Source organism: Colletes gigas, unplaced genomic scaffold (genome assembly GCF_013123115.1).
Source record: "Colletes gigas isolate AHSC1104 unplaced genomic scaffold, ASM1312311v1 Colletes_gigas_Sc00009, whole genome shotgun sequence".
In the NCBI taxonomy this organism is placed as follows: Eukaryota; Metazoa; Arthropoda; class Insecta; order Hymenoptera; family Colletidae; genus Colletes; species Colletes gigas.
Genome location: NW_025106638.1, coordinates 7,242,672 through 7,454,109, shown reverse-complemented (window position 1 = coordinate 7,454,109; position 211,438 = coordinate 7,242,672). Strand labels below are relative to the sequence as shown.

At 40.3% G+C, this 211,438-nt stretch overlaps 3 protein-coding genes and 1 pseudogene across 3 annotated transcripts in view; all 4 read right to left on the bottom strand.

Annotated features, from left to right (window-relative positions):
- Window positions 1-9,338: 9,338 nt before the first annotated feature.
- LOC122397368 (serine/threonine-protein kinase 17B-like) lies at window positions 9,339-141,893 on the bottom strand. The gene is made up of 6 exons (XM_043396490.1): window positions 141,245-141,893; window positions 41,379-41,591; window positions 39,120-39,258; window positions 19,997-20,123; window positions 17,466-17,694; window positions 9,339-13,589 (listed from the first exon to the last, which is right to left on the bottom strand). The coding sequence occupies exons 1-6, from the start codon at window positions 141,376-141,378 to the stop codon at window positions 12,560-12,562; spliced, it is 1,872 nt and encodes a 623-aa protein (XP_043252425.1). The 5' UTR covers window positions 141,379-141,893; the 3' UTR covers window positions 9,339-12,559.
- LOC122397369 lies at window positions 91,933-92,749 on the bottom strand (annotated as a pseudogene).
- A 16,790-nt stretch (window positions 141,894-158,683) lies between the features above and the next one.
- On the bottom strand, window positions 158,684-160,024 carry LOC122397459. The gene has a single exon (XM_043396609.1). It carries the CDS (start codon window positions 160,022-160,024, stop codon window positions 158,684-158,686), a length of 1,341 nt encoding a protein of 446 aa, XP_043252544.1.
- A 26,125-nt stretch (window positions 160,025-186,149) lies between these two features.
- LOC122397457 (mucin-19-like) overlaps window positions 186,150-211,438 on the bottom strand; it is a 26,162-nt gene continuing 873 nt past the window's right edge. The window contains exons 2-5 of the mRNA XM_043396608.1: window positions 207,883-211,434; window positions 207,581-207,720; window positions 186,504-207,373; window positions 186,150-186,443 (exon numbers count right to left, since the gene is read on the bottom strand). Coding sequence (XP_043252543.1) covers window positions 186,150-186,443; window positions 186,504-207,373; window positions 207,581-207,720; window positions 207,883-211,434 — 24,856 coding nt within the window. The remainder of the gene's footprint in view (window positions 186,444-186,503; window positions 207,374-207,580; window positions 207,721-207,882; window positions 211,435-211,438) is intronic.

Sequence of the window (211,438 nt, the reverse complement as noted above, 5' to 3'; positions counted from 1 at the left end):
ATCTCATTTTGTTAAATATATTTTAAAATTCACACGTAAACATTAACACATTAACCAATTAACAATTAACCGATGAAACATTTTTCCAAAAGGACGGACCTTGCACCCGAACGCCGCAGACAGTATCAACTGTAAAATTAAAAAAATGATACTAATAATTAATAATGAGAAAAATGCAGGATATTCGAAATCTAGCGAATATAATCCGCGTAGCTCCGTTCATTCTCGAAGCTGTAACCAACTCTGTTGTTCTCTCGATTACACGTCGCATGATTATACACGTTTACACGTACACCCATATTTTTAAGATGTTTTTGTGCATTTATAATGTCGTAATAAAAGTTTCGAATCGTGTCATGAGAAAATTTGTTCGTGTCCTTGCGCCTGAACGCTTATGCGAAAGCACAAAGTGCTAGTACATACGAATTACGATCATAAATTCCTTCCGTTAAAAGCAGTTTGTTTACTTATTAATATTTTGTGAAAATGATATTCATTGAAAGAATTTAATTTCTGGTTTTCTTTGAAATTTGAAATCTCCCGCGTCGCATCGTTTATGAATTACGATACTAAGCTACAATCTGAAGGTAGCCCCGGGGCTGCGGGCGTCGGTTGACCTGGCGTCCGCGGTCATCAGGATAACAGTGGGGGAGGGATATGTTGTCCTTCCCCCCGGGATGACCCCCGACTGGCGCGGCGCGGCGAGGGACTCTGTGATGTCTCATTAGTTCCCGGTTCTCCGCCGTAGCGCTGGAGGACGGTCACCGTGGGGTTTTAGCCGGTAAGATTCCGGCACTACCCCGAGGCCACCACCCTACTTGGGGCCTCGGGGTGTCCATGAGGATTTGCCCACGTACAAAAAAAAAAAGGGAGGGTGAAACGTTGTGAACGAATCCGATGTGAAATCGGGGAGTCACAAAGAGATGCCAGATTCAGCACCCGGTGCACTACTCACGCGTACGTGAGCTCGTGGTGTTTCGGAAAGTCGACAAAGGCGCACAATGTCCAAAGCTTATTAATATTATAATAACTACAGTAGTGTCTACATAAAGTGACTGCATCCTTGCCCACTTAATTGTCTGTTTAGTTTGTCGGTGATGGTCCCTGTTTATAAGTTAAAGAAAGTGTGACCCATCGGTGGTACATGATTTGCACAACTATCTACGACAATACGCTCATGTTTATCGTTAAATAGTTCGTTATTTTCAACGATAGATGGCGCTTATTTTCGACCTTGTGGGATTGTGCTTACTTGATGCACGTGGTTCGTTTCCATGTATGATGCGCGTGCGTTCGTAGGCCCACCCCTACGACCACGGATATTAATATTTGAAATGACTGAACAAGTGTATGTAACAACAACAACAATAACAAGTATTCTTTATTCACGCTAGGCGTACAAGTCTTTGTTTAGCGTCAGGAGTTTTTACTCTGGATCTTTTTGAGGTGCTTCTTCGCGCAGTTCTTACCAAGCAGTGGTTTGGTTTGAGCGTCCTTGCATTTTTGGGAGGACGCGCTTTCGCCCTGCTGCGCTGCGCGCGCAGCCTTACGGCGGATTCGCACTTGACGGGAAACTGCTCCCCTATACTCTTGTGCGGACAAGACCATAAGTCTCGACCCCACAGTACTCCCCCCCGAGTAACAGCGCTCTTTGGTTTCTTTATTTTGGTTTACAATTAACTTATATCTACTTAGATCTACTTATTTATTAAATTGCACGCGTTTCTTATTTATATACGTTCTTAGTATTTTTGGCGTACTCGCGGAAGGCGCGGACTCTACCTGTAACCTTTCGGTTACTGTGGGCGGTTGTTCTTCCATGTTTTCGGGCGTGAAAAACGCGGGTTTTAAACGCTCTACAGATATGTTCTGCGCCGCTCCGTTTATCTCTATTCGGTACACTTGGTCCGATATCTTTTCGAGCACTCTATGTGGCCCGGTATACGGTCGTTCTAGCGGCCGTTTTACCGCGTCCATGCGTAAAAATACGTGTGTACAATCACGAAGTTCCTTAAATCTAAATACGCGTTTTCTATTTTTATGTACCACTGGTACTGGTCTTACGGCTCGCATGTATTGCCTGAATTCCATGAGGAACATATCCGGGTTTGGGGTGATATCGCCCTCTAAAACGAATTCCCATGGAATGCGCATAGTCGCGCCGAACATGTATTCCGCGGGCGACGCGTTGGTGTCTAACCGTACCCGCGAACGCAACCCTAGTAATACCGTCGGAAGTTTCCGCGACCAATTTGTTTCACACGCGTGGCACATGAACGCCGCTTTTAGGTCCCGGTGCCACCACTCGATCATCCCGTTGGATGCTGGGTGATATGCGGTCGTTCTAGTCCGTTGGCACCCGATGAGCGACAGTAACGACGCGAAGAATTGGGACTCGAACTGTTTCCCCTGGTCCGTTGTGACTATCTTGGGGGCTCCGTAACGAGACACCCAGGTATCGAAAAATGCTCTTGCCACTGTTGGCGCCCCTATTTCGCGTAACGGCACGGCTTCAGGCCATCGGGAGAACCGGTCGATCATCGTCAATATGTACCGATATCCGTCCGATTCCCGCAATGGCCCTACTATGTCCACGTGGATTTGGTCGTTTCGACCATCGGGTGCCACGAACGGTGCCGGATTGTTCCGTACGTGGCGCGTGACCTTCGAGGTTTGGCACGGAATACAATTTTTGCACCAGCTCGTTACGTCGCGACACATATTCGGCTATACATATCTCTGCCGAATTATCCTATCCGTTACCTTCGCGCTCGGATGTGCCAGCGCATGAAACAAATGGAAAACTTTTTTCCTTAGGGCACTGAGGATGTAAGGGCGCACCGTTTCGCCGGACTGTTCGCAATATAATCGCGTGTGGGCCGGACCCCACATAAGGCGCACGAGTTTGAGAGGATGGTTGACATCGTCTCGAATCTTCTCCAACTCGTCGTCACTCTCTTGTGCCTGCACCAGTTCGCACAGCTCAATGTCCGTGGGCAGTCTTATGGACTCTATGCGCAACATTGAATCGGCCACGATGTTGTCGACCCCTGGAAGGAATTCGATCTGGGTCGTAAACTGATTTATATACGACAGCATGCGCACCTGACGCGGATCGGCCTTATCAGCGCGCTGCATAAATGCGTATATAAGCGGTTTATGATCCGTCACGATTTTGAACTCGCGTCCTTCCAGGAAATGCTTGAATTGTTTGACAGCAGAATAAGCTGCTGTCAACTCCCGATCGTAGGTACTGTACCTCTGTTGAGCGGGGTTGAATTTTTTTGAATAGAATGCTAGAGGTTTCCACGAATCCTCTAGCTTTTGCTCTAACACCGCCCCCAATGCAAATTCGGATGCGTCTGTGACCACCCCTACGACCACGGATATTAATATTTGAAATGACTGAACACGTGTATGTAACAACAACAACAATAACAAGTATTCTTTATTCACGCTAGGCGTACAAGTCTTTGTTTAGCAGCAGGAGTTTTTACTCTGGATCTTTTTGAGGTGCTTCTTCGCGCAGTTCTTACCAAGCAGTGGTTTGAGCGTCCTTGCATTTTTGGGAGGACGCGCTTTCGCCCTGCTGCGCTGCGCGCGCAGCCTTACGGCGGATTCGCACTTGACGGGAAACTGCTCCCCTATACTCTTGTGCGGACGAGACCATAAGTCTCGACCCCACAACCTCAAACCCTCTGGTGCTAAAACGCCCAAGTTTGTCGTGGAATAGTTCGTTACCTTCAACGATAGATGGCGCTTATTTATCGACCTTGTGGCTGCTAGTCGGAACGTTGGCGCATCTCGGCCATCACCGTGATGCCCCTGGTGGACAGACAGCGAATTAATGGGGTTTCCCAAAATCGAGTGACCACTCTAGCTACAATAAGGTAGCTTCGACAACGCGTGCGGAAGAGTACGAGGAGACACGTTGTTGATTTACGTTTAGTTACATTTGTTAACACTTTTTGAGAAATAAAGGAATATATACCAAATATTCATCCACCTCGTCCTGAACATTATTGTGTGTATAGCCGTAGACGCTATAACCTCAGGCCCTCTGGTGCTAAAACGCCCAAGTTTGTCGCCTACATATCTAGCGTGGACGATACGAATTATTCCACGACAAACTTGGGCGTTTTAGCACCAGAGGATTTGAGGTTGTGGGATTATGCTTACTTGATGCACGTGGTTCGTTTCCACGTATGATGCGCGTGCGTTCGTAGGCCCACCCCTACGACCACGGATATTAATATTCGAAATAACTGAACACGTGTATGTAACAATAACACAATAACGAGTATTCTTTATTCACGCTAGGCGTACAAGTCTTTGTCGAGCAACAGGAGTTTTACTCTTAATCTTTTTGAGGTGCTTCTTCGCGAAGTTCTTACCAAGCAGTAAGCAGTGGTTTGAGCAGAGATGCCAGAAAAGCACCGCCGGGTGCACACGCATACATGCCAGATACGCGTACATGAGCTCGTGGAGTTTCGGAAAGTCGACAAAGGCAAACTGACGCATGCCCTCTTTCTTGATTCTCCGAAGCTGCCCGAAGTAATTTCGGATCGCCTCGTGGGAGTCGAGAGAGAAAGGCTCACATTTGCCTTCTCGCTGTAAACAACTGAAATCCGACCTCCCGTCAACGGCATACGATTTGGATTCTCGAGCCGAGATTCTCGACTGTCCAGGCATTTTTACTTTCCGACCTATGTAGGCGCACATAAGCAAAGTACCCATAATGAAAAAAAAATTTTGTAAAATTTATTTTACGGAAATACACGTTTTAAGACCTCCTGATCATATTTTAATTATTGAAAAAAAAGAAATTTTTTTTTATTCCCATGTATGAGCACACATGTATATTATTAATACGATTGAATATAAATAGCTGAATGAATTTAAATGAAACTTTACATTTAAGTTTTATGTTCTCATTTCAAAGGCGTGTGGACGGATTCAAATACGTGAACACTAAACGTAACGATGTAATTATATTATTTAATATTTACTAACTATTTAACATAAAGAACATAAAAGAAAGACATAAATCGTAAACGTAAAAGATCATAAACGTAAAACTGTGATTGCTCTCGACTAACGTTCGATACAAAGTGACGTTCCTGCAGTCAAAGTCGACCCTTCCTTATTCCTATCTTATAATAATGATCTAAACAAAACGCACGTTCGAGACGCAGTCTCTAAAACGTATTTCAGCTTAAACCTAAACACCTCACTCGATACCTACTCTAGCTTAGACTAAACACTCCTATCGACGCAAACGATAACGGTTCTCCTAGCCACACACATACACTCCTTACAGATTATACCTCTTGTTTCATAGTTGTTCCGATATATAGACATAATTTATAAAAAATCTTTTAAATGTTTCATATAAATCTTAGGACGAACTAAATTTTATATAAAAAAAATTATATAAATTTTTTCTCTATCTTCTCTAGAAAAGAAATCATTAAATGAAATCTTATACATTACATGCTTACTTAAATCGCATTAAAAATGAATACCACAAATGTTTTAGAATAATGTGCAAAATGTGATTGCGATTTTCGCTAAGACAAATTGAAAACTCGTTTCTAACAAGGAAAAGTTGGAATGGTACCCGATTTTGGGTTAGGTTTTACTTTGAGATATTATTAAAGTTATTACAGGTACTTATTTTCAGAAATAGAACTATGTTCACCACTAATCAGCGTGGCGTGAGTGATGAGGTCTTTGCCTGCAAGTTCCGAATTTCTTCTGCTCTGCTGGTTCGAACCCTGCTTGAACTTTTTTTTTTTATTTTTTCAATCATACTTTAATCGTACACTAAATATGACATTATATTTTTGTCTGACCTTCGAATATTTTTTTTTAAAGTTAAATTTAACCGATTACATTTAACATATGTTATTTTCAATGTACGAAGTACATGAATCTGGATGGTACTTTTCACAAAAACAGTCAAAACATAAAAATTTCAAGCACCACGTACATTTACTGAAAGTTTTGTTTTCACAGAAATTACAAAATTTTGTATTTAACTCTGATGGAAAGGCCGCTTCATTTACATTGATCAAATGTGAACGATTTTCGGATTGTCGTACCTTGTAGCTCGTACTTTTTACCTTATACTTCAGGTAAAAAGGGATATAGCTGGGAAAAACAGTTTTATGACATTACCTGCTAACTTATGTTACTGTTCTACAATGAAACGCTATGTTTTGTACCTTTAAAAATATTCGACTATGTCCTTTTAAAATTTAAGATACAACCCATACTTTGTATTAAACTGGCAAACGGGATCACTTTTCCTTTGTTTCTAGTTAGTTCTATTTAGTTCGTCATAACCAATTGATACGGTTATTTCAAAACAATCGAGGAAAATCATTATTAATTAATTTCTGCAATTATTAATTCTACTGTTTTGTTTATGTTATAAAAGTAAGAACTCTTCTTATTGAAAAATACCACAGCATGCACAATACTGGTAAAGAGTGGAATCTCATTTTAATTTATTAATTTTCAATCTTAAAGTATTTTGATTTTCAAAAATCGTATTAATAATATACATATGTGTGCTCATACATGGGAATAAAAAAAAATTTCTTTTTTTTCAATAATTAAAATATGATCAGGAGGTCTTAAAACGTGTATTTCCGTAAAATAAATTTTACAAAATTTTTTTTTCATTATGGGTACTTTGCTTATGTGCGCCTACATAGGTCGGAAAGTAAAAATGCCTGGGCAGTCGAGAATCTCGGCTCGAGAATCCAAATCGTATGCCGTTGACGGGAGGTCGGATTTCAGTTGTTTACAGCGAGAAGGCAAATGTGAGCCTTTCTCTCTCGACTCCCACGAGGCGATCCGAAATTACTTCGGGCAGCTTCGGAGAATCAAGAAAGAGGGCATGCGTCAGTTTGCCTTTGTCGACTTTCCGAAACTCCACGAGCTCATGTACGCGTATCTGGCATGTATGCGTGTGCACCCGGCGGTGCTTTTCTGGCATCTCTGGGTTTGAGCGTCCTTGCATTTTTGGGAGGACGCGCTTTCGCCCTGCTGCGCTGCGCGCGCAGCCTTACGGCGGATTCGCACTTGACGGGAAACTGCTCCCCTATACTCTTGTGCGGACGAGACCATAAGTCTCGACCCCACAAGGTCGAAAATAAGCGCCATCTATCGTTGAAAATAACGAACTATTTGACGATAAACATGAGCGTATTGCCACAGGCGATGTATACGAGGCGATGCAAGAGCGAGAAGGAAAGCGAGTATCAGCTTGTTCTGCTCGGCTCTTCCGAAACTCAACGAGTTCACGTACACGCAATTGGGCATAGTGTGCGAAAGTGAGGAATGAGGAGTTTCCGGGGCCCCGATGCATAGTCTGATAACACTGATTTCGAGTCACAAATAGGTTTCTGCCTAGTTATTTTTTTAATAAATGATGTATTACAATTTAAAATAAAAAATAGAGAATTTGCGGTGTATGTATCAATGAAATACATGCTTAGGTATTTTAATAATCTTGAAATTTTTAAATAATCTTAATCGATTGACTACTCCAATGAAATTAATCGATTAATGTCCAATGATGAACCCTACAGCTTTAATTCCGTTAAAAAATAATAAAATTTATGTAATTTTATTTTCTGTCTCACTTCCTCTTGTGTTAATTTCTGAATCTGTTGATAACGTTGCGAGTGACACGAAAATGGTAATGGGGTCCCGGGACCCCAGAAACTCGGGCCGAAAAATTACATTAGGTGAAAGGTCTACTCGTCTGTGCTTATATCGCCAATCTACCTGTACACATTTTTTCTCTTCGTCTCGCTAAGAATTTTTGCCAATAAAAACGATCTAGCGTCGAAGAGAGCAATCTATTTGTCGACAAACTTTAATCCTGAGACGCGACGGTATTAATAAATTATACTATTTAGTTGAGAATCTTGGTTGCTTTAATGTACTCAAGGAGATCCTGAATTTTGTTATTTCGGTGTTATCTTTAATTGTCTGTCCAATTTCATATTTCTTACGATAAACATTGAACTTAGGATAGGACAGGGATCAGATGGGCTAGTGAGATTGGAACTTGGCATAATTTGTACATTGGAACCGGTTTGCTTCCATACCAATTGTGAGACCCACTGGTGCCTTAGGTGCTCTTTCACGTTCCTGATAAAATCTTCCATGTACTAGAATGTTGATACGAAGCGAGCCGTGGTCCAAGTAGTGAGTCGCAGCAATGAAAATTGACGTTTTCGACTGATACGCGGCATTTATTTCATACGTTATTAAAATTAATACAGAATGACAGAAATATTTACAGAAGGTCTTGGTAGCTACATCCGCGATTCTTTTCATCGTAATTAACTTCAATATTAATAACATTACAGCGATAACATAATACCAATATAATAATAATAATAATAATAATAATAATAATAATAATAATTATAATAAGAATAATAATAATGATGATGATACTTGAATAAGTCGGAGAGCAGGGCGTGTCCATGTGAAAGATAGAAACGTACGCTCTCGTGCGAGGCCGAACCAAATGAAAGAAACGCCACGCAAACAAAACGCGAATGCAAAGTAATTAAATACACGATACCGAACAGAAAGTAGACGGAAATAAATAAGGACGAATTGACCTCGTGAAACGGTGAATCGAATCGCTCGGACTCACGCCCCCCTCTCCTATAGTAGCAAAACTATATTACAGGTCTCTATGATTTCCTTTGATTTTCAGAGGCATTCATAAATTCACGCGACTTACTTTCGCTCTTTCTTTCTCTTTCTCTGTTTCGTTCGCTGATCGCGCGCATCCCGTAAACGGGATATCGTTCGTTCGAAGCGATGCTATAGCGTTCTTGATCGTGCGTCCGCGTGTGCCTCCGTGTGCGTCTCAGAATTTCAACGGACGAACGCCTGTAATAATGTTCGTGGTTGTCAAATTCTGTAGCGGCTCCTCGATCTACGAGGTTCAGCTCTTGCGGAAATGACGATCGCGATCACTCGATTCTTTCTCCCATTTTTACCGTTGTTCTCTGGCGTTCTGTCAGCCATTTGAGAAATCATCGATACGCAAGCGTACCAGCGATCAATGTGGCCAGATTTAGCGTAATTTATTACATCGACGGCGACACTAGTAGCGACGAACTTCCTTTAGCGCCTAACGGAGTGCTATCGCACGAGCCACGTGTAAGTACGTGAACTCGGCACTTCGCGCAACTTCGGGAAATCGAGAAAGAAGGCGATTGTGAGTCTCTCCTTCTTGCTCTTACAACAGCTGAAATTCGACCCGCGACAATCAGCATACGATTTCGATTTTACTTTTCAACCTATGTAGGTATAAGGTACTATACTGAATACAAATTTCGACAATTATTTTTAACGGAAATACACGTTTCAAGACTCCCTGATCATATTGTGACTATTTAAAAAAAAGAAATTTTTGTGCTGCACCTATGTACCCAGGTACCCGGACCTAACATAGACTTTCAAACGAGAACATAAAAGTTAAATGCAAAGCTTTATTGAAATTTGTTCAGCCGTTTAAACGCAATCATTTTGATAGGTACAGTAAAAAATAATATGTCTCTGCTTTCCCCACTATTCCGTTAGGCGCTAAAGGAAGTTCGTCGTTACCAGTGTCGCCGTCGATGCACTCAATTATGCTAAATTTCGCCACACTTCTCCGCGACACGTTCTTTCAGCTGTGCGCGTTCCAACGTACACAAAGGATTCTGAATTTTGAATCGGTCGGTCGAATCGTTTCTAACGGCGTCGACGTGCGATTCGTCATTTCGATCGCTCGCTCGTCCCTCCCCTTGGAATCCTTTCGACCCTAGGTCTCGCTAGGAATCGCTAGGGAGCGATCAAATTCCAAGAGGAAGACGAGCGACATTTATGACTAGCATTCAAGGAGCGCTTCCTTCGACCATCGAAGTACGCGCTCCGCAAGATTTTTAGCGTTCGCCCTATCACTTCGACTACGCTTCGCGACGCAGATGTCCGCGAAGCTAACATATCTAAATATATATATTTATATTTATTTATATATTTGATTCACGGAGTCGAAAAGATCGCGACTATATTCGACGAGTGAGCAGCCCGTGGTTGTTCAATTCTCGCGAGTAAGACTCGTCCCCATGTTTCTCGATGGTATTTAGGTTTCATCGATCTAATATGTAGATCTAATATACGGCAGTCGTTCTGGTGCGTCTTCGGACGCGTCGAGAGGCAGTAATATCTGGGTGCAGAATAAGAAAAAAAAAAACGCTTCGAAAAAGGGAACCCAGCTTCTTTCAGTGGGCGATACCGCGGAGTGTACAGCGCCGAATGAACTCGCATTGTCTAATTGATCTCCTTCGGGAGACGCTGTCGAACTAGCGAGAAGAATTGGAGACGCCTAAAGCTAGTCTAGGCTCTCAATTTTCGATCGATCGACGCCGCGATCTGTAAAAATTTCCCGTACTAAGGCTAAGGCACTGTGCGAACTGGAGAGGTTACTCTGCTCGTTCGTCGAGTCTTCTTAAAAGTATCGACTCGCTCGCATCGCCGACGCTCTTCCAAACGGCGCGTAACATACTTACGTGGCAAAGACACGACGATGCGAGCGGGACAAAAATAAAACGTAGGCACTACGAGTGTGCGTTTGCGCTCGCAATACGCGCGTAACCACGTGCACACGTGAATGTTCGGTTCGGAACAAAGTCAACTGACAGCCTCAACGTCGTATTCGTCTGACTGCCGATCGCTGCACTGCTACTTTTAAATAAATCAAGCTACAGGGACCAGGGGTCTGCAGGTACACACGAACAAGATAAAATACGGTACAGTAGAGCTGTGATTATTGTAAAAAAAAAAAGTGAGGCAGAAAATTTTTGCAACGACCAAAGTAACCATTCTAATGAAAAATAATCCAATTTACAGTAGCTTTCCAATACTTTCAGTAGCTTATCGTGCATTAATCGTTCTATCGTATCTTCGTTCGACGGCCACTTGACTTTGTTCAGATATATTGCGCGATACGAGTTCGCAAAAATGTTCGAACGCTTCCAATCGAAACTGCAAGAAAGATACCAGAATTTCTTGAAATTTTTCCAATGTCATCATTATCGATCGATCTTGTTACCAACAGTATTAATGCCTTAAAATTGCATTGGTTTATAATTTTTAATCGCAAACGTTCGAATATTTTTAGTAAACGACTAAAAAACGACCGCTCTTAACGCTTATTTTAAAGGCACCAAAGTTATCGAATTTCGATTACTAATATCGCGATGATCGATTACGATTATGGCTAGTTGGGCGAATTCACCGGCTGGCACCGAGTTGCTTGAGCGAGCCAGCGCCAGACGCCAGAGCAAATTTTATTCGCAACCAACAAATGAAAATGTTCAATTCGTTCGTAAAACTAGCTCCTACTCGTCTGCGTGTAAGTTTAAAAAATCCACTAATGGATCTAGTATACAAATAAATTTACGAACGATATGTAAGTTACGATACAGAAGTTAGTTTACTGACAAATTTAACGTTTTTATTCGTTATTCGTGAATAAAGTTTGCCCGACTCTGACCTAGTGCTAATTTTCGCGAGTAAACGATCGTCGCTACTCTGGAATTCCGAGCAAAGTCTGACATATGCCTGACATTTTTTAGATTACGTAATAATTGCGAGGTTCGTGACCTGCGCAGTACCGAGACGCGACGATCTTTCGCGGCGCAGACTTTCATTTCGCCAGCGACTCGATGCAACTCGCATTCCGCTCATTTTTCATTCAGCTTGAACGGACGACCAGACCAGTCAGTCTATCGGTAATGGCAGACAACGAGCTGCCGGACGACGTGTCTCGCTCTCTCGCATTCTATCGCTCAATCATTCAAAAACAAACAAAAAAAAAAAAGACCCTGCCATCTCGAATCCAATCTCTCTTATTTACAACGACTAATCTTCGATTCACTGTTGCATTATTGTACGATAAAACCCTCGAAATTCGACGCCGCGAGCAACACCGACCCGTTGTCGATTTCTGTTCTTCCCTCTCGTAGAATCTCGGTCGTCCGAATATTTACAACGCTCGTTACGAACGATCGGTACTCGCGCCATTTCTCTCTTTATTTATTTACAAGCACTTGCTGAAACAGAGTATCCCGTAACAGACACATCCTGAGCGGAAACGACGTCTCCCCGGAAGGAGACGGGCAAATTCGCATCTAGTTAAAAATCTCGAACGACGATAAAAAATGAATGTTTCGATTACAGAATTGTTATGTTTTACGCCGAACAAACAAACATTTACTCGAGCTAATCTTTGCTTCTCCAGCAAGAGGAACACAGCCTGTTCTTTAAAACTGTACCGCGTTCTTTGTAACGCTTTCGGCGCGATATCTGGCCAGCTAATTTCGATCGAGTACCGATTCCTCGTGACGCGCGATACCGAACTATACTGTACACCGTAAATTATATGTACAACGAGTCTTGCGATCGTCCAATCGCTGACTCGAGACTTGGAAGCTGCTCAAGGAAGCTCGTCACGGATAAGATAGCCTCCTGTCTACGAGGCTCCGTGAACTTGGAACCGTCGAATCCGTGCTTTCACCGACTCGCACTGCACTTCGCTGTACCTGGTGTACCTGCCGGCTCTGACGGGTTCCCGGATCACCACCAGGTTGCCTCCTCGTTCCCGAAGTGCTTCCAGACTGGTCTTTCCCTGCATCGTCGCCGGGCTCGACATCTTCGCGACTTTCGCGTTCGTCGTTTCCGAGGAGAAACGGCTGAGTACCTTGCTCACCACTCCGTTGCACACCTTGGGCCAAACCCTCGCGTGATGCTGCTGCTGGTGCCTCGACTCCCATCTGTCCGACGTGGAATCTGTCGCCGCAAACGGATAGCTGGCTCTACTCTGATTCTTTCCGTACAGAATGAAATCCAGCGAATCGTCCGAGTAGATGCTGCTTCGATCGCTCGAGCTGTCCGTCGAGATCTCGGAGACGGTGTCGCTGCCACTGTCGCTGCACTGCTGCTCCTCGCCCAGAATGAACACGGGCGTGCATTTGAACACTTCTCCAGCTGGCATCGTGTGCGTTGCCGTCGCCCTCCTCTGCGTCCCGGTGACCGCGTTGGTCGCGACGCTCGCACCGGTAGACGTCGCTGACTCGATGATCACGATCTCAGTTCCGGAAAATTTCTGCGCCAGAGAGTCCATGTTCCTCTTGAAGGTGTCCCTGCGATCGGGACTCAGACCAAATCTGATCGGTTTCGTCGATAACTTCGATTTCGAATACAAGTTTTCCGTATGCGAGGACACGGCCCGAGTCACCACTGTCTTCGAATCTGCGCTTTGGCAGATGTTTGTGGTCGACGACCTTTGACCGTGTTTCTCCGAGTCGTTCTTTGGAGTCGATGACAGCGCCGTCGATGATTCCGTGATTATCGTGGTTGATTTCGTTTCCTGCGTAGTCGTTGTCGTCTCGATCGTAGACTGGTCTAACGTTGGACAGCTGACTGTACAAGGAGGTGGCTGAGGATCGTCGAACATGTTAAACCACGTGTGTTGGAGACATTCTGTGACGGTTAGGCGTTCGCTGGAAGACAAAACAAGATTCCATTAATTTCGTTTGTTCGCATTATTTTCAAGGAAATAAAGTCGACAAAAACGAATAAATTACAAGGACGGTTTTACAGGAATGTTATTCACTAGTGACACGACTATAATAAAAGAATAGTCTTTTCTTCCAGTCTTTCTTTCCAAATCGTACTGATCGAAAAGAGCTTGTTTAAATCTTGATACGTCCTCGTCAGAGGTTGCTGATGGTTTCTTTGACGTAAAGAGTATCGCGAGTAGGAAACGAATGGGGCACGCTATCTTTTTGTCCCGGACTGTATCTTGTTCGAATACGGTGCTCGCTACGTCGCGTCCGGTCGTACTTTCCGATCAGTCGACGTCTCGCGACTTCCGGGCACGAGCTGTAGGATGTCTTGTAACGGGGCTACGATTGATTGCGTAACGCGCGACGAAAGAAGAGAAAGAGCAGGAAACGCCAACGAAGACGACGGATGACGATGACGGCGCGGTGGTGAATCGCGACGTAGCACAAAGAATAAAAGAGGACAAGGAAGGACGAGGGAGCAAGTACGGTGCGTGTACTAGTGAAGATAAACTGTACCGGAGTTGAGATAAGCGACGCATCGCGTTGGAAGGGCGCGGATATTCCGGATGGGGACTTCCTCCCAGCTGTCCGACTGGTCGACGATAAAGAAATCTACGAGTTTTTCAGCGGAACTCGTTCGGTACGCCAATGTACCTCTTCCCGTTTCGAAGAAAGTCGCGTCGCGCGCTGGAATGCCGACCGTTTCGCTTCCACGTACGCTCTACCGATGCAGGAAGCCGAACGATCGGGTTTCGAGAGCTAGGTAGCTTCGAAAAGGATCGCGTAATACCTGGTGTTCGATGGAGAATTTTCCTCTCAAGAGACCCTACCAAGAATAAGAATCTCTGAAGCGGCCTACCGACGCTGATACTTGTTGCGATGCAAGTTTCGATACAAGCAATGGGTTTAAGTTGTCGGCAGACCATGCAGAGAGTGACACTAACGATGGATCTAAGCGAATAACGCATTCAATGTTCAATCGTTGTTCCATTTTCCAACATTATGAAAGCTATAGACTTAAACTCATTGTTAAAACAAAAATGCATCGTTTCGACTCCGTCGAAATTTCGGAACATATGTAACAAAATATTTGTTTGGAAAAAGGGACACCTCATCGATTTCGATAATTTTCAGAAGAAGTTGTTAGTTCCCCAGATATTTGCAAAATCTTGACTACTACGTTGAATTATGACTGTACATGTACATATACGTCAGCGTCAGCGCAGCAGCAGAGCTTTGCAGCCAACCGCTTGGCTCTTGTTTTAGAAATACATACATCAGTAGTTCACAGTACATAGTCGGAGTACTACCAAAACAATATTAGTTTTTTCGAGTCAGGTTATGGTTGTACTATATTTTTTCTCGTCGTACGATATGGAATTTTACAAATACCTCAGAAACTACATCGACTGTGAACTGCCGATGTATTTACAGTAACAGTAAATAAGCACTTGCCAAACACTGTCGTACACACTGTACGCGTCTTCTACTGTAAACCGCCAAAAACTTCTATTTTTTTTTTGCATTCTCTTAAAGAATATAGTTATTAGAAATAAATTAACGAAGATATACGTATTTCTCGGTCGAGCTCTACCTGCTTGAGCGGTTTGACACAAAACTATCTTTTCTGAATTGACGTCCATGATACCTCAAGATCTACTTGACCGATTTCGTTCAAAGCATGTACCCTCAGTACATGTGTCGCTATAGCCCATCGCACATTGAAGTCAAAATCATTATTTGTTCTATTTTTGTCTAGCCTGCTAATGTTAAAAACAACAAGAAATATCTTATAACTTCAAAATACTACCACTTTTTTAATTAGATTATAAAATGTATATGTCAAGAATCTTTTTCGTCTTTTTCTTTTAAAGAAACAGAATGGCTGGAATCGTGGAAACCATGAGAACACTTTCTCAATACGCAATTGCATATAAGGCTCTGTACTACCACTAATTTTGAAAAATTTTTAAATATTATTGAAAGACTGACAAATATATATGCAAGATACCGATGCAAGAAGTTGTATAGTTTCATTATAATAAAAACTACAAAAAAAAACAAAAAAAACGCGTTTTACAGTATAAGACCCCCTTAACGTAGTAGTACCGACAGAATTTTGCATATATCTCGGAAAGTAAAGTCTAGCGAGGGTTAAATGTATACGAAAAATTTGTTTCGAATGTCGCGTTCTATAACATATTTGAAAAACATCGAAATGTTCCCTATTCCGAATAAGTACTGCGACAAGTTCTGGGAATGTGGAATTCCGCATATTTTTGTTTGGATACGCAAATCTTTTGTTATGTATGTTCGGATTACAATCTCGAAATTTCAACGAAATGGAAATGATTCATTTTTGTTTTATCTCTCATATTGAAAAATGGAATGACGATCCATCAGTAGTGTCACTGTCGAAACTTGTATCGCAACAAGTATCAGTGCCGGTAATAGACTGCTTTACAGACACAAAGTTGTGTGAAATAGAGACGGATCGTTTCTTACGACGCGGCTGGTCTTCCAACATGGAGGCATTTCCGTTAACTTACGTAAAACAATTTTTATTCTCGATTCTGATTTTGAAAAGCAAAATTCTCAACCGATCAGGCATAATCGCAGTTGGTATCGTCGAGGCGTGCTCGCTTCCACGCGTTCCTAAGCGAATCCCGTCCTCGCGAGTTTATCTCCCACGAAATTGCTCTCTCGCTTGTGCTTCGTGGCCCGATAACAGGCTTAACGCGAACTGGCGGATAAGTATTATCGAAGAGCGCGCTCCTACTTAGAATTCCGGCACTGGTGAAAATAATGCCTTCGTAGAAGCGTGGCGCGACCTACCGAGAACGTTTACCGGTTACTTCGAAGCGAAAGAAGATAGGCCCGCGCGCAGAGGTAGCCCGTGGATCTCGGAAACATTGTTAGTTATGTCGCGCGCGCAGCTGGCATTATTTAGCTTCTAGGAACGAAAGCAAATCCATCTGGGTACGCGATTAACGCATCGTCGGATCGACAACGACATTCCGACGATGACACCAAGTCTAATTGTTGTGTTTTCCTTCTCAAACTATCGCTTGCAATGAAAATATGGCCCGTACGAGGGATCCTCAGAAACCGTCGACAGACTTTTTTAACCCTCCTCTATTTCTCCCAAGGGTACCTTACGGTAATAGAAATCGCTTTTGAAACCCTGATGGATAGAAAACCCATCGTACTGGAAACTGTTTCTTTTGAGGTGGGTCAGCCGTGTAGGTGACAAAGATGACAAACATTGAAAGTTTTACGATGAACAACGTAAAAATTTAATGAAATCATGGTCAAGAAACAATAAACTAAAAAAAGTCAACAATTGCTAGACATCTCGTCCGAGTCAGTCCGAGTGCGATGGTTTGCCTACCCATCAGGCGCGAAAGACCAAAATTAAAGATAGCCGTAATTCTTTACTGGTGCATTTCCGGACACGGGTTCCCATGCTCAAAATACTTGCCTATGGGACCTCTACTTACCCTATGATTTTTGCCAAAGTTATCGTTTACACCCTGTATAATTTATTTATTAGGTACGTACAAAATTTGAAATCGAAATATCTTGAAAACGAAGGCCCATTTTGAAGAAACCCTTTAGGGTTTTTTGATACTTCGTATGTACTGTAACTTGTACCTACTACTGTTTCAAAAGAAATTTCCACTACCGTAAGGTCCCCTTGCCAGTTACAGTACACGTTTCTACTCCTTCCACGTCTTTTTATTTTGCATTAGGGACACGAGTTTTTAAAAATTTTATCTATAACACACACCCAGAGATCGGGATGCTTACTTTGGATCCTTGACCATCAGCTTGCACATCAGATCGCGCGCAGCCTCGGACACGTCTTCGAACAGGTCGTCGGGGAAGTCCAGTCGACATCGGCTGATGTTGCAGAACGTTTCCTGCTTCGTGTCACCACCGAACGGAGAGCATCCCGTTAACAGGACGTACAGCAAAACTCCCACGGACCACATGTCGGTCGCCAAGCTGATCGGCTCGTAGTTCAACACCTCTGGGGCTAAAAAAAACGAACGCGAAATTTAATTTAATACTTTCGATCCATTTTGTACACGCTTCTCGTCGAGTAGCGTGTCTACAGAATTGGACATTTGGAAATGTCGATCATCTATAAAGCGTGATTAAGATTTTTTGGTTTATCGGTAATTGGTATATGATTAATTAAAATCACATTAGTTATGAGAGTAATTCGGAATATTTCGCTTCGTGATGTGAAACGCAAAAACTCTACATTGCGTTCGCCAACAGTTCCGCGGAGCGTGGCTGAAGTCGTTAGACAGGAGTCAAAAGTAATCGCTGAAATGACTTGCGAAGGTTCGTAAAAGGGACCTCTTGGTCGATGATCGAGCCACGTGCGGCTTTACTGCCGGCCGAGAAGTGGCTTGTTCTGTTCAATTATGCAACGGCCCTGTTTCTCTAATGGAATTACGCGGTACGAAACGAGCCGCGAACCCGATCCGACGTACAAATAACCAAATGGTGCCCGCGGGGAACCAGGTTGTCTCGCGGGTCGAAAGAGAAAGAGAGAACGCGGTAAAAAAAAAAGCGGTTGGATTCGGTCTCTCGGCCTCTAAAAACTTCTCGCATGGCTGGAAACTGATGGCCTGGTTGCCACCGATTAGCCGCCCCTCCATTTTTCCTCGCTGCACACGACCGTGCATTACATACATGATCATTTGTTCCATTTATTTATTAAGCTAAGGGGCGCACCTTTCGCATACATATAGAAAAATAAGAAACACATGGTGACATTCGTTTAAAAAAAACAAGATCATTTTGTCTTTAACGAAGTCACTTATCGTCAGAGGAAACGTTGGAATTATACTTTTAAAATCCAGTAATTATAAATGTGGCATAAGTCCGTTCAGGGTCAGTGGAAACATATTTTTCTTCACGAGTAATGTCTATATTCGTTAAACATCTGATAAGTGAACTTATCAGACCATCGTATAGGAAGCATACAATCAGGCAATTAGCGCTTATCGATATTTTTCAGTCGATTGAAATGTAAAACCTTTTATGTCTCGACACACAGATAAATCGACTTGTATCGGTTCTACAATGAACGATTTATAATGCAATATAATGTGTAAGTATCCATACAGTTGCGTGTTTTACTTTTTAACTTGGTATTTTCTGTGTATTGAATTGTCCAAAGTACATAAATGATTATCACAATATAAATGAAGAACAAGCATAGAATCGACAATATTGATACGGTAAAATAATACAAAAGAGAAAGGAAGGAAACATACAAAATATTATTTTTCTCCCTTTCCCATTTGTCCTATACAGGGTGTTCGGCCACCCTAAAATATGACGAAAATCAACAATATTAATTTGTTGATCGAGGCTTCGTTAAAAAGTTATTAACGTTTAAAGTTCCGCCCGTACTGAATTTTTTTCTAGAAAGTGGGCAGGATTTCGGGGGTAGGTCTATTCACCTAAAATTATTGTAATTGACCTCCGCAACCGAAAAGAATTTTTCCAAAACGATTTGAAATTCTTTTTTTCCATCGAAAAATTTCACACCTTCTCGAATTTTTTTCTAGAAAGTGGGTAGGATTTCGGGGGTATATCTATTCACAAAAAATGATTGTAATTGACCCCCGCAACCGAAAATAATTTTTTTAGAACGAATTGAAATTTTTTTTTTCGTCGAAAAATTTAGGTACCTAATTAGATTTTCGGTAAGGAATCTTTTTCTCGGAAGTGCGTAGGATTTCGATGGTATGTGTAAACGCCAAAAATGATTGTTATTGACCCCCGCAACCGAAAATAATTTTTTTAGAACGATTTGAACAATTTTTCTTTCACCGAAAAATTTCAGCTCCTACTGGATTTTTTTTCTCGATAGTAGATAGGATTTCGAAGGTATGTGTATTCACGAAAAATGATTGTAATTGACCCCCGCAACCGAAAATAATTTTTTTAGAACGATTTGGACAATTTTTCTTTCACCGAAAAATTTCAGCTTTCACCGGATTTTTTTTCTCGAAAGTAGATAGGATTTCGAAGGTATGTGTATTCACGAAAAATGATTGTAATTGACCCCCGCAACCGAAAATAATTTTTCCAGAATGATTTGAAATTTTTTAATTTAATTTTTTAATAACTTTTCAACGAAGCCTCAGTCAAGAAATTGATATTCTTGATTTACGTCTTATTTTGGCCTCTAGAATCTCCCATTAAAATTTTTCCCAGGGGTGGCCTAACACCCTGTAAAATCGATGATCTACTGTATCTTAACAACTAGTTTCAGATCAACCCTTATAAGAATTAAGATAGAAACAATAACTCACCAACATAATCGGGCGTGCCCAAAATCTCCCGTATGTCCGCGCCATGACTGATGTACCGCGAGATACCAAAGTCGCAGAGCTTCACGTCACAGTCGGGGAACTCGCCAGTGAGGACCAGATTTTGCGGCTGAAATCGTAAAAATGGCCATTGTATTGAAAAGGAAAGAGTATCGCGAGGAGAAACGTTGAAAATGCAAACTGGTTAAATAATGTCGTGAGACGACGAATTCGAATAGGAATATCCAATTCAGAATAATGCGAAGAAAGCGAGGGTTCTTTAGAAGTCAGTTGGTGGTCTGGCGACAAACGCTCTTTCGAGAATCCTCTTTTCGTCCCTTAGCCCCTCTCGTGGTGGACAAAAGAGCTCGTTATTTTCTTTCGTCGTGGCGTATAATTGCTCGGGGCTCGCGAACGCTTGGGAAGAAGACGAAGCGATCATATTTTACCTCGTCACGATTAAGCGCGCGATGCTATCTTCGCGGGTCTAAGCAGCCCCCAAGGGCGAACATTGTTTCATATTTTATCCGCGACGTGTACGTGCGGCGGGAGTAAATTATTTCGGGCGATCTTGTCGTCGCAATTATCTGCTGGCCAGCAGCGTTTGATAGCGCGCTCACGGTAGAAACGTGTTCTGGCTAAAGCTGCTAGCCGCAACACGTTGGCAGCCGGACCCAGGCGTACGCGAGTAACATGCATCGGCTTGGGCTTTTTCCACGGGACGTACGACGAGGGTTTCAGCGATCATTACATGCCCCGTGCCTACTCGATGCCACTTAATTAAACGTATTTAATAAACGACGATTCAGCGGCGCTCGTCACGTAATCGGGGCAATTAATCGTGCCCGCGAGACTATGTACTCGGTATTTTTCTCCTCTTCTCCGGGCTAGTGGTTGGTAAATAATTCCAACGAATAAAAAAAGAAACACGACTAGGGTTTCGTGCGTGACACGAAAACGTAATAAAACCGTACGAGAAATCTGTACGTTCACATTGTATCATTTGCCATTAAATAAAAATGGTCGTTCTAAGGGAGTAGGAAATATTTAAATGGGAACGTAGAGATTTTCGACCGTGATTTCAGCAATTCTCAACCCATTCCAACTTAACAGTTGGACTGTCTGAGATTGTAAGTCAACACGGTGACTTCAGCAAAGACGATCGACACCTTTGTAATTAGGCCGCATTCTGGAATTGTTTCGAACCTTTGTTTTATTTAAGAGGACACGAGCCTAGACTCGATCTAGACACGGAACCAGTAACAGCTAAATACAGTGCTGGACATAAATATTGGCACAGCACGGTTGTAGTTGCACAAATACTTATAACTGCTGAACAAATTGATTTGAAGAAAAAGCTTTTTGACATATTCGTTTATTATCTATTTTAGCTTATTACATAACAGAAGCAATAATATACAGGGTGTTCAGCCACCCCTGGGAAACATTGTAATGGGAGATTCTAGAGACCAAAATAAGACGAAAATCAAGAATATCAATTTCTTTATTGAGGCTTCGTTAGTAAGTTAGTAAGTTATTAAAAAATTAAATTAAAAAATTTCAAATCATTATAAAAAATTATTTTCGGTTGCAAGGGTCGATTGCAATCATTTTTGGCCATTACACATACCCACGAAATTCTACGCATTTTCGAGAAAAAAATTCCTAATCGAAAATGTAATTTATGGCCGAAAATTTCATGCGAATCTTTAAAATGTCATAATTGCTGAACGGATTGGAGGATTTTAATGTTTCAAACGGCAAACAACGCGTATTTTAGTGCAAAATATATAGATATTCTAAAAATATTCGAAAAGTTGTTCCTTAACCCCGTAAAGTGAGAAAAACCCCATAAAAATGGTCCGATTTTCAAACGACCATAACTCCTACAATAGTAAATGTATCTCATTGAAATTTGTTTCTGAAGCAGAGCCCATAGGCACCTACAAAAAAGTATTAAACAACTTTTCCATACAGCGTCAATCAAAATAATTAAAAATGAAAAACGAATTTTTAAGAAAAATCGACAGGAGGAAAAATTTCAAATCGCTCTAGAAAAATTATTTTCGGTTGCGGGGGTCAATTACAATCAATTTTTGTGAATAGACATACCCTCGAAATCCTGCGCATTTTCGAGAAAAAAATTCAGTATGGGCTGAACTTTAAATGTTAATAACTTTTTAACGAAGCTTCCATTAACAAATTGGTATTCTTGATTTTCAACCTATTTTGGTCTCTAGAATCTCCCATTACAATTTTTCCCAGAGGTGACCGAACACCCTGTATACATATACATTGATTCACAAAGCACTAACAAAGATGAATTCATTGAACATTTTATGAGTGGAAAAAAGTATTGGTACACTCGAATAAAAACATTTAAAAATGACTTGGAATTAAATATTAATATTTAGTTGGCCCTCCTTTCCTTTTAAGGACTTCCTTTAATCGTTTGAGCATTGAATCAACTAATTTTTTTATAAAATCTGGCTCGATTTTGTTCTATTCTTCTAAAAGAACATTCTTCGAGTAATGGTGTTTTAGAATTATTTAAATAGAAATATCTCCTGAACTACTAATTTTTCGACGTTACATAGTTAGTACTTTTTTATAACGATTGTCCAGCTGAATCGATCGATGTATTAAAAAATACCTCGTTCCATTTAAAAAAACAAAGTTGACCTTTATATGACCTTTACGCGTCCATTCACGAAAAAACTAATAACATCAGAATATACTCCACTCGATACCATTCAAGCCTTCGCTGAAACATTTTTTGTTACGAGTAACAATAGCGAGAAAATCAAGATGTCAAAATCGGGTGAGACACCCTGTATTCCTTTCCCGAATGATCGGGTCATCCTCTACATTTTATACATAAGTAACCTTGGGTGAACGACTCGCGGATCTCGCCAATTAACGAGGAGTGGACGCGAGAGAAGACCCGAACGAAAAATGATCGTTATTATCGTCGCCGCTGGTATTAGGATAATTATCCTAACGTTTACGTCGAGTGCGGGGAATAGACTGAAAACATCTGCTCGTATAGTCGGAGCGTAGCACGGAACAGACCCCGCCGCGCCACGGCGGTAGGTTTCAGCCGTTGGCAAGGTGCCTTTTTCCTCGGTAGCTCGCATTACAAGGGCGTAGTTAACGATCGTTAAGCGTGTCCCAATGGCTACGCGCAGTGCCACTTAATTAAAAGTATCGAATAAACGGCGATTCCCGCGTCCGTTCGCTAAGTAATCGGTGCAATTAATCGCGACACTCGACCGTTCATGTGTGCAACGCTCGTCGTATTTAATAAACTGCTCGATAATGACGCCATTTCGGTCCACACGACCGCTCGACGAACCCCTTCTGAAAACATAATCGTCGCGCTACCTGGGAGGTCGTGTAAACCGGTCGCGCAACGTCGACAATAGACAACCAACGAACTTTCGCCCTTTCTTTCTCTGCTTTTACCTGCAACGTCCATTCTGTCTCGTTCTATCGTCTCTTCGCGGCTGGCGGGCTCCGAGCATTGTTCGATTGTTTCCACGGAGGGAAAAAGTGTTCGAGTAGAGAAGGAAAAATTGATCGAGAAAGGGGCATGAATCGCGACTAGGCCGCGCTGCGGCCTTTCTTATCGATCATCGTTTGCATCCGCGTATCGACGCTAAAAGCAGACTCTACGCGATGAGAACTTGCCTCAAGACATGCCTCGCGACGAGCGATGGGTTCGAGACTGCAGCGTTCAATGTATAAATTTTATCCCCGTTACTAGGAGGATAAAAGGATCCCCCTTGGAGTCAGTGTATCGCGTTAACCTTTTGCACTTCGAAAGTCTTTACTAATATGAACAACTAGCAATACCAAATGCAATTTTTTGATGTGACTTCTAAAAATAAACAAAATATTCTTTTCACCACAAAAGTGTATAATTACCTATAATTTAAATTATATTCGTATATTTCCTATATTCAATTTCTCTTGTCATAAATGAAACTTAAATTGAGCTATACTACGTATTATGTTTGTCGCCATAGCGGTGACAGTGGAGTGCAAACGGTTAATAATCTAACGCATAAGACAATACTAAGAGAAAAGCTAAACTTTTTTATTTTTTTTTTAACATATTCATGACATTTTTTTTTTATTAAAATTGTACTAAAGTCGACGTAATTCGGATGATATTTATGTATCTAACAAACTCAAAATATTATACTCCAGAATAATAATAAATTACAAATGCAAGTTCTTAATAAAATTTAAAAACAATATTACAATATTTTATTTAGGAAGTCACCCCCGAAAATATGTGCAAGCACGTGATACGATACGAGTAATTAAAGTATTTCGAACCATTACTTGTCGCGAGACATCTCTCGAAGTAGTATCATCGTACATTGATATTCTATATACAGTGTTCCAAAATCGTTTGATTACTGGATAGGGTTCCTCGAAAAGAAAAAGAAATCGAACGTACTCTGTCTGTATCTCCCATAAAGAGGAATGACCGCCACGAATTTATATATCCGAAGCAACAAGCGTTCGTTCGTTTCATGGACGCTGCTTAGGTGGAAAGCTTCGTAAGCTCCGTGACTCCGCGTTTCCAGCATAAACGTCGCCGAGCCTCGGTTATAACGATAGCAAATTGACACTTGCGGTGAAACTCTCGAACCGTGTAGCGTGACAGAAGCGTTTAAGGAAAAGACTTTCCTGCCCGGTCGACTCGTTCGCGGTGTTATCGTTATCGTCGCGAGTCATCGTTGCGTCCATTGGTACCTCGGCTGTAAATCGAGCCGATCGGAAAAATATCGGGAATCGGTCTCACTTCGTCGAGCGCGTGTCATTTTTTTTTTCGTCGTCGTTGGATGAGTCCCGTCTTGAAAATTTCGATCGAAACGATAGGTTGGAAGACACGCGAGGGGAAAAGAACGACCTCCGAGGAAACGTGACGTGCACGCTCGTTTCTCTCGTGGATTCAGTTTGCGCGTTAAGTTTCGTTATACAAGTCGAACGTGACCAGACTGCATCGCAGGATGCTCGACGTACGACGAATAACGCGATTCAAAAGTGCTTCGGTAACGACGAGGTCGTGGGACGTTTTGTTCGTGGCCCGTTTCTGCTTTCAAAACTCGTGCGGCCCGGTTCGACCTCGTCCGACGAGTCCTACGAAATGCGACGCTATCCACACGGCGCTTCGCCTTTTTCCTTTCAATTCTTTTATTTGTACAGGGTATACGATATCTGGCGGTACACGTCGATCTGCATGAGAAAATGAATCAAAAATATGGAATGAAATTTCTGTCGTACAAGGACTTCGGATGAAAACACTTTCAACAGTTTTTAAAAAAAGTCAAGACTCTAGAGTCATTCTGTTGTTCGATACACAGGGTGTTCGGCCACCCCTGAGAAAAATTTTAATGGGGGATTTTAGAGGCCAAAATACGACGAAAATCAAGAATGCCAATTTGTTGATTGAAGCTTAGTTAAAAAGTTCTTAACGTTTAAAGTTTCGTCTGTAGAACGGCAATCTGCGAACAGCTACGTGCGCGTGATAGTGGTTCTCACTCAGCATGAGAGACTCTACTCACTGACGTATCGGCAACCTTACAGTTTTCTGAGTGAGAACCACTATCGCGCGTATGCATCTGTTCTCAAGTTGCCGTTTTACAGGTGGAACTTTAAACTTTAATAACTTTTTAACGAAGCTTCAATCAACAAATTGGTATTCTTGATTTTCGTCTTATTTTGGCCTCTAGAATTTTCCATTAAAATTTTTCCCAGGAATAGCCGAAACCCTGGTATATAATTAACACTAAACCTACCATGACCGGCCATTTGACTGGTTGAACGATTTATATTTTCTTGTAAAAAAACAGGACAAAATTTGATATCTAAGTTTGATTAGCTTCCAATGCAAATAGGAAATATATAGTAAAAATGAAACGAGAGAATCTTCAGTTTCCACTGTCTTAGACAGTCTAATAACGTGTATTGAACATACGCATGCAGTTTCGCCACTACTAGTGTTTTCTCCATAATTGGGCTACTGTTAGAAGTGGCAAATGTTCCCCATTAAAACCATAGACTTGAATTTATAAAATTATTATTTGTGATATAGTATATTTATATATACAGTGAGTGTAAAAAGTATTCGTACAGTAGTCAATTTGAACAAAAACTTTGCAGAACCTTGTTTATTACAAAAGTATGTTAACAAAAACATACATACATATTCTTAGAAATCTCTGGAACAAATGTCATTAACAACAAATTATTTATTTATATTTATTATGAAAATATTAACAAATTTCCAGAAATTGGCGTGAAATATACGTGTAATAAGTATTCGTACACTTCTAATTTTACAACAAAAACTATAAATTTTAGTACATAGACGTAACAAAAATCAGTCTATTTGCTATTTTAGTATCTAGTGGGATTTCCTTTAGATTGTATAATCGCTTTAAGCCTTTGCGGCATTGAATTTACTAAATTTTTGGTTATAGTACTAGAAATTTTGTTCCATTCCTCTAATAACACGGTTTCAGTGCTCCATAGGAACATTAACGTACTCTTTCGCGAATTGCAATCGTTTCTTTCTATTAATTTCATTTACGAAATATTTCTTACGAGCTACTCTGCCGTGATATCCTCTATCCCGTAAAAAATTACGCACTGTGCTACTGCATACATTAATGTCCAGATCATTTTTAAGTTCAGCTGTGATTTTCTCCGCACTTATCTTTGGATTTTGCTTTATTTTTCGAATTATCCATCGGCCGGTATACTCATTTATTATTCGTTTACGTCCGTTTCTTGGATTAGTTTTTACAGTTTTTCGATCGCCATATCTGTCAATGATTCCTTGAATCGTGGAACTCGGTCTATTTAAAACTTTAGAAATTTCACTCAGTGTTTTACACTTATTATGTAAATTTATAACAACTTTCCTTTCTTCTTCAGAGGTTTCCTTGCTTTTTCGTCCCATTTTACTGATAATTTCGTTGATAATGTTTGAATTCAGGATACTACCTATACCGACAGCGTCTCCAGACATACTGATGCTAAGTATGTTTACATATCATGGATTATCTTGTAATCGTTCTATGTGGAATGTTACGAATCAAAGACTGTACGAATACTTATTACGCGTATATTTTAGGTCAATTTCTGGAAATTTGTTAATATTTTCATAATAAATATAAATAAATAATTTGTTGTTAATGACATTTGTTCCAGAGATTTCTAAGAATATGTATGTATGTTTTTGTTAACATACTTTTGTAATAAACAAAGTTCTGCAAAGTTTTTGTTCAAATTGACTAGTGTACGAATACTTTTTACACTCACTGTAACACCTTCCATAACGTCTTAAGAGGAAAGAGACAGTTTTATACGCGTAAGAGCAGGGATAAACGATCGGGTCGAGCAGAGACGTTTGTTCCGGGGGCGGAACACTTTCGAGGAGACGTTCGTTCGACGAATCCCGGAAGTCGTTCAATAAGGAACAAAGACATTTCCATAATCAGTCATTACGAGGTTCCTGCATCAACGGCGTTTCGCGGACGTTCCTCGAGCCTCGACGCAACCGACGCGACGTAGGCGTAAAGGAATCGATCACTGCGAAAATGATTGCGACACGCGCGATTCACCTTGGCAAATAGGATAATTGCTCGTTTTGCTCGCTTCCTCGTCGAACGTGCAAATATTTGCCGTCACGGCTGCGATCGATTCGCGGGAATCGGCAATTTTCAACGATATTAAAAGTCAATAGCGATAATAATTCTAATCTGAGTTTTACAAAATTCGTGGCTAGACTAAAAATATCAAATAATGAATAAAAGATAGAATGTTTGTTAGTAAAAAATTTCAATTCTACGATAAAATATTTCACAAAATCAAAATACAAATTTAACTATTCGAACGAACGTCACGAACACATCGTTACACGTTGGTCTTATTGGTTATCTATTATTCGCATAAAATTTTACCTATATCTGTCTTGCATCGCTACAGGAAAACTCGCTATATCGCGTGGCGTGCGATCTACGGGATCTTTGATCGAAGAATCGAGCCGCTTCGTCGCTAGAGCTAGACCGAACGTTTCCGATCGCCGGTCTCGTGCAATGCATCGATCGATCCAACGTGTCTAGGAAAGTGTAACAGGTGAGCTAGTTCCCCGAGAACGGTCTGTCGGATATCGCCGTTTAACTTAGAACGCTCGTAAAAACTGCAGGAAGGACGTAAGCTATTAAATCAGGGTTACTCGTCACTCATCTTCTTAAAATAAGAACTCTGCTCGAGGTGATTCTCACGATGCCGAGCATCCGACAGACCGTCCATACGATAAAAATTTAGTCCCTAACGGATCACGAGATAAAAACAAATTATGCATTTCAGGATTAGGTACAGAATAGCGCTAATAATGTCTGTAATTTTTAAATATTCGCATATCTCTATTACTTAAGGGGTGAACCACTATGACGAATTGAAGAAATCGAAATTTTTTTTATCTTTTTTTAATGTCAGGGGTTTTAAGAATGACCTAAAATATTAAAGTAAAATTTGCAAAAATGATAAAGTTGCAGAAGTTTTAGTAGATGTAAAAAATATAATATGTGTAACTTATTTGCAACTCTTTTATTACTTCTGCTGTGGTCAAGATTTTATATGAATGGGAATTATTTGGATCGCGATATAACTAGATATATGTGGGCCAAGAGTATTTAGCCTAGAGCGATAAGTGGTGTGAATGAAGAACGTCTGTATTAAACAGATAAAACTTTAAATGCGTTTTTTTCAAAACCAACTTTTTCAAACTGGGCGGCTCAATAACTCAATAAATTTTCATCCGATTTACTCAACATCTTGTATGGTGATTCATAATACTATTCTCTTCGAATTTTTGATCGATTAATTAGTTCCTACATAGTATTAAAAGAAATATTTACTTTTTCACAGATTTTTTAGATCTTTTCTTCAAAGTTCCACCATTTTATAATAAATTATTATTTTTATAAATCCCTAAGTGCAACTGAAGTAACTGTCTTACAGTTTAAGAAAATTGCATGATTTCTTGTTTTAGAATTTGTAGTGAAAAATGACACGTCCACCCGTTTCCAACAAATTTTGGGGGATCTCTCACGCCGGTTCCTATTATGCCTATAATAGTTAATATTTTTTAGTTAACATTTATTAGAAAATGTTTCAAAGTTACCTCCAAAAAATACTTGAAAATTGATTTTATTTTCAGCCGTCACAGTGGTTTCCCCCATTACGTGCTGCGTCGTCGTGCAACAATTTGATAATCGAAAAAGAGAGAATATTTTTTAAAATTTCTCAGGAAACGAAAATTAATTTTTCAATATGTATACAGAGTAGACCGGAAATCGTAACGCTTACTATAATAATTCAGAGCATGCGAGGTTGAAGGAGAAAAACGCGCGAAAAGAATTAACGCGCAATTCGAAGGCACGACGGTTTTTAGCCAACGGACAACGAATTTATGAGGATCCGTCTCTCGTGTTCATTGAAACTTCCGGCGGTGAGAAAAGGGGGAAGTACCCTGCCTGTAGGCGACAGACGCGCGCGCGAGCGCAAGTCTGTGTGCTTGCGCAGCATGAATGTAATAAAGTTCGGGGGAACGGGCGAGAAAGAGTTGTTCCCCAACTGGCCAGCGTGGACGAGCTCGATTCACACGATACGAAAGCGTGCCACGATCAATTTATCTCCAACGATCGACCGACCGACGCATAGTGGGGAATTTGCTCGATCTAGTTGGCTAAACATCAATTTCGACAAAATCATTCCATACAAAAATAAATTATCTGTTGAAGTTAAAATTTAAAAAATATGTTGCAAACATGACTGCCCATAATAATGTACGTTTCTTTTTTTGATTATTTTTGATGTTATTGTGGTAACGCTAGCAGAGTGCTACGCTTTCTCACAAGTATACAAGGTGTTCGGCCACCCCTGACAAAAATTTTAATGGGAGATTCTAGAGGCCAAAATAAGACGAAAATCAAGAATACTAATTTATTGATGGAGGCTTCGTTAAAAAGTTATTAACGTTTAAAGTTCTGCCCGTACAAAATTTTTTTCTAAAAAGTGTGTAGGATTTCGAGGGTATGTGTATTGACCAAAAATGATTGTAATTGACCCCAACAACCGAAAATAATTTTTCCAGAACGATTTGAAATTTTTGTATTCGCCGAAAAATTTAGGCACCTACCTAACCTTGTCGATTTTTCTTAAAAATCGGTTTTTCATTTTTAATAAATTTGTTTGACGTCATACCAAAATTTTGTTTAGTACTTTTTTGTAGGTATCCATGAGCTCTACATCCATACTAAATTTCATTGAGATACGTTCACTATTGTGGAAGTTATAGACGTTTGAAGATTAGGCCATTTTGATGAGGTTTTTCTCACCTCACGGTATTAAGGTACAACTTTTCGAATATTCTTGGAATTTCTACATATTCTTTACTAAAACATACGTTGTTTGCCTTTTGAAACATTAAAATCCTCCAATCCGTTCAGAAATTATGATATTTTAAAAATTTGCATACGAGGAAGCATTTCTGGCCAGAAATTATATTTTCGGTAAAGAATTTTTTTCTCGAAAGTGTGTAGGATTTCGAGGGTATGTGTATTCACCAAAAATGATTATAATTGACCCCTGTAACTAAATATAATTTTTTTAATGTGATTTGAAATGTTTTAATTTCGTCTAACAGTTTCAGTACCTATTCGAATTTTTTCGCGAAAGTGGTAAGGATTTCAGGAGTATGTTTATTCATTAAAAATAATTGTAATTGTAATTGAAAACTATTAGTGTTCATAGTGGCGATATGATCGATTAATACGGAATTGATTCGATAGTGACTAATGAAGAAAAATATTTGGGACACATACTGCTATTTTATTACTGTGCTTCTTTTTTTTGTATATTATGGTTTCTGTTTCACAATTAATATTGATGTCATGCAGGATTAACATTAAATATAAAAATAAATACAATATTTTTTCATTTCGAAATTGTATTATGAAAGAAAAAAAAATTACTAACAACAGAGATTCGACCGTACTACCTACAGATTTATAGTCAACCGCCCTATCGACTCACCCACAATTTCTTCTGCTGAAGACTGTTAAGTAATTCATTAAATAATTATTTACTAGGTGCGTACAAAACTTTAAAAATCAAAGTATCTCGTAAACGAAGGCCCATTTTTTGATATTAGGTATGTACTATAACTTGTTCCAAATACCTATCGTTTCAAAAGCGATTTCCACTACCGTAAGGTCCCCTTGTCAGAACAAAATGCTCCCCCCTCGTTTCTTCTTACAACAGCAAGCCGCCACATAAGAATATTTGTATGTGATTATTTTCGATTCGAATAAAATGCCGGTTCGCTTATTCTTTGGCCTCGCATCGCGTTTCATGGCGAGAACAGGCGTATCGTGTGCGCCTCTCCTGCTGTCCGGAGAAGCTCGGCTATCCCATTAAGAGTCTGATGAATCGATTTCATCGAATGCGCCGTCCTGCCTAATGAACGAACGTCCAGACGCGTGCATTGATCGGGGGAACGCGAACCACTGACCACGACTGAAACGGAATTCTCGGTACGAGCTCGTTACTCCAACTACCAAGGCTTGCCCGAGAGTTCATTGATGAATCTCTTCCTTTCTCTACGGAGGTCGATCGCCTCCGTTCCGTAGAAAATCCACTGAAAAACGCGCCATCGACGCGCGTGAAAGCCATAGAATAACACCGAGTCACGAAGGTTTCCTCGTACGACGTCGGATCGCTCGATGACCATTCCGCGCGTCAATTTCAAACAAAATGATCGACGCAGGCTCTCTGCGATTATCGAGAGCAAACAGAAGAGCGCAGACACAGTGGTCTTTGGCGCCAGTTTAGATATCGTGTTATTATTGCATGCTCGTCGAATCCCTAACGTTCGACCAGCGACGGTATTCCAGCGAGCAGAAACATGGTCGTTCGTGCGATATAATTGTCGCTATTAGAAACGCTGATTGTTCGACTGTTAGGCTAACTATGGACGAAAACTGATCGTTGATCGACGCGTTTCGCACCGACCAACCCATTTATCGAACCGCGTAGCCAACGTTCGAACCAAGCGATTGCTGTAATTATCAATTACGCGAGGTTCGCGTGACTCGAGCGCCATTTTCTACAGGCGATAGACTAGATAGATTAGTTAGAGATGCCCGACACTTAGGGGAATATTCTACTCTATTATTTATTCTACTGCAAACTTTTGGATAAAATCGATTCTTTTAAATTTTCTTGAAGAATATACGCAATTTATTAATTTACTATATTCTGAAAGCCACCGCACAACGTATATCTAAAACGGTAATTATTTACTTTAGCGATTCCTCACCAATTTCGATGACCTTGGAATATGTTGTCAAGGTCACTGTTATGAAGATTTTTTCTTTAGACATGTTATCGCCACACGACCTTCGTTTTCGAGATATTTGTAAAAATAATTTTATGTCTGAATTAGTCTCGAGTTGGGTTATTCTTTATTATTATTATTATTATTATTATTATTATTATTATTATTATTATCGTTATTATTAACAGAAATTAGAAAAATGACTGCCATTATATAAAAAAATGCAGGTATTCTTGTATTAAAATCATGACGACCAACGACAAATAATGTATACTGTATCAAGCTAATATCAGATAATATTAATAAAGAAAATTGAAATAGAAGATGTCTGCCGGGCCGGCCAGTATAATGAAATCTAACCTAAACCTAATCCATTATATTAATTACTAGATAGAATAGTTAGGTTTAAGTAAGGTTTGGGTAAAATTTGTTTATTCACATCGAGTTTTTATGCATATCCGTTATACGCATCCATTGCCCACCGCCTCGATGTATCTATAGAAACAATAAACAATCAGCGATTCGACGCTTACACACCCGCTGCCACAATCACATACGTATAGACAGAATTCATTGTAGTAGCAGCGATCTTTTTGGCGAAAAATCTCGGAAACTAAGGTCGAGCGGCGCACAGTGGGGCCATTGCATGCCAAACGCGGCAAAAAGTGGATTTATACAAATATACCCACAATGAAATAATGATTCACTAATAGTTAATGGGACACATGGGCCATGATTTAGTGTGATTTTTTTTATCATTTGTCGATTTTTGATACGACTACATGATTTTGAAACGTTCAATCTTAAAATCATCCAAAATTATAATCATCGTTTATTGTTGCTTTGATTCTTCAAAGTAAATGATGAGTAATTGAATTAAATGTACTTAGTACGTATTTAAATTACACCAAAGTACACTTTTATATCTCCAACATTTTTTGAGTTATAACTAATTGAACATGTTCAGTTTTCATTTTATTTTTTAATTATGAATGCAGTGTGATTCTGCGTTCATTTTAGTTGCTTTTTGTAGAGTGAAGCCTTACCTTTTTTTTTTTTTTAAATTAGCTGCTACTAGCTGCTACTGCGAAAAATATAAAGATGATCAACTGTTTCGGCACGTGCGAGCGTCGGCGATTGCGAGTATTGTTACGATTCTCAAAAATATAGGGTTATCCAAATTGAGTGTCGCATCTTTAAATTGAAATAAAATACAAACTGTTTGAGATATTTCAGGTTTCTTTATTTTAATATAAAGTCCACTTCGAAACATTAATCGTGGAACACAATATCATTCAAATGACCGACTAGGCTGTTTTTCATGAGCTTGACTCATTTTGCCCAATTGTCTATTACACTATTACATAATTGGGGTTCTATTTCATTAATGGCGGCTATAATATTGTTTTTTAGCTCCACGTTGATACGTATCACGTGTTACATTACAAACTGAGCAGTCTCTTTGAAGTTATTCACAATTCGACGAATTGTTTTGTCAGAAGGTTGCTTATTTGGACCAAGAATTTCGCGAAGCGCACGAAAACAAACTCGAACAGAAATTGAACGTTTCTAATAATTTTCAACAATTTGTACACGTTGTTGCACAGTGTAGCGTTCCATCATGATTTGTTTATGCTTAGTGATGGCGTGTGTGAAATATAACAAAGAACAATCAAACCGTTTAGTAGTCCCATCTGTTGAAAGATGTGACACTCAATTTGGATAACCCTATACATCAAAACTAGGAAACAATGCATACATTTCATTGTTTTTGCTTCGAATGCTATAAAAGCATAAAATGATCACGAATTTGGAGCATTTGTCGTTTGACGTTCCTAACTTGTATGTTGTGAGTGAAATATTTAGTGTTAAAATAATGGAATTTCTAATTGAAGTAGGTAGGTACAGATATATATATTTGAATTTCGCCATTTTTCTTCATCTTCTATATAGTTTGTTAATACAGTTTTCGTAGCAAAAGTTTCATTTTAATAGAGTGACATTTTTTTTTAAATCTTAAGGTTCATCAGGAGTACATGTGTTTTTAATGATGCAGTTTTGTAACATCATGACACAGCATCAAAATCATAATTTTGAAAATAAACTAGAATTTTTAGAGACGTCCTTAATGAGCCAGGATAATTATTCTGTGGAGTACCAGAAAATTTTGAAAACAAAAATTGCAACTTTGAAGTCCCGTTTCAGGAGAAGATGGCAATTAGCAAATAGACGACACGACCTTTACGAAGAGAAAACGAAAGAATTTATGAATCTATGAATGATTCTTCATCTGATTCTTCATTCGTAATTTAAATACGTACTAAGTACATTTAATTCAATTACTCATCATTTACTTTGAAGAATCAAAGCAACAATAAACGATGATTATAATTTTGGATGATTTTAAGATTGAACGTTTCAAAATCATGTAGTCGTATCAAAAATCGACAAATGATAAAAAAAATCACACTAAATCATGGCCCATGTGTCCCATTAACTATTAGTGAATCATTATTTAATTGTGGGTATATTTGTATAAAACCACTTTTTGCCGCGTTTGGCATGCAATGGCCCCACTATGAGGCGGTTATATGTATAGAGAAAAAATCTTCATAACAGCGACCTTGACAACATATCTCAAGGTCATTGAAATTGGCGAGGAATTGCTAAAGTAAATAATTACCTCTAAAACTATCCTTGCTGTATTATACATTAATTGTTTTACTTTATAAATAGTAATGTTTTCTCTGTATAATTTTTTATTTTGTCGTTCCTTCCACATTACTTCTTTTTATACTAAAGGGATTTTCCCGTTAATAAATAAATAATAATTTGAGAAACGTATGTGCAAAATCCTCGTATATACTCGAGTACTGCGGTAAATATCTAGAAGAGCGCTATGTTGAGTTAAGAGAGCCATTGTTACGTATCCGGTGGCTTTAGCGGCGTGAAATCAGCTTGATCGGCGTCGCGGCGCTCAAAATCTCGCGGACACCGGACAACGAGGTCTCCTGGAAGTGGGCCAAAGAGTTCACGTGCATTTTTCCATTCATAACCACGGGATCTATATTTAGGTCAGGCATATCGCGTGAATTCGAGGCACAATGGTATTTTAAGACGAACTCCGAGGGCGATCTGTGCATGGGCTGTATATCTCGAGACTCGTTTGGCAAAAGGTTTGAAGAGTTCGACGCGATCGAAACGGGTCCATTGACTTCTCGGACACAGCACGCGTCGAAACGGAAAGCTTGAAGAATGGAGAGAACCGTTTTTCCTTTCCAAACGACCATCGTGATTGTTTCCATGCGGCCACGCTCTCGCGATCTTGAACGGTGAAAATGAAAACTAACATCGTCGGCGGCTTAATGGTTCAAAAACGCGTTGCCAGACCGAGCGAGAAAATATTTTGATACTAAATGCGATGTTTTCGCCGGCTCCTCCCGTTTTTCTTCGTCGATCAACTTTCCTTTTTTTCTTTCCATCAACTACAGCAGTTTTTATAATTATTAATAAAATAATAGTTTCGAATAATTTTCTATATTACAAATATAATTTTCTTTCGTTTATCATCGTATCTTTGTCTTTTGTACTAATTGTGACCATGGCGTAAATAGCGTATAATTAAATTTATCCGTATTTAATAAAATATACATCGTTTGAAATACACGTTAACTTGCTAAGTTTTACCGAACATAATATTCTGTGTACAAAGTTATTATCATTCGATGTACATTTTTATCGGACCGTCTATTTTATTTCTCCATTAACGCGTAAACGTATAAATTAGCCTGGTTACGAACCGTTTCGCCTACCTAGAACGCACAAAATTATCTTATCGTTTGGAAAACATCGCGATAATTCCGACTGATGCGTAATCGTCGCCGGTATCTGAACAGAAGAGCTGATAAAACAGCGTTAAAGGACGTCTCGACGCATATCTGGCGGTGGCAAGACGCGCAAAATGTAATTTTATCACGTTCGCCGACGATTCGAAATTACCTTCGCCCGCGGTAATTTAATTTATCGCGATTCGACGGACTCTCTTTCGTTCCAGCGAATTTAATCGCGCGCGACTCGCAGCCTCTTCTTAGCCGCGTACCTGGTAACCTGGATCCCCGCAAATTGCTATCAATTTGCGAAAGGCGGGTAATTGGGTTGCATAACCGCGATCATAATCCGAGCCGCGCGTTAAGATGAAAAAAAAAAAGGAGAAGGAAAAAAAAAGAAAAAAAGGAGGAAGGCTGATATACACGACCTGTCGCGTGTGTCGCCGAGGGAATATTATTAATACGACTTGTTCGCCTTGGCTTACCCATATCGATCACTCAGATAATCGATAAACACGTATAACTCGGTATACCTACGCCCTGCTTTCGTCCCGCGTCGCGGTGTTCGCGTCACAAATTGCAAATCGTCGCCACCGCCAAATAAGAAAAACCTCTTGTCGTTTCGAGCGCGTGTACATTGCGCTCCGTGACGCGCGTACAAAGCGCGGCCATCTATCGCCTGGAAGACACGCATAGTCGTTGCGCGACGCTTAGCGTAATTTAAACCAATTTATTGGCAAAATCGGTAGATTTATCGCCGCACGAATCGGGGGTAATTATGCAAATCCGGTAGTTCGTTTTCATCCGCGTCGCAGAACCGAGACTTTGTACAGCCGCGACGCGGTTGACGCAACGATCGAATCAATTTCAAGAGACCGGCGTGTCTTCGAGGTGGTCCGTTTCGACTAAACCATCGATTTTTGCTCCAATTATTGAGTTGTTCGGAAAGTAATTTCGTTTTTCTTCTCCGTGAAAAGGAACAATTTTCTTAAAAGTTTGTTTCTTATGAATTAAAGCGTTGTTGTTGAAACTGGTATAAGGTATAATAAATTCAAAGCAAAACTTTTCAACGGTCATGCTACGTTAAAAACACTGATTCCAGTTTGATCATCAAAATTAAGCAACATTGGCTTGTCCGTTAATATTAAAAAAAAAAACTATTTCGTAAATAGAAATAACACAATTGTAACAAATTTGGTGAAAATAGAACAAGTTTCTTTTAATTTGTAGTGAATCGCCATTATAGTGTGCAAATACGGGGAGTAACTGTATATTTATAACATAAAGAGGTAGAAGACTTAATTGAAAAACGGGTCGATCTCGTTTCGACATCGAGTCAGAGGTCTCGCTTCGATTGAATCGGGAAACAGATTAATGAGGTCTGGCATATCGTTCGCCAAGTTTCCCGTTTCCCTGGGCGAGCTGGAATTCGAAATAGATTCGTACGAAATATTCACACGATAGCGACACGATCATTATTTTCGAGGGGGAAAAAATTGAGAAAACGCATCATCGAGCTATTCTCGGTCTTTTTCGACGAGAACGACGAAATTCCTCCTCGAGGTTGGTACAAAAATAATATCATAGACAGAGGGAACACACCATTGGCGCCCGTTTCGTCGGGATTCCATCGAGATGAGTCGTTTTCACTCTTCCCGCGTGCTCGTCTCTCGCGCACGTGTCGCAGATCTTATTCTCTTCTTTGCAAACAACGGTTCGTTATGATAACGAACGGTTCGCGGAAAAATCTGTTCCCTTTTCATAACGATCCAACTCGCCACTTTCTAACAAATATTTTAATTCACGAGAAAGTCACTTTCCGAGGCAACACTGTGCGAACACGCGCCATCGAGAAATGCTGGATGAATTAATGCCTCCCGTCTTAATTTCCACTCGTACGTTGCGGTAAAAGCAGATAGACGGGTACACGATTATTATAAAATATACAAGTGCATAAAAATGCGTAATTTTTTTTAACCCTACAAAGGTTCACACCGGCCCTGACCGTATTACACGGATACTTTTACATAACGATTTAGGTCGTTCGCATCAACCGCGACGCGGAACACGTCGCGTTGCTGAGAAACTCTGCCAGATCCGACTGAAATGTCGCCGTTTCGTTGCCAACCAGTTTCTTTTTCTCCTCGATTTCCCCGAGCGACGACGACGTCGGGAACGACGCCGATCGTCACGATTAGGCGGATGAAACAACCTACTAACCCGTAACCAAACATTATTTTTTATTTATATGTTATTATTATAATTGTATATGCATTTACCCTAAAAAATACATTGACATTAATCCATTAAAAAGTTAAAAAAATTAATTATCAAGATTGAACATTAAAGAAAATAAATCTAGAAGGACTCTTGAATTTTAACCAGACTATAAAAGTAAGTTCTACGACAAATTGCGAGTAGTTTTCAATCGACTAAAAACAAAGTTTCGTTTTCGTGGACAATTTGAGGGGTTTGGTGTGGCAGTCGAGGCGTTAAAAAAACACCTACACCTAATACTTTTTGCAGGTATAACTTAAAAGTGTCTCGTGTACGTTTTTCTCACGATCCGGGAATGGTAACCCTGATGGCAACCGTTCTATATTTTTCCTATCGCGTTCTTTATCCATGACGGACGGACGTGCACTCGTGCCAATTCCGCGCGGAGGTTTTTCAACTTGCCGAGAAAAATCTAGATAAGAATTATTTGCAGGAACGACAATCCTCTGGTTCTTATCGAGCATTCTGTTATTTTTTACGAGCCGCGAGATAAGAGTCGAGTCTCGACCGCGATTCTACGTTTCCCCGAGCATGTACACGAACATATACGAGCATGCAATTTTCCTCGGTAGCGTTTCGCGCAGGTTTCAAGACTCACCTTGATGTCCAGATGGGCCACGTTCAGGGAATGCAGGAAGGCAATTCCGTCCAAAATCTGCTTCAACAATCTGGCGACCTGTCGCTCCTCCGGAACTTCGTCTCTGTCCAGTATCATTTGCAACTCACCACCGGGGGCCCTGAAAAGGCAGAAAACAGAGCTGTGTTAAGTAAATCGACTTCTAAAATAATCTAAATCCCGACATTAATTCAGATTCAATTAAATTAAACGGCGTTCGATTTAATCCAATTAACAATCTTAATAAAAATATTAAATATGAAGGACATATAAAATAAATAAATTTAACGCATTTTTTATATAAATATAAATCAATTAATCAAAAACTCTACTAATATAATCAAACTCTATATGAAATTATACAGGGTATTCGGCCAACCCTGGAAAACATTTTAATGGGAGATTCTAGAGGCCAAAATAAGACAAAAATCAAGAATACTAATATGTTGATGAAGGCTTCGTTAAAAAGTTATTAAAAAATTAAATTAAAATATTTCAAATTGATCTAAAAAAATTATTTTCGGTTGCGGGGGTCAATTACAATAATTTTTGGCGAATAGACCTACCCCCGAAATCCTGCCCACTTTCTAGAAAAAAATTCAGTACGGGCGGAACTTTAAACGTTAATAACTTTTTAACAAAGCCTCGATCAACAAATTAATATTGTTGATTTACGTATTATTTTAGCCACTAGAATCTCCCATTAAAATTTTTTCCAGGGGTGGCCGAACACCCTGCATAGGACAAATGGGAAAGGGGAAAAATAATATTTTGTAAGTTTCCTTCCTTTCTCTTTTGTATTATTTTACCGTATCAATATTATCGGTTCTATGCCCGTTCTTCATTTATATTATGATAATCATTTTAAATATAAAAAAAAATAATTTTTTCAGAACGATTTGAAATTTTTTTTTTCGTCGAAAAATTTAGACATTATTTAGACACTACCCTGTCGATTTTTCTTAAAAATTTGTTTAACGCTATACAGAAAAGTTGTCTAATACTTTTTTGTAGGTGCTCATGGGCTCTGCTTCAGAAAAAAGTTTCATTGAAATATATTAACTATTGTAGGAATTATGGTTGTTTGAAAATTGGACCATTTTTATGAAGTTTTTCTTAGTTTACGGGGTTAAGGAACAACTTTTCGAATATTCTTTGAATTTTTGCATATTCTTCACTGAAATACGCGTTGTTTGCACTTTGAAAAATTAAAATCCTTCAGTCCATTCAGGATTAGTTATGACAGTTTACAGATTCGCATGCAAGGAAGCATTTCTGCCCTCACATTAGATTTTCTGTAAAGAATTTTTTTCTCGAAAGTGCGAAGAATTTCAGGTTATGTCTATTCACCAAAAATGATTGTAATTGACCTCTCTAACTAAATGTAATTTTTTTAGTATGATTTCAAATTTTTTAATTTCGTTTCAAAATTTCAGTACCTACTCCAATTTTTTTCTCGAAAGCGGGTAGAATTTCAAAGGTATGTGTATTCACAAAAAATGATTATAATTGAGCCCCGCAACCAAAAATAATATTTTTTAAATTATTTGAACTTTTTTAATTTAATTTTTTAATAACTTTTTAGAGCAGCCTCAATCAACAAATTGATATTCTTGATTTTCGTCTTATTTTTGCCTCTAGAATCTTCCATTAAAGTTCTTCCCAGGGGTGGCCGAACACCCTGTATATAAACCTTACTATTACATAATTTGAATTTGACTCTCAACTTTCAATTATTACAGGACATACTCCTATTTCCAATATAACTCTTGATATAGATATTATGGAATGTTTTGTTGAATATAAGTTAAAATAAAAAGGGAATAACTAATATTAAAATTGATATTAATAAATATATATAATAAAATTTGATTTATCTAATAAAAAAATTCTTTGGTTAATAATTTTATAGCATCGCTGATTGGTTGTAAACCCCCTATAAATCGTAATTTATTAGCCAAATCAAAATGGTTTGATATTGACGAAGTGAAATGTTGTCTTGGAACTTGATACGTTAATTACTATAAGGTTCGTGTCAGTGAATTTGTTCACAGTCTTCATTTTCGGTTTCCAAATGGAACGCTCCGTTAATTTCCAGTGTCTCTAATTTTATAAGAATTAAATCCGGTTCATTTTCAGTTTTTTTTTTACTATTTTCATATTTAATCTAATATACTTTTGCACAAATCGAATATTTCTACGATTTCTACGAACGATAAGAAGAAAACACGCAGGACTTACAACTCCAGAACCAAGACCATCTCGTTGTTCGTCTCGAAGACCTGATGAAGAGACACCAGGCGCGAACAATTCGCCGCGGCATCCAGCACCGCGACCTCGTGAAGTGCTTCCGCCCTTAATTCCTGCGCTCGTCGCCTCTTCCTCAGGAACTTGGCGGCCCACTGTCGTCCGCTGGATCTCTCCCGACATCTCCTCACCGTTGCGTATTTGCCTCTGCGAACAACAAGCAACCGGGTCAATTAGAACGAACCGTTGCGCAAACACGGATTACGAATAGAAATCGCCAACCATAACTTGTGGCAAAACGTGTATTTTTCTCGGACAAGCGTGACGAGCAACGACGGTTACGAGTGAAGTAACATTGCGCGAGCAAGTCGTACGCGTAAACGCTTTACTTTCGCTCTTCCGTTAACAACCAACGCGTTCATCCCTTCCCCTAGGTTCTCTACGCACGGTAAAAGTCACGAAACATGCTAGTATAATTTCTAATATTCTTTATCTACAGATTTCTCAAAACACTTAATATTTCAACAAATCCATTTAAGCTGTTTGCTCGAATTTATGGCGAAATTATGTAATTACGAAGAGTTGCATGAAACTCTCGTGCTTCAATTTTCCACTCGGTAAATAACAAATGATCTACATCGCGGCGCGGCGTTCACAAACGATCCATCGCGATGATTCTCGGATACGGAGCGCGGCGCGTTGTAATCCGATGATCTAAACAGCCTCTAGAAAGCGAAATTTGCGCGGGCAATGCTCCTCGTCCAGAGCGAGTCTTTCGATTCACGAGCTGGAATCGTAAGAATAACGGTGAAAGCGTTGCCGTTGTCGATCGCACAAAGCTCGTTTCTTTACAGTGCATTCTTCTTTTAACGAACTTTCGGTTACCCATCCCACCCACCATTAATGATGAATTCGTTGAGAATGGTCGCGGGACCAACGGTTCTCGATTGCAGGGAACGACTTGTTACAAAGGACAGATGGGTCGAAGGGATCAGAGAACAGACGTCCCTTTAAGCGTCATTAGAGAGTATTGTTCGAACGACATCCCATCGAGTCCGTCAGGGAACAACAGTGCCTTGCCAGATTTGTCAACGATCGGATACTTATTTATTTTCTTTATTCGTTACGATCAGAAATTTACAAATTGCAAGTACACGAACAGAGAAACGCTAGCTCAATCTAGACTTAGATTTAACTTAACACATTAACGAGGGGTCATTTTTATTAAAACTTTTCTATACGTATTTTTGTAATTAATATATTTTATTGAAGTTGTCCGGAGTTATACGTGAATAATATTAGAATTTTTTTCTTGTGTTATCGGAGAAATTACTAGAAAAATACACACTTGTCATAAAACGAGAATACTCGTTTCCCGCCAGGCAATGTATATTTCAATAAAATGAGAATTCTCGTTTCCCATCGATAATGTGCTAATAACACTTTATAATTTTGTATAACTCTAAAGTCAAATACCCATATTTTATACGTATATTATCAAAGTCTGGTAATTTTTTTAGTCATTTATTTATTTATGTACAAGTACATTAGTGTACAAGAGAATATATTTCATAGGTATCATAAACTATAGAATTATAATTCAGATAGAGAACAGTGTTTATAATAAAATAATACTGATGAGTTCCCTTTCTTGACTGTTGCTATCTCGCTCACATTTTCCTACAACCCCAAATCGGCCATAATCTTTTAGGAAAAGAGGAACAATATGATCGAGTTTACGACAACGGTAGAAAAATTCACAAATTTTCGTTACTATTAGTGTTCTGACAAATTCTATTCTCGTCTTCGGAGCCATCGTTTCTCACGCATACTTCCCAGCGAAAAGCACACACGCCACGCGTCGCTTTAATTAACCGACGACCATAAAACTGTCGACCAACCGCAATGATTTTGTAGCCAGGAAAATATTTACGGTCCCGTAGAATGTGAGATCATCGATGCAATTATCAGTGGCATTAGCCTGGATCGAGCAGGGAGCTCGATCGCGGAGGTTCGTGGTCGGAAAAATTCACGCGATACCTTCGGTGATAAAGTTTGCGCGGTTCGCGTGCGCTCGGCTTACTTAGGGGATTTTTGTAACCAGGCCGGGTTATGCTTCCAGCGTTCTAGGTATATCGACGTGGACACTTTTCAGCCGATAAACTGGTTACAGGACTGACGTTGCGGAACGGTTTACCCGTGTCTCGAGAACGAGCTTCGAGTTTCGTCCCCTAGCACAGCGACTCGTCTAGGTATGTATGTAGGTTGACAAATGCCAATATCGAGCCACAACGATCGTGGGCAGACTCTATCGAACAGGCTTCGTTATCTACGTTCTAATTACGGACTATCACTGTGACAAAGGGGAGATAAAGACCATTTTCAACCCTCGAGAGCTTTATATCGAGCGACAACCGTAATCGACGCCAATCCCCTTCGCTGATGGCTTTCATTCACAGGGTAAGTCCAAGATTTTATATTTATGGGTTTTGATCTCAAAATTATCCTCTTTGAGACATCTCAAAATTTCAACTCACACGATATCCACAGTTATGCGAGACAAAAATCTGTTTGACGTCGAACAATTTTTTACGTATTTCAACGCAATATAGCATATAACTTGAGAGTGTAAAATCGTTAACATTTAAATAAATGTGTACAGATGCTTAAAGTACGCAGAAATACGTGTACAAAATTTGAAATCGATAGGTCTAATACTTTTTCTGAAATTAATACGCCAAGGGAGCTTAGATTTGCGGTCTTTGACTCAGACGACTTTAACGATCCATTCTTGGGGCAAAGGGTACCGGACTCCCTTTTGCGGCGCGCTTAATAAACCTTCAACCGTATCTACGCCGAACAGAAGTTCAACCGAGTCCATGGAAAGCGAACCATTTCGTATAGACGATCGCTTCGTCGAACGGAGTAACGAGATTGCGCGCTCGAGAGGGGCAATCGTCTTCGGGGAACGAACGATCGTGATAATTAGGGGTTATTTAGACTTTCGTTTACTCGAGGGTTCTAATCTACGAGTAAGTCGCGGCAGCGACGTCGCGGATCGCATCCTGATAATAACATCCGTCGCAGTCGTCATCGTAATATCGAATTTACAGTTGCGCCATTAGGCGCCGCGGGATTGCGAACGCTCGTACACCATGAACGTTTCTTCTTCCTAGATCGTCGTCAAGATTTTCTGCAAAGCAACCGTTCGATTACGAATTTTAATTCTGCGATCGCGCGATAGAATTTTTGGATACCGCTCTTTTCGATCGAAATCGAAATTTTTTCTTATGCGATATATGTATAGAAAAATGATTCTTAAAATGATCGATTTTGGGTTAGTGCGTTCATCTTTCGTGCAGCAGAGGCGAATCGCTCGTATCGGTTTTAAAATATCATTCACGGTTAGAGATAGAAATGTTCAACTTACGGATCACGTTCACTTTAAGAATCATTCATGGCACGACTGTTGTAGCGACTTTTTGTACCATTTCTTTCGAGCGGACTGTGTTTAAAAATAACTTGAATAATATTTATCATTGCCATTCTATAAACTTTTCAATCACTGTTTGCGTTTCAAATTTGGTATTGGAATCCCCGAGGGTTAAATTGGACTCGTTTCATCGTGAAATCTCGCTTATAAGGTAAAGATCCCAACTGTCCGACTTCGATTTTAACGAGTCTTTGCACGGTAGTAGTCTGTACATTCTTAATGATATGTGCAAAATATTTGGCGTATATACTCAATAATTTTAAAGATATAAACTGGTATAAATCCATTCCTTCGTACATTAAAATTGTTAATATTAAAATACAAACTATTTCGTAAATGACAAAGTAACACCGCGTGGCAAACAGATTTGTTAAAAATTAATAGAAAAAATTCATAAGAACCAATTTTTTTTTCATTTAGAGTGAATCACCATTATAGTGTACGAATACGATTTTAACAGGTCTTTGCAAGGTGATAGTATACAGGGTGTACAGCAACCCCTGGGAAAAATTTTAATGGGAGATTCTAGAGGTCAAAATAAGACGAAAATCAAGAATATCAATTTGTTGATTGAGGCCGCGTTAAGAAGTTGTTAAAATAATTTTAAAAAAATTATTTTTGGTTGCGGGGCTCAATTATAATCATTTTTTGTGAATACACATACCTTTGAAATCCTACCCGCTTTCGAGAAAAAAATTGGAGTAGGTACTGAAATTTTGAAACGAAATTAAAAAATTTAAAATCATACTAAAAAAATTACATTTAGTTAGAGAGGTCAATAACAATCATTTTTGGTGAATAGACATAACCTGAAATTCTACGCACTTTCGAGAAAAAAATTCTTTACCGAAAATCTAGTGTGAGGCCAGAAATGCTTCCTTGAAATTTCATGCGAATCTGTAAACTGTCATAACTTCTGAACGGACTGAAGGATTTTAATTTTTCAAAGTGCAAACAACACGTATTTCAGTGAAGAATATACAAAAATTCAAAGAATATTCGAAAAGTTGTTCCTTAACCCCGTAAACTAAGAAAAACTTCATAAAAATGGTCCAATTTTCAAACAACCATAACACCTACAATAGTGAATATATTTCAATGAAACTTTTTTCTGAAGCAGAGCCCATGAGCACCTACAAAAAAGTATTAGACCACTTTTCTGTATAGCGTTAAACAAATTTTTAAGAAACATCGATAGGGTAGTGTCTAAATAATGTCTAAATTTTTCGACGAAAAAAAAAAATTTCAAATCGTTTTGAAAAAATTATTTTTTTTTGTAATTAAAATGATTATCATAATATAAATGAAGAACAGGCATAGAACCGATAATATTGATACGGTAAAATAATACAAAAGAGAAAGGAAGGAAACTTACAAAATATTATTTTTCCCCTTTCCCATTTGTCCTATACAGGGTGTTCGGCCACCCCTGGAAAAAATTTTAATGGGAGATTTTAGTGGCTAAAATAAGACGTAAATCAACAATATTAATTTGTTGATCGAGGCTTTGTTAAAAAGTTATTAACGTTTAAAGTTCCGCCCGTACTGAATTTTTTTCTAGAAAGTGGGCAGGATTTCGGGGGTAGGTCTATTCGCCAAAAATTATTGTAATTGACCCCCGTAACCGAAAATAATTTTTTTAGAACAATTTGAAATATTTTAATTTAATTTTTTAATAACTTTTTAACGAAGCCTTCATCAACAAATTAGTATTCTTGATTTTTGTCTTATTTTGGCCTCTAGAATCTCCCATTAAAATTTTTGTCAGGGATGGCCGAACAAAGCCTTGCAAAGACTCGTTAAAATTAAAGTCGGACAGTTGGGGTCTTTCCCCTGTTAGTGAAATTTACGATTTTTCGAGGTTCGTAAAGTCATTGTTGGGCACAGTAGAAGAAAGCTTTCGATCGCCTCGACGCGCAGCATGCGATCTCTATCGAAGGGGAAAACGTGCGCTCGTTTACGCAATCGACGCAAACGCTAGGAAACAAGTTCAGAAGTCGAGGAAGTGAACAGAGCCAGGCCAGCCCATGCTGGGGCGCTCGTCGTAGCTGCATTGCTATGCACATGATCTCGATTTCCCTGGTCGAGCCCAGGTCGAACTCCCACGCTCCGTTGTTGTTACCGCGCGTATGCACGATTCTCGTAAAGATCGCGCGCTCGCCGAACAAATCGCATCCACCTTCGAGCCTAATTTGTCTTGGAAATGCGATGCAGCGAACATCTTGGGCAACCCTAGCGCGATATTACGTCCGATTCGTGCTCGGCCTCTGCTTGGCTGATCTACCACGAAACGAGTAGAGCTTGTTTCGAACGTAATTTCGCCTCCTCCGCGGAAATGTGATTTGGCGTGTCGTGCAACTAACTTCTTTCCCCCCTCTTCGAACGAGATTACCGATGTACCTGACCGATCATGCAACGATCAAAATCACAATTCTTTTACGATTTCTCCAACTCGTAACTCTCATTAGCGTCGCACTCTTTAACAAGAGGGATGCAACTAAAAATTAGTAGAAACGAATATAGGTCGGTCACAATACTTTTCTAATTAAACTGAAAATTACATTTTTTCCTACGTTATAATAAGAAATGCATTCCTTTAAGGGGGCAGGACAGTTTGACGAGTCTAAAGATTAGTAATACTTTAAAGGAACAATAAAAATAAAGTACATTGTTGATTGACATAAGTTTTTGCGGTTTATTTTAGCACATTATAAGATATAAAAAACAACATTAAAAAGAAAAAAAAATGACGCTCCATAACTTTAAACGCGTTTTTCTCGACACTAGATTTTTAGAAATGGTGTGCATCTCGGAATCTAACCAACCGATTTCTATGTTTGGTACGTATCTTTAGCGTAACATTTATTAGGCATCGACGATCCAATATTTTCATTTTTGTGGAAATTATGAAAGTAGTAACTATTTGTTATCGATTTATCGAGTTCATACCAAAGTTTCTACGTTTTTTGTTTAAATGTTTCAAAATTGTTGATAATTAAAAAAAATTCGATCGTCAATACCTATTAAATGTTACACTAAAGATACGTACCAAATACAGAAACTCCAAAGTATTACTAATTTTTAGACTCACCAAACTGTTCTGCCCCCATAAACGATGTCACATTTACATCAAGATTGTATTTTTATAGGTTTACTTTATCTCTGCTACAATCTGTTATTGTTGGGGAGTTGCAGGGGCCATTTCTCATATAAGAAATCATAACGTGTATGGGTCGTTTAACAGCCATTTTGTGAATAGGAACGGGTTTTGAGTGGTCCTGAATCGTTAGTTTAGGACGCAACAGAGGAACGCCAATGAACGATTCGCGATGACAAGGATGTTCCCGCGAGCGGTACCAAGCGGAGAAGCAAGAAATCGAAATGGTAGTTTTCGTCCCCGCGAGGCAGCACCTGCGAGAGCCGTGCGTTCGTTACGCCGCGCCGGCGAACAAATTCCCTGTAATGGCGAGGTGGCAGCTGCATGGCAGCCAACAGGTGGTGCGATAAATCGAGGCCAGGCCGAAACTTATGCACCAGCCGTTACCACAGAATACGTTCTTAATTTATTAATAACAGACGAACGTTTAACGACAACGCGTCCCTCGGCTAACGCGACGGAAGGTGCTTCTTCTTCGGGATCGCAAACTCGCGGACGAGAAAGACCGTACAAACTTTCGCGCGTTCGTCACGGGACTGCCGTGACATTAATAGGGTCAGCGCGAGAATCGCTCGAACGAGATTAATGTCCGATTTCTGTGCGTCGATAAGGTCTCGAGACGCGGTGAATTTTAAGTAGCCGTCGAGTCCGAGCCCGAGTAGCACGAAGCAGCGCGCCGAAGAAAACGAGGCTGACACGAGTAGGCATCTAACGAGAAGTCTCGGTGTACCCGTCGCGATACCACGCTCGGATTTCTCTGCGAAAATGCTACGTAAGTGTTGAACACCGCTCGTTCGAGGTTAATTACGTGGGTGCGTTCGGCCTTTCAATAAGAAATTTCATTCCGTTCGAACGATTCCTGGAGGATACGCTTATTTATTCGTTCTATTACGATATTTAATGGTGTCTGGACTAATCGAAATATCTAAGGAATCACACTCTATTTTATTCTGTAAACCACCGCGCAACACATCACAAAATACAATAATAAAAAACTGACTCCCAAACCTTTTTATTATACAGTCCACAAACTTGAAGAGGAACTCAATATAACATTTTTCCCTACTATTCCACGAAGAAAAACCGCAATACCACCATGGGTCATGCACCCCATCGAAGTAAACATAGACTTAACAGTATACAAAAAATCTGACACCAATCCTGTAATATTTCGTAACCTAACCACTGAAACTATAGATCGCTACAGAAACTATATCCATATCTATACTGACGGATCAAAAACTGAAACCGGCACGGGATACGCAGTAGTCACCCCGGAATCCTCATTTTCAACCAAATTAGCACCATATACATCAATTTTTACGGCTGAAGCAACTGCCATCAACCATGCTATAAAAATCTCTTACATAAACTCTTATACACACACTATTATTTTCACTGATTCAATGAGCACTTTAGTGGCACTAAGCAGCATACCATCGGATAATGACATCCTCCTCCAAATTCAGGAAACAAACCATGAAATCACAGAAAAGGGCCACAAAATAATACTGGCATGGATACCGGGACACGTAGGCATTCCAGGAAATGAAAAAACCGACCAGATAGCAAAACAAGTAGCCAACTCACCAATTAGCTACCAAAATATTCCCACCCAAGAGGATTTAATTAAAAAAATCAGAAACAAGTTAAAATGCCAGTGGGAATCTGAGTGGAGAAACACAGCTCCACCACACATCAAAAACATAGATGACGCCTTTTTTACAGAAAACACAGCAACTACTTTAACTAGAAAAGAGCAAACTGCTATAACCCGAATAAGAATTGGACACTCCAAAATCTTCCACTCATACATATTATCAAAGGAACCCATCCCAATATGCGAACACTGCAACACAACAATTACAACGGACCACCTAATCCTTGACTGCCAAAAATACAATATTCTTCGCCGTAAACACAAGCTGGAACCTCAACTTAAAGAAAACCTCACCAACAGAAAGCTACACAACCTACTGGGATTCATCAAAGAAGCAAAATTAATTGACAAAATATAAGGAAAAAACCACCCGACCGACGCCGCTAATAACCTCGCAGTGGATGCGGCGTAAATAAGCCACCAAATAAATAAATAATATAAATGAGCCGTTTATTTTGAAAGTGGCGTAACTCCATTTTTCAATTTTTTCCGATTACCATGGTTACATGTACAACTTCATGTTATTTATCAGTAAAGCATTTCAGGTTGCTTATATTCCGAGCAAATACGATAATTCTTGACACATAAGTTTTCAGAGTTAGTTCTATTGGAATGTCTTTAACTGAATCGATGGAATTAGTGGCGAATATAGATCGAAATTTTAGAAGCCTTCCTGGAATTTGCAAAGAGAAAATTATAACAAAATGGGATGCAGTTTTTTACGGGATCAGATTGTTAAAGAACCTGAAAAAATTAAAGCACGGTACTTCAATAAATTCAAATATGCCCCAATTACATCTTGTGATGTTGAGCGTTCGTTCTCAGTCAATAAATTGACTGTAAGCGATAATCGTCATCAATCAACCCTTAACAATATTGAAAAAAACTCGTAACTTATTGCAATTCAAATTATAATTGATTATTATTATGTGTAACTAATTAAATTATTTGAATATATTTTGACTATATTTTGCATATTTCTGTATATTTTTGCACAGTGTAATGATTATTCATGCTAACTCCCTACACGCAAAGGCAGATATAATTGAACAATCCTTAAGTATTGTATATTAATTATTTTGCTAAATTTTATAAGCGATAATATTTTCTCTTATACAATATTTATTTCATTTTTTGAATAAGTGAATAATAATAATTTGTTGTCAAACTAAATCGACGATTGAACAATAGAAAATATCCAACTTGTCTTATAGGTACACTCGAGCATATTTTGCTAGGCAAATTTTTTCATTAAAAACGTTATTTAGGAAAGTTAAAATGGTAAAGGAATCGTAGCGGATCTAAGATTTGTATTTCTAAAGAATGAAATACCGATCATGAAATTTCATCGTGAAATTAACTGTTGTCTGTAGCGTGCAACGAATAAAAGTAGAAATATGTCGTTTTACATAACAAAAGAGTGATATATACAGTTACTCCCACTCGTATTCGTACACTATAATGATGATTCACTAGAAACGAAAAAAAGCTTGTTTCTTATGAATTGAGAGCCGCTGTTGTTGAAATTGTTATGAATCCATTTCTTCGTATACTAAAATTGTCAATATTAAAATATTATACAAACTACTTCGTAAATCACAAAGTAACACAGCATAGCAAACAGATTTGGTAAAAATAAAGAGAAAGAATTCGTAAGAACCAGTTTCTTTTCATTTAGAGTGAATCACCATTATAGTGTGCGAATACGAGAGTAACTGTACTTATTACGCATTGATCAGTTTCTTCTTTGCACATTCACTGATCGTTAATCCGTTAATCCCTCGCCGGTGTATCAATTGGACATTTATCGTAGCTGTTATCTGGACGCTGCCAAAAACTTTCAAACGATCCTGGGCGACGACGTCAGCCGCGCAAGAAGCCGACGCGCAATTATATGCCCGAAACCCATTAGATTTACAGCAGTTCCCCGTGATTATTTAACGACTGGCAGCTTCAGTGAGAAAGGAAGACGAATCCTCCCGGGGAACGACGGTTTTTGCGGCGTTAAAGTCGTTAGACGGTAAGCGAGAGATTTGCTGGAATAGCCAGCTGGTAAGAAGGCCTCTTCGTGGTGGATCTAATCGCTTGGCGCGCGTTAAAGTGACGCGTTCGCAATTCCACGACCACGTTCCGTGAAGGAAACGATAGAACGGAATAACTCGCGAGAAGCACAATAGTCGCGACGAGGAAATCGAAGAACTCAGGAAGCGCATCGTCGCCGGTGGTTTGCTGGATTTAAAGGTTTGCCCGGTACCGCAACGCGAACATCCAATTTTCCGCGCCAGGAGACAAGCCGGAGACCTAAGTCGAAAGACCTAACCGACCGAAAGAGTCTGCGCTGGCGTTTCTTTGTTTTTCAGAGCACCGTAGTTAACCCTATTCGAACCGCTGTCCAACCCTAACCCAAACTCAGTTAACCAAAGGAGGTTCTTGCCACCCGTACTGACCACGAGAAAACGGTCCTTGAATTCTACAAAGACCGGGTTAAATTAAGTTTCTATTATAACGAGCAATATACAGAGTGTTCAAAAGTATCGGGACTAAACTTGTATTACGTTGTCACTGAGGTCAAATAGATGACTAAAAAGTTCATATACATTTATGTCAGAAAATGCTTTATTGAGAATGTATAAGCTTTTAAAGATATTTATGATTTATTGCAGTTATAAGAAATTTTTGAAAATGTTGAATACATATCACAATAAATCATAAATATCTTCAAAAGCTTATATCTTTTCAATAAAGTATTTTCGGACATCAGTTTATATCAACTTTTTTCATTCATTTGACCTTAGTAATACGTAGTACAAGTTTGGTCCCAACATTTTTGGACATACTGTATATACTAGAAGGCCAAAACTTATTTTTCACTCCATCACCATGTCGTAACCCCTTAAGGGGGTATTCCAATGTGAGTATTTGAAAAAATCGATTTCTTTTTGTTTGCATTTTCATAAAAAAACATAATTCGAAAAATATATCTGTAAAACTTTATACCTAAATTTCTAAAATTAACGAAATTATGGCTGTTTATAGACGTGATGGTCAACGTCATTATTATAGGGATGCAAAACTTTAAAAGCATTTTTCTCGAAACTATGTTTACCAGAGTACATTCGATACATGTATGACCATAACTCGTAGTAGACTCAATCCAAAATGTTTTATCTTTTTTTAGGCCCACAAAATTTAAAAAAAAAACATGAAACAATTGATAATCAAACTTCAAAGTGTTGTCATTTGTTTAATTATCGACTTTTTTTTTGCTATAGCAGCAGTTATAATCAAACGCATACTAATTAAGAATTTTTCAGATTTTTTCATTTCAAACAAATAGAATGGCCGAAATCATGAACACAAAAGCGACTATGTTTGAGAATACGCAGTGCAACCAATTTTAACTTTCTTTCACTCCAAAAATTTTAAAATATCCCTGAAACATGTACAGTAAAATTCCGACTATCCGGCATACTCGGGACTGGGGCAATTTCATTTCTGGCCACACGTTATATTTTCGGTAAAGAATTTTTTTCTCACCAGTGCGTAGGAATTCGGGGGTATGTGTATTCACAAAAAACAATTGTAATCGGTTCCCGTAATCAAAAATAATTTTTTCAAAATGATTTGAAATTTTTTAATTTCGTCAAAAAATTTCTCCACCTACCTCCTGTCAATTTTTCTCTAAAATTTGTTTTTGATTTTTAATAAACGCAACCATGAATAATGTGGTAATACAATTTGTTAATAAAGAATAAAATGTATAAAATTCCTAGGCTTTATTCGTCAACTGTTTAGTATCGACGTCACTGCTGTGACTTCTTTGTTTGTGCGAAATATAATCCGTAACATTTACCGAAGTAGTTTATTCGGACATTCCGGATAACTGGGTGCCAGATAATCGGAACTCTACTGTATGAATAAACCTTGTAAATTTTACTGCAAAAGGTGTTATAGTTTGTTTGAAAAAAATTCCTCAAGAAAGTAAAAAAAAAACGCATTTCACACTAGAATACCCCCTCATCGAAGTTGCTGCTTGCCTTGCCTCGAAAGTGTACCGAGAGCAGGAAACTGGACCGTTCCACTGTCGTGGTTCTCTGCTTAAAGAAACGCGCGCGGTCGCTTCCTGCTCTTCAATCTCCGCGTACGATATGTTTGACAGATAACGGCGGAGTGCGTGCGTCCGCGAGTTAATGGGACACGAGAAACGTGGTGTTTGTTTCCGTAAATCTACATCTACTCGACACGCGTCCAGTCGAGTTCGTACTTCACGCCTCGGGCGAGAAACAATCGCATGTTGTTCGGTGTTGTCGAACCAGCACAGCGCCTAGCTCGACTGGTCTTTGCAAATTATAGTTATTATTATTAAACATATGTTGATACGCGAGACTGATTACCCGTCTATGTGCGCGCGACATGTTGGCCAACAGTTATGTTGAATATCGAATAGAATTTATTTTATTGGCAGTCCTTTGTTTTCTTCTTTGTTTGCACCCTAATCCCCACAGATCTTCAAATATTCAATAATAAAACGAATTTCGTTCATTCGACGTAATGACCGATAAATGAAGAACAAAATTTCATAAAGATTGAATACAAATTCGTTTGTATAATGTCGACTCTGCAAAACGTGGAAATTAGAAACTACAAACTCGGTAATCAAAGATAGGGATTAGGTGAAAGACGAATAAAGTATATCGATGGTAAAAGGATAGTAAGCAGCACGGTGCTTGAAATTGTAAATTAGATCGAAGATTGCCCAACAATTGAACAAAATGAATGGCAAAAGAATTAATAGAAATGAAAATAGGAGGAAATCTTCCTAGGAAAAATGTCGTGAGATCAACTTTCGTTGGTTCATCCGACGATGGGTTCGCGGACGCCCTGCGTTTAACGTTTAACGACAATACTTTCACTATGTTTGTTTCTCTGAAGCAGCAACAGGTATGTTATTATTTCTCCACGGAGTTAAAGCGTAGTTAGGACTCTGCCCTGGTCGACGTTTTCGGTACAAAAATCGCGCGTGTCCATGCTCACGATTCGATTCTGTATCTCACCCTGCTTGCACCATTGTTCCATGGATGGTCCAATTCCCGGGGATCGGAACCCAGCAACTTTTTTGCCGTTGAATAAAGTTCTAACCGAGACTGAACACGGTAATGCCACGAACTCCATAGAAAGTATATACACTTTCACTGCGGTGTCTCTCGCGCATGGTTCGCGCGACGCGCATCGAGGCGTCTCTTTTGTGTTTGCGTCTGTAATGCGATAAGTCGAATGCGATAGAAGTTGCTATAGTCGAAGCGAAGGATCTTGAACGCTCAAGGCCATTTCCTCTCCCACAGACCTGCGCCAACCACGGCCCCGCTTTTACGTTTCAGTCACACCTCGATCGCTTGTCAACTATAGATCGACCGACTTAAGAAAGGTCCCCGTAGGCGTGGTTTTGGCATACTGAAGTAAAGCAGGTACCAAATGTTATCTGGTACTTTCCTTTTTACGTCAGCACACATTTAAGTTAAACTGTACTACGTACAGTAATGATTCTTAAAATGAATCTCCAGATGTGATTCGTAAGTTGAACGGTTCTGACGCTTTCGAAAGGGGGATGCCTCTTAAAATCAGTGATCCCTGCTGTACGAAAGATGAACATGCCAACCGTGGAGCGATGTTCATTTTAAGAATCATTACTGTACGTATTAAAATTATCAGAACGCACTATCGTGAATGTTTACGAGGACGTCGGGTGGGAGAAGAAGCTGGACCAGTGTTTTCCCACCGCAAGGATTTTTTCCAGGTTATCGAGCTGTACGCGTCGAGAACATGTGATTCGGCACCTTCGAAACGAGTATCCTTGTCTGTATCGTAACGCGATCCAGGACTTTTTCTGTTGCTCTGCAGCGAAGAAGCGAAAAATAAGGCGGTTAGCAGGGTGGTCCAACGATGGTGCTGGTCGGGGCAATGCATGTTGCATCTACCGCGGTGGGCTCGACGGTGTTCTTTTCCGCGGCGTGGTGGTTCGCGTTGGACGTTGCCGACGTGGACGTTTCGGTGGTCGAGCTCCTAAATGGGAAGGCGGCAGTCTCTTCCCACGATCGAGGATCAACCGCAAAGCTCGGAATGGCGTGTTACTTAAAACTACCGAGCGTAGACCCATTAAAACTGTATACGTAGCGTGGTGTAAGATCAACGACCCAGGGTCAAGAGGAGAGGTAGACCAGCCGAGTAGAGCGTTAAGTGCTCGTTGCCCTCTGGTGTAGCGTGGTGGACCAGGAAATCGGTGCTAACACCGGGATCAGAGTCTACGTCGTGCAACACAACCTTGTGTATCCGTCGTCCTTTAAGGCATCCATTAGCTTCCTAACTACTAAACACACCGGTCGGTCCGACGACCCCGCTTGTACCGAGCGACCAGTCCACGAGGAGGAACACCTTCTTCCACCTCCTCTCGCGGGAGCTTGCCCTTTTTTATTTTTCATACTCTTCCGTCTTCTTCTGCCGCTTCTCCTGTGTCGCCCTCTTCCTTCTCCTCCTTGCCTCCTTCCTCCAGACTCCTCGTCCCGATACCGACGTTCGAGGGTCATCGACATCTCCGGTCAGAGACATTGTACGCAACGAGTTGCACGGTTATCGCAGTTGCGAACTTCGTCACGCACCTTGCCCGGTTAATGTCAACCGATATCCTTCTCGCTATAAAGCGATGATTCTTAAGATGAACGTCACTCCTCCGGGGTTGACGTGTTCATCATCGTCGCGATGAATTTCCGCTAACAACGATTCAATTCTACAACCGTATGATAAAATTTTCGGATACCACATGCAGTAATGATTCTTAAGATGAACATCGCTTCGGGGTTGGCATGTTCATCTTTCGTACAGCAGGGGCAAATCACTCGTATCGTTTTTTAAGTGTCGTCTTTTACGCTATACTGGGCGCAAGGGGAATCCCCAGTTGGTTCATTTTAAGAATCAGTCCTGTCCTGTTTTGGCCCTTGCCTGGCAAAGGAAGGACCCCAACTATCCGACTTCGATGTCGCGGCATCACGGCGTTTTGTTTACAAAACAGAAACAGTGTTGTATACGAAGGACGAAATGATAGCACACTTATAAAGCAATAAACATTTATTTAATTTATTATCAATCTATATAATTATTCATTAATTGTTTAATAATGAGTACATCCTCCTTTATTTTCTATGATTTCAATCATTCTATTTGGTAACGACTTATATAAGTTTTGAATATTTTCTTGATTTAAATTGCTCCATTCCGCGACAATAGCTTTTTTTAGTTCGTGGACATTCTCGTATGGTTTCCCATGTTTGTAAACTGCTTGACTGAGTTGACTCCAATAATTTTCGATAATATTAATATCCGGTGAGCGCGCAGGCCATGATAAAACACGTATCTTTTCTTTTTCAAAATAGGTTTTTACAAGTTTTGCAGTATGTACCGCTGCATTATCCTGCTGATATATGAATCCAGACCCAGATATACGTAGAGCATGCTTTGTTATTTGTTGTTTTATCAAATCCAAATAATATTTACTGTTCATTTTTCCATGAATAAATTTTATTTTCGTCTTACCGAAGTAACCGATGTCCGCCCACACCATTACTCCACCACCGCCCATTGCTCGCCGAATTTTTGACAATTTTTCTTTTCTTAGATCGTGGAAATAATAGTTTAAACCATCAGGTCCATCTAAAGTAAATTTTTTTTCGTCGGAAAATATCACTTTTCGTCACTTCTTCTTCCAGTGTATTCGATCTTTGGCAAATTGTAAACGTTCTTGTTTGTGCCGTGGAGTTAATGCAGGTTTCTTTTTTATTTTTAGTCTTCTAATGTGCTTGCATGATTGTAATACACGACGAACACTTGAAACACTTGCATTGACGCCAGCCTTTTGCATGATTTGGTTGGTTGTACACTGGGTATGGAAGCTATAGTTTAGCTGTAGTTTATCCCGTTGTGACAACGATGATGGTCTTCCACTACTCTTCTTTTTACCATAATTTTCCACGTTTTTAAGTAAATTATAAATTACCTTTCGAATTCTGCTAGTTATTTTCGAAATTTTAGATACTGATAAATTTTGCCTTTTCAGTTCAAGAATATGCTTTATTTCTGATGTTGTTAATTTTTTCCCCCGTCCCATGCTTGTAAATTACTAGGCAATACTTTCGCGTCTTGAATACCTAAGAGATCGCGAAATACTGAGCAGTTTATAACTGCAACACATGTGCTATCTTTATGGCTGGGAGTGTATGTTTAGAATTATTGAGTATCTACACCTAATATTTTACATCGTCGAACAGTTGGGGTCCTTCCTTTGTAAGTTCATTTACTTTGCATCTTCGAGGTGTTGTACCGATGCCTGTCTCTTTTCGAAGCGGCCTCCTTCCTTCTTCGAGCGAATCCGGGGTTCTTTGGAAAAATATCAGACTGCCCCTGAGAGAAGGAGGTTGCGTAACGTTGTGTAATCGGTTAACGAGTTGCGAACGCAACTGGAACGAATTTCACCGCATTGGTAACGTCGCGTCGGTCTGTTGCAGTAGTTGCACAATGGAGATTTGCATTCGAGAGAGCACCGATGCAGCCGGGCGATGGTCGTCGTGGCCGATGTATGTACCAACTTACCAGCCGTGTCTACGTATCTGCTAATTTCTTTAATTACGAACCGAGTCCGGCGTAATTAATGGCGAGCAGGGGCAGCGAGTGGCTACGCCTCGGTTTCCGTGTTACCCGGGCCCTGTAATGAGATAAACTCAGCCGTCGCGTGGCATCGAGAGTGCTTCTTCGTGAATTAAGTGGTTCGCGTGGAATCGAGTGCCACGAGAGCCTTTCGACCGTGAAAGAACGTCCAACCAGGAAGACCCATAAAAATTTTCTGCGCCTGTTAACTGCGACATTTTACGAGCTGTTTCACGTGTTCGGTACGCGACACATAATTATCTCGAGCGAAGGATGAAACATCCTCTCGTCGTGGTGCTTCGTCCTATAGCAAAAGGTTAAAAGGTCGGCCCCACGTGGGAAAGTTTTTAGTTTTGTTCTCTCTTTCGGAAGGTTTCTGCGAGCCAAGACTCTTTAGAGAATTAAAATTCTCTGAAATTCTGTCGACGACTAATTAAATCGTTTGCCTACAAAATATTTCATAAGGTGTGGTAACTACATGATGGATGGGGGAGCATAAAATCAGCCAAAAACATTCCTATAAACTTGCGTTTTATGCCTCGTTCCCAAGTTGTTTTCTTTGGAAACATATTAAAAAAGAACCGTGTAAGAAAGTACTGTGTAAAAAGAGACTGTACCTCGAGAAAGGCAGAAGACATCGACAAGACGTATCCGCGTGTTTCTTAAACGAGAACACGCGAATGCAAAGTTCTCGAATCGCGTCGGTGACACCACGTCGGCCGGTCGCGACCTCCTTGATTCCCGAGAGCGAGCATTTCCACTCGTTGAAGAAGGCAAAGTCATCGAAGAAACGACGACTCGTGTCCCCGCGAGCACCGACGCCGTCCAACGGAAAGGCGTTATTGCAAACGAAGCGGACACGTTCGCAGCCTTTCCGTCGATTGCCGCTTGTTAACGCCATTGTGCTTGGTCAGCGCGTACACGCGTTACGCAATACCACGCACTTGATACGGCTTGCGGCTGTGCAGGATGGATCGAGAAAAGTACGATGAATATCGTGTCGCGAGCCTGTCGCTGCCATTTAAAGTGCCAACCGGCCGAGCGCGGCTAGACTTCGCGACGAACAAAGAGTTAACCCTTCGCGGACCAACATTTTGGAACACCGTCACGGATACTTGGAAAAAGCATTTCTATCGAAAAACCATTCGATGTATAGGGGAAGCGTAGTGAAAATTGCTTGAGATCGCACCGATAATGTTACAATTACGATTCGTTTGCAAATATCGATTGTTAACAGGTAATTTACTCCTAATGTTTACGGTATTACAAACTATACAATATTAGTACTTTTTAAGATACTTTGGTATTCCAAATTACCAACAATATTCCATGTTGCTTTTCCTCCACATTTCATTTTAATTCAATGCTACAGTAATGATTCTTAAAATGAACATCGCTTCGAGGTTGACATATTTATATACGGGGTGTTCGGCCACCCCTGGGAGAAATTTTATTGGAAGATTCTAGAGGCAAAAATAAAATGAAAATCAAGAATACCAATTTGTTGATAGAGGCTTCGTTAAAAAGTTATTAACGTTTAAAGTTCCGTCCGTACTGAACTTTTGTTTAGAAAGTGGGTAGGATTTCGAGGGTATGCCTATTGACCAAAAATGATTATAATTGACTCCCGCAACCAAAAATAATTTTTCTAAAACGATGTGAAATTTTTTTTTCACCGAAAAATTTAGACACTATTAGACCCTGTCGATTTTTCTTAAAAATTCGTTTTTCATTTTTAATAAATTTGTTTGACGCACTACAGAAATGTTGTCTAATACTTTTCTCTAGGTATCCATGAGCTCTACTAAATTTCAATGAGATATGTTCACTATTGTAGAAATTATGCCTGTTTGAAAATTGGACCATTTTTATTGGGTTTTTCTCATTTTGCGGGGTTAAGGAATAACTTTTCGAATATTTTTGGAATTTCTACATATTTTCCGCCAAAATATGCGTTGTTTGCATTTTGAAACATAAAAATTGTCCAATTCGTTCAGGAGTTATGATGTTTCAAAGATTCGCATGAAATTTCGGAGAACCATTTCTGGCCTGAAATTATATTTTCGGTAAAGAATTTTTTTCTTGAAAATGGTTAGGATTTCGGGGGTATGTGTATTCACCATAAATGATTATAATTGACCCCTGCAACGAAAAATGGGTTTTCCAGAACGATTTGAAATTTTTTAATTTTGTAGCAAAATTTCACATGTTCTCGAATTTTGTTCTCGAAAGTGGATAGGATTTCGGGGATAGGTCTATTTATCAAAAATTATTGTAATTGACCCCCGCAACCAAAAATAATTTTTTCAGAACGATTTGAAATTTTTGAATTTAATTTTGTAATAACTTTTTAACGAAGCGTCCAAGGGGTATAGAAATATTCAACTTACGAGTCACGTATGGAGTTCATTTTAAGAATCATTACTAGACTGCGGATGTTTATGCATTTAATATGCAAAAATATAAGAAATACTTAAAGTAAGCTACGAATTATTATATTATATTTAGGGGTTGAGACAGCCCTCTGCGAAGCTTCCGTTTCATTAATTCTATTAATAAAAATGTGAATTTGCATAAAGATCCGCAGTCTAATCATTACTGTAACAGAAGAGCTGAGTCACAATTAATGTCATCATAATTCACACGTTAGATTAAATACTATTACAACAATCGATGGTAATTATCTAGAAGTTTGGCCTATCCTACATTAATTTTAAGCCCTAAAGGTTTTCTGTATACATTAGCGTTTGTTCGTTCAACTGAATTGCAAAGAATTTTTCGACGTTCGTTCAAGACAGTAAAAGTATATTTTCTGATATATTGGGGATGCAGTCTACAAAAGGTAAAAACGAAATCTGAAGATCGATTTGATTTCTTTTTATTCGGTCGTGTCCGCGCGTAAAATGCACTCGCGAATATTTGCATGAAAGAGAAGTCGTCGAGAGAGAAAGAGAGAGAGAATTCAATGGTAAGAGAATGGTAATTTTCTTAAACGAGCTTATTTTCCGTACGGCACAGTCCCTGACCCTTGGCCTCGGGTCTTCTTCCAGCTTTCGATTCTTCACGGATGTCACTGGAGAACAAAGGAGCAGCAGGACGAGCTCTTAAGCAGGCATTTGGATTCCATGCTTCGCTCAGGGTCGCACGGAGAGGAATTCAGCCTAGGGTAATGTCTCCAGAGCGCGTGGAGCTTCGGACACGGTTCGAAAAACCAACGAATCCGCGATCCTGCGCGCGACCTGCGTTCGTGTCGCCGAGACTTTTGCCATTTTTGCATGATCGTCTGCATTCCCGTGGATCGCCGCGTACATTTTTATCCCTCCGTCAAGGATGATTATTATTGCCATTTAATACTAGATTTACAAAACCCGTCAATTCTAGTCTTAGAATTAAATTATAACCCGTCTTAGATTCTATGCTTAAAGTCACAGAACTCGTGAATATTATTTGTTAGCAATTTATGTTAGATTTTATCGATACAACGATACGAACCTATATCCTAATTAACACATTACCGACGGGAAACCAGAATTCTCGTTTTTTTAGTAATTTCTCCGTTAACGGTATTATTTATAACAGTGGTGCATTTTCACACTTATTCTACATATTGCAACATATTAGTATTTTTATGACAGTTGAATTCATCACAGTAATTAATTTATAAGCTTATTTTTGGTCTAAATACATCACCCGTCGTATAGGAAAGTTTTAATAAAAAATCCCCGTCGTTAATGTGTTAAAAGAAAAGCCACGTTTTAATGTAACAGCCAATACGACGGTTTCGATAAAAATACGTGCAATTAATATTCGTAAATCTAGCGTCAAGTCGGACGAACGTACGAGACTGGTCCAGAAAATAAATATACGGACAAATTATATGAGCCGTTTATTTTGAAAGTGGCCTAAGTCCATTTTTCTTCAAATCGAGATATTTAAGGGTCATATTTCCCATACGCGATATACGACAATTTAAAAATATTTACTGTACTGTACAGTTTGTGTAAATTTTAATTAGGAATATGTAATCGTTCGAATACTTTTATAAACCTGTGTATTCCATGTAATCTTGCGATTACGCGAGTCTTCACATTTTATGTTACAACTTGCTACTTTTGTTTTTATCATTTTACAAGTACGTAGGACAAAGTTTAATGTTTCTGATAGTACATTTATTGCATTACTTCTTGTAAAAATTTTGTATAAAAACATTAATTATTATAGCCATAATAGGAATCAGCGTGAGAGGCCTCCAAAAATTTGTTAGAAACGGGGAGAACTTGTAATTGCACGGTTTGTGTAAATTTGAATTAGGAATATATGAGCCGTTTATTTTGAAAGTGGTCTAAGTCCATTTATCTTCAAATCGAGATATTTAAGGATTTGCGCTTCAATGAATTAAAAAATATACGTATAGGATACTAATGAGTCATACCGCTTAAGTGTATCCAAGGGTGTTAAATTTATAGTTCCTATTAAAATAGTGGCAATTATTAAGCGAATAATATGCGTTTTCTTATCAAGAATGTAGTTAGGCCATTTTCAAAATTAACAACCAGATTCATTATAAAATTTGAAGGTGCCCAGGTCCATTCAACATAATTTAAGATACTTCGAATTGAAAAAAACAATGCTGAATTTATTTTACATATCTTTAAAACTCCAATTTCTTGGCGAACCTTTTCCGTTTGTTGGACGTCTTTGTTCCACAATTTTGCGCTCGACAGCTTCGTAAAGCAATACATTTTGTTTGTTAAAATCTCCCAAACCCCAAAACTTCTCAAAAATATTCTTCTTGTTTCTTCTTCATCGTAATTTTTTGTGCAAGCATTCCGACAACGGCAATCTTTGTTTTCGAAAATTTTTTCAAATACAATATTTCCGGTTTGAGTACAATATCTTTTTCCTGAATTCCGTTTAATCTTTCGCACTTTTTGGATGTATGATTCATCAATCTTTTCTCCATTGTTATTCGTATCTTCACCCCCTGAAGACGAATATTGTTCTATAATTCTGTTTCTTTTTCGATTTTTTTTTAAATCATTAGTTACTATTTCTTCTTCGCTATCTGAACTAAATAGTCTTGTTCCGTTCTTCCCCATGGGTGAAATAATTTCTAAAATTTAATATTGAATTTTAAGTTTTATATTAATTAAACGTACTGGTTATTCAACTAACGCAATAGTCCAAAAACTGAGGTTAACTTGTAAATACTAATTAATTAAAATTACCTTCATCACTGCTTTCGGACATTATCAATAGTAAATATCTTGAATTAAGTATAAATGGAGTTAGGCCACTTTCAAATTAGAGGGTTCAATTATTGAACTAACTCTGAAAACTTATGTGTCATGAATTATCGCATTTGCTCGGAATATAAGCAACCTGAAATGCTTTACTGATAAATAACATGAAGTTGTACATGTAACTATGGTAACCGGAAAAAAATTGAAAAATGGAGTTAGGCCACTTTCAAAATAAACGGCTCATATACGCGTTTCCAAATGCATAACAAACGGTTACCGTATGTGTTTTGCAGGTTCCCTCCAAGCGTTTTCCCAAGAGGATTTTTATCGAAGAAGGAGCGCGCCGCGGAACTTTCACGCGAATCGTCGAGTGGCCTTTATCGTTACTCGCTGGAGAACGAACGGTATGATATTTAACCTCCTCCAAGAACGGTTATAAAATAAGCCGCTCGAGGTTTCCTCAGGCGTCGTTTCTGTCTATTCCGCGTTATTCGTTGTTCCCCGAATCAATAGTAATAATAATAATAATTTTATCAACGGACTCGAGACCTCTCTAAATAGATAAAAGAATCATTTATTACATGATCTAGAACAGATGGGACAAGCGCGTAGTCCGAATTGATCCTGCAACCCCCTAATTTTATTTTTCTTTTATTTAGCAAACTTTTGTTATTTGCAAGTTTTCCGTCAAGTTGTACCGATAATTTAATTAATTAAACCTTTAGAAGGATCACATATGTACTTTGTAATAATCATACTGCGGATCTTTATGCAAATTTATATTTTTATTAATAGAATTAATGAAGTGGAAACTTTGTAGAGGGTACATAATTCATATATTTTTGCATATTAAGTGCATATTCTGTAGTTGTTTAAGAATTAAAATGTCCCATAAATGCATAAACATCCGCTGTCTCGTAATAATACACGAAACGTACTTATCAATGGATACATGCTGTGTAAATAAAAAATAATTTGTAAATACTTCGACATCAATAATAGTATACCGGTTTGGTATAAAACCATGCTAAGAATAGGGCGACGAAATAAAACGCTCGACCGATCGACAATTTTGTCGGACGGTTATTAAATGCTCGAAACGATTTCGATGGAACAGCCAGTTTATCATCGGCTCGACTTCCACGTGGTTTCTTTTGCTCTGGCGGGCGTTCGTTCGTTTTCTCTCGAACGCGACCTTCTGGTCGAGAGCGGATTTCGCTCTTGCGGAAAGGTGGACGACGGCACGTCACGAGAGTTTAGGCGAGTCGAACGATTTGCAAGCCAAATGAGAGGTACCGAGATCAAGGAGCGGACGTTCGTTTCTCGGACGAAAAGTTATTGTCGAAGACCAGGATGCTCCTCGCGTACGAGTCTCCTCGACACGCATCGACAAACCGCGAGGTATATCTCGTTGAGTCAGCACGGTACACCTTTCATGTATTTCGTAGAACATCATCGAACTACATGCGTACACCCTTTCGACGAATTTGAAAGTCGCTAAACAAATATCCTGCGGAGTAGTGACGTCAACGTTCGTTATTTCTAAAAATCATAGACAACGATCATGTATTACATAGATTATTAATTTATTTAACACTTTGATTGTTACGTCATCCATTTACGAATGATAAGACTTTTCACTTTGGAACTGAAACAATTAGCTCTCAAGTTGCAACGTTAATAATTTTTCGAGCGTATACTATTTAATTTTGTTTAAATTTATTCGTACAAGGAATGGCCATGAAAAAGAATAGATTTTAATATACAGGGTGTTCGGCTATCCCTGGGAAAAATTGTAATGGGAGATTCTAGAGGCCAAAATTAATTACTTTGATTGATGCTGTACGGAAAAGTTGTTTAGTACTTTTTTGTAGATATCCATGGGCTCAACTTCAGAAAAAAATTTCATTGAGATTTCATTTTTATGGGGGTTTTCTCATTTTACGGGGTCAAGGATCAACTTTTCGAATATTTTTGCGATTATTACATATTCTCCACTAAAATACGCGCTGTTTGCCTTTTGAAAAATTAAAATCCACCAATCCGTTCAGAAGTTCGATATTTTAAACATTTGCCTGAAATTTCGAGGAAATTTCTGGTCAGAAATTATATTTGCGGTAAAAAAATTTTTTCTCGAAAGTGCATTGGATTTCAGGGGTATGTTTCTTCACCAAAAATCATTGTAATTTGCCCTCGCAACCAAAAATAATTTTTTCAGAATGATTTGAAATTTTTTAGTTTAATTTTTTAATAACTTTTTAACGAAACACCCTGTATAAGACTTGATGACGAGTGAGTAGTGTCATGATTGTGAAACTTGACATCAAGAACTTCTAACGAGTCAGACTCGTCATTGTACGCCAAGGGGTTAGAGGCAATATATTTGAATAGAATTCATAAAGGGTCTAGCCGAATAAGCATGGTAAAAGTGCCCCCAAACCAAACTGAACGGGGTTAATACCACTCGGTAGGTGGTTCCAAGAAAACCCTTTTCACAAAGTTTCAACCCGGTATCTCTACTACAGGGGTAATTACGGGGTGAAAATCATTTTTTGGTTTATCCTTAATATCTCCAGTTCTGCTCAATTAAGCATTATGAAAAAAATCATGGTTATTCTACCGACTGATGTACATATTCGAGAATTTTTTCAGAATTTTTGGATGCAAATTCGATTTTTAAAAAATTCGAAAATATTTTAACCGTCGATTTTTTGTAGAAGTTATCAAGTGACCACATTTGTTTTCATACTGTATAAAGCTCTCAAAAGAATTAGTAATCTCTAATTTTTTCAGATTTTTCGAAGGGGTGGAACGTAGTAAAAAAATTAAAAAATGATTAAAAAATGGCGAAAAAGCTTTATATTGTCTTAATTACTTACGTGACCATGTTCATATTTTTGCAGCTATAACGTAATATTGTGACTATTGATGCGTAATTTTTTCAGACTTTTTGGAAAAGTGGGTTATTGTTAAAAAATTATGAATTCATATTTCCTAATTTTTCATACGGAAAAAGGCCACACATGCTTTTAAAATAGATGTAATTAAAATATATTTGTTTATATACTTTGTTAACTGGTCGCTATATGTAGTTTCAAATATGTACGTGTGGTACTGGACTCCTGTTGATTAGAACCGCTATGGCGCGGCGCTGCGCAGCGCGACGCGCTGATCATTTTGGTAAAGCATGCGCGACATTGCCACCATTTTGTCTGAATCTGAATAATGTTATGTACTGATAAATAGGAAGATGAGGATGAGACTAATTCAAATAATATTATAAATATAACACTTTATTATATTAAAAAGCACATAGACGCACACAGCGTGGTTACAACGCATATTTATATATGTATATGTTAGAAGTTTTGCCTTTGACGGTTTTGGGGTAAGTCCTGTGCCGTTCCTCATAGATTTATATAATTATAATATATTATATACATTATTATATGTGAAAGTGTGTTAGTGGCAGTGTATTAAATTAACTTTATAGTATATTATATACATTATTATATGTGAAAGTGTGTTAGTGACAGTGTATTATATTAACGTTTAAATATATACAAAAACAGCAACATGAATACGAAGCATATACGATGTATTAAATGCAATGCTGCATTGTTTAAATTATGCAGCCGAAAGAAGAAAAGTAATACAACAACCGAAGCTAATCAGTGGTCACAAATATTAGGAAAAGTAGTTGTTGTTGGTGACGTACTGTGCAATAAATGTCGAATGATCATATATCGAAGAACAAGAAATGTGTCCCCCGAAGAACAAGATACAGCAGTTCCTAGTACTTCTCACTATCAACCGTCTTCTGAAGTTCCGTCATTTCAAGAATCTCCTCAACATCCATCTTTACATGAAGAAACGAATACCTCGAATAATACTTCATCCCCATCTGATCTATCAGTTTCATCAAGAGAAGATCCGACATATGTTACTCATGCAGGCAATACAACAGGAGAAACTGAATGCATTGAAATGCCATTCCCGAGGGTTATTGCAACACATAAATATTGCTTCATATGTGGCGCTGCGACAAACGTCATCAATGTACCACATGAAACGAGGAAACAGGTGTTTATCTCAAGGCGAATATATATACCAAAAGGTAATCGGTGTTGTTCTACCCATTTAATAAAAAAGCGTTTGTATCGAGAAGATATGATGAATTTACGAATCCATTCGAATTCCGCACTAATTGACGTTGATGAAATAAAAAATTATTTCGATTATCTTTCGGCAAATTGTGATTCAACCCTTCAGAATAAAATAGGTGATTTTACGTTGTCGGATGAACGCCTTCAGGTTTTAACCGGATTAACTTGGGAAAATCTCATACAATTAAAAGACATGATCGGGACAGAAAAAGATGCCGCTGTGCAAACCGTTCACAATTTGCACAACAAGTGGATATATTGTTGAGATATTAGGACCATTCTACGCCACGCAAAATGACGCCGAGATCATGAAGATTGCCATGGAAGATAGGAATGGTCTACAATCATTAATGAAGAAAGGAGATATATGCATTGTCGATCGAGGTTTCCGGGACGTGAAGACACGGCTAGAAGAGGAAGGCTTCAGAGTACTAATGCCAGCTCTGAAAGGGAAGCGGCATCAACTAACCACTGCAGAAGCTAATTATTCAAGATTAGTCACAAAAGTGCGTTGGGTCGTTGAAGCTATCCATAGCATAATAGGGCAGAAATATCGCCTGCTGCATCACCAACTGGATAATAAATTACTTCCAGCAGTCAAATCATACTGCCGCATTGCCTGTTTCCTGCAAAATATGTTTGGCAAAAGATTACATTCCGATGTAGGGTGCACTGAAGAAATAGTAAGAAGATTTTCAGAAAGAAAGGACGAAGAAAATTCACTAGGTATGGAAGTACAATCGCAAAACTTAAACAGACGAAAAGCTGCATTCAAGAAAATAACAATAAACGATTTACTCGACTTCCCAGAAATGATCGAACAAGATTTGAAAATATTTTTGACAGGATCGTATCAATTTTCCCAAGCAATATCCTATCTTGCCGAAATAATGAATGAGCAAAACGAAATAAATCTTTGTTATCTAAAACAAAACGAAAATATAGTTCAGTTCAAAGTGCAATCACGACATATTAATAAAAAACTGTACAAGTGCTACATAGACTACACATCAAATTCAACGGGCTACTCGGGAATTAGACGATATTTCTGTGAATGTGCAAGTGGTAACAGGACAATTGGATGCTGCTCCCATATAGCTGCGATAATTTATTATCTATCGCATGCCAGATATGCTTCAAAAATAATAAAACCTGCAGAAATACTGAGTAAATTATTTGAAAGTGAAAAAGTAAATCCTGTAATAAATGATGACAACGATGAAGATTGAAGAACAAACCAAGTTATTAATGCTGCCAATAAAAATAATAGCAGGTAAACCTTGTTTAGATTATTTATTTTAATTAAAGCAAAAATATTTATGGAATATTTAAAAAACTTCATGTACATAATATATATTATATATATTATAATATTAATTTTATATGTTATACACATGCGGATGCTATACCAAAATCGCGCCGCGCGGCACCGCCCGCCATAGCGGTTCTAATCAACAGGAGTCCAGTACCACGCGTACATATTTGAAACTACATATAGCGACCAGTTAACAAAGTATGTAAACAAATATATTTTAATTATATCTGTTTTAAAAGCATGTGCAGCCTTTTTCCGTATGAAAAATTAGGAAATATGAATTCATAATTTTTTAACAATAACGCACTTTTCCAAAAAATCTGAAAAAATTACGCATTAATAGTCATAATATTACGCTATAGCTGTAAAAATATGAACATGGTCACGTAAGTAATTAAGACAATATAAAGCCTTTTCGTCATTTTTTAATCGTTTTTTATTTTTTTGACTACGTTCCACCCCTTCGAAAAATCTGAAAAAATTAGAGATTACTAATTCTTTTGAGAGCTTTATACAGTATGAAAACAAATGTGGTCACTTGATAACTTCTACAAAAAATCGACGGTTAAAATATTTTCGAATTTTTTAAAAATCGAATTTGCATCCAAAAATTCTGAAAAAATTCTCGAATATGTACATCAGTCGGTAGAATAACCTTGATTTTTTTCATAATGCTTAATTTAGCAGAACGGGAGATATTAAGGATAAACCAAAAAATGATTTTCACCCCGTAATTACCCCTGTAGTAGAGATACCGGGTTGAAACTTTGTGAAAAGGGTTTTCTTCGAACCACCTACCGAGTGGTATTAACCCCGTTCAGTTTGGTTTGGGGGCACTTTTACCATGCTTATTCGGCTAGACCCTTTTAGCGTGGTTACGAAAATAAGTACTAAGACAAATTGTAATTTATGAACTTTACGATTGTCTAAAATCAAAGGTTTGGTCTCCGTAAAAAATTTTACGTTTCTAATCTGACAGTCAACATATTAGCCAACGTTTGGGTAGCCAAATTGCTTTCCGGTGGTCGAAATCGTCGACTGTAAAAGAAATAAATAAAATTGCAACGGATCATTAGACGACGAACTGTAGTCGACTTCGCAAGATGGCAGCGTGCCGTGTGGCACGGTGGTTAAGAATCACCGTATTAGAGCGTAGATGGTCTCAAGGCTAGACGTTTACGATCGCCGAGAAAAAAAGCAGAGGAACGTTAGGCGGACAGATCGCTAGGAAGTAGGAAGATGAAACCGTGAAAGGGCACGAATCGAGAGGAGGAGGTAGACTGGATCGATCCGACAATCGTTCACCTCGACCGAGCGGCGACTTCCTCCTGTCAAGCACTGAAATATGGTCGATGCGGACCGACCAGTTTGGCTCCCTTCAAAACTTGGACGGCCGCGAATAAACCGAACGGATTCGTCTTTGATGTCTCGCGAAAATAAAGCCGATGTTCCCCGAGTCGCGTCGTTTCCAGACGAAACCCGATTCCATGATGCTGAGATCAAAGTTTCAAGATGAATGAGTTATAAGAACAAACTTGTGTTTTGGTTGGCCAGAGTAACGATGGATAATTAAATAAACAGTGCGTACCCAAGTTCGTTTGGCAAAACGAGGATTCTTCTTAACCCGTGGTATATTGGACAATTTTTTCAAGGCACTCTGTAGATTACATTAAATAATTTAGTTTATAATTATTTTGCATTATATAAATAACGATTCCATTGCTATGTGTAAAATATAAGAATTGTTGAGAAAAAATAACACGTACGTTTTAGAAGAATTAAACTATGCAACACATTGAAAAAAGATGAATGCGAACTATTCCTACAGAATATACACAATTTTCATGACATTTTTTGCAAACTAATCCTTATTGTATGTTTGCAAGTTGAAGCCATGTTGAAAAAAGAGATCCAGGTGTATGGTAACATTCACGAGACAGGTATCATTCAAGCAATTCTAGCGAATTGAATGCGACTTGGTCAGTTGTGTATACTATTTAATACAAATATGCAGAAAAGTATAATAGTGCAAGATGAGAACCGCGACAGAATGGCGATCGAGAAATCGATCGTAACGATGAGTATTGGTTTAATACCGTTTCGAATTCGTTGGCAATTTCTTCGATGGTCCCGATTTAGCCATGGTACGACGCAAAACGCCAATAAGAGGATACTTTGGTCGCTGTCGGGATTCATGCATGTCACGACCGAACGCAGGGACGGGCATCGACTTCCAAATTTCGCAAGGGAGAAAAAAAAACCGGGCGAAAGAAGAAGGCGCGCGCGAGCAAACGAAAGTGGACGAAAAGAAGGAAGCCCTGGCCAAAGAGAAGACGAGAACACCCTTGGCGTCCTTCGTCGGCCGCCACAGTTTGCTGACCCGGTTCGAAAAGAGCAAAAATCGATGTCGGACCCGGGAAGGACGGGACGAGGGGGCCCGATACCAAAATCGACGGACCGGTTGACGAGTACCGTGAACCACGGGCCTCCTCGACTATCGACTTATCAACTTTTAACGCTTGAGAAACCTGGCAAGTTCTTTCAGTTTTATTGCGTACGGTAAAATGCATCAACGTTGCAGCGTCGACGAGCTACGCTAACCTTGGACTCTCTCTTTCGAGAAAATTATCTCCACGCTTATATTCGCAAAACGGAGAACTAAATGTGCACAAAGTCCGCCATTCGATACATGCTTGTTATTAATCAATACGTATATGTATACGTATAATGTGTCGATACCAGACATAATAATTTATTTAATTTTCGACCCTAGTGCTTTTCGGGTACTTTTCGAAATAAAATAAATTTATATGTATCAGAATGTGTAACAAATTAGGTGCAGTTCGTTCTTTCTTTGGGCTAACAAATTATGTATTAGGTATAAAAATAAGTTCTTTCCGATTTTTTGGTAAAGTAAATATGTTATTTAGAATAAAGTACAGAAAGTTAATCATCAAAATATTCGCCATTGTTTTCTATGACCTTTCGCCACTTTTTGGGTAAATTACGAATTCCCTCGCGATAAAAACTCGGTAGCTTTGAGGCAATGTATTCGTCCAAGTGTTTTTGAACGTCTTCAAGAGTTTTGAATTCTGTATCAGTTAGATGATGCTGGAACGAGCGAAACAGGTGGTAGTCTGAAGGTGCCATGTCAGGAGAGTACGCTGCATGTTGGGAAGAAGTTCCCAACCTAATGAAAAAATCACCTCTTTTGTCCCTGCAGCCGTATGCGGACGAGCGTTGTCGTGAAGCAATATCAATTTGCGTCGGCGTTGTCCAGATAATGGCCTTTTTCTTTCGATCGCGTCATTCAATTTCAGAAGTTGCTGTTGATAACGGTCTGCAGTCACTGTCTCACCTGGATTGAGCATTTCATAATACAGAATTCCCTTCATGTCCCACCATATGCAGAGTAACACCTTTTTGCATGAATATTAGGCTTTGCGGTTGATGTTGTTGGTTTGCTAGGGTCTACCCATGATCTTTTCCGTTTAGGATTCCTATACAATATCCATTTTTCATCACCTGTAATGATCTGATATAGGAAATCTTTTTTATTGAAGTGACTTAGTAAGTTTACAGCCGTCTCGTATCGACGAATTTTGTTTTCTCCGGATAACTCATGCGGAACCCATTTTCCGAATTTCTGTATTTTTCCAATTTTGTGTAAACGTATAGACACTGCTTTTTGTTTGACGTTATGGTGGCTTGCCAGTTGTTTATGGGTTTGTGTTGAATCTTGGTCCAAAAGTTGTTGCAACTCTTCAGTATCGAATTTTTTAGGACATCCGGAACGAGGCTGATCTTTCACGTTAAAATCACCTAATTTAAACCGTTGATACCAACTTCTACAAGTTCTATCAGTAATAGCCCCTTCCCAATATGCTTCACATACCATTTGAGTGGCCTCACTCACTGATTTTCGGAGATTAAAAGCGAATACGAGGCAATGCCGAATATGCTCCTTCGTCGGCGACATTGTTAACGACAACAAGGAGGTTATCATGTGAAGTTTGCTGCATTGTGACATTGTTTTGTTACTTATTCTGTTGGTATTGCAGATTGCTAAACGAGTAGAAGATTAACTCGCAACAAATGATCATAGCAAACGATTGAAATTCGTCGGAAAGAACTTATTTCTACACCTAATACACTGCGGAGCATAACTATAGCACCACTAACATTTTTAACATTTCCGACCTGTAAGAAAATAATTTGAAACAACCAATTATATGGTATGAAAAAGCATTGTAAATAATGGATTTTAGGTGAAATTCATTGAAGTTGTCTACTTATATGTTAAGATTTAATCGATAAACGTTTGACGATCGATGCAAAACGATAGAACCAGTTCATTTTTAACGCACTTCAAGGGTTTCTGTTGGAATTTTTTTAGTAAACCCGGGAATTCTTAGTTAATTGATACAATACCACGTGGCAGCTACCTTAATGAACAAGAGCAAGGTGCAATTTCAGAGTACAGAGAGCAAAAAATGGGGATACGCGAAATCGCATGTGAACTCGGCCGATCTCGTAAAGTTGTACTGAATTTTTTACGCGATCCTACTAAGTATGGGAAAAATAAGAAAGGGGGACCTAAGAAGAAGTTATCCCCTCGTACTGAAAGGCAAATTGCTAAAGTTGCGAGCAATACGTTAAAAAGCTGTAAACAAATTGTGAAGGAATGTGATCTCGGCCTTTCTCGTTGGACTGTCCAACGTGCCCTTAAACATAATTCAAACATTATAAGACAAAAAATGATGTCTGCACCTACACTTCTGAAACGTCACGAAATAGCCAGGCTTGAATATGCACAAGAAAACATGAGCAGAAATTGGAATAATGTAAGTTAAGTTTAGACATTCATAAATCGAGATTTTAGCTTCATATTCAATATTCCTTATTTAACTTAGGTTATTTTCTCTGACGAAAAAAAATTCAATTTAGACGGTCCAGATGGATTTAATTCATATTGGAGGGACCTTCGTAAAGAACAAAAATACTTTTCGAAACGTAATTTAAGTGGAGGGACACTTATCGTGTGGGGTGCATTCTGCTCCTGTGGCAAGCTCAGATTAGCTTTTCCAACTACACGAATGAATAGCGCGGAGTATATTGGAATACTCGAAAATCATTTATTGCCTTTTATTCATGCAAACAATCACATTTCATGGACTTATCAACAAGATAATGCTCCGATCCATAATATCCGACAAACCACAGTTTGAAACGTTTGATGTAAATGTATTGAAATGGCCTGCATGCTCCCCAGACCAAAATCCAATTGAAAACCTATGGGGTATCATGATACGGCATAGTTATGAAAATAATCGACAATTTTCTAACATTTCGGAGCTAAAAACAGCAGTTATTGAAGCGTGGAATCAAATTAGTGAAGAAACTTTGAAAAAACTCATTACAAGTATGAACAATCGTACTTTTGAATTAATACATAAAAAAGGAGGTCCCACTCATTATGGAAAGTGTTTACTTTAATAAACGGAATTAGAAATTTAACACTTTATAGCCATTTAACCTTATTATCACGTTCCAAATACATTGGTGCTATAGTTATGCACCATTGCAATATTTCATTTATTATTATACTTCGTGTTAAATAAATGTTATTTTTGTATTTTTTCCATTGATTATAATTTTTTTCTAGTCCTTTTCACGTGGTATTATTAACATTTAGAAATCATTAGTTACAACTACAAAACTCTTGAAAATTATAGTGGTGCTATAGTTATGCTCCACAGTGTATATAAAATTATGCACGGTAAAAGAAACTTTTTACGATAGTAGAAAATAATATTTCTTGGACGTTACATAGCAGTCAGATTGAAAGACGATTCATAATTTCTCGTTCTTTCAAAATAAATAATATGTATATTTCTGCAGTAAAATCATTGATTTAAGAGTACATTTTAAAAAGTCGAGAGTCTATGTACCGCATGTTCATTATTCTAAACGTCTGTGCTTTAAAAGTACGTGTTCATCATAGTTACGAAGAGTTTCCACGAATATCGTAACCGGTCGAGACTACTACCGATGAATCATAATTACTCGAGGAAGATGTTGCGTGAAACCAAGGTGCGCCCGCATCCCTCCCGCATGAAAACCAAATCAAGTCGCGTGAATCACGCGTGTACCACGCATCGCAGTCTCTGAATGCGTGGTGACCGCCACGAAACGTGGGCGACCGAAAGCCCGCTGCCTTTGCTCTAACACTGCTCCATGCGCTGCTACTTTATTCAGAATTTTATTAATAACATCTTATAGCCCCGAAGTTAATGATATTTCGATCCATGTTTATTGAAATCTGTTTGTTTATTTTGACGAGTACCTGGTGTCCCTGAATATTAGCATCAAGTTTTCGAAACACCCTGTATATTATTTGAATAAAATTTTGCTCGGCTCCGGTTTATACGTTTCGCAAAATGGCCCGTAAAAAAGTTGGTTGAACGGTGGCTACGACGATCGTGGTTACGAATAGCTTCAAAGACGAAGAAACCCGAGACGACGATCGAAGCCGGTTTCGCGTTGCGCAAACAGAAAGATTTAAAAAAGAGTCTCTTCCAGCGGTTGTTTTCGAGACAAAGCGAACGGAGAACGGCTGGAGGTCTCGCATGTTTTGTAGATTCAACGGCCTTGCGCGGTCACTGTTGCCAAAAATCGGCGACTAATAATATAAATTAACATCCACCGGGATATTACGTCACATAGCCAAGAAAAACAAGTGGAAACAGGGAAGGAGAAAGCTCGTTTGTAACCTTTCACTTGCTGCTACGTAGAGAAATAATCCTCGAGTAATCTCCCGACGCCTTCCGCGCAACGATAAGGAATTATCAGCGACGACTAATCGTAGGTACTTTCTCACAATGGGGTACCCTGTCGCGGTATCTCCAGCAAATAAGTCCAAGCGATACGTACCTGCAACAAACACGAAAAGGTTCTTGTCAGTTTACCATACGCAAACGTTGAGAAAATTCACGTGAAAAAATACGATTTGGTCAAACGCTCATCGCGTTTTCTCTTTCGTCTGGTAAAACGTTGACCGGATTAACGTCTGGGTGCACCGAACTCGGTGGCGCGCGTCGCATGCAAATCACCGCCGCGAAAAAACGAACAATATTTCCTGCTGCCGAGACAATACTTTAATTTTTTTAAATACCGTACTTCGTAAATATATTTTTCTACTAATAATTTTCCCTTCTTTATGCGCTCTTGTTCGTTGAATGTTATATAAAACGCGCCTCACAATGTCATGACATGTTAGCTTTAATTTAAATAAAAAATCATCCCTTCGTCACGTTTTTATCAAGAGTTTGTGGCGACTTGCTGTTGTAGGAAGAAGTGAGAGAGATAGCAGGAGAAAAGAAAAGGAATGAAGAAAGGACTGTTACGTAAAAGCTGGGACATTCAATGGTCGAGTACTAGTGAGAAAGGTGCGGGTTGAGCGTATCCCTCTGCCGGCGAGTACGGAAACTGTCGCCACAGAAAATTGAAAACTATTGAACACATATGTTTTTGTATTAGCTGATCAGTTTATTTATATAATCGGTGGTTTTTTGACGCAGTAGAAAATAATATAAAATATAGTATTAACAGAAATTAGTAATTGTAGTGTCAATTTTACCATTTCACTTAATTTTATATTAAGATTACAAATATTCATTTGCTTTGCTGTTATTGTCTAATAAATATCACGCATTATAATTTATTCTACATTCTTGAGGCATATTATCTCAGGTGGACAGATACAGGGCGCCTCAATAATCACGGTACAATCGGAAATGGTAGAATAAATTTTTGTTTTCGAGAAAATCGACTTCGAAAATTGATTGGACACTCGTGCAATAGAGTTACGACATGGGGATCAGTATAATTAATGTCAACTATACTTGAACATTGCATAAATGCTTGGTCGAGTACAGGTTGAGCGTATCCTTCTGTCGACGAATCACCACACTAATTTGTCCCATTGTGTCCAAGGGTTAATGTACTCTTTTTTTCACTTTTCTTCGAGTCTTTTACTTTCGGAGTTTCCCTTTTAAATATCTTTCGAAGAGATTTGAACGGAGCTTCGAAGTACTATACGTTTATAGTTTTGTTCAAATGGAAGCCAGGATATCGACAGATCCTTCCGAAGCGATAGAAAGCAGGAACCTGGCGCGGCGTTCACGGGCGCAGGAGGGATGCGTTCGCGCGAGAAGAGAACGCTGATTATACTCGACACGTTACGATGTCGCGTACGTGTAAGAAGGAGCTATCGAAAATCTCAAATCCCACTAACCTCGTTGGCGAGCTACCAAGGCGATGGTGCACGCCTTTGGTACGGATTTCTTTACAGCCCGCTGGGAATTTATTTCTTCTTTACGTGCGATGGATATATATTCGCGATAGCAGACGCCGCAGGTAGCCGTTCGCGAGAGAAACGCGACGAGAGCCGAGCTCCAGGTGTCTTTCGCGTCAAGACGCTTTGCTAAACTGCGCAAGGATTCATTCGTTCCGAGAAAACAGGATCTTGCGCTACCTCTTCTTTTTATTTCTTTAGTTTGACAGTGTGTTTAGAATTTCGTTAAGATTGAGTAAACCACAAGATATTGATATTTGTCCTGCAGTAAATAGCAACGGACTAATTACAGTAGTGATTCTTAAGATGAACGTCGCTCCGGAGTTGGCACGAAATTCGACACCAGTAAATATTTCTACACTCTTTCGTTCGTGTCGTTTTTTGCCATGTCTTCTTTCACGCTTCACTGACTCCAAGGGAGATCCCCCTGAGTTAGGAGGAATAGAAATGTTCATCTTACGAATCTGAGGTTCATTTTAAAAATCATTGCTGTACAAAACACGTTCTAATACTTCCAAACTACGTTGGCGCTAACAAATATAATACTCTCATATAGTATTATACACTCAAACATAAATATGTAATAAAAACTTGCCAAAATTATCGAACGAAGCTTACTGTTCAGCCATTAGCGTTTTCCAAGAAAATTTACTCGTCAAAGGGCTAACGTAAACAAGTCATCAGTCATGTTTGACGGGGGAACATATTAATACTATTTTATTTGACATGTTCCAGTAACGAAAAGGGTTGTGCACCGCTAATTTAGGAACAAGTGGTCCAATTGCAAAGACAGCGTGATCGGAAGGGTCCGAAATTACCTCTGAACGCGAGAGACGCCTATGACGTCGTTCGAGTTTATCTTCTCTGCGCGAAGCCTGATTATTCATGGTTCCGAAACCGATCACCGAGCGAAATTGACTCGATTCCATGTCCGTAGACGCGAGAAGGGGGCATCGATCGCGAAATGGTCGGGAGTGGTAATCGTCTGCGTTAAACAGATGCTAGAAACTCGGTCGTGTGACGTAACGGCTCTTCGCTCGAGACTAACGATTATTACCTTCCCCCTTATAGTCACCGATCGTCGTTGTCGTTGCCGTCGTGGTCGTCGTCGTTACCAGCGAAAACAACTGACTACGTAAAATTATGACGAGCGCTAAAGCGTGTCACAATTACTCGAACGACGTCTGCTCGTGGATCCGCTGGTAGCTTTTGTATCGCGCGCGCGCGCGCGCTTTACAATTTTCTTTATTGTTCTAAACACGAACGCGGCCGCATTCGAGGCACGTACGTTTGCGGAGCGGAGCTCGACGAATAGGTTCATAACACGCTCATTTGAACACCGCAGAACCGTGCCTCCGGAGAATCGCTTCCGCTCGCGTTTCGAGAGATACGTAAAGTAAATGAAACCAATAACCGACCGGAACAAATAATGTATCGATACTTGGCCATCGATGGTAATATTAATTATTATTACGCGTACACTCCCGTCCACGGGTCACCGGGCATTAAATACTGTGAACCAATGTAATATACAGAATGTTCGGCCACCTCTGGAAAAATTTTAATGGGAGATTCTAGAGACCAAAATAAGACGAAAATCAAGAATATTAATATGTTGATTGAGGCTTCGTTAAAAAGTTATTAATGTTTAAAGTTCCGCCTGTAGAACGGCAATCTGCGAACACAGGCGAATTTTTTTCTCGAAAGTGCGTAGGATTTCGGGGGTGTGTCTATTTACCAAAAATGATTGTAATTGACCCTCGTAAACAAAAATAATTTTTTCAAACCGATTTGAAATTTTTTTTTTCCAAAAAATTTGACACCTACTCGAATTTTTTTCTCGAAAGTGGGCAGGATCTAAGGGGTATATCTATTGACTAAAAATGGTTGTAATTGGCCCCCGCAAACGAAAATAATTTTTCCAGAACAATTTGAAATTTTTTAATAACTTTTTAACGAAGCCCAATCAACAAATTGATATTCTTGATTTTTGCCTTATTTTGGCCTCTAGAATCTCTCATTAAAATTTTTCCCCGGGGTGCCCGAATACCCTGTATAAAATGAAACTAACATTTATTTATCCGTTACATTACGAGGGAATTGCAGGTAATGGAATTTATGAAAATGTTAGTGTACGATGTCAAATTTTTGCTTTATAAGTTTATTATCCTCGATTGAAAATGACCGTTTGAATTAATGGTGACATTTTGTTAACAATTATTTATTAATATTTTTTCATTAATGTCATTCTTTGATTTCAAACGCGTATATCTTCAAAACTCGTTTCTTTATACAGTTTTACTTATTGCATGTCTATTTTGATTCATGTATATTAATTCGAGCGTTCATCAAAATGCACAGTAAAGTATGTAGTAACTTAAAATGACTAAATGTAACAAAGCAAGATAATAAAGTCGCTTGAGAATATTGTACCAGTTGTTTAATTTTTATTTTCAAAGACAGACAAGCTAAACATCGACGGGGAACATTATTTTGACTAATTATTTATATTGCTTGAGGGTGTATTCTATTCTTAAACACGTATTTTTAGATTCTTTCTAACAACTATTTGCCAAAGAATTAAAATATCATGCAAATCAGTTAAAAAATATGGTGTGAAAAGGAAACGCGTTTAAAGTTTGTTTATTATTTTCATAGACTAACAAAATATGAAGGAAACTAAAAGTTTGGATATTGGATTTTGCACATACATTTTGCAAATCATATTCTTCATGAAATGTAACAAAAGCTTAATTTTTTCAGGGGTTTAAAGTAGAATAAATAATACAGTGGAATAATTCGCGTGGACGTGGCAAGAATCAAGGACAATTAAAACTGTCGAGTATGCCGGTAGTGGAAGGATCGGTGTTCAATTACCCGTGTTCATTAAGAAGCAGGCTGATCGATACGGGAAGGTGGATGCTTTTTAAGCGAATGCCCGCCGCCAAAACCGGTTATCGCTTCCTCTACCGATTCGTGGACCGTTCCCAAAACAATCGCCAAAAATTCGAACGGTCATCCTCGTGCGTGGATGGTCGCATGGGCGTAATTTAACATTTTCGCTGTTCAGTTAGTACAACGAACGGAGAAAACAACGTACCCAAAGCGGAATATACAGTGGGTGTAAAAAGTATTCGTACACTAGTCAGTTTGAACAAAAACTTTGCAGAACTTTGTTTATTACAAAAGTATGTTAACAAAAACATACATACATATTCTTAGAAATCTCTGGAACAAATGTCATTAACAACAAATTATTTATTTATATTTATTATGAAAATATTAACAAATTTCCAGAAATTGGCGTGAAATATACGTGTAATAAGTATTCGTACACTTCTAATTTTACAACAAAAACTATAAATTTTAGTACATAGACGTAACAAAAATCAGTCTATTTGCTATTTTAGTATCTAGTGGGATTTCCTTTAGATTGTATAATCGCTTTAAGCCTTTGCGGCATTGAATTTACTAAATTTTTGGTTATAGTACTAGAAATTTTGTTCCATTCCTCTAAAAGTGCATTTTTTAAATCTTGTTTCGAAGAAATGTGATGGTCTCGAATTTTTTCTTCAAGATGACTCCATAAGTGCTCTATCACATTTACGTCTGGAGACTCTGGAGGGATTTTTAATTGCTGCGGTACATTATATAGGATCCACTGACGTGTATTATAAGCATTTTGCTTTGGATCATTATCTTGCAAAAATATATAATTGCCCTGTAACTGCATTTTATTTGCACTAACCAGAAGATGCTCTTTTAGAATATCGATGTACATTTTGTGATCCATGATACCATCGATAAAATGGAGGGATCCAACCCCGCTCGCACTCATAGAGCCCCAAACTGTGTCTGACCCTCCTCCATACTTTACGGTCGGATTCAAATTTCTTTTTTTGTACTCGGTATTTTTTTCCCGCCATACTGCACATCGTCTATCTGACCCAAATATGTTAAATTTACTCTCATCAGTAAATATAACATGGTTCCAGTGCTCCATAGGAACATTAACGTACTCTTTCGCGAATTGCAATCGTTTCTTTCTATTAATTTCATTTACGAAATATTTCTTACGAGCTACTCTGCCGTGATATCCTCTATCCCGTAAAAAATTACGCACTGTGCTACTGCATACATTAATGTCCAGATCATTTTTAAGTTCAGCTGTGATTTTCTCCGCACTTATCTTTGGATTTTGCTTTATTTTTCGAATTATCCATCGGCCGGTATACTCATTTATTATTCGTTTACGTCCGTTTCTTGGATTAGTTTTTACAGTTTTTCGATCGCCATATCTGTCAATGATTCCTTGAATCGTGGACCTCGGTCTATTTAAAACTTTAGAAATTTCACTCAGTGTTTACAACACTTATTATGTAAATTTATAACAATTTTCCTTTCTTCTTCAGAGGTTTCCTTGCGTTTTCGTCCCATTTTACTGATAATTTCGTTGATAATGTTTGAATTCAGGATACTACCTATACCGACAGCGTCTCCAGACATACTGATGCTAAGTATGTTTACATATCATGGATTATCTTGTAATCGTTCTATGTGGAATGTTACGAATCAAAGACTGTACGAATACTCATTACGCGTATATTTTAGGTCAATTTCTGGAAATTTGTTAATATTTTCATAATAAATATAAATAAATAATTTGTTGTTAATGACATTTGTTCCAGAGATTTCTAAGAATATGTATGTATGTTTTTGTTAACATACTTTTGTAATAAACAAAGTTCTGCAAAGGTTTTGTTCAAATTGGCTAGTGTACGAATACTTTTTACACTCACTGTATATGTATATTAAATCGTCCCAGAAATTCGTGCTATTTGACATTCTCAAGATTAACGAGGAATAAAATTCGCAACTTAAAAGGGAACATATCAAAGCGCCAACCACCGATTTTGATGAAATTTGCCACACTGGCAGTGCGATTAAAAATTATTGTCCATGTTGAAATTGGCCCCTCAAAGTAGAGGCAATAAAACGTAGGTACTTACTCGAATATGTCGCAAACTATTACAAATATAGTTAAGCTAATACTTTTTTTCTGACGAATTGGTACAAATGCATTTGTTTAAATAAACTCGACACTAACTTATGGGACGACTCAATGTTCAAAGCATAAGAAAATAAATCGAGCATTAAAACCATATTTGATTGTTTTGGTAATCAGCAATGGGGTTAACGAGGATATAATGGACCCGTTCGCTGGCGAATTCGCTGAGATGATCTGCTCGTCGGGAAGTCGAGGAAGATTATTGCGGATTGCTCAACCGCACTCGCGGTGTTATCCAAGTAATAATTTGTTCGCGGGGAGCTGGCAATTTTGCTGCTTTCGACTGGATATCGGTGAACGCGATAACCCATCGAATCGCTGGAAGCATTTTCACCGGCTGATAAAATGAACAGCAACGTAACACCCGATCGCGTAAAAGTATCATCGCGATAATAGCACTGACCTAACGCCTGGGCGCAACGAAGCGCATCGATTTGCTTTTCGTTTTCCGATGCATCGAGTCGCGACGTGAGAAGCGGCTTTTTCACACGTCCTCGTTGGCCGGCGCGGCGGTCGATGGGAAACCAGGATGGGGTTAGCCTCCTTGAGGACGCTCTATTCTTGGAAGCTGGATCTATCGTCCGTTATCCGCGATAGCCTCTTTCGCCCGATGAATCCGCGATAGCTGACCGCACGAGCGCCACGTTCTCCGCATCGCCGTTTCAATTTATTGCTGTAACTTGACTTTAATTGCCTTCCGATCATCCGCGTATTTCTATCGCGAAAGAACTTCAACTAGCTAGTTAATAGTATAATTCCCCGTAGCGATGTTTCCTCTCTGTGATTAAATGCTATCCGCGATGAGAACGCCAAGTTCGCTTAGTCACGATAAAAGAAACTACCACCGAACCCGCCCTATCGCAACCATCGAATAGAGCATTTCGAAGAACATCAGTTGGCAATCCTAACAGACAGTCGGGAGAAAAACCTGAAATCTGAAACCCGTGCAACGTATCGACGATTTGGGTTGGCAACGTTCTTGATCCAGCTCTATTTTTCGCGGATACGAGCTTGCCAGCCAGCGTAGAACCTTTCTATTTGCTTTCCATCAAAGAATTTTTCTTTAAAGAGTCGCTATCGAAGATAAAAAGCTCTCAAGTAAACGCCAAGCTGGGTCTAGACGTACGTAACAATGCAAAATCACCAATAACATTCTTTACCGACGTCGTAACTACACTAAATACATTCGAGAACATCTAAATCTAATGCATCCGTTTTTGTTCAAATACCGAATAATATAGACTTCACAATAAATGACACTTACCTACCTTCTAAACCTCGAATCTATACCAAGATCTGATAACGTCAAGTACTTTCACTTAAATGTCCATAGATGAAAAGTTAACCTAGAAACGTCGCGTTCAGCAAAAGAGACAGCAGATAAAAATAAACTCAAGAAAAATTTACTATCTACTGGGTCGTCTATCGACGCTTCCAACTGTAAACAAGTTGTTCCTGTATAAAATCATTCTAAAACCGGTCTGGACTTATGAAATTTATCTCCGAGGATGAGCAACGCCTATTTAACTTTTTTCTGTATAATTTTTCTAATTCAGTATTGAGACTCAAACATGAAATCGCTAGGCGAAAATGAATTTTCACATTTTACATTTTAAAAGCCATAATTTTGTATGTTTAATTTCAAGCTCAGTTTACTAAAAAGAGGATTTACTAGGATTTGGAATCGAAAAATCGGACAAAATTCTCAAACACGTATCTCAATAACCACAATGCACCAGATTTTTTTCATAATTTTTGTACTCGATTAAATAGGGGAAATAGGCACAAATTCGTTAATCCGAATTTTCTCAATAACTACCCTTCCAAACAAGATAGAGGTTTAAAATTTGGCACAGAACGTTTTTTCTTGATGCTCTATCGATGGATCCATCGTATGTCACATTTGGTTCAAGGGCACATTTGACCCCCTTATTCGGCTATACCCTTTACTTTGACTTTATGTGTATAAAGTCAAAGAAATTTCAGCAATTTCTATTGATTATTATAGGCGTTAATTGCTTCGTGAAAAGAAACCTATATACATAGCAAAGACGTTTAAAAATATTAACGATAATAATAATAAAAAATAAATATGTCAACCTATTAGTAATAACTCGTCGATAGATGTAGAATAATGTATCTATTGATTTCATTTCAATCATGTCTGGTTTGTTGTACTTAAAAAGTACGATAATAAACACGTACATATTCCCTCCGATGCTTTCAACGATGCACGCATGCATTCGCACGCAAGTCTCAACCATCGGCCTTCTTTGCGTGCGTCTGCTCGTAAAATTTGAGTCTTTTTAAACGTTTCAAGTGGCTCGTCTCGTGCGTGTTGCATATGCTTCACTTTCTCAATAAAAGAGTTATGACTGTTAGAACAAGAAGACCGGACTAACGAACAATACTCCAAATGAGGATGTTTGCGTCATTAAAATATTATATTACTTTATTAATACGTTCACTGACATATCAGTTTTTCATGGATGTCCTCAGCATTCACTTAAATTATAGCACGAAAAATGTTAATATTCAATAGTTCATCAGTGTATTTAACAATAATAACGTTATTTGCAAACTTACAAGTATCGAGGTTTATTTGATGCAAGTATTTCAAAGAAATACTTGAAAAATGAAATTCTCTCAATATTCTGTGAATGATGAAATTGAAAACTTTGAGAGTTGAAAGCTTTTTGAAAATCGGTACACGTAATATTTACTTGAACACCTCTTTCAATAAAATTGAATACGTGATAATTGTGAAATATTAAATTCATAGTTATAGAACATTCGGATCCGAACCCACGATGTTGAGTTACAATTATATTACTACGAAAAGGCAAGAGAGATTAGGTGCAATTATGTTCTCGAAAACGTTTGGCATAACATAGTACATACAGATTACAGATAGCTTTATAATTTAGAACCCGTGTATAATATGTGTGTTCGTAGGAAGAACACAATGCATTATCGATTAAGCAACGGCGCTTCCTTGTTGTGCGTAACGTCGAACGCCGCGATAACGTCAGTACGAGCGTAATGTCCGACACTGCCAACCGCATCCGTGGCTTGCCTGATAACACGGACTCCCACGGCGATATCGAAGCGGCAGTTTGTTATTTCGAATCGAAAATTAAAGGTCTTTTATCATTTTTTCTGCTACGAAAGAATAATGGAATCATAATGAAAATTACTGAGCATGCACTACCTTGTGTACTGCAATTTAACGAGAATATTTGTTACAGTATTTTTAATCGACAACATGACACTGTAGACAATCTGTCTTAATGGCGTTTACTACCTTGTGTACTGCAATTTAACGAGAATATTTGTTACAGTATTTTTAATCGACAACATGACATTGTAGACAATCTGTGTTAATGGTTCTTACGGTTTCAGATAAACTACTAATTTGATAGGCAAAGCTTAAGACGCTACTTCGATCTGAAATATTCAGTTTCTAAGCCTTTTAGAACTTGGCTTTTTAAATTTCTCTGTAATCTTTTCAAAATAATTATTTTAAAAGTTAAGTCTTAAAAAAAACAAAATGAATTCTTTTTACCTAAAGTACGAGATTTGTTCCCCTAAATCTATCGCAAGATGAATTTGGCTCGGTAATCGTACGGCCGCGTGGCCTTGACTCGGGTCGACTAAGCATGACTTTGTTAATTACGTCGGACTACCGGGGAACCGCTCCCCTTCGTTCGTTTCCCAACACCAGTCGGCTCCCTTTGCGCGATTATACTTCGCCAGTAGCTGCCACGAGCAGCCTGCATCTGCCCGTCAATTTATTTCTAAGGCACTTTTACGAGGCCACCGATCTATTTGCTTCTGAAGAATAAAGCCGCGTGAACATCTATTGCGCGGTTAATGAATCGCGATCGACTTGCTTCTGTTCGCGTTACGGTCGAACCGACTTAGAATTGGTTCAATCCGCGCCACGTTAAGGGGGTCTTCTACTGTAAAATGCCAAAAAATTCGATTATTTTTTTTTTTTTTCATTTTCTTAAACAATATTGTAGGAATTAACGAAGAGGATTTATTTGAGGAACAAATGTACAAATCATATAATTATAATAAACGAATTTGGAACACACAAATTAATGATTAGCAACACAAATTAAAATCACATTAATTGACAACACAAATTAAAATCACGTCCGTCTTTCACAATCACTCGTTTCTCACTCCCTGTTGTCTCGCTGTCCCTAGTAACCCGTTCTTTCTTCAACAAAACACTTTCAACCCTTTTGCACGTAAATTAACATTGAACAAAACTACAGCGTGGCACAAATATTCAAAACAAATCTCCTACAATATAGTCTTAGAAATATATGTGCAAAATGCGTATCACCGAACTCCTAAAACTAACGAAGGTATACATATTCCTCGATCGAACTATACCTGTTTAAACGGTCTGATCCTTCTGTTTAAATGCGTTTTTCCCAAAACTATCTTTTCTGAATTGGCTTCAATGATATCTCAAAATCTACTTGACTGATTTCGTTCAAATTTAGCGTGTACCTTCAGTACATGTGTCGCTATAGCCCATCGCACAATGAAGTCAAAATCATTATTTTTTTCTATTTTTTTAAACTGCTAATGTTAAAAACAACAAAAAATAGCGATATTTCAACTTCAAAATACTGTTATTTTTTCAATTATCAATTTTTTTCTGTCCCTTAGTACCGGCTACAGAAAAATGTGTCCTAATTAAAAATCTTTTTCATGTATTTGAGTTAGCAAACAGAACGGCTGGAATCATGGAAGCCATTAGAACACTTTTTCCGTACGATTGCGTACAAGGCTTTGCACTGCCATTAATTTTGACTATTTCTCATTATAAAAATTTGTGAATATTATTGAAAGAGTAATAAATAAAGGGTGTTCGGCCACGGCTGGGAAAAATTTTAATGGGAGATTCTAGGAGCCAAAATAAGACGAAAATCAAGAATACCAATTTATTGATTGAAGCTTCGTTAAAAAGTTATTAAAAAATTAAATTAAAAAATTTGAAATTGTTCTGGAAAAATTATTTTCGTTTGCGGAGGCCAATTACAACCATTTTTGGTGAATATATATACCTTCGAATTCCTAACCATTTTCGAGAAAAAAATTCCTTACCGAAAATATAATTTTAGGCCAGAAATGTCACTCCAAAATTTCGTGCGTATCTTTAAAACGTCATAACTTCTGAACAAGTTGAAGAATTTTAATGTTTCAAAAGGCAAATAATGCGTATTTTAGTGGAGAATATGTAGAAATTCTAACAATATTGAAAAAGTTGTTCCTTGACCCCGTAAAGTGTGAAAAACCCCATAAAAATGGTCCAATTTTCAAACAGCCATAACTCCTACAATAGTGAATATATTTCAATGAAATTTTTTTCTGAAGCAAAGCCCGTGGGTACCTACAAAAAGTATTAGTCAACTTTTCTGTACAGCGTCAAACAAATTTATTAAAAATGAAAAACAAATTTTTAAGAAAAATTCAAATCGTTCTGGGAAAATTATTTTCGTTTATGGGAGTCAATTACAATCATTTTTTGTCGTTAGACATACCCTCGAAATCCTACCCACTTTCGAGAAAAAAATTCGAGAAGGTATGAAATTTTTCGACGGAAAAAAAAATTTTCAAATCGTTTTGGAAAAATTATTTTTGGTCGCGGGGGTCAATTACAATCATTTTTGGTGAATAGACACATCCCCGAAATCCTGGGCTTTTTCGAGAAAAAAATTCAGCACGCATGGAACTTTAAACGTTAATAACTTTTTAACGAAGCCTTGATCAACAAATTGGTATTCTTAATTTTCGTCTTATTTTGGTCTCTAGAATCTCCCATTAAAATTTTTCCCAGGGGTGGCCGAGCAATCTGAATACATATGTGCGAAACACCGATGCAAGAAGTTGCATAGTTTCTTTATAAAAAAAATACCAAGGAGAACATAAAAAAATGCGTTTTAGTCAGAATTCGTCCCTAGCGTGCCAAAAAGAAAAATTTATATCTAACATCAGAGATGAACGGGGATACCATTGCCAATTATAATTTTTCAACGGTGCTTGTATAGAAACAATAAAACAAAAATCATAATTGAAATATTAATACCAGTCCTAAATGTCCTCTAGTGAAATTCTATAGAAAAAAGATGCTGCAATCAGAGAATGCAAAAAACATATTTCCACCAAACGTAAACAACTCAACCTCTTGACGAGTAAAATGTATTAGCTGCTAGGGAAATAAAGTGCTAAAAAATAAAGTGCTTATTCATACAGCAATAATAAAACCGATATGGACTTACGGGATACAGCTACGGGAATCCGTCGGCAATTCAAACATAGAGATACTTCAAAGATTTCAGTCCAAGACACCAAGAGTAATCGCAAACGCACCTTGGTACGTGACAAACGAGACACTTCATCAATACCTTAGAATACAAACCGTGAAAGAAGACATTATGAGACTTAGTACGAACTACATGAACAGATTAGAAATTCATCCGAATCTTCAAGCTGTCAATCTCCTGAGTAACGGACGACAAATACGTAGACTTAAGAGGCACCACGTACTGGATTTACCTCGCCGTTTTTCCAATAGCATGAATGCACAGTATACAGAGGAACACACGAAGTGTTACTCTCATTAAAAGCCTGAACTTACAGCATATGCGCTTATAATCTGCTAAAAGCAGATTGATTGCAAATATCCTCGAAAGTTATAAAAAAAAAATAATTTAAATATATGTTGTATAAATATTTATCGCCGTGACAAACTAAACAAAACAGATACAAACACAAGAAGGTTCCAGTCTCAGAAATGTAACAAAAGGAAAACAGTGTAAAAATCGTAGTTGAATATTAATTTTATGGGATAAAATGAGGTTAATATTTGTAACTGAGATACACAGGTATAAAAACTAAATAAATTCCAGCGAAGGGCACGGTCCAAAGGGGAATCTTGACGAGTTCTCCAAACGAACGTTTAACACGGTGCATCGTGATTTACAGCGGCTATTAAAAATTGAGAAAGTCGTATCGATCGCCGGCGAGACGCGTGGGCGTCTCGGTTACGAGGAAGCGAATGGCCAGTCGCTACGACCGAGAAAACGAAAAACGAAAAACGAACCGAGAGCACTCGATTGCGTTTCTCGTCCCGTCGAATTTATGGTGTCCGTTTTAATTGCTCGACGGCGCGGCGCGAAACACCAACGAAAACTCGAAGGAATGTCGGAGAACTCAAGATGGATGAAAGGAAGGCCACTCTCGCGAGCGTCGATGCGGCAAAGGGACCGCATCCGGCGCAAGGCGGGACCTGCATCCGGCCTGAAAACGGATGAGACCTAGCATTCAAGTGCAAATCGTTTCGCAGCATTGTACTCGAGACCTCGAGACCGCGCTAATGGCAAAGTCGTTCTTGCAGTTACCACCGTCTGCAGTGCTATGAAAGAATAGGGCGAAACGAAGCCTCGTCCTGAGAAACGACTTAGCATACTTTGCGGAGCGGCTCCTTCGTTCTAAACAATTATTCCTAGAGTCGTACTCCGCGCGTTTCGAGCCACTCTGAATAACAATTTTTTCTTATTGTTTCCATCTAATTGTATACGTCGTTTTAGATTCTAACACGCATTTGTCCAGTGTTAAATACACAGTAAAGATTCTTAAAATGAACATCGCTCCGGGATTGCCGTTGATTCGACAACAGTTGACCGTTTTTTAAATGTCGTCTTTCACGCCCTACTGGCTCCAAGAGGGATAGAAATGTTCAACTTACGAATCATATCTGAGGTTCATTTTAACTGCATTAATTGCCCATGAACGTATGCCACGAAGCACAGTTGGCACATTCTGCCGAAAAGCTGGCCAAAATGCAATTTTTGAAGTACAAATCAGACCCTTGCCTGAAATTTTAAAATATAAACATCGGTTACTGATATATAGACCTTCAAAGCTGACATTTCCTGCGTCTAACGCCCTGAAACTCGTAGTATGTATGTTTAATGTGTCAGGTACAGTTCATATAAACAAAGAAACATATTTAAATCATTTTGTCCTTAAAATACAAGTTATAAATGTAAACTTTGTACTTCAACAATATAAAATAACTTTACCTATGTAATTCTCTTGCTAACATGCCATACATTTTATCCATTTTTTAATAGAATGTTAAAGAAATAGTTATGTTATTCACGGAACTTCACAGCGAGACACGTATCGTTCTGCTAAGGAACATCCCAAGTCTGATATCCAATCGAAACATTTTACAGAAATTTCCTGATTTAGAAGATATTTATACTTAAAGTAAATAAAATAGCAGTTTTCATTTTAAAGTCTAGTCATTAATTGTCCTGAACTTGTTTTTTGAAATTTTGCTTTTAGATTCATAATCAGCGACCTTGAAAACTCAAGCAAACCAATTTTCAGGCCATTATGATACTTTTATCAGATATCCGCCCACCATTTTTGACCCGCCATTCTGTTATTCGAAATTTTTATTTTAGATTCCTAATCAGCGACCTCGAAACCCCTAGGATACCAATTCTCGTACAAATCAAGACACCTTCATATTTTGGCCAATTTTTCGGTAAAATAGGCCACTGTGCGACGAATCCTTGCGTTTCAGTCAGAAGTAACAAGACAAAACATAATCATAAATTTCACTTTCGTCGATAAAACAGTGTAGGTAATCGACTGCCACCTGCTGGGTCACCGATTGATTATAGATCAGTCTGCAATGTAATCTAACCAGTTAAGTGTGTTTGATGTCTCGTTGTGAAAAATATAAAATTACCATTGACTATAAAAACTCGAAATTTTAATAAAATACAATAAGAATATTATTTCGTGGGATGTTTCCTTTATATTACCAATAGAACTCCTAAGTATTTTATACGAGGGGTGGAGGGAGTGGTTGGCTCGTGACCCGAAACCAATTCCAAGACATTCTTGAATACAAGATAGAACGTTTGAAGCAGTATCAACACAATAATCCGAAGCATTCGATCCAAAAGATCTCTCTTTCTCGCTTTTGAAGTGTCTCAAGTAAAAGTGTGTATCTCCACAGTTATTATCAAAATAAAGTGTAACGTATGAACAATAATTAAATTGGTATAATATTAGGTTGTCCGGAAAGTTCTTTTCTTTTTTTTAACAGGTATTAAATATAAAATATTTTGGGTTCTGTGTACTATTCTTGAATAATATATGGTCCATTCTGTTCTACCACCTTTTGCCATCGCTCCGGAAGCCTCATAATGCCGCTTTTCCAAAATTCCCTTGCCTTACTGTTAAAATATTCTTCGAAGCCGTTTTTTATTTCATTAACTGATGTGAATTTTCTATTGCGAAGAAAATTTTAGAGGGAAAGGAATGAATAATAGTCCGATGGTACAAGGTCTGGAGAGTATGAAGGATGCGGTAGAACATCCCAATCAAGCTCTAAAATTTTTGTTCGCACAGGTAAAGAAACGTGTGGCCTCGCGTTGTCGTGGTGGAACACGACGCCACGTCTATTCACCAATTCTGGACGTTTTGCAATGATAGCCTCTTTCAGTTTTTCGAGTTGGGTGCAATATTTCTCACTGTTAATCGTTTGCCCTTGCGGAAGTAACTCGTAGTAAAGAACACCCTTCCAGTCCCACCAAATTGAAAGCAATATTTTCTTCGGGTGAAGTCCAGCATTTGCTACCGTTAAAGAACTCTTATTTCGACTCGACCAAGATCGTTTGCGTGCAGTGTTGTCGTAGAGGATCAAAGTTTCATCCCCAGTAATCAAACTTTTCAAAAACGGCTCTCTTTTGTCACGTTGGATGAGTAAATCGCATGTTGAGATTCGGTTCAGAAGATTGCTTTCCGTCAGTTGATGAGGGACCCACACGTCGTAGCGTTTAACGTATGCAAGCTTTGTCGAATGTTCATGAACCGTTGTTCGCGCGATGTTTGAAGCATTTGCTATCTCACGAACACTAGATCTTGGGTTTTCATCGAGGTAGGCCTTGATAAGGTCAGTATCAGTGGTGGATGGACGGCCGCTGCGATCTTTATCTTTAAGGTTAAAATTTCCAGCTCTAAACCTTCTAAACCAATTACGGACTGTTTGAACAGTTATAGACTGGTCCCCATAAACGTCACAAATCTTCTTTGCAGTATTTTCAAACGTACTGCCTTTTTAAAAGCAGTAAAACATCACATGACGCAAATGCATCTTTTGGTTTTCCATCTTTCACAAGGCGAAAAACACTCGACAAACTTTCTACTGATGTCAAAAACTGTTCTCTTGTACTGCCAGAGGATGACTAATAACCATACAGTTGACGGTAGAGTGCTCTGGTTGTTTGTTTACTTAAACACAGTGAGACAAGGCCTCGAGCGACGAACGCGAAAAGAACTTTCCGGACAACCTAATATAATAATAATGATGATACAATAAATTGCTTTTTAACCCCAGATGAGTGATTCAAACAGCGATAGTAGCAACATTTTACATATCAGGAAGCGAAGAAATGTGCCTTGTCTTTTTTCATCTTCTCACGAAAGCTAGAGTGATCATTCAGAAAATGGATTCTTCCAGCGGAAATGAATCAGAGTACTTTTCCAATGCAACTGAACTTGAAGACGATTCTTACGATGACACTGGATCAGAAGAAGAGAATCAAACTAAAAGTTTTGCATGGAATACACAAGAAAATATTAGAGCTCCATTTGATTTTTGTGAAAATTCCGGTCAAATTATTATTTTATTATTATTTGAGAATTTTTAAGTTTACAATAACAATAACCTTTTCAGAAATAAAATGTTAAGTTTTTATTAAATAAAAATATAGTTCTTCCTCGTTTTTCATAATAATAGGACCATTTTGCCCTGCGTTCGACGTGTATATACGTCATTGCTTGATTTTAATTTCGCACACTGTGGGGGGGTTTTTAAAACTAAATTCTACGCTTACGTGGGTAACACGTTTCATACAGTTAATTAGTTTTCACGTTACTTGTTAGAAATAAACACATTTAATTAACAAACTACATTGTATAGTAAAACCTCAACAGTTTCAATCGCGTTAAAGTAATTCGTGCGGGTGAGACGCGGCATACTTTCTGAATGGCTTCATCGTTTTGTTTGTAACGAGACAAATTTTCTTTCTATTACGAGATAAAGCGTAATTGCAGACCAGGCGCGTGGAGTGGCTCCTCGCGTGGCGAGGACATCAAAGTAATAAGTACACCGGCCAATTCTTCTTTCGTGGCATACGAGGCTTAATTGGAATAATCTCGTTCCATTATTGCGCAGAGGTCCGGTTCGGGTTAATCTTGCCATCTTCTTAGCAAAATATTTACATAATGCCGGCAATTGACCGTTCGATCGAGACCCTTGGTGAACAGCTTATAATTTGCTTCGACTGCTTTGAGAAATTGCCCGAAGCCGCATGGAGCGGAACGCGCGCCTAGACAAACGAAGGCGCGCCGCTACCATCGCGACCAATTGTTTGCGTTCCGCCTTAAGATTCTCGAGAACATTGATACCTTGCATTTTCTCGGAAGGCATGGAAATTACCAGTGTCTCGGTTTCCCCCAAAAACACGAGATAAATTATCTTGGAATTATTCGTTGTACTGTTATTTCGGTATGAAAGTCAAGAGAGGATTATGTTAGGTTTTCTACTAAAAACCAAATACAAAAATTAATCTCATTTACTGGTCTCCTATTCTGACGGAGAGAGATGCTATATCTTGGTGCGTATATTCCCTCGTAAGATTCGGTTTCCTGTTTATAAACACAAGAGAGATAGTCACCAACGTCACAGTTCGTTAGCTCTCAGTTTTTCTGTTCGATTGCAGTTCAGTTCTCTTGTAAAAGTCATAGTGAAAGGGTGTCTCCTCTAAAGCGTAGAAAATAAAATGTAACGATTGCTCGAAAGCTGAATCTGGGTATTTTATTTAATAAACCCACTTCTAATAGATTGCGATACAGTAATGATCCTTAAAAGGAAGGTACACAGCATCGGCGAAATTCGTTTTTTAAACGTTGCCTTTCACGCTTCAGTGGTTTTAAAGAGGGTTCCCCAGTAGGGTGGGATAGAATGTTCGACTTACGAATCACATTCATTTTAAGAATCATTACTGTCCGTCAGCTCGTAGGAAATCGTTTTGCGATTAACTCTGCGTCTCGTAAAACGCATTGCATCACAAAGCGTGATCGTTGGCGTCTGGGCGCGTGCAGGAAAGTCCATCTTCAGGCCGCTAATGAACGCGGCTCAGGCAGCTAGAATCGATCAACGTCGATCGTTCGTGGCGTGGATTACGCGCACGATCGATGCATCCGAATCGATTTGTAGTAATTCAATTGGCGCGGTGGTAGCGGCGCAGCTAGATCGGTTGTTCATTCGCATGGAAACAGCAGGAGGCAGAAGTAAAGAGAGGAAAAAATGAAGAGGGAGAAGGCAAGGGCAAGCGCCGAACCTGCCGAGGAATAGCTTCACGCATGCTTCCCACGTGGCTCAGCCGGTCGAGCATAGATACGTATCGTTCATGAGCCCTCCGCGTGCAACCTGCACGCACAATGCATGGCGATCGTCGACGTTTCAACGAACGCACCGCCTCGTGACTCAGCCGAACCGAGCCGCGCCGAGCCACTAACCTTACCTCGCGTTTTTCCGTTTCCCTTCGTTCCTCGACCTTCCGACCTTTCCATCGTCCTCTCCTGCCCGCCAACAACGTCTCGTTTGCAGAGGCTTCTACACGCGCAAATCGACGGAAATACGCTACCGAAACGGAGAATGTTGCTAGAATTTTTATATTTGCGGATGCAATTTCTGCCAGAAATTATCTTGGATTTAATTATCAATATTTTCTTTACATCGATCTACTCTGAAAAAATTCTTACGGAGTTAAATCTGTCGATACGCTGGTACTATTACTGTCAATTTCGTTCCTTCAACCACGCCCATCCGAGCGCATTTCTCTTGAATACAATCAATGCGAACCGCCAAGCGGAATGTGCTACGTATTGACCAACCTTTCCAGGAAGTGGTTCGACGGTTACGCGCACGACAGAAACCCGCATCGTCGAGGGAAACGGTAGAAGCGATGACGTAACCCGCAAGGTGTCCCGGTCGCAACGGTTTCGCGATTCGGAATTACGAAACAAAAGTCGCGTTCCTTTCTCTCGCGCTTACGGTTTTCATCCGTTGCGGGTCCGAGAACGCGGGACGAGCCTCTCGGCGGAGCGTGAATCACGTCGCGTCGCGGCGTCGTCCGCCCGTGATTCAACGTCGCCCGAAATTCCTCGGCGCAGTCCCGCCGCGTGCCTTCATTCGTTTCTGCATACAAAAGGTTCGGAGCCCGTGAGAACTGACCGTTCACGATTCGTGAACCGCGATCCTTCGAGGAAAACACAGGTCTCGGAACAGGACGGAGGCAATTTGTCGGTAGAACTTCAATTGTTGTACAGTCCCTGGCCATCGAATTAGGACCACCACAAATTTTAAGCATTTTTCGCATTTTCCGTAAAATTAAAAGGCTTTTTGAAATTGTAATGATATAATTTATTAACTACTAACATAATATACAGTCCCTGGCCATCGAATTAGGACCACGTACGAAAATTCACTTTTTTGCCTATAACAGTGTGCCATATATGGAAAATTGTCTTAGGTCATTTAAATTATTACTAAATACGTTAATAATGATATTTATATAACAATTGATTTGCTACTATCGTGGAAATAATCAAATTGTGTGGGTGACGAGCGATTAAGGGCCGCTCCAGCGTTCACGTTAGACTCAAGTGTCGATAACGCGTGAGGTCAGATTTGGAGAATTCAAGATTTGTTTGCATATACATGATGAGAATGTGTTGCACATATGGATGAGAGATCTTTAAAAGTTCAAATGACGAAGAAGAGAATCAGTTGTGACTGAATCGTTGAAGCGTTCATATCAAGTCAGCGTTAAGAGTTTTAGTAAGTGCATTTTATGAAATATGGGAAAACGACAGGACATTACTAGTGAGAAAAGGGCCTATATATGTGGTTTTCTGAAAAGTGGCAACCTTTCGCAGCGACAAATTGCGAAAAATGCTAATATTTCGCATCAAACAGTGATGAGAATCGCCAAATGCATGAAGGAGAATGGGCCGCAGTTTTCAAATAAGCGGTCATCCTGTCGCGGTAAACGAAAAACCACACCGAGAACAGACCGAAAAATTATAAAAACTGCACTAGAAAACCGTCACGCGACTACAAGAGTACTGGTGCAACGTCTTAAGAACGATGGAGTGGATATATCTGAGAGAACATTCAGAAGACGTTTATACGAAGCCAATATCAGATGCAGGCGACCAGTAAAAAGACCGAAATTAACGCCCAAAATGAGAAAATCTCGATTGGAATGGGCAAAGGCTCATTCCAATCTTAGCATAGCAGATTGGGAAAAGGTAATTTAAGAAAATCATTTTACGATTCTAACTATATTTTCAAATTTTTACAATTTCTTCATATTTATTAGGTCATCTTCAGTGGTGAAACACGGTTAGAAACGGTTACGGAAACAGCTCAATTTGTCCGAAGAATGTCACATGAGCAATTCCATCAAGATTGTGTGGTGCAATCGGTAAAACATCCACAAGCAGTGATGATATGGTCCTGTATAACAATTGAAGGACCAGGCCCACTTTATTTTGTTAATGGAACTATGAATGACAAACAGTACGAAGATGTCATAGAGCCCCGATTGCTTCCATTTTACACATCTGTAGGATCACAATATACGTATATTCACGATGGAGCACCATGTCACAGAGCCAAATCCGTTAAAACCTTGCTTTCATCAAAAAATATCCCTTTGCTCCCATGGCCAGGTAATTCTCCCGACATGAATGCTATAGAAAATGTCTGGAACCTACTTAAAAGAATAGTTTATGAATCTCCAAGCACCACATTACCACAGTTGAAAACAAAAATTACAGATACATGGGAAAATAATGAAGACATAAAGCATATGATCAAGCAATGTATACGGAGCATGCCGGAAAGGATACAAGCTGTCATCAAAGCAAAGGGTGGAAATACAAGATATTAACGTGTGTTAACTGTATTATGTACAGTAGTTAATAAATTATATCATTACAATTTCAAAAAGCCTTTTAATTTTACGGGAAACGCGAAAAATGCTTAAAATTTGTAGTGGTCCTAATTCGATGGTCAGGGACTGTACTATACGCTCCTCCGACTAACATCCATTCAATGATGAAGTCTACTTAGCAAGCTCAGGACGAAACGCTCTCCTTTCCTTTTTCTTAGCTCCTGTTATCTCGCTTACCATTCCTCCGTACAGCAAGCCACCACAGTGTAAATGGACGCAACAGTTCAATGACTCTACAACGTTGCATCGCTGCAGATGGCCGACATTTCGAGAACACGCTTCGTAAAAACAGTCAAATATTTCAGAAACGGGTAAATTTTCGAACAAATGTATTTTAGTATTTTTAATTTAGCAAAATCGAGCATACATATAACAAATTGGACATTCCATTTAAAAGAACAAAATCTTAACCTCTATAATATCTCCTTTTTTACGCCTTCACTTGCATGAATATCATTTATACCGTACCATGTACTTTCTTAAACCTTACAACTTCTGTAAGAGTAACATTTTCTTTGTTCGAAATAATTAAGATATTTAAGTGGACAGAGTTTGTGACGCTACACTGTATATTGTTTAAACAAATTTACTTATTTCGGTATCTTTGGGATTTGAGCGATCGGGAGAAATAATTGACAAGAGCCACCTCGAACACGACACGCAGCCGCGTACGTCAAGGATATCGGTCGTTTCGAAGTTCATTTTCGCGTGAACGCAAAGAGGCATTAGCGTCAGTTGGTGAACGCGAACAGAACTCCTCGCAGCGGCGTGTCCGTTACGTCCAGAACCACGCATGATTTATTGTGGACGGGCGGCACGACTCCGCGGCGTTCTTACGTTAGCGAGCTTAGCCTCTCGAGCTACGTTCTCCCGGAAACGTTCAAAGAATAACGCCGAAGATTTATTGTTCGACGTGTCGCTCGGTGGCAAAGGAGAACGAAGCGAACGTGTCTCACGGGAATAAATGACTCGAGGGAGGAGCACACGCCTTCTGAACTTTGCTCTTTGATCCCATTAGCGAACAGCGACGCGCAGGTATTCTCTCCGCCTTTGAAAGGAGCGTTCCACGACGGGATCCGTGTTTTGTCGAGCCGTGGCACGCCACCAGAGGATGGGAAGAGGAGATGGCTGCGAGTACGCGCCGCGGCGGCCACATCGCGTTCTTCGTTCGCCGCGAGGAGGCCTACTTTGCACGTGGCCTACTTGCGGAAGACCGACGGTCACGCGAGAAGGCATTGAGCCGACACGCGTCTCCCGCGTAAGAGTCGGCTTTGACCTCGAACCGTGTCCGAAGGAACAATTTTTCCTGCCCATCGCGCCGGTGCTTCCTAGTAAACGGCTAGGAACGCGCACCGACTTCCAGTGTATCGCTGCTCGAATGCGACTACGCTGTCGCAACTTGCGAGGGAGGAACACCAAATTTATTGCTCTGATTATTCTGGTACGTTGGACTCTTCCTAACATTCAGGATGACAATAGGACACCGTGAGAGAGAGAATGGGTAACAACAAGAGCCAGTGACCAGTTAATAATCCAAACCATTGTTCTCATAGATAACGCGGCGGGTCGTTCGTTAACTTCGTTACGACTAACGATGACAAATCTGCTGCAACCTGCGAAAGGTTAAGAATCGCTTTCAGACTATTCATAATCATGTTATATGCTCGTTGCACAATCAGGTGCGCCTGATTTCTAAAAAAAAAACCAATCGAAGTTTTCAATTTGATACTATACTGTCTCGCTTCTTGCATCATTTTGCATTTGAGATACTTACGAAAAAGTAATTCTACCATTACTTATGTTTCCTTATTTCGAGTAACCGTCGATTTGAGTGGGCGGTAGACAGTAATGGCTAATTGTGAACTGGTATGAGAACAAGATTTCGACCAAATCTCGTGAAATTTCCTAATACACTAACGATTCTTAAGATGAACGCTTCGCTGGCTCCAAAGAAGATTCCCCACAGTTGGGAGGGATACGAATGTTCAACTTATGAATCATGGGTTCATTTTACGAAGCAGTAGGAAAATTTACTCGAGGTGGTTAAATGGATCTACATAAAAGCATGCATACTTGGCGAACCGCTTCTCGACTGTCAGACCAACGCTTTTTTATCGATCGCGCGACAGAAATTATACTGCTTGTGCCGGGAAATGGACATTCTTCTCCGAAGACTAGCTTACGCGAAAGATGCTCGAGGAACGAACGTGTTTACCGGTCGAGAGAAACGCGTCGTTCGCGCGACGACTACCGGCGTTGAAGCGCGCGCAAAGCCTCAAAGCGAGCGGAAAAGGAGGCTGCCGCGTCTCACGCGAGACGTCGTGTCCTCGGCTCGGTGTCGCGACGATCGGGGACCCAGAGACCTGAATAGCCGTAGCCGGCGGGCCCGGCAGGGCAGAATAACGGTCCACGGATGAAGGTTACTCGCATTATCTGCAGGCCGGTGGTGTTCGTCTGGCCAAGATCGTGCGACCGTGCGATCCAACGAGCACCCGTGGCCAGATTTATCGAAAAGATCTCGTTACGAAGCCTCGATGACCGAATTGGGAGCAACGAACCACTCGAGCGCCAAAGGTGATCGAAACAATTTATGCGAATAGGTGCCAGCGAGCGTTAGGCTGAACGAGAGCCAACAAATGTTCGCTGTTACGCGATCGGTTTCTTCGGAATCACATCTTTTGTGCTTCGAAATATTTCTAATGCAGAGGAAGGAATAAAATCTCTTAAATAAAACACCGACACCTTCTCGAAGGCTCCAGACCATTCCAGAATGCGGCAGAATTACAAAGGTGCCGGTAGTCTTTGCTGAAGTCAGCGCGCCGCTTACATTAAGAGTATTCGAAGAATTTTACTAATCCTAATAAGCTAACTAAACTTCTCTTTCCTGAGTGCACGACTTGGTACACGACCGAACATTTTTTCCCCCAAACGAAGTAGTCCGCGCTTTAATCATGCAGAGATGGAAGGTCGATCCGCGTCGAAAAAGTTCCAGCGCAACGGAAAGTCCGCTCGGACGGACGTTGCTTTCAGACCGGAAAAAAAGAAACAGTTGGGTTTTCTTTTTGGCGGCATTCCAGTAGAAGCCACTCCGCGTTAGGTTCATGAAAGAAAGGGAACAGAACGAAGCTTCGGAGCGTCTGGTCGGAGAGAAGAGAACGGAGCAGAAGGATGTTGGTTCGTTTCACAGGAAAGCCACTTTTCGAGCGAAATTCCGGAGGGATTACTCACCGACACGACAACCAGCCGGACTGTGCGAGTAAAAGGCAGGAGGGCCAGGCTCTGCGGTTCTCTTTCAGACAGAGAACGTCGAATTCGACGAGAATCTCACCGACGAAAGGTGAAACCCTCGACGCGAATGGATTCGTTCGACGAAATGTCTTTCACGAGCCGGGAAACAGCGAATCGAGTGCTTTTACAACGTCGATTACAAAACTCGTCGGCAGATCGCAACGCGAAGGCTACGAAACAGAGTGTACATTAACTATAAATGACCAGACTTGTTGGATCCACTCGCTTGGATCGTTCCTATACGTATAAAATAATTTCTGTAAAATACGTACTCGAAAAGTATATGTATGATGTTCTAAATGGTACACCAGAATTGTCCATCTACCTGGTCATCGTATCCTTTTCTGTTTATCTACTGGTAGGTAAGCGGGTTTTCAATAGCCTTTTGGCTACCTGACCGGATCAGACCATTCGTATTGCCCTCGTTTTAAGCTTGAAAAATTAACAGAAGTCCTCTGGGCGCCATACTACTTTCTGTCCAAAACTTCAACCATTTATAAAACATTTACTATTCGCTATTTACCACATTTGCTTGTGTGTGCTTCAATAAACTCACCACATGAAAAAATCGCTTATTGTATAACCCGTAGTTCACTTGTAATTCTTCATTTATAGTGTACATCGTACCGTAAAGAAAATGTATATGTACATACACACAGAAATAAAATAAAATTGTCAAAATGCGTAAAAGAAGGCGCGGTTGAAAGCTGCTTCGAAATTGAATTTAATAACTGAAAAATATATTTCGTAACAGGCAGAAAGAGCACGTTATAATAAATTAAAAACAGATGTATTATTATGAGACTATCCCTTAGTGACCGACAAAACGTATGGAGTTCTGTTTTAACCCAAATGCCGCGTCATCGGCTAACAAATGAGATGTTGAATGAATCGTGGGCTGAGTTTATCGATCTCGAATGTGTTAAGCGAGATCTTACTGTACTCGATAATTCATCCGTTCCCAGATTCCCTGGACGGACGCGGTTGGACGTCGAGCCGAGTCACGAGTGGTCCTGGGGCGATCGGTAAACAGATCCACCGCCGAAGGCAAACTTTACTGTGCCGCCCGATGGCCAGAGGTCACAAAACGAGTTTCGTTTTATTACAGCTCGCGCGTCGACTGGCCCGCATCCATCGCCTACTTCCTGCAGCGCGTTCGCCACTAACGCCTTTTATATCCTCTTTCGGCTCGCCGCTAGCGATTTGCGAGTCGAGCGCGCCTCGACAGACCTCTCTTCGTTGTTTCAAATTTTTACGTACGTTGACGCGCGCCAGCGATACACGTTTCAATAAAATCAAACATACAGAATTTACTTCCAGGGTCGCAGGGTTGATTCAGAGAATTAACTCTCAAGTATAGTCCGAACCACGATATAGCGAGGTCGTAAACTAAACTCTTGAGGGTTGGGACCGACTACTGCTGCGGCACTTAGGGCCGTACATGACATCTTGCTTAAGGGTGCCTTTCTGAATGTCTTTCTGTGTTCGTAACTGCACCACTTGTTTTCATTTTCTACATGCACATATTACAAGCGGGTAAATTAAGATATTAAAGACTTGAGTAAAGGCGTGATTCCACTGAGGCAACATGTAGCATGCGGCAACATTTAGGCAACATGTCGACAGCGATTACGACGCATGCAACATGAAATCAACGTTATGTAGACACTTGACATGTGTATTTGCTACACATTCATTTGTTTCCTTTCCGAAATAAAGAAATGCGGGATTATTTGATATTGTTTTGTCAAATCGACAAGATTGAACATGTCGAGCAATGTCGTCAGTTAATGACAAGTAGCATGCTACAGGTCGCGTAGTGTTACCGAACGACATGTGGCATGTTACAAGTCGCATAGTGTTGCCTCAGTGGAATCATACCTTAAGACCTTTACCTGTTACGATACCTCTAAAAATGGTTTTCTAAAAATGACGACACTGGACAGAACATTTCTTCGTACGGCCCTGGCTATGGTCTAAGGCCCTTAGCTGCTCGTATTCCTTTCAATTCACTTGTTCCGGGAGCTGAAACGTGTAAACTTTGACACCTACTCGAGTTTACGACTTCGCTATATCGTGGCCCGGACTATACACAAGTAGGTCTGCGAGACCGGAGGCCTTCGGAAAATGCGTGATATAACTACAAGACAAAATTCATCTATTTTAATTCTACAACGTAATTATAGTTTTTGCAACGAGTCGTTCCAGCATATTTTTTTTCGTGAAATACAACTCAACCTTTTCACTTTTGTGTGGTAAAACTCTTTTATCTCTTATCAATAAAAATATATGATTTTTTGAAGAAAATGAACTTTCTGTAAAAATGTTTCATTTTACCTTTTACTTTTTGATAAATATCTTCATTCATCGATACAAACTCATCCAACAATTTAACCTGTACAATGTTATTCTTAAATCTTTGGTGTATTGATTAAAAAAAGACACTTGAATCCATGCAATACAGTCTGAGATACATATAAGCTATTGAAGATGCGGTGGGTCTGAGAGACCCAGTTGGCAAAACTCTTTTATCTCTTATCAATAAAAATATATGATTTTTTGAAGAAAATGAAATTTTTGTAAAAATGTTTCATTTTATCTTTTACTTTTTGATAAATATCTTCATTCATCGATACAAACTCATCCAACAATTTAATCTGTACAATGTTATTCTTAAATCTTTGGTGTATTGATTAAAAAAAGACACTTGAATCCATGCAATACAGTCTGAGATACATATAAGCTATTGAGGATGCGGTGGGTCTGAGAGGCCCAGTTGTGTCTCTACGTAAGTATTTGAGCGTATGTGCTTGAGGGTTAAATTGCCACGCTGCTTATTTTTCGACCTGTACGAGCCCTTTTTACCGTAGACATTGCTATCTCTTAACGGTATTCCATTCGTCGATGACTGGAAGGTCTCAAATAGGGCAACCGCGCGCTGTGAGTAACGGCGAAAGAATTTTTCGTCGATTGTCTTGGCAAACCGACGTGACGGGTATCGTTAGTCGAACGGTTAGAAACGGTTATCGGATAGTCGCTAACTCGATAAGCACACCAAACGCGTGGTTCAAGGTCTGTTGTACAGGAAAAAAATCCGGGCCTTCGTGGGTTCGACAGCTGTCGGCCGATAAGGCGACGCGGTTCGCCTGAACTACACGACCCAATTAATCTAAACGCGATTATAAAATCGACTATCTAACCGACGAAGATCGATCGAAGCAACTCTGTCGCTAAACGTGAATTATCTATCTACTTGTACGCCTAGAGTGACGCACGGTGGGAGAGATTTCTCGAGACGTGATCGAAATTCAAACAGCTAATTTATTGATATTCCCGACACGAGCACAATTAATTACCGAGAGAAATAATGCATTACGCATATAAAATAATGTGAAAGGTCCGTCGATAGCGCTTGAATCTAAATAATTACTGTCATAATTAGCTTTACCTATGCTAATTGCTTCGTGAAACGAGTCAGGGAATTGATAGTTGCGGTAACTAAAATGTAATATAAATGTGTCGAAAGGCGTATCATTATTAACAAATCGGCTTTCACTATTTTAAAGTTCATCTACCGTATGAAAATCGTACATTTTGTAAAAGGAAAACTACATATGCACGTTGACTCCTAAACAGACTTTGAACATTTATCGCTATTTCTCACTTTCGCCTGCAATACGATCAATAGCCAGCAATTTCTGGAACAGTACACCTCGAAGCGAACATTAGCGAAGGATTAATTATATTTATATTTTTAAATTGCGTATAAAAAGTCCGTGTAAACGGAGGGATTGTTTACTGCGTAAATCGAGGATTGCGTGTAACATATAAAACGCAACGAATATATCGCAAGAATGCTTTTTCCAGCCGACAAACCGCTTGCAACGGGACCTTACAGTTATGGAAATTGCTTTTTAAATGATAGCAGGTGCAAATTATAGTGTATATTTAGTATAAAAAAAACTAATAGGTTTCTTTACAGTGTGCCTCCATTTCCAAGATATTGTGATTTAAAGTTTGGTACGCACGTGATAAAAGTTATTTAAATTTATTCTTCAAAACAAGTTTTGGGTAAGACGGTAGAGCGATTGGCTACTAAGCTCTTTGTAGAAGAATTCCTGCCAAGTTATTTTTTCTTTCTTTCTTTTATTATTTTAAAACGCAAAAATGTATGTAATGAAAGAATACTTTCTTTAATTGAGGTTAGCCGCGCTTTAGTAGTTCAGCGCGCCCTCTAATCAGGATATCGAGACCCAAACGAGAGGAAGACAGTATATAGAAGGAGATTGTGTAAAAGGCACATGTGCAATGATCTAAGTGATCGATAGATAACATTAAATAAAAGAATAGGACTAGGAGTAAGTCAGTGAGGAGAATAGACTTAAATTGTCGTTTCTCTTTCTATAGGTAACTAGTTAACCATTTTATCTGTAAAAACTGTATATATGTTATGTATAAATTATAACCTCTTTCTATAGAGCAACACGTGTTGGTTATTCTCCTGGAAGTCCTGAAATTTGTCCGTTGTCTTATAAAACGACAATTTAAGTCTATTCTCCTCACTGACTTACTCCTAGTCCTATTCTTTTATTTAATGTTATCTATCGATCACTTAGATCATTGCACATGTGCCTTTTACACAATCTCCCTCTATATCCTGTCTTCCTCTCGTTTGGGTCTCGATATCCTGATTAGAGGGCGCGCTGAGCTACTAAAGCGCGGCTAACCTCAATTAAAGAAAGTATTCTTTCTTTACACATATATACATATGTATAAGAATATGCGTTCGTATAACTGAGACTACGCTCGATCGCAGTTCGGATAATAAAGGTTCGATCATGAGTGTGTATATCTGAGGTTCAACAGCAATTCGTTCATATAAATGAGGTGCGGGTAAACGAGATTCTTCTATATCTCGAAAACGAAGGCCCATTGTAATGAAATCTATTAGGGTTTTTTTGATACTAGGTATATACTATAACTTGCACCTGATATTTTTTCGAAGGCAATTTCCACGACCGTAAGGTCCCCTTGTTAGTACAAGGGTCTGATGTACTTAGGAAGATGCATACACGTACGAAACGTACTAACAGAAACATAGCTCCGTTGAAACGGCAAAAACTGTTTTCCGTCTAGGGTAGCTAGCTCTCTTTGCTGTTCTCGAGCTGAAGGAGTGCGCTGGCGCCAGTACTAATGCAGCGCTCACTCCTCAGGAATGCGTTGCTGTCGCAGCGGAGGGAATGCGCGTGTGTACCCGGCCGCGATATATTCGTATGCGCGTGCATTCGTCCGGACTAAGATGACTCGGCCCGGACCGACAAATCTGGAAGCGAGCCGAGGCAGAGCAGCGACCAACAGCCGCGATCCGAATCTTTCGATCTTTAATTTTAGCGTACGAATAGCGACCATCTTTCTTCTCTTGTTCCCCGTTATTTCCACGAGCCCGATAATTTCGCGAGCGCGTTCATTCCGAGTTTAGGCGATCCCGCAGAGGCTAGTGGGCTCCCACCGTCTTCCCAAAATCGTCCCCTTTCGCCGGAAAAGCTAAATATCCCTCTGATCCGTCAGAATTTTAACCGTCTAGGCGCCTGTGGCCTTCCTTTTCTCGGAACAGAGACAAATCGAAACAGAGAACGTCGGAATATCCACGGAACGATGTTTGGTCATCAAACAGGATATCCGATTAAAATGCCGGAGACAAGAATAAGCAAACTGTTCCAAAAATAGCCGGCGCTCGTTCGTTCCCTCCTGCTATTAATGTAACCGTCTCGGACAAGAAGGGGCCAAATTTTTATCGCTACGCGTATCCGGGGCAGTTTTTGCCATACTGACGTTAGAACGCGTGTCTGCCTCCAGTGCGCGTCATCTTCGTAGCCATTACGCGTGATTCCCACTGGCGGTCAAGGGACGCTCACGTTCAGCAAGAGATACAACCTAACGACGGACAACAAATTATAACGTATTATTTTCAGAAAATAGAAATGAATTTCAAATCTACGAAGACTCTATATATGCAAGAATTATTACCAATCCGTTACAGTTAACTCTTTGCGACCGCTGAAAATTACTTTATCCAATGTGTACATTTTAACACTAGAACTACTGACAATTATAGTGTATTTATTTGTACCAAAGAAATTAAAACAATAGATATGTGAAGAATGGAAATAAGTGTTTATCCATTCTTTTGTAGAAAATTACGGTAAATTTTCAGAAATCCAGTCGAGTAAATTTTTTAAAATTTTTATTAGAAATTACAAAAGGGTCATTTTTGTGGTTCTAGTGTTAATTTAATTTAACGAATTTTGTTAACTTACGGGTGACGGGATTCTAGAGAATTTTCTAAAGCACGATCAAAATGGTAAAAATATGTCGTTTAGTACTAAAAATTCTTCCAGCAACAAGTTTCATCGCAATATGTTTATTTAAAGGTACGACAAAGGGGTTAGACCTAGATCTACTTGATAGAGTAAAAATGAAACGTAGTCGACCATTTTTCCACCTTGGCTCGCAAATTGGAATTTAATTCTGTGAAACGACGAAGCAGGCCGCGACGTTGCACAACGCAAACGCAGGTTCGATCGAAAAGGCATGGAAACGGTGAAAGGCAGTAAAATTTCACTCCTCGATACGTTTGAGAATTCCCACTCCCTCTTTCTCGTCGCAGGCGTTTATATGCCGATTTCGCGTCGTTCAGACCGAACCAAGAGAAGTTTCACGTCAACAAGAGGGACTGGTTTGGCTTCGCTTTTTAATCCACTTGATCTTCACGTCGCTAGTTGGAATCTAGGTTTGTAGAGCTGCGACGAACACGGTTGCGACAGGGTTGACGGAACGAACAGCCCTATCCACTTTCGTTCCTAATCGATCCAACTCAATGAACGAGAAAAGGTATCATAGTACTTTCAACGACAGCGTTCGAATAACTAAATTGACGTGTCAGCTGCCCACGACTGGCTCGATAATTTCTTGTACAATAATTTGTACAACTATAGTTGACACGAATGCTTGAATTGTAATTGTAAACTGTCTGTAACTTGTAAACCAGAAGGCAAAAAACTTGTCCCTAAGCAACAGGTGCGAACAATGGCGGACCGAGAAGAGAGATCTAATGAAAAATTTTACATTTCAAGGATTCAAGAAAATCATCCCTAGGAATGATAAATAGTGTTCTGTCCTGCAAAACAGTCACGAAATGATGTTTCTCACACACAATTCAAGGATTAAGAACATTTGCACATATTTGCATGATGAGATGAAGCATAATGGAAACTATGTTTCATTTCAGTTTTTGCGAATATCTCGGAAACTAAGGTCGAGTGGTGGTAACATATACAGAGACAAATTGCTTAGAATATTGATATCTGCAACACATTTCAATATCGTCCAAATCGATGAGAAGGTCAAGATTCCGAATAATTACCACTAGTTACCATAGACATGTATGAACTTAAGGTCTTCTAGTATAAACCTTTGAATAAATCAATTTTTTTGCATTTTCTTAAAGAATATAGTTTGGAAAATATATCTGCATAACATTATGCCTGAACTCTTAAAATTAACGAACTTATGACTGTTTAAAGACGCGATGGTCAACGTCGTTTTTATGAGGATACAAAACTTTAAAAGCGTTTTTCTCGAAACTATGTTTTCTGAAACGGTGTTCATGATACAGCAAAATCTACTTGAAGAATTGGCTTCAAATTTTAGGTGCACATTCAATGTATATGTATGACTATAGCCTCTACCAAAATCAACTCAAAATGCTTATTTTATCTTTTTAAGGCCTTCCAAATTAGAAAAACAAAAACATGAAAAAATTGATAGTTAAATTTCAAAGTGTTGTCATTTTTTTAATTATTGATTTTTTCTTTTATTTTGTTACTGGCTACTGCCAAACTCATACTAATTAAGAATTTTTTACCTTGTTTCATTTCAAACAAATACAATGACTGGAATCATGGACATCGTAGAACGAACTTTTTTAAAAGCAACTATGTATGAGAGTATGCAGTGCCATCAATTTTAACTTTTTTTCACTTAAAAAATTTTAAAATATCACGGAAATATGTATAAACAAACCTTGTAAATTTATCTGCAAAAGGTCTTATAGTTTATTCGCAAAAAATTCTCCAATAAACCCCAAAAAAGTTGTTCCGACGGTTATATCTTTAAGATGAAAAAAGATAGCGCTTTCAATTATTTTGAAAACATAAACTGATCACGTATCAGATAAGTAAATATTTCGCAGTCATTATTTTTTTGTCGCATTCAATTATTTAATGTCAATATCATTTATTGTTCTATCGTTATAAATCAAATAACATTTGGAATAGCATTTATTAGAATATTCGACAAAATTATTTTTGGTTGCGGAGGTCAATTACAATCATTTTTAGTGAATATACATACCCTCGAAATCCTACTCCCATTCGAAAACAAAATTCGAGTAGGTGTGAAATTTTTCGACAAAATTAAAAAATTTCAAATCGTTTTGAAAAAATATTTTTGGTTGCTGGGGTCAATTATAATCATTATTAGTGAATATACATACCCTCGAAATCCTACTCCCATTCGAAAAAAAAATTCGGGTAGGTATGAAATTCGACAAAATTAAAAAATTTCAAATTATTCTGAAAAAATTATTTTTGGTTGCTGGGGTCAATTATAATCATTTTTGTTTAATAGGCATACCCTCAAAATCCTACGCACTTTCGAGAAAAAAATTCAGTACGGGCGGAACTCTAAACGTTAATAATTTCTTAACGAGACCTCCATCAACAAATTAGTATTCTTCATTTTCGTCTTATTTTGGCCTCTAGAATCTGCCATTAAAATTTTTTCCCAGGGTTGGCAAATACCCCGTATATTTGTGTTAATCCGAAGTTATTAAACAAACTTTATTAATAAAACTGTGTTTTACTTCATCAGAGAATGAAATCTCTCATTAGAAAGTAACACTTATTTCTTAGTAACAATTTACCCCACGACGGAATAAGAAGTTCCGCTTGGATTAATTACAAAAAACGAGTTTCTATGTTAAACTTATTGCGATATATTAAATTTGAAAATCTTAAAATATAATCAATTTAAGAATAAATTAGCCACGAGTGAAGAAAGTAACTACAACATTTCCTAGTCATTGTTTATGTTTTCTCAAAATCGGAAATTTTAGCTCCGGTCTTCCCTACAAATTTATAATTACGATGATTAAAATTTGTAATTTTTATTCCTTAGAATCGGTTTTTGGGCCCGCTGTGTGACGTTGCGACAAATTACGCGTCGAATAAACGGCGTTGAAAGGAGCGCGAACAAAGGCGCCCGAATGGTATGGATAGGTGCTCGGCACCCACGTGACATGCGTGGAGCAACACGGACCCGCGCGTGTATGTGCAGTCCAATTAAAACCTACGCTCGAATAGCAATGGTCCGCGACTCGTACACACCGAACACTAAAAATTTTCTCACGTGAACGAAGCGTATACGTACATATGCTCGTGAGGCGCTTGCGCGCTCGCGACGCGATCGAAGGTGAGCGCCCACGTGGCGCTTTCGAGGCTGCCTTTTAACGGCGATTCCCTCTGAAACAGCCGTTCGCTCTCTCGCCTCTTGCCGAGGAAGCGGCCCGTACCCATTACTCGCGATGACACAATAACAACAACGACAAAGGCCGTCGTCGAGTCGAGTCGCTTACGCAAGGACGCGTGGAAGGTAAGAGGCGACTCGATTAAGAGGATATTAGCAGAGTCGCGATTCATTCGCGCGTCTTCCGCCGCCAGCCGGTCACAATGAACACAATCGTGGCGTCGGACGCCCGTTTTTTTGTCCCTTCAACTCCTCCGCAGAAACGAAAGATCGTTTTGCGCCGACACTTTCCGCACTCGCCAACAGAGGGCTACGCTCTCTCGCAAGCACTCAACCGACTATCTCTATACTATATACACTCCTTGACCAACCCATTGAATGTACTGGCATCTAACACAGGGCCTTATTTGTCTTTTCTCCTGCTGTGTCGCTTACTTCTTTCTACAACAACAAGCCACAACAGCTTCAAGAAATAAATGCCATCTAAATTTGGGCGCATCGTTTGAAGCCATTAGAATTTAACAGTAATTATTAATGTTGTAATGAATTACACCATAGCAGCGTACGAGCAGAAAGATTCGAGGTCAGAAAATATAGGGACCACCGTAGTAGCTATTCGCCGCGTACATTTCCGAACGAAGCAGAAGCGTTCGAAGAAGCGAAAGGAGTGTCGCGCGGTACGGGACGCGACGAGAAACGTTCGAATAGCACGATATTTATTTCGCGATGCAACGCGAGAGATCGAGCGTGTCTGTAAATCGCAGCTCGAGGGGCCGGCCGAACGGCGCGGAGCACTGGAGCGCGCCGTTCAGTCCGAGCGGAACGAACGAACGTGTTTAGATCGGCGCCGCGTCTGCGGCCTCGACGACGTTCACCGTTCGCAGGAGAAAACTGTGCTAACTAAATGTGATCCAATCGCCCAGGCCGTTGGTGATCGTTCGTGTGCTCTCTCGCCCACCGCGTCTGTGCAGATTTCCACGTTTACACGTTTCGTTGCACGGAATTTATTCGCGACCGCGTGCTTGAGCATCGTCCAGCTCGGTCGACGAAATTACCACGGGCGCTGCACAGTGGGGCCATTGCATGCCAAACGCGGCAAAAAGTGGTTTTATACAAATATACCTACAATGAAATAATGATTCACTAATAGTTAATGGGACACATGGGCCATGATTTAGTGTGATTTTTTTTATCATTTGTCGATTTTTGATACGACTACATGATTTTGAAACGTTCAATCTTAAAATCATCCAAAATTATAATCATCGTTAATTGTTGCTTTGATTCTTCAAAGTAAATGATGAGTAATTGAATTAAATGTACTTAGTACGTATTTAAATTATACCAAAGTACACTTTTATATCTCCAACATTTTTTGAGTTATAACTAATTGAACACGTTCAGTTTACATTTTATTTTTTAATTATGAATGCAGTGTGATTCAGTGTTCGTTTTAGTTGCTTTTTGTAGAGTGAAGCCTTACCTTAAATTAGCTGCTACTAGCTGCTACTGCGAAAAATATAAAGATGATCAACTGTTTCGGCACGTGCGAGCGTCGGCGATTGCGAGTATTGTTACGATTCTCAAAAATATAGGGTTATCCAAATTGAGTGTCGCATCTTTAAATTGAAATAAAATACAAACTGTTTGAGATATTTCAGGTTTCTTTATTTTAATATAAAGTCCACTTCGAAACATTAATCGTGGAACACAATATCATTCAAATGACCGACTAGGCTGTTTTTCATGAGCTTGACTCATTTTGCCCAATTGTCTATTACACTATTACATAATTGGGGTTCTATTTCATTAATGGCGGCTATAATATTGTTTTTTAGCTCCACGTTGATACGTATCACGTGTTACATTACAAACTGAGCAGTCTCTTTGAATTTATTCACAATTCGACGAATTGTTTTGTCAGAAAATTGCTTATTTGGACCAAGAATTTCGTGAAGCGCACGAAAACAAACTCGAACAGAAATTGAACGTTTTTAATAATTTTCAACAATTTGTACACGTTGTTGCACAGTGTAGCGTTCCATCATGATTTGTTTATGCTTAGTGATGGCGTGTGTGAAATATAACAAAGAACAATCAAACCGTTTAGTAGTCCCATCTGTTGAAAGATGTGACACTCAATTTGGATAACCCTATACATCAAAACTAGGAAACAATGCATACATTTCATTGTTTTTGCTTCGAATGCTATAAAAGCATAAAATGATCACGAATTTGGAGCATTTGTCGTTTGACGTTCCTAACTTGTATGTTGTGAGTGAAATATTTAGTGTTAAAATAATGGAATTTCCAATTGAAGTAGGTAGGTACAGATATATATATTTGAATTTCGCCATTTTTCTTCAGCTTCTATATAGTTTGTTAATACAGTTTTCGTAGCAAAAGTTTCATTTTAATAGAGTGACATTTTTTTTTAAATCTTAAGGTTCATCAGGAGTACGTGTGTTTTTAATGATGCAGTTTTGTAACATCATGACACAGCATCAAAATCATAATTTTGAAAATAAACTAGAATTTTTAGAGACGTCCTTAATGAGCCAGGATAATTATTCTGAAAGAAAACGAAAGAATTTATGAATCTATGAATGATTCTTCATCTGATTCTTCATTCGTAATTTAAATACGTACTAAGTACATTTAATTCAATTACTCATCATTTACTTTGAAGAATCAAAGCAACAATAAACGATGATTATAATTTTGGATGATTTTAAGATTGAACGTTTCAAAATCATGTAGTCGTATCAAAAATCGACAAATGATAAAAAAAATCACACTAAATCATGGCCCATGTGTCCCATTAACTATTAGTGAATCATTATTTCATTGTGGGTATATTTGTATAAAACCACATTTGCCGCGTTTGGCATGCAATGGCCCCACTGTGCGCCGGTGGACGACGTCGACGAAAACGCGTCGAAAAGCTGGGAATCCGAATCGTCGCTTTTTTCACTAAATCTCGACGATCGCGAACACGGAAGGATCGGCCGTTAATTCGCCCGACCGAGCGTTAAGTAGATATTAACACTTAGCCAATCGCTTTAAAGTAACTGGCACTTTTACCTTAGCAACGCGTGGCCTTCATTCTTTTTACTTTTCGTATACTGAATAATTTTTCTGCTTTTATAAATCGCAGCTTTTAATCAAATCTGTTAAATAGGTGGAATTAAAGTTACTTAAAAAAGTTATATCACCAATTGAAACTGAATTAGATTTTATAAGGTATACAGAAATACTGTTAATTTTTAATTTCATGTTTTACGTTATTTATCTTCAACATCTATTACATATCATTTTTCTATAAATTACAAAAAATAATTGTTATATTCTTTTAATTTTATATTTTGTATAAACAGCATATAATACAAGATCCTTACCACCAAATATAGTTCATTAATAGAATTTTTAAACGTTCTTTGTCTTTCAAGTATTGAATACTTGGTTCATTGACAGGTAACTACTATTTTCTTAATTATTTTCTACGTTATTGTATTATCGTTCTACTTGTTATGTATTATGTTCTTATTGATATTCTTAATCTTATTATTACCTGCGTGATTATCTTATAAAATTTGTTGTATTTTATTCTATTCTATTTATCCGGCTTCACGTTGTATTGTGAGAGACTTGTACTGTGCGTACACGAAGGAAAAGTGAAAACTGCGAGACAGCTGCGTAGAAGGTAAAAAGATTGCGCACGCCTCCGATGGAAGCCATCGCCATCGACGCCTCTCGGTTAATGCCGAACGACGCCACATGCGGAGAGGGGAAGGCAATAATTATACGGAATCGTACTTATTCGAGTGCGTGGAATCGTACGAAAGGCCCGCAAACGACGCACGTCCCACACGACGATTTCACGGCATTCAGGTCATCAACGACCGACCGTCCCACGTGAAAATATTTCGTGTAAGTACGCATGGAAGATCGATGCGTTTGCACAAACACCTACGGTGTCAGGAACCGATAGGCGATCGCCAAACGCTCCGAAATCGGTCTTGAACGAAAACTAAACGGTATTGTCCGGATTGTCTCCGACTGTTTAGAAATTGGTCTGTTCACGAAACGGTACGCTCGCTTTTAGTACAAGATTAACGCGCGAAAAACAAGGTTGCGCCTTCTATCGAGTTAATGTAATGCAAAGACTGTTGAGCTATCGGAAGAGGAAACGGCAAGATCGTTCGATTTCAAGGAAGGAGTTGTCGAGAAACGAGGACACGTCTCAACCTCTAGAACGGGAACACCAAAGCGTGTGGAACTCACGAACGAGGAAGCGACAGTTAGGCAGTTCGTGTCATCGTCTTCGGTACTCGGTAGACCTCCCATTTTAACGGGTCGGTTGCTCGTTTCCGATCCACTTTCGTCGCTAGCCTCGGTGATTTTCTCATTTCTTTTCGCGATGTTAAAAACCGTGATATTCGATATTCCTAGCTCTTTTTGACGGCTCGTACGAGTTACGAGTTTAGTCTGGAGTTTCTGTAACCGCCTACGTACAAATCCATCAAAATTCAGACATTTTAACACTTTGGAACTAAAACAATTAATTTTCGAGCTGAAACATTAAAGGAAACAAATAGAATTCATGGATTTTAAGATAAATACTAATAACGAGGGACCGATTTCGGCCTTCCGGTTACTGATTTTGTTAAAACGTTGTATACTTAATTATCTGGTTTGAGAATATATAACATTATAGGGGCAGATACTTAATAATTTTAATCTATCAAGTCTCGATTACCATCGCGAGGTGTGATTGTAAAATAAAAGATTCCTACCTACTAGGTTCAAGTTCGATTTTCGATAACTGCATAAGTTTTTTTTCTCTTAATATAGATTTTGAATGATGAAATTCACACATAAAAATGCTAATTAACTTTTAAATGAAGCGTTTTGTATTTATTAAAATGTATAACGTATATAAAAATATAAAAATTTGACGTTAATAATTAGGTGAAATTCTCTAAAATTAAAGTTTTGGTCTCGTAAAAAATGTTACAATTTTAGCTTGTAGGTGTACAGAAATGTCCTTCGTTGAAAGTAATTCCTTGTACACGTATATATATTAAACAATTATGCATAGTCGTGACTCCGCAAAAAGTAAGGTGTCTATACGATGCCTTGCTATTTACATCTGCCATCTATATAATTTATTGTTAACACCTGTGTAATTTTGACATACTTATAGTTCAATCGATAAAATTGAGAAACTTATAAAAAAGCCTCTCGTTAGGTATACGAAATTTCACATCTTTTTCGAGATATTTTGTTAGCCCCCTCCCCCTCCATTCCACTGTTGGATTGTCTAGATCCGTTACCACGTGGTGTAATGTTTCTAAACGTACAATACGTCGAGCCACTAAATCGAAAATACGCGAGTCTCGAATAGAAATGCTTTAGCGATCAATTTCGCGTCGTTGACTCCAGTTTTGTCAAATCGAAAGAAGACTGGAAAAGAAATTGATCGCGGGAGGCGAGCGAATCGTGCTACGGCGAAAACGTCTTTTTGTGAAACCGCACGAGTCGACTTGCACCACGGATTTTGTTTGCCCATCGATCGGGGTCTGGAGGAGAGACATTAATTTCGAAATCGCGCAGCGCCGCAGAGACAACCGCAGAAATTCGCGATTGCGATGGCAACCGGAGATCGGCTCGGTTGACTCGACGCAGCCAGCACACACACGGCACGAAAATATCGGTCGTAATTACGTTACGGCCGCAAGTGGAAAAATACGCGGGCGTGGGTCGGAAAGCTGTCGTTACGGCACTGCCAATATCTTTCGCTATGCAGCAATAAACGAAGAGGGCAATAAATCGAGCGGAATAACTGGCCACACCTGTGCACGGCGCAGACGTTAGGTGGGCATGTAAAAGTGTCTCGAGCACGATCACCCGCATTCAGACCGCCTCGTCGTTTGACTTGTGCAAAACTGTATTTCATAAATAGGATTTATTTATTTATATATTTAGAACAGGGGGCATACCTACATGAGCACACATTTACATTGTGAGAAGTCAGAGGTAGCAATGGATTAATTCATCTTAGACCTTTGAGGAGAAACAACAAATTAATTTAAAACTGTTCGTCGCGCTTGATTCATAGAAGTGGAGTTAGCGATACATAAAAACGAATATTAATATCAGGGTGAAATCTGTTCGCATAATTTACTTCAAGGTTTCAATAATTTAATCAAGGAATGAGTTTTATTCATTTGTAAAGCCACTGTAGGCGGTCTTGTTTAACGTTTGTTTATTTATTGGATAAAGTTCTTTTACATCGGGTAAATACGGAATTCTGTATAAAATATAAGACGAGAGTGATGTGAAGATTAATTATAAAGTACATATATAAAACAAAACAAAAAAAGAAGAAATAGAAAATTGAATTTAACGATTAAGTGCGCTTAATACGGACAATTTAAAAAAGATTAACGATTCATTGAAAAAATGAATGTTTTAGCAGGAAGCATTTGTGACTAAGCATAATCTATTCATACAATTTCTCTGCCCTATCAGCGAGCGGCACGGTATAGCGTAAAAGAGATTTCTTGCTCTCAGGTGTTTGGCAGGTACATATAGGAGCTCCAAGATCACAGAATACCCAATACGATTATTAATAACTTTAAATAGGAAAATAAGATCCGCTGTTAATCACCTTCTTTCTAGTGTACACAACCCTTTTATAGAAATGCAATCGAAAGCCGTTCGCCATTTCTGCGATATCGAGCACCGATTCGACGGTCTTTCTTTAGGAATGCGGTGCATTTACGATGGAATGTCATATCCCGTGTCACCGCAGGTGTGACTGCAATTTTTACGTTTCACCTTACATTCTTCCAGAGAAAAGAACGCTGACTCGTCGCGTCTGCACAATGTTGTAGCACTTGGCGTGCTAGTTCCTCGATTCTACGGAAATGCGTTTCTTCGATTCGTGTTCGATGAACGCGCTCGCTACAGTAGCTTTTTCCGTAATCGTCCGATTATCTTATGAATCGAGCTGTTATATGAGCATTTACGATCATGATTACGAGCCTGTTCAATGTATTCTAAATAAAAAATCTCTTGGGAATCTAGTAGACTTGCGACCTTCCGTCTCTTTTCAGAATTATAAATGCTCTCTAAAGTCTATATTCCTTCTTGACCTGCATACTACTTCTTCACTTCCCTCTGCTGACCGGTCAATAGGATTTGCACTTTAGCTAATGAATATACAAGGCTTAACTTTATCCATTAAAATTTTCTCGTTCAAAATTCAATATCAATTCTATTTTATTCTACATATGTGTATTTCTATATTAAATACTACATACTGTTTATCTATCTGTTCTCTACGTCACCTGTAAAAATATTATATTTTCTCTTGTACACTAACGGGGTACTCCTATACTAAACAAATAAATAAATTATTGGGGCAGTTGGGAACTTGAATAAAAAATTTGCACATACCTGACACAGAGTCGATTCGAGCGGAGGCAATTGCTCGGACGAAGAAAATATAAGGGGGCTTGGGGCACGTCAGCTGTCGAGTCCTCGCAACAAAGAATGTGCGTGCAGAGGGGAACGAATTCTCGTGTTTCAGTCGACGCCGGAGCAGCGTTTCTGTTGCTAAGCTCGGAAAGGCCGAACCCCGAGCAACGCGTAAACTTTTCACGGCACGCCTTTCCGGCCACGTTCGCGTGCACCGGGCACGTAACTGAGATATTGCGAAAATCGCGGCAACCATTACCAAATATAGCGTTGCACGCACTTGTTCGTATCTCCCGGGCGCATCGATAAAAAGTCATCCTTAGGAGCGCACGCGGACGAGATATTTGTCGCGAACCTGTCGAAATCCGCGGAACACCTGTTCGCGAAACGCTTCTTCCGCCTCGAGAATGTTCTATTTTCACACAATTAGCCAGCCACTCTTCGACATACTTGGCCGAATCGCGTCTTACGCGCTCACCCGAACGAGGCAAACGCGATGTAATTGCGATACGAGTTACGCGCGAGGACTTTCACGCGGTTGACGTCACTGGTCGACGATAAATCCAATCTCAAAAACTATACATCGATTTCTGTATTATTGTTAATATGTTAATCGGTCACTTAATCAAACACGAACAGATGATAAAAAGTGTCCAACATATATTCCTCTGTTTTATTGCATTTGATGCAGGGCAAGTCATAACTGATTATAATTATGGCCCGATCTTGAACCTTTTCAATTTCCTATCACTGGATACTCGTACAACTACTGCAGACATAACTTTTCTTTATAGTTTGCCACGTCAGACATTATATGAGTGACATGAACTTTCACTGGGGAGCTAAAAAAATTAATTCTCAAGCTTAGACGTTGAAGAAAATAAATCTAGATTCTAGGATCTAGAATTCTTGAATTTTAGCCGGACTGCAAAAATAAGTTCTATGCCAAATTGTGAGTAATTTCTAATTGTCTGAAAACAAAGTTTCGTTTTCGTGGACAATTTGAGGGGTTTGGTCTGGTAGTCAATGTGTTAATCAGCCTCTCTTACAAAGGAAGGACCCCAACTGTTCGACTTCGATTTTAATGAGTCTTTACAAGGTGATAGTATGTGCAGAGTGTGCATGTACACATTTCAGCAGCTTGTTCTACAAGTAAAATTAAAACTAAAATGTTATATGCCATAAAATCCATAAATGCTTTGTTAAGAAGTTATAACAAAAATATAAACTGTGAAAGATATGATAATGCTGTTTCTTTCAGTTTAATACAGAGAAAGATCAATTCAAATGCAATGTTTGGTCGGGCATGTGTGATGAATTCTTAATCGGACCTTATTACCTTCCTGAGCGGTTCACGGGAGAATCTTTTCTAACGTTTTGAACAAATGATTTCTCGTCATTGTTAAAAGATGTATCTTTATTATTCCGTCAAACGGTCAAAATGAATTGGTCGATGGGGGCCTTCTAGGTTACCTGACCTTACCCCTTTAGATTTTTACTTACATGGCACTCTGAAAGAGAAAGTTTAAATACAGAAATACGTACAAGAAATGAATTAATTGCAAAAATCAATATCGCATATGAAGAGGCTCGACAAAATCGCAACCAATTGAAGTCAACAATAAGTTCAATAGTACATCGATGCCAAAAGCGTCACAACAAAGGCGGACATCACTTTGAAATGGAAATATAGGTATATTCAACAGCGTTTGCATGACATTTCATACTTCTGTCATAACTTCTTAACAAAGCATTTATGGATTTTTTGTTATATAACATTTCAGTCTTAGTTTTACTTGTAGAACACACTGCTGAAGTGTGTACGGAAAAATATTCCCAATGATATGTGTAAAATAATTTTTCCAGAACAATTTTAATAACTTTTTAACGAAGTCAAGAAATTGATATTCTTGATTTTCATTTCATTTTGGCCTCTACAGTGTCCCATTAAAATTTTTCCCAGGGGTGGCCGAATACCCTGTATACTATCACCTTGCTAAGTCCCGTTAAAATCGAAGTCGGACAGTTGGGGCCCTTCTCTTGTTAGGGTCACTATTTGAATGTACCGCGAGTGTGATGTAAATTCAAGTCGCAAAAATTAAAATTTAGGCTAGATTTTTTGAGCGTCTACCTATCCCACTGTGGGGCGTTTCGTAGTTCTTGGCAAGATTCCGTACGTCATTGGTCCAGTCATAGTCTTCTAGGAAATTGGCTATTCCGCGTGCTTCGTGAATCACGAAATGTTCGACCATGACAATCTCACGGCTCTTTTTTTAGGTTCCTGCGAATTGACGTGACCGACAGTTAGAGCCTATTGGAAAAGGTAGGGCTATGGGACGTGTGATTCGAATGAAACGACAATAATTTTCTAATCGAATGTACTTTTTATTAAATGATATGTAGAAGGTATATCTAAGAGTTCAGTTCTGTTCTCTAAGAGATCTGTTGGAAAACTGTGACTTCACCCGGAGAAGAAAGGCGAGAGTGAAGCGCAGTTCGCCCTAGCGACGAACTCTTTGTATAATAAATACCATTGAGTTCGTAGAACCCATGGCCAAAACTCCAGACATATACAATCGTCACTGGAGATGATTTTTGTAACAACGTGAGACGGTTAGGAAATCCAACAGAGCCAACCTCATCCCTCGTGTGGTCTTCCACCGGAGACCGAGTGTGGCCTACCGACCCGAACAAAAGAACCGAGAAGTTCGAATCGAACGTTTCCGATCGATCGGCCCGTATTACGTTAGAAGAGCCACGCAGCTGGCCCTGATGTTCCTCCCAGTCATATATCGGGCGTGTATCGAATCTGGGACGAATAAAAAGAGAGGGTAACCCAAAGGTAAAGCGATACCGTCCGACTACATCGAGAGACGTGGGTGATCGGCTTTTTCTCGAGCGCCGATCGAGGAACGATCGAATGGTTTACTTAGCACCGATTGGCTACCCAGCCTCTGCTCCGAACACGAGCCTCTTTTTACCTGGTCTGCGACGACGGGATCTCGTCATCGATTGAGATCTCACTCTGCTCTCGTGTTCGTCGTGGAAAAGAAAAGGTCTCGGAACGAACAATGCGTTCTACGAATCGATGGATTGCCTTGAAAACGCGGGAATTGTAGGTTGCAAAGACGAGGCTGCCAGCCGATAATAAATGTCTCCGTATGATAACTGCGTTTCTCCGGGTAACAGCGATCTTATGGGATTGAATAAAAACCAGCCGATACGTTCTTCGTTCTTCGAAGTATGTTATTAGGTGCGAGAAGAAATTCTATGCATTCGATTGCATAACAATTCGATGTCTCGTTTTATATTAAAATATATCGTAGCTCGTCAGAGTGGTTAAGGTATCGACACTGATAGTGAGAAAAGTCTTAAGGAAGGCAAATAGATTTTGCATGAGCTCACCAAAGATAACGAAATCTGACGATTAGACACGTGCCTATCTTCGATGACTAGACAGCAAAGAAAGAGTTCTATTATCATAGAATTTTTATTTAGATACAACTTTTTGCGTTTTAACTCGAAGTCTAAGGAATCACACTCTCTTTTTCGTAAATCCGCAACAAACCTTTCATGGTAAATTCTTCGACGTCTTTTTTCCTGTATTTAAACGCTCTGCAATTTCTGCAATACGTAACTCGTAAATTTTTCTATTCTATAGCAATGATATATTTTTTATTTTGTTATACGACGGATGTTGTTTCTTTTTTATTTCATTATTTATATATATTTTTTTTCTGTTTGTTTCTTATCTATCATCTTTTTCGTATCAACGGGTAATGATTCTTAGAACGGACTCCAGACGTGATTCGTAAGTTGAACATTTTTGTCCTTCTTGGAGCCAGTGAAGCATAAAGCATATCTGCTGGTGTCGAGTTTCGCCTCCGCTATACGACAGATGAACATACCAACCCTGAAGCCATGTTCATTTTAAAAATCATTACTGTATTCTGTGAATGAATAAAATTGGTGTTAAAGTTTAGGTCCAAAATAGACAAAGCGAATAAATATCACGAATCAATAATTGTAAAAGACGTATCTTGTTTTTGCTTTCTCAATGACCGTTCGGCTAATTACGTCCCTTTTATCGAAGGTAGTCGACAGTAACGAGGGGCAGGAAAACGATTAGACGACTCGAGAGTCTGCAATTGCTCGCAACTCGTCACAAATAGCTGTTTATCTTAGTCTTCTAGTCACCTATTTCGATCGTACGTAACGAGAGAAGCCTGGATACGATTAATCGCTTTATGCGCTCTGGGAAAACGAGATATATCTGCTTACGTGCTTAAGGATAACGACATGTACGTTTAAGCGGTACGTGCATGAATCGAGATATAGGGGTGGGTATATCTCTTGCGACACGATAGAAAATGCGGGCAAGGTTATTCCCTTTCCAATGCACACCACAATGGATACGCGGAACCGCAACGATCGACGATACGATTCGCGAAGTAGGACGCCTCGTGGTGGGATGGCTAGACCAACTTACTTTCGAACGATTTCTGGACTCGACCAGGTACGGCTAAGACAAATTTTATTGTCGTAAACGGCACACAGTGGGGCCATTGCATGCCAAACGCGGCAAAAAGTGGTTTTATACAAATATACCTACAATGAAATAATGATTCACTAATAGTTAATGGGACACATGGGCCATGATTTAGTGTGATTTTTTTTATCATTTGTCGATTTTTGATACGACTACATGATTTTGAAACGTTCAATCTTAAAATCATCCAAAATTATAATCATCGTTTATTGTTGCTTTGATTCTTCAAAGTAAATGATGAGTAATTGAATTAAATGTACTTAGTACGTATTTAAATTACACCAAAGTACACTTTTATATCTCCAACATTTTTTGAGTTACAACTAATTGAACATGTTCAGTTTTCATTTTATTTTTTAATTATGAATGCAGTGTGACTCAGTGTTCGTTTTAGTTGCTTTTTGTAGAGTGAAGCCTTACCTAAAAAATTAGCTGCTCAAATTGAGTGTCGCATCTTTAAATTGAAATAAAATACAAACTGGTTGAGATATTTCAGGTTTCTTTATTTTAATATAAAGTCCACTTCGAAACATTAATCGTGGAACACAATATCATTCAAATGACCGACTAGGCTGTTTTTCATGAGCTTGACTCATTTTGCCCAATTGTCTATTACACTATTACATAATTGGGGTTCTATTTCATTAATGACGGCTATAATATTGTTTTTTTGCTCCACGTTGATACGTATCACGTGTTACATTACAAACTGAGCTGTCTCTTTGAAGTTATTCACAATTTGACGAATTGTTTTGTCAGAAGGTTGCTTATTTGGACCAAGAATTTCGCGAAGCGCACGAAAACAAACTCGAACAGAAATTGAACGTTTCTAATAATTTTCAACAATTTGTACACGTTGTTGCACAGTGTAGCGTTCCATCATGATTTGTTTATGCTTAGTGATGGCGTGTGTGAAATATAACAAAGAACAATCAAACCGTTTAGTAGTCCCATCTGTTGAAAGATGTGACACTCAATTTGGATAACCCTATACATCAAAACTAGGAAACAATGCATACATTTCATTGTTTTTGCTTCGAATGCTATAAAAGCATAAAATGATCACGAATTTGGAGCATTTGTCGTTTGACGTTCCTAACTTGTATGTTGTGAGTGAAATATTTAGTGTTAAAATAATGGAATTTCCAATTGAAGTAGGTAGGTACAGATATATATATTTGAATTTCGCCATTTTTCTTCATCTTCTATATAGTTTGTTAATACAGTTTTCGTAGCAAAAGTTTCATTTTAATAGAGTGACATTTTTTTTTAAATCCTAAGGTTCATCAGGAGTACGTGTGTTTTTAATGATGCAGTTTTATAACATCATGACACAGCATCAAAATCATGATTTTGAAAATAAACTTGAATTTTTAGAGTCGTCCTTAATGAGCCAGGATAATTATTCTGTGGAGTGCCAGAAAATTTTGAAAACAAAAATTGCAACTTTGAAGTCCCGTTTCAGGAGAAGATGGCAATTAGCGAATAGACGACACGACCTTTACGAAGAGAAAACGAAAGAATTTATGAATCTATGAATGATTCTTCATCTGATTCTTCATTCGTAATTAAAATACGTACTAAGTACATTTAATTCAATTACTCATCATTTACTTTGAAGAATCAAAGCAACAATAAACGATGATTATAATTTTGGATGATTTTAAGATTGAATGTTTCAAAATCATGTAGTCGTATCAAAAATCGACAAATGATAAAAAAAATCACACTAAATCATGGCCCATGTGTCCCATTAACTATTAGTGAATCATTATTTCATTGTGGGTATATTTGTATAAAACCACTTTTTGCCGCGTTTGGCATGCAATGGCCCCACTGTGCGGCAGTCCAAGAAGACAACAAATTCAGTTTCGTATTACAGTCCGTCTTATTGCAGAAATTTTTCGACCTTCTCGCGTATGTATATTCGTCGCTTACGAAAGTTTCTCGAAACAAAAGAAAGCGAAATTAAATAAAAAACTGGCGTCCGAGCTCGCAGGATAATCGAATCTGCATATCGTTAACCTCGATCACGGTTTCATCTTTCGACGTCGGCGCATAAGGACGAGCACTGCTTATCTTGGATCGCGTCGCTCGATATAAGAAAGTCTCGGCATCGATTTTCTTCGATTTGGAGGCTCGACTTCGAGACGAGTTCTCACAATTGTTTTTCATTTTTTTTCGTTTTATTTCTATTAAGGGGTGCTTCTCGTGTAATGGCAGTATAAACGCATCACTTTTGTATAATTTTTTTCTAGAAAACTATTTATAATATTGGCTTAAGCTTTTGAAGGTGTAAAGTACAAAAAATAATTTTCTTTTTTCAACTTCTTTTATTGTGAAAGTTGAATTTATTGTAATTTTTATAATCCTTTTTGATAATGTAACTACTGTTGGCAGGTCGTGCAATGTCTGTATAAATCATCAGAATCGAAAACATGAAAAATTTTCTTAAATTTAAATAGTTTGGGATTATACTTATTTAAAAAAAAAAGTAAGAAAAATTGAACATGTTATCGGATATTGAAAAATAAATTAACTTTTTTCACTAAATTCATGAATTTTATATCGATAAAAAAGTATTATAAATACAAAGAAAGAATAGGTTTGAGGTATAATCCCTAGAGAAATATGTACTAAATTGAATAAGCTTTGTGCAAAAATAATTAGTCAATTAGTTCGTAAAGGCGTTCTAAAAACGTGTTCAAAAGTATTAATGTTGTGTCAAAATATTTGCAATGATTTTTAAGTGCCGTGAGTAAATAAATGCGGTTTAAAAGTTTAATCTGCTATGTCTGGACCATGCAGCAAATCATCTTCTTCTTCCTCAAAATAGTCCTGCTGCTTTCTTCTTCTTTCGTGCTCTCTAAACTATGCCGCTCTGCTTTCTTAACTCTTTGGGGCATGCTGGGATTAAAAGTGTCCCACCTTTTTGATGCACCGTAATGCATGATGGGACATTTTTAGTCCCACCTCGAAATATTGCAATAGCTGCATGCGCATAGATTTATATTTCGTCTTATTTACGCTAAGCAGTTGGTAATATCTTCAACAAATGTTACAAATATATTCACTTGTGTTGGCAACATTCAACATCCCAATACAGGATCATCAATTGCTGCAAACGGCAGGTTTATTGCGACAATCTTTTTTTATGTTTTTTATGTTTTTACATTATGTGATATCTTCGTTAATAAAAATATACCAATTTTGTTTAATTTAAAACGCAATAAAATTTCTATGCAACATGGGTCTATTTTATTATCTAAAATCCTGTGCCGCAAAGAGTTAAGCCGCATCTTGCTGTGAGAATCGGCAATGTTTTGCAGTTTTTTTTCAATTACAATGTCCAACGTTTCTGTTATTTTAAGAACTGCATAAAATCCTTCGTTAAATATTACAGAAGCCAAATAGGAAGCAATTTTAACCATTTTTGAATCGTAATGGAAACGTTTAAGAGCCAGACATCAAATAGTTGCATCGAAACTTTCGTTTGAATTTTGTGTAAATGCACTTGAACAAATTCTCATAAATTGGTAAGAGATGATCTCGAATGCATTGTGAAAAAGCACGTTGGTGTTCGAACTCACATAGTTTTTCTGTCGCTCCTGCATCTAGACCCTGCTTCGACTTCGGTTCTTGTATATTGATTTCCTTGAAATGACTTTTTTCGAAGTTTCAATCAACGAAAACTATCGTATTTGCTTCCTTTTCGTTGCATATTTGAAATTATTGTGTTCTCTTTCAATTTCGAAATGATACTGAGAACTCTATTCTTCCGAATCGAGTTCAGTTTTCAAAGATAAACAGCAATGCCATAATATGTTTAGATTATAACGCTCTTCATCCATTTTATGCGTTGCATTTCATAAACATCGCGGGCACATGCCTGGGACACCGTATACCCACTTATCGTCGAACACTTGTTCTTTCAGTCTCCGACGCATCTCACTAAATGGGCTATAACTTTTTTGTACTTTTAATTAATGAAAAAAAAAAAAGAAAAATTGATTTTTTGAACCAGTTACATGAGAAGCCCTCCTTAACGTGACAGAAACGAAACGTCGCGTCGCGTCGATTCGATTCGTATCGTCGTTCGAATCGCTCGCTCGAGTTGGCCGACCTTCACCCGGCTACCGTCGCCATTATGCTCGTTACACACCGGTCGTGGTTGTAATTTACGGTTAACCGAACGGAAACCGAAGGGGAGCGACCGCGTTGTAGTAACGAGGTCGTCGCGTATAGAGTCTTAACGAACAAACTACGACTCTCTCTTTCTCTTTTCGTTGCTCGGATTTCTGGCGATCAAGCGAGCACAATTTCGCCGAGTGCTTCTTTTCACGCGCGGTTCTTCTAGAAACGATTCTCGAGAAAAGAAACGTACCTCGTGGGCAGAGACGATCGTCGAACGATCGCCTTTTTTCGAATTAATATTCTCCGGGAAACTGTGCAGCGAGAAATTGCCTCCGAGATCCAGTTTCGCGTCATTACGTTGTTTAAGATGTCTCGTTGTTAGACGCTTTCGAACGAAACGAAAAACCGTCGGCAATCGAGAAAAACTGTAGCAGAGAAACATGGAAAAGTAGAAGAAAAAGTATTGTTGAACGTAGTACAAAACTGTTGGCAAAAGCATTTTACACTGTACCGAGGGAGCTCGACGCCGCGAGAGGAAAGCAGGAAAACATGTTCGTGCGACACGCGTGGGCGTCGAACGGGACACGGAAAAATGCGTGATCTGATTTTCGAAGGCCAACCTGGAATTGTTGCGTTCAACAAACAAGGAGCAGATGCAAACGAAGGTGAAAAAATGTTCAAAACGATCAAAATAATTGGAGCTTTCCATCGATAATTACTGATTCTGTTACAAGATTGTTCCAATGTGTGGACTCGCAGAGTTTAACTCCGAGGAACATAAACTTAATTTTATTTATTTATTTACGGGGGGAAAAATCCATTCATTTACAAAAATTATTAATTCATGGAGCGTAAATTGCAAAATTAGAAAAGACTATAGTTACGAAACAGGATAAAACTTGATCGATCTAAAATACTAGTCCCACGTATCCGATCCTCCGTTCCAGTACTTTCTTACCGGACCTCGATCGTCGAGTCAACGTTACACCGCGAAACGATCCAAGCTAAAAGTGTCTTGGCACCAACAGATCGTGACCCATAGATCATCGCAATCGCGAGCGATCCAGTCGCCCTTCTCCGTCGAACCTGTCTCCCTCTCGAGTTTCTGTCGCAATACCTCCACCTTCGGTACCCAAGCTCTCCGGTCGTGATCGATCTCGATCCATAGATCATTCCGCCAGGATGTTACTCGCTCGATTGAGATTCGCTGATTTTCCGTGCCGGCCAAACATCACGATCCTAGACGATTTTTCTCCGTCGATAACGTCGTCTCGCGATTGAGATCGCGCGCGATCCAGCCGCGAGTCTACTGTCGCGCTAAGAACGAGATCCCGATCTTTCGCCCTGGCGAACCTAGAAATCGCACGAACGAATTTCTTTCCCCAACGGGGTGCACGATGATATCTTTATTCGAATGAAAATCGTTGGGCGACTTCTCCGCGTTCGGTTTATTCGTTCGTTCGTAACGGACACGAGTAACAGCCTATCTAAATACGGTGCCGGTGAATAACGATCGCTGGAATTTCTCGTTATTTCTTGAGAATCACGGCCTGTCTGTGACTCTGGGTGGCTTCCTCCGACTCGTAGAACACGATCCCTGACTCGGGAAGAGAGTTATCGATCGGATGAGCGAGCAGCGCGGCAGTGAACGGGCAATGATCACGGCGACCTTGAGAAGAAGGCAACGTTTGTTCGCCGATGCAACGCGCCCGGCATACCATCGTATTTTCTCACCCGTGAAGATCGAACCACCGCACTTTTATCAAGAAAGCGAGAGAGAAGGAGATCCGCGTGGCGACCGTTCCGATCGAGCGAGCCGATAAATATAATTAAGGCGACGGGAAGCTGACGAGCCCTCGACACGGAACGCCACGACCGCTTTATTATACGCTGTATCTGTATCGCTGATAATCGCCGTCATCGCGCAGAAGGGTTGTTAATAAGACGTCGTGTGCGCATCCCAAACCTCGCCGAGTCACGATACGTCCTCTCGCCTGGCCAAATTAACACTAAACCTACCGACGTTTCATGTATACCTAATCCTACCATGAGCGGTCAAATGACCGCTTCAATAAATTTCCTTGAAAATATTATAAATCGGTGCTCTTCCGCGATTAGACCCTTGTTTATTTTTTGCCAAACAGTTCCGTCCATAGCAGTTTCAATTCCTTCCTCATTTTCACTTTCGGAACTAACTCTAAATCTCTTTCTTTTTTGTCCTCTTCGTATATTCAAAATATTCTCTTCGCCCGTATCGCTGTCAAATAAGTCACAATTATTTTCTGCTGTATCATCATCAAAATCGGAAACTTCTTGGTCATCTTCAGAACAATCCTCGTCGATATTATTTATTTTGTCTAATAAATTGATATTCCTCGAATGTCTTGACATTTTTGGGGATGAATATACAAATGATAAAGTAAAAAGTAAAAACTAAAATATAAAAATATAAAAATATAAATCAAACGGGGCAAAAACATTGAGACCAGAAATAAAAAAAAATTGTAAATCATACCACAAAATATTGTTAGCTCTGTTGACTTTGTCGAAACTATCACTTATACCACTTAATAATTTCTATAATACACTTTGAAATTTTGATGCTCTCTGTTCGGATCGCAAGACCGTATTGTCGTATGAAGAACGCTATACATTTGTTCCAATCGCGCGTTTGTCTACACTGTAGATCCATAATTACCTTGTAGACTCGTAAAAAAATTTCAGGAGTGCGCTTTCCGAAGAATATAGTCGTAAATAACATGAATTTTTCAAACGGTCAAATGGCTGTTCGTGGTAGACTAGACATGCTATAAATTTTTTTCGGAAAGTAAACAATAAAGAAAGTTGTGAATATTGAAAAATGGGTTGTATGTATATTATAGGAAAAGTCAATAAGCTACATGGTGATACAGTAACGTTGTATACGAGAAATTCTAAACGAAATTTCAAAAACGGTCATTTGACCGCGCATGGTAGGTTTAGTGTTAACGGCCACTTCCACCGATAGTCAAAACAGGAAATCTTTCCGTCGAATCACCTTCCTCAACGTGGCTGCTTTGCCACGCTTAAGGGGACCAGGCAGTCAGAAAATCGATTTTCTTTCGAAAGTAATACCATTCAGGGAATGAAATGCCAAAAAATAAAGATTTAGCGAAGTTTTTCAGCGAAGTTAAAAAGTTTCAAATCATTCTGAAAAAATTATTTACGATTGCGGGGATCAATTACAATTATTTTTGGTGAATAGGCATAACCTCGAATTCCTATGCACTTTCGAGAAAAAATTTCAATAAGCGGACAAATTTTTCGTCGAAATTAAAAAATTTCAAATCATAGTAAAAAAATTATTTTTGGTTGCGGAGGTCAATTACAATCATTTTTGGTGAATACATCCCCTAAAATTCTGCGTACTTTTGAGAAAAAAATTCGTGTATGTGGACAAATTTTGTTAATAACTTCTCATCTGGAGAAGAGAAATCACTGCAAAATAAAAATAATTTGTATTTGTTTAAGTGTCTGCTACATGGGTTTTGTATTCGTATACAACATATTAAGCTATCAAAACATTGTGTAAATAGGAAATTATTTATACCTAACCGTTTTTTTTTTTAATAAGTCCTTACAAAAATGCTCAGTCTGACTTCCTGGTCCCCTTAACGTTCACTTTTTTGTTTTAACTTCATCGCGAAAAATTCATGAAAATACAGTAAAATTATATTATGTAGTGTAGGATTCCGCGAATACTCATAGTGTCGGTATTGTAAGCGGCGCACTAACTTCAGCAAAGTAGACCGACACCCTTGCAATTATGCCGCATTTTGGAATGGCCTGAAACCTTCGAGAAAGTGTCGGTGTTTTATTTAAGAGGGCGCGAGAAAAGAGACAACAAACCAGTAACATCTAAAAACATTTTATTGTCACTAACCTGTGGCTATCATTTATATTATTCCTTCCCCGAATCACTAGGGCATAGTGCTCAGTTTCGTCAGTCTAATATTTACAATATTTTTACGCTCACCTACAAGTATTTTTGGAGTTCAATTGTTTGAATACAACAACATATGCTCGATCATAGTGTTCATTTGTCGCGATAACGTTAACGAACGATCGGAATACAGTTCTCGAGCAGAGGAAAACGCAAGCACGAGGGAAAGGACCTACGCATTGCCATTCGAAGTTCTCGTAAAACCTGCATCCTTCTGGTTGAAAGAGAAGCATTGTTATGTTAAGTGAAAAGACGCGCCACGAAGGTATGGGAAGCATATCCTGGAAGACCAGGAACAGGAATAAAGAGGGACAAGTACCGTCTACGAGCGGCTCGGGCCAATGGGAACAGCTGTTGCTTGTCTGGAGGCAGCTGCAACATAGCGATCCGAAACCCGTGACGAGGGAAAAGAAAAATCTCGAAAGGAACTCCCGATCGAACAACCGAACTTATATCGAATCCTAATTTCATTTTTATCGGCTAAATCAAATTGGATTACTCGATACGCTAGGGAATATTTTTAATTAAAATCTTTGTATTAAATAAATGTTGACATTGTTTGTTCACTCTGCGAATCCCAAAAGTTAAATTTTATAAATCTAAACCAGTTTCTAGAATGAATTTATAAAGCAGTTGTTTCCAATCAAAAGTTATCATCGACGACTCTTGTAGCTAGTATATTTGTCTTCTTTATATTTTTATCATTTAGTATTTACCGAATGGATTCAGGTTAGCCTGTCGTCGATCTTTAATCGCAAGTATTTGACTTTATCGGATCATGGTACAGGTTTGTTGTTTAAAAAGACAAGCAAGTGGTAATTTTCATCGTGAAATCAACACCGTGTATAATCCGGGCCACGATATAGTGAAATCGTAAATTAAACTCTTGAGGGTTGAAACCGACTACTGCTGTGGCACTTAGGGCCATACATGACATCTTCTTGCTTGAGGGTGCCTTTCTAAATGTCTTTCGGAATAACGGAACTTTTTAAATTTAATGAAAACTGCTAATGCAATCTATTGAAACAATATGTAACCTGAAAGCTGTATACTTCCTCTACAAAACAAAAGCATCATTATTGGAATCGACTAACGGATCGTCAAGTTATAACGGTTAAAGTGACACTAGTCGAACGTGCCCAGCGGTGTATTGATGCAGAAGGGATGTATTTTGAATAAAAAAAAATAATTTTGGCAAATTAACTAACTTTCTTCTTTTAATTTAAAAAGTTCCGTTATTTTTCCGACATACTGTGTATATTATAAGCAGGTAAATTAAGATATTAAAGACTTGAGCAAGACCTTTACCTGTTACGATATCTTTGAAAATGGCTTTCTAAAAATGGCGACACTAGATGAAACATTTCTTCGTACTGTCCTGACTATGGTCTAAAGCCCTTAGCTGCTCGTATTTCTGTCAATTCACTTGTTTCGGGAGCTGAAACGTGTAACTTTGACACCTACTCGAGTTTACGACCTCGCTATATCGTGGCCCGGACTATACCGATTTCGGTTCGTTACTTCAAACCACTATATCCGACGCTCGATCTAAGCGTACTTGGAGGTGTTCGGACGCTGCTACAGGGCAAATCCAAATGGCTGCGAGTAATCTAATCTGAGCCACGAATTCTGGAAACAAGATCGTCGCGTACGTTTGTGGAACACGTTATCTCGTCCAGGATTTTCGAGATTCCTGTCGTAAAAAGTGAAACGTCGCGCGTGCGTGTTGCGATTTCGATGCGCGTGTTTCAGAACAGGACGTCCTTAATCGTTTCGAACAAAGGCCATGGAATACGGCAAACCGGATACGTGTGATCTTTTTGCGAGTAGATCCACTTTGCGCCCCGAGATCCCATTTTCCCCCCTCGACGGAAGGTCATCAGCGACTAGATCGCGGACCAACGAGTTGGCAGTCAGGCTGTCGCGCTAATTGCAGGTGCCGTTACCGTTACTTTTCAGATGGTATGTCCGTTTCTGTCGCGTTACCTCGTCCGCTCCAACTGGAGAGCATTCTCCGTGAACGTAACGAGAGACACCACCGATCGAGTTTTCCTTCGCGACTCGCTGCTCGAAAGCATGCGCACAGTCAACCGTTACATTTACAAAATTCCAATCCCAACCTACTGCAACAGTCTAGAATCGACTAAACGTTCCCAACGATTACAAGTGAAATTTAATTCCTTTTCAAAATTTACTTAACATTTATTGGAAGTAGGTGATGGAATAAAAATAAAACATACAGTTCAAATCTTTTTAAAACTAAACTTTGTCTTTATTTGAAACACTTGAAAGGGCACATTTGTTCAGTTCGGAAGAAGCTGTCAGAATGAAGAAAGGTCAGTGACGAAAAATTCGTCACGTACCCACAGACCCAATCGGTCCTATTCATTGTCTAAATAAGCCAAGGAAGGGACGCACGTCGATGGTTTTTGTGAATGTAAGAAAATTTTCTCTTTTTGAAAGAGACAAACCAACAACAATTTTTCCAATCAACAAACGTATATTATAAAACTCAGAAGAGTACAATTCTCATCGAAATTTAATATAATTTACTTTCATTCGAAATAAATATAAAGTTTCCTACCCAAAATATTTGGATAAGAGTGTTAATATTTTCTTTCCGGATTGTTATTGAATCGTATTGGTTAAAATTGCGAACGAAGCGAGTCAGGTTACAATTGCAACAACTGCGTTCATTTTTTTTTTCCATATAAATCCTTGAACTTGGTTTTAATTTTTTATTCATGACGTATAAAAATAAAATAATTTCTGCCTTACACATTCTTTTATACTAACCATCTATTACATTGTATTATTGTAAATAAATTTATAAATTTTGCAGAGTTATAGACGGTATTCGGCCACCTCTGGGAAAAATTTTAATGGGAGATACTAGAGGCCAAAATAAGACGAAAATCACGAATACTAATTTGTTTATGGAGGCTTCGTTAACAAGTTATTAACGTTTAAAGTTCCGCTCGTATTGAATTTTTTTCTCGACAGTGGGTAGGATTTCAGGGGTAGGTCTATTCACTAAAAATTATTGTAATTGACCATCGCGACTGAAAATAATGTTTCCAGAACAATTTGTAATTTTGTAATTTTGTCGAAAAATTACACACATTCTCGAATTTTTTTCTCGAAAGTGGGTAGGATTTCGAGGATATGTTTAATGAACAAAAATGATTGTAATTGACACCTACTTCAACCAATTCAACCCTGTCGATTTTTCTTAAAAATTCGTTTTTCATGTCTAGTAATTTTGTTTGACAGCCTTACAGAAAAGTTGTCTAATATTTTTTTGTAGGTACCCATGGGCTCTGCTTCAGAACAAAATTTCAATGAGATACGTTTACTATTGTAGGGGTTATAGCCGTTTGAAAATTGGACCAGTTTTAGGGGCTTTCTCTCACTTTACGGTGTCAAGGAACAACTTTTTCAATATTGTTAGAATTTGTACATATTCTCCACTAGAATACGCGTTGTTTGCATTTTGAAGAATTAAAATCCTCCAATTTGTTCAGGAGTTATGACATTTTAAAGATTTGCATGAAATTTCAGGGAAGCATTTCTAGCCTCACATTAGATTTTCGATAAAGAATTTTTTTTCTCGAAAATACGTAAGAATTCGGGGATATGTTTATTGACCAAAAATGATTATAATTGGCCCCTACAATCAAAAATAATTTTTTTAAAATAATTTGAAATTTTGTAAATTTTGTCAAAAAACGCACCTTCTCCAATTTTTTTCTAGAAAGTGGGTAGGATTTCGGCGGTATGTCTATTCGCCAAAAATGCTTGTAATTGACCCCTGTAACTAAATATAATTTTTGTAGTATGATTTGAAATTTTTTAATTTCGTCTAAAAATGTCAGTACCTACTCGAATTTTTTTTCTCGAAAGTGGGTAGGATTTCAGGGGTATGTGTATTCACCAAAAGTGATTGTAATTGAGCCCCACAACCAAAAATAATTTTTTCACAATGATTTGAAATTTTTTATTTTAATTTTTTAATAACTTTTTAATGAAGCCTCAGTCAAGAAATTGATATTCTTGATTTTCGTCTTATTTTGGCCTTTAAAATCTCCCATTATAATTTTTCCCAGGGGTGGCCGAACACCTTGTCTATAGAATATTCTCCTGGAGCGTTCGATCATTCGAAATAAAGGGTACGGGTTTACCTGATTTACCTATTACAATGATTTAAATATCAAGTGGCAAGTGCATAGCGAACGATCCCAGCATACTCGGTCCGGCCACAAGCTATTTTCAACCCACGCTAAACTCTCTCGCTCTCTCGCTCTGCTCTGCTTTGCGGGTCCCCTACTTGTCTCCGTGTATTCTAAGATGCGACCCGGTACCATAAAAAGCACCTGTCCGTCTCCGTTGCTTCAAAATTACCAAGTATCCTCGCGTCGAACGAATTTGTTCCGCGACCACCGCGACGGTTTCTTCAAACATGTTTCAACATACCGATGCAAATATTTACATCGTGCACCACATACGATATAACAACACGGAAAATCCGTCGAGTCCGCCGTATTTTTCGAGTTTCTGAATTTTTTTAGTCTCACCTCCGTGAACGGTTACAATGCATAAAGAAATAATTCTAGTGAAATATCAGCACGATCAGATTAACGGGAAAACGTGCCTCGGGGGCCTTGAAGTTTCACGTGTAAAAATGTGAGGCACGTTTTCCTGTTATTCGTTGAAACCGTTATTTTACAGGAATAATTTCTTTATGCATTCGAACCATTCTAGAGCAAGGGACCGGTAGAAATTCAGAAACTAAATTTTTCATCTCCCGCAGTTTCGTAGTAAATAAAGATATTGTAATCGGGCGCGTCGTCCATTTAAATGAATATTGGAAGATCGTTGCCATACTCAACGCGACTCTGAAGTCGTGTCACCGTTATCCATTTTTCAAGTCTGATTTAATCTAACTATAACGTACGTATAAATTTTCATGTTACGTTTGTTTCGCAAAATTCAAAGCGAAACGTTGCTCGATCCGCGTACGCGCGCGTTCGTCGAGTAACGCGAAGCGACGAGAATCGAGTACACACGTACGAATCATTAATAACTGTAGCCTGACTCATCGCGAGGGTCGCTGGAAGGAAAGGAAGAGCGAAGAGTAATACGCGTTCTTGACCTTCGCGATGATCTACGTCAAACTACGGGATCGCGTTATCGATCCAGATAGGAGAAACGTAAAACGTTCTCTTTGTTTTAAATGGGTCGGTCAGTCTCGAGGGGGAGGGGGGCGGTCTGTTCGCCGAAGGTGGAGAAACGTGTTGCAGGCGCGCGCGCTGCCAGGCAAAAGTAAATCGACGTTAAATGCCAAAACCGTGACGAATACGAGCAACGTCGTAGAGACTGGCGAAGGCAAATGTTGTAGGCAATAAACTGCTAGCATATACGGCGACCGAGTATCGGTCGCGGGCGCAGGAATCGCTTAATTGGTGAGAACGAAATGGCGCGCGCGTTCGCTTCGACTTTATTTACATTCGCAAATAACGCTCCGTAGGCCGATACAGCCATAATATTTATACCAAGATCCCTTTCTCGCGGACGTTTATGGCGTCGGTCTGACTCGTCGTGGCTCGGTACTCAAACGGCTCGATTCTGTTCCCACTTATCCTTCGTCTCGACGAACGAGATACTCGATGCTCGCCAACTCGCGAGATCCCGAAGGAAAAGAATCCTTTTCCTTCGGAATCGCGTCGGTTGTTTTCATTCCTTTCGTTAATAACACGTTTCTGTTTTTGCCGATACGGTGCACAGGTCCATTTTGAATTGCACGTCTGCGGCCAACGAGGCAACAAAGTTAGGAATACGGTGCACGCGATTGGTTCTTGCCGTTAGAGCGAGCACGTGGCCAATAGACACACGCCGTCAAGACCGCGAGTTTTAAATTCTGTCTAATAGGTTAACATTAAACCTACCGACATTTCATGTATACCTAATCCTACCATGAGCGGTCAAATGACCGCTTCAAAAAATTTCCTTGAAAATATTATAAATCGGTGCTCTTCCGCGATTAGACCCTTCTTTTATTTTTTGCCAAACAGTTCCGTCCATAGCAGTTTCAATTCCTTCTTCATTTTCACTTTCGGAACTAACTATAAATCTCTTTCTTTTTTGTCCTCTTCGTATATTCAAAATATTCTCTTCGTCCGTATCGCTGTCAAATAAGTCACAATTATTTTCTGCTGTATCATCGTCAAAATCGGAAACTTCTTGGTCATCTTCAGAACAATCCTCGTCGATATTATTTATTTTGTCTAATAAATTGATATTCCTCGAATGTCTTGACATTTTGGGGGATGAATATACAAATGATAAAGTAAAAAGTAAAAACTAAAATATAAAAATATAAATCAAACGGGGCAAAAACATTGAGACCAGAAATAAAAAATAATTGTAAATCATACCACAAAATATTGTTAGCTCTGTTGACTTTGTCGAAACTATCACTTATACCACGTAATAATTTCTATAATACACTTTGAAATTTTGATGCTCTGTTCGGATCGCAAGACCGTATTGTCATATGAAGAACGCTATACATTTGTTCCAATCGCGCGTTTGTCTACACTGTAGATCCACAATTACCTTGTAGACTCGTAAAACAATTTCAGGAGTGCGCTTTCCGAAGAATATAGTCGTAAATAACATGAATTTTTCAAATGGTCAAATGGCCGTTCGTGGTAGACTAGACATGCTATAAATTTTTTTCGGAAAGTAAACAATAAAGAAAGTTGTGAATATTGAAAAATGGGTTGTATGTATTAGGTTGTCCGGAAAGTTCTTTTCGCGTTCGTCGCTCAAGGCCTTGTCTCGCTGTGTTTAAGTAAACAAACAACCAGAGCACTCTACCGTCAACTGTATGGTTATTAGTCATCCTCTGGCAGTACAAGAGAACAGTTTTTGACGTCAGTAGAAAGTTTGTCGAGTGTTTTTCGCCTTGTGAAAGATGGAAAACCAAAAGATGCAATTGCGTCATGTGATGTTTTACTGCTTTTAAAAAGGCAGTACGTTTGAAAATACTGCAAAGAAGATTTGTGACGTTTATGGGGACCAGTCTATAACTGTTCAAACAGTCCGTAATTGGTTTAGAAGGTTTAGAGCCTGAAATTTTAACCTTAAAGATAAAGATCGCAGCGGTCGGCCATCAACCACTAATACTGACCTTATCAAGGCCTACCTCGATGAAAACCCAAGATCTAGTGTTCGTGAGATAGCAAATGCTTCAAACATCCCGCGAACAACGGTTCATGAACATTTGACAAAGCTTGGATACGTTAAACGCTACGAAGTGTGGGTCCTTTATCAACTGACGGAAAGCAATCTTCTGAACCGAATCTCAACATGCGATTTACTCATCCAACGTGACAAAAGAGAGCCGTTTTTGAAAAGTTTGATTCCTGGGGATGAAACTTTGATCCTCTACGACAACACTGCACGCAAACGATCTTGGTCGAGTCGAAATAAGAGTTCTTTAACGGTAGCAAATGCTGGACTTCACCCGAAGAAAATATTGCTTTCAATTTGGTGGGACTGGAAGGGTGTTCTTTACTACGAGTTACTTCCGCAAGGGCAAACGATTAACAGTGAGAAATATTGCACCCAACTCGAAAAACTGAAAGAGGCTATCATTGCAAAACGTCCAGAATTGGTGAATAGACGTGGTGTCGTGTTCCACCACGACAACGCGAGGCCACACGTTTCTTTACCCGTGCGAACAAAACTTTTAGAGCTTGATTGGGATGTTCTACCGCATCCTCCATACTCTCCAGACCTTGTACCATCGGACTATTATTCATTCTTTTGCCTCAAAAATTTTCTTCGCAATAGAAAATTCACATCAGTTAATGAAATAAAAAACGGCCTCGAAGAATATTTTAACAGTAAGGCAAGGGAATTTTGGAAAAGCGGCATTATGAGACTTCCGGAGCGATGGCAAAAGGTGGTAGAACAGAACGGATCATATGTATATTATTCAAGAATAGTACACAGAACCTAAAATATTTTATACTTAATACCTGTTAAAAAAACGAAAAGAACTTTCCGGACAACCTAATATATTATAGGAAAAGTCAATAAGCTACATGGTGATACAGTAACGTTGTATACGAGAAATTCTAAACAAAATTTCAAAAACGGTCATTTGACCGCGCATGGTAGGTTTAGTGTTAAACAAAATTTTATTAGTGCTTTTACCAGTCTGCGAACAAATGTTGAAATTTAGTCGCTCCGGGCGTAACCCTTTAATACCAAAGTTAAGCTTTACGCCGTTATCCTTATCCCGAACAAGATAAACGTCTCGTGTATAAATCTTGTCTGCGTAGCGGGCGTTTTCCAAGCAATCGTTATTTTGCATTCGTAGCTGACGCCCAGCGACCAACGATATTGATTGACGGCTGCATAAATCTTTGCAGTGGTTAGCACCTTTGGAGAAATATCTCCAACGTATCCGGTCGTTGCGGGAATACTAATAACGCATCGTCGCGAAAGAACCGCGTCGAGTCGAGGCTCGATTCGTTACGTCCAACGATAAATATTAATGCGCCGCTGGTGTTTATCCCGAGCCTCTTATCGGTTGCAGATCGCGCGAATTAACTGCATTTTGCCGCAGTGTCTGCAATCGATATCGGTGCAGTGGTAGCTTACGTGCACAAACAGCGCCAACGACTCTGGCACGTGTAACGACAACAAATATCGTGGCCGGTGGCCTATATTATCGCAGCGGCGACACTCGCTACCGACTTCCAGCGATCGACGAACAAAAGGATCGCAAATGGGAATGGCGCTCGAGCCAACCGGAGGATGAACGCGAGATTGGGCATGACCGTAATATGCGATTCTGTCAACTTTCTGTCGCGCATTTTCGACTTATTTCACTTTTATCCACGTTCGAAAAAGATACTGCTACGGTTGGTCGTACTAGTAATCCAACCATCGCACGGAATTGGTAAACTTTAACGAGCGACGCGCTTTTGCGAAATCGTTTGACCTTCGTGCCCGTAGAAACATCGTGATCGTGACTAATCCGTGTCTTGTTATCATTTCTTCATCGTATCGACTGACGTTACGTTGCTAGGGAAACGTCAGCGGAAAAGAGAAAAATTGTTTTCATCGAAAAATTTGCATACATTTTTATTAATTTATTTATTTACCGGACCATTGATTTACAAAATTACAAAAGATTGTTTCTCTGACCTCGAAATTTTTCAAAAGATACACTAAAAACATCATCAACAGGTACGGAGTATTTATTAGCAGTAGCGCTAGTGTGAACAATGGTATCTGAATTAAGAAAACGAGAGTAGTTAAACAATTTCTTAATACGCTTAAGAACCGTACCAAATTCTATTTACCGGAACTGCGTTGTGAGGTCGAAAAGATTACGAATCTTTTTTTATTAAATAATTATTCTATATAAATGCACCGATACATAATAATAACTTGTATCGTTGTTTTTAACGGTCTCATCGATATCATTATTACGTTTGATAAATAAAGATTTTAAACAAAGTTTACAGCGTGCCCGTAAAATCGCGTGCCAATCACTTGCCGTCACTGTCCTAAGCTTGTCTGCCTAAGTCTGTCCTGAGTTTAAAAAGGTTAAGAACCGCTGCATCGAGTATACAAATAGGATCGAGCACACCATAACACTTTATATTTGGCCGAGCTCCGATCTTGCAGAACCGCTGCAATCGAGATGTACGAACGCGGATCGTTGAGTCGTGAAAGCAGCAGATAACACGTATCCAGGTAATGCAATTTTGATTTCCTAACGAGGTCCGTTACGGCGAGATGTAGATATTGGAGCATCGATACCGTCGGAACGGTACGCGCGAGATGATTAATATTAGAAGCGAATTAACTGTGTCGTGTGACCACCGTGCGACCCGATTCGAGGATTTCTCTTCGGCGGTTTCTTACGATCGACGAGTCATTCAGGACACGTACCGAAGCGACTTCGCAGATGGTCCTCGACCTTGCACAGTTTTGGAGCCGTTCACAGAGACTTCTGTACCGCACATAACACACAAATCCCCTCCAGTATCGCGCCTCGCCGCTAAGAAGAAACGAAATTCTCGAGACGGATGAAGTGAGAGAGAGGAAGAAGCGCCAATAGACCGAGGTCGTAAAAGAGTATCAGCGCGCCAAGTCTCGACCTCGATCTCTCGCGGTAGGGGTACTTTCTTTCTCCGAGAGGGTCCAGGGCCGAGAAGTTAAGGGTGCCTCAGGCTCTGAACGATTTCTACCGGTCAACGGACCCTTTTTTCTTCCAACGCTCAAACATTTTTATGCTTCGTCTGCTCCGCAATCGGAGCTCCCCGTTCGAGTAACTCGGTAGTCGCGGGAGCGAACTTTCCGTTCGCCGCGGAGAGAAGAAATAAAAGCAACTATTTTAATTAGCAGAGCGCGAAGCGACGACCTCGCGAGGTCGCAGGAGGAACGCGGTAGAGGACGCCGGTAACTCGGTTTACACAAAGAGGATAGAATGTCTAGGCGAGACGAGAGAAGAAGAGACGTCGGACTCACCGTGCGAAAGGTTGTTCCTCGACCTCGTAGAGCTCTTCGAGGGTCTGTTTCGAGAGAAGCCTCTCGAGTCTCTGGGGCGTGGGAGCGAGATGCCCCGGGATGCTGGTAGTCTCGAACAGGCTGTCCGCCGTCATAGCCGCTGCCGGTTCGAGGATGCGTCAACTGGACGAAAAGGACCAAATGGTGGCCAGATAATCCTAAATTTCCGTCGGGTCGTACGACGAGGCGTGACGACCGCGAAGGGCAAGGCGAGCCGCACCGCTCCAAGTACAAGTCACACAAGCAGATTACGATTATTCACTTGTAGCTATCACAATCAGATCTCTTGATACGTGTTGAAAATAATATCCGTGAACACGAGAACGAGCGGTGGAAAGGGAGTAGAAGAAAAAAAAAGGGAAGGTGTTTTCTCTGATCTCCGGTCACTGCGCTTACACGGCCTACGATTTTACTCGCGTCGGCAACGTAACGGCGAACGAATCACCACGTCACTGTCGCGGCAGGTTGCGGCACGCATCTCCGTAAACGAAAATCCTCCTGGCGTTTCGCACTGCTACGTCGATGGCACGAGTCTCCTCGGAGTGCACGCACCGTTCGCGATACGAGGCACGCGCTTCTATCGTCCGAGCCTTATCACGCGCGACCACTCCTCGCGATGGTTCACCAACAATTGAACCTTCCGCTGCGGCTTTGTGCAATCCCCACTCTCGCTTCTCGAGCGCCTTCCTATCTCCACCGTGGTGGGGAAAGTCTACCCCCACCCTCTTGGGTAATCGGTGACGGTGACAGTACACCGAACCGAATCGAACCGAACGCCTCCGAAAGCAACCGAACGGGCTTGCGCTGCACCGACGCGAACCACGCGAAAGATAGATGCAACCCGACGCCATGCATCAACTACTTCCTCCTCTCTCTCTCGGCCCCAACCGTATTTCGTCTACCCTTTTCTTTACCCTCAATTTTGCTCGATATTTGCCGCTGAATAGCAAGAAAAATATAAATCTTCAAACTTTGCATAATGGAAAGAAAATTTTATGAGCAGCAGTTATTAAATCGTTTTCCTTATATGTACCATCAAAATATCTAAGGAATTCTATTTTATTCCGTAAGCCACCGCGCAACACATGAATCTAAAAATTTTATAAATTGAACAATTACTCATGTTAATTTCATATACGCAAAAATAGAGAATAATTGTACAATAATTATTTTACTAAATTTTATAACGATAATATTGTCTCTTGTATAATTTTTACTTTCTTTTTGTACTAAAGGGTTTTCCCGTGAATAAATGAATAATAATAATTATTAAACATATGCAAAACTTTTAGTCTTTTTTTCACCACTTTTAATATTAACATGAGAAGTACAAGCGAGCATTATAGCATCTACAGAGTTCTAAAATTTTTTCCATAAATATTAAAGTTAGTTAAGATATCGTTACTTGTCTCGTACGATAAAACTAACGTCGAAGACATATTAAAATCTCGTGATAGGGCACCCCATTTACGCTTAACTACATCAAATTGTCGTTACGTCAGTCTTCAAACCCGATAAGATCACATTGCAGGTCTAACATATTATCAATAATGTGTTTTAGCAGCGAGATTTCATCCGTAAACCCGTCTATTTTTACGACTTGTTACTGCGGCGCGGAGATTTCAATGCCGTGCTTTTCGAACAGAAGACACGATGCGTTTCCACCGAAACCGCGGGAACCTTGCTAATCTTTGCGAGTTTCTTAAAAAACACGCGGCCATTTTACAAAGTCGTAAAATACCGGGTAACGAGCAAGCGCGTCTCAAATCGTGACGGTAAATCGAATAGCTTACGGTCGCACTAGTAAACGGAACTTACCTTGGACTAGCGAACAAACGCGGAGAGCCAGAAGGCTTGTAAAGCGTGCCAGGATCTTGTCAACCACCGTACATGATTATGGCGACCGAGCATGAATAATTGAATGTATAATTTATCGATTTCGCGGCGAAAGAGCCGCAGCGAGCCGGTCGGAGAAAGAGAGGGGCCTATAGATTGTGGCTATAGCGCGCCTCTGCATTATAGATCTCCTAATAAGTCGGTGCAGCTTCCAATGCCGAGATAAATCAGCTAATCTCGATAAGGATAACCGTTGTCTCTACACGATAACTATGACGTAGTTATACCTATTTTGCAGCACGAGTCGGGACGCACCGTTCAGACTCGCTGATTCACGGCGGAATTGGAAACTGAAGAGATTGAATTAACGATTCGCGCACATTAGCCACCTCAAACAGATCGACTAGATTTTCCGGCCCCTTTAATCTTTATATTCCTCTTATTTTCTTTCGATATGCATAATTTTTTCACGCGGCATACCTACTATTTATTTTTAGGAAGACACGTTTATGCGATTGGCTTTCTCAAATAATAGAAATCAATGAAAGATCTGAAAGATTATGATTAACTGATCGATACTTTTCTTCGATTTAAAAAATATTTGATCGTATTATAAATCTTTGATTATTTAGAATTTCAAACCAGAAGAGGACCCATGTATACAGTTTTCTGTCAGTCGTGGAAATGAGTTTGAACAATATGGATACCTTTCATTTATAAATGAACATAACAAATATACATATTAAGCACACACTGTTTTCTTAATTTTACGAAGAGGAACATATTATATAATACGTATCGATAAAATTTATAGTAGCGTTTACTCCAATGTCAAAGCACAGTTTAAAAATTCAATGTTTACCATTCTGTATAAATCTGTATATATTTATTCTCAAATGCAATTTACTTAAACTTATGAAATTACATGATAACATTGTTTCATCGATATAACTAAAAAATTAAGACGTTGAATACCATTTTAGTTTTCCATGAAAAACTATAATCTGCCGAATAAAAATATTTAATGATTGAACAGTGTATTAAAGAAACGTTGTATGACTATGACAATCAACGTGTTAAAATACTTTTTACTCCGGTAAATGAATCTCCTATTCGCGACATGATATCGGACTGCAAATTTGTCCCTGAACAAGAATGAGTTTAACATGCTCCACATACGCGAATCGTAGCTTCTTAAGTGCGACGGAACGAACGATTGGAACGCGCATTCATATTCTGAATAATGACCATCTTGATCCGCGGCGACATCTGATACTCCTGTTGAGAAATTTGACCAGTCGTCGAGGAATTTCTCGGACGCGTTTCTAAACAGGATCTTGCGAAACTTCAGGACCAGTTTCTTAATCGAGTTATCTCGCGTTTCCGATGAGTCTACCTGATGCAATCAATGCATACTGTCCAGGTAATATGTATTTTGTATACTCGTTCTGTAGATGACCCGTACCATTCTTTTAACGTAAAACTTTTCACGAGACCAAAACTTTGATTTTAGACAATTGTAAACCACATAACTTAAAATTCGTCTTAGTACTTATTTTCATAATCTTGCTAAAATTCATAAATTGTTTTAGTTGCGTAGTGAAAAGTCCTGCCACTCGCAAAGTATTAAACATATAAATATTTAAGGGTCTTATATTTTTGTCCAGTATATAGCCATAGAGAATACATTAAAGAAATTACTTATTAAATACTTTCATATACGTATTCCTCGCTGAAATCATCAATTATTTCCGTCGTTCAATGAATTCTGTCCCCCTACGAAACGGTCGAATAAAAGTAATCCGTGTTCACCGACTTGGTGCAAACAATGCGTTTCGCGATACGAAAAAGTGCTCGGCGCACGTGACTAAGCGATCGCAGCTTCTATCTGGGCTAGAATCGGCAAACATTGATCCAAGTTCCCTAGCTGTTTGCAGGGTAAAATAAAAATACGACGGATGATGAAGGCTTGGTGGTACATGGAAACGCAAATGTACACGGCTGGAGTACAGGAGGTCGCACGGAGAGGTTAAGAATTTACCGTGAAAGCGTCGGAGCATCGCAAACCGATCGAACGTATGCCAAGATCGCGTCGAGCACCGGATTCGAAAGGGCTTTGAAGAGACAACGGCCATCGACGGCGAGGAAGAATTAATGAAAATACATGGTCAAAGGCAAACGAATGCACGTCTGTTTCGCGTAGAACACGGCGATGATGCGTCACTGATTCATCGCGCGACAAGTTATCTATGTACGTGTACAAACAGTTTTCTAGGATAGCACTCGTAATCGATGATCCAGCGAAGCGTTGCGGTACACGCGGTATCATAAACGACGCTTTCCTCCCAACGTCGATTTCATGGTCGTTCGAGTCCATTAATATACTACCGGCAACGTCTACTAGCGGGTAAGATTACTTTAACTTAAATTCTACCCTATCTATGTTTGCACAATCTCACAAAAAAAACTAAATAAACTAAACGAAACGTATTTGTGTTAAGGTAAGCATATTCTACAAATAAAATTACAAACAAAATAAAAAATAACAGTAGATTGCTTTCTTCGGATTTACAATTCCATTTAAAAATGTCAAACGAAGTATTGTAATGCTTATTTCTCACGAATGTTAATTTCTTTTCTATAAACTTTTTCTTTCACAGTTTCTCAAAAGGAGAAATCTTGGAAAGACATGAGATTGGTTCTCCTCGACTTATCCATCATCGTGGCTAATGATCATTTAACTATTACCGTACTAATTAGATTTCGACGAAGTTTTCGACGAAGTAATAATAAAATATTTTTTACCGCTGCTGTCTTCAATTCGTAATGTAGGAAATCGAGAAAAAAAAAACTGTACAACTACGAAATCAACGACCTCGGCAAATAAACATTACAGTTTACATAAAGCAAATAGATATCGAGATTGTGTTCGTACACTTTGTAAATTTGTTACAACTTCCTAATAAAGCATTTGACAGTCTCTAGTTACATAACAGTTTTTTTAAATTTTGCTTATAGAATTGCTGGCAAAGTTATGCGGGGGAAAAACTGGAACGTTCTGTAGTTCCTGCAGTTCCCTCGATATTTTCTAACGGGTGTACAAGTATCCTAGGACTCGTTTCGAATCCCTGCGGCTCGTTTTTGTAAACAGATGTCGATCGTTCGGAGCGAGGACGCAGCTTCCCTCGATATGGTGGACGAGAAGGGTGGGACGCGAAGGGGATTCTGGTAACTTTCCCTCCTACGCACACAAGGTGACAAGGACGGGTAAGGGGAGTAGAGGAGAAGAAGGCATTGGCATGCGAGAGAGCCTTTCTAATCCGTCCAACGAGTTGATGTTTTCGCGGCAGCTAGTAGAAGGTAACGAACTGCTGCCTACCAGAAGGGGCAAGGACGGCCGAGGCCGACCGACCCCGAGAACATGGCAGGAAGTCAACCTGGAGGAAGAAAGAAAGGAAGCCGATCAACGAACCAATACCAACAACTTGCGTGATCAACGTTCCTTTGCCCGTATTCCTACACAAAATCATGAAAGTATTCGAACGATGATATGAGCCGTTTATTTTGAAAGTGGCCTAACTCCATTTTTCAATTTTTTTCCGGTTACCATGGTTACATGTACAACTTCATGATATTTATCAGTAAAGCATTTCACGTTGCTTATATTCCGAGCAAATACGATCATTCTTGACACATAAGTTTTCAGAGTTAGTTCAATAATTAAACCGTGTAGTTTGAAAGTGGCCTAACTCCATTTATACTTAAATCAAGATAATTAATGTTTACATGTACGTTTGGGATGAAACTATTGCACCCAGAGGTGCTCAAGAAATTGTTTCATGCATCCTAAAACATGTTAAAAATTTAAGAAGTGAAAGACACATTATAGCTTACAGTGACATGTGCGCCGGGCAAAATAGAAACATTAAAGTAGCTTTAATGTGGTTAAAAATTGTCCAAACTTTGGAAAATAATGTGGAAATCATAGATCACAAATTTTTAATATCAGGACATTCGTTTTTACCAAATGATAGAGATTTTGGCGTGGTAGAAATGTCATTAAAAAAAAATAATTTACTGTTCGTTCCCCGAGATTATTACAAGATTATTAAAAAGTGTCGGAAAGGTAATAATTTTATTGTAAATGAAATCAGACAAGAAGATTTTGTATCAACAAAATTATTCGAAGACGCAATTTTTAAAAGGGTAAAGAATTCTGATGGAGAATCAATAAACTGGTTAAAAATATGTTGGATGCGTTTTGTCAGAAATGAACCGTATAAAATTTTCTATAAGACATCAATGAATTAGAATGAAAATTTTAAAGTCCTGAATTTATTACCACGTCGGGGTAGACCAAGAAAGTTTGAAAATATTGTATCGACACCACTGTATAAAAATATCAAACAAATTACAACAGCAAAATTCAAGGACATAACTGACCTATTACGATATATACCACCGGAACATCATGATTTCTTCAAATCCCTTTCACACGCACAAAATGTAGATGAGTAGTAAATTGTTTTGTAATAAATTTATGTTTGTAATTTTGTACGTTATGTAGTTAAAAAATGTTTTGAATGGCATAAATTATGTTTCCAAAGTGTTTTAAAGATATGTAACATAAATTCAGTATTGTTTTTTTCAATTTGAAGCATCTTAAATTATGTTGAATGGACCTGGGCACCTTCAAATTTTATAATGAATCTGGTTGTTTATTTTGAAAGTGGCCTAACTCCATTCTTGATAAGAAAACGCATATTATTCACTTAATAATTGCCACTATTTTAATAGGAACTATTTTACACAAACCGTGCAATTACACGTTCGCCCCGTTTCTAACAAACTTTTGGAGGCCTCTCACGCTGATTCCTATTATGGCTATAATAATTAATGTTTTTATACCAAATTTTTACAAAAAGTAATTCAATAAATGTACTTTCAGAAACATTAAACTTTGTCCTACGTACTTGTAAAATGATAAAAACAAAAGCAGCAAGTTGTAACATAAAATGTGAAGGCTCACGTTATCGCAAGATTACATGGACTATACAGGTTAATAAAAGTATTCGAACGATTACATAGTCCTAATTAAAATTTACACGAACCGTACAGTACAGTAAATATTTTTAAATTGTCGTATATATCGCGTATTGGGAACATGTGAGAATAATATGCAAAAATTTCATTGAAATCAAATAACACGTATCCGAGTTACAGAGACTTTATTAGATTTAATAGCATAAATCACAAAAGTATTCGAATTGTAAGCACAACCGTCGTATTAATAATATTTCTAGTTAACGGCGAATGTAAACAAACATTGGTCACAAACAGTTGATCTAAGAGTGACACAATTTATTTAAAATCGAATTTTTGCAAAATGAATTGGAAAAAGTCGGGAACAAGTACCTAAGTTGGAAAGAGAACTGAGATCAAGTGTTCACTATATTTTAAAAAAATTTAATAACGAAGAAACCATTACGAAGAAAAGGCGGTGATTTGAGAAATTAAAGAAGATTCTTTTACTTGTGCATCAAAATTGGCAGCAATAGTGGCAACGCAATTTAAAATAGATGTTCATCCAGAATTATGCTGAAGAAAACACCGTTTTAATGCACGAGTTCTGAGAATAAAACCATATATCAGCCAATAAAATAAAATATTTCGTCTCAAATATGCCAAAGAATATATTAATAAGGATTATTCTTTTTGTAGTAGAGTATTATTCTCTGACAGAAGCAAATATAATATTTTTAGCAGCGAAAATCGCAAAAATGTATCGAGGATAAAGAACACCGAATTACTATCAAAGAATTTACAGCCAATTGTAAAATATAACGACGACTTGGTGATGGTGTGGGGCTGTATATCAGCAAATAGAGCTTGAAATCTCGCACTCATCGATGATAAAATGAAATACTTGAAAATTGTAAAACATAATGGTGGTTCGGTGATGATGTGGAGCTGCATAGGAGCAAATGGGGCTTGAAATCTCATATTCGTCGATGGGATTGTAGATTAAATGAAATATTTGAAAGTTTTAAAAGAAAATTTAAAAAACAGTGTAAGTAAATTTGGTCTACCGAGAAATTATTACTTCCAGCAGAGCAATCACCCGAAATTCGAAGCATTTGGCAAAAATTATTCAAGAATGGTTATTGTACAACACTCTACCTACATCCCATTGAATGGGTTTAGGTGGAAAGAAAATTAAGAAATACAATGATTCCATCGAAAGAAGAATTCAAACAGAAAATTGTTGAAGTATAGTAGTTTATAGGCACAAGTAGTACGTCAAAGTTAGCATTTTCTATGAAGAACCGTCTTAGGGTGATAATAATAGCAAAGGGAGGTCAACTTTATAGTTAACGTTTGATTAGTCCAATTAATGATCCTATTAATTAATGTTAAATGTACAGTTCGAATACTACTGTGGCCTACTGTATGCTATTAAATCTAATAAAGTCTTTCTAGCTCGAATATGTGTTATTTGATTTTAATGAAAGTTTTACATGTTATTCTCACATATTCTCCATACGCGATATACAGGGTATGTTACTATACATTACCATTTAAATTTGTCTCAGTATTCCTACGTAGAGCCAAAAATATTTCAGATGAAGTTGAATGGTTTCGAGGGGAGCGTATTCTGATGATATTAGTTTGTTTGTTAATGAGCGTGTAGAGGACATATGACGATCATCAACGATTTTTTAAATGGAATCATTTATTTATGATAAAAAATTATTAGTTTAGGAGATATTTTAATTTTAATGTTATTTAGAAATTATGACGTCCTTGCTAATGTTTTAATGATTTTATTTGGAAAGATTTTAATGTGACGACCATTTACAGCAAGACATTTTCTAAATCGATAGATTTATGATTCACTTACACTGTGTAATGTATTTCATATTGACCATGGTAGTCATCATACAACTTATTTTTCAAATTGAACTATTCTCAAATGTTTACATATCATAACGGCGTTGAATAAAATCGTAAACAAATCATTAAGTAAGAAGGCAAGTAATATCGATGCACAAAGTGCCACGATTTTCTAACAACATTAAAATTAAACTTTTTCCTAAATTAATGATTTTTTAACATAAATATCAAGGACCATCAATTGATGCAATAAAAAATATATGATTTCATTGAAAAAATCATTGATGACCTTCATTCATATGTCCTCTACACGTCCATCTAAAAGAAAACTAATATCATCAGAATGTGCCCCTCTCGAAACCATTCAACTTCATCCTAAACATTCTTTGCTACGCGTAATAATAGTGGCGTAATTCTAGATGACAATATGTAGTGACCCACTCTGTATACAATTTCAAAATATTTACTGTACGGTTTGTGTAAATTTCAATTAGGAATATGTTATCGTTCGAACACTTTCGTGAGCTTGTATATGTTCTATGCGATCTTACGATTACGCAAGTCTTCACATTTGATGTGTACAACTTGCTACTTTTGTTTTTATCATTTTACAAGTACACAGGACAAAGTTACCGAATTCAGAACACTTTAAATTTCCTTAAGGGGGGAAACCACTGTGGCGACTGAAAATAAAGGCAATTTTCAAGAATTTTTTGGGCGTAACTATGAAACTTTTTCTGATAAATGTTTGAATTCAAAAAAATTTCCACGTGTATGACTCCTTCAGAAACAGCAGGTACAAGTATATTGTCTAGGGGTTATATTTACCAGAATATTATCTTGAAGTGATCCCTAATAAATGCAATTAAAAATACTTGAACTTCCATTCGTAGAAACTATTAGTCGACAGTTTTATTACACACATGTTGATTACTGTTCGCTTATTTTGTATAACTTCGCAACAATACCTCATACGAATTTCCAAAGAGCAAGAAAACAAAACACCTAACTCCGACCTATCCCGTTACAGAAGAATGTTGCTAAACAGACAGTTTCCTGGTAGAAATGAATCTATAGAAACTTCCCTCGCCGATGCGAAAATCGTTTTCGAGATACGGAGAGTTAATTGACTAATCGTATAAAATTAAATGGTCAATTCCTCGAGCATTGCACGACTCTTTAGGCATTTTAATTAATTAATTAAAAAGTAATTTCGAAATCGTACCTTCGTTGAAATCTGCTCAGATTTAATTGTAAAATAACCGTAAAATTTTATAACTTTACGCCGAACCGTTTCTAATTAACACCGTTAACCGACAAACATCGCCTAAGTTTCAATATTATTCGAGAACAATAAACGCCTATCTACACTCCCAGCCTTAAAAATAGCACATGTGTGCTATCTTTAATTTCTCACTGACACACGTACAATTTTGGGGTTGTAACGCATAATATAGTAAGCTTACGAGCTCAGAACATGCAGATCGTTGCAAAGAGGTCGCGGCATCACGGCGTTTTGTTTACAAAACAGAAACAGTGTTGTATTCTAGGAACGAAATGATAGCACACTCCGTCTACATGTTTATAAACTGCTCAGTATTTCGCGATCTCTTTGGTATTCAAGACGCGAAAGTATTGCCAAGTAATTTACAAGAATGGGACGGGGGAAGAAATTAACGACATCAGAAATAAAGCATATTCTTGAACTGAAAAGGCAAAATTTATCAGTATCTAAAATTTCGAAAATAACTAGCAGAAGTCGAAAGGTAATTTATAATTTACTTAAAAACGTGGAAAATTATGGTAAAAAGAAGAGTAGTGGAAGACCATAATCGTTGTCACAACGGGATAAACGAACTGTTTTGCGTATAGCTTCCAATACCCAGTGTACAACAAAACAAATCATGCAAAAGGCTGGCGTCAATGCAAGTATTTCAAGTGTTCATCGCGTATTACAATCATGCAAGCACATTAGAAGACTAAAAATAAAAAAGAAACCTGCATTAACTCCACGGCACAAACAAGAACGTTTACAATTTGCCAAAGACCGAATACACTGGAAAAAGAAGTGGCGAAAAGTGATATTTTCCGACGAAAAAAAATTTAATTTAGATGGACCTGATGATTTAAACTATTATTTCCACGATCTAAGAAAAGAAAAATTGTCAAAAATTCGGCGAGCAATGGGCGGTGGTGGAGTAATGGTGTGGGCGGCCATCGGTTACTTCGGTAAGACGGAAATGAAATTTATTCATGGAAAAATGAACAGTAAATATTATTTGGATTTGATAAAGCAACAAATAACAAAGCATGGCCTACGTATATCTGGTTCTGGATTCATATATCAGTAGGATAATGCAGCGGTACATACTGCGAAACTTGTAAAAACCTATTTTGAATAAGAAAAGATACGTGTTTTATCATGGCCTGCGCGCTCACCGGATATTAATATTATCGAAAATTATTGGAGTCAACTCAGTCAAGCAGTTTACAAACATGGAAAACAATACGAGAATGTCCACGAACTAAAAGAAGCTATTGTCGCGGAATGGAGCAATTTAAATCAAGAAAATATTCAAAACTTATATAAGTCGTTACCAAATAGAATGATTGAAATCATAGAAAATAAAGGAGGAGGTACTCATTATTAAACAATTAATGAATAATTATATAGATTGATAATAAATGAAATAAATGTTTATTGCTTTATAAGTGTGCTATCATTTCGTCCTTCGTATACAACACTGTTTCTATTTTGTAAACAAAACGCCGTGATGCCGCGACATCTTTGCAGCGATCCGCATGTTCTGAGCTCGTAAGCTTACCATATTATGTGTTACACACCCAAAATTGTACGTGTGTCAGTGAGAAATTAAAGTTAGCACACATGTGCTATCTTTTTGGCTGGTAGTGTACCTATCTACTATCTATCGTCGTAAAAGTTATCGCTAAATAGATCGATCGTACAAGTGTAAAACTTAAAACGAACCGAAGGATGCTCGTAGCTTCTTTCCCACGTGCTTGTTCCATTGGAAGGAGCTCAAGTGCACGATGGTACATTGTAGGTAAACTGGGGATATTATAATTTGGAGCAAAGAATAGATACGGTTCCCGACGTAGCATTGCCGAATGGCCCACTTTCGTAGCACATATTATTATCGCTTATCACGGGTATTGGTAGCAATTACGGTGCAAACTCGGTGCAACGTTCGCAAAAAGTCTTAACTTTTCGAGGTCTTTTTTTTCGAGCGACGAGATAAACTCCGCGCAAATCAGGCGCTCCGTGTACCGAGTTTCACCAAACTCACTTTACATTCAGCAGAACGAAGGCTTGTTCGCGTTAATCTGCTTCTATCTGTTCGCCTGATTCGCCTCGATGAACGCAAGAATTCCTTATTAACGCGCGGGTACCATAATTTACGTTTGCAAATATACGACGGATACTCGGTGTTCGGGGCTTTCATAGCCGTTTGAAAAGCTGACTTCTTTTGTGCGCGACATGGATCTTTGTGCAGCCTTGAAAGAAGCGCCGAGAATCTGTTCCGGATCCTTTGTTCGACGTTCTCCGGGAGAAGTTTGTTTTTCGGATTTGCAGGCGGCGATAAGAGTCTAGATGCCGGAACATTGTTCCTCGTAGAATCCTTTTAAAAGCCCGTGTTAGCCTAGGCAACCATCTTCTGCGATCACCAGCGTAGATTAGAATGCTACGTATTCGAGAAAAGTAGACAGCAATTTGTCCTTGCCTGCAAAAGATAAGATACGATGACGATTGTCGAGTATCTTTCGATCGTTAATATTCTGCTCGGAAAATAAACAAATGGCAAACAACACGCAACGAACGTTTTTACTCTCACTGTAGCTATTCGATTGACCTATAAGTTATGTCGGATTTCATCACTTTGAAAAGTGATATTTTTACGAACAAAACGGAATTATGTGTGAAATATATGAGTAATTAAAATTAAAATTAAAGAAATGATATATTAATATATCGGATAAATAATTATTACTTTTCTCGTTATAAAACTTTATCTACGTAATTAAGAAAAATTAAAAGAAATTAAAGAAATGATATATTAATATATCGTATAAATAATTATTACTTTTCTCGTTATAAAACTTTATCTACGTAATTAAGAAACACTCGGAGAACTATCTTTTACTATGGAACTTGGTAAAAAGTTATTTATATGGGCCAATCAATTAATTATAATGCATGTTTTGCCAACAACGTTTAAAAAATATATAAATATTAGTTACAATCACGACTCGGAATAAAAATTCATTGAAACCTTCGATCCATATAAATATCGTTATATCATGATTTCTATCGATTTTTAATAAATTTCATTGAACAGTAGTTGAAATAGTTATTAATAATATCGACCTAGCAAATAATTGTTGTAAATATGAATACTTCTTGAAATTTTTGCTGGGTACGTAGATCTAACGGAACGTTGACCTATTTTCAATAGCTCCCCACTCCTTTTAAATTAGAGGAGACTGATATCAAGGTCGAAAATGTTCACTTTAGTTTAGCTTCTTTCTGATCAGTGTCGAACAACCTCTGACTGACTCTTCTGGTCACTACTGATACTAACTGACCATACCTAGCTATTGCTGACTACTATTATTGACTACTATTACCAATTCTTTTTGTTTAACTATGATATACAGGATGTTCGGCCACCCCTGGGAAAAATTTTAATGGGAGATTCTAGAGGCCAAAATACATAGAACGAAAATTCCTGTTGATTTCCCTTCGAAATTCGTTTCTAATTTTTAATAAATTTGTTTTACACTATGCAGAAATGTTTTCTAATACTTTTTTGTAGGTACCCATGAGCACTACTTCAGAAAAAAGTTTCATTGAAATATATTCACTATTGTAAGAGTTATGGCCGTTTAAAAATTGGACCACTTTTATTGGGTTTTTCTTATTTTACGAGGTTAAAGAACAACTTTTCCAACATTCTTAGAATTTCTACATATTCTTCACCAAAATACGTGTTGTTTGCATTTTGAAACATTAAAATCCTCCAATCCGTTCAGAAGTTATGACGTGTTAAAGATACGCAAGATATTTTCGAGTGACATTTCTGGCCTGAAATTATATTTTCAGTAAGGAATTTTTTTCTCTAAACTGAGTAGGATTTCTGGGGTATGTCTGTTGACCAAAAATGATTGTAATTGACCCTCGCAATCGAAAATAATTTTTTCAGGACGATTCGAAATTTTTTTTTTCGTCGAAAAATTTATCCACTTTCCTGAATTTTTTTCTCGTAAATGCGTAGGATTTCGAGGATATGTCTATTCACAAAAAATGATTGTAATTGACTTTCGCAGCCGAAAATAATTTTTCCGTGAATGATTTGAAATTTTTTAATAACTTATTAACGCAGCCTCAATCAACAAATTGATATTCTTGATTTTCGTCTTATTTTGGCCTCTAGAATCTCCTATTAAAATTTTTCCCAGGGGTGGCCGGACACCTTGTATACTCATAGTTACTTGCCTCTTTGATTACCGTGTTTTGATTCAAAGTTTAACAATTTGCCTCGTTTGTACCATCGTATTTTATTTAATCATTAAATTTGTTATTTCTATTTATTTCTTCTTATGCGAGATTCTAGAAGTTTTCTGATAAATACATTGGCATAGAATATTTTATTCTGATTAATTTTGTTTCAATTTCATCGTATATTGTAATAATTAGCATTATTTCAGTAATTTTTATATTCCCTTAGCTGAATTATATTACCAAAAGTTGATAACTTATAATACGTTGTTCTATTTAATTGTTCTTGATTTCTAGTTTTTCACTTACTTCTATAATTGTACGAAATGAATATTATGTTTCTAAGATAGATTTCAATTTATGTATTACATCGATCGAAGAAAATTTCTAACAGTTTCTTCAATTCTGTTCAATTTTCGTTTCTGTTCGTCTCGTTTTGATGGTTCTTTAGCTAGGTGATAGATAATTTCTGTAATCGTTTGCTATTTTACTCTTATTTCTATTTTCTCGTTATGTCCGAAATTCTTGTGACATTTTCATTATGTGTAATATTAGAAGACTCGTAATGTGATATTTTATTTAATACTGTTTGATTTATTTGAACTTTTATTTATCTATGTTTCTAAATTAAATCTCAGTTTAGGTGCAGGCTTACTTTCGAATTTATCGCGAGGACATCACAGAAGACATCGTCATCCGCTCGTGGGATGTTTGTACTACGTAGTTAATATTGAATTAAGTTAGAATTAAGGTTATAGTGTACGAATGTCTGTGTTCTGCCAAGCAATTATAATGAAAATAGCTTCTTTTTAACTCGCTTTATCGTTCCTTGCTTCGGTCACCGCTGTTTCACTGAATGAAACATGTGATCGGTCGTGTAGTTGGCCCGAAAGTTCTAATCGCCTTCTCTTGGTAACTCAATTCAGGGAAAATAGTTGTTCGTTTTCCGAGCGAAAGTCCTTGTCTCAAGTGCACCCTCTTTGTCAGACATCCTAAGTTGGAGAAATGGAGACCAGATTTAGGGGCGCGGCATCCGTTTTACTATAGAAATCGAGTTATTAAGGGCAATCGACTCGATCCCAAGATCCGCTGCACGGTACAGCATCGCGTCGCGCCGCGTATTTCCCAATTTAGCCTCGTTTTCTTTGATCAAATAATTGCTTGGCAGAACTAAACGAGGAGATCGAAGAAACTTGGATTCCTTCTATCTCCTAAGTTTAGTAATCTAAGAATGTGAAAGGGAGATCGATGGAACTTGGATTTCATCTATCTCCTTTCCGGTCTCCAGTCGCAGCAACCTCCTCGTGGTGAGACCTGGTAATCGGTGTTACCCACGATAAAAAAGTTCTTCTTCGCACGTAACACCGAGCTAATGGCTGCGAAATTAAAACAGTTTCTTCAAATATCGGATAACAGTTTTAATAATAACAACCCTGTAGGGGAGATAATTAAATTTATTCTATTTTAAGATTTTCAGCTTAAATATGCTGCAATAAGTTTTTTGTAGAAACTCGTTTTTTTTGTGGTTAGTCGAAGCAGTAAGTTGTTACCCCTCTCTTTCTAATGAGATATTTCATTCTCTGATGAAGTAAAACACAATTTAACTTCGGATTAATACAAATATGTATATATTTTTAAAAGGAAAAGCTATTTTGTCTTTGGCATAAATATTAATGTAATAAAATAAAAACAATAATCTAATATAATGATAAATCAATAACAACTTTACTTAAACCTATTCAGCTATCTTAGACATGATTTCGATGAAGATAGTGCCTCTTTTCGTTTTCTGATTACATATATGTTGCATGCTGAAGGAATTATTTTTACATTTGTAAAAGATACATTTGGGGTAAGTTTGTTGATGAGGTACGTGGCAGGAGTTGAACAGGGTAAGAAGAAATACTTTGCACGAGATAACCTTTTTATAAGAAAATTGTATTTCGATACATCTTCTCTCACGTGTCGCAAGACGTATACTAACTAATCAAGGTGGCGCATCCGCTTGCATTATGGTGGCGCCCTCACCGATCGACTACGTGGCGCTCTCGATCTACCATCGACTTCAATAAAGTTATTACGGTGACATCATTCCCCGAGTCGTCGAAACAACTAGCTCCAATTTACATATGTGGCAATATTTACAAATATTGTGTTTATATGTTCAAATGTTCTAATTTCTATTACAAGGTATTCTTAAATGTTATTTGATTTATAACGGCAGAACAATAAACGATATTGACATTAAATAATTGAATACGACAAAAAAATAACGACTCCGAAATATTTACTTACCGTACTTACTACCGTCACTTACGTGACTACGTCTTGTCTAAAACTACACAATTCGCTGTCACGGACGCTATTAAAATGTTTGACAATGTGTCGCGATCAGTTTATGTTTCCAAAATAATTGTAAGCACAACACTATCTTTTTTCATCTTAAAGATATAACCGACGGAACAACTTACTCCCGGTCTCTCCTACATTAGGGTGGACCTTAGTTGTACATGATGAAAAATTTTTTTCGTGACACCTCCTGAAACTGTGACACTGACTGAAAAAATCACCTATGCAAACTCTGAAATTGATCAGACAACGGGGAAACGTGGCACATCGCAGTTAAAAATTTAGTATTTTTGTAACTCGTTTTTCTCCATTAAAGTGTATAGCTATCATACATTTTAGTACCTCTTTGAATTCGTCTTTTTACACTTTATAAGGATATAGAAACAAAATTTAGAATTTTCAGTTTTTTATAAGTCGTGATTCTAAAATTTCAAAAATTTATTGCGGGGGAAAAATATACTTTTTCGCATTTTGTTTACTACATTAAATAGTGCAAGCCTTACCTATAACATCTTTTTACGTGTTTATAAATAACGAAGATATTTAAGTGATTCCGTTTTTACATCTTCGACTTCATATTTTTGCAAAATAAATACTACTTTTCAGTGAAATAACTTACATGTATATCAAGATTATAGTTTCTTAATTTGTGTTAAAATATGTTTTTAGTAAATTCTATTCAATGTGAGTTATATATCTTTCATTAAATTATATTTTGTCACATTAGGAAATTTTATTTGATGGTTTATTTACGCCGCATCCACTGCGAGGTTATTAGCTGCGTCGGTCGGGTGGGTTTTTCCTTATATTTTGTCAATTAATTTTGCTTCTTTGATGAATCCCAGTAGGTTGTGTAGCTTTCTGTTGGTGAGGTTTTCTTTAAGTTGAGGTTCCAGCTTGTGTTTACGGCGAAGAATATTGTATTTTTGGCAGTCAAGGATTAGGTGGTCCGTTGTAATTGTTGTGTTGCAGTGTTCGCATATTGGGATGGGTTCCTTTGATAATATGTATGAGTGGGAGATTTTGGAGTGTCCAATTCTTATTCGGGTTATAGCAGTTTGCTCTTTTCTAGTTAAAATAGTTGCTGTGTTTTCTGTAAAAAAGGCGTCATCTATGTTTTTGATGTGTGGTGGAGCTGTGTTTCTCCACTCAGATTCCCACTGGCATTTTAACTTATTTCTGATATCTTTAATTAAATCTTCTTGGGTGGGAATATTTTGGTAGCTAGTTGGTGAGTTGGCTACTTGTTTTGCTATCTGGTCGGCTTTTTCATTTCCTGGAATGCCTACGTGTCCCGGTATCCATGCGAGTATTATTTTGTGGCCCTTTTCTGTGATTTCATGGTTTGTTTCCTGAATTTGGAGGAGGATGCCATTATCCGATGGTATGCTGCTTAGTGCCTCTAAAGTGCTCATTGAATCAGTGAAAATAATAGTGTGTGTATAAGAGTTTATGTAAGAGATTTTTATAGCATGGTTGATGGCAGTTGCTTCAGCCGTAAAAATTGATGTATATGGTGCTAATTTGGTTGAAAGTGAGGATTCCGGGGTGATTACTGCGTATCCCGTGCCGGTTTCAGTTTTTGATCCGTCAGTATAGATATGGATATAGTTTCTGTAGCGATCTATAGTTTCAATGGTTAGGTTACGAAATATTACAGGATTGGTGTCAGATTTTTTGTATACTGTTAAGTCTATGTTTACTTCGATGGGGTGCATGACCCATGGTGGTATTCCGGTTTTTCTTCGTGGAATAGTAGGGAAAAATGTTATATTGAGTTCCTCTTCAAGTTTGTGGACTCTATAATAAAAAGGTTTGGGAGTCAGTTTTTTATTATTGTATTTTGTGATGTAGCGGTCTGAAAAGGTATTTTTAAAGGAGGATTTATTTGGGGTAGTAGATATTTTTATCGCTTGTATAATGCAGAGGAGTTTTCTTCTGTGTTTGAGCGGAGGTTCGTTTGCTTCTTTTAAAATGCTTAGTATGGGACTAGTTCTAAAGGCTCCAGTTATTATTCTCAGGGCGGTGTTATGTATAGGATCCAGTTTTTTTAGTGTAGATTCCTTTCCTGAGCCATAAATAATAGATCCGTAGTCTAATTTGCTTCTGTTGGTAGTTATGTACGTGTTTAATAGAACCTTCATGTCTGCTCCCCATGTATTGGCTGCTAGTGTTTTTAAAATGTTTAGACGGTTGTTACATTCCCTTTTTAGATTGGATATATGGGCATTCCAGGTTAGTTTATCATCAAATGTCATACCTAAAATCTTGATTGAATTAACTTGTTTCAGTTCTGTGCTTCCAAGGTGTAACTTTATTGTAGGTATGTGTCGCTTGGAAAAGGTTATACATATAATAGTATAGATATACATATATTGCTTTTCTTCCTCATTTTTTAAAAATAATTGATTGTACTCTTCCATAAGTTTAACTCCACGTTTAGCAGTGTCATTGACAACTTTTACCTGCCGAACAATGTTTCACCCATATTTGTAACCATCATCTTCCCACGTACCTGGATCTTTTCTTAAAAATCCGATTCATATGGAAAATCTCTCTAAAAATCTTGTGGTCTCTTGGGAAACGAAATGATCCAGTTCTCTGTTAATACAAATTATATATTTTGGATACCAATTTTCAGTCTTTTGCTAGAGTTAGGGATGTGTTTTGGCAGGGTTTGAACCTGCAGAGCAGAAGAAGCTCGGAACTTGCAAGCAAATACCTTGTCATTCACGCCACGCTGGTTGTTTGCTAGAGTTAGGGTGTGTCTCAAAAAAAAAAAAAAAAAAAAAAAAATTCCAAAGTGAAAAATAAGGTCCACCCTACTGTACATCGTGTAAGGAAAGAAAGTCTTTTCTACGTTTGCTAACTTTATTTGTCTCAATTGACCATTGTTTTTTTTTTACCAGGTCGTACGTAAATGGAGGGGGCAGTTTCCTCGTGGCACCGGTCTGCCGTCTGGTAACACTGCAGGAGCAGGAGTTGCCCCCACCCTCGCAGGAGATTTATGCTGCCATTCGTGGCAAAAGTTATTGTTCCCATGGGGCTTTGTGTGCTCCCCACGTGTTCGTAAACACTCGATAAGCGCGTCTGCTGCACATACCTCGCCGACGCGACCCATACCTGCGAATACCAACGGCGAAACCATTTTTAAGTTTCTTTTGTCGCTAATACAGCAACGCGAAATTTATGACGGACAAGAAACATCCATCGAAACTTGCAACTTTGTGGTGAAACAAAAAAATGAAGGACACGTGTTTTCTCAGCCGCTGCAACTCCTGTTCAGACACAAGAAAATAATTTTAGTTCTGTAACGCTATCTTGAAAACTGTTTGAGATACGAGAAAGTTTTTTTTAATAATAATTTGCACCGTCTCGCTTCGGTAAATATGTTCGTTCTAAAAATGTACGAGTAGAAAAGACTTGTTTTTATTTCATTCTCACGAATATCGACGCGTCGCGCAATGTTCGAAAACGGCGATTCAGACGCGAAAAATTTTTTACCATCTCCAGTCATTTTATTTTAGGTGTCATTAAGTTTGTAAATCCTTGAGTATCTTCATTTGAAACATTACTCCTAAAAATTGTTTAAATAGGTTAATTTTTACTGAGAAACTCGACGTTTCTATTCTTCTTGGAAATTTGTTTTTGCAGTTCATATTTCTCACAGAAATTATTACATTAAATGATATTACAATGATTAAATTTTGTACTGTATGAATCTTGCACAGGGAGGTACACACTTTATTTTAAAATCAAAACAATTGATTAAAATTTAGTATAATTTTAAATACAGGCAATTAAAAGGAACCAATTTTAGTATGCATTTGTCGTAAGTTTTTGGAATAAAAGTTATCAGATTGGTACGTATTGATCAACATTCCACCACGGGCTTGTAGTTTATGTTCATTTTTTGGCTATTTTCTATTATTTTCTTCATTATTTACATACATTATATCATTCAAAATATTATTCAGCAGTGAAATTTTCATAATAAATACATTTCGTTCATTTAATTAAATAATTTAATTTTCATTTAACATAAAATAATATAAATATTATTATTCAAAATTAATGTTAACAGTGTTAATAATCATTCATAAACTTGTTTTTAAGGATCTATGCACATTTAAGGTTAAATATAATTTTTCGTGTTTAAATCGCTGTTTTCGAACACTGTGCACTGGCATTCGGAACAAAATTCATAACTTCTAAGCTACTTGATTAATTGATGAAAGAGAATGCAACTTCATTAATTAAGCTGACCTTAATTTTTTATTGAATAAACTGTATTTTTCTGAGTTTTACTACTGCAATTTATTGTTCATAATTTCTGATGAACTTTCGTCAGAAATGTTTTTTTACAATTTTAATGAAAATTCTTGAGAAATCATAGTGAACGCACAGTGATGTCGAGTCAAGGAGATTTATAACACATTATTTGGCAGTTCTTGGCAGTTAATTTTTGTAAAATCTTTTACATAAAATAATAACGAAAAAATACAGCAAAAATTAGTGAGGAGGTTTGAGGAGTATTTTAGTATTTAATCAAAGTTAGTAAATTTACTCTTCTTAGTATATTTGGCGTATCGTTAGAAAAATGAAAAGAAAAACAGGAAAAGATGATCAAAACAATGACTAATCGAATAAAATATAATCGAAATAAATATTTCTCGCAACAGATACTATAACAAACAACAAAATTATCACATATACAATAAAAAAGCAATTATCTTTCACCAATGAAAAATATCAACTAACCTCTTGGTTATCTCATTTACTGTCTAATTATGCAATTTCCTACTTAACTATTATGTTAGAATTTTTTTTTCGATAATACGTAAGAATTCGGGGATATGTTTATTGACCAAAAATGATTATAATTGGCCCCTACAATCAAAAATAATTTTTTTAGAACAATTTGAAATTTTTTTAATTTTGTCAAAAAACACACCTTCTCCAATTTTTTTCTAGAAAGTGGGCAAGATTTCGGCGGTATGTCTATTCACCAAAAATGATTGTAATTGGCCTGTGCAATCGAAAATAAATTTTCCAGAACGATTTGAAATGTTTTAATTTAATTTTTAATAACTTGTTAACGAAGCTTCAGTCAAGAAATTGATATTTTTAATTTTTGTCTTATTTTGGCGTCTAGAATCTCCCATTAAAATTATTCCCAGGAGTGGCCGAACACTCTGTATGACTCCTTCGGAAACAGCAAGTACATTGTCTAGGGTTTACATTTACCAGAATATTATCTTGAAGTGATCCCTAATAAATGTTTTATTATACACATGTTGATTACTGGTCGCTTATTTTGTATAATTTCACAGTAACTCCTCCTACGAATCTCCAAAGAGCAAGAAAACAAATTTGCAATGACAAATGCAAATTGCTATTTGAATATATTTACTATACTGTACGGTTTGTATAAATTCCATTTAAGATTACGTCATCGTTCGAATACTTTCGCGAGCCTGTGTAGATCCACATTTTCCTGTATGAATATTTTCATTCGTGCCCCCTTTGGATAATAAAGCACCTCTCTCTGTAAGGGTCGCGTCCCCTACTTTGACAAACTTTGCTCTATAACGGGGTGTGTTGCACAATGGAGTGATTTTTAAATATAAAAAAATACGTGTGAGTTGAGAACGTGATGTTGTACAGCTGTTGTGAAACGTTGATGTTCCAGGTTTAAACAGCAAGTCGGGTTCGTTCAACGTGCGCGCGTCCACTTTCCAGATCCCGCGTTACGATAGATCCTCTACGTGCACGCGACGCAGCACAGGTTAAGTGGAAAACGCGTCTCCTTGTGTAATCTCAAGTCGAACTACACTCCTGATTACACCGCCAAAAAGATCGTCTTACACGAACACGTGGGACGGATTATCCACGCCAGACGCAGCGTAGGCTCACATTGTCCGGGGCAACAGACGACCTCGAACTATGCATTCGTACGGACAACATCTGCCGCCTTCTCTAATATCTTCACGTGCCGCACCGAGCGGTTATTTTAAGGGTGAACCCGTCTCGAAAATACTTTCGCCGCACGTGAAAACTTTATAACGATAGACCGCGCCGCAGGACGAGGCCCTCCTTCGTGTCTGGCAGCAACGTGGCGAAGTAAATTACAATCTCTCGATGCAGCATAAATCTACATCGATGGCCTCACTTCCGGTAAATCTAACAGCGACTCGTAATCGAGTTACGCATGCACGCGTATTGTTCAACCGATTTCTTTCGTTGCGTCATTTTCTAACAGCGAAGACGAGAACCGTCTACCGCGCGATGATCATAAATCACATTGCCGTTGCACCGCGACAGTTTGTCGTTTCGTTTCAACGAGAATAATAAACGGTGATTTCGCAATCGTTTCAAGTGCCCTTTTAAATTTCGAGCGGATATTAACCTTGACGGGAGTCATGGTACCGTGTCGGATGCCTGAGACACCCAAGATGGCTGACATTGATCGTTGTTGGATGCACCGGCCTATTTCGCGAAATTTCGTTGAGGGCGTACAATGTACTCTGTTTGATAACCTCTACGACTGGTATCGACCGAAACGTAGGTACATGCATCTACCAGGAAAAAAGCTTCCGACAAAGAGGCACGCGGTCTTTGATAACAAAAAAATACCGAGATAAATGCATTTCCCTTGCTTTGACATGAGATATTGTACACCGCGTCTCGCGACGCAGGGATGAAAGTTCGACAAAGGAGTCGAGAGTATCTGCGGTGGACATTTTTTCCAATGATAGCGTGTCGCTTTCCTGTCTGCTACCGTCTATGAAACGACGCTACTAGAACCGAATGGACAAAGCGTTTCCTCTGTCTCCGTGTCTCTTTTTCCCTGAAGGTAGACAGATAGATAAGCAGATAGACGTGTATTGGCACGAGACAAAAATATACATTAACCCTTTGTGGTGTTCGAGACATTTTTTTTATACTCCGTTTCAGCAGATCGCAATTCAATTATTTCCACTTGTACCCTATAGCTTAGAGTAGGGGAAACCGGGGCAAGTCGATACGCTTTTCAGTTTGCAATTTTTCCAAATTTTATTCAAACAATAAAAAACTATTCCTAACACTATAATTACTGAAGTGGTCAAAATTACCCATTCGTAATTTCCAATAAAAATTGTAAAAAATTTGCTCAACTGGAGTTTTTGCCATAATTTTCTATAAGGAAACGAATAAACCATTGTTAATTGAATTCCCGTTGCATTATACAATTCTTCAAGTACTTATCGTTTTCATTTGTTTGGTGTAAATAAATACTATATCTTTAACGAGTAAAAATTGAAGAAAATGCGGTAGGAAATAAATTTGAAAATATTTGGGTGACGAAGTCACAACGTATCAATTTGTCCCAATGTGGGACAGTTTTATGATCATTGTTAGATCATTCTGATTTCGATTTCAAGCTTCCTGTTCATAGAAAGTGCATTAAAAACATTATTAATTTTTTGTAAACATTTTTTAATGCTTAAATCGTTATTAATTATGTTAGACGTAACAAAAATTTTTCCATAAAGTTGGGGCACAGAAATTCTATATTTCTTTAGATATAAACTCAATAATTCTCAATAATAACTCAAAAGACAGCAGTAGATCAATGGTGATAAAGTAATAACTTAACATTTACAGAAATTCAATTTTTAAAACTTATATCGAAATGAGCTTAGTTCAGCTTAGTTATCATTCCGCTTTATAATGTAAGCAAATTAAAAGGTTTAAATAACGTACAAGTCGAAGATAAAACTGACAGTCTACGTAACATCTCAGCGATTTTAATAGAAAGTCCATTACTCTTATTTGACAATAAGGACATTTCAAAGTGGTAAGCCGGTTGAGAGGTATTTAGTACACTGCACATAAGACACTCGAGTAATATGTCTTCTATTCTTAGTCAGCAGCTATTCTAGATTGAATCTATACCGAGAAACATCCACACCCTTTTTAAGTTCAGGAATAAGTCGTATGCAACTGCTGCATGCTCTTTGAAGTTTAACATCGTGTGTCGGTGTTAGGTCATTAGAATAAGCGTACAATAATAAAATGAGACTCGTAACTACAAATGCGTATGGAAGTCCAGTTATTTTTTATTTGATACTACATGCAATTCTCTCCCATGTTCTCATTCTTACAGGTATCGATTCATCACGCATATTCATGCAACTCCAATACACCGAGCACTCAATTCAAATTATTCCTTCTGTTGATATCAATGTTGCTCCGTTATTCTGCCATAACGCTTTGAAACATACGACGCAATAGTTCACACGTTTAAAACAGTTATTAATGTGTAATATTTCATTCTCTCTTTCCTTCCACTACTTAATGTATTCAATAATATGCCATGTATTTTTCTCGATCTTGTAGCATAGAGGAAAGAAAAAGAAAAAAAAAGAAAGAATTAGTTTTATAGGAAAGAACAGTAAGTTTTTAACATTACGAAGTCAATACAACAATAAAACGTCAAGTTAATTTCACAAAATGCTTCAGCAATTGTAGCGAATATAAAATAAAACTGTTTTTTACGAACTTCCATGATCGAATGGAGGCAATTCCTATCAAAGGATCATTTCTTCTGGTAAGTGTTCAATTTTGTTACAATATAAGTATGTCGTAAACCATTAGATAATTTTCATTACCGGTATTCATGTCACTTCACGTTGAATAAATAAAATTATGTTGGCTTTAATCGATACTTAAATTTAATCGATGCGAAGAATGTCATCGAAAACTCAAACGTGTGGCTGATTGGCCTTAACGTTTGAAAAAAGAAATATACGAAAAGAACAGAATAAAAAGGGTTTCCGGACAATAAAGATGTGTGTTATAAAAGTTAACTAATTCCTACAAAGGGCTCGTTGATTATTCTTTCTTTTTAGTAAAGTTTATTCGAGTTAATAGTTAGTCGTTAATTAGTTAAAAATTTTGAATAATATGAACAGAATTACAAGACAAAGAATTGGCTGTCCGAGAGGACCTGAAAGAAATAGACATAGTAATTTCCTATGAAGTTGTTTCTCCGACAATTTTAATTTAATTTGACGTTGTCAAGCTATCGTTTAATATAAAAAAAAAAATATAACAAGTGTCTAACTTACTCAAATTAACAACATAAAAGAACTGGTAGAGGAATGGGATAGGTACATTAATGTAGAATGGAAAGTAGGAAAATTATAACACTTATTAGATAAATAATGTTTCAGCAGCAACCATCTGTTTCTTTTCGTATTGAACGATTCAAGGGGAAGCTCCCCTCAGTGGTGGGGATGAACACCGGGAGCAACGTTCACTGTATCAAAATTTTAACGAAAAAATAACGTCAGATTTTAACATCAGATTTTGCCATCCGACTACAGAAATTCCCTTCAGATTTAGGAGCCACAACTTGGACGTGTGGCAATAGTAAAGGCGAACGAATGTTTCCAATAGGGATACCCAGGAGGTACTAAACGTTTCCGCGCACATTCTACGGTGCGAGTAACAATTTCCAGACCGTCGACCGTGTAATCCATGCGAGTCAACGGACAATACAATTAAGTCCTTTGTATCGTCGATGTGTCACCCTCTTCCTGGCTTCTGACACGCGTCCACACACGCGTATTTATAAATATAGGGCCATCGGAATAGGAGACGACTGTGCGATCCAGTTAGACGAACACGAGTTCAGTTCCATTACACCCGTGTTCCCTTTTCGCACTCCCGCAGGAGAACGTTTTCGTTTCATCGGGGTTGGTTCCCGTTTCCAACGCATGCATGGGCGTGCACGCATCCGAAAGCGTTTGCATGCGATACAATTTCAACCCTACGAAGCGTCCTTTTCCATTCGGTTAAAACGGTTCGATCGACACCGACGCAAGTTTAAAGAAATCTAGTTTTCTCGGGTTAGGTCGGGCACGTGGACCATAATATTCCCACAGTATTTCTGTTCCCTTCGGAAATCAATTACAATCACGAGTTTCCTGCCGGAATTCAGCTTCCTCCAAAGAGTGTTTTGAATACAGATAACGCATAACGATGTAAGTTGGAGGAAGAAGAATATTCTCCCCCGCGAACGAACGTGAGAAAGGAATCGAAACGACGCACAGTGGAGTATTTGCCCGGAAAAGCTAGTCAAATCCTATTACGGTTCGTCGAGCATCAGTTTCAGCAATTCTGTAATTGATAAAATAAAATTTTGTTCGTTAAAAGTCTCTTGTGTATTTTTTCTTGAACTCGGTAATTTTTTAATACTGGGTATACGATGTACGACGAAAAAATTGTATTCCATATTTTGTTGTTATTTTTTTATAAGGAACCACTTCGTGCCCGCTAGTACATGTTATTCGGCCGCACCCTGCATACAGAGTGTTCGGCCACCCCTGGGAAAAATTTTAATGGGAGATTCTAGAGGCCAAAATAAGACGAAAATTAAGAATACCAATTTGTTGATCGAGGCTTCGTTAAAAAGTTATTAACGTTTAAAGTCCCGTTTGTAGAACGACAATTTGCGAACAGCTGCGTGCGCGTGATAGTAGTTCTCACCACAGACCAGATACACGAGTAGACCTCACATCCAATTTAATGTTTGCATTTTGAATCATTAAAATCCTTCAATCCGTCCAGAACATTCGCATGAAATTTCGGGGAATCATTTCTGGCCACACAGTATATTTTCGGAAAAGAATTTTTTTCTCGAAAGTGCGTAGGATTTTCAAAATATTTTGGCCGCTGAAAGATTGCTGTTATAAATTTATATGATCTTCAAATACATTACACAGGTATTAGAAAGTGATTGCACGGATTGTCCGTTATTAGTTAAGTAGATTACATGCAACAAGTACAGCAACGTATCACCGCAGACGAGGTATACGAGTAGACCTTACATCCAATGTATTTTTTACGGGCCAACTTCTTGGAGCTTTAGAGCCCAATTACCATTTTCGTGCAACTCGCAATAATTTCTAAATATTCTTCACTAAAATACGCGTCGTTTCAATTTTGAAACATTAAAATCCTCCAATCCGTTCAGAAGTTATGATGTTTTAAAGATACGCATGAAATTCCAGTAGAATATTTCTGGCCTCGCATTAGATTTTCGGTAAGGAATTTTTTCCTCGAAACTGCGTAGGATTTCGAGGGTATGTCTATTCACCGAAAATGATTCTAATTGACCCCTGCAGTCGAAAATAATTTTTCCAGAGTAATTTGAAACTTTTCAATTTCGCCGAAAAATTTAGGCACCTACTCCCCCTGTCGATTTTTCTTAAAAACTCGTTTCTGATTTTTAGTAATTTTGTTTGACGCCCTATAGAAAAGTTGTCTAATACTTTTTCGTAGGTGTCTATCAGCTCTACTTAAGAAAAAAGATTCATTGAAATATATTCACTATTGTAGGAGTTATGGCTGTTTGAAAATTGTATCATTTTTATGGTGTCTTTTCTCACTTTATGGGGTTAAAGACCAACTTTTCGAATATTTTTAGAATTTCTACATATTCTTCACCAAAATACGCGTAGTTTGCATTTTGAAAAATGAAAATCGTCCAATCCATTCAGTTGTTATGATGTTTTAAAGGTACACACAAAATTTCTGGCCACACAGTATATTTTCGGAAAAGAATTTTTTTCTCGAAAGTGCGTAGGATTTCGGGGGTATGTGTATTCACAAAAAATGATTGTAATTGAGCCCCGCAACCGAAAATAATTTTTCCAGAATGATTTGAAATTTTTTAATTTTGTCGAAAAGGACAATGTTAAGTCCTAGAGGGGTTTACTGACCCAAGAGCGTACAGCATATGCTATACATAGTTAAAAAATAGTGTAAGTAAATTGGTTCTATCGAAAAATCATTACTTCCAGCAGGACAATGACCCGAAATTCGAAGCATTTGGCAAAAATTGTTCAAGAATGGTTACTGTACAACACTTTAACTACATCCCATTGAATGAGATTACGTGGAAAGAAAATTAAGAAATACAATGATTTCATCGAAAAAAGAATTCAAACAAAAAATTGTTGAAGTATAGTAGTTCATAGGCATAAATAGTATGTCAAAAATAACATTTTCTATGAAAAACCGTCTTAGGGCGGTAATAACAGCAAAAGGAGGTCAACTTTATAGTTAACGTTTGATTAGTCCAATTAATGATCCTATTAAATAATGTTAAATGTACAGTTCGAATACTATTGTGACTTACGATATGCTATTAAATTTAGTAAAGTCTTTCTATCTCGGATATGTGTTATTTGATTTCAATGAAAGTTTTACATGTTATTTCATATTATTTTATATATTATATACTGTACGGTTTTTGTAAATTTCAATTAGGAATATGTCATCGTTCGAATACTTTCGTGAGCCTGCATATTTGTATTAATGTATTGTATCAATTATCGAAATCTAATTACTATATGTGTATATTTTTCTTGTATCGTTTCAGCCTCTTTATGGACGAAATGTTTTGAACAAAGTAGATTAAATTGATATCGACCGATCGCATATATTTATAATTTTAATGGTTACTCCACAGTACTTAAAGTAATTTAAAGACTATATATATATATACACTTATACGCCAGCAGCGTAAGAATGATGTCTTATCTAATTTATTAAATTTATTAATATTGAAATTTTCAAAACAATTATATTTTATTTTCATGGGCGTTATGTACAGCGAATACTTCGTTTCGTGGAAGAGAAATTGCCGAATTCGATGACATCATCAAGAAGTTATTTAACCGCAGGCTGTCACAAATTTATGAGCAATTTAAATTCGTCATCGAAGTTTCCCAAGTAGAGAAACGTCATTGTTTCTCGTAGCGTAGACATTAACATCCGTTAAACAAGTTGGTTCTTCTAAGTCATTATGCAGTCCTAGTTAATGTAAATAGAATGTACCTGTTACGCCGAATGGATGAAACTGTACGAAGTCAGTTGTTAGCCAGTTATTCAGAGCAGTGATGAAAGCGAGAAAACATTGTTTTTATGTACATATTGTATATGCAAGTGAAAATTAATTGAAATCGAAAGATAATGAGCAAGATAACAAGCCTGTGCTCGCTAAAGTACAAGCATATTTCAAGATATTTTCAACGAAGAACGAATGCCATAGTAATTATTAAACATTTACGTAGTAGCATACAGAAAAATAAAAATATTTAGAGTTATTAAATGACTGCAAGCACCGTTGGAAGGAAATAAAACTAATTTAGTGTTTGAAATATTTAAGGGGTCCAACATTTGTAAAATCCTTAAACGAATATAATTAAATCTTCTTATAATTAACAAAATTATAATAATAATATTTATATGCGTTATTTTTACTTTATCAACAAATTATTATCTCTGCAAGTGATTTCCAAGTTCAAAAGTATTGCAATATTGCTATATTCTGGCGAAAGAGCTATAAGTATGATTAAATCAACTCATCCGAACAAGAATCTCGGTTACATGAATGAAAAGTTTAAAATAGTGGGGGCAATGTATAAATTTACGCAAAAAATGGAATTCTGCCGTACTGGAAAAACGTTATTCCGCTCACTCGTCCAAAACGAAATTCGATTCGCCGTTCCCTCTGGCTGTTTCGTGGAACGCGCCACCAGGAAGCTGCTCGCATTCCGTCACTCTCCGTTCGTAATCATTATTAAAACGATGACATTTATTTCTCGATAAGTTGAGCGATGGAGGATCGATGGCCCGTTCCCTGAATCGCAGCGTCTATCACGAATCGGTGTTCCTAAGTGCCGTCTCTCGGGATCTTTAAGAGGGTCTGCAACGTGTTCTCGATAACCGGCGCAATCTATTTCCGGCCGCACGAGCCACAGGCGCCAGACATTAGGCATTCCACGTCCGTTTATGCCTGCTAGTGATCGGTTACTGACTCGGACATAGGACATGCGGCGTGTGTGCCCGGTGTACGGTGCAACTCTCTGTCACTCGACTCGTTTTCCTATTAATTCTGCGTGGCTCGCAAAGGAAGTGCGCTGGAGTCGGATATGTGGCGCCATGCATCGTCGGGAATATCTCGCGTCTGAATCACCGGACTCGTGCTTTCAGGATGTCACTTTCTTCGTCGCACGCTTATCTCACGTTTGTTCGCGCGATTGATTCCGTTTGTTCTTCGCGGCGGTATCGTTCGCTATTTGCGCGAAAGGGATCGATGCTTCCGACGACGAAACACCGGAATATTCAGGGGGAGTTCCCCTAGTACCGGCCACTTAAGGTTTTCCTTAAGTCATTAAAAAAATATAATATTTTAAGTCTTTTATACTGTTTTATTTATAATTTATCAATATAAAGGAACAAAACAAATAATATTTCGTATTACAATAGTTAACTGAAACTTTGATATAGAATTTGAATAGATCACTAGGTGTCTAGGAATCCAGTCTTCTTCGTTGCTTTCTAAACAAACCACGCAAATGGTTTCCAAGTTTCATTCTCATAGTTTGAATGCTATTGTTGGTACGGTGGTACGAATCCAAACTAAAATGTATAAATTTACCAAAAAAATACAAATACTTTGAATTCCTAATTTTTCCTCATTACTTAAGAGAAGTTCATTTCGAAAAATATATATTTTTAAGCAATATACAGGGTGTTCGGCCACCCAAAGTTAATCCAAAGTTAATAAACAAACCTTATTAATAAAATTGTGTTTTACTGCATCAGAAAATGAAATGTCTCATTAGAAAGTAACACTTACTTCTTAGTAACAACTTACCCCAGAGCGATAACAACTTGCCCCACGACAGGGTAAGAAGTTCCGCTTTAACTAATCACAAAAAAACGGGGTTCAACGAAAAACTTTTCCAAATATATTAAATTTGATCTGAAAATCTTAAAATATAAAATAAATTACCCAGGAGTGAAAAAAGTAACTACATTATTTCCTATTCATTAGCCTCGATCTCCCCTATACTTGAAATTTGTGTTAATATTTATTGTACAGGGTGCCCCGTAACTGGTGGTGCAAGCGAGTAGGGGGTGATTCTAAAAATTGAACCGAAGATATAGAATAAAGTTTTTTGAAATGACTTTTTATTTTCGAAAAAAATAAGTTTGAAAATTTTTCATGTTAAGTCGATTGTGTACAGTCATGACATGACGAGCGTTGAACAATTAAAGCAAAAAATTATTATAGCGTTTGTTCGATTAAAATTGCACAACAACGCATTAGAAAACGTTCGATGCAATTTAATGAGAGCACAGTTATGTTTCCTACGTGAACATCACTTCCAACAGTTTATAAATTAAATAAATTATGGAAATCTGTTCATCGATCCATTGACAACGTTTACAAACAAGAATGGAGGTAAACTACAATGAAATCCGCCGAGCTGAAGCTGGTCTAAGTGCACGCGTACTCGACAAATTTTAAAACTTATTTTTTTCGAAAATGACAAGTCATATAAACAAATTTTATTCTGCATTTTCAATGCAATTTTTCACATAGAATCACCCTCTACTCGCTTGCAGCACCAGTTACGGGACACCCTGTATATTTAGAGATAGTTACAATGTTACAACCGTCATCGGTCTACCCTACTTGAGGAGGAAGAGTCGTGCGGGAAAATCCGGCGACGCACCCTAAATAGGAAGCGCATCCCGATGCTGGACGACGACGGTGTCATCGGTGGTCGCGGTGGTCCACGGCCGCGGTCGCGGTGATTTCAGTGGCTGGCAGAATTTGAGCGGACATACTCATCGACCCACCTAAAATTACGCAACCGTATTTAGCGAGGTGATTCAACCGTAGGGCCAGAGCCAAAGGCGAAGCATACCTACCTATAGCTGCCTACCTATACGTGGGCCAAACGAGCACGTTACACACGGGATGCGTCGCGGTATACAAACGAGATGGAAGACTCGAGAAAACGTACACATCCCCGACGACGAGACCGTGCACGCGCTCTCGCGTAGTGATTCATGCCGTGGAACGTGAGAAACACGACCTAACCGCTCTGTTCGTTAGAGAGCCGTTCTATTTCTATTTTCGGCGAACCGTGATGTCCATTCGGTCTGTTTGTCACCGTTAATAGAAGACGACTCGCGGGCCTGGCCCGTGGTTGGCCACCGAAATATTGTTCCTCTCCCTTACCAGCTTCCCCCGGGCAGCCGCGCTTACTCACAGTGCTCCACTGCCCACAGTGCTCAATCTTACGCGATTACGACTTCAAGCACTCTTATTTATTTATTTATCTTCGAACAGTAAATCCAGATTTGTATGGACTTATTCACTAGATCTTTATCAATCCTTCAGATCGAATTAGTTTTTTTCTGGGCCAATACATACCACACTCACGAATGTCATCTTTGTCCTTTTTTTTTAAACGAGATCATACATTTTTTATTGCACCATGGTATTCTCTATGAAAAGTATTAACGACGAGAAACCAATTTTATAAAAAAGTTTAGAAGACGTTTTAATTTTAGTATCGTTACAAAATCATGATTCTCTTTGCAAAGTTTTAATGATTTTATTTACATGAAAGACTCAATGTGACTCAAGAGAGTGAGTCGATATCGATTCCCTATGATTCAACGCGATCAGAGTAACTCGATTCTCTGATCGGATATTTTTCTGTTGCTATAGACGTACCAGCCTCTTCGCATATCTTATTTCCACCGACGCTTTCACTGAGTGAAAATAGAAAACCGTGGGTTCGAGAACGCGAATTTAGATTTCACAGTTATTGGACAGCGAGAGGAACAGTCGGGATATTTCTTCGCTCGATAAACCGAGATCATTTTCACGTTATATTTTTATGTACCTTCGAAACCGATACTCTTGAGAACGTGCTAATCTTTTTTTGCGATCGAGTTCTCAACGAATTCACAAAAGAAAAGCATTCTCGAGCTCGAATTTACGCTCGCAATCGTACTTGCTGGTTATCGCGTATTACCGAATGGAAAAACATGGCAAGAACACGAGCATAACGTCTGATTAAATTATAACGACGGGGTGTGCGGTAACCGTTGACTTTCATAAAGAAATCTTTACTAGGAAAGAATTCCTATTAATCTTTCGCGCACCGCTGCGATAATTGTACAGTCGGTGAGATCATTTACGAATACACTATTTCCGATTATTCGATTCCTCGAGGGGAAATACGATTCACCGATGGAACTGCGATCATTGCTTCTGAAGAAACGGCCACCGTGCGTCCTACACTCTTCGTAGCAGCGACTCTTAACGCGTTCACTGTAAGACCAAACCCCACGAAAATAAAACTTTGTTTTTAGACAATTGGAAACTATTCACAATTTGTCATTGAACTTACTTTTATAGCCTGGTTAAAATTCAAGGTTCCTACCTAGATTTATTTTCTTTAACATCTAATCTTGAAAATTAATTTTTTTAATTCCTCAGTGAAAGTCATGTCACCCATATGTGGGTACATGTCGCGCATATAGGCCAGAATCAGTACTTGAAAGCCGAAAAAATCTCGTAATGGTTCTGTATTATCATTATGCCCCTAAATATGGATTGAGTAAACAGTAAAACGTTGACATTCGTACAATTTTATCAAGACTCATATGTATTCTGATAAACCACTCCTGAGTTATAAAACAACATACACAATTTCGTGCATAGAAAATATATGAGAAAATTCCCCGTGTGAAAGAAACTTTTTGAAATTGTTATTAAATTCTGGTTGAGGTTTGTGTGAAATTTTTGTCTTTCTAAATTCTGCTGAAAAAGGTTACGAACCACTGCTCTGGCAGATCGTTTGAACATTCAGCACCGGCGTTAGTTATTTTAGCCGACTATTTGGCGAGCCACGTGCTTGCCAAATATTTTCCGAGTTCTATTAACCTCGCGCTTAGTGTCAAAGATCTCTGTCGCGAGAAAGGATTCGCAAATTTTCGGAGCAGCGATCATTACGCAAGCATACGCGTATTCTTTGGACGAATGTAATACCAGCTTTTGCCACGCGGCTACGCCCGCGTTCAAGTCGTTCCTGCTAATAACCGTTTTTAGTTATTTCCAGTTGCGTTCGCATGTCCAATATTCCTCTAAAGCAAATAAATTTTTTAATTTCATTTCCAATGAATTATTTTATTTTATTTTTTTAATGATTAGTTTATAAAAACTTAATAATTAAAGAAAAGAATACAAACTGGAAGAGAAATCCAATAAGTAAAGTTATAAAATAGGAAGCGACCTGAAAACCGACCTTTTATTTCAATAAAGAAAATTGTATGCAGTAAATTTTTCCAGTTGCATTTATTCTTTATAACCACTTTCTTATAAAATGAAGTGCATTAATAAAATCATATTTAATCAAAGTTTTAAGGCTTAGTATGAAACAAAACTGAATTTGCTATATCTTGTTACATGTGTTAGAGCTAAAGGTCATCCAAAGGCCATTGTTTGGCAGATCGCTGAATTATTTTTTTCATCAGCTATAACAACATGAAGTAAAAAATGCACAGTGCTATTAAAAAGTCAGGGTGACTTCTGTTTTTTATCGAACAAAAAAATTTGTCGAATTTTGTATTATTGCACTTTACTCCCATCAAAGTATTGAATAACTTTTATTCGAAACATATTTTTGTCAGATTGATGTAAATGTCTAAAAAATCGTGACGACCATTAGGATGAACACCCTGCGTATACCTTAATCAAAAGAAAAACTGCATTTTAATGTAACTGTCAATACAACGAATTACAATAAAAATATGCGCAACGAGTGTCCGTAAACCTAGTGTTAAAGAATCAATTAGTGTTAATCCTATCCATAGTAATGGACAAGTATTGCTATTATAACTTATGCATCGACCCAATAGTAATTTTTCTTGGGTAGCAACAAGGATCGTCGATCCGGGCATTGAATGACTCTTTTATGAATGGCGGATAGAGAAGAAAATTCTTGGAAGTTGAAACACCGAAACGACGAAGGACGTAAACTTCCGGTTTCCTGGGTGGTTTCTCTACGCCATATTTGTAATACCGATCACGCGCCGAGTTTCCGGTGATTGGTAACCACTTTAAAGCCTGCGCAGCTTTTAGGAAGCCCGTGGAACGTATAAATCATACACAAAATCTCGTTCAGAGTCCCACGGAGTCACCGCGGAGCGATATATCCGAATACTAGAGAGAACATAAAACGAATTTCAATCAGCGGCTGTCGAGTGGGAAATTACTTTCGACGAGCGAGCGCGCGAGGCGCACTCGCGCTTGCGTACCGTTCACGTTTTTCTCTCGATAAAGGGACGACATTTGCATGCCCGGCACATGATTCACTGACTAATAAATATTTATTTTATGCGAATCGGTTAACCGCAGTGATTCAATGGAGTCGTGCCTGCGACACGTTTCTACGCAGACCGCGATCGAGCAATTATGAAGATCAGTCACGGATGCGGCGTGACCAATCCGTTAGAATTTACAGACCTGTGATTAAAAGGTTACGCCTCCTTCGTGGGAAAATACAAATCAACAGATGTTTTCCTACAAAACGACGATCTCCATCCGTGAAAATACTATTAGATTGTCCGGAAAGTTCTTTTCGCGTTCGTCGTTCAAGGCCTTGTCTCGCTGTGTTTAAGTAAACAAACAACCAGAGCACTCTACCGTCAACTGTATGGTTATTAGTCATCCTCTGGCAGTACAAGAGAACAGTTTTTGACGTCAGTAGAAAGTTTGTCGAGTGTTTTTCGCCTTGTGAAAGATGGAAAACCAAAAGATGCATTTGCGTCATGTGATGTTTTACTGCTTTTAAAAAGGCAGTACGTTTGAAAATACTGCAAAGAAGATTTGTGACGTTTATGGGGGCCAGTCTATAACTGTTCAAACAGTCCGTAATTGGTTTAGAAGGTTTAGAGCCGGAAATTTTAACCTTAAAGATAAAGATCGCAGCGGCCGTCCATCCACCACTGATACTGACCTTATCAAGGCCTACCTCGATGAAAACTCAAGATCTAGTGTTCGTGAGATAGCAAATGCTTCAAACATCCCGCGAACAACGGTTCATGAACATTTGACAAAGCTTGGATACGTTAAACGCTACGAAGTGTGGGTCCCTCATCAACTGACGGAAAGCGATCTTCTGAACCGAATCTCAACATGCGATTTACTCATCCAACGTGACAAAAGAGAGCCATTTTTGAAAAGTTTGATCACTGGGGATGAAACTTTGATCCTCTACGACAACACTGCACGCAAACGATCTTGGTCGAGTTGAAATAAGAGTTCTTTTACGGTAGCAAATGCTGGACTTCACCCGAAGAAAATATTGCTTTCAATTTGGTGGGACTGGAAGGGTGTTCTTTACTACGAGTTACTTCCGCAAGGGCAAACGATTAAAGGTGAGAAATATTGCACCCAACTCGAAAAACTGAAAGAGGCTATCATTGCAAAACGTCCAGAATTGGTGAATAGACGTGGCGTCGTGTTCCACCACGACAACGCGAGGCCACACGTTTCTTTACCCGTGCGAACAAAACTTTTAGAGCTTGATTGGGATGTTCTACCGCATCCTCCATTGTCTCCAGACCTTGTACCATCGGACTATTATTCATTCCTTTCCCTCAAAAATTTTCTTCGCAATAGAAAATTCACATCAGTTAATGAAATAAAAAACGGCCTCGAAGAATATTTTAACAGTAAGCCAAGGGAATTTTGGAAAAGCGGTATTATGAGGCTTCCGGAGCGATGGCAAAAGGTGGTAGAACAGAACGGATCATATATTATTCAAGAATAGTACACAGAACCCAAAATATTTTATACTTAATACCTGTTAAAAAAACGAAAAGAACTTTCCGGACAACCTAATATAAAATAAGTCTCGTTTAAAGAATCCTAATTATTATAAAAATATTATTGATACGTCTATAATTGACGCATTCACTGCCATTGGTGTTTGAAACTAACGTGTATTTTAGAACAAATGAACCTTAATATTTATAACTTTTTGCAATAACCTCATCAACATTATGAATACCACATAATAACAAATACTTTTATTTGTGATGTTATAATTTGAGAAATGGTCAAGGATAAATTGAGACAAGGAAAATTGACGTGGAAATCAACGTGTTAATAACGTGCGTTTTTAATAAGATTTTTGTTGACATTGTAATTATACAACACTAAAATTGGACGAGTTTCTAGCGAAGGGCAAATAATTTTATGTCAGCGTAGTAACTGATTCGCGACATCTAAAATTTCATAATCCTTTAACCCTTAAGTGGGCTCTCTATTTCAATTTAATTATTTTACTTAATGTTGATTTTTACCAAATTGGTAAATAGAAATCAACTTCCCTTTAAAGCATTTAAAAAATAATGAACTAATGGAGGATTACATAAATTTTCAAATAATTACATTGACATATATTATACAATAATAGTTTAAATTTGTGGAGGACCGCAGCGGCCTCAATAATCTACTTGAGGGTTAATATAGACTGAATATTGTTCGGTATAGTCGAAGCAATCGAGTTGCAAAATCGCATTGGCTGTAATTTTCGTTGAAGTTGACAGTAAAATTACTTTGAAATAAAAAGAAATGTTCTAAGTACAAGTACATCCGCAATCAAACTGCTGGACATTTCGTCCGATGTATCTAATTATTAATTGTAGGTATTCTTATACAATATTGAATTTGTTTTACAGTTTTCAGTACCCTTAGGAAGTGCTTAGTACTTTAGTACCCGTTGGAAAGTTTGTAGTCTTAGTTTGAATGTTTGTGGATGCTGAAGTAGTCTGTGAAGATGTTGGCAATTTTGGAGTCAACTTTGCTGGTTTAACAGGTATTACTGTTGATTTTGTAAGATTCTTGTTTTTGGATATTTCTACCACCGAAAAAGGTGTATCGTGCGTTTCTATTGACGTTAAATTTTGTGCACCTTGGCAGCATTCTACGTTCCACGGCCAATCGCAGACTAATAATTCCGGGTTAAAGCACAATCTGTTTGTTTCGTCTCCATAGAATGGACATTGCACTGATATCTCAGTTCCCATGTCGCAGTGATAAAACTTGGAACAGTCGGTTTTATCCACGATATATACCGATTCGTTCCCATTTCTTAATGGGCACTCTGTTGCACTAATAGGATTCCCTTTGGTCAGACTTACTTCTATTGCGATCGTGGCTACAATGGCCGCTAAATATATATCTGAAATTGATAAAACAATTTACCTAAATATGTGTGCACAGGATCGCTAAATTATATGTCACGAGTAGGTATCATGAATGAATTTTACACTTTTGATTTGGTGGAAATTGATGTAAAGAATATGCCATAAAATTGTTCTTGACCCAGTTTTTAAAGTCTACAATTTTTTTTATTGCATTATACTCAACTCTTCACGAGGATTCAATTAATTTGTTAACCAGCTTTATTCACATTTTAACGATAAATATGGTTATCAAAGTCGAGTCTGTCTTATGCTGATTATGTTTACTTAATGTTGGATTTTTCTGTCCGTCAACAAAACCGACTTTCACGAAGAAACCAATTTGGTAATAAAAATTATGACTAAGAAATAAATGATTCCCCGATACTTGTTAATTAAATTAATTGCAATTATTAATTCACCGAACATCCCCCATTTGTTAGCACTGTTTGAAAAATTGTTTAAAGCTTTTTCAATACTTACACTTCATATCGGAAGACATCTTTTGATAAAATTTTGGAAACAATACACGTCGTTGTCACTTACTTCACGAGAAACTAAATTTTACACGTGCATATATCTACTTAAATACAAGATCGAAAATGTCTTATCGCTAAACCTTATCAGTGCCAGGCGTGCTAAACAATTCTTATTGATTTAATATTGGCCACTTACATTTCATTTGTCTAACATTATACATGATCATTAGTATCTTCAAAAGAAACAGCTTATATAAACAATTTGTGCATTAATTATAAGTTAAAAATAGTTCATTACACATGTTCATTAGTATCTTCAAAAGAAACAGCTTATATAAATAATTTCTACATTAATTATAAGTTAGAAACAGTTAAGTTATGGTAATTACAACTTCGAATTAATTTAAATGCGGAATTAAACGTCTTGATACAATTAAAACCTTAAATTCATTATCTGGCTTTGTTCCGTTTTCCGCTTGAATAACGATGATAGTTTAAATTAAAATTCTTACACAGTTATGTAATGAAAATTTGAATCACTTCCTGAAGAAAACCAGTCTTTTCAATCTATGATTGAAAAATTGTACAAATTTAAGTATATGAAAATATGATATATACTTAACAGTACTGATAGTTTAATTATACTTTGAGCGTGTTGAAGCCCGGGTTGAAGAAATTTATACTCATGGGTTGAAATATGAACTCAACACTACTTTGTGGCGGAAACGTATGTATTCTGGAGTCGTCATATTATACAAGGTGTTCGGCCAACCCTGGGAAAAATTTTAATAGGAGATTCTAGAGGCCAAAATAAGACGGAAATGAAGAATATCAGTTTCTCGACTGAGGCCTCGTTAAAAAATTATTAACAATTAAATTAAAAAATTTCAAACCGTTTTGGAAAAATTATCTTCGATTGCAGGGGTCAATTACAGTCATTTTTGGTAAATACACATACCTCCGAAATCCTACCCACTTTCGAGAAAAAAATTCGAGTAGGTACAGAACTTTTTAGATGAAATTAAAATATTTAAAATCACACTAAAAAAATTATATTTAGTTACAGGGGTCAATTACAATCATTTTTTATCATTACACATACCCCCGAAATCTGACGCATTTTCGAAAAAAAAATTTCTTACCGAAAATCTAATTACAGTCCCTGGCCATCGAATTAGGACCACGTACGAAAATTTCACTTTTATGCCTATAACAGTGTGTCATATATGGAAAATTGTCTTAGGTCATTTAAATTATTACTAAATACGTTAATAATGATGTTTACATAACAATTGATTTGTTACTATTGTCGTGTACGAATTTTCCACCGACGTTGTCATTCGACCCCTAGATTAATTCTTCTAAAATGAAATAAAAATCTCCATCATGGCTACAGGATCTTGTCTAATAGAATTGAACTATAACAAACTGATTTTGCAATTCCAATCGCTGTCGTGTTTGCCGTTGGAATCCGGCTCGAAGGACCAAAACAAATGTCGTGTACGAATTTTCCACCGACGTTGTTCGGAAAGTTAAACCCGTACGTCGCACGCCGACTTAACTTTGTGCGAATATTTTATGTTTGAAAGTGGACTGTATTTAAACTTATGATGGATATGCAATGCGGTGACTCGAAAAAATGAATACTTGTCGGTTTGTTGATGCTCCGCAAAATTCTTGTTGAATTCTTATTTCTGAGCGAGCGTCGCTCTTTATACAGTTCTTAATTGGGCGGTTACTAATATGCGAAAAACACTGATTGGTTACAAGATTTTGTAAGGCGTGAACGGCCAGCCCCTGCAAGAAGGGGTGGTGTGGGTGTCACCAAAATTGTCTGTTTTTGGCTGTGTCGGTGGTCGCGCGAAAGTGCTATTGTATTTTTGAAGGTTGACCGTGGCGTGCAATAAAACTAGACTCCTAATTGCTGGAAAAAACGTTTGTAACGAGCTTGACGCACAACTGCTAAACATCTGGTGCGCAGGTATGGAAAGAACAAATTTTGTTATATGACGGTATTTACAAGGCTCTTTCTGAGTTGGGCTCGTTTGTTGTTTGACGGTCATACGGAGGGCTCGCGACGCGACAACTATCGTGGTAATAATCAAATTTTGTGGGTGACGAGCGATTAAGGGCCGCTCCAGCGTTTACGTAAGACTCAAGTGTCGATAACGCGTGAAGTCTGATTTGGAGAATTCAGATTTGTTTGTATATACATGATGAGAATGTGTTGCACTTATGGATGAGAGATCTTTAAAAGTTCAAATGACGAAGAAGAGAATCAGTTGTGACTGAATCGGTGAAGCGTTCATAACAAGTCAGCGTTAAGAGTTTTAGTAAGTGCATTTTATGAAATATGGGAAAACGACAGGACATTACTAGTGAGAAAAGGGCCTATATATGTGGTCTTCTGAAAAGTGGCAACCTTTCGCAGCGATAAATTGCGAAAAATGCTAATATTTCGCATCAAACAGTGATGAGAATCGGCAAATGCATGAAGGAGAATGGGCCGCAGTTTTCAAAGAAACGGTCATCCTGACGTGGTAAACGAAAAACCACACCGAGAACAGACCGAAAAATTATAAAAACTGCACTAGAAAACCGTCACGCGACTACAAGAGTACTGGTGCAATGTCTTAAGAACGATGGAGTGGATATATCTGAGAGAACATTCAGAAGACGTTTATACGAAGCCAATATCAGATGCAGATGACCAGTAAAAAGACCGAAATTAACGCCCAAAATGAGAAAATCTCGATTGGAATAGGCAAAGGCTCATTCCAATCTTAGCATAGCAGATTGGGAAAAGGTAATTTAAGAAAATCATTTTACGACTCTAACTATATTTTCAAACTTTTACAATTTCTTCATGTTTATTAGGTCATCTTCAGTGATGAAACACGGTTAGAAACGCTTACGGAAACAACTCAATTTGTCCGAAGAAGGTCACATGAGCAATTCCATCAAGATTGTGTGGTGCAATCGGCAAAACATCCACAAGCAGTGATGATATGATGGTCCTGTATAACAATTGAAGGACCAGGCCCACTTTATTTTGTTAATGGAACTATGAATGGCAAACAGTACGAAGATGTCATAGAGGCCCGATTGCTTCCATTTTACACATCTGTAGGATCACAATATACGTATATGCACGATGGAGCACCATGTCACACAGCCAAATCCGTTAAAACCTTGCTTTCATCAAAAAATATCCCTTTGCTCCCATGGCCAGGCAATTCTTCCGACATGAATGCTATAGAAAATGTCTGGAGCATACTTAAAAGAATAGTTTATGAATCTCCAAGCACCACATTACCACAGTTGAAAACAAAAATTACAGCTACATGTGAAAATAATGAAGACACAGCATACAAGCTGTCATCAAAGCAAAGGGTGGAAATACAAGATATTAACGTGTGTTAACAATATTATGTACAGTAGTAGTATATTATGTTAGTAGTTAATAAATTATATCATTACAATTTCAAAAAGCCTTTTAATTTTACGGAAAACGCGAAAAATACTTAAAATTTGTAGTGGTCCTAATTCAATGGCCAGGGACTGTACATATATTTCAAGCGAACAATCGACGGACGTTAAAACGAGTTTGACAGCGAGACAGTCAAGAATGTAATGCTTCTTCTTACATACTTTCTAAATCTTATATACTAAAGCTAAAGAAAGGTTTTTCGGCTGTGAAGTATTATGCCCACTTGCTATACTGCGCGGACCGTGCGTATTACACAGCTCCTTACTGTGTTCCTTTTCCTTGTGCTCGAAGGACCACCCAAACTGGTGTTTGGAAAAAAACCGATAACCTTGAAGCTCGTTGCTCTTTTTAGTTGCACAAGAATATTTCTAGACTTGTGGAGAATCGACTCGAGAATCTCATTCCAAAACTTAATGCTACCCTTAACCTTTGGTCAAGCCAATCCTCCAAGTCGTCACCTTGGCAGAGCGTTTCTTGCCTTTTGCAACATTCCTGCGCACTCTGCTGTCCAGTGTCCAGGTACACCATGCAATGGTGAGCGAGAACGTTGCCCCTTTTTAAATAAACATTTTGGGGAAAGTCAAAGCCCCCAAGACCCCGGTGATCTACAGCTGTGCGCTAACGCGGGTTTACGCGGGTTTAAAAGGAGGAGCTCCAAGGATTCCAAGTCCCGTGTGGAGTTTTGAGGATCTTTAATGACCGTAACATAATTTGTCAAGTAAAAATGTCTCGAAGTCCTAATCCTCAAAAATAGCGGAGAAGTCACGTCCGTACCATAAACCCCGCGATGTTAAGGTTCTTTTAGAATTCTTAATAAAAGGAAAGGAGCATGGTATGACGAATCTAGGTGAACTCTACCCAAAATGAGCAAGGGTAGACTTTGGCCATAAGGGCTTGTCATCTAGGCGACTAAGAGACGATGAGCCAGAGTATACATTGATAAGGAGGTTGGTCATCCAACAAGCGTTCAAAAATTAATTTTTTATAAAAACGAAATATGTGTCTTTTTTTGTCTTGAAAGTACCTATGAAATATGACCTGTTAAATTATAATATCTTCATCGTTGAGTTGCAAATTAAGAAAAACCATACAAAATAGAAATGGTTTCAAATTTTGTTGGTCTTTCAACAATTGCATTCAAATTTACGGTTTTTATGATCGATGTTAATATTAAATAGTATGTCTCCCAGATCGATACTTTAATTAGATTATGAGAAAGGTAATTCGTTTACTGAAATTTTGTGTGTAAGACTTTCATTGTTTTATAAATCGAATCTTGTAAAGAAATTTTGAATATAGAATTTATAAAGAATCTTTTATCCCCGTTTTGTTACTGTCGTAATCGCGTTGGAGGTAAGAGACTGTGTTTCATCGGGAATTTGAACATCCGGTAATAAGAAACACGATTCAAGAATCAACATTAGATGCTGTCACGTATTAAACATAGTTTAAATATATTACCTAAATATGCAATAAAATAGTCAATATGTTTTTTCCCATTTATGATGCATACGTGTTTTTCTTATTGTACATCATCGATAATGAAGATGATTCTTCTACAAAACATCTATAAAATTTGACTTTGTTCACTTTACTTTCAAAAGATACTTTGCGCAACTAAAGATAATGTTTTTTCGCCTTATCTATAAATACAATATAATAACAACAAGCATATGACAAAACGAAAATTAAAATAACGTAGAAATGTAGGTTTAAATTAGAAACAAGTACTATAATATGAACCATATTTTAATATTTTTACAGAAATATTAAAAAACAATGAATGTGCTGCATATTATATGATCAATTCGAAATTCAGCGAATTCGGTACATAATACAATGTTTACAATATAGCTACAAATATTTTAAACGTTATAAGAAGCGTTTATTTCTCAAAACAAAATTAACCATCATGCACTTTGTGGTGAAACAGGAATCATTCATTTCATAATTTCCTTACACTCGTAGAAATATAACAAATACAGTCGAGACAGCGATGCATGGAAAATTTAATACGCTCATAAAAAGAATCACAATACTCTATCATTAGATTTAAATAAATGTCTTGTAAACATTGAACGGAATTTTCCCTGTTATACTAAAAGGACGCACGAAACAGTCATTTCCAGGAAATACACTATTTATGAATGCTGGAGAAATATATCAGCTTTCATGCTTTCCTTAAACGTTACTGTAAGATCTGCGAATATCGGATCCACCATTCTTGAGGCCAGCTAGGTCACCACTCAAGATCTTGTAGATATTTGAATTATGGTTAACCGTTTTACGGATGTCAGAATCATCGTTAAAGATCTTGTGGATGTCCGAGCTATCCTTCAAAGTTTTACGAATGCTCGAGCCGTCATTCAAAATATTATGAACACTTGAGACACTATCCAAATAGTTCAATAAGCCAGAATCATCACCGACAGTGTTATGGATATTGGAACCACCGTTAATGAGGTTACGAATGTCCTAGACACCATCAACAACGTTCTGAAACTCAGACTTGTCGTTAACAGCATGGCGAATTACTGAATCCCGGTTTAAGATATTATACTCATTCGTGTCATCATTGAAAGAATTCTGGACCACGGACTCATTATCGATGACCTTCAGTAGTTTAGATTCATCGCCGTAAGCATTCAAAACATTGGCAGCACTCTCCATGTCCACGTTGTTACTAAAAGCATTTTGAATATTTAAACTATCGACAAAACTATTTTCAACATCCGAATTTTCGATCAAGGCCTTCCGCAAATCTATGACATCGTCCGCGGATTTACGTTTCATCAAGTCGTCAACAACAGCTACGCGGATTTCAGAATCGTCGCGAAGGGCGTCCACAATCTGAGCTCTATCACTGATTTCATTCCTAATAATACTCTCGTCATTGACAAAATTATTAATGCCAGTGTCATCGACGACACTATTATGAACGCCCGCGTCGTCATCAAAGGTATTATGAACATCAAAGTTGACGTTTATTGTATTGTGGACGTCCGGCTCATCGTCAGAACAGTTGCACATCTCAACAGTCGTGGGGGAACATGCCGGAATAGACGTAACCTGCGCTGAAGGAGTACTAGATGATTCTGGAGAATGCGATGGCGTAGGTGATGGCGTGGTTAACGGCGCTCGCTCTGTTGATACACTGGAAGATTGAAATGATGACCTGGACGTTGCCGATCTCGGTGTGTGAGTAGAATGAACTTCAGTTGACCCTTTGTTCCTTCGACTAGACCCCGACGATGCTGTGGATGCTCGCGACGTAGATGACGGTAGGGGAGAGGATGTCTCCGTCGAATACGGCGGTGTTGAGCCTCGTTGCGCTGAAGGAGTCCTAGATGATTGTGAAGAATAAGATGGTGTAGAGGATGGTGTGGTCAATGTCGATGGTGTGCTGGTCGATCCGGATGGTAATGTGCGCGCGGTGGATGTTGCCGTTCCCTTTGTGGATGAACTGGAGGATTGCGGTGATGTCCTGGACGCTGCAGATGTTGTGGTGAGCGTTGAGTGCCATCCAGTGGGCCCTGTATTCGAGGGGCTTGATGAAGACGATGCAGTGGAAGCTTGCGCCGTAGACGCTGGAGGTACAGTCGTTCTAGCCGAAGGAGTACTGGACGGTTGAGACGACTGCGTTGGCGTAGCGGATGGTGCGGTAACCGGCGATGATGAGCCGGTCGATCCAGATGGTGATGTGCGCCCTGTGGTTGTGGGCGTTGCCTTTCTGGATGTACTGGTAGATTCAGATGATGTCCTGGACGTAGCGGATGTTGGTCTGGGCGTTGAGTGCCTTTCAGTAGATCCTGTGTTCGTGGGGCTTGATGCCGACGATGCTGTGGTTCCATGTGACGTAGACGATGGAGATACAGTCGTCCTAGCCGACGGAGTACTGGATGCATGAGACGAGTGTGATGGCGTTGCGGATGGTGTGGTCAACGGCGATGATGTGCCGGTCGATCCAGATGGTGATGTACGCACTGTGGTTGTTGGCGTTGCCTTTCTGGATGTACTGGTAGATTCAGATGATGTCCTGGACGTAGCGGATGTTGGTGTGAGCGTTGAGTGCCTTTCAGTAGATCCTATGTTCGTGGGGATTGATGCCGACGATGCTGTGGATCCATGTGACGTAGACGATGGAGATACAGTCGTCCTAGCCGACGGAGTACTGGATGCTTGAGACGAGTGTGTTGGCGTTGCGGATGGTGTGGTCAACGGCGACGATGTGCCGGTCGATCCAGATGGTGATGTGCGCCCTGTGGTTGTTGGCGTTGCCTTTCTCGATGTACTGGTAGACTCAGATGATGTCCTGGACGTAGCGGATGTTGGTGTGGGCGTTGAGTGCCTTTCAGTAGATCCTGTGTTCGTGGGGCTTGATGCCGACGATGCTGTGGATCCATGTGACGTAGACGATGGGGCTACAGTCGTCCTGGCCGACGGAGTACTGGATGCATGAGACGAGTGTGATGGCGTTGCGGATGGTGTGGTCAACGGCGATGATGTGCCGGTCGATCCAGATGGTGATGTACGCCCTGTGGTTGTTGGCGTTGCCTTTCTGGATGTACTGGTAGATTCAGATGATGTCCTGGACGTAGCGGATGTTGGTGTGAGCGTTGAGTGCCTTTCAGTAGATCCTGTGTTCGTGGGGATTGATGCCGACAATGCTGTGGATCCATGTGACGTAGACGATGGAGATACAGTCGTCCTACCCGACGGAGTACTGGATGCATGAGACGAGTTTGATGGCGTTGCGGATGGTGTGGTCAACGGCGATGATGTGCCGGTCGATCCAGATGGTGATGTACGCCCTGTGGTTGTTGGCGTTGCCTTTCTGGATGTACTGGTAGATTCAGATGATGTCCTGGACGTAGCGGATGTTGAGGTGGGCGTTGAGTGCCTTTCAGTAGATCCTGTGTTCGTGGGGCTTGATGCCGACGATGCTGTGGATCCATGTGACGTAGACGATGGAGATACAGTCGTCCTAGCCGACGGAGTACTGGATGCATGAGACGAGTGTGATGGCGTTGCGGATGGTGTGGTCAACGGCGATGATGTGCCGGTCGATCCAGATGGCGATGTACGCCCTGTGGTTGTTGGCGTTGCCTTTCTGGATGTACTGGTAGATTCAGATGATGTCCTGGACGTAGCGGATGTTGGTGTGAGCGTTGAGTGCCTTTCAGTAGATCCTGTGTTCGTGGGGATTGATGCCGACGATGCTGTGGATCCATGTGACGTAGACGATGGAGATACAGTCGTCCTAGCCGACGGAGTACTGGATGCTTGAGACGAGTGTGTTGGCGTTGCGGATGGTGTGGTCAACGGCGACGATGTGCCGGTCGATCCAGATGGTGATGTGCGCCCTGTGGTTGTTGGCGTCGCCTTTCTGGATGTACTGGTAGACTCAGATGATGTCCTGGACGTAGCGGATGTTGGTGTGGGCGTTGAGTGCCTTTCAGTAGATCCTGTGTTCGTGGGGCTTGATGCCGACGATGCTGTGGATCCATGTGACGTAGACGATGGAGATACAGTCGTCCTAGCCGACGGAATACTGGATGCTTGAGACGAGTGTGTTGGCGTTGCGGATGGTGTGGTCAACGGCGACGATGTGCCGGTCGATCCAGATGGTGATGTGCGCCTTGTGGTTGCTGGCGTTGCCTTTATGGATGTACTGGTAGACTCAGATGATGTCCTGGACGTAGCGGATGTTGGTGTGGGCGTTGAGTGCCTTTCAGTAGATCCTGTGTTCGTGCGGCTTGATGCCGACGATGCTGTGGATCCATGTGACGTAGACGATGGAGATACAGTCGTCCTAGCCGACGGAGTACTGGATGCATGAGACGAGTGTGATGGCGTTGCGGATGGTGTGGTCACCGGCGATGATGTGCCGGTCGATCCAGATGGTGATGTACGCGCTGCGGTTGTTGGCGTTGCCTTTCTAGATGTACTGGCAGATTCAGATGATGTCCTGGACGTAGCGGATGCTGGTGTGGGCGTTGAGTGCCTTTCAGTAGATCCTGTGTTCGTGGGGATTGATGCCGACGATGCTGTGGATCCATGTGACTTAGACGATGGAGATACAGTTGTCCTAGCCGACGGAGTACTGGATGCATGAGACGAGTGTGATGGCGTTGCGGATGGTGTGGTCAACGGCGATGATGTGCCGGTCGATCCCGATGGTGATGTTCGCCCTGTGGTTGTTGGAGTTGCCTTTCTGGATGTACTGGTAGACTCAGATGATGTCCTGGACGTAGCGGATGTTGGTGTGGGCGTTGAGTGCCTTTCAGTAGATCCTGTGTTCGTGGGGCTTGATGCCGACGATGCTGTGGATCCATGTGACGTAGACGATGGAGATACAGTCGTCCTACCCGACGGAGTACTGGATGCATGAGACGATTGTGATGGCGTTGCGGATGGTGTGGTCGTCGGCGATGATGTGCCGGTCGATCCAGATGGTGATGTACGCGCTGCGGTTGTTGGCGTTGCCTTTCTAGATGTACTGGTAGATTCAGATGATGTCCTGGACGTAGCGGATGCTGGTGTGGGCGTTGAGTGCCTTTCAGTAGATCCTGTGTTCGTGGGGATTGATGCCGACGATGCTGTGGATCCATGTGACTTAGACGATGGAGATACAGTTGTCCTAGCCGACGGAGTACTGGATGCATGAGACGATTGTGATGGCGTTGCGGATGGTGTGGTCGTCGGCGATGATGTGCCGGTCGATCCAGATGGTGATGTACGCCCTGTGGTTGTTGGCGTTGCCTTTCTGGATGTACTGGTAGATTCAGAGGATGTCCTGGACGTAGCGGATGTTGGTGTGGGCGTTGAGAGCCTTTCAGTAGATCCTGTGTTCGTGGGGCGTGATGACGACGATGCTGTGGATCCATGTGACGTAGACGATGGAGATACAGTCGTCCTAGCCGACGGAGTACTGGATGCTTGAGACGAGTGTGTTGGCGTTGCGGATGGTGTGGTCAACGGCGACGATGTGCCGGTCGATCCAGATGGTGATGTGCGCCCTGTGGTTGTTGGCGTCGCCTTTCTGGATGTACTGGTAGACTCAGATGATGTCCTGGACGTAGCGGATGTTGGTGTGGGCGTTGAGTGCCTTTCAGTAGATCCTGTGTTCGTGGGGCTTGATGCCGACGATGCTGTGGATCCATGTGACGTAGACGATGGAGATACAGTCGTCCTAGCCGACGGAATACTGGATGCTTGAGACGAGTGTGTTGGCGTTGCGGATGGTGTGGTCAACGGCGACGATGTGCCGGTCGATCCAGATGGTGATGTGCGCCTTGTGGTTGCTGGCGTTGCCTTTATGGATGTACTGGTAGACTCAGATGATGTCCTGGACGTAGCGGATGTTGGTGTGGGCGTTGAGTGCCTTTCAGTAGATCCTGTGTTCGTGCGGCTTGATGCCGACGATGCTGTGGATCCATGTGACGTAGACGATGGAGATACAGTCGTCCTAGCCGACGGAGTACTGGATGCATGAGACGAGTGTGATGGCGTTGCGGATGGTGTGGTCACCGGCGATGATGTGCCGGTCGATCCAGATGGTGATGTACGCGCTGCGGTTGTTGGCGTTGCCTTTCTAGATGTACTGGCAGATTCAGATGATGTCCTGGACGTAGCGGATGCTGGTGTGGGCGTTGAGTGCCTTTCAGTAGATCCTGTGTTCGTGGGGATTGATGCCGACGATGCTGTGGATCCATGTGACTTAGACGATGGAGATACAGTTGTCCTAGCCGACGGAGTACTGGATGCATGAGACGAGTGTGATGGCGTTGCGGATGGTGTGGTCAACGGCGATGATGTGCCGGTCGATCCCGATGGTGATGTTCGCCCTGTGGTTGTTGGAGTTGCCTTTCTGGATGTACTGGTAGACTCAGATGATGTCCTGGACGTAGCGGATGTTGGTGTGGGCGTTGAGTGCCTTTCAGTAGATCCTGTGTTCGTGGGGCTTGATGCCGACGATGCTGTGGATCCATGTGACGTAGACGATGGAGATACAGTCGTCCTACCCGACGGAGTACTGGATGCATGAGACGATTGTGATGGCGTTGCGGATGGTGTGGTCGTCGGCGATGATGTGCCGGTCGATCCAGATGGTGATGTACGCGCTGCGGTTGTTGGCGTTGCCTTTCTAGATGTACTGGTAGATTCAGATGATGTCCTGGACGTAGCGGATGCTGGTGTGGGCGTTGAGTGCCTTTCAGTAGATCCTGTGTTCGTGGGGATTGATGCCGACGATGCTGTGGATCCATGTGACTTAGACGATGGAGATACAGTTGTCCTAGCCGACGGAGTACTGGATGCATGAGACGATTGTGATGGCGTTGCGGATGGTGTGGTCGTCGGCGATGATGTGCCGGTCGATCCAGATGGTGATGTACGCCCTGTGGTTGTTGGCGTTGCCTTTCTGGATGTACTGGTAGATTCAGAGGATGTCCTGGACGTAGCGGATGTTGGTGTGGGCGTTGAGAGCCTTTCAGTAGATCCTGTGTTCGTGGGGCGTGATGACGACGATGCTGTGGATCCATGTGACGTAGACGATGGAGATACAGTCGTCCTAGCCGACGGAGTACTGGATGCTTGAGACGAGTGTGTTGGCGTTGCGGATGGTGTGGTCAACGGCGACGATGTGCCGGTCGATCCAGATGGTGATGTGCGCCCTGTGGTTGTTGGCGTTGCCTTTCTCGATGTACTGGTAGACTCAGATGATGTCCTGGACGTAGCGGATGTTGGTGTGGGCGTTGAGTGCCTTTCAGTAGATCCTGTGTTCGTGGGGCTTGATGCCGACGATGCTGTGGATCCATGTGACGTAGACGATGGGGCTACAGTCGTCCTGGCCGACGGAGTACTGGATGCATGAGACGAGTGTGATGGCGTTGCGGATGGTGTGGTCAACGGCGATGATGTGCCGGTCGATCCAGATGGTGATGTACGCCCTGTGGTTGTTGGCGTTGCCTTTCTGGATGTACTGGTAGATTCAGATGATGTCCTGGACGTAGCGGATGTTGGTGTGAGCGTTGAGTGCCTTTCAGTAGATCCTGTGTTCGTGGGGATTGATGCCGACAATGCTGTGGATCCATGTGACGTAGACGATGGAGATACAGTCGTCCTACCCGACGGAGTACTGGATGCATGAGACGAGTGTGATGGCGTTGCGGATGGTGTGGTCAACGGCGATGATGTGCCGGTCGATCCAGATGGTGATGTACGCCCTGTGGTTGTTGGCGTTGCCTTTCTGGATGTACTGGTAGACTCAGACGATGTCCTGGACGTAGCGGATGTTGGTGTGGGCGTTGAGTGCCTTTCAGTAGATCCTGTGTTCGTGGGGCTTGATGACGACGATGCTGTGGATCCATGTGACGTAGACGATGGAGATACAGTCGTCCTAGCCGACGGAATACTGGATGCTTGAGACGAGTGTGTTGGCGTTGCGGATGGTGTGGTCAACGGCGACGATGTGCCGGTCGATCCAGATGGTGATGTGCGCCTTGTGGTTGCTGGCGTTGCCTTTATGGATGTACTGGTAGACTCAGATGATGTCCTGGACGTAGCGGATGTTGGTGTGGGCGTTGAGTGCCTTTCAGTAGATCCTGTGTTCGTGCGGCTTGATGCCGACGATGCTGTGGATCCATGTGACGTAGACGATGGAGATACAGTCGTCCTAGCCGACGGAGTACTGGATGCATGAGACGAGTGTGATGGCGTTGCGGATGGTGTGGTCACCGGCGATGATGTGCCGGTCGATCCAGATGGTGATGTACGCGCTGCGGTTGTTGGCGTTGCCTTTCTAGATGTACTGGCAGATTCAGATGATGTCCTGGACGTAGCGGATGCTGGTGTGGGCGTTGAGTGCCTTTCAGTAGATCCTGTGTTCGTGGGGATTGATGCCGACGATGCTGTGGATCCATGTGACTTAGACGATGGAGATACAGTTGTCCTAGCCGACGGAGTACTGGATGCATGAGACGATTGTGATGGCGTTGCGGATGGTGTGGTCGTCGGCGATGATGTGCCGGTCGATCCAGATGGTGATGTACGCGCTGCGGTTGTTGGCGTTGCCTTTCTAGATGTACTGGTAGATTCAGATGATGTCCTGGACGTAGCGGATGCTGGTGTGGGCGTTGAGTGCCTTTCAGTAGATCCTGTGTTCGTGGGGATTGATGCCGACGATGCTGTGGATCCATGTGACTTAGACGATGGAGATACAGTTGTCCTAGCCGACGGAGTACTGGATGCATGAGACGATTGTGATGGCGTTGCGGATGGTGTGGTCGTCGGCGATGATGTGCCGGTCGATCCAGATGGTGATGTACGCCCTGTGGTTGTTGGCGTTGCCTTTCTGGATGTACTGGTAGATTCAGAGGATGTCCTGGACGTAGCGGATGTTGGTGTGGGCGTTGAGAGCCTTTCAGTAGATCCTGTGTTCGTGGGGCGTGATGACGACGATGCTGTGGATCCATGTGACGTAGACGATGGAGATACAGTCGTCCTGGCCGACGGAGTACTGGATGCATGAGACGAGTGTGATGGCGTTGCGGATGGTGTGGTCAACGGCGATGATGTGCCGGTCGATCCAGATGGTGATGTACGCCCTGTGGTTGTTGGCGTTGCCTTTCTGGATGTACTGGTAGATTCAGATGATGTCCTGGACGTAGCGGATGTTGGTGTGAGCGTTGAGTGCCTTTCAGTAGATCCTGTGTTCGTGGGGATTGATGCCGACGATGCTGTGGATCCATGTGACGTAGACGATGGAGATACAGTCGTCCTAGCCGACGGAGTACTGGATGCTTGAGACGAGTGTGTTGGCGTTGCGGATGGTGTGGTCAACGGCGATGATGTGCCGGTCGATCCAGATGGTGATGTACGCCCTGTGGTTGTTGGCGTTGCCTTTCTGGATGTACTGGTAGATTTAGATGATGTCCTGGACGTAGCGGATGTTGGTGTGGGCGTTGGGTGCCTTTCAGTAGATCCTGTGTCCGTGGGGATTGATGCCGACGATGCTGTGGTTCCATGTGACGTAGACGATGGAGATACAGTCGTCCTAACCGACGGAGTACTGGATGCATGAGACGAGTGTGATGGCGTTGCGGATGGTGTGGTCAACGGCGATGATGTGCCGGTCGATCCAGATGGTGATGTACGCCCTGTGGTTGTTGGCGTTGCCTTTCTGGATGTACTGGTAGATTCAGATGATGTCCTGGACGTAGCGGATGTTGGTGCGAGCGTTGAGTGCCTTTCAGTAGATCCTATGTTCGTGGGGATTGATGCCGACGATGCTGTGGATCCATGTGACGTAGACGATGGAGATACAGTCGTCCTAGCCGACGGAGTACTGGATGCTTGAGACGAGTGTGTTGGCGTTGCGGATGGTGTGGTCAACGGCGACGATGTGCCGGTCGATCCAGATGGTGATGTGCGCCCTGTGGTTGTTGGCGTTGCCTTTCTGGATGTACTGGTAGACTCAGACGATGTCCTGGACGTAGCGGATGTTGGTGTGGGCGTTGAGTGCCTTTCAGTAGATCCTGTGTTCGTGGGGCTTGATGACGACGATGCTGTGGATCCATGTGACGTAGACGATGGAGATACAGTCGTCCTAGCCGACGGAGTACTGGATGCATGAGACGAGTGTGATGGCGTTGCGGATGGTGTGGTCAACGGCGATGATGTGCCGGTCGATCCAGATGGTGATGTACGCCCTGTGGTTGTTGGCGTTGCCTTTCTGGATGTACTGGTAGATTCAGATGATGTCCTGGACGTAGCGGATGTTGGTGTGAGCGTTGAGTGCCTTTCAGTAGATCCTGTGTTCGTGGGGATTGATGCCGACGATGCTCTGGATCCATGTGACGTAGACGATGGAGATACAGTCGTCCTAGCCGACGGAGTACTGGATGCATGAGACGAGTGTGATGGCGTTGCGGATGGTGTGGTCACCGGCGATGATGTGCCGGTCGATCCAGATGGTGATGTGCGCCCTGTCGTTGTTGGAGTTGCCTTTCTGGATGTACTGGTAGACTCAGATGATGTCCTGGACGTAGCGGATGTTGGTGTGGGCGTTGAGTGCCTTTCAGTAGATACTGTGTTCGTGGGGCTTGATGACGACGATGCTGTGGATCCATGTGACGTAGACGATGGAGATACAGTCGTCCTAGCCGACGGAGTACTGGATGCCTGAGACGAGTGTGTTGGCGTTGCAGATGGTGTGGTCAACGGCGATGATGTGCCGGTCGATCCAGATGGTGATGTACGCCCTGTGGTTGTCGGCGTTGCCTTTCTGGATGTACTGGTAGATTCAGATGATGTCCTGGACGTAGCGGATGTTGGTGTGTTCGTTGAGTGCCTTTCAGTAGATCCTGTGTTCGTGGGGCTTGATGACGACGATGCTGTGGATCCATGTGACGTAGACGATGGAGATACAGTCGTCCTAGCCGATGGAGTACTGGATGCATGAGACGAGTGTGTTGGCGTTGCGGATGGTGTGGTCAACGGCGATGATGTGCCGGTCGATCCAGATGGTGATGTACGCCTTGTGGTTGTTGGCGTTGCCTTTCTGGATGTACTGGTAGATTCAGATGATGTCCTGGACGTAGCGGATGTTGGTGTGAGCGTTGAGTGCCTTTCAGTAGATCCTGTGTTCGTGGGGATTGATGCCGACGATGCTGTGGATCCATGTGACGTAGACGATGGAGATACAGTCGTCCTACCCGACGGAGTACTGGATGCATGAGACGAGTGTGATGGCGTTGCGGATGGTGTGGTCAACGGCGATGATGTGCCGGTCGATCCAGATGGTGATGTACGCCCTGTGGTTGTTGGCGTTGCCTTTCTGGATGTACTGGTAGATTCAGATGATGTCCTGGACGTAGCGGATGTTGGTGTGAGCGTTGAGTGCCTTTCAGTAGATCCTGTGTTCGTGGGGATTGATGCCGATGATGCTGTGGATCCATGTGACGTAGACGATGGAGATACAGTTGTCCTAGCCGACGGAGTACTGGATGCTTGAGACGAGTGTGTTGGCGTTGCGGATGGTATGGTCAACGGCGACGATGTGCCGGTCGATCCAGATGGTGATGTGCGCCCTGTCGTTGTTGGCGTTGCCTTTCTGGATGTACTGGTAGATTCAGATGATGTCCTGGACGTAGCGGATGTTGGTGTGAGCGTTGAGTGCCTTTCAGTAGATCCTGTGTTCGTGGGGATTGATGCCGACGATGCTCTGGATCCATGTGACGTAGACGATGGAGATACAGTCGTCCTAGCCGACGGAGTACTGGATGCATGAGACGAGTGTGATGGCGTTGCGGATGGTGTGGTCACCGGCGATGATGTGCCGGTCGATCCAGATGGTGATGTGCGCCCTGTCGTTGTTGGAGTTGCCTTTCTGGATGTACTGGTAGACTCAGATGATGTCCTGGACGTAGCGGATGTTGGTGTGGGCGTTGAGTGCCTTTCAGTAGATACTGTGTTCGTGGGGCTTGATGACGACGATGCTGTGGATCCATGTGACGTAGACGATGGAGATACAGTCGTCCTAGCCGACGGAGTACTGGATGCCTGAGACGAGTGTGTTGGCGTTGCAGATGGTGTGGTCAACGGCGATGATGTGCCGGTCGATCCAGATGGTGATGTACGCCCTGTGGTTGTCGGCGTTGCCTTTCTGGATGTACTGGTAGATTCAGATGATGTCCTGGACGTAGCGGATGTTGGTGTGTTCGTTGAGTGCCTTTCAGTAGATCCTGTGTTCGTGGGGCTTGATGACGACGATGCTGTGGATCCATGTGACGTAGACGATGGAGATACAGTCGTCCTAGCCGATGGAGTACTGGATGCATGAGACGAGTGTGTTGGCGTTGCGGATGGTGTGGTCAACGGCGATGATGTGCCGGTCGATCCAGATGGTGATGTACGCCTTGTGGTTGTTGGCGTTGCCTTTCTGGATGTACTGGTAGATTCAGATGATGTCCTGGACGTAGCGGATGTTGGTGTGAGCGTTGAGTGCCTTTCAGTAGATCCTGTGTTCGTGGGGATTGATGCCGACGATGCTGTGGATCCATGTGACGTAGACGATGGAGATACAGTCGTCCTACCCGACGGAGTACTGGATGCATGAGACGAGTGTGATGGCGTTGCGGATGGTGTGGTCAACGGCGATGATGTGCCGGTCGATCCAGATGGTGATGTACGCCCTGTGGTTGTTGGCGTTGCCTTTCTGGATGTACTGGTAGATTCAGATGATGTCCTGGACGTAGCGGATGTTGGTGTGAGCGTTGAGTGCCTTTCAGTAGATCCTGTGTTCGTGGGGATTGATGCCGATGATGCTGTGGATCCATGTGACGTAGACGATGGAGATACAGTCGTCCTAGCCGACGGAGTACTGGATGCTTGAGACGAGTGTGTTGGCGTTGCGGATGGTATGGTCAACGGCGACGATGTGCCGGTCGATCCAGATGGTGATGTGCGCCCTGTCGTTGTTGGAGTTGCCTTTCTGGATGTACTGGTAGACTCAGATGATGTCCTGGACGTAGCGGATGTTGGTGTGGGCGTTGAGTGCCTTTCAGTAGATCCTGTGTTCGTGGGGCTTGATGCCGACGATGCTGTGGATCCATGTGACGTAGACGATGGAGATACAGTCGTCCTAGCCGACGGAATACTGGATGCTTGAGACGAGTGTGTTGGCGTTGCGGATGGTGTGGTCAACGGCGACGATGTGCCGGTCGATCCAGATGGTGATGTGCGCCTTGTGGTTGCTGGCGTTGCCTTTATGGATGTACTGGTAGACTCATATGATGTCCTGGACGTAGCGGATGTTGGTGTGGGCGTTGAGTGCCTTTCAGTAGATCCTGTGTTCGTGCGGCTTGATGCCGACGATGCTGTGGATCCATGTGACGTAGACGATGGAGATACAGTCGTCCTAGCCGACGGAGTACTGGATGCATGAGACGAGTGTGATGGCGTTGCGGATGGTGTGGTCACCGGCGATGATGTGCCGGTCGATCCAGATGGTGATGTACGCGCTGCGGTTGTTGGAGTTGCCTTTCTGGATGTACTGGTAGACTCAGATGATGTCCTGGACGTAGCGGATGTTGGTGTGGGCGTTGAGTGCCTTTCAGTAGATCCTGTGTTCGTGGGGCTTGATGCCGACGATGCTGTGGATCCATGTGACGTAGACGATGGAGATACAGTCGTCCTACCCGACGGAGTACTGGATGCATGAGACGATTGTGATGGCGTTGCGGATGGTGTGGTCGTCGGCGATGATGTGCCGGTCGATCCAGATGGTGATGTACGCCCTGTGGTTGTTGGCGTTGCCTTTCTGGATGTACTGGTAGATTCAGAGGATGTCCTGGACGTAGCGGATGTTGGTGTGGGCGTTGAGTGCCTTTCAGTAGATCCTGTGTTCGTGGGGCGTGATGACGACGATGCTGTGGATCCATGTGACGTAGACGATGGAGATACAGTCGTCCTGGCCGACGGAGTACTGGATGCTTGAGACGAGTGTGTTGGCGTTGCGGATGGTGTGGTCAACGGCGATGATGTGCCGGTCGATCCAGATGGTGATGTGCGCCCTGTAGTTGTTGGCGTTGCCTTTCTGGATGTATTGGTAGACTCAGCTGATGTCCTGGACGTAGCGGATGTTGGAGTGGGCGTTGAGTGCCTTTCAGTAGATCCTGTGTCCGTGGGGATTGATGCCGACGATGCTGTGTTTCCATGTGACGTAGACGATGGAGATACAGTCGTCCTAGCCGACGGAGTACTGGATGCCTGAGACGAGTGTGTTGGCGTTGCAGATGGTGTGGTCAACGGCGATGATGTGCCGGTCGATCCAGATGGTGATGTACGCCCTGTGGTTGTCGGCGTTGCCTTTCTGGATGTACTGGTAGATTCGGATGATGTCCTCGAAGTAGCGGATGTTGGTGTGGGCGTTGAGTGCCTTTCAGTAGATCCTGTGTTCGTGGGGCTTGATGACGACGATGCTGTGGATCCATGTGACGTAGACGATGGAGATACAGTCGTCCTGGCCGACGGAGTACTGGATGCAAGAGACGAGTGTGTTGGCGTTGCGTCTGGTGTGGTCAACGGCGATGATGTGCCGGTCGATCCAGATGGTGATGTGCGCCCTGTGGTTGTTGGCGTTGCCTTTCTGGATGTACTGGTAGATTCGGATGATGTCCTCGAAGTAGCGGATGTTGGTGTGGGCGTTGAGTGCCTTTCAGTAGATCCTGTGTTCGTGGGGCTTGATGCCGACGATGCTGTGGATCCATGTGACGCAGACGATGGGGATACAGTCGTCCTGGCCAACGGAGTACTGGATGCATGAGACGAGTGTGTTGGCGTTGCGGATGGTGTGGTCAACGGCGATGATGTGCCGGCCGATCCAGATGGTGATGTGCGCCCTGTGGTTGTTCGCGTTGCCTTTCTGGATGTACTGGTAGATTCGGATGATGTCCTCGACGTAGCGAATGTTGGTGTGGGCGTTGAGTGCTTTTCAGTAGATCCAGTGTTCGTGGTGCTTGATGACGACGATGCTGTGGATCCATGTGACGTAGACGATGGAGATACAGTCGTCCTAGCCGACGGAGTACTGGATGCATGAGACGAGTGTGTTGGCGTTGCGGATGGTGTGGTCAACGGCGATGATGTGCCGGTCGATCCAGATGGTGATGTACGCCTTGTGGTTGTCGGCGTTGCCTTTCTGGATGTACTGGTAGATTCAGATGATGTCCTGGACGTAGCGGATGTTGGTGTGGGCGTTGAGTGCCTTTCAGTAGATCCTGTGTTCGTGGGGCTTGGTGACGACGATGCTGTGGATCCATGTGACGTAGACGATGGAGATACAGTCGTCCTAGCCGACGGAGTACTGGATGCATGAGACGAGTGTGTTGGCGTTGCGGATGGTGTGGTCAACGGCGATGATGTGCCGGTCGATCCAGATGGTGATGTACGCCTTGTGGTTGTCGGCGTTGCCTTTCTGGATGTACTGGTAGATTCGGATGATGTCCTCGAAGTAGCGGATGTTGGTGTGGGCGTTGAGTGCCTTTCAGTAGATCCTGTGTTCGTGGGGCTTGATGCCGACGATGCTGTGGATCCATGTGACGTAGACGATGGGGATACAGTCGTCCTGGCCAACGGAGTACTGGATGCATGAGACGAGTGTGTTGGCGTTGCGGATGGTGTGGTCAACGGCGATGATGTGCCGGTCGATCCAGATGGTGATGTACGCCCTGTGGTTGTCGGCGTTGCCTTTCTGGATGTACTGGTAGATTCAGATGATGTCCTGGACGTAGCGGATGTTGGTGTGGGCGTTGAGTGCCTTTCAGTAGATCCTGTGTTCGTGGGGCTTGATGACGACGATGCTGTGGATCCATGTGACGTAGACGATGGAGATACAGTCGTCCTAGCCGACGGAGTACTGGATGCATGAGACGAGTGTGTTGGCGTTGCGGATGGTGTGGTCAACGGCGATGATGTGCCGGTCGATCCAGATGGTGATGTGCGCCCTGTGGTTGTTGGCGTTGCCTTTCTGGATGTACTTGTGGATTCGGATGATGTCCTCGACGTAGCGGATGTTGGTGTGGGCGTTGAGTGCCTTTCAGTAGATCCTGTGTTCGTGTGGCTTGATGACGACGATGCTGTGGATCCATATGACGTAGACGATGGAGATACAGTTGTCCTAGCCGACGGAGTATTGGATGCATGAGACAAGTGTGTTGGCGTTGCGGATGGTGTGGTCAACGGCGATGATGTACCGGTCGATCCAGATGGTGATGTGCGCCCTGTGGTTGTTGGCGTTGACTTTCTGGATGTACTGATAGATTCAGATGATGTCCTGGACGTAGCGGATGTTGGTGTGGGCGTTGAGTGCCTTTCAGTAGATCCTGTGTTCGTGGGGCTTGATGCCGACGATGCTGTGGATCCATGTGACGTAGACGATGGAGATACAGTCGTCCTAGCCGACGGAGTACTGGATGCTTGAGACGAGTGTGTTGGCGTTGCGGATGGTGTGGTCAACGGCGATGATGTGCCGGTCGATCCAGATGGTGATGTACGCCCTGTGGTTGTGGGCGTTGCCTTTCTGGATGTACTGGTAGATTCAGATGATGTCCTGGACGTAGCGGATGTTGGTGTGGGCGTTGAGTGCCTTTCAGTAGATCCTGTGTTCGTGGGGCTTGATGCCGACGATGCTGTGGATCCATGTGACGTAGACGATGGGGATACAGTCGTCCTGGCCGACGGAGTACTAGATGCATGAGACGAGTGTGTTGGCGTTGCGGTTGGTGTGGTCAACGGCGATGATGTGCCGGTCGATCCAGATGGTGATGTACGCCCTGTGGTTGTGGGCGTTGCCTTTCTGGATGTACTGGTAGATTCAGATGATGTCCTGGACGTAGCGGATGTTGGTGTGGGCGTTGAGTGCCTTTCAGTAGATCCTGTGTTCGTGTGGCTTGATGACGACGATGCTGTGGATCCATATGACGTAGACGATGGAGATACAGTTGTCCTAGCCGTCGGAGTATTGGATGCATGAGACGAGTGTGTTGGCGTTGCGGATGGTGTGGTCAACGGCGATGATGTACCGGTCGATCCAGATGGTGATGTGCGCCCTGTGGTTGTTGGCGTTGCCTTTCTGGATGTACTGGTAGATTCAGATGATGTCCTGGACGTAGCGGATGTTGGTGTGGGCGTTGAGTTCCTTTCAGTAGATCCTGTGTTCGTGGGGCTTGATGCCGACGATGCAGTGGATCCATGTGACGTAGACGATGGAGATACAGTCGTCCTGGCCGACGGTGTACTGGATGCATGAGACGAGTGTGTTGGCGTTGCGGATGGTGTGGTCAACTGCGATGATGTGCCGGTCGATCCAGATGGTGATGTTCGCCCTGTGGTTGTTGGAGTTGCCTTTCTGGATGTACTGGTAGACTCAGATGATGTCCTGGACGTAGCGGATGTTGGTGTGGGCGTTGAGTGCCTTTCTGTAGATCCTGTGTTCGTGGGGCTTGATGCCGACGACGCTGTGGATCCATGTGACGTAGACGATGGGGATACAGTCGTCCTGGCCGACGGAGTACTGGATGCATGAGACGAGTGTGTTGGCGTTGCGGATGGTGTGGTCAACGGCGATGATGTGCCGGTCGATACAGATGGTGATGTGCGCCCTGTGGTTGTTGGCGTTGCCTTTCTGGATGTACTGTTAGATTCGGATGATGTCCTCGACGAAGCGGATGTTGGTGTGGGCGTTGAGTGCCTTTCATTAGATCCTGTGTTCGTGGGGCTTGATGCCGACGACGCTGTGGATCCATGTGACGTAGACGATGGGGATACAGTCGTCCTGGCCGACGGAGTACTGGATGCATGAGACGAGTGTGTTGGCGTTGCGGATGGTGTGGTCAACGGCGATGATGTGCCGGTCGATTCAGATGGTGATGTGCGCCCTGTGGTTGTTGGAGTTGCCTTTCTGGATGTACTGGTAGACTCAGATGATGTCCTGGACGTAGCGGATGGTGGTGTGGGCGTTGAGTGCCTTTCTGTAGATCTTGTGTTCGTGGGGCTTGATGCCGACGACGCTGTGGATCCATGTGACGTAGACGATGGGGATACAGTCGTCCTGGCCGACGGAGTACTGGATGCATGAGACGAGTGTGTTGGCGTTGCGGATGGTGTGGTCAACGGCGATGATGTGCCGGTCGATTCAGATGGTGATGTTCGCCCTGTGGTTGTTGGAGTTGCCTTTCTGGATGTACTGGTAGACTCAGATGATGTCCTGGACGTAGCGGATGTTGGTGTGGGCGTTGAGTGCCTTTCTGTAGATCCTGTGTTCGTGGGGCTTGATGCCGACGACGCTGTGGATCCATGTGACGTAGACGATGGGGATACAGTCGTCCTGGCCGACGGAGTACTGGATGCATGAGACGAGTGTGTTGGCGTTGCGTCTGGTGTGGTCAACGGCGATGATGTGCCGGTCGATCCAGATGGTGATGTGCGCCCTGTGGTTGTTGGCGTTGCCTTTCTGGATGTACTGGTAGATTCGGATGATGTCCTCGAAGTAGCGGATGTTGGTGTGGGCGTTGAGTGCCTTTCAGTAGATCCTGTGTTCGTGGGGCTTGATGCCGACGATGCTGTGGATCCATGTGACGTAGACGATGGGGATACAGTCGTCCTGGCCAACGGAGTACTGGATGCATGAGACGAGTGTGTTGGCGTTGCGGATGATGTGGTCAACGGCGATGATGTGCCGGTCGATCCAGATGGTGATGTGCGCCCTGTGGTTGTTGGCGTTGCCTTTCTGGATGTACTGGTAGATTCGGATGATGTCCTCGACGTAGCGGATGTTGGTGTGGGCGTTGAGTGCTTTTCAGTAGATCCTGTGTTCGTGGGGCTTGATGCCGACGATGCTGTGGATCCATGTGACGTAGACGATGGGGATACAGTCGTCCTGGCCAACGGAGTACTGGATGCATGAGACGAGTGTGTTGGCGTTGCGTCTGGTGTGGTCAACGGCGATGATGTGCCGGTCGATCCAGATGGTGATGTGCGCCCTGTGGTTGTTGGCGTTGCCTTTCTGGATGTACTGGTAGATTCGGATGATGTCCTCGAAGTAGCGGATGTTGGTGTGGGCGTTGAGTGCCTTTCAGTAGATCCTGTGTTCGTGGGGCTTGATGCCGACGATGCTGTGGATCCATGTGACGTAGACGATGGGGATACAGTCGTCCTGGCCAACGGAGTACTGGATGCATGAGACGAGTGTGTTGGCGTTGCGGATGATGTGGTCAACGGCGATGATGTGCCGGTCGATCCAGATGGTGATGTGCGCCCTGTGGTTGTTGGCGTTGCCTTTCTGGATGTACTGGTAGATTCGGATGATGTCCTCGACGTAGCGGATGTTGGTGTGGGCGTTGAGTGCTTTTCAGTAGATCCTGTGTTCGTGGGGCTTGATGACGACGATGCTGTGGATCCATGTGACGTAGACGATGGAGATACAGTCGTCCTAGCCGACGGAGTACTGGATGCATGAGACGAGTGTGTTGGCGTTGCGGATGGTGCGGTCAACGGCGATGATGTGCCGGTCGATCCAGATGGTGATGTACGCCTTGTGGTTGTCGGCGTTGCCTTTCTGGATGTACTGGTAGATTCAGATGATGTCCTGGACGTAGCGGATGTTGGTGTGGACGTTGAGTGCCTTTCAGTAGATCCTGTGTTCCTGGTGCTTGATGACGACGATGGTGTGGATCCATGTGACGTAGATGATGAAGATACAGTCGGCCTAACCGACGAAGTACTGGATGCATGAGACGAGTGTGTTGGCGTTGCGGATGGTGTGGTCAACGGCGATGATGTGCCGGTCGATCCAGATGGTGATGTGCGCCCTGTGGTTGTTGGCGTTGCCTTTCTGGATGTACTGGTAGATTCAGATGATGTCCTGGACGTAGCGGATGTTGGTGTGGGCGTTGAGTGCCTTTCAGTAGATCCTGTGTTCGTGGGGCTTGATGCCGACGATGCAGTGGATCCATGTGACGTAGACGATGGAGATACAGTCGTCCTAGCCGACGGAGTACTGGATGCATGAGACGAGTGTGTTGGCGTTGCGGATGGTGTGGTCAACGGCGATGATGTGCCGGTCGATCCAGATGGTGATGTGCGCCCTGTGGTTGTTGGCGTTGCCTTTCTGGATGTACTGGTAGATTCGGATGATGTCCTCGACGTAGCGGATGTTGGTGTGGGCGTTGAGTGCCTTTCAGTAGATCCTGTGTTCGTGGGGCTTGATGCCGACGATGCTGTGGATCCATGTGACGTAGACGATGGGGATACAGTCGTCCTGGCCGACGGAGTACTGGATTCATGAGACGAGTGTGTTGGCGGTGCGGTTGGTGTGGTCAACGGCGATGATGTGCCGGTCGATCCAGATGGTGATGTACGCCCTGTGGTTGTCGGCGTTGCCTTTCTGGATGTACTGGTAGATTCAGATGATGTCCTGGACGTAGCGGATGTTGGTGTGGGCGTTGAGTGCCTTTCAGTAGATCCTGTGTTCGTGGGGCTTGATGACGACGATGCTGTGGATCCATGTGACGTAGACGATGGGGATACAGTCGTCCTGGCCAACGGAGTACTGGATGCATGAGACGAGTGTGTTGGCGTTGCGGATGGTGTGGTCAACGGCGATGATGTGCCGGTCGATCCAGATGGTGATGTGCGCCCTGTGGTTGTTGGCGTTGCCATTCTGGATGTACTTGTGGATTCGGATGATGTCATCGACGTAGCGGATGTTTGTGTGGGCGTTGAGTGCCTTTCAGTAGATCCTGTGTTCGCGGTGCTTGATGCCGACGATGCTGTGGATCCATGTGACGTAGACGATGGGGCTACAGTCGTCCTGGCCGACGGAGTACTGGATGCATGAGACGAGTGTGTTGGCGTTGCAGATGGTGTGGTCAACGGCGATGATGTGCCGGTCGATCCAGATGGTGATGTGTGCCCTGTGGTTGTTGGCGTTGCCTTTCTGGATGTACTAGTAGATTCGGATGATGTCCTCGAAGTAGCGGATGTTGGTGTGGGCGTTGAGTGCCTTTCAGTAGATCCTGTGTTCGTGGTGCGTGATGACGACGATGCTGTGGATCCATGTGACGTAGACGATGGGGCTACAGTCGTCCTGGCCGACGGAGTACTGGATGCATGAGACGAGTGTGTTGGCGTTGCAGATGGTGTGGTAAACGGCGATGATGTGCCGGTCGATTCAGATGGTGATGTGCGCCCTGTGGTTGTTGGCGTTGCCTTTCTGGATGTACTGGTAGATTCGGATGATGTCCTGGACGTAGCGGATGTTGGTGTGGGCGTTGAGTGCCTTTCAGTAGATCCTGTGTTCGTGGGGCTTGATGACGACGATGCTGTGGATCCATGTGACGTAGACGATGGAGATACAGTCGTCCTAGCCGACGGAGTACTGGATGCATGAGACGAGTGTGTTGGCGTTGCAGATGGTGTGGTCAACGGCGATGATGTGCCGGTCGATTCAGATGGTGATGTGCGCCCTGTGGTTGTTGGCGTTGCCTTTCTGGATGTACTGGTAGATTCGGATGATGTCCTCGACGTAGCGGATGTTGGTGTGGGCGTTGAGTGCCTTTCAGTAGATCCTGTGTTCGTGGGGCTTGATGACGACGATGCTGTGGATCCATGTGACGTAGACGATGGAGATACAGTCGTCCTAGCCGACGGAGTACTGGATGCATGAGACGAGTGTGTTGGCGTTGCGGATGGTGTGGTCAACGGCGATGATGTGCCGGTCGATCCAGATGGTGATGTACGCCCTGTGGTTGTCGGCGTTGCCTTTCTGGTTGTACTGGTAGATTCAGATGATGTCCTGGACGTAGCGGATGTTGGTGTGGGCGTTGAGTGCCTTTCAGTAGATCCTGTGTTCGTGGGGCTTGATGACGACGATGCTGTGGATCCATGTGACGTAGACGATGGAGATACAGTCGTCCTAGCCGACGGAGTACTGGATGCATGAGACGAGTGTGTTGGCGTTGCAGATGGTGTGGACAACGGCGATGATGTGCCGGTCGATTCAGATGGTGATGTGCGCCCTGTGGTTGTTGGCGTTGCCTTTCTGGATGTACTGGTAGATTCGGATGATGTCTTCGACGTAGCGGATGTTGGTGTGGGCGTTGAGTGCCTTTCAGTAGATCCTGTGTTCGTGGTGCTTGATGACGACGATGCTGTGGATCCATGTGACGTAGATGATGAAGATACAGTCGTCCTAGCCGACGGAGTTCTGGATGCATGAGACGAGTGTGTTGGCGTTGCGGATGGTGTGGTCAACGGCGATGATGTGCCGGTCGATCCAGATGGTGATGTACGCCCCGTGGTTGTCGGCGTTGCCTTTCTGGATGTACTGGTAGATTCAGATGATGTCCTGGACGTAGCAGATGTTGGTGTGGGCGTTGAGTGCCTTTCAGTAGATCCTGTGTTCGTGGGGCTTGATGACGACGATGCTGTGGATCCATGTGACGTAGACGATGGAGATACAGTCGTCCTAGCCGACGGAGTACTGGATGCATGAGACGAGTGTGTTGGCGTTGCGGATGGTGTGGTCAACGGCGATGATGTGCCGGTCGATCCAGATGGTGATGTGCGCCCTGTGGTTGTTGGCGTTGCCATTCTGGATGTACTTGTGGATTCGGATGATGTCATCGACGTAGCGGATGTTTGTGTGGGCGTTGAGTGCCTTTCAGTAGATCCTGTGTTCGCGGTGCTTGATGCCGACGATGCTGTGGATCCATGTGACGTAGACGATGGGGATACAGTCGTCCTGGCCAACGGAGTACTGGATGCATGAGACGAGTGTGTTGGCGTTGCAGATGGTGTGGTCAACGGCGATGATGTGCCGGTCGATCCAGATGGTGATGTGCGCCCTGTGGTTGTTGGCGTTGCCTTTCTGGATGTACTGGTAGATTCGGATGATGTCCTCGAAGTAGCGGATGTTGGTGTGGGCGTTGAGTGCCTTTCAGTAGATCCTGTGTTCGTGGGGCTTGATGACGACGATGCTGTGGATCCATGTGACGTAGACGATGGAGATACAGTCGTCCTAGCCGACGGAGTACTGGATGCATGAGACGAGTGTGTTGGCGTTGCGGATGGTGTGGTCAACGGCGATGATGTGCCGGTCGATCCAGATGGTGATGTGCGCCCTGTGGTTGTTGGCGTTGCCTTTCTGGATGTACTTGTGGATTCGGATGATGTCCTCGACGTAGCGGATGTTTGTGTGGGCGTTGAGTGCCTTTCAGTAGATCCTGTGTTCGCGGTGCTTGATGCCGACGATGCTGTGGATCCATGTGACGTAGACGATGGGGCTACAGTCGTCCTAGCCGACGGAGTACTGGATGCATGAGACGAGTGTGTTGGCGTTGCGGATGGTGTGGTCAACGGCGATGATGTGCCGGTCGATCCAGATGGTGATGTGCGCCATGTGGTTGTTGGCGTTGCCTTTCTGGATGTACTGGTAGATTCAGATGATGTCCTGGACGTAGCGGATGTTGGTGTGGGCGTTGAGTGCCTTTCAGTAGATCCTGTGTTCGTGGTGCTTGATGACGACGATGCTGTGGATCCATGTGACGTAGACGATGGGGCTACAGTCGTCCTGGCCGACGGAGTACTGGATGCATGAGACGAGTGTGTTGGCGTTGCAGATGGTGTGGTCAACGGCGATGATGTGCCGGTCGATTCAGATGGTGATGTGCGCCCTGTGGTTGTTGGCGTTGCCTTTCTGGATGTACTGGTAGATTCGGATGATGTCTTCGACGTAGCGGATGTTGGTGTGGGCGTTGAGTGCCTTTCAGTAGATCCTGTGTTCGTGGGGCTTGATGCCGACGATGCTGTGGATCCATGTGACGTAGACGATGGGGATACAGTCGTCCTGGCCGACGGAGTACTGGATGCATGAGACGAGTGTGTTGGCGTTGCAGATGGTGTGGTCAACGGCGATGATGTGCCGGTCGATCCAGATGGTGATGTACGCCTTGTGGTTGTCGGCGTTGCCTTTCTGGATGTACTGGTAGATTCAGATGATGTCCTGGACGTAGCGGATGTTGGTGTGGGCGTTGAGTGCCTTTCAGTAGATCTTGTGTTCGTGGGGCTTGATGACGACGATGCTGTGGATCCATGTGACGTAGATGATGGAGATACAGTCGTCCTAGCCGACGGAGTACTGGATGCATGAGACAAGTGTGTTGGCGTTGCGGATGGTGTGGTCAACGGCGATGATGTGCCGGTCGATCCAGATGGTGATGTACGCCCTGTGGTTGTCGGCGTTGCCTTTCTGGTTGTACTGGTAGATTCAGATGATGTCCTGGACGTAGCGGATGTTGGTGTGGGCGTTGAGTGCCTTTCAGTAGATCCTGTGTTCGTGGGGCTTGATGACGACGATGCTGTGGATCCATGTGACGTAGACGATGGAGATACAGTCGTCCTAGCCGACGGAGTACTGGATGCATGAGACGAGTGTGTTGGCGTTGCGGATGGTGTGGTCAACGGCGATGATGTGCCGGTCGATCCAGATGGTGATGTGCGCCCTGTGGTTGTTGGCGTTGCCTTTCTGGATGTACTTGTGGATTCGGATGATGTCCTCGACGTAGCGGATGTTTGTGTGGGCGTTGAGTGCCTTTCAGTAGATCCTGTGTTCGCGGTGCTTGATGCCGACGATGCTGTGGATCCATGTGACGTAGACGATGGGGCTACAGTCGTCCTAGCCGACGGAGTACTGGATGCATGAGACGAGTGTGTTGGCGTTGCGGATGGTGTGGTCAACGGCGATGATGTGCCGGTCGATCCAGATGGTGATGTGCGCCATGTGGTTGTTGGCGTTGCCTTTCTGGATGTACTGGTAGATTCAGATGATGTCCTGGACGTAGCGGATGTTGGTGTGGGCGTTGAGTGCCTTTCAGTAGATCCTGTGTTCGTGGTGCTTGATGACGACGATGCTGTGGATCCATGTGACGTAGACGATGGGGCTACAGTCGTCCTGGCCGACGGAGTACTGGATGCATGAGACGAGTGTGTTGGCGTTGCAGATGGTGTGGTCAACGGCGATGATGTGCCGGTCGATTCAGATGGTGATGTGCGCCCTGTGGTTGTTGGCGTTGCCTTTCTGGATGTACTGGTAGATTCGGATGATGTCCTCGACGTAACGGATGTTGGTGTGGGCGTTGAGTGCCTTTCAGTAGATCCTGTGTTCGTGGGGCTTGATGCCGACGATGCTGTGGATCCATGTGACGTAGACGATGGGGATACAGTCGTCCTGGCCGACGGAGTACTGGATGCATGAGACGAGTGTGTTGGCGTTGCAGATGGTGTGGTCAACGGCGATGATGTGCCGGTCGTTCCAGATGGTGATGTACGCCTTGTGGTTGTCGGCGTTGCCTTTCTGGATGTACTGGTAGATTCAGATGATGTCCTGGACGTAGCGGATGTTGGTGTGGGCGTTGAGTGCCTTTCAGTAGATCCTGTGTTCGTGGGGCTTGATGACGACGATGCTGTGGATCCATGTGACGTAGATGATGGAGATACAGTCGTCCTAGCCGACGGAGTACTGGATGCATGAGACGAGTGTGTTGGCGTTGCGGATGGTGTGGTCAACGGCGATAATGTGCCGGTCGATCCAGATGGTGATGTACGCCCTGTGGTTGTCGGCGTTGCCTTTCTGGATGTACTGGTAGATTCAGATGATGTCCTGGACGTAGCGGATGTTGGTGTGGTCGTTGAGTGCCTTTCAGTAGATCCTGTGTTCGTGGGGCTTGATGACGACGATGCTGTGGATCCATGTGACGTAGACGATGGAGATACAGTCGTCCTAGCCGACGGAGTACTGGATGCATGAGACGAGTGTGTTGGCGTTGCGGATGGTGTGGTCAACGGCGATGATGTGCCGGTCGATCCAGATGGTGATGTACGCCCTGTGGTTGTCGGCGTTGCCTTTCTGG

Coding starts and splice junctions, on each gene's coding strand:
- LOC122397368 (XM_043396490.1), bottom strand. CDS start 141,378: ATGACGGCGGACAGCCTGTTCGAGACTACCAGCATCCCGGGGCATCTC. Junction 39,259..41,378: donor ATGGTCTTGGTTCTGGAGTT/GTAAGTCCTGCG, acceptor CTGCCTTTTCAG/GGCCCCCGGTGGTGAGTTGC. Junction 13,590..17,465: donor CTGATGGTCAAGGATCCAAA/GTAAGCATCCCG, acceptor TTTGTCTTCCAG/CGAACGCCTAACCGTCACAG.
- LOC122397459 (XM_043396609.1), bottom strand. CDS start 160,024: ATGAAGGTTCTATTAAACACGTACATAACTACCAACAGAAGCAAATTA.